This window comes from Cynocephalus volans, chromosome 13 (genome assembly GCF_027409185.1).
Source record: "Cynocephalus volans isolate mCynVol1 chromosome 13, mCynVol1.pri, whole genome shotgun sequence".
Taxonomy (NCBI): Eukaryota; Metazoa; Chordata; class Mammalia; order Dermoptera; family Cynocephalidae; genus Cynocephalus; species Cynocephalus volans.
In genome coordinates, this window is record NC_084472.1 from 42,277,791 (window position 1) to 42,550,617 (window position 272,827).

The 272,827-nt window shown below is 49.2% G+C and overlaps 26 protein-coding genes and 28 non-coding genes across 54 annotated transcripts in view; all 54 read right to left on the minus strand.

The window, feature by feature from the left end:
* Nucleotides 1–19,532: 19,532 nt before the first annotated feature.
* On the minus strand, nucleotides 19,533–19,639 carry LOC134362359 (U6 spliceosomal RNA). The gene has a single exon (XR_010021617.1). It is a non-coding gene; the product is annotated as a U6 spliceosomal RNA (small nuclear RNA).
* A 1,871-nt stretch (nucleotides 19,640–21,510) lies between these two features.
* On the minus strand, nucleotides 21,511–23,799 carry LOC134361624 (elongin-A-like). Its single transcript, XM_063076640.1, has one exon. The coding sequence runs from the start codon at nucleotides 23,797–23,799 to the stop codon at nucleotides 21,511–21,513; it is 2,289 nt and encodes a 762-aa protein (XP_062932710.1).
* A 1,245-nt stretch (nucleotides 23,800–25,044) lies between these two features.
* LOC134362262 (U6 spliceosomal RNA) lies at nucleotides 25,045–25,149 on the minus strand. Its single transcript, XR_010021541.1, has one exon. It is a non-coding gene; the product is annotated as a U6 spliceosomal RNA (small nuclear RNA).
* A 5,659-nt stretch (nucleotides 25,150–30,808) lies between these two features.
* LOC134361625 (elongin-A-like) lies at nucleotides 30,809–33,100 on the minus strand. Its single transcript, XM_063076641.1, has one exon. The coding sequence runs from the start codon at nucleotides 33,098–33,100 to the stop codon at nucleotides 30,809–30,811; it is 2,292 nt and encodes a 763-aa protein (XP_062932711.1).
* A 1,245-nt stretch (nucleotides 33,101–34,345) lies between these two features.
* Nucleotides 34,346–34,450, minus strand: LOC134362263 (U6 spliceosomal RNA). Its single transcript, XR_010021542.1, has one exon. It is a non-coding gene; the product is annotated as a U6 spliceosomal RNA (small nuclear RNA).
* Nucleotides 34,451–40,109: 5,659 nt separating this feature from the next.
* Nucleotides 40,110–42,401, minus strand: LOC134361626 (elongin-A-like). The gene has a single exon (XM_063076642.1). The coding sequence runs from the start codon at nucleotides 42,399–42,401 to the stop codon at nucleotides 40,110–40,112; it is 2,292 nt and encodes a 763-aa protein (XP_062932712.1).
* A 1,251-nt stretch (nucleotides 42,402–43,652) lies between these two features.
* LOC134362265 (U6 spliceosomal RNA) lies at nucleotides 43,653–43,757 on the minus strand. The gene has a single exon (XR_010021543.1). It is a non-coding gene; the product is annotated as a U6 spliceosomal RNA (small nuclear RNA).
* A 5,660-nt stretch (nucleotides 43,758–49,417) lies between these two features.
* Nucleotides 49,418–51,709, minus strand: LOC134361627 (elongin-A-like). The gene has a single exon (XM_063076643.1). It carries the CDS (start codon nucleotides 51,707–51,709, stop codon nucleotides 49,418–49,420), a length of 2,292 nt encoding a protein of 763 aa, XP_062932713.1.
* A 1,233-nt stretch (nucleotides 51,710–52,942) lies between these two features.
* Nucleotides 52,943–53,047, minus strand: LOC134362266 (U6 spliceosomal RNA). The gene has a single exon (XR_010021544.1). It is a non-coding gene; the product is annotated as a U6 spliceosomal RNA (small nuclear RNA).
* A 5,659-nt stretch (nucleotides 53,048–58,706) lies between these two features.
* LOC134361628 (elongin-A-like) lies at nucleotides 58,707–60,998 on the minus strand. The gene has a single exon (XM_063076644.1). The coding sequence runs from the start codon at nucleotides 60,996–60,998 to the stop codon at nucleotides 58,707–58,709; it is 2,292 nt and encodes a 763-aa protein (XP_062932714.1).
* Nucleotides 60,999–62,233: 1,235 nt separating this feature from the next.
* Nucleotides 62,234–62,338, minus strand: LOC134362267 (U6 spliceosomal RNA). Its single transcript, XR_010021545.1, has one exon. It is a non-coding gene; the product is annotated as a U6 spliceosomal RNA (small nuclear RNA).
* Nucleotides 62,339–67,997: 5,659 nt separating this feature from the next.
* LOC134361629 (elongin-A-like) lies at nucleotides 67,998–76,710 on the minus strand. The gene is made up of 3 exons (XM_063076645.1): nucleotides 76,675–76,710; nucleotides 76,478–76,592; nucleotides 67,998–70,474 (listed from the first exon to the last, which is right to left on the minus strand). The coding sequence occupies exons 1-3, from the start codon at nucleotides 76,708–76,710 to the stop codon at nucleotides 67,998–68,000; spliced, it is 2,628 nt and encodes an 875-aa protein (XP_062932715.1).
* LOC134362268 (U6 spliceosomal RNA) lies at nucleotides 71,527–71,631 on the minus strand. The gene has a single exon (XR_010021546.1). It is a non-coding gene; the product is annotated as a U6 spliceosomal RNA (small nuclear RNA).
* Nucleotides 76,711–77,290: 580 nt separating the features above from the next.
* Nucleotides 77,291–86,003, minus strand: LOC134361630 (elongin-A-like). The gene is made up of 3 exons (XM_063076646.1): nucleotides 85,968–86,003; nucleotides 85,771–85,885; nucleotides 77,291–79,767 (listed from the first exon to the last, which is right to left on the minus strand). The coding sequence occupies exons 1-3, from the start codon at nucleotides 86,001–86,003 to the stop codon at nucleotides 77,291–77,293; spliced, it is 2,628 nt and encodes an 875-aa protein (XP_062932716.1).
* On the minus strand, nucleotides 80,820–80,924 carry LOC134362269 (U6 spliceosomal RNA). Its single transcript, XR_010021547.1, has one exon. It is a non-coding gene; the product is annotated as a U6 spliceosomal RNA (small nuclear RNA).
* A 581-nt stretch (nucleotides 86,004–86,584) lies between the features above and the next one.
* Nucleotides 86,585–95,299, minus strand: LOC134361632 (elongin-A-like). Its single transcript, XM_063076647.1, has 3 exons — nucleotides 95,264–95,299; nucleotides 95,067–95,181; nucleotides 86,585–89,061 (listed from the first exon to the last, which is right to left on the minus strand). Exons 1-3 carry the CDS (start codon nucleotides 95,297–95,299, stop codon nucleotides 86,585–86,587), a joined length of 2,628 nt encoding a protein of 875 aa, XP_062932717.1.
* LOC134362270 (U6 spliceosomal RNA) lies at nucleotides 90,116–90,220 on the minus strand. Its single transcript, XR_010021548.1, has one exon. It is a non-coding gene; the product is annotated as a U6 spliceosomal RNA (small nuclear RNA).
* Nucleotides 95,300–95,879: 580 nt separating the features above from the next.
* Nucleotides 95,880–104,592, minus strand: LOC134361633 (elongin-A-like). The gene is made up of 3 exons (XM_063076648.1): nucleotides 104,557–104,592; nucleotides 104,360–104,474; nucleotides 95,880–98,356 (listed from the first exon to the last, which is right to left on the minus strand). The coding sequence occupies exons 1-3, from the start codon at nucleotides 104,590–104,592 to the stop codon at nucleotides 95,880–95,882; spliced, it is 2,628 nt and encodes an 875-aa protein (XP_062932718.1).
* Nucleotides 99,409–99,513, minus strand: LOC134362271 (U6 spliceosomal RNA). The gene has a single exon (XR_010021549.1). It is a non-coding gene; the product is annotated as a U6 spliceosomal RNA (small nuclear RNA).
* Nucleotides 104,593–105,172: 580 nt separating the features above from the next.
* On the minus strand, nucleotides 105,173–113,883 carry LOC134361634 (elongin-A-like). Its single transcript, XM_063076649.1, has 3 exons — nucleotides 113,848–113,883; nucleotides 113,651–113,765; nucleotides 105,173–107,649 (listed from the first exon to the last, which is right to left on the minus strand). The coding sequence occupies exons 1-3, from the start codon at nucleotides 113,881–113,883 to the stop codon at nucleotides 105,173–105,175; spliced, it is 2,628 nt and encodes an 875-aa protein (XP_062932719.1).
* Nucleotides 108,700–108,804, minus strand: LOC134362272 (U6 spliceosomal RNA). The gene has a single exon (XR_010021550.1). It is a non-coding gene; the product is annotated as a U6 spliceosomal RNA (small nuclear RNA).
* Nucleotides 113,884–114,463: 580 nt separating the features above from the next.
* LOC134361635 (elongin-A-like) lies at nucleotides 114,464–123,172 on the minus strand. Its single transcript, XM_063076651.1, has 3 exons — nucleotides 123,137–123,172; nucleotides 122,940–123,054; nucleotides 114,464–116,940 (listed from the first exon to the last, which is right to left on the minus strand). Exons 1-3 carry the CDS (start codon nucleotides 123,170–123,172, stop codon nucleotides 114,464–114,466), a joined length of 2,628 nt encoding a protein of 875 aa, XP_062932721.1.
* LOC134362273 (U6 spliceosomal RNA) lies at nucleotides 117,989–118,093 on the minus strand. Its single transcript, XR_010021551.1, has one exon. It is a non-coding gene; the product is annotated as a U6 spliceosomal RNA (small nuclear RNA).
* Nucleotides 123,173–123,752: 580 nt separating the features above from the next.
* On the minus strand, nucleotides 123,753–132,455 carry LOC134361636 (elongin-A-like). Its single transcript, XM_063076652.1, has 3 exons — nucleotides 132,420–132,455; nucleotides 132,223–132,337; nucleotides 123,753–126,229 (listed from the first exon to the last, which is right to left on the minus strand). Exons 1-3 carry the CDS (start codon nucleotides 132,453–132,455, stop codon nucleotides 123,753–123,755), a joined length of 2,628 nt encoding a protein of 875 aa, XP_062932722.1.
* LOC134362274 (U6 spliceosomal RNA) lies at nucleotides 127,272–127,376 on the minus strand. Its single transcript, XR_010021552.1, has one exon. It is a non-coding gene; the product is annotated as a U6 spliceosomal RNA (small nuclear RNA).
* A 580-nt stretch (nucleotides 132,456–133,035) lies between the features above and the next one.
* LOC134361637 (elongin-A-like) lies at nucleotides 133,036–141,738 on the minus strand. The gene is made up of 3 exons (XM_063076653.1): nucleotides 141,703–141,738; nucleotides 141,506–141,620; nucleotides 133,036–135,512 (listed from the first exon to the last, which is right to left on the minus strand). Exons 1-3 carry the CDS (start codon nucleotides 141,736–141,738, stop codon nucleotides 133,036–133,038), a joined length of 2,628 nt encoding a protein of 875 aa, XP_062932723.1.
* On the minus strand, nucleotides 136,555–136,659 carry LOC134362276 (U6 spliceosomal RNA). Its single transcript, XR_010021553.1, has one exon. It is a non-coding gene; the product is annotated as a U6 spliceosomal RNA (small nuclear RNA).
* A 580-nt stretch (nucleotides 141,739–142,318) lies between the features above and the next one.
* On the minus strand, nucleotides 142,319–151,031 carry LOC134361638 (elongin-A-like). Its single transcript, XM_063076654.1, has 3 exons — nucleotides 150,996–151,031; nucleotides 150,799–150,913; nucleotides 142,319–144,795 (listed from the first exon to the last, which is right to left on the minus strand). Exons 1-3 carry the CDS (start codon nucleotides 151,029–151,031, stop codon nucleotides 142,319–142,321), a joined length of 2,628 nt encoding a protein of 875 aa, XP_062932724.1.
* LOC134362277 (U6 spliceosomal RNA) lies at nucleotides 145,848–145,952 on the minus strand. The gene has a single exon (XR_010021554.1). It is a non-coding gene; the product is annotated as a U6 spliceosomal RNA (small nuclear RNA).
* Nucleotides 151,032–151,611: 580 nt separating the features above from the next.
* LOC134361639 (elongin-A-like) lies at nucleotides 151,612–160,324 on the minus strand. The gene is made up of 5 exons (XM_063076655.1): nucleotides 160,289–160,324; nucleotides 160,092–160,206; nucleotides 155,909–156,000; nucleotides 154,235–154,257; nucleotides 151,612–154,066 (listed from the first exon to the last, which is right to left on the minus strand). The coding sequence occupies exons 1-5, from the start codon at nucleotides 160,322–160,324 to the stop codon at nucleotides 151,612–151,614; spliced, it is 2,721 nt and encodes a 906-aa protein (XP_062932725.1).
* On the minus strand, nucleotides 155,141–155,245 carry LOC134362278 (U6 spliceosomal RNA). Its single transcript, XR_010021555.1, has one exon. It is a non-coding gene; the product is annotated as a U6 spliceosomal RNA (small nuclear RNA).
* Nucleotides 160,325–160,904: 580 nt separating the features above from the next.
* LOC134361640 (elongin-A-like) lies at nucleotides 160,905–169,615 on the minus strand. Its single transcript, XM_063076656.1, has 3 exons — nucleotides 169,580–169,615; nucleotides 169,383–169,497; nucleotides 160,905–163,381 (listed from the first exon to the last, which is right to left on the minus strand). The coding sequence occupies exons 1-3, from the start codon at nucleotides 169,613–169,615 to the stop codon at nucleotides 160,905–160,907; spliced, it is 2,628 nt and encodes an 875-aa protein (XP_062932726.1).
* Nucleotides 164,432–164,536, minus strand: LOC134362279 (U6 spliceosomal RNA). Its single transcript, XR_010021556.1, has one exon. It is a non-coding gene; the product is annotated as a U6 spliceosomal RNA (small nuclear RNA).
* Nucleotides 169,616–170,195: 580 nt separating the features above from the next.
* On the minus strand, nucleotides 170,196–178,908 carry LOC134361641 (elongin-A-like). The gene is made up of 3 exons (XM_063076657.1): nucleotides 178,873–178,908; nucleotides 178,676–178,790; nucleotides 170,196–172,672 (listed from the first exon to the last, which is right to left on the minus strand). The coding sequence occupies exons 1-3, from the start codon at nucleotides 178,906–178,908 to the stop codon at nucleotides 170,196–170,198; spliced, it is 2,628 nt and encodes an 875-aa protein (XP_062932727.1).
* Nucleotides 173,725–173,829, minus strand: LOC134362280 (U6 spliceosomal RNA). The gene has a single exon (XR_010021557.1). It is a non-coding gene; the product is annotated as a U6 spliceosomal RNA (small nuclear RNA).
* Nucleotides 178,909–183,031: 4,123 nt separating the features above from the next.
* Nucleotides 183,032–183,136, minus strand: LOC134362281 (U6 spliceosomal RNA). Its single transcript, XR_010021558.1, has one exon. It is a non-coding gene; the product is annotated as a U6 spliceosomal RNA (small nuclear RNA).
* Nucleotides 183,137–192,321: 9,185 nt separating this feature from the next.
* LOC134362282 (U6 spliceosomal RNA) lies at nucleotides 192,322–192,426 on the minus strand. The gene has a single exon (XR_010021559.1). It is a non-coding gene; the product is annotated as a U6 spliceosomal RNA (small nuclear RNA).
* Nucleotides 192,427–198,085: 5,659 nt separating this feature from the next.
* On the minus strand, nucleotides 198,086–206,820 carry LOC134361643 (elongin-A-like). The gene is made up of 3 exons (XM_063076658.1): nucleotides 206,785–206,820; nucleotides 206,588–206,702; nucleotides 198,086–200,562 (listed from the first exon to the last, which is right to left on the minus strand). Exons 1-3 carry the CDS (start codon nucleotides 206,818–206,820, stop codon nucleotides 198,086–198,088), a joined length of 2,628 nt encoding a protein of 875 aa, XP_062932728.1.
* Nucleotides 201,637–201,741, minus strand: LOC134362283 (U6 spliceosomal RNA). Its single transcript, XR_010021560.1, has one exon. It is a non-coding gene; the product is annotated as a U6 spliceosomal RNA (small nuclear RNA).
* Nucleotides 206,821–207,400: 580 nt separating the features above from the next.
* On the minus strand, nucleotides 207,401–216,112 carry LOC134361644 (elongin-A-like). Its single transcript, XM_063076659.1, has 3 exons — nucleotides 216,077–216,112; nucleotides 215,880–215,994; nucleotides 207,401–209,877 (listed from the first exon to the last, which is right to left on the minus strand). The coding sequence occupies exons 1-3, from the start codon at nucleotides 216,110–216,112 to the stop codon at nucleotides 207,401–207,403; spliced, it is 2,628 nt and encodes an 875-aa protein (XP_062932729.1).
* Nucleotides 210,930–211,034, minus strand: LOC134362284 (U6 spliceosomal RNA). The gene has a single exon (XR_010021561.1). It is a non-coding gene; the product is annotated as a U6 spliceosomal RNA (small nuclear RNA).
* Nucleotides 216,113–216,692: 580 nt separating the features above from the next.
* Nucleotides 216,693–225,403, minus strand: LOC134361645 (elongin-A-like). The gene is made up of 5 exons (XM_063076660.1): nucleotides 225,368–225,403; nucleotides 225,171–225,285; nucleotides 220,988–221,079; nucleotides 219,316–219,338; nucleotides 216,693–219,147 (listed from the first exon to the last, which is right to left on the minus strand). The coding sequence occupies exons 1-5, from the start codon at nucleotides 225,401–225,403 to the stop codon at nucleotides 216,693–216,695; spliced, it is 2,721 nt and encodes a 906-aa protein (XP_062932730.1).
* On the minus strand, nucleotides 220,220–220,324 carry LOC134362285 (U6 spliceosomal RNA). Its single transcript, XR_010021562.1, has one exon. It is a non-coding gene; the product is annotated as a U6 spliceosomal RNA (small nuclear RNA).
* A 580-nt stretch (nucleotides 225,404–225,983) lies between the features above and the next one.
* Nucleotides 225,984–234,704, minus strand: LOC134361646 (elongin-A-like). The gene is made up of 3 exons (XM_063076662.1): nucleotides 234,669–234,704; nucleotides 234,472–234,586; nucleotides 225,984–228,460 (listed from the first exon to the last, which is right to left on the minus strand). Exons 1-3 carry the CDS (start codon nucleotides 234,702–234,704, stop codon nucleotides 225,984–225,986), a joined length of 2,628 nt encoding a protein of 875 aa, XP_062932732.1.
* LOC134362286 (U6 spliceosomal RNA) lies at nucleotides 229,521–229,625 on the minus strand. The gene has a single exon (XR_010021563.1). It is a non-coding gene; the product is annotated as a U6 spliceosomal RNA (small nuclear RNA).
* A 580-nt stretch (nucleotides 234,705–235,284) lies between the features above and the next one.
* LOC134361647 (elongin-A-like) lies at nucleotides 235,285–244,000 on the minus strand. Its single transcript, XM_063076663.1, is given in 4 exon segments — nucleotides 235,285–235,758; nucleotides 235,760–237,762; nucleotides 243,768–243,882; nucleotides 243,965–244,000. Coding segments are annotated over 4 exon segments (2,628 nt in total).
* LOC134362287 (U6 spliceosomal RNA) lies at nucleotides 238,817–238,921 on the minus strand. Its single transcript, XR_010021564.1, has one exon. It is a non-coding gene; the product is annotated as a U6 spliceosomal RNA (small nuclear RNA).
* Nucleotides 244,001–244,580: 580 nt separating the features above from the next.
* On the minus strand, nucleotides 244,581–253,307 carry LOC134361648 (elongin-A-like). Its single transcript, XM_063076664.1, has 3 exons — nucleotides 253,272–253,307; nucleotides 253,075–253,189; nucleotides 244,581–247,057 (listed from the first exon to the last, which is right to left on the minus strand). Exons 1-3 carry the CDS (start codon nucleotides 253,305–253,307, stop codon nucleotides 244,581–244,583), a joined length of 2,628 nt encoding a protein of 875 aa, XP_062932734.1.
* On the minus strand, nucleotides 248,124–248,228 carry LOC134362288 (U6 spliceosomal RNA). Its single transcript, XR_010021565.1, has one exon. It is a non-coding gene; the product is annotated as a U6 spliceosomal RNA (small nuclear RNA).
* Nucleotides 253,308–253,887: 580 nt separating the features above from the next.
* Nucleotides 253,888–262,606, minus strand: LOC134361649 (elongin-A-like). Its single transcript, XM_063076665.1, has 3 exons — nucleotides 262,571–262,606; nucleotides 262,374–262,488; nucleotides 253,888–256,364 (listed from the first exon to the last, which is right to left on the minus strand). Exons 1-3 carry the CDS (start codon nucleotides 262,604–262,606, stop codon nucleotides 253,888–253,890), a joined length of 2,628 nt encoding a protein of 875 aa, XP_062932735.1.
* Nucleotides 257,423–257,527, minus strand: LOC134362289 (U6 spliceosomal RNA). The gene has a single exon (XR_010021566.1). It is a non-coding gene; the product is annotated as a U6 spliceosomal RNA (small nuclear RNA).
* Nucleotides 262,607–263,186: 580 nt separating the features above from the next.
* Nucleotides 263,187–271,903, minus strand: LOC134361650 (elongin-A-like). Its single transcript, XM_063076666.1, has 3 exons — nucleotides 271,868–271,903; nucleotides 271,671–271,785; nucleotides 263,187–265,663 (listed from the first exon to the last, which is right to left on the minus strand). Exons 1-3 carry the CDS (start codon nucleotides 271,901–271,903, stop codon nucleotides 263,187–263,189), a joined length of 2,628 nt encoding a protein of 875 aa, XP_062932736.1.
* Nucleotides 266,720–266,824, minus strand: LOC134362290 (U6 spliceosomal RNA). The gene has a single exon (XR_010021567.1). It is a non-coding gene; the product is annotated as a U6 spliceosomal RNA (small nuclear RNA).
* Nucleotides 271,904–272,483: 580 nt separating the features above from the next.
* LOC134361651 (elongin-A-like) overlaps nucleotides 272,484–272,827 on the minus strand; it is an 8,715-nt gene continuing 8,371 nt past the window's right edge. The window contains exon 5 of the mRNA XM_063076667.1: nucleotides 272,484–272,827. This exon is cut by the window's right edge and continues 2,111 nt beyond it. Coding sequence (XP_062932737.1) covers nucleotides 272,484–272,827 — 344 coding nt within the window.

Genomic DNA, 272,827 nt, shown 5'->3' on the forward strand with positions numbered 1-272,827 from the left:
CAGCCAGCAGCCAAAATAATAATAATAATAATAATAATAATGACAGCAAGGGGACAAAAACCAGATTTCACTCTGTTTGTGGATAAGATCCAATAAAAGCTCTTTAGTTTTACATTTCAACAATTGTTGGCATAGAGAGAGCTATACCAGCTCAGAATGTCCATATGATTAAAACATTCAGTCTTCCCATTGACAGAGTTGACAGTTTTTAAAGAATGATAGGCTACTGTTTTTGGCAACATAAAAAATGGAGTTTTAACGATATATATTCAGAGATGGCTTATAGTTGACTGTCACAAGGTTTGCAGTTAGGCAGGCACATTTCTTGTCTCTCTTGAAAACTCCCTCTCATTCTTGCTTGCCCAGAGAACTCTGCTGAAGGTAGTTGGACATGAATGAGGTTGTGAATACAGAATTCTAAGGTGGTTATCTGGGGAGGGATAGGGGAGAGATAGAGATAGGGATTGGTGAATTAGTGTATGATTTGAAGAAAGCTTATGATTAAGAAAACACTCAGAAATCATTTTATAAAACATTCTTGCTGTAACAGAGAGAGTGAGTAGAATAGCTTGTTTTCTCCAACTAAAGTTGGACTACGTTTTTCAGTACTTTAAAAAATAATGTGCCCTGAGAAACAAATGGTAAACTCAAGCTGTTTCACAGACCTCAAATGACACGGTTTCTAAGCGTCAGTGATATTTACACCACACAGTTTTGTCATGTTGGTAAATACTTAAACAATTGTTTAAACAATTATTTAAACAAGTATAAGAAATTTTAATGAATGTTTTATAAAAGAGAATACGCAATTTTCTTCAAAAGTAGGTGAGTTCTTATTTTCTCTGTGGGTATTAATAGTTTAGGAAGCAGTAAACTGATATATTAAAACAAGTCTTGTTTCTCCACCCCCCTCACCTGTGGTTCTAATCTAGGGGTGATTTTGTCCCCCAGAGAACATTCGGCATTTGGCAATACCTGGAGACATTGTTCATTGTCACAATTCAAGGGGTGCTACTGGCATCTAGTGGTTAGAGGACAGAGATGCTGCTAAACATCCTATAAGGCACAGGACAGCCCCCCATTACAATAATTATGTGGCCCAAAATGGCAATAATGATGAGGCTGAGAAATCCTGCTCCAGCCTAACAACTCTAGCTAGCAGCAAATTTCAGTGAGAAAAATGGAGTTGCCTTCTTAAGGAAAAAATATGCTTCTGCCTTTGTTTTTTCCTTCTAAAGTAACGCCTTTAATTGAAACAAATTTTAAGACAGGGTGAGATGAGATTAGAGGGACTTACCTATTAAGATGAGGGTTTGAATGCTCTGGGACACCACAGAAGGATTCTACAGATAGTAATGTGATAAGATTTCTACTCGAGAAAACTAACTGGGAGGAACTTGGGAGTCAGGTGAGCTACTCTGAGAGTGCCTCCTCTCGGTCCACCGTCTCTACCCCATTATTTGTCATCTCTACTATTTCTATAGCCTCCTTTCTGACCTCCCAGATTCTGGCATTCACCCTTTCAAAATGCCCTTCATTCCTGAAGAACATTTTTGCTCTATGTAGAATTCTAACTTGACAGTTTTTTTTTTTCTTTCAGCATTTTAAAGATGTATTTCTATAATCATCTGACTTACATTGTTCCTGATGTGGAGTCTGTGATATTTTATATCTTTGCTTCCTTGTATGTACTGTGCATTTTTTCTCTGAATACTTTTAAGATTTGTTTTTTATCACTGGTTTTCAGTAGTTTGATTGTAATGTGCTTTGGTATAATTAACTTTGTTTTTATCCTGCTTGAGATTTGTCAAAATTCCTATATCTATGAGTGCTTAGTTTTCATCCAATTCGGAAAATTTTGACCATTAGTTTTTTTATAATTTTCATGATTTCTTAAAACAGTTTTCTGCTTCCCTCCATTTAGGATTCAATTCCACATACATTATACTGCTTAATATTATCCTACAGGTCAATGAGACTCTGTTTAGTTTTGTTTTTCAGACTTTTGTTCTCTTGTATTTCAGCTTAGGTAGTTTCTACTTTTATATCTCCAAGTTCACTGATCCTTTTTCTGCAATGTGTAATCTGCTATTACACTCACCCAGTAAATTTTTAATTTCAGAAGTTTCTTTGGTTCTATTGTAACATCTTCTACTTCTCCTCATTATGTTCATAGTTTTCCTTTAGTTTATTGACAATAATAGCCATTTTAAAGTCCTTGTGTGCTATTCTAACTTATCTGTAATTTTTGTATTTGTTTCTAATGATTTACTTTTCTCCTGTTCATTGGTAACATTATTCTGCTTTCATACTTTTTTGTAAATCTAGCAATTTTGACTGAATTTTATGAACAGTGTGTTGTTGGGTACCCAGATTTTGTTTTCATCCTTTAAAGAGCACTAAGTTTTGTTTTGTCAGGCAGGTAAGTTGCTTGCAGATTAACTCCATCCATATGGGGCTTGTTTTAATCCTTCATCAGGGTCTGACCTTTCTCTTATGAATACCTTAAATATTCAATGAGGTCTTTCTACTCTAATTCAAATTTGAATTTCTCCCAGGCCTATGTAAGTAATGGTGATTTTTCTACTTGCAGCTCTCTTGAAGTTTTTCTTTCCACACATGTGTGGCCTCATGGACTCTCATCATATGCACACCCAATTTAGAATTCAGCCAAAGACCCAAGGAGACTCCTATGAAGATTTCTAGAGCTCTTTTTTGTGTGTAACTCATTCTTTTTCAGTAATTTGGCTTGAAAATTCAACCTGATTCAATATCCCCAAATTTTTATGTCTGTCTCCTTAATTTAGGGAAACTACCATTGTTTGTTTATGTTCTCTCTTGCTGTACTAAGTCCAGAAAGTATGAATTACCTTAATGTTTTTCTTCTTGGTTTTATCTCAGTTCTTTGATGCTATTGTCCCATTTGTGAGAACAGTTGCTTTATTTATTTTGCCTAGTTTGTAGTTGTCTAGTTGTCTAGTTTTCTAGTTGCTTAGAGTGGGAGGTCTAACCCAGTACCAGTTATTCCATATGGCCAGAGAAGGAACCTTTGTGAAAACATTCTCATAGCAGCAAACTTTTTTCTTAAAAACCAAATATTACAGAATAAGAAAGAAAAAGGAGAATCAGATTTCATTCAACAGATATTTCCCGATTCTATTAGCTGTACTAACCGTGATGAAATAGTATTTTTTTTAAGTGCTCTCAAGGAAGTTTTAGTCTGGTACCATGTTTTCAAACTTCAGTTTGTGAACACTTACAGGGTCATGAAATCACACCCAGAAATTTCAAGAAGAAGAAGAACAGAGAAAGATAAAGTACATCACACATAGTAAATAGTAATCATAAATATTTCAATAAACGCAAGTCAAACTTGTTATATACATGTATACATACACACGATTACCCATGTAAAATGTATTTCTTACTGTCTTACTAAGTTTGAAAGCCATTGATTTAGTGAAAGAGAATTTTATTTACTTTCTGATCTTCTGAATGACAATTGTTTATTCAACAAACATTTCTCGAGTGTGCTAGGTGCCAGAACTGTGCTAAATATAAATGAATTAATAAAAAAAAAATCACTAACCTCAAGTAATTTACATTCTATTGCAATGTTTCTTATACTGTGGATTGTCACCAATTATGGAGTTATAAAATCGCAACCAGCATTCAATCAACCACAAAAAAAAAAAAAGAAAGAAAAGAAAAGAAAGGAAAAAGGAGAAGGAGAAAGAAAAGATCTAGAAAACATCATATTTTACTGCTCATACCAAATGCATTTCATTAAACTTGTTTCAGTTATACACATAGGTACGTGTGTTCTGCATCCTAATGTAAGATATATTTCTTAATGTGGATCTTGGTTAGAAAAGTTTGAAGGCTAGTGGTCATATGGAAGGTATTCTTTGGAAAAAACTATCTTAAATTTTGAAATAAGGCAGCAGGGAGTACAGTATGTCCTGTCAATGTCATACTACAGCATTGTGTAAGAGGCCCAACCAAGGATAATTTAATTATGAAGAGGAGCACTATCCAATAGGACTTTCTGCAATAATGGAAATGCTTTGTATCTGCGCTGTTCGATAGAGTAACCACTAGATACCTGTGGTAATTGAATACTTGAATGTGGCTAGTGTGACTGAAGAACTGAATTTTTAGACTTTATTTAATTTTAATTAGTTAAAATTTAAATGTAAATGGCCAAAACTTGAGAAATATAACTTCGTTTGACGATGTTTACTATTAATTAAGGACTCTGACTTAGTAAAATAATATGCTAACTAACATATTTGTGTCCCTTAGAAAGAAAATTTGAGAGGTTATGGTTTTATTGCTCTGTACGACTTTAACCCATTTTGTATCTAATCTAGCAATCTTATACTACCATTATTTTCTCAAAATGCCTGTTAGTACCTAGTTCCTTAAAATGCTCTTTAAACTACCTTTACCATCTTACTGGCTCTCTCATTAATGAGTTAGATAAAATCCTTGACAGATGTCCATTCATATCAAAGAATCATGTTTTTAACTTTCGGAAAATCATATGTCAACAGAACAATGTGATAATTGCAGTTTGGAATCGGGAACTAATTTTCTCTCCACCTAAACTCTGCCTGGGGTAATGGTGATGGTTATTTGGAAAAAAACTCCGTTGAATTATCCTACAACATGCTTTTTGAGCTGAATCTTTGTAGGCAAAATAGGCTTTTATTAGACAAATGTAGTAGGAGTAGTCCTCCAAACAAAAGAAGCTATTCATGAATGGTTCACAAACACTGTAAGCAATTCACTTATGTTGGAGTGGGGGTGCCTATGTCCAGGTGCGAATAAGAGATGAGAATGGAAAGGAAGGGTGGCAGCAAGGGATAGTGAAAAGATCACTGGCCTCAGTCAGGAGACTAGGTTTGTATTCTAACTCCATCTTGTTGGATAACCTAAAGCTGGCTAATTTGGCTCTTTGGGCCTGTTTCCACAACTGTATATTGGGGATATTAATAACTTTTAGCTATTATTACTAATAAGAGAGTGGTCAACAATTTCACACAGTGCCAAGTTTGTATAAGATAAAGAGTGTAAAATCATCTATAATTGAATTCCCCAGTTGGGAAGTTATTGGCGACTGGCAAGAACTGCTTCAAAGGATGTGTTGAGAAAAGAATGGGAGGTGAGATGGTGAGGGAGATGAAGAGCTAGTCCTTTCAGAAAGCTTGCAGCGAATGGGAGAGAGGTGATTCAATTCAACAATTTTAAGAACCTCTTTTTGATTAATTGAGGAGACTTGAATATTTTTGCATTCTGATGGGAGAGAATGCATAAAGAAGGCCGAAATAATGATGAGGGGATGGTTTGGAACAGGATTCACAGCAAAAGAGACAGAAGGGAAAGACATTGAAGACATAGACTAATTAATACATGAAAAAAATGGAGTAGAGAAAAACGTTTTCGTTCATGTGTGTCCATTTCTAATGAGTGTAGGTCTAATGTGAAGAGAATTGGAGGGGAAGGGAAAATTTGATGCACAGTTTGCATCCCAGAAAGCCCGACAGCCAAAGTGTCCACAGCAGATTCTTCCAGTATAAATGGATCATGTATGGACAACTTCAAAGAAAAGCAGTAAGGAACTTCCAAACCTTTGCCATAATTGGGGAGAGGGAGAGAAGACGAGATGTCAAAATATCAGGAACACAATCACTGGGTCACAAAGGCCTGAATAACTGCCGAAATCAAGGACTATGGCATGTAAGCTTGGTTCAACTTGTATTTCAGAGACAGAGAACCAAACAGTTGCAAAGCCTGCCACATGCTCTACCAATCATCCCCTTTCGGTCTCTTGATTGGCCAATGACAAGCAAGTGCTCTGGAGTAGACATTGATTGACATGATAAAGAATCCAGAGGTAGGCTGACCTTTCTAGGCACTAGCCAATCCGGAAAGGGGCGGGCTGATTAAGCGTCAGATTTCCTCGAGCCGCGTTCCTTACAAATACTGGTCAGCCAAGTCACTGGCCCCCTTTCTCCCTTCTCTTGGGCCCTAACTGTGTGATGGAGCTTTCTTACCAGACCCTCAAATTCACGCATCAGGCGCGGGAAGCGGTAAGACAAACGTATTCAAATAAGAACTGTACCAGGAATTCCTCTTCCCTTGTTGCTGCAGCCGGTTAGCGTGTCTCCGGTTGCTATGGCGACAGAGTTCGCTGCCTGGATGGCTCAGGGGCAGTGAGAGGCCCCTCTGGTCAAATCCCTGGGCTGGGCTTGAGGCCATGATGCGGGAAGGACAAATCTGGGACAGAGGCGGGTTTGAGGGTGATGACGGTCTGATTAAAGGGACTGCAGGGTTGGTTTGTGACTGAGAAAATAAGGTATCAAGGAAGAGGTATTATTAGACAGGCTGGATCTTGATGGGTGAGTGGGTTTGGGGAGTGGTCAAAATTAAATAGTTGAAAGGCAGAGAAGCACTGACCTGGGAGTTAGAATATCGGGTTCTGGTCCTGATTAGCCACTAGGAGGGGAGAGACCCTAGGCATTTAATTCCTCTCCCGGGCTTCAGTTTCTCTGGTTGGAAGTAAGGGAATTGGACTGTAATCCTTTTCACACGAATATTACATGGACTTTACAATAGATTCAGTGGTTTCCTGTGGTCTGTATCATCTGCTACTGGCCAGCAATTCTTTCCACAACAATAAGCATGAATCGAGGACACATTATGCCAGGCACTGGTGAGATAAAAACCATGTTTCAGGGGGAACGAAAAAGGATAGATAAAAATTAAAGTTAAAATAAATACTGATATCTGGGGCCCACCCCCAGAGAAACAGATTTGCTGGTTTGGGACGGTCCTGTGCATTGATATTTTTAAAATGCTCAACAGGTAATTACAATGTGTAGCCAAGATTATGAACCACTACTCTAGTATCTTTCACCTTTTAAAAAACTAATAATGCAAGATAACGATAGCCCTCTGTTTGGCCTCATATCCTCCTCTACCTACCACCCTCTCTATTGCTCTACAACTTCTAGAAAGGATTGGCTACACTTGGTGTTACTACCTCCTCACCTCTGCATTGTACTTAAGCCCATTCCAATCTGAGCATGAACTACTTGCATCAGGATCTTTTGGGGTAGCCTTTTAATAAGGCAGATTCCTGGGCCTCACCAAGACTTACTGAATCAGGAACTCTCTAGGATGGGTTCTTGAAACTTGCATTGTAAAAACAGACTCCTGGTTTAAAAACCACAGTCCTAAATCATCTCAGACATTTTCATGACATCCACATGCCAAAAACTCCCCTAAACTAACTCTAGACTGGACTTCTTTGCCGAGAGCCCCAGACCCATGTCCTAGAAGATGGAATATGGAGAAGACAGTGAATTAACAGATTACTTGACATATCCAGTGGGGTATCTCAAGTATCTGCATCTTAACTTGCTCAATACCTGATTTTTAAACTTCCTCTCTAAAATCTGTAACTTTCCAGTATCACCTCCATCTGGGAATGTGAAACCATCATCCACCTGATTGCTCAAATCAGAATTCTTCCTCTTGGTCCCTCTCCCCTGTCTTCTACATGAAGAAGACATCAGCAAATCTTAGTGATTCTACTTCTCCAAAGTGTCTTTAATAGTCTATATCTCTACAGCCACCATTCACATAATCCGTGCCATATAATTTAGTATTTAATTCGATTAATTTATATTATTATCTGTTGCCTGCATGTAACATAGCCTCTCAAAACAGATTTTCTGTAACTTGGAGGCAGAGACCGAAGTCTTATTTTCTGTTTCAGTCCCTAGATAGCACTGAGAGAAATACAAGTATTTAGGTATACTCACTTGATGGCTTGATCTCTTGGGGTCTAAGTGTAAAGAATTGTGCTGATTAAGAGTCTGAAAAAGTGAGTTAGTTGGAGGTAGGGGAAGTGATCTGGTAAATTGAATATAAAGAAGATTGCATGTCCATCAGGAATTTTGATCATTTACACCAGCTATTGTATTAGGATTTCCAGAATATTCCTTCTTATTTGGTTGATTTTTATTGTTGTTTCAAATTATTTATTTATACATATATTTTTTATTTGATTGTTATTTTTAACACAGTCATATCAGCACATTGTTTACAATTTTTAATAGTTCAACAAAAGTTAAAAAAAAATCTCCTGCTTCACCTCACCTTGTCCTCAATTACTTCTCCTCTGAAACAACCATTTTGCCTGTCTTAGCAGCTTCTTCAAAATAACACATTTATACTCCTGAAGCTAGATTTTTCATTCTCAGATATAGTCTACTTACTTTTATGGAAAATGAGCATCTGGTTCTCTTTTATCTCCCCCTTTCCCTTCTGCCTTATCCTTCTCCCACCATCAGCACATATTTCACTTCCCCCAGTCTCCCAAAATAGAAATACTATCACAGTTTTTGTTAAATTGACTTTTATATATTAATCTGATTACGCATATGTTATTTACAGCCAAGCCATACAGTGTACCACAGTTACATTTTATTTTTTAGCTTTTGGGACAGGACTCAATCATATCTTAGCAAATACTTTATTATTTGCTTCAGTTTTCTACATAGTCATGTGCTGCATAATGACATTTCAGTCAACAACAGACTGCATGTACAATGGTGGCTATACTACAGGCTTAGGTGTGTAGTAGTCTATACCATCTAGGTTTGTGTAAGTTACACTCTATGATGTTCACACAATGACAAAATTGCTTTAGCATGGATTTCTCAGAACATATCCCCACTGTTAAGTGATACATGACTATATTTGACACCACTTCCTTCCCAAACTTTCTGACAAAACTGTAAAACTACTCTCATATGGTGAAGCTCATCAGGCAATTTCTAAGTTCCACTTTTTTTCTTGGTGACATCCTTTCTGGACCTCCCGCATTCTCTTGCTCTGTGGATTAGTTGTCTCTGGGCCTGCTATACAGCTTTCTCCCAGAAAAGTCACTTCCCCTCTTTCTTGTGTTAGAAATTCTGTTTCCTGGATCCCATATCTCCTCTTTCTTGTCCTATATCCTTCTTATAGTGAAACACATTGACCAATAACTACCTGAGAAAAGGTACATGGGAGGTAAAGTTTTTTATTTTTATTTTTATTTTTATTTTTATTTTTTATTTATTATTTTTTTAAAAATTTTATTTTGTCGATATACATTGTGGCTGATTATTGCTCCCCATCACCAAAACCTCCCTGCCTTCTCCCTCCCCCCCTCCCCCCCAACAATGTCCTTTCTGTTTGCTTGTTGTATCAACTTCAAATAATTGTGGTTGTTATATCTTCTTCCTCCCCCCCGGTTTGTGTGTGTGTCTGTGTGTGTCTGTGTGTGTGTGTGTGTGTGTGTGTGTGAATTTATATATTAATTTTTAGCTCCCTCCAATAAGTGAGAACATGTGGTATTTCTCTTTCTGTGCCTGACTTGTTTCACTTAATATAATTCTCTCAAGGTCCATCCATGTTGTTGCAAATGGCAGTATTTCATTCGTTTTTATAGCTGAGTAGTATTCCATTGTGTAGATGTACCACATTTTCCGTATCCACTCATCTGATGATGGGCATTTGGGCGGGTTCCAACTCTTGGCTATTGTAAAGAGGGCTGCAATGAACATGGGAAACAGGTATACCTTCGACTTGATGATTTCCATTCCTCTGGGTATATTCCCAACAGTGGGATAGCTGGGTCGTATGGTAGATCTATCTGCAATTGTTTGAGGAACCGCCATACCATTTTCCATAGAGGCTGCACCATTTTGCAGTCCCACCAACAATGTATGAGAGTTCCTTTTTCTCCGCAGCCTCGCCAGCATTTATCGTTCAGAGTCTTTTGGATTTTAGCCATCCTAACTGGGGTTAGATGGTATCTCAATGTGGTTTTGAATTGCATTTCCCGGATGCTGAGTGATGTTGAGCATTTTTTCATATGTCTGTTGGCCATTTGTATGTCTTCCTTAGAGAAATGCCTACTTAGCTCTTTTGCCCATTTTTTAATTGGGTTGCTTGTTTTCTTCTTGTACAGTTGTTTGAGTTCCTTATATATTCTGGATATTAATCCTTTGTCAGATATATATTTTGCAAATATTTTCTCCCACTCTGTTGGTTGTCTTTTAACTCTTTTAATTGTTTCTTTTGCTGTGCAGAAGCTTTTTAGTTTGATATAATCCCATTTGTTTATTTTTCCTTTGGTTGCCCGTGCTTTTGGGGTCGTATTCATGAAGTCTGTGCCCAGTCCTATTTCCTGAAGTGTTTCTCCTATGTTTTCTTTAAGAAGTTTTATTGTTTCAGGGTGTATATTTAAATCCTTAATCCATTTTGAGTTGATTTTAGTATATGGCGAGAGGTATGGATCTAGTTTCATTCTCCTGCATATGGATATCCAGTTGTCCCAGCACCATTTGCTGAAGAGGCAGTCCCTTCGCCACTGAATAGGCTTGGTGCCTTTGTCAAAGATCAGCTGACAGTAAGTGTGTGGGTTGATTTCTGGATTCTCTATTCTATTCCATTGGTCAGTGTGTCTGTTTTTATGCCAGTACCATACTGTTTTGGTTATTATAGCCTTGTAGTATAGCTTAAAGTCAGGTAGTGTTATGCCTCCAGCTTTATTTTTTTTGCTCAGCATTGCTTTGGCTATGCGTGGTCTTTTATTGTTCCATATAAATGTCTGGATAGTTTTTTCCATTTCTGAGAAAAATGTCTTTGGAATTTTGATGGGGATTGCATTGAATTTGTATATCACTTTGGGTAGTATGGACATTTTCACTATGTTGATTCTTCCAATCCAAGAGCATGGGATATCTTTCCATCTTCTTGTATCCTCTCTAATTTCTCTCAGCAGTGGTTTGTAGTTCTCATTATAGAGATTTTTCACCTCCTTGGTTAACTCAATTCCTAAGTATTTTATTTTTTTGGTGGCTATTGTAAATGGGCAGGCTTTCTTGATTTCTCTTTCTGCATGTTCACTATTGGAGAAAAGAAATGCTACTGATTTTTGTGTGTTCATTTTGTATCCTGCTACTGTGCTGAAATCATTTATCAATTCCAAGAGTTTTTTGGAGAGGTTTTAGGCTGTTCGATATATAGGATCATGTCATCTGCAAACAGGGAAAGTTTGACTTCATCTTTTCCAATCTGAATGCCCTTTATTTCCTTCTCTTCTCTGATTGCTCTGGCTAGTACTTCCAACACTATGTTGAATAGGAGTGGTGAGAGTGGGCATCCTTGTCTAGTTCCTGTTCTTAAAGGAAAAGCTTTCAGCTTTTCCCCATTCAGGATGATATTGGCAGTGGGTTTGGCATATATGGCTTTAATTATGTTGAGATAGTTTCCCTCTATACCTAACTTATAGAGGGTCTTTGTCATGAATGAGTGCTGAACTTTATCAAATGCTTTTTCAGCATCTATAGAGATGATCATATGGTCCTTGTGTTTGAGTTTATTAATATGGTGTATCACATTTATTGATTTGCGTATGTTGAACCAACCTTGCATCCCTGGGATGAATCCCACTTGATCGTGATGAATAATTTTACGTATGTGTTGCTGTATTCTGTTTGCTAGTAATGTAGTGAGGATTTTTGCATCTATATTCATCAAGGATATTGGCCTGTAGTATTCTTTTTTGGTTATATCTTTACCTGGTTTTGGTATCAGGATGATGTTTGCTTCATAGAATGAGTTTGGGAGATTTGCGTCCGTTTCAATCTTTTGGAATAGTTTGTAAAGAATCGGTGTCAATTCCTGTTTGAATGTTTGGTAAAATTCTGCTGTGAATCCATCTGGTCCTGGGCTTTTCTTTGTTGGGAGCCTTCTGATAACAGCTTCAATCTCCTTTATTGTTATTGGTCTGTTCAAATTTTCTACGTCTTCACGGTTCAGTTTTGGGAGCTTGTGTGTGTCCAGAAATTTATCCATTTCCTCCAGATTTTCAAATTTGTTGGCATATAGTTGTTTATAGTAGTCTCGAATGATTCCTTGTATTTCAGATGAATCAGTTGTAATATCGCCTTTTTCATTTCTAATTTTTGTTCTTTGAGTCTTCTCTCTTCTTTTTTTGTTAGCCATGCTAATGGTTTGTCAATTTTATTTATCTTTTCAAAAAACCAACTTTTTGATTCGTTGATCTTTTGAATTGTTTTTTGGTTTTCAATTTCATTCAGTTCTGCTCTGATCTTAATGATTTCTTTCCGTCTGCTAACTTTAGGTTTGGATTGTTCTTGTTTTTCTAGTTCTTTAAGGTGAAGTGTTAGTTTGTTCACTTGCCATCTTTCTATTCTTCTGAAGTGAGCATTTAATGCAATAAATTTTCCCCTCAATGCTGCTTTTGCAGTATCCCACAGGTTTTGGTATGATGTATCATTGTTTTCATTAGTTTCAATAAATTTTTTGATTTCCTGCTTGATTTCTTCTTGGACCCATATGTCCTTAAGTAGAATGCTGTTTAATTTCCATGTGTTTGTATAGTTTCCAGAGGTTCGTTTGTTATTAATTTCTAGTTTTAATCCATTGTGGTCTGAGAAGATACATGGGATAATTCCAATTTTTTTGAATTTATTGAGACATGATTTGTGACCTAATATGTGATCTATCCTGGAGAATGATCCATGTGCTGATGAGAAAAATGAATATTCTGAGGTTGTTGGGTGGAATGTTCTGTAGATATCTGCCAATTCCAATTGGTCTAGAGTCTTGTTTAGATCTTGTGTTTCTCTACTGATTCTTTGCCTAGATGATCTGTCTAATATTGACAGTGGGGTGTTCAGGTCCCCTGCTATTATGGTATTAGTGTCTATTTCCTTCTTTAGGTCTAATAGAGTTTGTTTTATAAATCTGGCTGCTCCAACATTGGGTGCATACATATTTATGATTGTTATGTCTTCTTGATGGATCAGTCCTTTTATCATTAAGTAGTGTCCCTCATTGTCTCTTTTTATGGTTTTTAGTTTAAAGTCTATTTTGTCAGATATAAGAATAGCTACTCCAGCTCGTTTTTCTTTTCTGTTTGCATGGTAAATCTTTTTCCATCCTTTCACTCTTAGTCTGTGTGAATCTTTATGGGTGAGGTGGGTCTCTTGTAGGCAGCATATAGTTGGGTCCTCCATTTTGATCCAGTCAGGCAGTCTGTGTCTTTTAATTGGGAAATTTAAGCCTTTTACATTAAGAGTTGTTATTGAAAGGTGTTGATTTATTCCTAGCATTTTATTTGTTGTTTGGTTGTCTTAAGTGTCTTTTGTTCCTTGCTTTCTGATTTACTGTTTGTTTTCTGTGTTTGTTGGTTCCTTAGGTTGTAGATAGTGTTTTTGTTAGCTTGTTTTCTCTTCATGAATGCCATTTTTATTATACTAGCGGGTTTAGATTTTTCTTGGGTTTTTATGGCAGTGGTAGTTATTTTTCAGGAACCAAACCCAGTACTCCCTTGAGGATTTCTTGTAAGGGTGGTCTTGTGGTAGTGAACTCCCGCAGTTTTTGTTTGTCTGAGAAATATACTATTTGCCCCTCATTTCGGAAGGATAGCCTTGCAGGGTAGAGTATTCTTGGCTGGCAATCTTTGTCTTTTAGTATTTTGAAAATATCATCCCATTCCTTTCTAGCTTTTAGGGTTTGTGATGAAAAGTCTGATGTTAACCTGATTGGGGCTCCCTTATAGGTGATTTGACGCTTCTCTCTTGCAGCTTTTAAGATCCTCTCTTTATCTCTGAGTTTTGCCAATTTGACTATGACATGTCTTGGAGAAGGTCTTTTTGGGTTGAATACATTTGGAGATCTTTGAGCTTCCTGGATCTGAAGATCTGTGATTTTTCCTATACCTGGGAAGTTTTCTGCCACTATTTTGTTGAATATGTTTTCAATGGAATCTCCATTTTCCTCCCCTTCTGGAATACCCATGACTCGGATATTTGATTGCTTATGGTTGTCTGATATCTCTCTCAGATTTTCTTCAATGTCCTTGATTCTTTTTTCTTTCTTTTTGTCTGCTTGTGTTATTTCAAAAAGCCCATCTTCAAGTTCAGAGGTTCTCTCTTCAACTTCGACAAGCCTGCTGGTTAAACTCTCTGTTGTGTTTTTTATTTCGTTGAATAACTTCTTCAGTTCAGCAAGTTCTGCTACATCTTTTTTCAGGACATTGATTTCCTTGTACATTTCCTCTTTCAGATCCTGTATACTTTTCCTCATTTCATCATGATGTCTAGCTAGTTTTCTTGTATCTCATTCAGTTTCCTTAGAATTATCACTCGAAATTCCTTGTCAGTCATTTCAAGGGCTTCTTGTTCTATAGGATCTAGAGTTTGAGATTTATTAACTTTTGGTGGTGTACTTTCTTGATTTTTTGTATTTCTGGTATCTTTTTTTTGGTGTTTATTCATTGTGGCCGGGGGTTTCACAGTTCACCGGTTGGAGACTAATGACTAACTAGGATGTTGCTGTGGTTGCCAATTTCGTATGGCTCCCTCCGTGGCTGCTCAGTTGGCCTCTAGTGCCTTGTGTGTGTGGTTGCCTCGGGTCTTGGGCTTCTCCGGGGAGCCACCTTTCTGGTCAGCTTGGACTCTACTGGGCTGCTGGATCACGTACCACAGGGTGTGTGATCTCTGTTGAGCTTTCACTTCCTGTGCAGGACTTCTCCCTGTTCCGTGTGCTCTGGCCCAGGCTGTTAGATCGTGCAGTGGCGACCCCACCGGGTGTGTGGTTTCTGTCGAGTCTCCCCCTCCCTGGCCGCACGTCTCCCCACTCTGTGCGCACTGTGCTGGGCTGGGGCGTGTCTTCTGCACCCCTCGTCTATCAGCTGGGCCTTCAAGACCCTGCTCGGCACCGCCTCGCCCGGGAAGTCTACCAGGTTTCTGCTGGGCACAGACGACTGGTCTCTCTGGGTGCCTTTGTAGCCCTATGTAGATCTTTCTCGGGTCTTGTTCACCTTTGTATCCCCCCAGTATAAACCGAGTCTAGCGCCCACCTGCAGCCTGGTCTCTGGCAGGTTCAAGTGGACCTGGGAACTCTCCTACCACACTATTCCCAACCAGAAATTCGTTAGGCTTTTTTCCAAACTGGTGGCTGCAGAGATGGTATCTGCCTCCCAGTAACAGGGAGTTTACCTGGGGCCGGAGTCCAGGGTATGGTGGAGTGACAGTCGGCCCGCCCGTACTTCCTTGCCCTCCCGACACTGGCCCGGGACGCCCCCCGCCCCCAGCCCCGCCAGAGAACCACCAAGGGAGTTGGAGCGAAGGCCGGTCCGCAGGCTCCGGATAGCCTGGCGCCGGGCCAGCAAATGGGAGGGCTCAGTGATGGCCGAGCAGGGTGGAGCTGCCCGCACCTGGGAAAATGGAGGCAGCACCTGGCGGTGAGTGGCCTGGTGGTGCAGGTGGGAGCCGCGTGGGCATCCACCCCCCGAACAGAGCTGTGCCAGGGGTCACTCACAGTGCTGTGCCAGGTCGGGTGCTCGGTCTCTGTCTCTGGTTTGTGCCTTCCCCGTTCTCGGCCGCTGCCGCCTCGGGCTGTTCAGTCGCGGCGCCGCTCAGGTGCTCCCAGGAGTCTTCTTTAATGCCGGCCTGAAACCTCGAATCCTGAATAGGGCAGCTGGCCACCTTCAGCGCGGCCCCGGCCTCCGGGATCCTGGCTGCATCCACAGCAGCCCTGGCGCCGTGTTCCCTGTTTTGAGACTCACTTTTGCAGCTAAGAAACAGTTCTTTTCCTGCTCCACACTTCAAAGCTGTTGCCTGTAAATGAGGCAGGCTCTCCTGCCGGGGGCAAAGTGGCGGTCACCCCCCACGACCGGTCAGCAGCAGCAGTCCTCCCTTAAGAGATGGCCAGAGGAAGGTCCACAAGTTTCCCGGCTGCCTGAGGCCCAGTGGCCACCTTTTCCACCTCAGCTACTCCGCGCCAGCCACCGCAGCCGCCGCCATCTTGAAAAGCCTCGGGAGGTAAAGTTTTTGAAACAAGGTATATGTGAAAGTCTCTGTTCTCCTCTCATCTTGATTGATGGTTTGGCTGAAATTAATGCTCCAGGTTGGAATTGACTTCATCTCAATGGAGAAGGCACTGCTCCATTAACTCTTAGCTTCCAATGTGATTGTGAGAAGTGATGATATTTTTTCCCTTTTTCTCTGAAAGCTTTTTGACTCTTCTTTTTAACATACCTGGGTTCTAAATTTTCATGAAGATGTGGCTTGTTGAGGAATTTTTTTTTTATTTTTTTATTTTTTTATTTTTATTATGCTAGTATGAAGTTATGGACAATTTAGATTGGAGAATTCATACCCTCAGTTCAAGAAAAAGAATTTTGCATTATTTCTTCAGATAATTTTCTCCCTTTTTTTTTTTCATGGTTTTTCTTTCTAGAAGTCCTATCTGTTTAACTTCCAAATTGAGCTTCTAAATGTTTTGTTTTCGATTTCACATCTTAGCCTTCTTAACTTACCTGTCAAGAGAATTCTTTGACTTTTTATCCTATTCTATTTATTGAATTTTTAATTTCTGCTATGATATATTTATTTTCAAGTACTTTCTTATTGGTTATCTGAATGTTTCTTTTTCACAATATCCCGTTCTTTCAGAATGCCATGACTCCTTTTGTCTCCCTGAGGTTTTATTATTTTTCTTTCTTCCTTTCTTTTTCTTTTCTCTTGTCTTCTTTTCTTTCTTTTTCTTTCCTCTTCTCCTCCTCCTCCACCCCCCACCCCATGCCTTTTAGTCTTCTTTTGCTCCTAGCATTTTGTCTGAGTCCTTTCAAATTTCTTTTTGCTTATCCCCCTGTGGCTTTATCTTTCATGTGAAAAGTTTTCCTCAAAAGTTGGTAATCCTTGGCCTTTTAGTTGTTTTTCAGAATGAGGCACCTAAAAGCTAATTAGGTAATCAGGTAGCTAAGAGCCTTTTCATTGTGGGATCCCAAATGTTAGTATCTGTAGCTCTTTTCTCTGAGATCTTCAGTTTCTTTAAGGAGAAATCCTCTACACCCTCCTAAAGGAAATGAGGGCAAAACACATTTAGTTGCCAGCATTGTGGGAGTTGTACAGGGAAAGTCAGTTGTAGGGGTGGAGGTGGGGAATGGCAGGTGGAGCTTTGCTTTCCTGTTTAGTGTATAGACTTCCACTTAATTTCTCCTTCCTTCAGGTAGGCCTTGTATCCTAAAATTCAATGCTTCTCTGGTTGAGTTTCTTCTGAGAGTAAACATCTAGAATTCTTTTTTTTTTTTTTTTTTTAAAGATGACCAGTAAGGGGATCTTAACCCTTGACTTGGTGTCGTCAACACCACACTCTCCGAAGTGAGCTAACCGGCCATCCCTATATAGGGATCTGAACCTGTGGCCTTGGTGTTATCAGCACCACACTCTCCCAAGTGAGCCACTGCCGGCCCTTAAACTTGTAGTCTTCTGCCAGGGGAGGGGAGGGATTTTTACCTGATTGGGTTGGGGAAGAGAATCAGTTATACTTCTACATTCAGCCTGCTCCTCATTCCTCACTCTGCCCTTAGAGGTGTCTGGCAACTCCAGAGGTACCTGGTGCCCCAGTTTCTGTAACTTTCTAGGGTTCCCTCCTATACACCTGTTTGCTTCATGTTGGCTTCTTCCTCTGTCGATATGGTTTTCTTTGGTTTTGGTTTTCTTAGCTTTTGGCTTTCTATGCTTTCCTAAGTCAGCTGGCATTTATCCATTTGCTTCATCTGTTGATTTTATTGACATATCTGTCTGTTGTCACCTCCTCCTCTGGATTATTTGTCCTTGATGGATCATAGATTTTTATTCCTTTGCCATTACTTTAATGTGGTTAGGGAGGGAGCAGAGATAAATGGTCTCTAGAATGTTTTTTATCTGGATATTTATTGAATGCCTACTTAGTACAAAGAATCATACTAGTTGCTGTTGCAAGGAGGTGGTTTCAGATTTAAGAAATCAATTAATATATGATTCATATGCAAAAAATAACTTTAATTTTGGTTGCTTTCAAGTTAGGCATTTCTCATACATATGTTAATATATTCAGATTTTATTTTAATATGGTTATTTGTTTGGATAGGGTAGGAGCTGGTGGCTAAGCAGGAGAATGGGTGTCAGTCACTTTTGAATTCATATCCTGGTTTTCACTTGGTTAACACTGAGGTAAATATGCATTTATTCATTAACTTATACAATAAACATGACTTAGTTCCTACTACTTACGAGATTAAAACATGGTACTGGTGTTTTGAAATAGCCATAAATGGGAGCACTGACAAGGATAAATTTCTTAGGAAATTTATCTTCTCTTGGTTTTCATGACACTACAGTCTTCTAGTTTTCTACTTTACTTCCTGGTCTCCTTGATGAGCTTCTCTTTCTCTGCCCTGTAAATCTTGTTCTTTAGGATCTGGATTTGTCTTTCTTGTACAGCCTCCTTACCAACTGGATAAAGTGTCCCTCCTTGATGCAGTGAGTACACATCACCATACAACCCTTATCTCAGGAAATTATAGTTGAATATTTACTTGTTGATTCCTTAGTAGACCATAAGCTACTCAAGGGCAAGAACTCTGGCAAGTTTCGTTTCTGACTAGCAAATCGATCACACTTTTGTAGAGCTTCTTAGTCTTTAACATGCACATTAAGCAACTGGGACTTTTTGAAAATTCAGGCTCTGATCCAGTAGTCTTGGGGTGAGGTGTTGTGATAGTTAATTTTATGTGTCAATTTGGCTGGGCCGTGGAGTGCTAAGACATTTAGTCAACATTATTTTCATTGTCTGTGAGGGTATTTGTGGATGAGTTTAACATTTGAATTAGTAGACTGAGTAAAGAAGATTGGTCTCCCTAATGTGAGTGGGCCAAATCCAATCAAAGGCCTGAATAGAACAAAAATGGTTGAGTCTATTACAAGTAAGATAGAATTCCTCCTGTTTGACTGCCTTCAAACTGGGACATTGTTGTTTTTCCCCACATTTAAAGTCAAATGGAAATATTGGCTTTCCTGGAGTCTTGAGCCTGCCAGCTTTTGGACTGGAACTACACAATCCACTCTCCTGGTTCTCGGGCCTTCAAACTGAAACCGGAACTACACTATCAACTCTCCTGGGTCTCCAGCTTGCTGACTGCAGATCTTGGGACTTGCCAGCCTCTATAATCTCTTGAGCCAGTTTCTCTTAGTAAATCTCCTTACACCACAAACATACACACACACAGGCATACTTCAGAAAGTTCATAAATTCATATTATCTTTTAATTTTATTTTTCCATGAACTTTTTGAAGTATCCTCATATATACACATACCTGTGTGCAGGAATATATATACACACATTATATATATATATATACACACACACACAGTATCTCTTTATATATATGCATATATACACATATATACATACACACACAAACACACACATATGCATACATACATGTACATAGTTGGTTTTGTCTCTTTGTAGAACCCTAGTACAGATTTGTATCACAAGCTCCTGTGTAATACTGATGCTGCTGGTGATCTTTGGGTAGCAAAGATCTAAAACAAAGAATTTTCTTCTACTCCATTTTAAATTTAGTGTTTACTTTTATTTCTATTTTTTTAAAAATATAAAACACTTCATGAATTTGCCTGTCACCTTTGTGCAGGGGCCATGCTAATATTCTCTATATTGTTTCAATTTTAGTATATGTGTTGCTGAAGAGAACACTAAATTTAGTGTTTAAATAAAATAAGGCTATATCCAATTGATATACCTCTCCCACTTTGTTTATTCAACCTTTGTGTAAGGATCCTCTAAAATGCTCTAAAGGCAAGGAAGCTCAAAGGAATAATTGCTCAAATGTTTTTAATTTGACTACAAAATTAAACAAACAGATAATAATTTGTATCAATGTGCAGGAATGGTTTTTGGAAACCCATAATTAATTCACTGATACATAGAATTACAATTCAATTTTTGTAATTGATCTTATTTGAGCCACATTGCTAAACTCATTTATTAATTCTAATTCATGTTGATTCTTTGAATTTTCTGCATATGCAATCCCATTATCCATGAATAAAGACAGGGTTAATTCTTTCTTTTTAATTTCTACATGATGTATTTATTTTTCTTGTCTAATCTTACTGGTTAGGACCTCAGTATTAGTCAGTTTTTGGTCACTTGTAACAGAATGCCTGAAACTGGATAATGTATAAAGACATGAAATTTATTTCTTACACTTTTGGAAACTGAAAAGTCGATAGTTCAAGGGCACATCTGGTGAGTGCCTTCTTGCTGGGAGTACTAAGGCAGTGCAGGATATCGGGTAAACAAGGAGGACAAAAGTGTGCTAATGTGCTTCTTATTATAGCACTCCTAGTGCCACTGCCTTGATTACCCATTCATCCATTAACCCGTGAACCCATGATTGGATTATACCCTTGATAAAGGCATAGCCATCATGATTAAATCACCTCTTAAATGCCATGCCTATCAACACTGCCCCACTATGAATCCAACTTTGGAGAGAACAAACATTAAATTACAGCTACCTCCAGCACAAAATCGAATTTTTAAAAATAGTTTAAGATGAAGAATGTTGTCTTTCCATAGAGGCGATTTAGGTTTGTTTCTGCTTGTGCCTGGAGCAAGCCCCTCAATCCAGGAATATCTGAATCCAGTTTGAATGACTGAGATATTTCTGCGCCACATATAGAATGGGAAACTGAGCCTGGGCAGCTTAACTTCCGTATTCATTCCTAGGACAGAGCGCTTGATAGGGTCCGGTATCCTATCAAGCCTAGAAATCCAACTTTTCTGCCTGTAGCACCTTGAGGTTGTCAACAGCACTCGGTATTCTAGCATTTTGGATGTAGACAGATATCTGAAGGAACAATGGTTTCCAATAAATGGTCACAAATGTGCATCTAAGAATATAGTAACCCTCCCTTATTTGTGGTTTGGTTTAAACGACTTCACTTACCTACGCTCAACTGTGGTGTGAAAGTATTAAACGAAAAATTACAGAACTGAAAAATTCATGAGTTATAGACTGCAAGCCATTCTCGGTACTGAGACAAAACCTCGCTTTCTATTGCTCTATACTACAGTCATACCCCCCCCCCCCCGCGCTATTTTTTTTTTTTTTTTTTTTTGTCTTTTTCGTGACCTGTACTCAGCCAGTGAGTGCACCGGCCATTCCTATATAAGATCCTAACCCGGGCCGAGCCCGTGGCGCACTTGGTAGAGTGCTGCGCTGGGAGCGCGGCAACGCTCGCGCCGCGGGTTCGGATCCTATATAGGACTGACCGGTGCACTCACTGGTTGAGTGCCGGTCACGAAAAAACGACAAAAAAAAAAAAAAATAACAACAACAAAAAAATAAGATCCTAACCCGCGGCGGGAGCGTCGCTGCGCTCCCAGCGCCGCACTCTCCCAAGTGTGCCACAGGCTCGGCCCCAATCAGCCATTTTTCAAGTGTGTCCACCTGTACATCCTCCGTCCCGAACTGGAAAAGACCTTGTATTCCTTACCAACCACTCCCCCACCGCCAACCCACCCGCCGAGTACCCTATCCAAGGCGAGTCCTCAGCTCATCAGCGGAAGTATGTGTTCCTGTAATCTCGGATCGTCTTGGCCATGAGCGGGGCTACTTTCTTGGCGGCGGCTTTCCTGGTGCTGGGGCCGCAGGAGGGGGGCCTCGCAGGGAGCGGGTGAAAGCGGCTGTGGCCACCGGTGCTGCTGGAGGGGGGCCGGCTGCTCTCCTGTGGGCGTGGGGCCGGCTGCACCTCGGCTTTATCGGGGATGGCCGCTCCTCCCGAGGCAGGCTTTTCCTGCCTCCTGGGAACCTCACAAGGCTTGTCGAGCACAGAGTGGAAGAAGATCATCTGTGTCTGTCGGCCTCTGGGCCTCTCGGCGCGTGCAGAGCGGATCTTCATCGTCACCAGCCGGAGCCGCCGCTCTCGGGCCTCCCGGAGCCGCAGGTACATCTCCCGCCACGACTCGTGCTCCTCCGGCCGGGCTTCCTTAAAGTCTCGTTGACAGCGCCTTTTCCATAAGTGGCCCGTTTCTTTCGCTAGTGTGGGATTGTATTTCTCGATGATGCGACCTGGCTGATCGGGCGTGCACCCCTTCCACGCGGGCTCCGGAGCAGGACACGGGTCTCCCCCCGCTTCCCGGACAGCAGGGACGCTGGTCCCGAGGGCCCACACCCGCCGCTCACACGCAGTCACGGTTCTAGGCAGGCCGGCGCTCCTGGGGCCCGAGTACACCGGCATCTTCGAGTTCCTTCGGCGTCCCGTAGGAAATCCACCCTCTTCTTCTTGCTGGGGGGAAGGGAGTGCGTGTATCTCTGGCGGGAAGGAGGACATCAGTTCAAGGACAGACAGTGCCCTGTCACTGGCCCGCATCCCGGGTAACGGGAGGTCTGGCAGCACCGGCGGGGCGTCGGTGGGGACCCTTTTCAGCTTGGCTACGTGCGCTCCGGGCGGTGGCGGCTCCTCTGTCTCATTTTCCTGCACCTTGGCTAGTCTGGGAAGCAGGCTCCCATTTTCACGAGTGCGTTTAGAGTCCGTCTCGTGAAGGTCTTTGACTCTCAGAGTAGTGGCCAGAGTTTTCACCGTCCTTTCCTTTCCCTTCCAAGGCCGGCCATAGGTGGAGTATGCCTCAAAGGGCACAGCAGGCTGCTCAGAGTCAGCCTCCATATCTGCCAACTCCTCCTCTTCAGGGAGGGAGCTCTCCCAGGTGGAAGGTCTGCGTATCCCTTCTCGAGTGCTGAGCTTGTTGGAAAGCTTGCCTGGCACCGTGGGCAGCAGGCCTCCTGCGCCCTCTCCTGTGTCTAAGCCTTCTGGGCTTGGCTTCTTTGTTTCGTCTGCTTTGGGTTCGTCAGAGTCTTTGTCCCTCTTCTCCTCTAGGTGGTTGTCCCGAGCAGCGTCCAAGGCGGGTAGAGAGGGAACGCAACCGAGCTCCGATGCCTTCTCTCTCCTGGCCCGCCTAGAGGGCGGTTTGTCCTTGGTACTGTCCCCCGAGATGGCCCTTGGACCTTCCTCTGGGGAGAAGGCCTTGTGGGATTTCTGGCTGAATCCAGCAGGGAACATCTCGTCGTCCCCAGCCCCCGCCGGGCCTTTCTGCCTGTGGGAAGATACCTGCGCCGGGCTTGGGCTCACGACGGCCCCTTGCCCCCGGGGTTTGCCCAGGTGTCCCTCTTGACGGAGTCCCGGACTGCCCTGAGGGGCATCAGCGTGGCCTTTTCCAGGCTTCTGGCGGAGAACAGCGGGCTCGGGGCCCTCCTCCTCCGGGGGCACGCAATGGTCCACGCACATCTGGTGAGGACCGGCAAGGGACAGACGGATCCGGATGTGGCCATCGCCGGAAGACGCCCAGTCTGAGGAGGAAGCCAGTGCAACTGTGTAGCGCTTGGTGCTCCCGCCTCTCCTGTCGCCACCGGGAGACCCCTTGGGAGGTGTTTGGAGCTGCGAGAGTCTCCTGTGCTTTCTGTGTCCGCGCTCCGTGCCGTCGGATGGGCTCTCGGAGGCTCCGTGGCTTTCTGGGCAGGCGCCCTGCACCTTCGGCTCCTTCGGAAACTCCTCCCTGGGGCGCTTTCGGGAACGGCTCTCCTCCAAGGCCAGTTGTTCAGGCCGGGTGTCCCGCGCCACGACCAGCAACTTCTTCCACTGGGCGGCTAAGTCCCTGGCCAAGCTGCCCACGTGCTGGTGTGTGCGCAAGCGCTTGACCGTCTTGCGGACTCCAGTCTCCGCCAGGGAGTGTGCTGTCACTGGCAAGGCGGAGAGTTTCTTCAGGTATTTCGCCAGCTTCTTGGGATCGGAGTGGGCAGCCAGGCGCGCCTGCAGCTTGACCACGGCGTGCAGCGCCCCGTCGGCTGCCATGGCCGTCCCGGGCGCAGCCTCGTCGGCGCAGCTGGGCGGGCGTCGCTGCTTGGGCCGCAGCTCTGTCCTCAGTACAGCGAGCAGCTCGGTCTGGGCACGCGGGTCCTCGCCGACCGCCGCCGGGCTGACCTGCTGCTTTTGCTTGGGGGTGCGGAGCCGCCGCCTGGAAGAACCGCCGCGAAGCGCTGTCCGAGATAGAAAGAAGCCTTAGCGCGGGACTCCCGTCCTTATAAAGCCGGCACGCCCCGCTCCCGGGCTGTGAGCCGCGCCCTGATGACCAGCAGTGATTGGTCCTGGGCTTCCTCGCCTCTTGACTGATTGATTGCGTTACCAGGACTCAATCAGGAGTGACCTCTGTGGGTGGAGTTCCGGACACCGGCAGCAAGGTGTGCGAAAACACGTACTCCCCGATGCAGTGGGTGGAAACGCTAATTGCTACCCCCTGTTTGTAGAGCATATTGACAAGATCGAGCGAAAAGAAAAATTCCCATAGGCGTTGACCGAGCAATTCCACTCTTAGCATTTTATAGCGCACAGAGTCAATTCCGCAATGCTGTAGAAACACTCCACGTGCACACACACGCACACACACACACACACACACACACACACACACACACACACACACACACAGGTGTACACAGAGACCTAGAACCCAGCAGTTTCATTGTCCACTTATCCGTAGGCCAGACAGTGCATTTCATACCCTCCCTAACCTAAGCTAGGCGGGAGCATTTCTCAGAAATCTTTCCTTCATCCTCTTTCCAGAATCCCTGGAGAGAGTCATGTAAACATTCAGCCATCAGAATAGCCAGTGAACACACTGACCAGAATGAATAGGAAGGTAAAGACTTGGGACAGAGGGACCTCCAGATCCTAAACTGATCTTTACCTTGTTGACGACTTTCTTAAAATAACAAACAAACAAACAAAAAACGTAAACAGCCTATCAGAGATGCTTGTACAGAGGGATTTGATTCCAGGCTTGCAAAATGGTAGCTGTCCAAACTCCAAACAAAAGTGTTTCCTCCTTTTTCCTTTCTAGAATCACGGAGTTTGTCAGTGTCTTCAGCTCCACCGTAGGTGATGAGGACCGAGTCGTTTAGAATTCTGTTTGGATATGGCACTGACTCAAAAATGGCTTTTGTCCTCAGCAGAGTGTGAAGCAGCTTGCACTTGGGATCGCCTGGCCTTGAAACAATAATGTCACTTTGGAAATTCAGTTTTTATCAAGAGTAGAAAAAGAGATAGAGATAGGAAAACACAGATTTACCTGTGATGCTTGTGCAGGGGTCATGCTGACCTTCTCTGTCTCGTTCCAATCTTAGTACATGTGGGGCTGAAGTGAGCAGAAAATTCAATGTTCCACTAGAGTGAGGCTATGTCCGATCAGGATTCCTCCGCTACTTGGTTTTTACCCAACTGAGCGTAAGGATCCTCTACAGTACTCGAAAGCCACGGAAGCTCTGAGAAGGAACTGCTTCAGTGTTTTTCGTTTGACCACACGACTAAAGACAAATAAATCACAACTGGTATGAACACACAGGAACGGTTTTTGGAAAGTCACGACTGATTCGCATATTCGTGTGTACAGGCCAAATAATCCTGAAACAGAGTCACTTTTATTAATCGTCATGTGTCTTTCGGTGTGCTTTTCGAAAGTTAGGTGAGTCTTTTACATTAAAAAGTATCTAGTGTAAGTGTGAGCTAATTAATAAGGTGGTTGACTACTTTTTTAAAGGAGTGTTGTTCTATGCCTTAGCTCTTCTTAATTGCGTTGGGACGCTGAAAAAAAGCCAGAGAAATTGAAGATTTCATTACGTCGATGTTTTGCTCCGAAGAACTGAAGTTTACTAAACTTTCAACGCTCAGACATTTACGCATCTATCGAAATACCAATAGCTGTAAACAGTGTGTACTTTTAAGTACTAATCGACCAAACTCTAAGTCATTATGAAGCTAAGCTGAGTGTTAAGTAAGTCTTGCGTTTTAAGTGCTCCGCTCTGTTCTTACGCGAGGAAGATTAACCACTTCGCTACTGACCACTGCTGCGGCCTTGTGGGCATCTTCTAAAAATCTGTGGCTGCTGTTGAACCATATTCTTCCTGTACGTGGACCAGGAAAGGGAAACTGATCAGACAACCTGGAACCCTTTGCTAATGCCACACTGCTGTTCTTGGAGACGACTTCATCTTCCCCCCACCCACTCCTCCTCTTCTAGGTTTTCATGGCACTGTAAAGGGCTTTGTAAATGGTTTCTTGGTTTTTACTTCGTTTTATATTTATTACCGATTTGTAGATTTACAACCGGCCTTTGTCACTGATCTTACTTTAGCAACATTGGCAACTTCATTTACTGATCCTCACAGTTTATGTTTGAAGCCTTCGAACTTTTCTCAACATGTAATTCCATTATCCGTGCACAAAGACAGGGATAATTCTTTCTTCCCTTCCTTCTCTCTTTTTAAAAATTCTTACACCACGTATTTGTTTTTCTTGTCTAATCTTACTACTTAGGACCTCCGTGTTAGTCAGTTCTCTGTCGTTTACAAGAGAATACCCGAAACTGGGTCTATCTAGAGAAACAGAGTTTAGTTTGTCCAGTTTTGGAGGCTGGGAAGTCCGAGGTTCAATGGGCTTGTCTGGTGAGGGCCTTCTTCTTGATGGGGATGTGCCGAGTGACCCGAGGCAATGCAGTTTATCACAGGGTGCGGGTGACCAAAGCGAGCTAATATGCTTCTTTCTCTCCTGATAAAGCTGGTGCTGCCACTCGGGTGATAACCCATCCATCCACCAACTCATCCATCCGTGATGGTATTAATTCACTCAAGAGGGCATAGCCCTCATGATTCAATCACCTCTTAAAGACCCCACCTTCAACGCTGCTACATTGGGGATCAAGCTTCCACGTGACCTTTGGAGGGGACAAGCATTCAAATCACAGCAACGTTAATAAGATGTTGCGTAGAAGTGGGGATAAGAGGCATTATTGTCTTTTTCCCAATCTTGAAGGGAAAGCTTTTGGCATTTCATTAGTCAGTCTTATGTTTCCTGCAGGTTTTTCGTAGAGATCGTTTTGTCAGGTCAAGGCAGTTGTCTTCTATTCCTACGTTGTCCGGGGTTTTTGTTTCCTGTCCTTGTCTTTCCTTTTACTTTTTAAAAAATATCAACGATAGGTTGTACATTTTATGAATCACTTCTCTGCACTTTTGGAAATGATGACCTAATTTCTTTATTTTGCAATGTGGCACACTGACTGTATCACGTGATTCACTAACCCTAAACCAACCTTGCCTCAGTCCTAAGACACACTGAACTTGAATATTACGTATCACTGATTCAATTTGCTCCTAGTTTGCTTTGGATTTGTGAGTATATTAATGAATGGGATTGGGCTGTTCTAATGCTTTCAGTGTCCTTGTCAGGTCAGAGCTCTTACACATCTTTTATTGAATACTTCTATAACTATTTGTCTTCTGGATACTATCGTAAATGGTATTAACTAAAATAGTTTTTCGAAAGTGTTGCGATAGTTTCAGTACATTGAGTCCCCCATGGATCTGTCTCAATTGTTTGTTATTCCTCATACTTCTCTGTGTTGTTCTTAAGTTGGCATGTGTGCCAGGCAGTGTAATTGAGACTTTATTTTTAGAAATAATCTGAGATGAAGGATGATGGTATCCTCTCACAGAGGTGATTTAGGTTTGTTTCTGCCTTGCGCCTGGAGCGAGGCCCGGCAGTCCAGGAATATCTGAATCCCGTTTCAGGGACTGAGGGTTTTCTGGGCCGCATAGGCAATGGGTAGCAGAGGTTGGGCAACTTAACTTGTTGTCTGTATTTATTCCTAGGACAGGGCCCAGACCAGGGTCCTCAATCTTGCTGGGCCTAGAATTCCAACTTTTGTGCCCTCAGCACCTTGAGGTTGTCGACAGTGCTTGGTGTCCTAGCATCGTAGAAGTAGGCAAATGTCCGTAGGAACAATGGCTTCCAATGGCATGGCCACCTATGCGCATCTATGAATACTGTAGTCCTCCCTTATTTGTGGTTTTCCTCTCCTTAATATCAGTTGCCTGCAGTCCAATGTGGTGTGAAAATATCAGATGAACAATTACAGAAATAAACCGTTCAGAGGTTTTAAATTGCGAGCCGTTCTCTGGAGTGTGACAAAACCTCACATGGCCCCGCTCCATACCGTAAGCATTCCTTTTTCCAGTGTGTCCACCTGTACACCCTCCCTGCCCGCTCGTGACTGGGAGGCCATCCTGGTGATCAAATCAACTGTCACCCTATCGCGGTGTTTGCGTCCGAGTCGCCGTATTTTACTTAATAATGGCCACAACGCACAAGAGCGGTCATGCTGGGAATTCGGATATGTCAAATAGAAGCCATAAAGTGCTTCCTTTAGGCGAAAAGGTGAAAGTTCTCTACTTAGTAAGGAAAGGGAAAAAAATTATATGCTGAGGTTACTGAGATGTACTGTCAGAACAAATGTTGTGTCTGTGAGATTGTGAAGAAGTTCAAAGAAATTCATGCTGGTTTCGCTGTCGCACCTCAAACTGCAAAGATTTTGGCCACAGTCTAGGCAACAATGTTTAGTGAAGATGAAAAAGACATTAAATTTGTGGGTGGAAGACATGGACAGGAGCATGTTGCAATAGATGGTACTGTCCGAGGTTTCGGACATCCGATGGGGGGCCTGATATTTACATCCAACGGATGAGGGGAACTCCTGGGATTTTAAAATACTGAAGAATGGGACTACATAAAAATAAAAAGGAATGAAAGAGAAAGTCAAAAGATTGAGCTGGGAGAGATATTTACAACTCGTAGAACATTCAACTCATACAATTTCCTTTATATCCAATGAGCTCCCACACACCAATGTGAAAAAAGACCAACGACTTAGGAGAGAAATGGGGAACACATAGGAAAACGTGGCTCCCCGACCCCCCAAAACAAGCGACTCTTGAATACAGGAGAAGATGCTCACCACCATGAAGATGAAAATAAAAGACAATGTGGTGAAATTTGGGACCTATTAATATAGTTCGAAACATTAACAACCTGCTGTGTTGGAACAGATTATCCTAGATTGCTTGTAGATGTAGAAATTAATACAAACGCTATACAAGTAAGCCTGTAAAATTTAAAATGTATGTATATATTTAAAAGTGTATCCTTAGACACATCCATATCACTTGTAGAGTGAGAGGCTGAATGTATAAACGGGTAAAGGGCAAAAACCACAGAGAAGCTCGGGAAGCCAAACCACAACCCCTGGAGCCACCAGCCCAGAAAAGCAAACTACAGCCTCTACGGCAATCAGTCCAGGAAGCCCAATCACAACCACTGCAGCAGTTGGCACACACCAGTCAGGATCGGGTCAGCAATGCCAGCTTGGGAATTTTGGCCCCAGTGTCCAAGTCAAGACCAACTAGAGAAAGCCAAATATGCTCTCAAAACCAATCGCGTCAGATGCTCTGCTTCCAGTTAGCCTGCTTACAGCTTCCCCAAGTCAACAACCTCCAATCCGAAAATACCCGGAACCCTCCTTCCTTTTTGATAGAGAACTTTGCTACTCCCCCGCCTACCTTTGAGTTTGCCAAATGCGACCGATGGTTTCTGACTCCCTTGCTTTCTATGTATATGTACAGCGAGCGTTTTCTAAACAGTCTGTTTGTTTTTGCTTGCGTCTTTTTCATTTATTTCCACAAATCCCTTCTACTAAACTTGCATGTATGAAAAATATATTCATATTCTTTGATAGAGCGATTTCACTTGTAGGATTTTATCCCACAAACACACCTGCCTCTATGCGTGTGCGCGCGCATGTGTGCATCTGTGTCCGTGAACAGGTGTCCCTGACGTCCAGGATAGACGTTTCAAGACGCCGGTGGATACATAAAGCCACAGATAGTAGCAAACCCAGTTGCCGTCAAAGGGAGCACGTTTCTTTTCGTTTCTTCCACCCGCAAATCGAATGCCATTTCCATCCTAACCAAGCAGCCATCGTGCAGCGAGGCCGAAAGGATCGCAGTTGGATGTGCGACGGCACGAAGTTTCCTTTCCTTCTTCACAGCTTCGCAGAAGGAAGACTTGCTTTCATGGGAGATCTTTGCAACCCTCACATATGATTTTCCCCTTTCCTTATGAAGTCCAGGACTTTTCACCTTTTCGGGTAAAGGAAGCCCTTTACGGCTTCTCTTTGGCATATGCGAATTGCCCGCATCACTCCTCTTGCACTCGGTGGCCATTACGAAGGAAAAGAAGTGTGACTTAAACGCAAGCTCTGCAATGTGGCGACAGTCGGTCTGAAAACGGAGATGGTTACTAAGTGAGCAGTGGCCCGGGAGCATCTAGGGCGTGGACGTGTAGCACAAAGGGATGACTCACGTCCCGGCCAGGCAGGCTGCGCATGCGAGATTTCATCGCACTGCTCTGAAGAGCCTGCAACTTCAAATTTCTGCCTTGTTCGTTTCTGAAATTTTCCATTTGATATTTTGGGACCTTGGTGGACAGAGGAAAACTGAAACTGGGAACGCGAAACTGCACGCAAGGGGGGAGGGGAGGGGGGGACTACTTTGAGGACTCTAGGATTGAGTCCAAGAAAGCCTTATCTGCTCCAGGATGGACAAAGGAGAGAGAGACGGCCAATCTCTTGTATATCATTTTATTTACAAATATGAACACGATCTGGGGACGATATGGATTGGTTAAAACTCTGTCCTTCTTTCCAAAGAGGCTAGTTAACATCCTCAGTGCAATTGGTGTTAAAACCTGCTGCGAGACTGAGGATTCAGAGCTTGGGGATTCTGAAGCGTCCACCAAGCAGGGCGGCAGCGTCCCAGGTGCAGCGCGTGAAAACTGCAGGATTCAGATCCAGGAGGTCCCACCAACGAAAGACGCCAGTGTCCTTTGCAAGTCCCATTCCCCGACTCGAATCGCCTTTGAATTCCTTCCCAACCACCCCACCGCCCCCCGAGTTCTCTGTCCAATGCGAGTCCTCGGCTCATCGGCGGGAGTATGTGTTCCTGTAATCTCGGATCGTCTTGGCCATGAGCGGGGCTACTTTCTTGGCGGCGGCTTTCCTGGTGCTGGGGCCGCAGGAGGGGGGCCTCGCAGGGAGCGGGTGAAAGCGGCTGTGGCCACCGGTGCTGCTGGAGGGGGGCCGGCTGCTCTCCTGTGGGCGTGGGGCCGGCTGCACCTCGGCTTTATCGGGGATGGCCGCTCCTCCCGAGGCAGGCTTTTCCTGCCTCCTGGGAACCTCACAAGGCTTGTCGAGCACAGAGTGGAAGAAGATCATCTGTGTCTGTCGGCCTCTGGGCCTCTCGGCGCGTGCAGAGCGGATCTTCATCGTCACCAGCCGGAGCCGCCGCTCTCGGGCCTCCCGGAGCCGCAGGTACATCTCCCGCCACGACTCGTGCTCCTCCGGCCGGGCTTCCTTAAAGTCTCGTTGACAGCGCCTTTTCCATAAGTGGCCCGTTTCTTTCGCTAGTGTGGGATTGTATTTCTCGATGATGCGACCTGGCTGATCGGGCGTGCACCCCTTCCACGCGGGCTCCGGAGCAGGACACGGGTCTCCCCCCGCTTCCCGGACAGCAGGGACGCTGGTCCCGAGGGCCCACACCCGCCGCTCACACGCAGTCACGGTTCTAGGCAGGCCGGCGCTCCTGGGGCCCGAGTACACCGGCATCTTCGAGTTCCTTCGGCGTCCCGTAGGAAATCCACCCTCTTCTTCTTGCTGGGGGGAAGGGAGTGCGTGTATCTCTGGCGGGAAGGAGGACATCAGTTCAAGGACAGACAGTGCCCTGTCACTGGCCCGCATCCCGGGTAACGGGAGGTCTGGCAGCACCGGCGGGGCGTCGGTGGGGACCCTTTTCAGCTTGGCTACGTGCGCTCCGGGCGGTGGCGGCTCCTCTGTCTCATTTTCCTGCACCTTGGCTAGTCTGGGAAGCAGGCTCCCATTTTCACGAGTGCGTTTAGAGTCCGTCTCGTGAAGGTCTTTGACTCTCAGAGTAGTGGCCAGAGTTTTCACCGTCCTTTCCTTTCCCTTCCAAGGCCGGCCATAGGTGGAGTATGCCTCAAAGGGCACAGCAGGCTGCTCAGAGTCAGCCTCCATATCTGCCAACTCCTCCTCTTCAGGGAGGGAGCTCTCCCAGGTGGAAGGTCTGCGTATCCCTTCTCGAGTGCTGAGCTTGTTGGAAAGCTTGCCTGGCACCGTGGGCAGCAGGCCTCCTGCGCCCTCTCCTGTGTCTAAGCCTTCTGGGCTTGGCTTCTTTGTTTCGTCTGCTTTGGGTTCGTCAGAGTCTTTGTCCCTCTTCTCCTCTAGGTGGTTGTCCCGAGCAGCGTCCAAGGCGGGTAGAGAGGGAACGCAACCGAGCTCCGATGCCTTCTCTCTCCTGGCCCGCCTAGAGGGCGGTTTGTCCTTGGTACTGTCCCCCGAGATGGCCCTTGGACCTTCCTCTGGGGAGAAGGCCTTGTGGGATTTCTGGCTGAATCCAGCAGGGAACATCTCGTCGTCCCCAGCCCCCGCCGGGCCTTTCTGCCTGTGGGAAGATACCTGCGCCGGGCTTGGGCTCACGACGGCCCCTTGCCCCCGGGGTTTGCCCAGGTGTCCCTCTTGACGGAGTCCCGGACTGCCCTGAGGGGCATCAGCGTGGCCTTTTCCAGGCTTCTGGCGGAGAACAGCGGGCTCGGGGCCCTCCTCCTCCGGGGGCACGCAATGGTCCACGCACATCTGGTGAGGACCGGCAAGGGACAGACGGATCCGGATGTGGCCATCGCCGGAAGACGCCCAGTCTGAGGAGGAAGCCAGTGCAACTGTGTAGCGCTTGGTGCTCCCGCCTCTCCTGTCGCCACCGGGAGACCCCTTGGGAGGTGTTTGGAGCTGCGAGAGTCTCCTGTGCTTTCTGTGTCCGCGCTCCGTGCCGTCGGATGGGCTCTCGGAGGCTCCGTGGCTTTCTGGGCAGGCGCCCTGCACCTTCGGCTCCTTCGGAAACTCCTCCCTGGGGCGCTTTCGGGAACGGCTCTCCTCCAAGGCCAGTTGTTCAGGCCGGGTGTCCCGCGCCACGACCAGCAACTTCTTCCACTGGGCGGCTAAGTCCCTGGCCAAGCTGCCCACGTGCTGGTGTGTGCGCAAGCGCTTGACCGTCTTGCGGACTCCAGTCTCCGCCAGGGAGTGTGCTGTCACTGGCAAGGCGGAGAGTTTCTTCAGGTATTTCGCCAGCTTCTTGGGATCGGAGTGGGCAGCCAGGCGCGCCTGCAGCTTGACCACGGCGTGCAGCGCCCCGTCGGCTGCCATGGCCGTCCCGGGCGCAGCCTCGTCGGCGCAGCTGGGCGGGCGTCGCTGCTTGGGCCGCAGCTCTGTCCTCAGTACAGCGAGCAGCTCGGTCTGGGCACGCGGGTCCTCGCCGACCGCCGCCGGGCTGACCTGCTGCTTTTGCTTGGGGGTGCGGAGCCGCCGCCTGGAAGAACCGCCGCGAAGCGCTGTCCGAGGTAGAAGGAAGCCTTAGCGCGGGACTCCCGTCCTTATAAAGCCGGCACGCCCCGCTCCCGGGCTGTGAGCCGCGCCCTGATGACCAGCAGTGATTGGTCCTGGGCTTCCTCGCCTCTTGACTGATTGATTGCGTTACCAGGACTCAATCAGGAGTGACCTCTGTGGGTGGAGTTCCGGACACCGGCAGCAAGGTGTGCGAAAACACGTATTCCCCGATGCAGTGGGTGGAAACGCTAATTGCTACCACCTGTTTGTAGAGCATATTGACAAGATCGAGCGAAAAGAAAAATTCCCATAGGCGTTGACCGAGCAATTCCACTCTTAGCATTTTATAGCGTAAAGAGTCAATTCCGCAATGCTGTAGAAACACTCCACGTGCACACACACGCACACACACACACACACACACACACACACACACACACACACACACACACAGGTGTACACAGAGACCTAGAACCCAGCAGTTTCATTGTCCACTTATCCGTAGGCCGGACAGTGCATTTCATACCCTCCCTAACCTAAGCTAGGCGGGAGCATTTCTCAGAAATCTTTCCTTCATCCTCTTTCCAGAATCCCTGGAGAGAGTCATGTAAACATTCAGCCATCAGAATAGCCAGTGAACACACTGATCAGAATGAATAGGAAGGTAAAGACTTGGGACAGAGGGACCTCCAGATCCTAAACTGATCTTTACCTTGTTGACGACTTTCTTAAAATAACAAACAAACAAACAAAAAACGTAAACAGCCTATCAGAGAGGCTTATACAGAGGGATTTGATTCCATGCTTGCAAAATGGTAGCTGTCCAAACTCCAAACAAAAGTGTTTCCTCCTTTTTCCTTTCTAGAATCACGGAGTTTGTCAGTGTCTTCAGCTCCACCGTAGGTGATGAGGACCGAGTCGTTTAGAATTCTGTTTGGATATGGCGCTGACTCAAAAATGGCTTTTGTCCTCAGCAGAGTGTGAAGCAGCTTGCACTTGGGATCGCCTGGCCTTGAAACAATAATGTCACTTTGGAAATTCAGTTTTTATCAAGAGTAGAAAAAGAGATAGAGATAGGAAAACACAGATTTACCTGTGATGCTTGTGCAGGGGTCATGCTGACCTTCTCTGTCTCGTTCCAATCTTAGTACATGTGGGGCTGAAGTGAGCAGAAAATTCAATGTTCCACTAGAATGAGGCTATGTCCGATCAGTATTCCTCCGCTACTTGGTTTTTACCCAACTGAGCGTAAGGATCCTCTACAGTACTCGAAAGCCACGGAAGCTCTGAGAAGGAACTGCTTCAGTGTTTTTCGTTTGACCACACGACTAAAGACAAATAAATCACAACTGGTATGAACACACAGGAACGGTTTTTGGAAAGTCACGACTGATTCGCATATTCGTGTGTACAGGCCAAATAATCCTGAAACAGAGTCACTTTTATTAATCGTCATGTGTCTTTCGGTGTGCTTTTCGAAAGTTAGGTGAGTCTTTTACATTAAAAAGTATCTAGTGTAAGTGTGAGCTAATTAATAAGGTGGTTGACTACTTTTTTAAAGGAGTGTTGTTCTATGCCTTAGCTCTTCTTAATTGCGTTGGGACGCTGAAAAAAAGCCAGAGAAATTGAAGATTTCATTACGTCGATGTTTTGCTCCGAAGAACTGAAGTTTACTAAACTTTCAACGCTCAGACATTTACGCATCTATCGAAATACCAATAGCTGTAAACAGTGTGTACTTTTAAGTACTAATCGACCAAACTCTAAGTCATTATGAAGCTAAGCTGAGTGTTAAGTAAGTCTTGCGTTTTAAGTGCTCCGCTCTGTTCTTACGCGAGGAAGATTAACCACTTCGCTACTGACCACTGCTGCGGCCTTGTGGGCATCTTCTAAAAATCTGTGGCTGCTGTTGAACCATATTCTTCCTGTACGTGGACCAGGAAAGGGAAACTGATCAGACAACCTGGAACCCTTTGCTAATGCCACACTGCTGTTCTTGGAGACGACTTCATCTTCCCCCCACCCACTCCTCCTCTTCTAGGTTTTCATGGCACTGTAAAGGGCTTTGTAAATGGTTTCTTGGTTTTTACTTCGTTTTATATTTATTACCGATTTGTAGATTTACAACCGGCCTTTGTCACTGATCTTACTTTAGCAACATTGGCAACTTCATTTACTGATCCTCACAGTTTATGTTTGAAGCCTTCGAACTTTTCTCAACATGTAATTCCATTATCCGTGCACAAAGACAGGGATAATTCTTTCTTCCCTTCCTTCTCTCTTTTTAAAAATTCTTACACCACGTATTTGTTTTTCTTGTCTAATCTTACTACTTAGGACCTCCGTGTTAGTCAGTTCTCTGTCGTTTACAAGAGAATACCCGAAACTGGGTCTATCTAGAGAAACAGAGTTTAGTTTGTCCAGTTTTGGAGGCTGGGAAGTCCGAGGTTCAATGGGCTTGTCTGGTGAGGGCCTTCTTCTTGATGGGGATGTGCCGAGTGACCCGAGGCAATGCAGTTTATCACAGGGTGCGGGTGACCAAAGCGAGCTAATATGCTTCTTTCTCTCCTGATAAAGCTGGTGCTGCCACTCGGGTGATAACCCATCCATCCACCAACTCATCCATCCGTGATGGTATTAATTCACTCAAGAGGGCATAGCCCTCATGATTCAATCACCTCTTAAAGACCCCACCTTCAACGCTGCTACATTGGGGATCAAGCTTCCACGTGACCTTTGGAGGGGACAAGCATTCAAATCACAGCAACGTTAATAAGATGTTGCGTAGAAGTGGGGATAAGAGGCATTATTGTCTTTTTCCCAATCTTGAAGGGAAAGCTTTTGGCATTTCATTAGTCAGTCTTATGTTTCCTGCAGGTTTTTCGTAGAGATCGTTTTGTCAGGTCAAGGCAGTTGTCTTCTATTCCTACGTTGTCCGGGGTTTTTGTTTCCTGTCCTTGTCTTTCCTTTTACTTTTTAAAAAATATCAACGATAGGTTGTACATTTTATGAATCACTTCTCTGCACTTTTGGAAATGATGACCTAATTTCTTTATTTTGCAATGTGGCACACTGACTGTATCACGTGATTCACTAACCCTAAACCAACCTTGCCTCAGTCCTAAGACACACTGAACTTGAATATTACGTATCACTGATTCAATTTGCTCCTAGTTTGCTTTGGATTTGTGAGTATATTAATGAATGGGATTGGGCTGTTCTAATGCTTTCAGTGTCCTTGTCAGGTCAGAGCTCTTACACATCTTTTATTGAATACTTCTATAACTATTTGTCTTCTGGATACTATCGTAAATGGTATTAACTAAAATAGTTTTTCGAAAGTGTTGCGATAGTTTCAGTACATTGAGTCCCCCATGGATCTGTCTCAATTGTTTGTTATTCCTCATACTTCTCTGTGTTGTTCTTAAGTTGGCATGTGTGCCAGGCAGTGTAATTGAGACTTTATTTTTAGAAATAATCTGAGATGAAGGATGATGGTATCCTCTCACAGAGGTGATTTAGGTTTGTTTCTGCCTTGCGCCTGGAGCGAGGCCCGGCAGTCCAGGAATATCTGAATCCCGTTTCAGGGACTGAGGGTTTTCTGGGCCGCATAGGCAATGGGTAGCAGAGGTTGGGCAACTTAACTTGTTGTCTGTATTTATTCCTAGGACAGGGCCCAGACCAGGGTCCTCAATCTTGCTGGGCCTAGAATTCCAACTTTTGTGCCCTCAGCACCTTGAGGTTGTCGACAGTGCTTGGTGTCCTAGCATCGTAGAAGTAGGCAAATGTCCGTAGGAACAATGGCTTCCAATGGCATGGCCACCTATGCGCATCTATGAATACTGTAGTCCTCCCTTATTTGTGGTTTTCCTCTCCTTAATATCAGTTGCCTGCAGTCCAATGTGGTGTGAAAATATCAGATGAACAATTACAGAAATAAACCGTTCAGAGGTTTTAAATTGCGAGCCGTTCTCTGGAGTGTGACAAAACCTCACATGGCCCCGCTCCATACCGTAAGCATTCCTTTTTCCAGTGTGTCCACCTGTACACCCTCCCTGCCCGCTCGTGACTGGGAGGCCATCCTGGTGATCAAATCAACTGTCACCCTATCGCGGTGTTTGCGTCCGAGTCGCCGTATTTTACTTAATAATGGCCACAACGCACAAGAGCGGTCATGCTGGGAATTCGGATATGTCAAATAGAAGCCATAAAGTGCTTCCTTTAGGCGAAAAGGTGAAAGTTCTCTACTTAGTAAGGAAAGGGAAAAAAATTATATGCTGAGGTTACTGAGATGTACTGTCAGAACAAATGTTGTGTCTGTGAGATTGTGAAGAAGTTCAAAGAAATTCATGCTGGTTTCGCTGTCGCACCTCAAACTGCAAAGATTTTGGCCACAGTCTAGGCAACAATGTTTAGTGAAGATGAAAAAGACATTAAATTTGTGGGTGGAAGACATGGACAGGAGCATGTTGCAATAGATGGTACTGTCCGAGGTTTCGGACATCCGATGGGGGGCCTGATATTTACATCCAACGGATGAGGGGAACTCCTGGGATTTTAAAATACTGAAGAATGGGACTACATAAAAATAAAAAGGAATGAAAGAGAAAGTCAAAAGATTGAGCTGGGAGAGATATTTACAACTCGTAGAACATTCAACTCATACAATTTCCTTTATATCCAATGAGCTCCCACACACCAATGTGAAAAAAGACCAACGACTTAGGAGAGAAATGGGGAACACATAGGAAAACGTGGCTCCCCGACCCCCCAAAACAAGCGACTCTTGAATACAGGAGAAGATGCTCACCACCATGAAGATGAAAATAAAAGACAATGTGGTGAAATTTGGGACCTATTAATATAGTTCGAAACATTAACAACCTGCTGTGTTGGAACAGATTATCCTAGATTGCTTGTAGATGTAGAAATTAATACAAACGCTATACAAGTAAGCCTGTAAAATTTAAAATGTATGTATATATTTAAAAGTGTATCCTTAGACACATCCATATCACTTGTAGAGTGAGAGGCTGAATGTATAAACGGGTAAAGGGCAAAAACCACAGAGAAGCTCGGGAAGCCAAACCACAACCCCTGGAGCCACCAGCCCAGAAAAGCAAACTACAGCCTCTACGGCAATCAGTCCAGGAAGCCCAATCACAACCACTGCAGCAGTTGGCACACACCAGTCAGGATCGGGTCAGCAATGCCAGCTTGGGAATTTTGGCCCCAGTGTCCAAGTCAAGACCAACTAGAGAAAGCCAAATATGCTCTCAAAACCAATCGCGTCAGATGCTCTGCTTCCAGTTAGCCTGCTTACAGCTTCCCCAAGTCAACAACCTCCAATCCGAAAATACCCGGAACCCTCCTTCCTTTTTGATAGAGAACTTTGCTACTCCCCCGCCTACCTTTGAGTTTGCCAAATGCGACCGATGGTTTCTGACTCCCTTGCTTTCTATGTATATGTACAGCGAGCGTTTTCTAAACAGTCTGTTTGTTTTTGCTTGCGTCTTTTTCATTTATTTCCACAAATCCCTTCTACTAAACTTGCATGTATGAAAAATATATTCATATTCTTTGATAGAGCGATTTCACTTGTAGGATTTTATCCCACAAACACACCTGCCTCTATGCGTGTGCGCGCGCATGTGTGCATCTGTGTCCGTGAACAGGTGTCCCTGACGTCCAGGATAGACGTTTCAAGACGCCGGTGGATACATAAAGCCACAGATAGTAGCAAACCCAGTTGCCGTCAAAGGGAGCACGTTTCTTTTCGTTTCTTCCACCCGCAAATCGAATGCCATTTCCATCCTAACCAAGCAGCCATCGTGCAGCGAGGCCGAAAGGATCGCAGTTGGATGTGCGACGGCACGAAGTTTCCTTTCCTTCTTCACAGCTTCGCAGAAGGAAGACTTGCTTTCATGGGAGATCTTTGCAACCCTCACATATGATTTTCCCCTTTCCTTATGAAGTCCAGGACTTTTCACCTTTTCGGGTAAAGGAAGCCCTTTACGGCTTCTCTTTGGCATATGCGAATTGCCCGCATCACTCCTCTTGCACTCGGTGGCCATTACGAAGGAAAAGAAGTGTGACTTAAACGCAAGCTCTGCAATGTGGCGACAGTCGGTCTGAAAACGGAGATGGTTACTAAGTGAGCAGTGGCCCGGGAGCATCTAGGGCGTGGACGTGTAGCACAAAGGGATGACTCACGTCCCGGCCAGGCAGGCTGCGCATGCGAGATTTCATCGCACTGCTCTGAAGAGCCTGCAACTTCAAATTTCTGCCTTGTTCGTTTCTGAAATTTTCCATTTGATATTTTGGGACCTTGGTGGACAGAGGAAAACTGAAACTGGGAACGCGAAACTGCACGCAAGGGGGGAGGGGAGGGGGGGACTACTTTGAGGACTCTAGGATTGAGTCCAAGAAAGCCTTATCTGCTCCAGGATGGACAAAGGAGAGAGAGACGGCCAATCTCTTGTATATCATTTTATTTACAAATATGAACACGATCTGGGGACGATATGGATTGGTTAAAACTCTGTCCTTCTTTCCAAAGAGGCTAGTTAACATCCTCAGTGCAATTGGTGTTAAAACCTGCTGCGAGACTGAGGATTCAGAGCTTGGGGATTCTGAAGCGTCCACCAAGCAGGGCGGCAGCGTCCCAGGTGCAACGCGTGAAAACTGCAGGATTCAGATCCAGGAGGTCCCACCAACGAAAGACGCCAGTGTCCTTTGCAAGTCCCATTCCCCGACTCGAATCGCCTTTGAATTCCTTCCCAACCACCCCACCGCCCCCCGAGTTCTCTGTCCAATGCGAGTCCTCGGCTCATCGGCGGGAGTATGTGTTCCTGTAATCTCGGATCGTCTTGGCCATGAGCGGGGCTACTTTCTTGGCGGCGGCTTTCCTGGTGCTGGGGCCGCAGGAGGGGGGCCTCGCAGGGAGCGGGTGAAAGCGGCTGTGGCCACCGGTGCTGCTGGAGGGGGGCCGGCTGCTCTCCTGTGGGCGTGGGGCCGGCTGCACCTCGGCTTTATCGGGGATGGCCGCTCCTCCCGAGGCAGGCTTTTCCTGCCTCCTGGGAACCTCACAAGGCTTGTCGAGCACAGAGTGGAAGAAGATCATCTGTGTCTGTCGGCCTCTGGGCCTCTCGGCGCGTGCAGAGCGGATCTTCATCGTCACCAGCCGGAGCCGCCGCTCTCGGGCCTCCCGGAGCCGCAGGTACATCTCCCGCCACGACTCGTGCTCCTCCGGCCGGGCTTCCTTAAAGTCTCGTTGACAGCGCCTTTTCCATAAGTGGCCCGTTTCTTTCGCTAGTGTGGGATTGTATTTCTCGATGATGCGACCTGGCTGATCGGGCGTGCACCCCTTCCACGCGGGCTCCGGAGCAGGACACGGGTCTCCCCCCGCTTCCCGGACAGCAGGGACGCTGGTCCCGAGGGCCCACACCCGCCGCTCACACGCAGTCACGGTTCTAGGCAGGCCGGCGCTCCTGGGGCCCGAGTACACCGGCATCTTCGAGTTCCTTCGGCGTCCCGTAGGAAATCCACCCTCTTCTTCTTGCTGGGGGGAAGGGAGTGCGTGTATCTCTGGCGGGAAGGAGGACATCAGTTCAAGGACAGACAGTGCCCTGTCACTGGCCCGCATCCCGGGTAACGGGAGGTCTGGCAGCACCGGCGGGGCGTCGGTGGGGACCCTTTTCAGCTTGGCTACGTGCGCTCCGGGCGGTGGCGGCTCCTCTGTCTCATTTTCCTGCACCTTGGCTAGTCTGGGAAGCAGGCTCCCATTTTCACGAGTGCGTTTAGAGTCCGTCTCGTGAAGGTCTTTGACTCTCAGAGTAGTGGCCAGAGTTTTCACCGTCCTTTCCTTTCCCTTCCAAGGCCGGCCATAGGTGGAGTATGCCTCAAAGGGCACAGCAGGCTGCTCAGAGTCAGCCTCCATATCTGCCAACTCCTCCTCTTCAGGGAGGGAGCTCTCCCAGGTGGAAGGTCTGCGTATCCCTTCTCGAGTGCTGAGCTTGTTGGAAAGCTTGCCTGGCACCGTGGGCAGCAGGCCTCCTGCGCCCTCTCCTGTGTCTAAGCCTTCTGGGCTTGGCTTCTTTGTTTCGTCTGCTTTGGGTTCGTCAGAGTCTTTGTCCCTCTTCTCCTCTAGGTGGTTGTCCCGAGCAGCGTCCAAGGCGGGTAGAGAGGGAACGCAACCGAGCTCCGATGCCTTCTCTCTCCTGGCCCGCCTAGAGGGCGGTTTGTCCTTGGTACTGTCCCCCGAGATGGCCCTTGGACCTTCCTCTGGGGAGAAGGCCTTGTGGGATTTCTGGCTGAATCCAGCAGGGAACATCTCGTCGTCCCCAGCCCCCGCCGGGCCTTTCTGCCTGTGGGAAGATACCTGCGCCGGGCTTGGGCTCACGACGGCCCCTTGCCCCCGGGGTTTGCCCAGGTGTCCCTCTTGACGGAGTCCCGGACTGCCCTGAGGGGCATCAGCGTGGCCTTTTCCAGGCTTCTGGCGGAGAACAGCGGGCTCGGGGCCCTCCTCCTCCGGGGGCACGCAATGGTCCACGCACATCTGGTGAGGACCGGCAAGGGACAGACGGATCCGGATGTGGCCATCGCCGGAAGACGCCCAGTCTGAGGAGGAAGCCAGTGCAACTGTGTAGCGCTTGGTGCTCCCGCCTCTCCTGTCGCCACCGGGAGACCCCTTGGGAGGTGTTTGGAGCTGCGAGAGTCTCCTGTGCTTTCTGTGTCCGCGCTCCGTGCCGTCGGATGGGCTCTCGGAGGCTCCGTGGCTTTCTGGGCAGGCGCCCTGCACCTTCGGCTCCTTCGGAAACTCCTCCCTGGGGCGCTTTCGGGAACGGCTCTCCTCCAAGGCCAGTTGTTCAGGCCGGGTGTCCCGCGCCACGACCAGCAACTTCTTCCACTGGGCGGCTAAGTCCCTGGCCAAGCTGCCCACGTGCTGGTGTGTGCGCAAGCGCTTGACCGTCTTGCGGACTCCAGTCTCCGCCAGGGAGTGTGCTGTCACTGGCAAGGCGGAGAGTTTCTTCAGGTATTTCGCCAGCTTCTTGGGATCGGAGTGGGCAGCCAGGCGCGCCTGCAGCTTGACCACGGCGTGCAGCGCCCCGTCGGCTGCCATGGCCGTCCCGGGCGCAGCCTCGTCGGCGCAGCTGGGCGGGCGTCGCTGCTTGGGCCGCAGCTCTGTCCTCAGTACAGCGAGCAGCTCGGCCTGGGCACGCGGGTCCTCGCCGACCGCCGCCGGGCTGACCTGCTGCTTTTGCTTGGGGGTGCGGAGCCGCCGCCTGGAAGAACCGCCGCGAAGCGCTGTCCGAGGTAGAAGGAAGCCTCAGCGCGGGACTCCCGTCCTTATAAAGCCGGCACGCCCCGCTCCCGGGCTGTGAGCCGCGCCCTGATGACCAGCAGTGATTGGTCCTGGGCTTCCTCGCCTCTTGACTGATTGATTGCGTTACCAGGACTCAATCAGGAGTGACCTCTGTGGGTGGAGTTCCGGACACCGGCAGCAAGGTGTGCGAAAACACGTACTCCCCGATGCAGTGGGTGGAAACGCTAATTGCTACCACCTGTTTGTAGAGCATATTGACAAGATCGAGCGAAAAGAAAAATTCACATAGGCGTTGACCGAGCAATTCCACTCTTAGCATTTTATAGCGTACAGAGTCAATTCCGCAATGCTGTAGAAACACTCCACGTGCACACACACGCACACACACACACACACACACACACACACACACACACACACACACACACACACACAGGTGTACACAGAGACCTAGAACCCAGCAGTTTCATTGTCCACTTATCCGTAGGCCGGACAGTGCATTTCATACCCTCCCTAACCTAAGCTAGGCGGGAGCATTTCTCAGAAATCTTTCCTTCATCCTCTTTCCAGAATCCCTGGAGAGAGTCATGTAAACATTCAGCCATCAGAATAGCCAGTGAACACACTGATCAGAATGAATAGGAAGGTAAAGACTTGGGACAGAGGGACCTCCAGATCCTAAACTGATCTTTACCTTGTTGACGACTTTCTTAAAATAACAAACAAACAAACAAAAAACGTAAACAGCCTATCAGAGAGGCTTATACAGAGGGATTTGATTCCATGCTTGCAAAATGGTAGCTGTCCAAACTCCAAACAAAAGTGTTTCCTCCTTTTTCCTTTCTAGAATCACGGAGTTTGTCAGTGTCTTCAGCTCCACCGTAGGTGATGAGGACCGAGTCGTTTAGAATTCTGTTTGGATATGGCGCTGACTCAAAAATGGCTTTTGTCCTCAGCAGAGTGTGAAGCAGCTTGCACTTGGGATCGCCTGGCCTTGAAACAATAATGTCACTTTGGAAATTCAGTTTTTATCAAGAGTAGAAAAAGAGATAGAGATAGGAAAACACAGATTTACCTGTGATGCTTGTGCAGGGGTCATGCTGACCTTCTCTGTCTCGTTCCAATCTTAGTACATGTGGGGCTGAAGTGAGCAGAAAATTCAATGTTCCACTAGAATGAGGCTATGTCCGATCAGTATTCCTCCGCTACTTGGTTTTTACCCAACTGAGCGTAAGGATCCTCTACAGTACTCGAAAGCCACGGAAGCTCTGAGAAGGAACTGCTTCAGTGTTTTTCGTTTGACCACACGACTAAAGACAAATAAATCACAACTGGTATGAACACACAGGAACGGTTTTTGGAAAGTCACGACTGATTCGCATATTCGTGTGTACAGGCCAAATAATCCTGAAACAGAGTCACTTTTATTAATCGTCATGTGTCTTTCGGTGTGCTTTTCGAAAGTTAGGTGAGTCTTTTACATTAAAAAGTATCTAGTGTAAGTGTGAGCTAATTAATAAGGTGGTTGACTACTTTTTTAAAGGAGTGTTGTTCTATGCCTTAGCTCTTCTTAATTGCGTTGGGACGCTGAAAAAAAGCCAGAGAAATTGAAGATTTCATTACGTCGATGTTTTGCTCCGAAGAACTGAAGTTTACTAAACTTTCAACGCTCAGACATTTACGCATCTATCAAAATACCAATAGCTGTAAACAGTGTGTACTTTTAAGTACTAATCGACCAAACTCTAAGTCATTATGAAGCTAAGCTGAGTGTTAAGTAAGTCTTGCGTTTTAAGTGCTCCGCTCTGTTCTTACGCGAGGAAGATTAACCACTTCGCTACTGACCACTGCTGCGGCCTTGTGGGCATCTTCTAAAAATCTGTGGCTGCTGTTGAACCATATTCTTCCTGTACGTGGACCAGGAAAGGGAAACTGATCAGACAACCTGGAACCCTTTGCTAATGCCACACTGCTGTTCTTGGAGACGACTTCATCTTCCCCCCACCCACTCCTCCTCTTCTAGGTTTTCATGGCACTGTAAAGGGCTTTGTAAATGGTTTCTTGGTTTTTACTTCGTTTTATATTTATTACCGATTTGTAGATTTACAACCGGCCTTTGTCACTGATCTTACTTTAGCAACATTGGCAACTTCATTTACTGATCCTCACAGTTTATGTTTGAAGCCTTCGAACTTTTCTCAACATGTAATTCCATTATCCGTGCACAAAGACAGGGATAATTCTTTCTTCCCTTCCTTCTCTCTTTTTAAAAATTCTTACACCACGTATTTGTTTTTCTTGTCTCATCTTACTACTTAGGACCTCCGTGTTAGTCAGTTCTCTGTCGTTTACAAGAGAATACCCGAAACTGGGTCTATCTAGAGAAACAGAGTTTAGTTTGTCCAGTTTTGGAGGCTGGGAAGTCCGAGGTTCAATGGGCTTGTCTGGTGAGGGCCTTCTTCTTGATGGGGATGTGCCGAGTGACCCGAGGCAATGCAGTTTATCACAGGGTGCGGGTGACCAAAGCGAGCTAATATGCTTCTTTCTCTCCTGATAAAGCTGGTGCTGCCACTCGGGTGATAACCCATCCATCCACCAACTCATCCATCCGTGATGGTATTAATTCACTCAAGAGGGCATAGCCCTCATGATTCAATCACCTCTTAAAGACCCCACCTTCAACGCTGCTACATTGGGGATCAAGCTTCCACGTGACCTTTGGAGGGGACAAGCATTCAAATCACAGCAACGTTAATAAGATGTTGCGTAGAAGTGGGGATAAGAGGCATTATTGTCTTTTTCCCAATCTTGAAGGGAAAGCTTTTGGCATTTCATTAGTCAGTCTTATGTTTCCTGCAGGTTTTTCGTAGAGATCGTTTTGTCAGGTCAAGGCAGTTGTCTTCTATTCCTACGTTGTCCGGGGTTTTTGTTTCCTGTCCTTGTCTTTCCTTTTACTTTTTAAAAAATATCAACGATAGGTTGTACATTTTATGAATCACTTCTCTGCACTTTTGGAAATGATGACCTAATTTCTTTATTTTGCAATGTGGCACACTGACTGTATCACGTGATTCACTAACCCTAAACCAACCTTGCCTCAGTCCTAAGACACACTGAACTTGAATATTACGTATCACTGATTCAATTTGCTCCTAGTTTGCTTTGGATTTGTGAGTATATTAATGAATGGGATTGGGCTGTTCTAATGCTTTCAGTGTCCTTGTCAGGTCAGAGCTCTTACACATCTTTTATTGAATACTTCTATAACTATTTGTCTTCTGGATACTATCGTAAATGGTATTAACTAAAATAGTTTTTCGAAAGTGTTGCGATAGTTTCAGTACGTTGAGTCCCCCATGGATCTGTCTCAATTGTTTGTTATTCCTCATACTTCTCTGTGTTGTTCTTAAGTTGGCATGTGTGCCAGGCAGTGTAATTGAGACTTTATTTTTAGAAATAATCTGAGATGAAGGATGATGGTATCCTCTCACAGAGGTGATTTAGGTTTGTTTCTGCCTTGCGCCTGGAGCGAGGCCCGGCAGTCCAGGAATATCTGAATCCCGTTTCAGGGACTGAGGGTTTTCTGGGCCGCATAGGCAATGGGTAGCAGAGGTTGGGCAACTTAACTTGTTGTCTGTATTTATTCCTAGGACAGGGCCCAGACCAGGGTCCTCAATCTTGCTGGGCCTAGAATTCCAACTTTTGTGCCCTCAGCACCTTGAGGTTGTCGACAGTGCTTGGTGTCCTAGCATCGTAGAAGTAGGCAAATGTCCGTAGGAACAATGGCTTCCAATGGCATGGCCACCTATGCGCATCTATGAATACTGTAGTCCTCCCTTATTTGTGGTTTTCCTCTCCTTAATATCAGTTGCCTGCAGTCCAATGTGGTGTGAAAATATCAGATGAACAATTACAGAAATAAACCGTTCAGAGGTTTTAAATTGCGAGCCGTTCTCTGGAGTGTGACAAAACCTCACATGGCCCCGCTCCATACCGTAAGCATTCCTTTTTCCAGTGTGTCCACCTGTACACCCTCCCTGCCCGCTCGTGACTGGGAGGCCATCCTGGTGATCAAATCAACTGTCACCCTATCGCGGTGTTTGCGTCCGAGTCGCCGTATTTTACTTAATAATGGCCACAACGCACAAGAGCGGTCATGCTGGGAATTCGGATATGTCAAATAGAAGCCATAAAGTGCTTCCTTTAGGCGAAAAGGTGAAAGTTCTCTACTTAGTAAGGAAAGGGAAAAAAATTATATGCTGAGGTTACTGAGATGTACTGTCAGAACAAATGTTGTGTCTGTGAGATTGTGAAGAAGTTCAAAGAAATTCATGCTGGTTTCGCTGTCGCACCTCAAACTGCAAAGATTTTGGCCACAGTCTAGGCAACAATGTTTAGTGAAGATGAAAAAGACATTAAATTTGTGGGTGGAAGACATGGACAGGAGCATGTTGCAATAGATGGTACTGTCCGAGGTTTCGGACATCCGATGGGGGGCCTGATATTTACATCCAACGGATGAGGGGAACTCCTGGGATTTTAAAATACTGAAGAATGGGACTACATAAAAATAAAAAGGAATGAAAGAGAAAGTCAAAAGATTGAGCTGGGAGAGATATTTACAACTCGTAGAACATTCAACTCATACAATTTCCTTTATATCCAATGAGCTCCCACACACCAATGTGAAAAAAGACCAACGACTTAGGAGAGAAATGGGGAACACATAGGAAAACGTGGCTCCCCGACCCCCCAAAACAAGCAACTCTTGAATACAGGAGAAGATGCTCACCACCATGAAGATGAAAATAAAAGACAATGTGGTGAAATTTGGGACCTATTAATATAGTTCGAAACATTAACAACCTGCTGTGTTGGAACAGATTATCCTAGATTGCTTGTAGATGTAGAAATTAATACAAACGCTATACAAGTAAGCCTGTAAAATTTAAAATGTATGTATATATTTAAAAGTGTATCCTTAGACACATCCATATCACTTGTAGAGTGAGAGGCTGAATGTATAAACGGGTAAAGGGCAAAAACCACAGAGAAGCTCGGGAAGCCAAACCACAACCCCTGGAGCCACCAGCCCAGAAAAGCAAACTACAGCCTCTACGGCAATCAGTCCAGGAAGCCCAATCACAACCACTGCAGCAGTTGGCACACACCAGTCAGGATCGGGTCAGCAATGCCAGCTTGGGAATTTTGGCCCCAGTGTCCAAGTCAAGACCAACTAGAGAAAGCCAAATATGCTCTCAAAACCAATCGCGTCAGATGCTCTGCTTCCAGTTAGCCTGCTTACAGCTTCCCCAAGTCAACAACCTCCAATCCGAAAATACCCGGAACCCTCCTTCCTTTTTGATAGAGAACTTTGCTACTCCCCCGCCTACCTTTGAGTTTGCCAAATGCGACCGATGGTTTCTGACTCCCTTGCTTTCTATGTATATGTACAGCGAGCGTTTTCTAAACAGTCTGTTTGTTTTTGCTTGCGTCTTTTTCATTTATTTCCACAAATCCCTTCTACTAAACTTGCATGTATGAAAAATATATTCATATTCTTTGATAGAGCGATTTCACTTGTAGGATTTTATCCCACAAACACACCTGCCTCTATGCGTGTGCGCGCGCATGTGTGCATCTGTGTCCGTGAACAGGTGTCCCTGACGTCCAGGATAGACGTTTCAAGACGCCGGTGGATACATAAAGCCACAGATAGTAGCAAACCCAGTTGCCGTCAAAGGGAGCACGTTTCTTTTCGTTTCTTCCACCCGCAAATCGAATGCCATTTCCATCCTAACCAAGCAGCCATCGTGCAGCGAGGCCGAAAGGATCGCAGTTGGATGTGCGACGGCACGAAGTTTCCTTTCCTTCTTCACAGCTTCGCAGAAGGAAGACTTGCTTTCATGGGAGATCTTTGCAACCCTCACATATGATTTTCCCCTTTCCTTATGAAGTCCAGGACTTTTCACCTTTTCGGGTAAAGGAAGCCCTTTACGGCTTCTCTTTGGCATATGCGAATTGCCCGCATCACTCCTCTTGCACTCGGTGGCCATTACGAAGGAAAAGAAGTGTGACTTAAACGCAAGCTCTGCAATGTGGCGACAGTCGGTCTGAAAACGGAGATGGTTACTAAGTGAGCAGTGGCCCGGGAGCATCTAGGGCGTGGACGTGTAGCACAAAGGGATGACTCACGTCCCGGCCAGGCAGGCTGCGCATGCGAGATTTCATCGCACTGCTCTGAAGAGCCTGCAACTTCAAATTTCTGCCTTGTTCGTTTCTGAAATTTTCCATTTGATATTTTGGGACCTTGGTGGACAGAGGAAAACTGAAACTGGGAACGCGAAACTGCACGCAAGGGGGGAGGGGAGGGGGGGGACTACTTTGAGGACTCTAGGATTGAGTCCAAGAAAGCCTTATCTGCTCCAGGATGGACAAAGGAGAGAGAGACGGCCAATCTCTTGTATATCATTTTATTTACAAATATGAACACGATCTGGGGACGATATGGATTGGTTAAAACTCTGTCCTTCTTTCCAAAGAGGCTAGTTAACATCCTCAGTGCAATTGGTGTTAAAACCTGCTGCGAGACTGAGGATTCAGAGCTTGGGGATTCTGAAGCGTCCACCAAGCAGGGCGGCAGCGTCCCAGGTGCAGCGCGTGAAAACTGCAGGATTCAGATCCAGGAGGTCCCACCAACGAAAGACGCCAGTGTCCTTTGCAAGTCCCATTCCCCGACTCGAATCGCCTTTGAATTCCTTCCCAACCACCCCACCGCCCCCCGAGTTCTCTGTCCAATGCGAGTCCTCGGCTCATCGGCGGGAGTATGTGTTCCTGTAATCTCGGATCGTCTTGGCCATGAGCGGGGCTACTTTCTTGGCGGCGGCTTTCCTGGTGCTGGGGCCGCAGGAGGGGGGCCTCGCAGGGAGCGGGTGAAAGCGGCTGTGGCCACCGGTGCTGCTGGAGGGGGGCCGGCTGCTCTCCTGTGGGCGTGGGGCCGGCTGCACCTCGGCTTTATCGGGGATGGCCGCTCCTCCCGAGGCAGGCTTTTCCTGCCTCCTGGGAACCTCACAAGGCTTGTCGAGCACAGAGTGGAAGAAGATCATCTGTGTCTGTCGGCCTCTGGGCCTCTCGGCGCGTGCAGAGCGGATCTTCATCGTCACCAGCCGGAGCCGCCGCTCTCGGGCCTCCCGGAGCCGCAGGTACATCTCCCGCCACGACTCGTGCTCCTCCGGCCGGGCTTCCTTAAAGTCTCGTTGACAGCGCCTTTTCCATAAGTGGCCCGTTTCTTTCGCTAGTGTGGGATTGTATTTCTCGATGATGCGACCTGGCTGATCGGGCGTGCACCCCTTCCACGCGGGCTCCGGAGCAGGACACGGGTCTCCCCCCGCTTCCCGGACAGCAGGGACGCTGGTCCCGAGGGCCCACACCCGCCGCTCACACGCAGTCACGGTTCTAGGCAGGCCGGCGCTCCTGGGGCCCGAGTACACCGGCATCTTCGAGTTCCTTCTGCGTCCCGTAGGAAATCCACCCTCTTCTTCTTGCTGGGGGGAAGGGAGTGCGTGTATCTCTGGCGGGAAGGAGGACATCAGTTCAAGGACAGACAGTGCCCTGTCACTGGCCCGCATCCCGGGTAACGGGAGGTCTGGCAGCACCGGCGGGGCGTCGGTGGGGACCCTTTTCAGCTTGGCTACGTGCGCTCCGGGCGGTGGCGGCTCCTCTGTCTCATTTTCCTGCACCTTGGCTAGTCTGGGAAGCAGGCTCCCATTTTCACGAGTGCGTTTAGAGTCCGTCTCGTGAAGGTCTTTGACTCTCAGAGTAGTGGCCAGAGTTTTCACCGTCCTTTCCTTTCCCTTCCAAGGCCGGCCATAGGTGGAGTATGCCTCAAAGGGCACAGCAGGCTGCTCAGAGTCAGCCTCCATATCTGCCAACTCCTCCTCTTCAGGGAGGGAGCTCTCCCAGGTGGAAGGTCTGCGTATCCCTTCTCGAGTGCTGAGCTTGTTGGAAAGCTTGCCTGGCACCGTGGGCAGCAGGCCTCCTGCGCCCTCTCCTGTGTCTAAGCTTTCTGGGCTTGGCTTCTTTGTTTCGTCTGCTTTGGGTTCGTCAGAGTCTTTGTCCCTCTTCTCCTCTAGGTGGTTGTCCCGAGCAGCGTCCAAGGCGGGTAGAGAGGGAACGCAACCGAGCTCCGATGCCTTCTCTCTCCTGGCCCGCCTAGAGGGCGGTTTGTCCTTGGTACTGTCCCCCGAGATGGCCCTTGGACCTTCCTCTGGGGAGAAGGCCTTGTGGGATTTCTGGCTGAATCCAGCAGGGAACATCTCGTCGTCCCCAGCCCCCGCCGGGCCTTTCTGCCTGTGGGAAGATACCTGCGCCGGGCTTGGGCTCACGACGGCCCCTTGCCCCCGGGGTTTGCCCAGGTGTCCCTCTTGACGGAGTCCCGGACTGCCCTGAGGGGCATCAGCGTGGCCTTTTCCAGGCTTCTGGCGGAGAACAGCGGGCTCGGGGCCCTCCTCCTCCGGGGGCACGCAATGGTCCACGCACATCTGGTGAGGACCGGCAAGGGACAGACGGATGCGGATGTGGCCATCGCCGGAAGACGCCCAGTCTGAGGAGGAAGCCAGTGCAACTGTGTAGCGCTTGGTGCTCCCGCCTCTCCTGTCGCCACCGGGAGACCCCTTGGGAGGTGTTTGGAGCTGCGAGAGTCTCCTGTGCTTTCTGTGTCCGCGCTCCGTGCCATCGGATGGGCTCTCGGAGGCTCCGTGGCTTTCTGGGCAGGCGCCCTGCACCTTCGGCTCCTTCGGAAACTCCTCCCTGGGGCGCTTTCGGGAACGGCTCTCCTCCAAGGCCAGTTGTTCAGGCCGGGTGTCCCGCGCCACGACCAGCAACTTCTTCCACTGGGCGGCTAAGTCCCTGGCCAAGCTGCCCACGTGCTGGTGTGTGCGCAAGCGCTTGACCGTCTTGCGGACTCCAGTCTCCGCCAGGGAGTGTGCTGTCACTGGCAAGGCGGAGAGTTTCTTCAGGTATTTCGCCAGCTTCTTGGGATCGGAGTGGGCAGCCAGGCGCGCCTGCAGCTTGACCACGGCGTGCAGCGCCCCGTCGGCTGCCATGGCCGTCCCGGGCGCAGCCTCGTCGGCGCAGCTGGGCGGGCGTCGCTGCTTGGGCCGCAGCTCTGTCCTCAGTACAGCGAGCAGCTCGGTCTGGGCACGCGGGTCCTCGCCGACCGCCGCCGGGCTGACCTGCTGCTTTTGCTTGGGGGTGCGGAGCCGCCGCCTGGAAGAACCGCCGCGAAGCGCTGTCCGAGGTAGAAGGAAGCCTCAGCGCGGGACTCCCGTCCTTATAAAGCCGGCACGCCCCGCTCCCGGGCTGTGAGCCGCGCCCTGATGACCAGCAGTGATTGGTCCTGGGCTTCCTCGCCTCTTGACTGATTGATTGCGTTACCAGGACTCAATCAGGAGTGACCTCTGTGGGTGGAGTTCCGGACACCGGCAGCAAGGTGTGCGAAAACACGTACTCCCCGATGCAGTGGGTGGAAACGCTAATTGCTACCACCTGTTTGTAGAGCATATTGACAAGATCGAGCGAAAAGAAAAATTCACATAGGCGTTGACCGAGCAATTCCACTCTTAGCATTTTATAGCGTACAGAGTCAATTCCGCAATGCTGTAGAAACACTCCACGTGCACACACACGCACACACACACACACACACACACACACACACACACACAGGTGTACACAGAGACCTAGAACCCAGCAGTTTCATTGTCCACTTATCCGTAGGCCGGACAGTGCATTTCATACCCTCCCTAACCTAAGCTAGGCGGGAGCATTTCTCAGAAATCTTTCCTTCATCCTCTTTCCAGAATCCCTGGAGAGAGTCATGTAAACATTCAGCCATCAGAATAGCCAGTGAACACACTGACCAGAATGAATAGGAAGGTAAAGACTTGGGACAGAGGGACCTCCAGATCCTAAACTGATCTTTACCTTGTTGACGACTTTCTTAAAATAACAAACAAACAAACAAAAAACGTAAACAGCCTATCAGAGAGGCTTATACAGAGGGATTTGATTCCATGCTTGCAAAATGGTAGCTGTCCAAACTCCAAACAAAAGTGTTTCCTCCTTTTTCCTTTCTAGAATCACGGAGTTTGTCAGTGTCTTCAGCTCCACCGTAGGTGATGAGGACCGAGTCGTTTAGAATTCTGTTTGGATATGGCGCTGACTCAAAAATGGCTTTTGTCCTCAGCAGAGTGTGAAGCAGCTTGCACTTGGGATCGCCTGGCCTTGAAACAATAATGTCACTTTGGAAATTCAGTTTTTATCAAGAGTAGAAAAAGAGATAGAGATAGGAAAACACAGATTTACCTGTGATGCTTGTGCAGGGGTCATGCTGACCTTCTCTGTCTCGTTCCAATCTTAGTACATGTGGGGCTGAAGTGAGCAGAAAATTCAATGTTCCACTAGAATGAGGCTATGTCCGATCAGTATTCCTCCGCTACTTGGTTTTTACCCAACTGAGCGTAAGGATCCTCTACAGTACTCGAAAGCCACGGAAGCTCTGAGAAGGAACTGCTTCAGTGTTTTTCGTTTGACCACACGACTAAAGACAAATAAATCACAACTGGTATGAACACACAGGAACGGTTTTTGGAAAGTCACGACTGATTCGCATATTCGTGTGTACAGGCCAAATAATCCTGAAACAGAGTCACTTTTATTAATCGTCATGTGTCTTTCGGTGTGCTTTTCGAAAGTTAGGTGAGTCTTTTACATTAAAAAGTATCTAGTGTAAGTGTGAGCTAATTAATAAGGTGGTTGACTACTTTTTTAAAGGAGTGTTGTTCTATGCCTTAGCTCTTCTTAATTGCGTTGGGACGCTGAAAAAAAGCCAGAGAAATTGAAGATTTCATTACGTCGATGTTTTGCTCCGAAGAACTGAAGTTTACTAAACTTTCAACGCTCAGACATTTACGCATCTATCGAAATACCAATAGCTGTAAACAGTGTGTACTTTTAAGTACTAATCGACCAAACTCTAAGTCATTATGAAGCTAAGCTGAGTGTTAAGTAAGTCTTGCGTTTTAAGTGCTCCGCTCTGTTCTTACGCGAGGAAGATTAACCACTTCGCTACTGACCACTGCTGCGGCCTTGTGGGCATCTTCTAAAAATCTGTGGCTGCTGTTGAACCATATTCTTCCTGTACGTGGACCAGGAAAGGGAAACTGATCAGACAACCTGGAACCCTTTGCTAATGCCACACTGCTGTTCTTGGAGACGACTTCATCTTCCCCCCACCCACTCCTCCTCTTCTAGGTTTTCATGGCACTGTAAAGGGCTTTGTAAATGGTTTCTTGGTTTTTACTTCGTTTTATATTTATTACCGATTTGTAGATTTACAACCGGCCTTTGTCACTGATCTTACTTTAGCAACATTGGCAACTTCATTTACTGATCCTCACAGTTTATGTTTGAAGCCTTCGAACTTTTCTCAACATGTAATTCCATTATCCGTGCACAAAGACAGGGATAATTCTTTCTTCCCTTCCTTCTCTCTTTTTAAAAATTCTTACACCACGTATTTGTTTTTCTTGTCTCATCTTACTACTTAGGACCTCCGTGTTAGTCAGTTCTCTGTCGTTTACAAGAGAATACCCGAAACTGGGTCTATCTAGAGAAACAGAGTTTAGTTTGTCCAGTTTTGGAGGCTGGGAAGTCCGAGGTTCAATGGGCTTGTCTGGTGAGGGCCTTCTTCTTGATGGGGATGTGCCGAGTGACCCGAGGCAATGCAGTTTATCACAGGGTGCGGGTGACCAAAGCGAGCTAATATGCTTCTTTCTCTCCTGATAAAGCTGGTGCTGCCACTCGGGTGATAACCCATCCATCCACCAACTCATCCATCCGTGATGGTATTAATTCACTCAAGAGGGCATAGCCCTCATGATTCAATCACCTCTTAAAGACCCCACCTTCAACGCTGCTACATTGGGGATCAAGCTTCCACGTGACCTTTGGAGGGGACAAGCATTCAAATCACAGCAACGTTAATAAGATGTTGCGTAGAAGTGGGGATAAGAGGCATTATTGTCTTTTTCCCAATCTTGAAGGGAAAGCTTTTGGCATTTCATTAGTCAGTCTTATGTTTCCTGCAGGTTTTTCGTAGAGATCGTTTTGTCAGGTCAAGGCAGTTGTCTTCTATTCCTACGTTGTCCGGGGTTTTTGTTTCCTGTCCTTGTCTTTCCTTTTACTTTTTAAAAAATATCAACGATAGGTTGTACATTTTATGAATCACTTCTCTGCACTTTTGGAAATGATGACCTAATTTCTTTATTTTGCAATGTGGCACACTGACTGTATCACGTGATTCACTAACCCTAAACCAACCTTGCCTCAGTCCTAAGACACACTGAACTTGAATATTACGTATCACTGATTCAATTTGCTCCTAGTTTGCTTTGGATTTGTGAGTATATTAATGAATGGGATTGGGCTGTTCTAATGCTTTCAGTGTCCTTGTCAGGTCAGAGCTCTTACACATCTTTTATTGAATACTTCTATAACTATTTGTCTTCTGGATACTATCGTAAATGGTATTAACTAAAATAGTTTTTCGAAAGTGTTGCGATAGTTTCAGTACGTTGAGTCCCCCATGGATCTGTCTCAATTGTTTGTTATTCCTCATACTTCTCTGTGTTGTTCTTAAGTTGGCATGTGTGCCAGGCAGTGTAATTGAGACTTTATTTTTAGAAATAATCTGAGATGAAGGATGATGGTATCCTCTCACAGAGGTGATTTAGGTTTGTTTCTGCCTTGCGCCTGGAGCGAGGCCCGGCAGTCCAGGAATATCTGAATCCCGTTTCAGGGACTGAGGGTTTTCTGGGCCTCATAGGCAATGGGTAGCAGAGGTTGGGCAACTTAACTTGTTGTCTGTATTTATTCCTAGGACAGGGCCCAGACCAGGGTCCTCAATCTTGCTGGGCCTAGAATTCCAACTTTTGTGCCCTCAGCACCTTGAGGTTGTCGACAGTGCTTGGTGTCCTAGCATCGTAGAAGTAGGCAAATGTCCGTAGGAACAATGGCTTCCAATGGCATGGCCACCTATGCGCATCTATGAATACTGTAGTCCTCCCTTATTTGTGGTTTTCCTCTCCTTAATATCAGTTGTCTGCAGTCCAATGTGGTGTGAAAATATCAGATGAACAATTACAGAAATAAACCGTTCAGAGGTTTTAAATTGCGAGCCGTTCTCTGGAGTGTGACAAAACCTCACATGGCCCCGCTCCATACCGTAAGCATTCCTTTTTCCAGTGTGTCCACCTGTACACCCTCCCTGCCCGCTCGTGACTGGGAGGCCATCCTGGTGATCAAATCAACTGTCACCCTATCGCGGTGTTTGCGTCCGAGTCGCCGTATTTTACTTAATAATGGCCACAACGCACAAGAGCGGTCATGCTGGGAATTCGGATATGTCAAATAGAAGCCATAAAGTGCTTCCTTTAGGCGAAAAGGTGAAAGTTCTCTACTTAGTAAGGAAAGGGAAAAAAATTATATGCTGAGGTTACTGAGATGTACTGTCAGAACAAATGTTGTGTCTGTGAGATTGTGAAGAAGTTCAAAGAAATTCATGCTGGTTTCGCTGTCGCACCTCAAACTGCAAAGATTTTGGCCACAGTCTAGGCAACAATGTTTAGTGAAGATGAAAAAGACATTAAATTTGTGGGTGGAAGACATGGACAGGAGCATGTTGCAATAGATGGTACTGTCCGAGGTTTCGGACATCCGATGGGGGGCCTGATATTTACATCCAACGGATGAGGGGAACTCCTGGGATTTTAAAATACTGAAGAATGGGACTACATAAAAATAAAAAGGAATGAAAGAGAAAGTCAAAAGATTGAGCTGGGAGAGATATTTACAACTCGTAGAACATTCAACTCATACAATTTCCTTTATATCCAATGAGCTCCCACACACCAATGTGAAAAAAGACCAACGACTTAGGAGAGAAATGGGGAACACATAGGAAAACGTGGCTCCCCGACCCCCCAAAACAAGCGACTCTTGAATACAGGAGAAGATGCTCACCACCATGAAGATGAAAATAAAAGACAATGTGGTGAAATTTGGGACCTATTAATATAGTTCGAAACATTAACAACCTGCTGTGTTGGAACAGATTATCCTAGATTGCTTGTAGATGTAGAAATTAATACAAACGCTATACAAGTAAGCCTGTAAAATTTAAAATGTATGTATATATTTAAAAGTGTATCCTTAGACACATCCATATCACTTGTAGAGTGAGAGGCTGAATGTATAAACGGGTAAAGGGCAAAAACCACAGAGAAGCTCGGGAAGCCAAACCACAACCCCTGGAGCCACCAGCCCAGAAAAGCAAACTACAGCCTCTACGGCAATCAGTCCAGGAAGCCCAATCACAACCACTGCAGCAGTTGGCACACACCAGTCAGGATCGGGTCAGCAATGCCAGCTTGGGAATTTTGGCCCCAGTGTCCAAGTCAAGACCAACTAGAGAAAGCCAAATATGCTCTCAAAACCAATCGCGTCAGATGCTCTGCTTCCAGTTAGCCTGCTTACAGCTTCCCCAAGTCAACAACCTCCAATCCGAAAATACCCGGAACCCTCCTTCCTTTTTGATAGAGAACTTTGCTACTCCCCCGCCTACCTTTGAGTTTGCCAAATGCGACCGATGGTTTCTGACTCCCTTGCTTTCTATGTATATGTACAGCGAGCGTTTTCTAAACAGTCTGTTTGTTTTTGCTTGCGTCTTTTTCATTTATTTCCACAAATCCCTTCTACTAAACTTGCATGTATGAAAAATATATTCATATTCTTTGATAGAGCGATTTCACTTGTAGGATTTTATCCCACAAACACACCTGCCTCTATGCGTGTGCGCGCGCATGTGTGCATCTGTGTCCGTGAACAGGTGTCCCTGACGTCCAGGATAGACGTTTCAAGACGCCGGTGGATACATAAAGCCACAGATAGTAGCAAACCCAGTTGCCGTCAAAGGGAGCACGTTTCTTTTCGTTTCTTCCACCCGCAAATCGAATGCCATTTCCATCCTAACCAAGCAGCCATCGTGCAGCGAGGCCGAAAGGATCGCAGTTGGATGTGCGACGGCACGAAGTTTCCTTTCCTTCTTCACAGCTTCGCAGAAGGAAGACTTGCTTTCATGGGAGATCTTTGCAACCCTCACATATGATTTTCCCCTTTCCTTATGAAGTCCAGGACTTTTCACCTTTTCGGGTAAAGGAAGCCCTTTACGGCTTCTCTTTGGCATATGCGAATTGCCCGCATCACTCCTCTTGCACTCGGTGGCCATTACGAAGGAAAAGAAGTGTGACTTAAACGCAAGCTCTGCAATGTGGCGACAGTCGGTCTGAAAACGGAGATGGTTACTAAGTGAGCAGTGGCCCGGGAGCATCTAGGGCGTGGACGTGTAGCACAAAGGGATGACTCACGTCCCGGCCAGGCAGGCTGCGCATGCGAGATTTCATCGCACTGCTCTGAAGAGCCTGCAACTTCAAATTTCTGCCTTGTTCGTTTCTGAAATTTTCCATTTGATATTTTGGGACCTTGGTGGACAGAGGAAAACTGAAACTGGGAACGCGAAACTGCACGCAAGGGGGGAGGGGAGGGGGGGACTACTTTGAGGACTCTAGGATTGAGTCCAAGAAAGCCTTATCTGCTCCAGGATGGACAAAGGAGAGAGAGACGGCCAATCTCTTGTATATCATTTTATTTACAAATATGAACACGATCTGGGGACGATATGGATTGGTTAAAACTCTGTCCTTCTTTCCAAAGAGGCTAGTTAACATCCTCAGTGCAATTGGTGTTAAAACCTGCTGCGAGACTGAGGATTCAGAGCTTGGGGATTCTGAAGCGTCCACCAAGCAGGGCGGCAGCGTCCCAGGTGCAGCGCGTGAAAACTGCAGGATTCAGATCCAGGAGGTCCCACCAACGAAAGACGCCAGTGTCCTTTGCAAGTCCCATTCCCCGACTCGAATCGCCTTTGAATTCCTTCCCAACCACCCCACCGCCCCCCGAGTTCTCTGTCCAATGCGAGTCCTCGGCTCATCGGCGGGAGTATGTGTTCCTGTAATCTCGGATCGTCTTGGCCATGAGCGGGGCTACTTTCTTGGCGGCGGCTTTCCTGGTGCTGGGGCCGCAGGAGGGGGGCCTCGCAGGGAGCGGGTGAAAGCGGCTGTGGCCACCGGTGCTGCTGGAGGGGGGCCGGCTGCTCTCCTGTGGGCGTGGGGCCGGCTGCACCTCGGCTTTATCGGGGATGGCCGCTCCTCCCGAGGCAGGCTTTTCCTGCCTCCTGGGAACCTCACAAGGCTTGTCGAGCACAGAGTGGAAGAAGATCATCTGTGTCTGTCGGCCTCTGGGCCTCTCGGCGCGTGCAGAGCGGATCTTCATCGTCACCAGCCGGAGCCGCCGCTCTCGGGCCTCCCGGAGCCGCAGGTACATCTCCCGCCACGACTCGTGCTCCTCCGGCCGGGCTTCCTTAAAGTCTCGTTGACAGCGCCTTTTCCATAAGTGGCCCGTTTCTTTCGCTAGTGTGGGATTGTATTTCTCGATGATGCGACCTGGCTGATCGGGCGTGCACCCCTTCCACGCGGGCTCCGGAGCAGGACACGGGTCTCCCCCCGCTTCCCGGACAGCAGGGACGCTGGTCCCGAGGGCCCACACCCGCCGCTCACACGCAGTCACGGTTCTAGGCAGGCCGGCGCTCCTGGGGCCCGAGTACACCGGCATCTTCGAGTTCCTTCTGCGTCCCGTAGGAAATCCACCCTCTTCTTCTTGCTGGGGGGAAGGGAGTGCGTGTATCTCTGGCGGGAAGGAGGACATCAGTTCAAGGACAGACAGTGCCCTGTCACTGGCCCGCATCCCGGGTAACGGGAGGTCTGGCAGCACCGGCGGGGCGTCGGTGGGGACCCTTTTCAGCTTGGCTACGTGCGCTCCGGGCGGTGGCGGCTCCTCTGTCTCATTTTCCTGCACCTTGGCTAGTCTGGGAAGCAGGCTCCCATTTTCACGAGTGCGTTTAGAGTCCGTCTCGTGAAGGTCTTTGACTCTCAGAGTAGTGGCCAGAGTTTTCACCGTCCTTTCCTTTCCCTTCCAAGGCCGGCCATAGGTGGAGTATGCCTCAAAGGGCACAGCAGGCTGCTCAGAGTCAGCCTCCATATCTGCCAACTCCTCCTCTTCAGGGAGGGAGCTCTCCCAGGTGGAAGGTCTGCGTATCCCTTCTCGAGTGCTGAGCTTGTTGGAAAGCTTGCCTGGCACCGTGGGCAGCAGGCCTCCTGCGCCCTCTCCTGTGTCTAAGCTTTCTGGGCTTGGCTTCTTTGTTTCGTCTGCTTTGGGTTCGTCAGAGTCTTTGTCCCTCTTCTCCTCTAGGTGGTTGTCCCGAGCAGCGTCCAAGGCGGGTAGAGAGGGAACGCAACCGAGCTCCGATGCCTTCTCTCTCCTGGCCCGCCTAGAGGGCGGTTTGTCCTTGGTACTGTCCCCCGAGATGGCCCTTGGACCTTCCTCTGGGGAGAAGGCCTTGTGGGATTTCTGGCTGAATCCAGCAGGGAACATCTCGTCGTCCCCAGCCCCCGCCGGGCCTTTCTGCCTGTGGGAAGATACCTGCGCCGGGCTTGGGCTCACGACGGCCCCTTGCCCCCGGGGTTTGCCCAGGTGTCCCTCTTGACGGAGTCCCGGACTGCCCTGAGGGGCATCAGCGTGGCCTTTTCCAGGCTTCTGGCGGAGAACAGCGGGCTCGGGGCCCTCCTCCTCCGGGGGCACGCAATGGTCCACGCACATCTGGTGAGGACCGGCAAGGGACAGACGGATGCGGATGTGGCCATCGCCGGAAGACGCCCAGTCTGAGGAGGAAGCCAGTGCAACTGTGTAGCGCTTGGTGCTCCCGCCTCTCCTGTCGCCACCGGGAGACCCCTTGGGAGGTGTTTGGAGCTGCGAGAGTCTCCTGTGCTTTCTGTGTCCGCGCTCCGTGCCGTCGGATGGGCTCTCGGAGGCTCCGTGGCTTTCTGGGCAGGCGCCCTGCACCTTCGGCTCCTTCGGAAACTCCTCCCTGGGGCGCTTTCGGGAACGGCTCTCCTCCAAGGCCAGTTGTTCAGGCCGGGTGTCCCGCGCCACGACCAGCAACTTCTTCCACTGGGCGGCTAAGTCCCTGGCCAAGCTGCCCACGTGCTGGTGTGTGCGCAAGCGCTTGACCGTCTTGCGGACTCCAGTCTCCGCCAGGGAGTGTGCTGTCACTGGCAAGGCGGAGAGTTTCTTCAGGTATTTCGCCAGCTTCTTGGGATCGGAGTGGGCAGCCAGGCGCGCCTGCAGCTTGACCACGGCGTGCAGCGCCCCGTCGGCTGCCATGGCCGTCCCGGGCGCAGCCTCGTCGGCGCAGCTGGGCGGGCGTCGCTGCTTGGGCCGCAGCTCTGTCCTCAGTACAGCGAGCAGCTCGGTCTGGGCACGCGGGTCCTCGCCGACCGCCGCCGGGCTGACCTGCTGCTTTTGCTTGGGGGTGCGGAGCCGCCGCCTGGAAGAACCGCCGCGAAGCGCTGTCCGAGGTAGAAGGAAGCCTCAGCGCGGGACTCCCGTCCTTATAAAGCCGGCACGCCCCGCTCCCGGGCTGTGAGCCGCGCCCTGATGACCAGCAGTGATTGGTCCTGGGCTTCCTCGCCTCTTGACTGATTGATTGCGTTACCAGGACTCAATCAGGAGTGACCTCTGTGGGTGGAGTTCCGGACACCGGCAGCAAGGTGTGCGAAAACACGTACTCCCCGATGCAGTGGGTGGAAACGCTAATTGCTACCACCTGTTTGTAGAGCATATTGACAAGATCGAGCGAAAAGAAAAATTCACATAGGCGTTGACCGAGCAATTCCACTCTTAGCATTTTATAGCGTACAGAGTCAATTCCGCAATGCTGTAGAAACACTCCACGTGCACACACACGCACACACACACACACACACACACACACACACACACACACAGGTGTACACAGAGACCTAGAACCCAGCAGTTTCATTGTCCACTTATCCGTAGGCCGGACAGTGCATTTCATACCCTCCCTAACCTAAGCTAGGCGGGAGCATTTCTCAGAAATCTTTCCTTCATCCTCTTTCCAGAATCCCTGGAGAGAGTCATGTAAACATTCAGCCATCAGAATAGCCAGTGAACACACTGACCAGAATGAATAGGAAGGTAAAGACTTGGGACAGAGGGACCTCCAGATCCTAAACTGATCTTTACCTTGTTGACGACTTTCTTAAAATAACAAACAAACAAACAAAAAACGTAAACAGCCTATCAGAGAGGCTTATACAGAGGGATTTGATTCCATGCTTGCAAAATGGTAGCTGTCCAAACTCCAAACAAAAGTGTTTCCTCCTTTTTCCTTTCTAGAATCACGGAGTTTGTCAGTGTCTTCAGCTCCACCGTAGGTGATGAGGACCGAGTCGTTTAGAATTCTGTTTGGATATGGCGCTGACTCAAAAATGGCTTTTGTCCTCAGCAGAGTGTGAAGCAGCTTGCACTTGGGATCGCCTGGCCTTGAAACAATAATGTCACTTTGGAAATTCAGTTTTTATCAAGAGTAGAAAAAGAGATAGAGATAGGAAAACACAGATTTACCTGTGATGCTTGTGCAGGGGTCATGCTGACCTTCTCTGTCTCGTTCCAATCTTAGTACATGTGGGGCTGAAGTGAGCAGAAAATTCAATGTTCCACTAGAATGAGGCTATGTCCGATCAGTATTCCTCCGCTACTTGGTTTTTACCCAACTGAGCGTAAGGATCCTCTACAGTACTCGAAAGCCACGGAAGCTCTGAGAAGGAACTGCTTCAGTGTTTTTCGTTTGACCACACGACTAAAGACAAATAAATCACAACTGGTATGAACACACAGGAACGGTTTTTGGAAAGTCACGACTGATTCGCATATTCGTGTGTACAGGCCAAATAATCCTGAAACAGAGTCACTTTTATTAATCGTCATGTGTCTTTCGGTGTGCTTTTCGAAAGTTAGGTGAGTCTTTTACATTAAAAAGTATCTAGTGTAAGTGTGAGCTAATTAATAAGGTGGTTGACTACTTTTTTAAAGGAGTGTTGTTCTATGCCTTAGCTCTTCTTAATTGCGTTGGGACGCTGAAAAAAAGCCAGAGAAATTGAAGATTTCATTACGTCGATGTTTTGCTCCGAAGAACTGAAGTTTACTAAACTTTCAACGCTCAGACATTTACGCATCTATCGAAATACCAATAGCTGTAAACAGTGTGTACTTTTAAGTACTAATCGACCAAACTCTAAGTCATTATGAAGCTAAGCTGAGTGTCAAGTAAGTCTTGCGTTTTAAGTGCTCCGCTCTGTTCTTACGCGAGGAAGATTAACCACTTCGCTACTGACCACTGCTGCGGCCTTGTGGGCATCTTCTAAAAATCTGTGGCTGCTGTTGAACCATATTCTTCCTGTACGTGGACCAGGAAAGGGAAACTGATCAGACAACCTGGAACCCTTTGCTAATGCCACACTGCTGTTCTTGGAGACGACTTCATCTTCCCCCCACCCACTCCTCCTCTTCTAGGTTTTCATGGCACTGTAAAGGGCTTTGTAAATGGTTTCTTGGTTTTTACTTCGTTTTATATTTATTACCGATTTGTAGATTTACAACCGGCCTTTGTCACTGATCTTACTTTAGCAACATTGGCAACTTCATTTACTGATCCTCACAGTTTATGTTTGAAGCCTTCGAACTTTTCTCAACATGTAATTCCATTATCCGTGCACAAAGACAGGGATAATTCTTTCTTCCCTTCCTTCTCTCTTTTTAAAAATTCTTACACCACGTATTTGTTTTTCTTGTCTCATCTTACTACTTAGGACCTCCGTGTTAGTCAGTTCTCTGTCGTTTACAAGAGAATACCCGAAACTGGGTCTATCTAGAGAAACAGAGTTTAGTTTGTCCAGTTTTGGAGGCTGGGAAGTCCGAGGTTCAATGGGCTTGTCTGGTGAGGGCCTTCTTCTTGATGGGGATGTGCCGAGTGACCCGAGGCAATGCAGTTTATCACAGGGTGCGGGTGACCAAAGCGAGCTAATATGCTTCTTTCTCTCCTGATAAAGCTGGTGCTGCCACTCGGGTGATAACCCATCCATCCACCAACTCATCCATCCGTGATGGTATTAATTCACTCAAGAGGGCATAGCCCTCATGATTCAATCACCTCTTAAAGACCCCACCTTCAACGCTGCTACATTGGGGATCAAGCTTCCACGTGACCTTTGGAGGGGACAAGCATTCAAATCACAGCAACGTTAATAAGATGTTGCGTAGAAGTGGGGATAAGAGGCATTATTGTCTTTTTCCCAATCTTGAAGGGAAAGCTTTTGGCATTTCATTAGTCAGTCTTATGTTTCCTGCAGGTTTTTCGTAGAGATCGTTTTGTCAGGTCAAGGCAGTTGTCTTCTATTCCTACGTTGTCCGGGGTTTTTGTTTCCTGTCCTTGTCTTTCCTTTTACTTTTTAAAAAATATCAACGATAGGTTGTACATTTTATGAATCACTTCTCTGCACTTTTGGAAATGATGACCTAATTTCTTTATTTTGCAATGTGGCACACTGACTGTATCACGTGATTCACTAACCCTAAACCAACCTTGCCTCAGTCCTAAGACACACTGAACTTGAATATTACGTATCACTGATTCAATTTGCTCCTAGTTTGCTTTGGATTTGTGAGTATATTAATGAATGGGATTGGGCTGTTCTAATGCTTTCAGTGTCCTTGTCAGGTCAGAGCTCTTACACATCTTTTATTGAATACTTCTATAACTATTTGTCTTCTGGATACTATCGTAAATGGTATTAACTAAAATAGTTTTTCGAAAGTGTTGCGATAGTTTCAGTACGTTGAGTCCCCCATGGATCTGTCTCAATTGTTTGTTATTCCTCATACTTCTCTGTGTTGTTCTTAAGTTGGCATGTGTGCCAGGCAGTGTAATTGAGACTTTATTTTTAGAAATAATCTGAGATGAAGGATGATGGTATCCTCTCACAGAGGTGATTTAGGTTTGTTTCTGCCTTGCGCCTGGAGCGAGGCCCGGCAGTCCAGGAATATCTGAATCCCGTTTCAGGGACTGAGGGTTTTCTGGGCCTCATAGGCAATGGGTAGCAGAGGTTGGGCAACTTAACTTGTTGTCTGTATTTATTCCTAGGACAGGGCCCAGACCAGGGTCCTCAATCTTGCTGGGCCTAGAATTCCAACTTTTGTGCCCTCAGCACCTTGAGGTTGTCGACAGTGCTTGGTGTCCTAGCATCGTAGAAGTAGGCAAATGTCCGTAGGAACAATGGCTTCCAATGGCATGGCCACCTATGCGCATCTATGAATACTGTAGTCCTCCCTTATTTGTGGTTTTCCTCTCCTTAATATCAGTTGCCTGCAGTCCAATGTGGTGTGAAAATATCAGATGAACAATTACAGAAATAAACCGTTCAGAGGTTTTAAATTGCGAGCCGTTCTCTGGAGTGTGACAAAACCTCACATGGCCCCGCTCCATACCGTAAGCATTCCTTTTTCCAGTGTGTCCACCTGTACACCCTCCCTGCCCGCTCGTGACTGGGAGGCCATCCTGGTGATCAAATCAACTGTCACCCTATCGCGGTGTTTGCGTCCGAGTCGCCGTATTTTACTTAATAATGGCCACAACGCACAAGAGCGGTCATGCTGGGAATTCGGATATGTCAAATAGAAGCCATAAAGTGCTTCCTTTAGGCGAAAAGGTGAAAGTTCTCTACTTAGTAAGGAAAGGGAAAAAAATTATATGCTGAGGTTACTGAGATGTACTGTCAGAACAAATGTTGTGTCTGTGAGATTGTGAAGAAGTTCAAAGAAATTCATGCTGGTTTCGCTGTCGCACCTCAAACTGCAAAGATTTTGGCCACAGTCTAGGCAACAATGTTTAGTGAAGATGAAAAAGACATTAAATTTGTGGGTGGAAGACATGGACAGGAGCATGTTGCAATAGATGGTACTGTCCGAGGTTTCGGACATCCGATGGGGGGCCTGATATTTACATCCAACGGATGAGGGGAACTCCTGGGATTTTAAAATACTGAAGAATGGGACTACATAAAAATAAAAAGGAATGAAAGAGAAAGTCAAAAGATTGAGCTGGGAGAGATATTTACAACTCGTAGAACATTCAACTCATACAATTTCCTTTATATCCAATGAGCTCCCACACACCAATGTGAAAAAAGACCAACGACTTAGGAGAGAAATGGGGAACACATAGGAAAACGTGGCTCCCCGACCCCCCAAAACAAGCGACTCTTGAATACAGGAGAAGATGCTCACCACCATGAAGATGAAAATAAAAGACAATGTGGTGAAATTTGGGACCTATTAATATAGTTCGAAACATTAACAACCTGCTGTGTTGGAACAGATTATCCTAGATTGCTTGTAGATGTAGAAATTAATACAAACGCTATACAAGTAAGCCTGTAAAATTTAAAATGTATGTATATATTTAAAAGTGTATCCTTAGACACATCCATATCACTTGTAGAGTGAGAGGCTGAATGTATAAACGGGTAAAGGGCAAAAACCACAGAGAAGCTCGGGAAGCCAAACCACAACCCCTGGAGCCACCAGCCCAGAAAAGCAAACTACAGCCTCTACGGCAATCAGTCCAGGAAGCCCAATCACAACCACTGCAGCAGTTGGCACACACCAGTCAGGATCGGGTCAGCAATGCCAGCTTGGGAATTTTGGCCCCAGTGTCCAAGTCAAGACCAACTAGAGAAAGCCAAATATGCTCTCAAAACCAATCGCGTCAGATGCTCTGCTTCCAGTTAGCCTGCTTACAGCTTCCCCAAGTCAACAACCTCCAATCCGAAAATACCCGGAACCCTCCTTCCTTTTTGATAGAGAACTTTGCTACTCCCCCGCCTACCTTTGAGTTTGCCAAATGCGACCGATGGTTTCTGACTCCCTTGCTTTCTATGTATATGTACAGCGAGCGTTTTCTAAACAGTCTGTTTGTTTTTGCTTGCGTCTTTTTCATTTATTTCCACAAATCCCTTCTACTAAACTTGCATGTATGAAAAATATATTCATATTCTTTGATAGAGCGATTTCACTTGTAGGATTTTATCCCACAAACACACCTGCCTCTATGCGTGTGCGCGCGCATGTGTGCATCTGTGTCCGTGAACAGGTGTCCCTGACGTCCAGGATAGACGTTTCAAGACGCCGGTGGATACATAAAGCCACAGATAGTAGCAAACCCAGTTGCCGTCAAAGGGAGCACGTTTCTTTTCGTTTCTTCCACCCGCAAATCGAATGCCATTTCCATCCTAACCAAGCAGCCATCGTGCAGCGAGGCCGAAAGGATCGCAGTTGGATGTGCGACGGCACGAAGTTTCCTTTCCTTCTTCACAGCTTCGCAGAAGGAAGACTTGCTTTCATGGGAGATCTTTGCAACCCTCACATATGATTTTCCCCTTTCCTTATGAAGTCCAGGACTTTTCACCTTTTCGGGTAAAGGAAGCCCTTTACGGCTTCTCTTTGGCATATGCGAATTGCCCGCATCACTCCTCTTGCACTCGGTGGCCATTACGAAGGAAAAGAAGTGTGACTTAAACGCAAGCTCTGCAATGTGGCGACAGTCGGTCTGAAAACGGAGATGGTTACTAAGTGAGCAGTGGCCCGGGAGCATCTAGGGCGTGGACGTGTAGCACAAAGGGATGACTCACGTCCCGGCCAGGCAGGCTGCGCATGCGAGATTTCATCGCACTGCTCTGAAGAGCCTGCAACTTCAAATTTCTGCCTTGTTCGTTTCTGAAATTTTCCATTTGATATTTTGGGACCTTGGTGGACAGAGGAAAACTGAAACTGGGAACGCGAAACTGCACGCAAGGGGGGAGGGGAGGGGGGGACTACTTTGAGGACTCTAGGATTGAGTCCAAGAAAGCCTTATCTGCTCCAGGATGGACAAAGGAGAGAGAGACGGCCAATCTCTTGTATATCATTTTATTTACAAATATGAACACGATCTGGGGACGATATGGATTGGTTAAAACTCTGTCCTTCTTTCCAAAGAGGCTAGTTAACATCCTCAGTGCAATTGGTGTTAAAACCTGCTGCGAGACTGAGGATTCAGAGCTTGGGGATTCTGAAGCGTCCACCAAGCAGGGCGGCAGCGTCCCAGGTGCAGCGCGTGAAAACTGCAGGATTCAGATCCAGGAGGTCCCACCAACGAAAGACGCCAGTGTCCTTTGCAAGTCCCATTCCCCGACTCGAATCGCCTTTGAATTCCTTCCCAACCACCCCACCGCCCCCCGAGTTCTCTGTCCAATGCGAGTCCTCGGCTCATCGGCGGGAGTATGTGTTCCTGTAATCTCGGATCGTCTTGGCCATGAGCGGGGCTACTTTCTTGGCGGCGGCTTTCCTGGTGCTGGGGCCGCAGGAGGGGGGCCTCGCAGGGAGCGGGTGAAAGCGGCTGTGGCCACCGGTGCTGCTGGAGGGGGGCCGGCTGCTCTCCTGTGGGCGTGGGGCCGGCTGCACCTCGGCTTTATCGGGGATGGCCGCTCCTCCCGAGGCAGGCTTTTCCTGCCTCCTGGGAACCTCACAAGGCTTGTCGAGCACAGAGTGGAAGAAGATCATCTGTGTCTGTCGGCCTCTGGGCCTCTCGGCGCGTGCAGAGCGGATCTTCATCGTCACCAGCCGGAGCCGCCGCTCTCGGGCCTCCCGGAGCCGCAGGTACATCTCCCGCCACGACTCGTGCTCCTCCGGCCGGGCTTCCTTAAAGTCTCGTTGACAGCGCCTTTTCCATAAGTGGCCCGTTTCTTTCGCTAGTGTGGGATTGTATTTCTCGATGATGCGACCTGGCTGATCGGGCGTGCACCCCTTCCACGCGGGCTCCGGAGCAGGACACGGGTCTCCCCCCGCTTCCCGGACAGCAGGGACGCTGGTCCCGAGGGCCCACACCCGCCGCTCACACGCAGTCACGGTTCTAGGCAGGCCGGCGCTCCTGGGGCCCGAGTACACCGGCATCTTCGAGTTCCTTCTGCGTCCCGTAGGAAATCCACCCTCTTCTTCTTGCTGGGGGGAAGGGAGTGCGTGTATCTCTGGCGGGAAGGAGGACATCAGTTCAAGGACAGACAGTGCCCTGTCACTGGCCCGCATCCCGGGTAACGGGAGGTCTGGCAGCACCGGCGGGGCGTCGGTGGGGACCCTTTTCAGCTTGGCTACGTGCGCTCCGGGCGGTGGCGGCTCCTCTGTCTCATTTTCCTGCACCTTGGCTAGTCTGGGAAGCAGGCTCCCATTTTCACGAGTGCGTTTAGAGTCCGTCTCGTGAAGGTCTTTGACTCTCAGAGTAGTGGCCAGAGTTTTCACCGTCCTTTCCTTTCCCTTCCAAGGCCGGCCATAGGTGGAGTATGCCTCAAAGGGCACAGCAGGCTGCTCAGAGTCAGCCTCCATATCTGCCAACTCCTCCTCTTCAGGGAGGGAGCTCTCCCAGGTGGAAGGTCTGCGTATCCCTTCTCGAGTGCTGAGCTTGTTGGAAAGCTTGCCTGGCACCGTGGGCAGCAGGCCTCCTGCGCCCTCTCCTGTGTCTAAGCTTTCTGGGCTTGGCTTCTTTGTTTCGTCTGCTTTGGGTTCGTCAGAGTCTTTGTCCCTCTTCTCCTCTAGGTGGTTGTCCCGAGCAGCGTCCAAGGCGGGTAGAGAGGGAACGCAACCGAGCTCCGATGCCTTCTCTCTCCTGGCCCGCCTAGAGGGCGGTTTGTCCTTGGTACTGTCCCCCGAGATGGCCCTTGGACCTTCCTCTGGGGAGAAGGCCTTGTGGGATTTCTGGCTGAATCCAGCAGGGAACATCTCGTCGTCCCCAGCCCCCGCCGGGCCTTTCTGCCTGTGGGAAGATACCTGCGCCGGGCTTGGGCTCACGACGGCCCCTTGCCCCCGGGGTTTGCCCAGGTGTCCCTCTTGACGGAGTCCCGGACTGCCCTGAGGGGCATCAGCGTGGCCTTTTCCAGGCTTCTGGCGGAGAACAGCGGGCTCGGGGCCCTCCTCCTCCGGGGGCACGCAATGGTCCACGCACATCTGGTGAGGACCGGCAAGGGACAGACGGATGCGGATGTGGCCATCGCCGGAAGACGCCCAGTCTGAGGAGGAAGCCAGTGCAACTGTGTAGCGCTTGGTGCTCCCGCCTCTCCTGTCGCCACCGGGAGACCCCTTGGGAGGTGTTTGGAGCTGCGAGAGTCTCCTGTGCTTTCTGTGTCCGCGCTCCGTGCCGTCGGATGGGCTCTCGGAGGCTCCGTGGCTTTCTGGGCAGGCGCCCTGCACCTTCGGCTCCTTCGGAAACTCCTCCCTGGGGCGCTTTCGGGAACGGCTCTCCTCCAAGGCCAGTTGTTCAGGCCGGGTGTCCCGCGCCACGACCAGCAACTTCTTCCACTGGGCGGCTAAGTCCCTGGCCAAGCTGCCCACGTGCTGGTGTGTGCGCAAGCGCTTGACCGTCTTGCGGACTCCAGTCTCCGCCAGGGAGTGTGCTGTCACTGGCAAGGCGGAGAGTTTCTTCAGGTATTTCGCCAGCTTCTTGGGATCGGAGTGGGCAGCCAGGCGCGCCTGCAGCTTGACCACGGCGTGCAGCGCCCCGTCGGCTGCCATGGCCGTCCCGGGCGCAGCCTCGTCGGCGCAGCTGGGCGGGCGTCGCTGCTTGGGCCGCAGCTCTGTCCTCAGTACAGCGAGCAGCTCGGCCTGGGCACGCGGGTCCTCGCCGACCGCCGCCGGGCTGACCTGCTGCTTTTGCTTGGGGGTGCGGAGCCGCCGCCTGGAAGAACCGCCGCGAAGCGCTGTCCGAGGTAGAAGGAAGCCTCAGCGCGGGACTCCCGTCCTTATAAAGCCGGCACGCCCCGCTCCCGGGCTGTGAGCCGCGCCCTGATGACCAGCAGTGATTGGTCCTGGGCTTCCTCGCCTCTTGACTGATTGATTGCGTTACCAGGACTCAATCAGGAGTGACCTCTGTGGGTGGAGTTCCGGACACCGGCAGCAAGGTGTGCGAAAACACGTACTCCCCGATGCAGTGGGTGGAAACGCTAATTGCTACCACCTGTTTGTAGAGCATATTGACAAGATCGAGCGAAAAGAAAAATTCACATAGGCGTTGACCGAGCAATTCCACTCTTAGCATTTTATAGCGTACAGAGTCAATTCCGCAATGCTGTAGAAACACTCCACGTGCACACACACGCACACACACACACACACACACACACACACACACACACACACAGGTGTACACAGAGACCTAGAACCCAGCAGTTTCATTGTCCACTTATCCGTAGGCCGGACAGTGCATTTCATACCCTCCCTAACCTAAGCTAGGCGGGAGCATTTCTCAGAAATCTTTCCTTCATCCTCTTTCCAGAATCCCTGGAGAGAGTCATGTAAACATTCAGCCATCAGAATAGCCAGTGAACACACTGACCAGAATGAATAGGAAGGTAAAGACTTGGGACAGAGGGACCTCCAGATCCTAAACTGATCTTTACCTTGTTGACGACTTTCTTAAAATAACAAACAAACAAACAAAAAACGTAAACAGCCTATCAGAGAGGCTTATACAGAGGGATTTGATTCCATGCTTGCAAAATGGTAGCTGTCCAAACTCCAAACAAAAGTGTTTCCTCCTTTTTCCTTTCTAGAATCACGGAGTTTGTCAGTGTCTTCAGCTCCACCGTAGGTGATGAGGACCGAGTCGTTTAGAATTCTGTTTGGATATGGCGCTGACTCAAAAATGGCTTTTGTCCTCAGCAGAGTGTGAAGCAGCTTGCACTTGGGATCGCCTGGCCTTGAAACAATAATGTCACTTTGGAAATTCAGTTTTTATCAAGAGTAGAAAAAGAGATAGAGATAGGAAAACACAGATTTACCTGTGATGCTTGTGCAGGGGTCATGCTGACCTTCTCTGTCTCGTTCCAATCTTAGTACATGTGGGGCTGAAGTGAGCAGAAAATTCAATGTTCCACTAGAATGAGGCTATGTCCGATCAGTATTCCTCCGCTACTTGGTTTTTACCCAACTGAGCGTAAGGATCCTCTACAGTACTCGAAAGCCACGGAAGCTCTGAGAAGGAACTGCTTCAGTGTTTTTCGTTTGACCACACGACTAAAGACAAATAAATCACAACTGGTATGAACACACAGGAACGGTTTTTGGAAAGTCACGACTGATTCGCATATTCGTGTGTACAGGCCAAATAATCCTGAAACAGAGTCACTTTTATTAATCGTCATGTGTCTTTCGGTGTGCTTTTCGAAAGTTAGGTGAGTCTTTTACATTAAAAAGTATCTAGTGTAAGTGTGAGCTAATTAATAAGGTGGTTGACTACTTTTTTAAAGGAGTGTTGTTCTATGCCTTAGCTCTTCTTAATTGCGTTGGGACGCTGAAAAAAAGCCAGAGAAATTGAAGATTTCATTACGTCGATGTTTTGCTCCGAAGAACTGAAGTTTACTAAACTTTCAACGCTCAGACATTTACGCATCTATCGAAATACCAATAGCTGTAAACAGTGTGTACTTTTAAGTACTAATCGACCAAACTCTAAGTCATTATGAAGCTAAGCTGAGTGTCAAGTAAGTCTTGCGTTTTAAGTGCTCCGCTCTGTTCTTACGCGAGGAAGATTAACCACTTCGCTACTGACCACTGCTGCGGCCTTGTGGGCATCTTCTAAAAATCTGTGGCTGCTGTTGAACCATATTCTTCCTGTACGTGGACCAGGAAAGGGAAACTGATCAGACAACCTGGAACCCTTTGCTAATGCCACACTGCTGTTCTTGGAGACGACTTCATCTTCCCCCCACCCACTCCTCCTCTTCTAGGTTTTCATGGCACTGTAAAGGGCTTTGTAAATGGTTTCTTGGTTTTTACTTCGTTTTATATTTATTACCGATTTGTAGATTTACAACCGGCCTTTGTCACTGATCTTACTTTAGCAACATTGGCAACTTCATTTACTGATCCTCACAGTTTATGTTTGAAGCCTTCGAACTTTTCTCAACATGTAATTCCATTATCCGTGCACAAAGACAGGGATAATTCTTTCTTCCCTTCCTTCTCTCTTTTTAAAAATTCTTACACCACGTATTTGTTTTTCTTGTCTAATCTTACTACTTAGGACCTCCGTGTTAGTCAGTTCTCTGTCGTTTACAAGAGAATACCCGAAACTGGGTCTATCTAGAGAAACAGAGTTTAGTTTGTCCAGTTTTGGAGGCTGGGAAGTCCGAGGTTCAATGGGCTTGTCTGGTGAGGGCCTTCTTCTTGATGGGGATGTGCCGAGTGACCCGAGGCAATGCAGTTTATCACAGGGTGCGGGTGACCAAAGCGAGCTAATATGCTTCTTTCTCTCCTGATAAAGCTGGTGCTGCCACTCGGGTGATAACCCATCCATCCACCAACTCATCCATCCGTGATGGTATTAATTCACTCAAGAGGGCATAGCCCTCATGATTCAATCACCTCTTAAAGACCCCACCTTCAACGCTGCTACATTGGGGATCAAGCTTCCACGTGACCTTTGGAGGGGACAAGCATTCAAATCACAGCAACGTTAATAAGATGTTGCGTAGAAGTGGGGATAAGAGGCATTATTGTCTTTTTCCCAATCTTGAAGGGAAAGCTTTTGGCATTTCATTAGTCAGTCTTATGTTTCCTGCAGGTTTTTCGTAGAGATCGTTTTGTCAGGTCAAGGCAGTTGTCTTCTATTCCTACGTTGTCCGGGGTTTTTGTTTCCTGTCCTTGTCTTTCCTTTTACTTTTTAAAAAATATCAACGATAGGTTGTACATTTTATGAATCACTTCTCTGCACTTTTGGAAATGATGACCTAATTTCTTTATTTTGCAATGTGGCACACTGACTGTATCACGTGATTCACTAACCCTAAACCAACCTTGCCTCAGTCCTAAGACACACTGAACTTGAATATTACGTATCACTGATTCAATTTGCTCCTAGTTTGCTTTGGATTTGTGAGTATATTAATGAATGGGATTGGGCTGTTCTAATGCTTTCAGTGTCCTTGTCAGGTCAGAGCTCTTACACATCTTTTATTGAATACTTCTATAACTATTTGTCTTCTGGATACTATCGTAAATGGTATTAACTAAAATAGTTTTTCGAAAGTGTTGCGATAGTTTCAGTACATTGAGTCCCCCATGGATCTGTCTCAATTGTTTGTTATTCCTCATACTTCTCTGTGTTGTTCTTAAGTTGGCATGTGTGCCAGGCAGTGTAATTGAGACTTTATTTTTAGAAATAATCTGAGATGAAGGATGATGGTATCCTCTCACAGAGGTGATTTAGGTTTGTTTCTGCCTTGCGCCTGGAGCGAGGCCCGGCAGTCCAGGAATATCTGAATCCCGTTTCAGGGACTGAGGGTTTTCTGGGCCGCATAGGCAATGGGTAGCAGAGGTTGGGCAACTTAACTTGTTGTCTGTATTTATTCCTAGGACAGGGCCCAGACCAGGGTCCTCAATCTTGCTGGGCCTAGAATTCCAACTTTTGTGCCCTCAGCACCTTGAGGTTGTCGACAGTGCTTGGTGTCCTAGCATCGTAGAAGTAGGCAAATGTCCGTAGGAACAATGGCTTCCAATGGCATGGCCACCTATGCGCATCTATGAATACTGTAGTCCTCCCTTATTTGTGGTTTTCCTCTCCTTAATATCAGTTGCCTGCAGTCCAATGTGGTGTGAAAATATCAGATGAACAATTACAGAAATAAACCGTTCAGAGGTTTTAAATTGCGAGCCGTTCTCTGGAGTGTGACAAAACCTCACATGGCCCCGCTCCATACCGTAAGCATTCCTTTTTCCAGTGTGTCCACCTGTACACCCTCCCTGCCCGCTCGTGACTGGGAGGCCATCCTGGTGATCAAATCAACTGTCACCCTATCGCGGTGTTTGCGTCCGAGTCGCCGTATTTTACTTAATAATGGCCACAACGCACAAGAGCGGTCATGCTGGGAATTCGGATATGTCAAATAGAAGCCATAAAGTGCTTCCTTTAGGCGAAAAGGTGAAAGTTCTCTACTTAGTAAGGAAAGGGAAAAAAATTATATGCTGAGGTTACTGAGATGTACTGTCAGAACAAATGTTGTGTCTGTGAGATTGTGAAGAAGTTCAAAGAAATTCATGCTGGTTTCGCTGTCGCACCTCAAACTGCAAAGATTTTGGCCACAGTCTAGGCAACAATGTTTAGTGAAGATGAAAAAGACATTAAATTTGTGGGTGGAAGACATGGACAGGAGCATGTTGCAATAGATGGTACTGTCCGAGGTTTCGGACATCCGATGGGGGGCCTGATATTTACATCCAACGGATGAGGGGAACTCCTGGGATTTTAAAATACTGAAGAATGGGACTACATAAAAATAAAAAGGAATGAAAGAGAAAGTCAAAAGATTGAGCTGGGAGAGATATTTACAACTCGTAGAACATTCAACTCATACAATTTCCTTTATATCCAATGAGCTCCCACACACCAATGTGAAAAAAGACCAACGACTTAGGAGAGAAATGGGGAACACATAGGAAAACGTGGCTCCCCGACCCCCCAAAACAAGCGACTCTTGAATACAGGAGAAGATGCTCACCACCATGAAGATGAAAATAAAAGACAATGTGGTGAAATTTGGGACCTATTAATATAGTTCGAAACATTAACAACCTGCTGTGTTGGAACAGATTATCCTAGATTGCTTGTAGATGTAGAAATTAATACAAACGCTATACAAGTAAGCCTGTAAAATTTAAAATGTATGTATATATTTAAAAGTGTATCCTTAGACACATCCATATCACTTGTAGAGTGAGAGGCTGAATGTATAAACGGGTAAAGGGCAAAAACCACAGAGAAGCTCGGGAAGCCAAACCACAACCCCTGGAGCCACCAGCCCAGAAAAGCAAACTACAGCCTCTACGGCAATCAGTCCAGGAAGCCCAATCACAACCACTGCAGCAGTTGGCACACACCAGTCAGGATCGGGTCAGCAATGCCAGCTTGGGAATTTTGGCCCCAGTGTCCAAGTCAAGACCAACTAGAGAAAGCCAAATATGCTCTCAAAACCAATCGCGTCAGATGCTCTGCTTCCAGTTAGCCTGCTTACAGCTTCCCCAAGTCAACAACCTCCAATCCGAAAATACCCGGAACCCTCCTTCCTTTTTGATAGAGAACTTTGCTACTCCCCCGCCTACCTTTGAGTTTGCCAAATGCGACCGATGGTTTCTGACTCCCTTGCTTTCTATGTATATGTACAGCGAGCGTTTTCTAAACAGTCTGTTTGTTTTTGCTTGCGTCTTTTTCATTTATTTCCACAAATCCCTTCTACTAAACTTGCATGTATGAAAAATATATTCATATTCTTTGATAGAGCGATTTCACTTGTAGGATTTTATCCCACAAACACACCTGCCTCTATGCGTGTGCGCGCGCATGTGTGCATCTGTGTCCGTGAACAGGTGTCCCTGACGTCCAGGATAGACGTTTCAAGACGCCGGTGGATACATAAAGCCACAGATAGTAGCAAACCCAGTTGCCGTCAAAGGGAGCACGTTTCTTTTCGTTTCTTCCACCCGCAAATCGAATGCCATTTCCATCCTAACCAAGCAGCCATCGTGCAGCGAGGCCGAAAGGATCGCAGTTGGATGTGCGACGGCACGAAGTTTCCTTTCCTTCTTCACAGCTTCGCAGAAGGAAGACTTGCTTTCATGGGAGATCTTTGCAACCCTCACATATGATTTTCCCCTTTCCTTATGAAGTCCAGGACTTTTCACCTTTTCGGGTAAAGGAAGCCCTTTACGGCTTCTCTTTGGCATATGCGAATTGCCCGCATCACTCCTCTTGCACTCGGTGGCCATTACGAAGGAAAAGAAGTGTGACTTAAACGCAAGCTCTGCAATGTGGCGACAGTCGGTCTGAAAACGGAGATGGTTACTAAGTGAGCAGTGGCCCGGGAGCATCTAGGGCGTGGACGTGTAGCACAAAGGGATGACTCACGTCCCGGCCAGGCAGGCTGCGCATGCGAGATTTCATCGCACTGCTCTGAAGAGCCTGCAACTTCAAATTTCTGCCTTGTTCGTTTCTGAAATTTTCCATTTGATATTTTGGGACCTTGGTGGACAGAGGAAAACTGAAACTGGGAACGCGAAACTGCACGCAAGGGGGGAGGGGAGGGGGGGACTACTTTGAGGACTCTAGGATTGAGTCCAAGAAAGCCTTATCTGCTCCAGGATGGACAAAGGAGAGAGAGACGGCCAATCTCTTGTATATCATTTTATTTACAAATATGAACACGATCTGGGGACGATATGGATTGGTTAAAACTCTGTCCTTCTTTCCAAAGAGGCTAGTTAACATCCTCAGTGCAATTGGTGTTAAAACCTGCTGCGAGACTGAGGATTCAGAGCTTGGGGATTCTGAAGCGTCCACCAAGCAGGGCGGCAGCGTCCCAGGTGCAACGCGTGAAAACTGCAGGATTCAGATCCAGGAGGTCCCACCAACGAAAGACGCCAGTGTCCTTTGCAAGTCCCATTCCCCGACTCGAATCGCCTTTGAATTCCTTCCCAACCACCCCACCGCCCCCCGAGTTCTCTGTCCAATGCGAGTCCTCGGCTCATCGGCGGGAGTATGTGTTCCTGTAATCTCGGATCGTCTTGGCCATGAGCGGGGCTACTTTCTTGGCGGCGGCTTTCCTGGTGCTGGGGCCGCAGGAGGGGGGCCTCGCAGGGAGCGGGTGAAAGCGGCTGTGGCCACCGGTGCTGCTGGAGGGGGGCCGGCTGCTCTCCTGTGGGCGTGGGGCCGGCTGCACCTCGGCTTTATCGGGGATGGCCGCTCCTCCCGAGGCAGGCTTTTCCTGCCTCCTGGGAACCTCACAAGGCTTGTCGAGCACAGAGTGGAAGAAGATCATCTGTGTCTGTCGGCCTCTGGGCCTCTCGGCGCGTGCAGAGCGGATCTTCATCGTCACCAGCCGGAGCCGCCGCTCTCGGGCCTCCCGGAGCCGCAGGTACATCTCCCGCCACGACTCGTGCTCCTCCGGCCGGGCTTCCTTAAAGTCTCGTTGACAGCGCCTTTTCCATAAGTGGCCCGTTTCTTTCGCTAGTGTGGGATTGTATTTCTCGATGATGCGACCTGGCTGATCGGGCGTGCACCCCTTCCACGCGGGCTCCGGAGCAGGACACGGGTCTCCCCCCGCTTCCCGGACAGCAGGGACGCTGGTCCCGAGGGCCCACACCCGCCGCTCACACGCAGTCACGGTTCTAGGCAGGCCGGCGCTCCTGGGGCCCGAGTACACCGGCATCTTCGAGTTCCTTCTGCGTCCCGTAGGAAATCCACCCTCTTCTTCTTGCTGGGGGGAAGGGAGTGCGTGTATCTCTGGCGGGAAGGAGGACATCAGTTCAAGGACAGACAGTGCCCTGTCACTGGCCCGCATCCCGGGTAACGGGAGGTCTGGCAGCACCGGCGGGGCGTCGGTGGGGACCCTTTTCAGCTTGGCTACGTGCGCTCCGGGCGGTGGCGGCTCCTCTGTCTCATTTTCCTGCACCTTGGCTAGTCTGGGAAGCAGGCTCCCATTTTCACGAGTGCGTTTAGAGTCCGTCTCGTGAAGGTCTTTGACTCTCAGAGTAGTGGCCAGAGTTTTCACCGTCCTTTCCTTTCCCTTCCAAGGCCGGCCATAGGTGGAGTATGCCTCAAAGGGCACAGCAGGCTGCTCAGAGTCAGCCTCCATATCTGCCAACTCCTCCTCTTCAGGGAGGGAGCTCTCCCAGGTGGAAGGTCTGCGTATCCCTTCTCGAGTGCTGAGCTTGTTGGAAAGCTTGCCTGGCACCGTGGGCAGCAGGCCTCCTGCGCCCTCTCCTGTGTCTAAGCTTTCTGGGCTTGGCTTCTTTGTTTCGTCTGCTTTGGGTTCGTCAGAGTCTTTGTCCCTCTTCTCCTCTAGGTGGTTGTCCCGAGCAGCGTCCAAGGCGGGTAGAGAGGGAACGCAACCGAGCTCCGATGCCTTCTCTCTCCTGGCCCGCCTAGAGGGCGGTTTGTCCTTGGTACTGTCCCCCGAGATGGCCCTTGGACCTTCCTCTGGGGAGAAGGCCTTGTGGGATTTCTGGCTGAATCCAGCAGGGAACATCTCGTCGTCCCCAGCCCCCGCCGGGCCTTTCTGCCTGTGGGAAGATACCTGCGCCGGGCTTGGGCTCACGACGGCCCCTTGCCCCCGGGGTTTGCCCAGGTGTCCCTCTTGACGGAGTCCCGGACTGCCCTGAGGGGCATCAGCGTGGCCTTTTCCAGGCTTCTGGCGGAGAACAGCGGGCTCGGGGCCCTCCTCCTCCGGGGGCACGCAATGGTCCACGCACATCTGGTGAGGACCGGCAAGGGACAGACGGATGCGGATGTGGCCATCGCCGGAAGACGCCCAGTCTGAGGAGGAAGCCAGTGCAACTGTGTAGCGCTTGGTGCTCCCGCCTCTCCTGTCGCCACCGGGAGACCCCTTGGGAGGTGTTTGGAGCTGCGAGAGTCTCCTGTGCTTTCTGTGTCCGCGCTCCGTGCCGTCGGATGGGCTCTCGGAGGCTCCGTGGCTTTCTGGGCAGGCGCCCTGCACCTTCGGCTCCTTCGGAAACTCCTCCCTGGGGCGCTTTCGGGAACGGCTCTCCTCCAAGGCCAGTTGTTCAGGCCGGGTGTCCCGCGCCACGACCAGCAACTTCTTCCACTGGGCGGCTAAGTCCCTGGCCAAGCTGCCCACGTGCTGGTGTGTGCGCAAGCGCTTGACCGTCTTGCGGACTCCAGTCTCCGCCAGGGAGTGTGCTGTCACTGGCAAGGCGGAGAGTTTCTTCAGGTATTTCGCCAGCTTCTTGGGATCGGAGTGGGCAGCCAGGCGCGCCTGCAGCTTGACCACGGCGTGCAGCGCCCCGTCGGCTGCCATGGCCGTCCCGGGCGCAGCCTCGTCGGCGCAGCTGGGCGGGCGTCGCTGCTTGGGCCGCAGCTCTGTCCTCAGTACAGCGAGCAGCTCGGTCTGGGCACGCGGGTCCTCGCCGACCGCCGCCGGGCTGACCTGCTGCTTTTGCTTGGGGGTGCGGAGCCGCCGCCTGGAAGAACCGCCGCGAAGCGCTGTCCGAGGTAGAAGGAAGCCTCAGCGCGGGACTCCCGTCCTTATAAAGCCGGCACGCCCCGCTCCCGGGCTGTGAGCCGCGCCCTGATGACCAGCAGTGATTGGTCCTGGGCTTCCTCGCCTCTTGACTGATTGATTGCGTTACCAGGACTCAATCAGGAGTGACCTCTGTGGGTGGAGTTCCGGACACCGGCAGCAAGGTGTGCGAAAACACGTACTCCCCGATGCAGTGGGTGGAAACGCTAATTGCTACCACCTGTTTGTAGAGCATATTGACAAGATCGAGCGAAAAGAAAAATTCACATAGGCGTTGACCGAGCAATTCCACTCTTAGCATTTTATAGCGTACAGAGTCAATTCCGCAATGCTGTAGAAACACTCCACGTGCACACACACGCACACACACACACACACACACACACACACACACACACACACAGGTGTACACAGAGACCTAGAACCCAGCAGTTTCATTGTCCACTTATCCGTAGGCCGGACAGTGCATTTCATACCCTCCCTAACCTAAGCTAGGCGGGAGCATTTCTCAGAAATCTTTCCTTCATCCTCTTTCCAGAATCCCTGGAGAGAGTCATGTAAACATTCAGCCATCAGAATAGCCAGTGAACACACTGACCAGAATGAATAGGAAGGTAAAGACTTGGGACAGAGGGACCTCCAGATCCTAAACTGATCTTTACCTTGTTGACGACTTTCTTAAAATAACAAACAAACAAACAAAAAACGTAAACAGCCTATCAGAGAGGCTTATACAGAGGGATTTGATTCCATGCTTGCAAAATGGTAGCTGTCCAAACTCCAAACAAAAGTGTTTCCTCCTTTTTCCTTTCTAGAATCACGGAGTTTGTCAGTGTCTTCAGCTCCACCGTAGGTGATGAGGACCGAGTCGTTTAGAATTCTGTTTGGATATGGCGCTGACTCAAAAATGGCTTTTGTCCTCAGCAGAGTGTGAAGCAGCTTGCACTTGGGATCGCCTGGCCTTGAAACAATAATGTCACTTTGGAAATTCAGTTTTTATCAAGAGTAGAAAAAGAGATAGAGATAGGAAAACACAGATTTACCTGTGATGCTTGTGCAGGGGTCATGCTGACCTTCTCTGTCTCGTTCCAATCTTAGTACATGTGGGGCTGAAGTGAGCAGAAAATTCAATGTTCCACTAGAATGAGGCTATGTCCGATCAGTATTCCTCCGCTACTTGGTTTTTACCCAACTGAGCGTAAGGATCCTCTACAGTACTCGAAAGCCACGGAAGCTCTGAGAAGGAACTGCTTCAGTGTTTTTCGTTTGACCACACGACTAAAGACAAATAAATCACAACTGGTATGAACACACAGGAACGGTTTTTGGAAAGTCACGACTGATTCGCATATTCGTGTGTACAGGCCAAATAATCCTGAAACAGAGTCACTTTTATTAATCGTCATGTGTCTTTCGGTGTGCTTTTCGAAAGTTAGGTGAGTCTTTTACATTAAAAAGTATCTAGTGTAAGTGTGAGCTAATTAATAAGGTGGTTGACTACTTTTTTAAAGGAGTGTTGTTCTATGCCTTAGCTCTTCTTAATTGCGTTGGGACGCTGAAAAAAAGCCAGAGAAATTGAAGATTTCATTACGTCGATGTTTTGCTCCGAAGAACTGAAGTTTACTAAACTTTCAACGCTCAGACATTTACGCATCTATCGAAATACCAATAGCTGTAAACAGTGTGTACTTTTAAGTACTAATCGACCAAACTCTAAGTCATTATGAAGCTAAGCTGAGTGTCAAGTAAGTCTTGCGTTTTAAGTGCTCCGCTCTGTTCTTACGCGAGGAAGATTAACCACTTCGCTACTGACCACTGCTGCGGCCTTGTGGGCATCTTCTAAAAATCTGTGGCTGCTGTTGAACCATATTCTTCCTGTACGTGGACCAGGAAAGGGAAACTGATCAGACAACCTGGAACCCTTTGCTAATGCCACACTGCTGTTCTTGGAGACGACTTCATCTTCCCCCCACCCACTCCTCCTCTTCTAGGTTTTCATGGCACTGTAAAGGGCTTTGTAAATGGTTTCTTGGTTTTTACTTCGTTTTATATTTATTACCGATTTGTAGATTTACAACCGGCCTTTGTCACTGATCTTACTTTAGCAACATTGGCAACTTCATTTACTGATCCTCACAGTTTATGTTTGAAGCCTTCGAACTTTTCTCAACATGTAATTCCATTATCCGTGCACAAAGACAGGGATAATTCTTTCTTCCCTTCCTTCTCTCTTTTTAAAAATTCTTACACCACGTATTTGTTTTTCTTGTCTAATCTTACTACTTAGGACCTCCGTGTTAGTCAGTTCTCTGTCGTTTACAAGAGAATACCCGAAACTGGGTCTATCTAGAGAAACAGAGTTTAGTTTGTCCAGTTTTGGAGGCTGGGAAGTCCGAGGTTCAATGGGCTTGTCTGGTGAGGGCCTTCTTCTTGATGGGGATGTGCCGAGTGACCCGAGGCAATGCAGTTTATCACAGGGTGCGGGTGACCAAAGCGAGCTAATATGCTTCTTTCTCTCCTGATAAAGCTGGTGCTGCCACTCGGGTGATAACCCATCCATCCACCAACTCATCCATCCGTGATGGTATTAATTCACTCAAGAGGGCATAGCCCTCATGATTCAATCACCTCTTAAAGACCCCACCTTCAACGCTGCTACATTGGGGATCAAGCTTCCACGTGACCTTTGGAGGGGACAAGCATTCAAATCACAGCAACGTTAATAAGATGTTGCGTAGAAGTGGGGATAAGAGGCATTATTGTCTTTTTCCCAATCTTGAAGGGAAAGCTTTTGGCATTTCATTAGTCAGTCTTATGTTTCCTGCAGGTTTTTCGTAGAGATCGTTTTGTCAGGTCAAGGCAGTTGTCTTCTATTCCTACGTTGTCCGGGGTTTTTGTTTCCTGTCCTTGTCTTTCCTTTTACTTTTTAAAAAATATCAACGATAGGTTGTACATTTTATGAATCACTTCTCTGCACTTTTGGAAATGATGACCTAATTTCTTTATTTTGCAATGTGGCACACTGACTGTATCACGTGATTCACTAACCCTAAACCAACCTTGCCTCAGTCCTAAGACACACTGAACTTGAATATTACGTATCACTGATTCAATTTGCTCCTAGTTTGCTTTGGATTTGTGAGTATATTAATGAATGGGATTGGGCTGTTCTAATGCTTTCAGTGTCCTTGTCAGGTCAGAGCTCTTACACATCTTTTATTGAATACTTCTATAACTATTTGTCTTCTGGATACTATCGTAAATGGTATTAACTAAAATAGTTTTTCGAAAGTGTTGCGATAGTTTCAGTACGTTGAGTCCCCCATGGATCTGTCTCAATTGTTTGTTATTCCTCATACTTCTCTGTGTTGTTCTTAAGTTGGCATGTGTGCCAGGCAGTGTAATTGAGACTTTATTTTTAGAAATAATCTGAGATGAAGGATGATGGTATCCTCTCACAGAGGTGATTTAGGTTTGTTTCTGCCTTGCGCCTGGAGCGAGGCCCGGCAGTCCAGGAATATCTGAATCCCGTTTCAGGGACTGAGGGTTTTCTGGGCCTCATAGGCAATGGGTAGCAGAGGTTGGGCAACTTAACTTGTTGTCTGTATTTATTCCTAGGACAGGGCCCAGACCAGGGTCCTCAATCTTGCTGGGCCTAGAATTCCAACTTTTGTGCCCTCAGCACCTTGAGGTTGTCGACAGTGCTTGGTGTCCTAGCATCGTAGAAGTAGGCAAATGTCCGTAGGAACAATGGCTTCCAATGGCATGGCCACCTATGCGCATCTATGAATACTGTAGTCCTCCCTTATTTGTGGTTTTCCTCTCCTTAATATCAGTTGTCTGCAGTCCAATGTGGTGTGAAAATATCAGATGAACAATTACAGAAATAAACCGTTCAGAGGTTTTAAATTGCGAGCCGTTCTCTGGAGTGTGACAAAACCTCACATGGCCCCGCTCCATACCGTAAGCATTCCTTTTTCCAGTGTGTCCACCTGTACACCCTCCCTGCCCGCTCGTGACTGGGAGGCCATCCTGGTGATCAAATCAACTGTCACCCTATCGCGGTGTTTGCGTCCGAGTCGCCGTATTTTACTTAATAATGGCCACAACGCACAAGAGCGGTCATGCTGGGAATTCGGATATGTCAAATAGAAGCCATAAAGTGCTTCCTTTAGGCGAAAAGGTGAAAGTTCTCTACTTAGTAAGGAAAGGGAAAAAAATTATATGCTGAGGTTACTGAGATGTACTGTCAGAACAAATGTTGTGTCTGTGAGATTGTGAAGAAGTTCAAAGAAATTCATGCTGGTTTCGCTGTCGCACCTCAAACTGCAAAGATTTTGGCCACAGTCTAGGCAACAATGTTTAGTGAAGATGAAAAAGACATTAAATTTGTGGGTGGAAGACATGGACAGGAGCATGTTGCAATAGATGGTACTGTCCGAGGTTTCGGACATCCGATGGGGGGCCTGATATTTACATCCAACGGATGAGGGGAACTCCTGGGATTTTAAAATACTGAAGAATGGGACTACATAAAAATAAAAAGGAATGAAAGAGAAAGTCAAAAGATTGAGCTGGGAGAGATATTTACAACTCGTAGAACATTCAACTCATACAATTTCCTTTATATCCAATGAGCTCCCACACACCAATGTGAAAAAAGACCAACGACTTAGGAGAGAAATGGGGAACACATAGGAAAACGTGGCTCCCCGACCCCCCAAAACAAGCGACTCTTGAATACAGGAGAAGATGCTCACCACCATGAAGATGAAAATAAAAGACAATGTGGTGAAATTTGGGACCTATTAATATAGTTCGAAACATTAACAACCTGCTGTGTTGGAACAGATTATCCTAGATTGCTTGTAGATGTAGAAATTAATACAAACGCTATACAAGTAAGCCTGTAAAATTTAAAATGTATGTATATATTTAAAAGTGTATCCTTAGACACATCCATATCACTTGTAGAGTGAGAGGCTGAATGTATAAACGGGTAAAGGGCAAAAACCACAGAGAAGCTCGGGAAGCCAAACCACAACCCCTGGAGCCACCAGCCCAGAAAAGCAAACTACAGCCTCTACGGCAATCAGTCCAGGAAGCCCAATCACAACCACTGCAGCAGTTGGCACACACCAGTCAGGATCGGGTCAGCAATGCCAGCTTGGGAATTTTGGCCCCAGTGTCCAAGTCAAGACCAACTAGAGAAAGCCAAATATGCTCTCAAAACCAATCGCGTCAGATGCTCTGCTTCCAGTTAGCCTGCTTACAGCTTCCCCAAGTCAACAACCTCCAATCCGAAAATACCCGGAACCCTCCTTCCTTTTTGATAGAGAACTTTGCTACTCCCCCGCCTACCTTTGAGTTTGCCAAATGCGACCGATGGTTTCTGACTCCCTTGCTTTCTATGTATATGTACAGCGAGCGTTTTCTAAACAGTCTGTTTGTTTTTGCTTGCGTCTTTTTCATTTATTTCCACAAATCCCTTCTACTAAACTTGCATGTATGAAAAATATATTCATATTCTTTGATAGAGCGATTTCACTTGTAGGATTTTATCCCACAAACACACCTGCCTCTATGCGTGTGCGCGCGCATGTGTGCATCTGTGTCCGTGAACAGGTGTCCCTGACGTCCAGGATAGACGTTTCAAGACGCCGGTGGATACATAAAGCCACAGATAGTAGCAAACCCAGTTGCCGTCAAAGGGAGCACGTTTCTTTTCGTTTCTTCCACCCGCAAATCGAATGCCATTTCCATCCTAACCAAGCAGCCATCGTGCAGCGAGGCCGAAAGGATCGCAGTTGGATGTGCGACGGCACGAAGTTTCCTTTCCTTCTTCACAGCTTCGCAGAAGGAAGACTTGCTTTCATGGGAGATCTTTGCAACCCTCACATATGATTTTCCCCTTTCCTTATGAAGTCCAGGACTTTTCACCTTTTCGGGTAAAGGAAGCCCTTTACGGCTTCTCTTTGGCATATGCGAATTGCCCGCATCACTCCTCTTGCACTCGGTGGCCATTACGAAGGAAAAGAAGTGTGACTTAAACGCAAGCTCTGCAATGTGGCGACAGTCGGTCTGAAAACGGAGATGGTTACTAAGTGAGCAGTGGCCCGGGAGCATCTAGGGCGTGGACGTGTAGCACAAAGGGATGACTCACGTCCCGGCCAGGCAGGCTGCGCATGCGAGATTTCATCGCACTGCTCTGAAGAGCCTGCAACTTCAAATTTCTGCCTTGTTCGTTTCTGAAATTTTCCATTTGATATTTTGGGACCTTGGTGGACAGAGGAAAACTGAAACTGGGAACGCGAAACTGCACGCAAGGGGGGAGGGGAGGGGGGGGACTACTTTGAGGACTCTAGGATTGAGTCCAAGAAAGCCTTATCTGCTCCAGGATGGACAAAGGAGAGAGAGACGGCCAATCTCTTGTATATCATTTTATTTACAAATATGAACACGATCTGGGGACGATATGGATTGGTTAAAACTCTGTCCTTCTTTCCAAAGAGGCTAGTTAACATCCTCAGTGCAATTGGTGTTAAAACCTGCTGCGAGACTGAGGATTCAGAGCTTGGGGATTCTGAAGCGTCCACCAAGCAGGGCGGCAGCGTCCCAGGTGCAGCGCGTGAAAACTGCAGGATTCAGATCCAGGAGGTCCCACCAACGAAAGACGCCAGTGTCCTTTGCAAGTCCCATTCCCCGACTCGAATCGCCTTTGAATTCCTTCCCAACCACCCCACCGCCCCCCGAGTTCTCTGTCCAATGCGAGTCCTCGGCTCATCGGCGGGAGTATGTGTTCCTGTAATCTCGGATCGTCTTGGCCATGAGCGGGGCTACTTTCTTGGCGGCGGCTTTCCTGGTGCTGGGGCCGCAGGAGGGGGGCCTCGCAGGGAGCGGGTGAAAGCGGCTGTGGCCACCGGTGCTGCTGGAGGGGGGCCGGCTGCTCTCCTGTGGGCGTGGGGCCGGCTGCACCTCGGCTTTATCGGGGATGGCCGCTCCTCCCGAGGCAGGCTTTTCCTGCCTCCTGGGAACCTCACAAGGCTTGTCGAGCACAGAGTGGAAGAAGATCATCTGTGTCTGTCGGCCTCTGGGCCTCTCGGCGCGTGCAGAGCGGATCTTCATCGTCACCAGCCGGAGCCGCCGCTCTCGGGCCTCCCGGAGCCGCAGGTACATCTCCCGCCACGACTCGTGCTCCTCCGGCCGGGCTTCCTTAAAGTCTCGTTGACAGCGCCTTTTCCATAAGTGGCCCGTTTCTTTCGCTAGTGTGGGATTGTATTTCTCGATGATGCGACCTGGCTGATCGGGCGTGCACCCCTTCCACGCGGGCTCCGGAGCAGGACACGGGTCTCCCCCCGCTTCCCGGACAGCAGGGACGCTGGTCCCGAGGGCCCACACCCGCCGCTCACACGCAGTCACGGTTCTAGGCAGGCCGGCGCTCCTGGGGCCCGAGTACACCGGCATCTTCGAGTTCCTTCTGCGTCCCGTAGGAAATCCACCCTCTTCTTCTTGCTGGGGGGAAGGGAGTGCGTGTATCTCTGGCGGGAAGGAGGACATCAGTTCAAGGACAGACAGTGCCCTGTCACTGGCCCGCATCCCGGGTAACGGGAGGTCTGGCAGCACCGGCGGGGCGTCGGTGGGGACCCTTTTCAGCTTGGCTACGTGCGCTCCGGGCGGTGGCGGCTCCTCTGTCTCATTTTCCTGCACCTTGGCTAGTCTGGGAAGCAGGCTCCCATTTTCACGAGTGCGTTTAGAGTCCGTCTCGTGAAGGTCTTTGACTCTCAGAGTAGTGGCCAGAGTTTTCACCGTCCTTTCCTTTCCCTTCCAAGGCCGGCCATAGGTGGAGTATGCCTCAAAGGGCACAGCAGGCTGCTCAGAGTCAGCCTCCATATCTGCCAACTCCTCCTCTTCAGGGAGGGAGCTCTCCCAGGTGGAAGGTCTGCGTATCCCTTCTCGAGTGCTGAGCTTGTTGGAAAGCTTGCCTGGCACCGTGGGCAGCAGGCCTCCTGCGCCCTCTCCTGTGTCTAAGCTTTCTGGGCTTGGCTTCTTTGTTTCGTCTGCTTTGGGTTCGTCAGAGTCTTTGTCCCTCTTCTCCTCTAGGTGGTTGTCCCGAGCAGCGTCCAAGGCGGGTAGAGAGGGAACGCAACCGAGCTCCGATGCCTTCTCTCTCCTGGCCCGCCTAGAGGGCGGTTTGTCCTTGGTACTGTCCCCCGAGATGGCCCTTGGACCTTCCTCTGGGGAGAAGGCCTTGTGGGATTTCTGGCTGAATCCAGCAGGGAACATCTCGTCGTCCCCAGCCCCCGCCGGGCCTTTCTGCCTGTGGGAAGATACCTGCGCCGGGCTTGGGCTCACGACGGCCCCTTGCCCCCGGGGTTTGCCCAGGTGTCCCTCTTGACGGAGTCCCGGACTGCCCTGAGGGGCATCAGCGTGGCCTTTTCCAGGCTTCTGGCGGAGAACAGCGGGCTCGGGGCCCTCCTCCTCCGGGGGCACGCAATGGTCCACGCACATCTGGTGAGGACCGGCAAGGGACAGACGGATGCGGATGTGGCCATCGCCGGAAGACGCCCAGTCTGAGGAGGAAGCCAGTGCAACTGTGTAGCGCTTGGTGCTCCCGCCTCTCCTGTCGCCACCGGGAGACCCCTTGGGAGGTGTTTGGAGCTGCGAGAGTCTCCTGTGCTTTCTGTGTCCGCGCTCCGTGCCGTCGGATGGGCTCTCGGAGGCTCCGTGGCTTTCTGGGCAGGCGCCCTGCACCTTCGGCTCCTTCGGAAACTCCTCCCTGGGGCGCTTTCGGGAACGGCTCTCCTCCAAGGCCAGTTGTTCAGGCCGGGTGTCCCGCGCCACGACCAGCAACTTCTTCCACTGGGCGGCTAAGTCCCTGGCCAAGCTGCCCACGTGCTGGTGTGTGCGCAAGCGCTTGACCGTCTTGCGGACTCCAGTCTCCGCCAGGGAGTGTGCTGTCACTGGCAAGGCGGAGAGTTTCTTCAGGTATTTCGCCAGCTTCTTGGGATCGGAGTGGGCAGCCAGGCGCGCCTGCAGCTTGACCACGGCGTGCAGCGCCCCGTCGGCTGCCATGGCCGTCCCGGGCGCAGCCTCGTCGGCGCAGCTGGGCGGGCGTCGCTGCTTGGGCCGCAGCTCTGTCCTCAGTACAGCGAGCAGCTCGGTCTGGGCACGCGGGTCCTCGCCGACCGCCGCCGGGCTGACCTGCTGCTTTTGCTTGGGGGTGCGGAGCCGCCGCCTGGAAGAACCGCCGCGAAGCGCTGTCCGAGGTAGAAGGAAGCCTCAGCGCGGGACTCCCGTCCTTATAAAGCCGGCACGCCCCGCTCCCGGGCTGTGAGCCGCGCCCTGATGACCAGCAGTGATTGGTCCTGGGCTTCCTCGCCTCTTGACTGATTGATTGCGTTACCAGGACTCAATCAGGAGTGACCTCTGTGGGTGGAGTTCCGGACACCGGCAGCAAGGTGTGCGAAAACACGTACTCCCCGATGCAGTGGGTGGAAACGCTAATTGCTACCACCTGTTTGTAGAGCATATTGACAAGATCGAGCGAAAAGAAAAATTCACATAGGCGTTGACCGAGCAATTCCACTCTTAGCATTTTATAGCGTACAGAGTCAATTCCGCAATGCTGTAGAAACACTCCACGTGCACACACACGCACACACACACACACACACACACACACACACACACACACACACAGGTGTACACAGAGACCTAGAACCCAGCAGTTTCATTGTCCACTTATCCGTAGGCCGGACAGTGCATTTCATACCCTCCCTAACCTAAGCTAGGCGGGAGCATTTCTCAGAAATCTTTCCTTCATCCTCTTTCCAGAATCCCTGGAGAGAGTCATGTAAACATTCAGCCATCAGAATAGCCAGTGAACACACTGACCAGAATGAATAGGAAGGTAAAGACTTGGGACAGAGGGACCTCCAGATCCTAAACTGATCTTTACCTTGTTGACGACTTTCTTAAAATAACAAACAAACAAACAAAAAACGTAAACAGCCTATCAGAGAGGCTTATACAGAGGGATTTGATTCCATGCTTGCAAAATGGTAGCTGTCCAAACTCCAAACAAAAGTGTTTCCTCCTTTTTCCTTTCTAGAATCACGGAGTTTGTCAGTGTCTTCAGCTCCACCGTAGGTGATGAGGACCGAGTCGTTTAGAATTCTGTTTGGATATGGCGCTGACTCAAAAATGGCTTTTGTCCTCAGCAGAGTGTGAAGCAGCTTGCACTTGGGATCGCCTGGCCTTGAAACAATAATGTCACTTTGGAAATTCAGTTTTTATCAAGAGTAGAAAAAGAGATAGAGATAGGAAAACACAGATTTACCTGTGATGCTTGTGCAGGGGTCATGCTGACCTTCTCTGTCTCGTTCCAATCTTAGTACATGTGGGGCTGAAGTGAGCAGAAAATTCAATGTTCCACTAGAATGAGGCTATGTCCGATCAGTATTCCTCCGCTACTTGGTTTTTACCCAACTGAGCGTAAGGATCCTCTACAGTACTCGAAAGCCACGGAAGCTCTGAGAAGGAACTGCTTCAGTGTTTTTCGTTTGACCACACGACTAAAGACAAATAAATCACAACTGGTATGAACACACAGGAACGGTTTTTGGAAAGTCACGACTGATTCGCATATTCGTGTGTACAGGCCAAATAATCCTGAAACAGAGTCACTTTTATTAATCGTCATGTGTCTTTCGGTGTGCTTTTCGAAAGTTAGGTGAGTCTTTTACATTAAAAAGTATCTAGTGTAAGTGTGAGCTAATTAATAAGGTGGTTGACTACTTTTTTAAAGGAGTGTTGTTCTATGCCTTAGCTCTTCTTAATTGCGTTGGGACGCTGAAAAAAAGCCAGAGAAATTGAAGATTTCATTACGTCGATGTTTTGCTCCGAAGAACTGAAGTTTACTAAACTTTCAACGCTCAGACATTTACGCATCTATCGAAATACCAATAGCTGTAAACAGTGTGTACTTTTAAGTACTAATCGACCAAACTCTAAGTCATTATGAAGCTAAGCTGAGTGTCAAGTAAGTCTTGCGTTTTAAGTGCTCCGCTCTGTTCTTACGCGAGGAAGATTAACCACTTCGCTACTGACCACTGCTGCGGCCTTGTGGGCATCTTCTAAAAATCTGTGGCTGCTGTTGAACCATATTCTTCCTGTACGTGGACCAGGAAAGGGAAACTGATCAGACAACCTGGAACCCTTTGCTAATGCCACACTGCTGTTCTTGGAGACGACTTCATCTTCCCCCCACCCACTCCTCCTCTTCTAGGTTTTCATGGCACTGTAAAGGGCTTTGTAAATGGTTTCTTGGTTTTTACTTCGTTTTATATTTATTACCGATTTGTAGATTTACAACCGGCCTTTGTCACTGATCTTACTTTAGCAACATTGGCAACTTCATTTACTGATCCTCACAGTTTATGTTTGAAGCCTTCGAACTTTTCTCAACATGTAATTCCATTATCCGTGCACAAAGACAGGGATAATTCTTTCTTCCCTTCCTTCTCTCTTTTTAAAAATTCTTACACCACGTATTTGTTTTTCTTGTCTCATCTTACTACTTAGGACCTCCGTGTTAGTCAGTTCTCTGTCGTTTACAAGAGAATACCCGAAACTGGGTCTATCTAGAGAAACAGAGTTTAGTTTGTCCAGTTTTGGAGGCTGGGAAGTCCGAGGTTCAATGGGCTTGTCTGGTGAGGGCCTTCTTCTTGATGGGGATGTGCCGAGTGACCCGAGGCAATGCAGTTTATCACAGGGTGCGGGTGACCAAAGCGAGCTAATATGCTTCTTTCTCTCCTGATAAAGCTGGTGCTGCCACTCGGGTGATAACCCATCCATCCACCAACTCATCCATCCGTGATGGTATTAATTCACTCAAGAGGGCATAGCCCTCATGATTCAATCACCTCTTAAAGACCCCACCTTCAACGCTGCTACATTGGGGATCAAGCTTCCACGTGACCTTTGGAGGGGACAAGCATTCAAATCACAGCAACGTTAATAAGATGTTGCGTAGAAGTGGGGATAAGAGGCATTATTGTCTTTTTCCCAATCTTGAAGGGAAAGCTTTTGGCATTTCATTAGTCAGTCTTATGTTTCCTGCAGGTTTTTCGTAGAGATCGTTTTGTCAGGTCAAGGCAGTTGTCTTCTATTCCTACGTTGTCCGGGGTTTTTGTTTCCTGTCCTTGTCTTTCCTTTTACTTTTTAAAAAATATCAACGATAGGTTGTACATTTTATGAATCACTTCTCTGCACTTTTGGAAATGATGACCTAATTTCTTTATTTTGCAATGTGGCACACTGACTGTATCACGTGATTCACTAACCCTAAACCAACCTTGCCTCAGTCCTAAGACACACTGAACTTGAATATTACGTATCACTGATTCAATTTGCTCCTAGTTTGCTTTGGATTTGTGAGTATATTAATGAATGGGATTGGGCTGTTCTAATGCTTTCAGTGTCCTTGTCAGGTCAGAGCTCTTACACATCTTTTATTGAATACTTCTATAACTATTTGTCTTCTGGATACTATCGTAAATGGTATTAACTAAAATAGTTTTTCGAAAGTGTTGCGATAGTTTCAGTACGTTGAGTCCCCCATGGATCTGTCTCAATTGTTTGTTATTCCTCATACTTCTCTGTGTTGTTCTTAAGTTGGCATGTGTGCCAGGCAGTGTAATTGAGACTTTATTTTTAGAAATAATCTGAGATGAAGGATGATGGTATCCTCTCACAGAGGTGATTTAGGTTTGTTTCTGCCTTGCGCCTGGAGCGAGGCCCGGCAGTCCAGGAATATCTGAATCCCGTTTCAGGGACTGAGGGTTTTCTGGGCCTCATAGGCAATGGGTAGCAGAGGTTGGGCAACTTAACTTGTTGTCTGTATTTATTCCTAGGACAGGGCCCAGACCAGGGTCCTCAATCTTGCTGGGCCTAGAATTCCAACTTTTGTGCCCTCAGCACCTTGAGGTTGTCGACAGTGCTTGGTGTCCTAGCATCGTAGAAGTAGGCAAATGTCCGTAGGAACAATGGCTTCCAATGGCATGGCCACCTATGCGCATCTATGAATACTGTAGTCCTCCCTTATTTGTGGTTTTCCTCTCCTTAATATCAGTTGCCTGCAGTCCAATGTGGTGTGAAAATATCAGATGAACAATTACAGAAATAAACCGTTCAGAGGTTTTAAATTGCGAGCCGTTCTCTGGAGTGTGACAAAACCTCACATGGCCCCGCTCCATACCGTAAGCATTCCTTTTTCCAGTGTGTCCACCTGTACACCCTCCCTGCCCGCTCGTGACTGGGAGGCCATCCTGGTGATCAAATCAACTGTCACCCTATCGCGGTGTTTGCGTCCGAGTCGCCGTATTTTACTTAATAATGGCCACAACGCACAAGAGCGGTCATGCTGGGAATTCGGATATGTCAAATAGAAGCCATAAAGTGCTTCCTTTAGGCGAAAAGGTGAAAGTTCTCTACTTAGTAAGGAAAGGGAAAAAAATTATATGCTGAGGTTACTGAGATGTACTGTCAGAACAAATGTTGTGTCTGTGAGATTGTGAAGAAGTTCAAAGAAATTCATGCTGGTTTCGCTGTCGCACCTCAAACTGCAAAGATTTTGGCCACAGTCTAGGCAACAATGTTTAGTGAAGATGAAAAAGACATTAAATTTGTGGGTGGAAGACATGGACAGGAGCATGTTGCAATAGATGGTACTGTCCGAGGTTTCGGACATCCGATGGGGGGCCTGATATTTACATCCAACGGATGAGGGGAACTCCTGGGATTTTAAAATACTGAAGAATGGGACTACATAAAAATAAAAAGGAATGAAAGAGAAAGTCAAAAGATTGAGCTGGGAGAGATATTTACAACTCGTAGAACATTCAACTCATACAATTTCCTTTATATCCAATGAGCTCCCACACACCAATGTGAAAAAAGACCAACGACTTAGGAGAGAAATGGGGAACACATAGGAAAACGTGGCTCCCCGACCCCCCAAAACAAGCGACTCTTGAATACAGGAGAAGATGCTCACCACCATGAAGATGAAAATAAAAGACAATGTGGTGAAATTTGGGACCTATTAATATAGTTCGAAACATTAACAACCTGCTGTGTTGGAACAGATTATCCTAGATTGCTTGTAGATGTAGAAATTAATACAAACGCTATACAAGTAAGCCTGTAAAATTTAAAATGTATGTATATATTTAAAAGTGTATCCTTAGACACATCCATATCACTTGTAGAGTGAGAGGCTGAATGTATAAACGGGTAAAGGGCAAAAACCACAGAGAAGCTCGGGAAGCCAAACCACAACCCCTGGAGCCACCAGCCCAGAAAAGCAAACTACAGCCTCTACGGCAATCAGTCCAGGAAGCCCAATCACAACCACTGCAGCAGTTGGCACACACCAGTCAGGATCGGGTCAGCAATGCCAGCTTGGGAATTTTGGCCCCAGTGTCCAAGTCAAGACCAACTAGAGAAAGCCAAATATGCTCTCAAAACCAATCGCGTCAGATGCTCTGCTTCCAGTTAGCCTGCTTACAGCTTCCCCAAGTCAACAACCTCCAATCCGAAAATACCCGGAACCCTCCTTCCTTTTTGATAGAGAACTTTGCTACTCCCCCGCCTACCTTTGAGTTTGCCAAATGCGACCGATGGTTTCTGACTCCCTTGCTTTCTATGTATATGTACAGCGAGCGTTTTCTAAACAGTCTGTTTGTTTTTGCTTGCGTCTTTTTCATTTATTTCCACAAATCCCTTCTACTAAACTTGCATGTATGAAAAATATATTCATATTCTTTGATAGAGCGATTTCACTTGTAGGATTTTATCCCACAAACACACCTGCCTCTATGCGTGTGCGCGCGCATGTGTGCATCTGTGTCCGTGAACAGGTGTCCCTGACGTCCAGGATAGACGTTTCAAGACGCCGGTGGATACATAAAGCCACAGATAGTAGCAAACCCAGTTGCCGTCAAAGGGAGCACGTTTCTTTTCGTTTCTTCCACCCGCAAATCGAATGCCATTTCCATCCTAACCAAGCAGCCATCGTGCAGCGAGGCCGAAAGGATCGCAGTTGGATGTGCGACGGCACGAAGTTTCCTTTCCTTCTTCACAGCTTCGCAGAAGGAAGACTTGCTTTCATGGGAGATCTTTGCAACCCTCACATATGATTTTCCCCTTTCCTTATGAAGTCCAGGACTTTTCACCTTTTCGGGTAAAGGAAGCCCTTTACGGCTTCTCTTTGGCATATGCGAATTGCCCGCATCACTCCTCTTGCACTCGGTGGCCATTACGAAGGAAAAGAAGTGTGACTTAAACGCAAGCTCTGCAATGTGGCGACAGTCGGTCTGAAAACGGAGATGGTTACTAAGTGAGCAGTGGCCCGGGAGCATCTAGGGCGTGGACGTGTAGCACAAAGGGATGACTCACGTCCCGGCCAGGCAGGCTGCGCATGCGAGATTTCATCGCACTGCTCTGAAGAGCCTGCAACTTCAAATTTCTGCCTTGTTCGTTTCTGAAATTTTCCATTTGATATTTTGGGACCTTGGTGGACAGAGGAAAACTGAAACTGGGAACGCGAAACTGCACGCAAGGGGGGAGGGGAGGGGGGGACTACTTTGAGGACTCTAGGATTGAGTCCAAGAAAGCCTTATCTGCTCCAGGATGGACAAAGGAGAGAGAGACGGCCAATCTCTTGTATATCATTTTATTTACAAATATGAACACGATCTGGGGACGATATGGATTGGTTAAAACTCTGTCCTTCTTTCCAAAGAGGCTAGTTAACATCCTCAGTGCAATTGGTGTTAAAACCTGCTGCGAGACTGAGGATTCAGAGCTTGGGGATTCTGAAGCGTCCACCAAGCAGGGCGGCAGCGTCCCAGGTGCAGCGCGTGAAAACTGCAGGATTCAGATCCAGGAGGTCCCACCAACGAAAGACGCCAGTGTCCTTTGCAAGTCCCATTCCCCGACTCGAATCGCCTTTGAATTCCTTCCCAACCACCCCACCGCCCCCCGAGTTCTCTGTCCAATGCGAGTCCTCGGCTCATCGGCGGGAGTATGTGTTCCTGTAATCTCGGATCGTCTTGGCCATGAGCGGGGCTACTTTCTTGGCGGCGGCTTTCCTGGTGCTGGGGCCGCAGGAGGGGGGCCTCGCAGGGAGCGGGTGAAAGCGGCTGTGGCCACCGGTGCTGCTGGAGGGGGGCCGGCTGCTCTCCTGTGGGCGTGGGGCCGGCTGCACCTCGGCTTTATCGGGGATGGCCGCTCCTCCCGAGGCAGGCTTTTCCTGCCTCCTGGGAACCTCACAAGGCTTGTCGAGCACAGAGTGGAAGAAGATCATCTGTGTCTGTCGGCCTCTGGGCCTCTCGGCGCGTGCAGAGCGGATCTTCATCGTCACCAGCCGGAGCCGCCGCTCTCGGGCCTCCCGGAGCCGCAGGTACATCTCCCGCCACGACTCGTGCTCCTCCGGCCGGGCTTCCTTAAAGTCTCGTTGACAGCGCCTTTTCCATAAGTGGCCCGTTTCTTTCGCTAGTGTGGGATTGTATTTCTCGATGATGCGACCTGGCTGATCGGGCGTGCACCCCTTCCACGCGGGCTCCGGAGCAGGACACGGGTCTCCCCCCGCTTCCCGGACAGCAGGGACGCTGGTCCCGAGGGCCCACACCCGCCGCTCACACGCAGTCACGGTTCTAGGCAGGCCGGCGCTCCTGGGGCCCGAGTACACCGGCATCTTCGAGTTCCTTCTGCGTCCCGTAGGAAATCCACCCTCTTCTTCTTGCTGGGGGGAAGGGAGTGCGTGTATCTCTGGCGGGAAGGAGGACATCAGTTCAAGGACAGACAGTGCCCTGTCACTGGCCCGCATCCCGGGTAACGGGAGGTCTGGCAGCACCGGCGGGGCGTCGGTGGGGACCCTTTTCAGCTTGGCTACGTGCGCTCCGGGCGGTGGCGGCTCCTCTGTCTCATTTTCCTGCACCTTGGCTAGTCTGGGAAGCAGGCTCCCATTTTCACGAGTGCGTTTAGAGTCCGTCTCGTGAAGGTCTTTGACTCTCAGAGTAGTGGCCAGAGTTTTCACCGTCCTTTCCTTTCCCTTCCAAGGCCGGCCATAGGTGGAGTATGCCTCAAAGGGCACAGCAGGCTGCTCAGAGTCAGCCTCCATATCTGCCAACTCCTCCTCTTCAGGGAGGGAGCTCTCCCAGGTGGAAGGTCTGCGTATCCCTTCTCGAGTGCTGAGCTTGTTGGAAAGCTTGCCTGGCACCGTGGGCAGCAGGCCTCCTGCGCCCTCTCCTGTGTCTAAGCTTTCTGGGCTTGGCTTCTTTGTTTCGTCTGCTTTGGGTTCGTCAGAGTCTTTGTCCCTCTTCTCCTCTAGGTGGTTGTCCCGAGCAGCGTCCAAGGCGGGTAGAGAGGGAACGCAACCGAGCTCCGATGCCTTCTCTCTCCTGGCCCGCCTAGAGGGCGGTTTGTCCTTGGTACTGTCCCCCGAGATGGCCCTTGGACCTTCCTCTGGGGAGAAGGCCTTGTGGGATTTCTGGCTGAATCCAGCAGGGAACATCTCGTCGTCCCCAGCCCCCGCCGGGCCTTTCTGCCTGTGGGAAGATACCTGCGCCGGGCTTGGGCTCACGACGGCCCCTTGCCCCCGGGGTTTGCCCAGGTGTCCCTCTTGACGGAGTCCCGGACTGCCCTGAGGGGCATCAGCGTGGCCTTTTCCAGGCTTCTGGCGGAGAACAGCGGGCTCGGGGCCCTCCTCCTCCGGGGGCACGCAATGGTCCACGCACATCTGGTGAGGACCGGCAAGGGACAGACGGATGCGGATGTGGCCATCGCCGGAAGACGCCCAGTCTGAGGAGGAAGCCAGTGCAACTGTGTAGCGCTTGGTGCTCCCGCCTCTCCTGTCGCCACCGGGAGACCCCTTGGGAGGTGTTTGGAGCTGCGAGAGTCTCCTGTGCTTTCTGTGTCCGCGCTCCGTGCCGTCGGATGGGCTCTCGGAGGCTCCGTGGCTTTCTGGGCAGGCGCCCTGCACCTTCGGCTCCTTCGGAAACTCCTCCCTGGGGCGCTTTCGGGAACGGCTCTCCTCCAAGGCCAGTTGTTCAGGCCGGGTGTCCCGCGCCACGACCAGCAACTTCTTCCACTGGGCGGCTAAGTCCCTGGCCAAGCTGCCCACGTGCTGGTGTGTGCGCAAGCGCTTGACCGTCTTGCGGACTCCAGTCTCCGCCAGGGAGTGTGCTGTCACTGGCAAGGCGGAGAGTTTCTTCAGGTATTTCGCCAGCTTCTTGGGATCGGAGTGGGCAGCCAGGCGCGCCTGCAGCTTGACCACGGCGTGCAGCGCCCCGTCGGCTGCCATGGCCGTCCCGGGCGCAGCCTCGTCGGCGCAGCTGGGCGGGCGTCGCTGCTTGGGCCGCAGCTCTGTCCTCAGTACAGCGAGCAGCTCGGCCTGGGCACGCGGGTCCTCGCCGACCGCCGCCGGGCTGACCTGCTGCTTTTGCTTGGGGGTGCGGAGCCGCCGCCTGGAAGAACCGCCGCGAAGCGCTGTCCGAGGTAGAAGGAAGCCTCAGCGCGGGACTCCCGTCCTTATAAAGCCGGCACGCCCCGCTCCCGGGCTGTGAGCCGCGCCCTGATGACCAGCAGTGATTGGTCCTGGGCTTCCTCGCCTCTTGACTGATTGATTGCGTTACCAGGACTCAATCAGGAGTGACCTCTGTGGGTGGAGTTCCGGACACCGGCAGCAAGGTGTGCGAAAACACGTACTCCCCGATGCAGTGGGTGGAAACGCTAATTGCTACCACCTGTTTGTAGAGCATATTGACAAGATCGAGCGAAAAGAAAAATTCACATAGGCGTTGACCGAGCAATTCCACTCTTAGCATTTTATAGCGTACAGAGTCAATTCCGCAATGCTGTAGAAACACTCCACGTGCACACACACGCACACACACACACACACACACACACACACACACACACACACAGGTGTACACAGAGACCTAGAACCCAGCAGTTTCATTGTCCACTTATCCGTAGGCCGGACAGTGCATTTCATACCCTCCCTAACCTAAGCTAGGCGGGAGCATTTCTCAGAAATCTTTCCTTCATCCTCTTTCCAGAATCCCTGGAGAGAGTCATGTAAACATTCAGCCATCAGAATAGCCAGTGAACACACTGACCAGAATGAATAGGAAGGTAAAGACTTGGGACAGAGGGACCTCCAGATCCTAAACTGATCTTTACCTTGTTGACGACTTTCTTAAAATAACAAACAAACAAACAAAAAACGTAAACAGCCTATCAGAGAGGCTTATACAGAGGGATTTGATTCCATGCTTGCAAAATGGTAGCTGTCCAAACTCCAAACAAAAGTGTTTCCTCCTTTTTCCTTTCTAGAATCACGGAGTTTGTCAGTGTCTTCAGCTCCACCGTAGGTGATGAGGACCGAGTCGTTTAGAATTCTGTTTGGATATGGCGCTGACTCAAAAATGGCTTTTGTCCTCAGCAGAGTGTGAAGCAGCTTGCACTTGGGATCGCCTGGCCTTGAAACAATAATGTCACTTTGGAAATTCAGTTTTTATCAAGAGTAGAAAAAGAGATAGAGATAGGAAAACACAGATTTACCTGTGATGCTTGTGCAGGGGTCATGCTGACCTTCTCTGTCTCGTTCCAATCTTAGTACATGTGGGGCTGAAGTGAGCAGAAAATTCAATGTTCCACTAGAATGAGGCTATGTCCGATCAGTATTCCTCCGCTACTTGGTTTTTACCCAACTGAGCGTAAGGATCCTCTACAGTACTCGAAAGCCACGGAAGCTCTGAGAAGGAACTGCTTCAGTGTTTTTCGTTTGACCACACGACTAAAGACAAATAAATCACAACTGGTATGAACACACAGGAACGGTTTTTGGAAAGTCACGACTGATTCGCATATTCGTGTGTACAGGCCAAATAATCCTGAAACAGAGTCACTTTTATTAATCGTCATGTGTCTTTCGGTGTGCTTTTCGAAAGTTAGGTGAGTCTTTTACATTAAAAAGTATCTAGTGTAAGTGTGAGCTAATTAATAAGGTGGTTGACTACTTTTTTAAAGGAGTGTTGTTCTATGCCTTAGCTCTTCTTAATTGCGTTGGGACGCTGAAAAAAAGCCAGAGAAATTGAAGATTTCATTACGTCGATGTTTTGCTCCGAAGAACTGAAGTTTACTAAACTTTCAACGCTCAGACATTTACGCATCTATCGAAATACCAATAGCTGTAAACAGTGTGTACTTTTAAGTACTAATCGACCAAACTCTAAGTCATTATGAAGCTAAGCTGAGTGTCAAGTAAGTCTTGCGTTTTAAGTGCTCCGCTCTGTTCTTACGCGAGGAAGATTAACCACTTCGCTACTGACCACTGCTGCGGCCTTGTGGGCATCTTCTAAAAATCTGTGGCTGCTGTTGAACCATATTCTTCCTGTACGTGGACCAGGAAAGGGAAACTGATCAGACAACCTGGAACCCTTTGCTAATGCCACACTGCTGTTCTTGGAGACGACTTCATCTTCCCCCCACCCACTCCTCCTCTTCTAGGTTTTCATGGCACTGTAAAGGGCTTTGTAAATGGTTTCTTGGTTTTTACTTCGTTTTATATTTATTACCGATTTGTAGATTTACAACCGGCCTTTGTCACTGATCTTACTTTAGCAACATTGGCAACTTCATTTACTGATCCTCACAGTTTATGTTTGAAGCCTTCGAACTTTTCTCAACATGTAATTCCATTATCCGTGCACAAAGACAGGGATAATTCTTTCTTCCCTTCCTTCTCTCTTTTTAAAAATTCTTACACCACGTATTTGTTTTTCTTGTCTAATCTTACTACTTAGGACCTCCGTGTTAGTCAGTTCTCTGTCGTTTACAAGAGAATACCCGAAACTGGGTCTATCTAGAGAAACAGAGTTTAGTTTGTCCAGTTTTGGAGGCTGGGAAGTCCGAGGTTCAATGGGCTTGTCTGGTGAGGGCCTTCTTCTTGATGGGGATGTGCCGAGTGACCCGAGGCAATGCAGTTTATCACAGGGTGCGGGTGACCAAAGCGAGCTAATATGCTTCTTTCTCTCCTGATAAAGCTGGTGCTGCCACTCGGGTGATAACCCATCCATCCACCAACTCATCCATCCGTGATGGTATTAATTCACTCAAGAGGGCATAGCCCTCATGATTCAATCACCTCTTAAAGACCCCACCTTCAACGCTGCTACATTGGGGATCAAGCTTCCACGTGACCTTTGGAGGGGACAAGCATTCAAATCACAGCAACGTTAATAAGATGTTGCGTAGAAGTGGGGATAAGAGGCATTATTGTCTTTTTCCCAATCTTGAAGGGAAAGCTTTTGGCATTTCATTAGTCAGTCTTATGTTTCCTGCAGGTTTTTCGTAGAGATCGTTTTGTCAGGTCAAGGCAGTTGTCTTCTATTCCTACGTTGTCCGGGGTTTTTGTTTCCTGTCCTTGTCTTTCCTTTTACTTTTTAAAAAATATCAACGATAGGTTGTACATTTTATGAATCACTTCTCTGCACTTTTGGAAATGATGACCTAATTTCTTTATTTTGCAATGTGGCACACTGACTGTATCACGTGATTCACTAACCCTAAACCAACCTTGCCTCAGTCCTAAGACACACTGAACTTGAATATTACGTATCACTGATTCAATTTGCTCCTAGTTTGCTTTGGATTTGTGAGTATATTAATGAATGGGATTGGGCTGTTCTAATGCTTTCAGTGTCCTTGTCAGGTCAGAGCTCTTACACATCTTTTATTGAATACTTCTATAACTATTTGTCTTCTGGATACTATCGTAAATGGTATTAACTAAAATAGTTTTTCGAAAGTGTTGCGATAGTTTCAGTACGTTGAGTCCCCCATGGATCTGTCTCAATTGTTTGTTATTCCTCATACTTCTCTGTGTTGTTCTTAAGTTGGCATGTGTGCCAGGCAGTGTAATTGAGACTTTATTTTTAGAAATAATCTGAGATGAAGGATGATGGTATCCTCTCACAGAGGTGATTTAGGTTTGTTTCTGCCTTGCGCCTGGAGCGAGGCCCGGCAGTCCAGGAATATCTGAATCCCGTTTCAGGGACTGAGGGTTTTCTGGGCCGCATAGGCAATGGGTAGCAGAGGTTGGGCAACTTAACTTGTTGTCTGTATTTATTCCTAGGACAGGGCCCAGACCAGGGTCCTCAATCTTGCTGGGCCTAGAATTCCAACTTTTGTGCCCTCAGCACCTTGAGGTTGTCGACAGTGCTTGGTGTCCTAGCATCGTAGAAGTAGGCAAATGTCCGTAGGAACAATGGCTTCCAATGGCATGGCCACCTATGCGCATCTATGAATACTGTAGTCCTCCCTTATTTGTGGTTTTCCTCTCCTTAATATCAGTTGCCTGCAGTCCAATGTGGTGTGAAAATATCAGATGAACAATTACAGAAATAAACCGTTCAGAGGTTTTAAATTGCGAGCCGTTCTCTGGAGTGTGACAAAACCTCACATGGCCCCGCTCCATACCGTAAGCATTCCTTTTTCCAGTGTGTCCACCTGTACACCCTCCCTGCCCGCTCGTGACTGGGAGGCCATCCTGGTGATCAAATCAACTGTCACCCTATCGCGGTGTTTGCGTCCGAGTCGCCGTATTTTACTTAATAATGGCCACAACGCACAAGAGCGGTCATGCTGGGAATTCGGATATGTCAAATAGAAGCCATAAAGTGCTTCCTTTAGGCGAAAAGGTGAAAGTTCTCTACTTAGTAAGGAAAGGGAAAAAAATTATATGCTGAGGTTACTGAGATGTACTGTCAGAACAAATGTTGTGTCTGTGAGATTGTGAAGAAGTTCAAAGAAATTCATGCTGGTTTCGCTGTCGCACCTCAAACTGCAAAGATTTTGGCCACAGTCTAGGCAACAATGTTTAGTGAAGATGAAAAAGACATTAAATTTGTGGGTGGAAGACATGGACAGGAGCATGTTGCAATAGATGGTACTGTCCGAGGTTTCGGACATCCGATGGGGGGCCTGATATTTACATCCAACGGATGAGGGGAACTCCTGGGATTTTAAAATACTGAAGAATGGGACTACATAAAAATAAAAAGGAATGAAAGAGAAAGTCAAAAGATTGAGCTGGGAGAGATATTTACAACTCGTAGAACATTCAACTCATACAATTTCCTTTATATCCAATGAGCTCCCACACACCAATGTGAAAAAAGACCAACGACTTAGGAGAGAAATGGGGAACACATAGGAAAACGTGGCTCCCCGACCCCCCAAAACAAGCGACTCTTGAATACAGGAGAAGATGCTCACCACCATGAAGATGAAAATAAAAGACAATGTGGTGAAATTTGGGACCTATTAATATAGTTCGAAACATTAACAACCTGCTGTGTTGGAACAGATTATCCTAGATTGCTTGTAGATGTAGAAATTAATACAAACGCTATACAAGTAAGCCTGTAAAATTTAAAATGTATGTATATATTTAAAAGTGTATCCTTAGACACATCCATATCACTTGTAGAGTGAGAGGCTGAATGTATAAACGGGTAAAGGGCAAAAACCACAGAGAAGCTCGGGAAGCCAAACCACAACCCCTGGAGCCACCAGCCCAGAAAAGCAAACTACAGCCTCTACGGCAATCAGTCCAGGAAGCCCAATCACAACCACTGCAGCAGTTGGCACACACCAGTCAGGATCGGGTCAGCAATGCCAGCTTGGGAATTTTGGCCCCAGTGTCCAAGTCAAGACCAACTAGAGAAAGCCAAATATGCTCTCAAAACCAATCGCGTCAGATGCTCTGCTTCCAGTTAGCCTGCTTACAGCTTCCCCAAGTCAACAACCTCCAATCCGAAAATACCCGGAACCCTCCTTCCTTTTTGATAGAGAACTTTGCTACTCCCCCGCCTACCTTTGAGTTTGCCAAATGCGACCGATGGTTTCTGACTCCCTTGCTTTCTATGTATATGTACAGCGAGCGTTTTCTAAACAGTCTGTTTGTTTTTGCTTGCGTCTTTTTCATTTATTTCCACAAATCCCTTCTACTAAACTTGCATGTATGAAAAATATATTCATATTCTTTGATAGAGCGATTTCACTTGTAGGATTTTATCCCACAAACACACCTGCCTCTATGCGTGTGCGCGCGCATGTGTGCATCTGTGTCCGTGAACAGGTGTCCCTGACGTCCAGGATAGACGTTTCAAGACGCCGGTGGATACATAAAGCCACAGATAGTAGCAAACCCAGTTGCCGTCAAAGGGAGCACGTTTCTTTTCGTTTCTTCCACCCGCAAATCGAATGCCATTTCCATCCTAACCAAGCAGCCATCGTGCAGCGAGGCCGAAAGGATCGCAGTTGGATGTGCGACGGCACGAAGTTTCCTTTCCTTCTTCACAGCTTCGCAGAAGGAAGACTTGCTTTCATGGGAGATCTTTGCAACCCTCACATATGATTTTCCCCTTTCCTTATGAAGTCCAGGACTTTTCACCTTTTCGGGTAAAGGAAGCCCTTTACGGCTTCTCTTTGGCATATGCGAATTGCCCGCATCACTCCTCTTGCACTCGGTGGCCATTACGAAGGAAAAGAAGTGTGACTTAAACGCAAGCTCTGCAATGTGGCGACAGTCGGTCTGAAAACGGAGATGGTTACTAAGTGAGCAGTGGCCCGGGAGCATCTAGGGCGTGGACGTGTAGCACAAAGGGATGACTCACGTCCCGGCCAGGCAGGCTGCGCATGCGAGATTTCATCGCACTGCTCTGAAGAGCCTGCAACTTCAAATTTCTGCCTTGTTCGTTTCTGAAATTTTCCATTTGATATTTTGGGACCTTGGTGGACAGAGGAAAACTGAAACTGGGAACGCGAAACTGCACGCAAGGGGGGAGGGGAGGGGGGGACTAATTTGAGGACTCTAGGATTGAGTCCAAGAAAGCCTTATCTGCTCCAGGATGGACAAAGGAGAGAGAGACGGCCAATCTCTTGTATATCATTTTATTTACAAATATGAACACGATCTGGGGACGATATGGATTGGTTAAAACTCTGTCCTTCTTTCCAAAGAGGCTAGTTAACATCCTCAGTGCAATTGGTGTTAAAACCTGCTGCGAGACTGAGGATTCAGAGCTTGGGGATTCTGAAGCGTCCACCAAGCAGGGCGGCAGCGTCCCAGGTGCAACGCGTGAAAACTGCAGGATTCAGATCCAGGAGGTCCCACCAACGAAAGACGCCAGTGTCCTTTGCAAGTCCCATTCCCCGACTCGAATCGCCTTTGAATTCCTTCCCAACCACCCCACCGCCCCCCGAGTTCTCTGTCCAATGCGAGTCCTCGGCTCATCGGCGGGAGTATGTGTTCCTGTAATCTCGGATCGTCTTGGCCATGAGCGGGGCTACTTTCTTGGCGGCGGCTTTCCTGGTGCTGGGGCCGCAGGAGGGGGGCCTCGCAGGGAGCGGGTGAAAGCGGCTGTGGCCACCGGTGCTGCTGGAGGGGGGCCGGCTGCTCTCCTGTGGGCGTGGGGCCGGCTGCACCTCGGCTTTATCGGGGATGGCCGCTCCTCCCGAGGCAGGCTTTTCCTGCCTCCTGGGAACCTCACAAGGCTTGTCGAGCACAGAGTGGAAGAAGATCATCTGTGTCTGTCGGCCTCTGGGCCTCTCGGCGCGTGCAGAGCGGATCTTCATCGTCACCAGCCGGAGCCGCCGCTCTCGGGCCTCCCGGAGCCGCAGGTACATCTCCCGCCACGACTCGTGCTCCTCCGGCCGGGCTTCCTTAAAGTCTCGTTGACAGCGCCTTTTCCATAAGTGGCCCGTTTCTTTCGCTAGTGTGGGATTGTATTTCTCGATGATGCGACCTGGCTGATCGGGCGTGCACCCCTTCCACGCGGGCTCCGGAGCAGGACACGGGTCTCCCCCCGCTTCCCGGACAGCAGGGACGCTGGTCCCGAGGGCCCACACCCGCCGCTCACACGCAGTCACGGTTCTAGGCAGGCCGGCGCTCCTGGGGCCCGAGTACACCGGCATCTTCGAGTTCCTTCTGCGTCCCGTAGGAAATCCACCCTCTTCTTCTTGCTGGGGGGAAGGGAGTGCGTGTATCTCTGGCGGGAAGGAGGACATCAGTTCAAGGACAGACAGTGCCCTGTCACTGGCCCGCATCCCGGGTAACGGGAGGTCTGGCAGCACCGGCGGGGCGTCGGTGGGGACCCTTTTCAGCTTGGCTACGTGCGCTCCGGGCGGTGGCGGCTCCTCTGTCTCATTTTCCTGCACCTTGGCTAGTCTGGGAAGCAGGCTCCCATTTTCACGAGTGCGTTTAGAGTCCGTCTCGTGAAGGTCTTTGACTCTCAGAGTAGTGGCCAGAGTTTTCACCGTCCTTTCCTTTCCCTTCCAAGGCCGGCCATAGGTGGAGTATGCCTCAAAGGGCACAGCAGGCTGCTCAGAGTCAGCCTCCATATCTGCCAACTCCTCCTCTTCAGGGAGGGAGCTCTCCCAGGTGGAAGGTCTGCGTATCCCTTCTCGAGTGCTGAGCTTGTTGGAAAGCTTGCCTGGCACCGTGGGCAGCAGGCCTCCTGCGCCCTCTCCTGTGTCTAAGCTTTCTGGGCTTGGCTTCTTTGTTTCGTCTGCTTTGGGTTCGTCAGAGTCTTTGTCCCTCTTCTCCTCTAGGTGGTTGTCCCGAGCAGCGTCCAAGGCGGGTAGAGAGGGAACGCAACCGAGCTCCGATGCCTTCTCTCTCCTGGCCCGCCTAGAGGGCGGTTTGTCCTTGGTACTGTCCCCCGAGATGGCCCTTGGACCTTCCTCTGGGGAGAAGGCCTTGTGGGATTTCTGGCTGAATCCAGCAGGGAACATCTCGTCGTCCCCAGCCCCCGCCGGGCCTTTCTGCCTGTGGGAAGATACCTGCGCCGGGCTTGGGCTCACGACGGCCCCTTGCCCCCGGGGTTTGCCCAGGTGTCCCTCTTGACGGAGTCCCGGACTGCCCTGAGGGGCATCAGCGTGGCCTTTTCCAGGCTTCTGGCGGAGAACAGCGGGCTCGGGGCCCTCCTCCTCCGGGGGCACGCAATGGTCCACGCACATCTGGTGAGGACCGGCAAGGGACAGACGGATGCGGATGTGGCCATCGCCGGAAGACGCCCAGTCTGAGGAGGAAGCCAGTGCAACTGTGTAGCGCTTGGTGCTCCCGCCTCTCCTGTCGCCACCGGGAGACCCCTTGGGAGGTGTTTGGAGCTGCGAGAGTCTCCTGTGCTTTCTGTGTCCGCGCTCCGTGCCGTCGGATGGGCTCTCGGAGGCTCCGTGGCTTTCTGGGCAGGCGCCCTGCACCTTCGGCTCCTTCGGAAACTCCTCCCTGGGGCGCTTTCGGGAACGGCTCTCCTCCAAGGCCAGTTGTTCAGGCCGGGTGTCCCGCGCCACGACCAGCAACTTCTTCCACTGGGCGGCTAAGTCCCTGGCCAAGCTGCCCACGTGCTGGTGTGTGCGCAAGCGCTTGACCGTCTTGCGGACTCCAGTCTCCGCCAGGGAGTGTGCTGTCACTGGCAAGGCGGAGAGTTTCTTCAGGTATTTCGCCAGCTTCTTGGGATCGGAGTGGGCAGCCAGGCGCGCCTGCAGCTTGACCACGGCGTGCAGCGCCCCGTCGGCTGCCATGGCCGTCCCGGGCGCAGCCTCGTCGGCGCAGCTGGGCGGGCGTCGCTGCTTGGGCCGCAGCTCTGTCCTCAGTACAGCGAGCAGCTCGGTCTGGGCACGCGGGTCCTCGCCGACCGCCGCCGGGCTGACCTGCTGCTTTTGCTTGGGGGTGCGGAGCCGCCGCCTGGAAGAACCGCCGCGAAGCGCTGTCCGAGGTAGAAGGAAGCCTCAGCGCGGGACTCCCGTCCTTATAAAGCCGGCACGCCCCGCTCCCGGGCTGTGAGCCGCGCCCTGATGACCAGCAGTGATTGGTCCTGGGCTTCCTCGCCTCTTGACTGATTGATTGTGTTACCAGGACTCAATCAGGAGTGACCTCTGTGGGTGGAGTTCCGGACACCGGCAGCAAGGTGTGCGAAAACACGTACTCCCCGATGCAGTGGGTGGAAACGCTAATTGCTACCACCTGTTTGTAGAGCATATTGACAAGATCGAGCGAAAAGAAAAATTCACATAGGCGTTGACCGAGCAATTCCACTCTTAGCATTTTATAGCGTACAGAGTCAATTCCGCAATGCTGTAGAAACACTCCACGTGCACACACACGCACACACACACACACACACACACACACACACACACACACAGGTGTACACAGAGACCTAGAACCCAGCAGTTTCATTGTCCACTTATCCGTAGGCCGGACAGTGCATTTCATACCCTCCCTAACCTAAGCTAGGCGGGAGCATTTCTCAGAAATCTTTCCTTCATCCTCTTTCCAGAATCCCTGGAGAGAGTCATGTAAACATTCAGCCATCAGAATAGCCAGTGAACACACTGACCAGAATGAATAGGAAGGTAAAGACTTGGGACAGAGGGACCTCCAGATCCTAAACTGATCTTTACCTTGTTGACGACTTTCTTAAAATAACAAACAAACAAACAAAAAACGTAAACAGCCTATCAGAGAGGCTTATACAGAGGGATTTGATTCCATGCTTGCAAAATGGTAGCTGTCCAAACTCCAAACAAAAGTGTTTCCTCCTTTTTCCTTTCTAGAATCACGGAGTTTGTCAGTGTCTTCAGCTCCACCGTAGGTGATGAGGACCGAGTCGTTTAGAATTCTGTTTGGATATGGCGCTGACTCAAAAATGGCTTTTGTCCTCAGCAGAGTGTGAAGCAGCTTGCACTTGGGATCGCCTGGCCTTGAAACAATAATGTCACTTTGGAAATTCAGTTTTTATCAAGAGTAGAAAAAGAGATAGAGATAGGAAAACACAGATTTACCTGTGATGCTTGTGCAGGGGTCATGCTGACCTTCTCTGTCTCGTTCCAATCTTAGTACATGTGGGGCTGAAGTGAGCAGAAAATTCAATGTTCCACTAGAATGAGGCTATGTCCGATCAGTATTCCTCCGCTACTTGGTTTTTACCCAACTGAGCGTAAGGATCCTCTACAGTACTCGAAAGCCACGGAAGCTCTGAGAAGGAACTGCTTCAGTGTTTTTCGTTTGACCACACGACTAAAGACAAATAAATCACAACTGGTATGAACACACAGGAACGGTTTTTGGAAAGTCACGACTGATTCGCATATTCGTGTGTACAGGCCAAATAATCCTGAAACAGAGTCACTTTTATTAATCGTCATGTGTCTTTCGGTGTGCTTTTCGAAAGTTAGGTGAGTCTTTTACATTAAAAAGTATCTAGTGTAAGTGTGAGCTAATTAATAAGGTGGTTGACTACTTTTTTAAAGGAGTGTTGTTCTATGCCTTAGCTCTTCTTAATTGCGTTGGGACGCTGAAAAAAAGCCAGAGAAATTGAAGATTTCATTACGTCGATGTTTTGCTCCGAAGAACTGAAGTTTACTAAACTTTCAACGCTCAGACATTTACGCATCTATCGAAATACCAATAGCTGTAAACAGTGTGTACTTTTAAGTACTAATCGACCAAACTCTAAGTCATTATGAAGCTAAGCTGAGTGTCAAGTAAGTCTTGCGTTTTAAGTGCTCCGCTCTGTTCTTACGCGAGGAAGATTAACCACTTCGCTACTGACCACTGCTGCGGCCTTGTGGGCATCTTCTAAAAATCTGTGGCTGCTGTTGAACCATATTCTTCCTGTACGTGGACCAGGAAAGGGAAACTGATCAGACAACCTGGAACCCTTTGCTAATGCCACACTGCTGTTCTTGGAGACGACTTCATCTTCCCCCCACCCACTCCTCCTCTTCTAGGTTTTCATGGCACTGTAAAGGGCTTTGTAAATGGTTTCTTGGTTTTTACTTCGTTTTATATTTATTACCGATTTGTAGATTTACAACCGGCCTTTGTCACTGATCTTACTTTAGCAACATTGGCAACTTCATTTACTGATCCTCACAGTTTATGTTTGAAGCCTTCGAACTTTTCTCAACATGTAATTCCATTATCCGTGCACAAAGACAGGGATAATTCTTTCTTCCCTTCCTTCTCTCTTTTTAAAAATTCTTACACCACGTATTTGTTTTTCTTGTCTCATCTTACTACTTAGGACCTCCGTGTTAGTCAGTTCTCTGTCGTTTACAAGAGAATACCCGAAACTGGGTCTATCTAGAGAAACAGAGTTTAGTTTGTCCAGTTTTGGAGGCTGGGAAGTCCGAGGTTCAATGGGCTTGTCTGGTGAGGGCCTTCTTCTTGATGGGGATGTGCCGAGTGACCCGAGGCAATGCAGTTTATCACAGGGTGCGGGTGACCAAAGCGAGCTAATATGCTTCTTTCTCTCCTGATAAAGCTGGTGCTGCCACTCGGGTGATAACCCATCCATCCACCAACTCATCCATCCGTGATGGTATTAATTCACTCAAGAGGGCATAGCCCTCATGATTCAATCACCTCTTAAAGACCCCACCTTCAACGCTGCTACATTGGGGATCAAGCTTCCACGTGACCTTTGGAGGGGACAAGCATTCAAATCACAGCAACGTTAATAAGATGTTGCGTAGAAGTGGGGATAAGAGGCATTATTGTCTTTTTCCCAATCTTGAAGGGAAAGCTTTTGGCATTTCATTAGTCAGTCTTATGTTTCCTGCAGGTTTTTCGTAGAGATCGTTTTGTCAGGTCAAGGCAGTTGTCTTCTATTCCTACGTTGTCCGGGGTTTTTGTTTCCTGTCCTTGTCTTTCCTTTTACTTTTTAAAAAATATCAACGATAGGTTGTACATTTTATGAATCACTTCTCTGCACTTTTGGAAATGATGACCTAATTTCTTTATTTTGCAATGTGGCACACTGACTGTATCACGTGATTCACTAACCCTAAACCAACCTTGCCTCAGTCCTAAGACACACTGAACTTGAATATTACGTATCACTGATTCAATTTGCTCCTAGTTTGCTTTGGATTTGTGAGTATATTAATGAATGGGATTGGGCTGTTCTAATGCTTTCAGTGTCCTTGTCAGGTCAGAGCTCTTACACATCTTTTATTGAATACTTCTATAACTATTTGTCTTCTGGATACTATCGTAAATGGTATTAACTAAAATAGTTTTTCGAAAGTGTTGCGATAGTTTCAGTACGTTGAGTCCCCCATGGATCTGTCTCAATTGTTTGTTATTCCTCATACTTCTCTGTGTTGTTCTTAAGTTAGCATGTGTGCCAGGCAGTGTAATTGAGACTTTATTTTTAGAAATAATCTGAGATGAAGGATGATGGTATCCTCTCACAGAGGTGATTTAGGTTTGTTTCTGCCTTGCGCCTGGAGCGAGGCCCGGCAGTCCAGGAATATCTGAATCCCGTTTCAGGGACTGAGGGTTTTCTGGGCCGCATAGGCAATGGGTAGCAGAGGTTGGGCAACTTAACTTGTTGTCTGTATTTATTCCTAGGACAGGGCCCAGACCAGGGTCCTCAATCTTGCTGGGCCTAGAATTCCAACTTTTGTGCCCTCAGCACCTTGAGGTTGTCGACAGTGCTTGGTGTCCTAGCATCGTAGAAGTAGGCAAATGTCCGTAGGAACAATGGCTTCCAATGGCATGGCCACCTATGCGCATCTATGAATACTGTAGTCCTCCCTTATTTGTGGTTTTCCTCTCCTTAATATCAGTTGCCTGCAGTCCAATGTGGTGTGAAAATATCAGATGAACAATTACAGAAATAAACCGTTCAGAGGTTTTAAATTGCGAGCCGTTCTCTGGAGTGTGACAAAACCTCACATGGCCCCGCTCCATACCGTAAGCATTCCTTTTTCCAGTGTGTCCACCTGTACACCCTCCCTGCCCGCTCGTGACTGGGAGGCCATCCTGGTGATCAAATCAACTGTCACCCTATCGCGGTGTTTGCGTCCGAGTCGCCGTATTTTACTTAATAATGGCCACAACGCACAAGAGCGGTCATGCTGGGAATTCGGATATGTCAAATAGAAGCCATAAAGTGCTTCCTTTAGGCGAAAAGGTGAAAGTTCTCTACTTAGTAAGGAAAGGGAAAAAAATTATATGCTGAGGTTACTGAGATGTACTGTCAGAACAAATGTTGTGTCTGTGAGATTGTGAAGAAGTTCAAAGAAATTCATGCTGGTTTCGCTGTCGCACCTCAAACTGCAAAGATTTTGGCCACAGTCTAGGCAACAATGTTTAGTGAAGATGAAAAAGACATTAAATTTGTGGGTGGAAGACATGGACAGGAGCATGTTGCAATAGATGGTACTGTCCGAGGTTTCGGACATCCGATGGGGGGCCTGATATTTACATCCAACGGATGAGGGGAACTCCTGGGATTTTAAAATACTGAAGAATGGGACTACATAAAAATAAAAAGGAATGAAAGAGAAAGTCAAAAGATTGAGCTGGGAGAGATATTTACAACTCGTAGAACATTCAACTCATACAATTTCCTTTATATCCAATGAGCTCCCACACACCAATGTGAAAAAAGACCAACGACTTAGGAGAGAAATGGGGAACACATAGGAAAACGTGGCTCCCCGACCCCCCAAAACAAGCGACTCTTGAATACAGGAGAAGATGCTCACCACCATGAAGATGAAAATAAAAGACAATGTGGTGAAATTTGGGACCTATTAATATAGTTCGAAACATTAACAACCTGCTGTGTTGGAACAGATTATCCTAGATTGCTTGTAGATGTAGAAATTAATACAAACGCTATACAAGTAAGCCTGTAAAATTTAAAATGTATGTATATATTTAAAAGTGTATCCTTAGACACATCCATATCACTTGTAGAGTGAGAGGCTGAATGTATAAACGGGTAAAGGGCAAAAACCACAGAGAAGCTCGGGAAGCCAAACCACAACCCCTGGAGCCACCAGCCCAGAAAAGCAAACTACAGCCTCTACGGCAATCAGTCCAGGAAGCCCAATCACAACCACTGCAGCAGTTGGCACACACCAGTCAGGATCGGGTCAGCAATGCCAGCTTGGGAATTTTGGCCCCAGTGTCCAAGTCAAGACCAACTAGAGAAAGCCAAATATGCTCTCAAAACCAATCGCGTCAGATGCTCTGCTTCCAGTTAGCCTGCTTACAGCTTCCCCAAGTCAACAACCTCCAATCCGAAAATACCCGGAACCCTCCTTCCTTTTTGATAGAGAACTTTGCTACTCCCCCGCCTACCTTTGAGTTTGCCAAATGCGACCGATGGTTTCTGACTCCCTTGCTTTCTATGTATATGTACAGCGAGCGTTTTCTAAACAGTCTGTTTGTTTTTGCTTGCGTCTTTTTCATTTATTTCCACAAATCCCTTCTACTAAACTTGCATGTATGAAAAATATATTCATATTCTTTGATAGAGCGATTTCACTTGTAGGATTTTATCCCACAAACACACCTGCCTCTATGCGTGTGCGCGCGCATGTGTGCATCTGTGTCCGTGAACAGGTGTCCCTGACGTCCAGGATAGACGTTTCAAGACGCCGGTGGATACATAAAGCCACAGATAGTAGCAAACCCAGTTGCCGTCAAAGGGAGCACGTTTCTTTTCGTTTCTTCCACCCGCAAATCGAATGCCATTTCCATCCTAACCAAGCAGCCATCGTGCAGCGAGGCCGAAAGGATCGCAGTTGGATGTGCGACGGCACGAAGTTTCCTTTCCTTCTTCACAGCTTCGCAGAAGGAAGACTTGCTTTCATGGGAGATCTTTGCAACCCTCACATATGATTTTCCCCTTTCCTTATGAAGTCCAGGACTTTTCACCTTTTCGGGTAAAGGAAGCCCTTTACGGCTTCTCTTTGGCATATGCGAATTGCCCGCATCACTCCTCTTGCACTCGGTGGCCATTACGAAGGAAAAGAAGTGTGACTTAAACGCAAGCTCTGCAATGTGGCGACAGTCGGTCTGAAAACGGAGATGGTTACTAAGTGAGCAGTGGCCCGGGAGCATCTAGGGCGTGGACGTGTAGCACAAAGGGATGACTCACGTCCCGGCCAGGCAGGCTGCGCATGCGAGATTTCATCGCACTGCTCTGAAGAGCCTGCAACTTCAAATTTCTGCCTTGTTCGTTTCTGAAATTTTCCATTTGATATTTTGGGACCTTGGTGGACAGAGGAAAACTGAAACTGGGAACGCGAAACTGCACGCAAGGGGGGAGGGGAGGGGGGGACTACTTTGAGGACTCTAGGATTGAGTCCAAGAAAGCCTTATCTGCTCCAGGATGGACAAAGGAGAGAGAGACGGCCAATCTCTTGTATATCATTTTATTTACAAATATGAACACGATCTGGGGACGATATGGATTGGTTAAAACTCTGTCCTTCTTTCCAAAGAGGCTAGTTAACATCCTCAGTGCAATTGGTGTTAAAACCTGCTGCGAGACTGAGGATTCAGAGCTTGGGGATTCTGAAGCGTCCACCAAGCAGGGCGGCAGCGTCCCAGGTGCAGCGCGTGAAAACTGCAGGATTCAGATCCAGGAGGTCCCACCAACGAAAGACGCCAGTGTCCTTTGCAAGTCCCATTCCCCGACTCGAATCGCCTTTGAATTCCTTCCCAACCACCCCACCGCCCCCCGAGTTCTCTGTCCAATGCGAGTCCTCGGCTCATCGGCGGGAGTATGTGTTCCTGTAATCTCGGATCGTCTTGGCCATGAGCGGGGCTACTTTCTTGGCGGCGGCTTTCCTGGTGCTGGGGCCGCAGGAGGGGGGCCTCGCAGGGAGCGGGTGAAAGCGGCTGTGGCCACCGGTGCTGCTGGAGGGGGGCCGGCTGCTCTCCTGTGGGCGTGGGGCCGGCTGCACCTCGGCTTTATCGGGGATGGCCGCTCCTCCCGAGGCAGGCTTTTCCTGCCTCCTGGGAACCTCACAAGGCTTGTCGAGCACAGAGTGGAAGAAGATCATCTGTGTCTGTCGGCCTCTGGGCCTCTCGGCGCGTGCAGAGCGGATCTTCATCGTCACCAGCCGGAGCCGCCGCTCTCGGGCCTCCCGGAGCCGCAGGTACATCTCCCGCCACGACTCGTGCTCCTCCGGCCGGGCTTCCTTAAAGTCTCGTTGACAGCGCCTTTTCCATAAGTGGCCCGTTTCTTTCGCTAGTGTGGGATTGTATTTCTCGATGATGCGACCTGGCTGATCGGGCGTGCACCCCTTCCACGCGGGCTCCGGAGCAGGACACGGGTCTCCCCCCGCTTCCCGGACAGCAGGGACGCTGGTCCCGAGGGCCCACACCCGCCGCTCACACGCAGTCACGGTTCTAGGCAGGCCGGCGCTCCTGGGGCCCGAGTACACCGGCATCTTCGAGTTCCTTCTGCGTCCCGTAGGAAATCCACCCTCTTCTTCTTGCTGGGGGGAAGGGAGTGCGTGTATCTCTGGCGGGAAGGAGGACATCAGTTCAAGGACAGACAGTGCCCTGTCACTGGCCCGCATCCCGGGTAACGGGAGGTCTGGCAGCACCGGCGGGGCGTCGGTGGGGACCCTTTTCAGCTTGGCTACGTGCGCTCCGGGCGGTGGCGGCTCCTCTGTCTCATTTTCCTGCACCTTGGCTAGTCTGGGAAGCAGGCTCCCATTTTCACGAGTGCGTTTAGAGTCCGTCTCGTGAAGGTCTTTGACTCTCAGAGTAGTGGCCAGAGTTTTCACCGTCCTTTCCTTTCCCTTCCAAGGCCGGCCATAGGTGGAGTATGCCTCAAAGGGCACAGCAGGCTGCTCAGAGTCAGCCTCCATATCTGCCAACTCCTCCTCTTCAGGGAGGGAGCTCTCCCAGGTGGAAGGTCTGCGTATCCCTTCTCGAGTGCTGAGCTTGTTGGAAAGCTTGCCTGGCACCGTGGGCAGCAGGCCTCCTGCGCCCTCTCCTGTGTCTAAGCTTTCTGGGCTTGGCTTCTTTGTTTCGTCTGCTTTGGGTTCGTCAGAGTCTTTGTCCCTCTTCTCCTCTAGGTGGTTGTCCCGAGCAGCGTCCAAGGCGGGTAGAGAGGGAACGCAACCGAGCTCCGATGCCTTCTCTCTCCTGGCCCGCCTAGAGGTCGGTTTGTCCTTGGTACTGTCCCCCGAGATGGCCCTTGGACCTTCCTCTGGGGAGAAGGCCTTGTGGGATTTCTGGCTGAATCCAGCAGGGAACATCTCGTCGTCCCCAGCCCCCGCCGGGCCTTTCTGCCTGTGGGAAGATACCTGCGCCGGGCTTGGGCTCACGACGGCCCCTTGCCCCCGGGGTTTGCCCAGGTGTCCCTCTTGACGGAGTCCCGGACTGCCCTGAGGGGCATCAGCGTGGCCTTTTCCAGGCTTCTGGCGGAGAACAGCGGGCTCGGGGCCCTCCTCCTCCGGGGGCACGCAATGGTCCACGCACATCTGGTGAGGACCGGCAAGGGACAGACGGATGCGGATGTGGCCATCGCCGGAAGACGCCCAGTCTGAGGAGGAAGCCAGTGCAACTGTGTAGCGCTTGGTGCTCCCGCCTCTCCTGTCGCCACCGGGAGACCCCTTGGGAGGTGTTTGGAGCTGCGAGAGTCTCCTGTGCTTTCTGTGTCCGCGCTCCGTGCCGTCGGATGGGCTCTCGGAGGCTCCGTGGCTTTCTGGGCAGGCGCCCTGCACCTTCGGCTCCTTCGGAAACTCCTCCCTGGGGCGCTTTCGGGAACGGCTCTCCTCCAAGGCCAGTTGTTCAGGCCGGGTGTCCCGCGCCACGACCAGCAACTTCTTCCACTGGGCGGCTAAGTCCCTGGCCAAGCTGCCCACGTGCTGGTGTGTGCGCAAGCGCTTGACCGTCTTGCGGACTCCAGTCTCCGCCAGGGAGTGTGCTGTCACTGGCAAGGCGGAGAGTTTCTTCAGGTATTTCGCCAGCTTCTTGGGATCGGAGTGGGCAGCCAGGCGCGCCTGCAGCTTGACCACGGCGTGCAGCGCCCCGTCGGCTGCCATGGCCGTCCCGGGCGCAGCCTCGTCGGCGCAGCTGGGCGGGCGTCGCTGCTTGGGCCGCAGCTCTGTCCTCAGTACAGCGAGCAGCTCGGCCTGGGCACGCGGGTCCTCGCCGACCGCCGCCGGGCTGACCTGCTGCTTTTGCTTGGGGGTGCGGAGCCGCCGCCTGGAAGAACCGCCGCGAAGCGCTGTCCGAGGTAGAAGGAAGCCTCAGCGCGGGACTCCCGTCCTTATAAAGCCGGCACGCCCCGCTCCCGGGCTGTGAGCCGCGCCCTGATGACCAGCAGTGATTGGTCCTGGGCTTCCTCGCCTCTTGACTGATTGATTGCGTTACCAGGACTCAATCAGGAGTGACCTCTGTGGGTGGAGTTCCGGACACCGGCAGCAAGGTGTGCGAAAACACGTACTCCCCGATGCAGTGGGTGGAAACGCTAATTGCTACCACCTGTTTGTAGAGCATATTGACAAGATCGAGCGAAAAGAAAAATTCACATAGGCGTTGACCGAGCAATTCCACTCTTAGCATTTTATAGCGTACAGAGTCAATTCCGCAATGCTGTAGAAACACTCCACGTGCACACACACGCACACACACACACACACACACACACACACACACACACAGGTGTACACAGAGACCTAGAACCCAGCAGTTTCATTGTCCACTTATCCGTAGGCCGGACAGTGCATTTCATACCCTCCCTAACCTAAGCTAGGCGGGAGCATTTCTCAGAAATCTTTCCTTCATCCTCTTTCCAGAATCCCTGGAGAGAGTCATGTAAACATTCAGCCATCAGAATAGCCAGTGAACACACTGACCAGAATGAATAGGAAGGTAAAGACTTGGGACAGAGGGACCTCCAGATCCTAAACTGATCTTTACCTTGTTGACGACTTTCTTAAAATAACAAACAAACAAACAAAAAACGTAAACAGCCTATCAGAGAGGCTTATACAGAGGGATTTGATTCCATGCTTGCAAAATGGTAGCTGTCCAAACTCCAAACAAAAGTGTTTCCTCCTTTTTCCTTTCTAGAATCACGGAGTTTGTCAGTGTCTTCAGCTCCACCGTAGGTGATGAGGACCGAGTCGTTTAGAATTCTGTTTGGATATGGCGCTGACTCAAAAATGGCTTTTGTCCTCAGCAGAGTGTGAAGCAGCTTGCACTTGGGATCGCCTGGCCTTGAAACAATAATGTCACTTTGGAAATTCAGTTTTTATCAAGAGTAGAAAAAGAGATAGAGATAGGAAAACACAGATTTACCTGTGATGCTTGTGCAGGGGTCATGCTGACCTTCTCTGTCTCGTTCCAATCTTAGTACATGTGGGGCTGAAGTGAGCAGAAAATTCAATGTTCCACTAGAATGAGGCTATGTCCGATCAGTATTCCTCCGCTACTTGGTTTTTACCCAACTGAGCGTAAGGATCCTCTACAGTACTCGAAAGCCACGGAAGCTCTGAGAAGGAACTGCTTCAGTGTTTTTCGTTTGACCACACGACTAAAGACAAATAAATCACAACTGGTATGAACACACAGGAACGGTTTTTGGAAAGTCACGACTGATTCGCATATTCGTGTGTACAGGCCAAATAATCCTGAAACAGAGTCACTTTTATTAATCGTCATGTGTCTTTCGGTGTGCTTTTCGAAAGTTAGGTGAGTCTTTTACATTAAAAAGTATCTAGTGTAAGTGTGAGCTAATTAATAAGGTGGTTGACTACTTTTTTAAAGGAGTGTTGTTCTATGCCTTAGCTCTTCTTAATTGCGTTGGGACGCTGAAAAAAAGCCAGAGAAATTGAAGATTTCATTACGTCGATGTTTTGCTCCGAAGAACTGAAGTTTACTAAACTTTCAACGCTCAGACATTTACGCATCTATCGAAATACCAATAGCTGTAAACAGTGTGTACTTTTAAGTACTAATCGACCAAACTCTAAGTCATTATGAAGCTAAGCTGAGTGTCAAGTAAGTCTTGCGTTTTAAGTGCTCCGCTCTGTTCTTACGCGAGGAAGATTAACCACTTCGCTACTGACCACTGCTGCGGCCTTGTGGGCATCTTCTAAAAATCTGTGGCTGCTGTTGAACCATATTCTTCCTGTACGTGGACCAGGAAAGGGAAACTGATCAGACAACCTGGAACCCTTTGCTAATGCCACACTGCTGTTCTTGGAGACGACTTCATCTTCCCCCCACCCACTCCTCCTCTTCTAGGTTTTCATGGCACTGTAAAGGGCTTTGTAAATGGTTTCTTGGTTTTTACTTCGTTTTATATTTATTACCGATTTGTAGATTTACAACCGGCCTTTGTCACTGATCTTACTTTAGCAACATTGGCAACTTCATTTACTGATCCTCACAGTTTATGTTTGAAGCCTTCGAACTTTTCTCAACATGTAATTCCATTATCCGTGCACAAAGACAGGGATAATTCTTTCTTCCCTTCCTTCTCTCTTTTTAAAAATTCTTACACCACGTATTTGTTTTTCTTGTCTAATCTTACTACTTAGGACCTCCGTGTTAGTCAGTTCTCTGTCGTTTACAAGAGAATACCCGAAACTGGGTCTATCTAGAGAAACAGAGTTTAGTTTGTCCAGTTTTGGAGGCTGGGAAGTCCGAGGTTCAATGGGCTTGTCTGGTGAGGGCCTTCTTCTTGATGGGGATGTGCCGAGTGACCCGAGGCAATGCAGTTTATCACAGGGTGCGGGTGACCAAAGCGAGCTAATATGCTTCTTTCTCTCCTGATAAAGCTGGTGCTGCCACTCGGGTGATAACCCATCCATCCACCAACTCATCCATCCGTGATGGTATTAATTCACTCAAGAGGGCATAGCCCTCATGATTCAATCACCTCTTAAAGACCCCACCTTCAACGCTGCTACATTGGGGATCAAGCTTCCACGTGACCTTTGGAGGGGACAAGCATTCAAATCACAGCAACGTTAATAAGATGTTGCGTAGAAGTGGGGATAAGAGGCATTATTGTCTTTTTCCCAATCTTGAAGGGAAAGCTTTTGGCATTTCATTAGTCAGTCTTATGTTTCCTGCAGGTTTTTCGTAGAGATCGTTTTGTCAGGTCAAGGCAGTTGTCTTCTATTCCTACGTTGTCCGGGGTTTTTGTTTCCTGTCCTTGTCTTTCCTTTTACTTTTTAAAAAATATCAACGATAGGTTGTACATTTTATGAATCACTTCTCTGCACTTTTGGAAATGATGACCTAATTTCTTTATTTTGCAATGTGGCACACTGACTGTATCACGTGATTCACTAACCCTAAACCAACCTTGCCTCAGTCCTAAGACACACTGAACTTGAATATTACGTATCACTGATTCAATTTGCTCCTAGTTTGCTTTGGATTTGTGAGTATATTAATGAATGGGATTGGGCTGTTCTAATGCTTTCAGTGTCCTTGTCAGGTCAGAGCTCTTACACATCTTTTATTGAATACTTCTATAACTATTTGTCTTCTGGATACTATCGTAAATGGTATTAACTAAAATAGTTTTTCGAAAGTGTTGCGATAGTTTCAGTACATTGAGTCCCCCATGGATCTGTCTCAATTGTTTGTTATTCCTCATACTTCTCTGTGTTGTTCTTAAGTTGGCATGTGTGCCAGGCAGTGTAATTGAGACTTTATTTTTAGAAATAATCTGAGATGAAGGATGATGGTATCCTCTCACAGAGGTGATTTAGGTTTGTTTCTGCCTTGCGCCTGGAGCGAGGCCCGGCAGTCCAGGAATATCTGAATCCCGTTTCAGGGACTGAGGGTTTTCTGGGCCGCATAGGCAATGGGTAGCAGAGGTTGGGCAACTTAACTTGTTGTCTGTATTTATTCCTAGGACAGGGCCCAGACCAGGGTCCTCAATCTTGCTGGGCCTAGAATTCCAACTTTTGTGCCCTCAGCACCTTGAGGTTGTCGACAGTGCTTGGTGTCCTAGCATCGTAGAAGTAGGCAAATGTCCGTAGGAACAATGGCTTCCAATGGCATGGCCACCTATGCGCATCTATGAATACTGTAGTCCTCCCTTATTTGTGGTTTTCCTCTCCTTAATATCAGTTGCCTGCAGTCCAATGTGGTGTGAAAATATCAGATGAACAATTACAGAAATAAACCGTTCAGAGGTTTTAAATTGCGAGCCGTTCTCTGGAGTGTGACAAAACCTCACATGGCCCCGCTCCATACCGTAAGCATTCCTTTTTCCAGTGTGTCCACCTGTACACCCTCCCTGCCCACTCGTGACTGGGAGGCCATCCTGGTGATCAAATCAACTGTCACCCTATCGCGGTGTTTGCGTCCGAGTCGCCGTATTTTACTTAATAATGGCCACAACGCACAAGAGCGGTCATGCTGGGAATTCGGATATGTCAAATAGAAGCCATAAAGTGCTTCCTTTAGGCGAAAAGGTGAAAGTTCTCTACTTAGTAAGGAAAGGGAAAAAAATTATATGCTGAGGTTACTGAGATGTACTGTCAGAACAAATGTTGTGTCTGTGAGATTGTGAAGAAGTTCAAAGAAATTCATGCTGGTTTCGCTGTCGCACCTCAAACTGCAAAGATTTTGGCCACAGTCTAGGCAACAATGTTTAGTGAAGATGAAAAAGACATTAAATTTGTGGGTGGAAGACATGGACAGGAGCATGTTGCAATAGATGGTACTGTCCGAGGTTTCGGACATCCGATGGGGGGCCTGATATTTACATCCAACGGATGAGGGGAACTCCTGGGATTTTAAAATACTGAAGAATGGGACTACATAAAAATAAAAAGGAATGAAAGAGAAAGTCAAAAGATTGAGCTGGGAGAGATATTTACAACTCGTAGAACATTCAACTCATACAATTTCCTTTATATCCAATGAGCTCCCACACACCAATGTGAAAAAAGACCAACGACTTAGGAGAGAAATGGGGAACACATAGGAAAACGTGGCTCCCCGACCCCCCAAAACAAGCGACTCTTGAATACAGGAGAAGATGCTCACCACCATGAAGATGAAAATAAAAGACAATGTGGTGAAATTTGGGACCTATTAATATAGTTCGAAACATTAACAACCTGCTGTGTTGGAACAGATTATCCTAGATTGCTTGTAGATGTAGAAATTAATACAAACGCTATACAAGTAAGCCTGTAAAATTTAAAATGTATGTATATATTTAAAAGTGTATCCTTAGACACATCCATATCACTTGTAGAGTGAGAGGCTGAATGTATAAACGGGTAAAGGGCAAAAACCACAGAGAAGCTCGGGAAGCCAAACCACAACCCCTGGAGCCACCAGCCCAGAAAAGCAAACTACAGCCTCTACGGCAATCAGTCCAGGAAGCCCAATCACAACCACTGCAGCAGTTGGCACACACCAGTCAGGATCGGGTCAGCAATGCCAGCTTGGGAATTTTGGCCCCAGTGTCCAAGTCAAGACCAACTAGAGAAAGCCAAATATGCTCTCAAAACCAATCGCGTCAGATGCTCTGCTTCCAGTTAGCCTGCTTACAGCTTCCCCAAGTCAACAACCTCCAATCCGAAAATACCCGGAACCCTCCTTCCTTTTTGATAGAGAACTTTGCTACTCCCCCGCCTACCTTTGAGTTTGCCAAATGCGACCGATGGTTTCTGACTCCCTTGCTTTCTATGTATATGTACAGCGAGCGTTTTCTAAACAGTCTGTTTGTTTTTGCTTGCGTCTTTTTCATTTATTTCCACAAATCCCTTCTACTAAACTTGCATGTATGAAAAATATATTCATATTCTTTGATAGAGCGATTTCACTTGTAGGATTTTATCCCACAAACACACCTGCCTCTATGCGTGTGCGCGCGCATGTGTGCATCTGTGTCCGTGAACAGGTGTCCCTGACGTCCAGGATAGACGTTTCAAGACGCCGGTGGATACATAAAGCCACAGATAGTAGCAAACCCAGTTGCCGTCAAAGGGAGCACGTTTCTTTTCGTTTCTTCCACCCGCAAATCGAATGCCATTTCCATCCTAACCAAGCAGCCATCGTGCAGCGAGGCCGAAAGGATCGCAGTTGGATGTGCGACGGCACGAAGTTTCCTTTCCTTCTTCACAGCTTCGCAGAAGGAAGACTTGCTTTCATGGGAGATCTTTGCAACCCTCACATATGATTTTCCCCTTTCCTTATGAAGTCCAGGACTTTTCACCTTTTCGGGTAAAGGAAGCCCTTTACGGCTTCTCTTTGGCATATGCGAATTGCCCGCATCACTCCTCTTGCACTCGGTGGCCATTACGAAGGAAAAGAAGTGTGACTTAAACGCAAGCTCTGCAATGTGGCGACAGTCGGTCTGAAAACGGAGATGGTTACTAAGTGAGCAGTGGCCCGGGAGCATCTAGGGCGTGGACGTGTAGCACAAAGGGATGACTCACGTCCCGGCCAGGCAGGCTGCGCATGCGAGATTTCATCGCACTGCTCTGAAGAGCCTGCAACTTCAAATTTCTGCCTTGTTCGTTTCTGAAATTTTCCATTTGATATTTTGGGACCTTGGTGGACAGAGGAAAACTGAAACTGGGAACGCGAAACTGCACGCAAGGGGGGAGGGGAGGGGGGGACTACTTTGAGGACTCTAGGATTGAGTCCAAGAAAGCCTTATCTGCTCCAGGATGGACAAAGGAGAGAGAGACGGCCAATCTCTTGTATATCATTTTATTTACAAATATGAACACGATCTGGGGACGATATGGATTGGTTAAAACTCTGTCCTTCTTTCCAAAGAGGCTAGTTAACATCCTCAGTGCAATTGGTGTTAAAACCTGCTGCGAGACTGAGGATTCAGAGCTTGGGGATTCTGAAGCGTCCACCAAGCAGGGCGGCAGCGTCCCAGGTGCAACGCGTGAAAACTGCAGGATTCAGATCCAGGAGGTCCCACCAACGAAAGACGCCAGTGTCCTTTGCAAGTCCCATTCCCCGACTCGAATCGCCTTTGAATTCCTTCCCAACCACCCCACCGCCCCCCGAGTTCTCTGTCCAATGCGAGTCCTCGGCTCATCGGCGGGAGTATGTGTTCCTGTAATCTCGGATCGTCTTGGCCATGAGCGGGGCTACTTTCTTGGCGGCGGCTTTCCTGGTGCTGGGGCCGCAGGAGGGGGGCCTCGCAGGGAGCGGGTGAAAGCGGCTGTGGCCACCGGTGCTGCTGGAGGGGGGCCGGCTGCTCTCCTGTGGGCGTGGGGCCGGCTGCACCTCGGCTTTATCGGGGATGGCCGCTCCTCCCGAGGCAGGCTTTTCCTGCCTCCTGGGAACCTCACAAGGCTTGTCGAGCACAGAGTGGAAGAAGATCATCTGTGTCTGTCGGCCTCTGGGCCTCTCGGCGCGTGCAGAGCGGATCTTCATCGTCACCAGCCGGAGCCGCCGCTCTCGGGCCTCCCGGAGCCGCAGGTACATCTCCCGCCACGACTCGTGCTCCTCCGGCCGGGCTTCCTTAAAGTCTCGTTGACAGCGCCTTTTCCATAAGTGGCCCGTTTCTTTCGCTAGTGTGGGATTGTATTTCTCGATGATGCGACCTGGCTGATCGGGCGTGCACCCCTTCCACGCGGGCTCCGGAGCAGGACACGGGTCTCCCCCCGCTTCCCGGACAGCAGGGACGCTGGTCCCGAGGGCCCACACCCGCCGCTCACACGCAGTCACGGTTCTAGGCAGGCCGGCGCTCCTGGGGCCCGAGTACACCGGCATCTTCGAGTTCCTTCTGCGTCCCGTAGGAAATCCACCCTCTTCTTCTTGCTGGGGGGAAGGGAGTGCGTGTATCTCTGGCGGGAAGGAGGACATCAGTTCAAGGACAGACAGTGCCCTGTCACTGGCCCGCATCCCGGGTAACGGGAGGTCTGGCAGCACCGGCGGGGCGTCGGTGGGGACCCTTTTCAGCTTGGCTACGTGCGCTCCGGGCGGTGGCGGCTCCTCTGTCTCATTTTCCTGCACCTTGGCTAGTCTGGGAAGCAGGCTCCCATTTTCACGAGTGCGTTTAGAGTCCGTCTCGTGAAGGTCTTTGACTCTCAGAGTAGTGGCCAGAGTTTTCACCGTCCTTTCCTTTCCCTTCCAAGGCCGGCCATAGGTGGAGTATGCCTCAAAGGGCACAGCAGGCTGCTCAGAGTCAGCCTCCATATCTGCCAACTCCTCCTCTTCAGGGAGGGAGCTCTCCCAGGTGGAAGGTCTGCGTATCCCTTCTCGAGTGCTGAGCTTGTTGGAAAGCTTGCCTGGCACCGTGGGCAGCAGGCCTCCTGCGCCCTCTCCTGTGTCTAAGCTTTCTGGGCTTGGCTTCTTTGTTTCGTCTGCTTTGGGTTCGTCAGAGTCTTTGTCCCTCTTCTCCTCTAGGTGGTTGTCCCGAGCAGCGTCCAAGGCGGGTAGAGAGGGAACGCAACCGAGCTCCGATGCCTTCTCTCTCCTGGCCCGCCTAGAGGGCGGTTTGTCCTTGGTACTGTCCCCCGAGATGGCCCTTGGACCTTCCTCTGGGGAGAAGGCCTTGTGGGATTTCTGGCTGAATCCAGCAGGGAACATCTCGTCGTCCCCAGCCCCCGCCGGGCCTTTCTGCCTGTGGGAAGATACCTGCGCCGGGCTTGGGCTCACGACGGCCCCTTGCCCCCGGGGTTTGCCCAGGTGTCCCTCTTGACGGAGTCCCGGACTGCCCTGAGGGGCATCAGCGTGGCCTTTTCCAGGCTTCTGGCGGAGAACAGCGGGCTCGGGGCCCTCCTCCTCCGGGGGCACGCAATGGTCCACGCACATCTGGTGAGGACCGGCAAGGGACAGACGGATGCGGATGTGGCCATCGCCGGAAGACGCCCAGTCTGAGGAGGAAGCCAGTGCAACTGTGTAGCGCTTGGTGCTCCCGCCTCTCCTGTCGCCACCGGGAGACCCCTTGGGAGGTGTTTGGAGCTGCGAGAGTCTCCTGTGCTTTCTGTGTCCGCGCTCCGTGCCATCGGATGGGCTCTCGGAGGCTCCGTGGCTTTCTGGGCAGGCGCCCTGCACCTTCGGCTCCTTCGGAAACTCCTCCCTGGGGCGCTTTCGGGAACGGCTCTCCTCCAAGGCCAGTTGTTCAGGCCGGGTGTCCCGCGCCACGACCAGCAACTTCTTCCACTGGGCGGCTAAGTCCCTGGCCAAGCTGCCCACGTGCTGGTGTGTGCGCAAGCGCTTGACCGTCTTGCGGACTCCAGTCTCCGCCAGGGAGTGTGCTGTCACTGGCAAGGCGGAGAGTTTCTTCAGGTATTTCGCCAGCTTCTTGGGATCGGAGTGGGCAGCCAGGTGCGCCTGCAGCTTGACCACGGCGTGCAGCGCCCCGTCGGCTGCCATGGCCGTCCCGGGCGCAGCCTCGTCGGCGCAGCTGGGCGGGCGTCGCTGCTTGGGCCGCAGCTCTGTCCTCAGTACAGCGAGCAGCTCGGCCTGGGCACGCGGGTCCTCGCCGACCGCCGCCGGGCTGACCTGCTGCTTTTGCTTGGGGGTGCGGAGCCGCCGCCTGGAAGAACCGCCGCGAAGCGCTGTCCGAGGTAGAAGGAAGCCTCAGCGCGGGACTCCCGTCCTTATAAAGCCGGCACGCCCCGCTCCCGGGCTGTGAGCCGCGCCCTGATGACCAGCAGTGATTGGTCCTGGGCTTCCTCGCCTCTTGACTGATTGATTGCGTTACCAGGACTCAATCAGGAGTGACCTCTGTGGGTGGAGTTCCGGACACCGGCAGCAAGGTGTGCGAAAACACGTACTCCCCGATGCAGTGGGTGGAAACGCTAATTGCTACCACCTGTTTGTAGAGCATATTGACAAGATCGAGCGAAAAGAAAAATTCACATAGGCGTTGACCGAGCAATTCCACTCTTAGCATTTTATAGCGTACAGAGTCAATTCCGCAATGCTGTAGAAACACTCCACGTGCACACACACACACACACACACACACACACACACACACACACAGGTGTACACAGAGACCTAGAACCCAGCAGTTTCATTGTCCACTTATCCATAGGCCGGACAGTGCATTTCATACCCTCCCTAACCTAAGCTAGGCGGGAGCATTTCTCAGAAATCTTTCCTTCATCCTCTTTCCAGAATCCCTGGAGAGAGTCATGTAAACATTCAGCCATCAGAATAGCCAGTGAACACACTGACCAGAGTGAATAGGAAGGTAAAGACTTGGGACAGAGGGACCTCCAGATCCTAAACTGATCTTTACCTTGTTGACGACTTTCTTAAAATAACAAACAAACAAACAAAAAACGTAAACAGCCTATCAGAGATGCTTGTACAGAGGGATTTGATTCCATGCTTGCAAAATGGTAGCTGTCCAAACTCCAAACAAAAGTGTTTCCTCCTTTTTCCTTTCTAGAATCACGGAGTTTGTCAGTGTCTTCAGCTCCACCGTAGGTGATGAGGACCGAGTCGTTTAGAATTCTGTTTGGATATGGCGCTGACTCAAAAATGGCTTTTGTCCTCAGCAGAGTGTGAAGCAGCTTGCACTTGGGATCGCCTGGCCTTGAAACAATAATGTCACTTTGGAAATTCAGTTTTTATTAAGAGTAGAAAAAGAGATAGAGATAGGAAAACACAGATTTACCTGTGATGCTTGTGCAGGGGTCATGCTGACCTTCTCTGTCTCGTTCCAATCTTAGTACATGTGGGGCTGAAGTGAGCAGAAAATTCAATGTTCCACTAGAATGAGGCTATGTCCGATCAGTATTCCTCCGCTACTTGGTTTTTACCCAACTGAGCGTAAGGATCCTCTACAGTACTCGAAAGCCACGGAAGCTCTGAGAAGGAACTGCTTCAGTGTTTTTCGTTTGACCACACGACTAAAGACAAATAAATCACAACTGGTATGAACACACAGGAACGGTTTTTGGAAAGTCACGACTGATTCGCATATTCGTGTGTACAGGCCAAATAATCCTGAAACAGAGTCACTTTTATTAATCGTCATGTGTCTTTCGGTGTGCTTTTCGAAAGTTAGGTGAGTCTTTTACATTAAAAAGTATCTAGTGTAAGTGTGAGCTAATTAATAAGGTGGTTGACTACTTTTTTAAAGGAGTGTTGTTCTATGCCTTAGCTCTTCTTAATTGCGTTGGGACGCTGAAAAAAAGCCAGAGAAATTGAAGATTTCATTACGTCGATGTTTTGCTCCGAAGAACTGAAGTTTACTAAACTTTCAACGCTCAGACATTTACGCATCTATCGAAATACCAATAGCTGTAAACAGTGTGTACTTTTAAGTACTAATCGACCAAACTCTAAGTCATTATGAAGCTAAGCTGAGTGTCAAGTAAGTCTTGCGTTTTAAGTGCTCCGCTCTGTTCTTACGCGAGGAAGATTAACCACTTCGCTACTGACCACTGCTGCGGCCTTGTGGGCATCTTCTAAAAATCTGTGGCTGCTGTTGAACCATATTCTTCCTGTACGTGGACCAGGAAAGGGAAACTGATCAGACAACCTGGAACCCTTTGCTAATGCCACACTGCTGTTCTTGGAGACGACTTCATCTTCCCCCCACCCACTCCTCCTCTTCTAGGTTTTCATGGCACTGTAAAGGGCTTTGTAAATGGTTTCTTGGTTTTTACTTCGTTTTATATTTATTACCGATTTGTAGATTTACAACCGGCCTTTGTCACTGATCTTACTTTAGCAACATTGGCAACTTCATTTACTGATCCTCACAGTTTATGTTTGAAGCCTTCGAACTTTTCTCAACATGTAATTCCATTATCCGTGCACAAAGACAGGGATAATTCTTTCTTCCCTTCCTTCTCTCTTTTTAAAAATTCTTACACCACGTATTTGTTTTTCTTGTCTAATCTTACTACTTAGGACCTCCGTGTTAGTCAGTTCTCTGTCGTTTACAAGAGAATACCCGAAACTGGGTCTATCTAGAGAAACAGAGTTTAGTTTGTCCAGTTTTGGAGGCTGGGAAGTCCGAGGTTCAATGGGCTTGTCTGGTGAGGGCCTTCTTCTTGATGGGGATGTGCCGAGTGACCCGAGGCAATGCAGTTTATCACAGGGTGCGGGTGACCAAAGCGAGCTAATATGCTTCTTTCTCTCCTGATAAAGCTGGTGCTGCCACTCGGGTGATAACCCATCCATCCACCAACTCATCCATCCGTGATGGTATTAATTCACTCAAGAGGGCATAGCCCTCATGATTCAATCACCTCTTAAAGACCCCACCTTCAACGCTGCTACATTGGGGATCAAGCTTCCACGTGACCTTTGGAGGGGACAAGCATTCAAATCACAGCAACGTTAATAAGATGTTGCGTAGAAGTGGGGATAAGAGGCATTATTGTCTTTTTCCCAATCTTGAAGGGAAAGCTTTTGGCATTTCATTAGTCAGTCTTATGTTTCCTGCAGGTTTTTCGTAGAGATCGTTTTGTCAGGTCAAGGCAGTTGTCTTCTATTCCTACGTTGTCCGGGGTTTTTGTTTCCTGTCCTTGTCTTTCCTTTTACTTTTTAAAAAATATCAACGATAGGTTGTACATTTTATGAATCACTTCTCTGCACTTTTGGAAATGATGACCTAATTTCTTTATTTTGCAATGTGGCACACTGACTGTATCACGTGATTCACTAACCCTAAACCAACCTTGCCTCAGTCCTAAGACACACTGAACTTGAATATTACGTATCACTGATTCAATTTGCTCCTAGTTTGCTTTGGATTTGTGAGTATATTAATGAATGGGATTGGGCTGTTCTAATGCTTTCAGTGTCCTTGTCAGGTCAGAGCTCTTACACATCTTTTATTGAATACTTCTATAACTATTTGTCTTCTGGATACTATCGTAAATGGTATTAACTAAAATAGTTTTTCGAAAGTGTTGCGATAGTTTCAGTACGTTGAGTCCCCCATGGATCTGTCTCAATTGTTTGTTATTCCTCATACTTCTCTGTGTTGTTCTTAAGTTGGCATGTGTGCCAGGCAGTGTAATTGAGACTTTATTTTTAGAAATAATCTGAGATGAAGGATGATGGTATCCTCTCACAGAGGTGATTTAGGTTTGTTTCTGCCTTGCGCCTGGAGCGAGGCCCGGCAGTCCAGGAATATCTGAATCCCGTTTCAGGGACTGAGGGTTTTCTGGGCCGCATAGGCAATGGGTAGCAGAGGTTGGGCAACTTAACTTGTTGTCTGTATTTATTCCTAGGACAGGGCCCAGACCAGGGTCCTCAATCTTGCTGGGCCTAGAATTCCAACTTTTGTGCCCTCAGCACCTTGAGGTTGTCGACAGTGCTTGGTGTCCTAGCATCGTAGAAGTAGGCAAATGTCCGTAGGAACAATGGCTTCCAATGGCATGGCCACCTATGCGCATCTATGAATACTGTAGTCCTCCCTTATTTGTGGTTTTCCTCTCCTTAATATCAGTTGCCTGCAGTCCAATGTGGTGTGAAAATATCAGATGAACAATTACAGAAATAAACCGTTCAGAGGTTTTAAATTGCGAGCCGTTCTCTGGAGTGTGACAAAACCTCACATGGCCCCGCTCCATACCGTAAGCATTCCTTTTTCCAGTGTGTCCACCTGTACACCCTCCCTGCCCGCTCGTGACTGGGAGGCCATCCTGGTGATCAAATCAACTGTCACCCTATCGCGGTGTTTGCGTCCGAGTCGCCGTATTTTACTTAATAATGGCCACAACGCACAAGAGCGGTCATGCTGGGAATTCGGATATGTCAAATAGAAGCCATAAAGTGCTTCCTTTAGGCGAAAAGGTGAAAGTTCTCTACTTAGTAAGGAAAGGGAAAAAAATTATATGCTGAGGTTACTGAGATGTACTGTCAGAACAAATGTTGTGTCTGTGAGATTGTGAAGAAGTTCAAAGAAATTCATGCTGGTTTCGCTGTCGCACCTCAAACTGCAAAGATTTTGGCCACAGTCTAGGCAACAATGTTTAGTGAAGATGAAAAAGACATTAAATTTGTGGGTGGAAGACATGGACAGGAGCATGTTGCAATAGATGGTACTGTCCGAGGTTTCGGACATCCGATGGGGGGCCTGATATTTACATCCAACGGATGAGGGGAACTCCTGGGATTTTAAAATACTGAAGAATGGGACTACATAAAAATAAAAAGGAATGAAAGAGAAAGTCAAAAGATTGAGCTGGGAGAGATATTTACAACTCGTAGAACATTCAACTCATACAATTTCCTTTATATCCAATGAGCTCCCACACACCAATGTGAAAAAAGACCAACGACTTAGGAGAGAAATGGGGAACCCATAGGAAAACGTGGCTCCCCGACCCCCCAAAACAAGCGACTCTTGAATACAGGAGAAGATGCTCACCACCATGAAGATGAAAATAAAAGACAATGTGGTGAAATTTGGGACCTATTAATATAGTTCGAAACATTAACAACCTGCTGTGTTGGAACAGATTATCCTAGATTGCTTGTAGATGTAGAAATTAATACAAACGCTATACAAGTAAGCCTGTAAAATTTAAAATGTATGTATATATTTAAAAGTGTATCCTTAGACACATCCATATCACTTGTAGAGTGAGAGGCTGAATGTATAAACGGGTAAAGGGCAAAAACCACAGAGAAGCTCGGGAAGCCAAACCACAACCCCTGGAGCCACCAGCCCAGAAAAGCAAACTACAGCCTCTACGGCAATCAGTCCAGGAAGCCCAATCACAACCACTGCAGCAGTTGGCACACACCAGTCAGGATCGGGTCAGCAATGCCAGCTTGGGAATTTTGGCCCCAGTGTCCAAGTCAAGACCAACTAGAGAAAGCCAAATATGCTCTCAAAACCAATCGCGTCAGATGCTCTGCTTCCAGTTAGCCTGCTTACAGCTTCCCCAAGTCAACAACCTCCAATCCGAAAATACCCGGAACCCTCCTTCCTTTTTGATAGAGAACTTTGCTACTCCCCCGCCTACCTTTGAGTTTGCCAAATGCGACCGATGGTTTCTGACTCCCTTGCTTTCTATGTATATGTACAGCGAGCGTTTTCTAAACAGTCTGTTTGTTTTTGCTTGCGTCTTTTTCATTTATTTCCACAAATCCCTTCTACTAAACTTGCATGTATGAAAAATATATTCATATTCTTTGATAGAGCGATTTCACTTGTAGGATTTTATCCCACAAACACACCTGCCTCTATGCGTGTGCGCGCGCATGTGTGCATCTGTGTCCGTGAACAGGTGTCCCTGACGTCCAGGATAGACGTTTCAAGACGCCGGTGGATACATAAAGCCACAGATAGTAGCAAACCCAGTTGCCGTCAAAGGGAGCACGTTTCTTTTCGTTTCTTCCACCCGCAAATCGAATGCCATTTCCATCCTAACCAAGCAGCCATCGTGCAGCGAGGCCGAAAGGATCGCAGTTGGATGTGCGACGGCACGAAGTTTCCTTTCCTTCTTCACAGCTTCGCAGAAGGAAGACTTGCTTTCATGGGAGATCTTTGCAACCCTCACATATGATTTTCCCCTTTCCTTATGAAGTCCAGGACTTTTCACCTTTTCGGGTAAAGGAAGCCCTTTACGGCTTCTCTTTGGCATATGCGAATTGCCCGCATCACTCCTCTTGCACTCGGTGGCCATTACGAAGGAAAAGAAGTGTGACTTAAACGCAAGCTCTGCAATGTGGCGACAGTCGGTCTGAAAACGGAGATGGTTACTAAGTGAGCAGTGGCCCGGGAGCATCTAGGGCGTGGACGTGTAGCACAAAGGGATGACTCACGTCCCGGCCAGGCAGGCTGCGCATGCGAGATTTCATCGCACTGCTCTGAAGAGCCTGCAACTTCAAATTTCTGCCTTGTTCGTTTCTGAAATTTTCCATTTGATATTTTGGGACCTTGGTGGACAGAGGAAAACTGAAACTGGGAACGCGAAACTGCACGCAAGGGGGGAGGGGAGGGGGGGACTACTTTGAGGACTCTAGGATTGAGTCCAAGAAAGCCTTATCTGCTCCAGGATGGACAAAGGAGAGAGAGACGGCCAATCTCTTGTATATCATTTTATTTACAAATATGAACACGATCTGGGGACGATATGGATTGGTTAAAACTCTGTCCTTCTTTCCAAAGAGGCTAGTTAACATCCTCAGTGCAATTGGTGTTAAAACCTGCTGCGAGACTGAGGATTCAGAGCTTGGGGATTCTGAAGCGTCCACCAAGCAGGGCGGCAGCGTCCCAGGTGCAGCGCGTGAAAACTGCAGGATTCAGATCCAGGAGGTCCCACCAACGAAAGACGCCAGTGTCCTTTGCAAGTCCCATTCCCCGACTCGAATCGCCTTTGAATTCCTTCCCAACCACCCCACCGCCCCCCGAGTTCTCTGTCCAATGCGAGTCCTCGGCTCATCGGCGGGAGTATGTGTTCCTGTAATCTCGGATCGTCTTGGCCATGAGCGGGGCTACTTTCTTGGCGGCGGCTTTCCTGGTGCTGGGGCCGCAGGAGGGGGGCCTCGCAGGGAGCGGGTGAAAGCGGCTGTGGCCACCGGTGCTGCTGGAGGGGGGCCGGCTGCTCTCCTGTGGGCGTGGGGCCGGCTGCACCTCGGCTTTATCGGGGATGGCCGCTCCTCCCGAGGCAGGCTTTTCCTGCCTCCTGGGAACCTCACAAGGCTTGTCGAGCACAGAGTGGAAGAAGATCATCTGTGTCTGTCGGCCTCTGGGCCTCTCGGCGCGTGCAGAGCGGATCTTCATCGTCACCAGCCGGAGCCGCCGCTCTCGGGCCTCCCGGAGCCGCAGGTACATCTCCCGCCACGACTCGTGCTCCTCCGGCCGGGCTTCCTTAAAGTCTCGTTGACAGCGCCTTTTCCATAAGTGGCCCGTTTCTTTCGCTAGTGTGGGATTGTATTTCTCGATGGTGCGACCTGGCTGATCGGGCGTGCACCCCTTCCACGCGGGCTCCGGAGCAGGACACGGGTCTCCCCCCGCTTCCCGGACAGCAGGGACGCTGGTCCCGAGGGCCCACACCCGCCGCTCACACGCAGTCACGGTTCTAGGCAGGCCGGCGCTCCTGGGGCCCGAGTACACCGGCATCTTCGAGTTCCTTCTGCGTCCCGTAGGAAATCCACCCTCTTCTTCTTGCTGGGGGGAAGGGAGTGCGTGTATCTCTGGCGGGAAGGAGGACATCAGTTCAAGGACAGACAGTGCCCTGTCACTGGCCCGCATCCCGGGTAACGGGAGGTCTGGCAGCACCGGCGGGGCGTCGGTGGGGACCCTTTTCAGCTTGGCTACGTGCGCTCCGGGCGGTGGCGGCTCCTCTGTCTCATTTTCCTGCACCTTGGCTAGTCTGGGAAGCAGGCTCCCATTTTCACGAGTGCGTTTAGAGTCCGTCTCGTGAAGGTCTTTGACTCTCAGAGTAGTGGCCAGAGTTTTCACCGTCCTTTCCTTTCCCTTCCAAGGCCGGCCATAGGTGGAGTATGCCTCAAAGGGCACAGCAGGCTGCTCAGAGTCAGCCTCCATATCTGCCAACTCCTCCTCTTCAGGGAGGGAGCTCTCCCAGGTGGAAGGTCTGCGTATCCCTTCTCGAGTGCTGAGCTTGTTGGAAAGCTTGCCTGGCACCGTGGGCAGCAGGCCTCCTGCGCCCTCTCCTGTGTCTAAGCTTTCTGGGCTTGGCTTCTTTGTTTCGTCTGCTTTGGGTTCGTCAGAGTCTTTGTCCCTCTTCTCCTCTAGGTGGTTGTCCCGAGCAGCGTCCAAGGCGGGTAGAGAGGGAACGCAACCGAGCTCCGATGCCTTCTCTCTCCTGGCCCGCCTAGAGGGCGGTTTGTCCTTGGTACTGTCCCCCGAGATGGCCCTTGGACCTTCCTCTGGGGAGAAGGCCTTGTGGGATTTCTGGCTGAATCCAGCAGGGAACATCTCGTCGTCCCCAGCCCCCGCCGGGCCTTTCTGCCTGTGGGAAGATACCTGCGCCGGGCTTGGGCTCACGACGGCCCCTTGCCCCCGGGGTTTGCCCAGGTGTCCCTCTTGACGGAGTCCCGGACTGCCCTGAGGGGCATCAGCGTGGCCTTTTCCAGGCTTCTGGCGGAGAACAGCGGGCTCGGGGCCCTCCTCCTCCGGGGGCACGCAATGGTCCACGCACATCTGGTGAGGACCGGCAAGGGACAGACGGATGCGGATGTGGCCATCGCCGGAAGACGCCCAGTCTGAGGAGGAAGCCAGTGCAACTGTGTAGCGCTTGGTGCTCCCGCCTCTCCTGTCGCCACCGGGAGACCCCTTGGGAGGTGTTTGGAGCTGCGAGAGTCTCCTGTGCTTTCTGTGTCCGCGCTCCGTGCCATCGGATGGGCTCTCGGAGGCTCCGTGGCTTTCTGGGCAGGCGCCCTGCACCTTCGGCTCCTTCGGAAACTCCTCCCTGGGGCGCTTTCGGGAACGGCTCTCCTCCAAGGCCAGTTGTTCAGGCCGGGTGTCCCGCGCCACGACCAGCAACTTCTTCCACTGGGCGGCTAAGTCCCTGGCCAAGCTGCCCACGTGCTGGTGTGTGCGCAAGCGCTTGACCGTCTTGCGGACTCCAGTCTCCGCCAGGGAGTGTGCTGTCACTGGCAAGGCGGAGAGTTTCTTCAGGTATTTCGCCAGCTTCTTGGGATCGGAGTGGGCAGCCAGGTGCGCCTGCAGCTTGACCACGGCGTGCAGCGCCCCGTCGGCTGCCATGGCCGTCCCGGGCGCAGCCTCGTCGGCGCAGCTGGGCGGGCGTCGCTGCTTGGGCCGCAGCTCTGTCCTCAGTACAGCGAGCAGCTCGGCCTGGGCACGCGGGTCCTCGCCGACCGCCGCCGGGCTGACCTGCTGCTTTTGCTTGGGGGTGCGGAGCCGCCGCCTGGAAGAACCGCCGCGAAGCGCTGTCCGAGGTAGAAGGAAGCCTCAGCGCGGGACTCCCGTCCTTATAAAGCCGGCACGCCCCGCTCCCGGGCTGTGAGCCGCGCCCTGATGACCAGCAGTGATTGGTCCTGGGCTTCCTCGCCTCTTGACTGATTGATTGCGTTACCAGGACTCAATCAGGAGTGACCTCTGTGGGTGGAGTTCCGGACACCGGCAGCAAGGTGTGCGAAAACACGTACTCCCCGATGCAGTGGGTGGAAACGCTAATTGCTACCACCTGTTTGTAGAGCATATTGACAAGATCGAGCGAAAAGAAAAATTCACATAGGCGTTGACCGAGCAATTCCACTCTTAGCATTTTATAGCGTACAGAGTCAATTCCGCAATGCTGTAGAAACACTCCACGTGCACACACACACACACACACACACACACACACACACACACACAGGTGTACACAGAGACCTAGAACCCAGCAGTTTCATTGTCCACTTATCCGTAGGCCGGACAGTGCATTTCATACCCTCCCTAACCTAAGCTAGGCGGGAGCATTTCTCAGAAATCTTTCCTTCATCCTCTTTCCAGAATCCCTGGAGAGAGTCATGTAAACATTCAGCCATCAGAATAGCCAGTGAACACACTGACCAGAATGAATAGGAAGGTAAAGACTTGGGACAGAGGGACCTCCAGATCCTAAACTGATCTTTACCTTGTTGACGACTTTCTTAAAATAACAAACAAACAAACAAAAAACGTAAACAGCCTATCAGAGAGGCTTATACAGAGGGATTTGATTCCATGCTTGCAAAATGGTAGCTGTCCAAACTCCAAACAAAAGTGTTTCCTCCTTTTTCCTTTCTAGAATCACGGAGTTTGTCAGTGTCTTCAGCTCCACCGTAGGTGATGAGGACCGAGTCGTTTAGAATTCTGTTTGGATATGGCGCTGACTCAAAAATGGCTTTTGTCCTCAGCAGAGTGTGAAGCAGCTTGCACTTGGGATCGCCTGGCCTTGAAACAATAATGTCACTTTGGAAATTCAGTTTTTATCAAGAGTAGAAAAAGAGATAGAGATAGGAAAACACAGATTTACCTGTGATGCTTGTGCAGGGGTCATGCTGACCTTCTCTGTCTCGTTCCAATCTTAGTACATGTGGGGCTGAAGTGAGCAGAAAATTCAATGTTCCACTAGAATGAGGCTATGTCCGATCAGTATTCCTCCGCTACTTGGTTTTTACCCAACTGAGCGTAAGGATCCTCTACAGTACTCGAAAGCCACGGAAGCTCTGAGAAGGAACTGCTTCAGTGTTTTTCGTTTGACCACACGACTAAAGACAAATAAATCACAACTGGTATGAACACACAGGAACGGTTTTTGGAAAGTCACGACTGATTCGCATATTCGTGTGTACAGGCCAAATAATCCTGAAACAGAGTCACTTTTATTAATCGTCATGTGTCTTTCGGTGTGCTTTTCGAAAGTTAGGTGAGTCTTTTACATTAAAAAGTATCTAGTGTAAGTGTGAGCTAATTAATAAGGTGGTTGACTACTTTTTTAAAGGAGTGTTGTTCTATGCCTTAGCTCTTCTTAATTGCGTTGGGACGCTGAAAAAAAGCCAGAGAAATTGAAGATTTCATTACGTCGATGTTTTGCTCCGAAGAACTGAAGTTTACTAAACTTTCAACGCTCAGACATTTACGCATCTATCGAAATACCAATAGCTGTAAACAGTGTGTACTTTTAAGTACTAATCGACCAAACTCTAAGTCATTATGAAGCTAAGCTGAGTGTCAAGTAAGTCTTGCGTTTTAAGTGCTCCGCTCTGTTCTTACGCGAGGAAGATTAACCACTTCGCTACTGACCACTGCTGCGGCCTTGTGGGCATCTTCTAAAAATCTGTGGCTGCTGTTGAACCATATTCTTCCTGTACGTGGACCAGGAAAGGGAAACTGATCAGACAACCTGGAACCCTTTGCTAATGCCACACTGCTGTTCTTGGAGACGACTTCATCTTCCCCCCACCCACTCCTCCTCTTCTAGGTTTTCATGGCACTGTAAAGGGCTTTGTAAATGGTTTCTTGGTTTTTACTTCGTTTTATATTTATTACCGATTTGTAGATTTACAACCGGCCTTTGTCACTGATCTTACTTTAGCAACATTGGCAACTTCATTTACTGATCCTCACAGTTTATGTTTGAAGCCTTCGAACTTTTCTCAACATGTAATTCCATTATCCGTGCACAAAGACAGGGATAATTCTTTCTTCCCTTCCTTCTCTCTTTTTAAAAATTCTTACACCACGTATTTGTTTTTCTTGTCTCATCTTACTACTTAGGACCTCCGTGTTAGTCAGTTCTCTGTCGTTTACAAGAGAATACCCGAAACTGGGTCTATCTAGAGAAACAGAGTTTAGTTTGTCCAGTTTTGGAGGCTGGGAAGTCCGAGGTTCAATGGGCTTGTCTGGTGAGGGCCTTCTTCTTGATGGGGATGTGCCGAGTGACCCGAGGCAATGCAGTTTATCACAGGGTGCGGGTGACCAAAGCGAGCTAATATGCTTCTTTCTCTCCTGATAAAGCTGGTGCTGCCACTCGGGTGATAACCCATCCATCCACCAACTCATCCATCCGTGATGGTATTAATTCACTCAAGAGGGCATAGCCCTCATGATTCAATCACCTCTTAAAGACCCCACCTTCAACGCTGCTACATTGGGGATCAAGCTTCCACGTGACCTTTGGAGGGGACAAGCATTCAAATCACAGCAACGTTAATAAGATGTTGCGTAGAAGTGGGGATAAGAGGCATTATTGTCTTTTTCCCAATCTTGAAGGGAAAGCTTTTGGCATTTCATTAGTCAGTCTTATGTTTCCTGCAGGTTTTTCGTAGAGATCGTTTTGTCAGGTCAAGGCAGTTGTCTTCTATTCCTACGTTGTCCGGGGTTTTTGTTTCCTGTCCTTGTCTTTCCTTTTACTTTTTAAAAAATATCAACGATAGGTTGTACATTTTATGAATCACTTCTCTGCACTTTTGGAAATGATGACCTAATTTCTTTATTTTGCAATGTGGCACACTGACTGTATCACGTGATTCACTAACCCTAAACCAACCTTGCCTCAGTCCTAAGACACACTGAACTTGAATATTACGTATCACTGATTCAATTTGCTCCTAGTTTGCTTTGGATTTGTGAGTATATTAATGAATGGGATTGGGCTGTTCTAATGCTTTCAGTGTCCTTGTCAGGTCAGAGCTCTTACACATCTTTTATTGAATACTTCTATAACTATTTGTCTTCTGGATACTATCGTAAATGGTATTAACTAAAATAGTTTTTCGAAAGTGTTGCGATAGTTTCAGTACGTTGAGTCCCCCATGGATCTGTCTCAATTGTTTGTTATTCCTCATACTTCTCTGTGTTGTTCTTAAGTTGGCATGTGTGCCAGGCAGTGTAATTGAGACTTTATTTTTAGAAATAATCTGAGATGAAGGATGATGGTATCCTCTCACAGAGGTGATTTAGGTTTGTTTCTGCCTTGCGCCTGGAGCGAGGCCCGGCAGTCCAGGAATATCTGAATCCCGTTTCAGGGACTGAGGGTTTTCTGGGCCTCATAGGCAATGGGTAGCAGAGGTTGGGCAACTTAACTTGTTGTCTGTATTTATTCCTAGGACAGGGCCCAGACCAGGGTCCTCAATCTTGCTGGGCCTAGAATTCCAACTTTTGTGCCCTCAGCACCTTGAGGTTGTCGACAGTGCTTGGTGTCCTAGCATCGTAGAAGTAGGCAAATGTCCGTAGGAACAATGGCTTCCAATGGCATGGCCACCTATGCGCATCTATGAATACTGTAGTCCTCCCTTATTTGTGGTTTTCCTCTCCTTAATATCAGTTGCCTGCAGTCCAATGTGGTGTGAAAATATCAGATGAACAATTACAGAAATAAACCGTTCAGAGGTTTTAAATTGCGAGCCGTTCTCTGGAGTGTGACAAAACCTCACATGGCCCCGCTCCATACCGTAAGCATTCCTTTTTCCAGTGTGTCCACCTGTACACCCTCCCTGCCCGCTCGTGACTGGGAGGCCATCCTGGTGATCAAATCAACTGTCACCCTATCGCGGTGTTTGCGTCCGAGTCGCCGTATTTTACTTAATAATGGCCACAACGCACAAGAGCGGTCATGCTGGGAATTCGGATATGTCAAATAGAAGCCATAAAGTGCTTCCTTTAGGCGAAAAGGTGAAAGTTCTCTACTTAGTAAGGAAAGGGAAAAAAATTATATGCTGAGGTTACTGAGATGTACTGTCAGAACAAATGTTGTGTCTGTGAGATTGTGAAGAAGTTCAAAGAAATTCATGCTGGTTTCGCTGTCGCACCTCAAACTGCAAAGATTTTGGCCACAGTCTAGGCAACAATGTTTAGTGAAGATGAAAAAGACATTAAATTTGTGGGTGGAAGACATGGACAGGAGCATGTTGCAATAGATGGTACTGTCCGAGGTTTCGGACATCCGATGGGGGGCCTGATATTTACATCCAACGGATGAGGGGAACTCCTGGGATTTTAAAATACTGAAGAATGGGACTACATAAAAATAAAAAGGAATGAAAGAGAAAGTCAAAAGATTGAGCTGGGAGAGATATTTACAACTCGTAGAACATTCAACTCATACAATTTCCTTTATATCCAATGAGCTCCCACACACCAATGTGAAAAAAGACCAACGACTTAGGAGAGAAATGGGGAACACATAGGAAAACGTGGCTCCCCGACCCCCCAAAACAAGCGACTCTTGAATACAGGAGAAGATGCTCACCACCATGAAGATGAAAATAAAAGACAATGTGGTGAAATTTGGGACCTATTAATATAGTTCGAAACATTAACAACCTGCTGTGTTGGAACAGATTATCCTAGATTGCTTGTAGATGTAGAAATTAATACAAACGCTATACAAGTAAGCCTGTAAAATTTAAAATGTATGTATATATTTAAAAGTGTATCCTTAGACACATCCATATCACTTGTAGAGTGAGAGGCTGAATGTATAAACGGGTAAAGGGCAAAAACCACAGAGAAGCTCGGGAAGCCAAACCACAACCCCTGGAGCCACCAGCCCAGAAAAGCAAACTACAGCCTCTACGGCAATCAGTCCAGGAAGCCCAATCACAACCACTGCAGCAGTTGGCACACACCAGTCAGGATCGGGTCAGCAATGCCAGCTTGGGAATTTTGGCCCCAGTGTCCAAGTCAAGACCAACTAGAGAAAGCCAAATATGCTCTCAAAACCAATCGCGTCAGATGCTCTGCTTCCAGTTAGCCTGCTTACAGCTTCCCCAAGTCAACAACCTCCAATCCGAAAATACCCGGAACCCTCCTTCCTTTTTGATAGAGAACTTTGCTACTCCCCCGCCTACCTTTGAGTTTGCCAAATGCGACCGATGGTTTCTGACTCCCTTGCTTTCTATGTATATGTACAGCGAGCGTTTTCTAAACAGTCTGTTTGTTTTTGCTTGCGTCTTTTTCATTTATTTCCACAAATCCCTTCTACTAAACTTGCATGTATGAAAAATATATTCATATTCTTTGATAGAGCGATTTCACTTGTAGGATTTTATCCCACAAACACACCTGCCTCTATGCGTGTGCGCGCGCATGTGTGCATCTGTGTCCGTGAACAGGTGTCCCTGACGTCCAGGATAGACGTTTCAAGACGCCGGTGGATACATAAAGCCACAGATAGTAGCAAACCCAGTTGCCGTCAAAGGGAGCACGTTTCTTTTCGTTTCTTCCACCCGCAAATCGAATGCCATTTCCATCCTAACCAAGCAGCCATCGTGCAGCGAGGCCGAAAGGATCGCAGTTGGATGTGCGACGGCACGAAGTTTCCTTTCCTTCTTCACAGCTTCGCAGAAGGAAGACTTGCTTTCATGGGAGATCTTTGCAACCCTCACATATGATTTTCCCCTTTCCTTATGAAGTCCAGGACTTTTCACCTTTTCGGGTAAAGGAAGCCCTTTACGGCTTCTCTTTGGCATATGCGAATTGCCCGCATCACTCCTCTTGCACTCGGTGGCCATTACGAAGGAAAAGAAGTGTGACTTAAACGCAAGCTCTGCAATGTGGCGACAGTCGGTCTGAAAACGGAGATGGTTACTAAGTGAGCAGTGGCCCGGGAGCATCTAGGGCGTGGACGTGTAGCACAAAGGGATGACTCACGTCCCGGCCAGGCAGGCTGCGCATGCGAGATTTCATCGCACTGCTCTGAAGAGCCTGCAACTTCAAATTTCTGCCTTGTTCGTTTCTGAAATTTTCCATTTGATATTTTGGGACCTTGGTGGACAGAGGAAAACTGAAACTGGGAACGCGAAACTGCACGCAAGGGGGGAGGGGAGGGGGGGACTACTTTGAGGACTCTAGGATTGAGTCCAAGAAAGCCTTATCTGCTCCAGGATGGACAAAGGAGAGAGAGACGGCCAATCTCTTGTATATCATTTTATTTACAAATATGAACACGATCTGGGGACGATATGGATTGGTTAAAACTCTGTCCTTCTTTCCAAAGAGGCTAGTTAACATCCTCAGTGCAATTGGTGTTAAAACCTGCTGCGAGACTGAGGATTCAGAGCTTGGGGATTCTGAAGCGTCCACCAAGCAGGGCGGCAGCGTCCCAGGTGCAGCGCGTGAAAACTGCAGGATTCAGATCCAGGAGGTCCCACCAACGAAAGACGCCAGTGTCCTTTGCAAGTCCCATTCCCCGACTCGAATCGCCTTTGAATTCCTTCCCAACCACCCCACCGCCCCCCGAGTTCTCTGTCCAATGCGAGTCCTCGGCTCATCGGCGGGAGTATGTGTTCCTGTAATCTCGGATCGTCTTGGCCATGAGCGGGGCTACTTTCTTGGCGGCGGCTTTCCTGGTGCTGGGGCCGCAGGAGGGGGGCCTCGCAGGGAGCGGGTGAAAGCGGCTGTGGCCACCGGTGCTGCTGGAGGGGGGCCGGCTGCTCTCCTGTGGGCGTGGGGCCGGCTGCACCTCGGCTTTATCGGGGATGGCCGCTCCTCCCGAGGCAGGCTTTTCCTGCCTCCTGGGAACCTCACAAGGCTTGTCGAGCACAGAGTGGAAGAAGATCATCTGTGTCTGTCGGCCTCTGGGCCTCTCGGCGCGTGCAGAGCGGATCTTCATCGTCACCAGCCGGAGCCGCCGCTCTCGGGCCTCCCGGAGCCGCAGGTACATCTCCCGCCACGACTCGTGCTCCTCCGGCCGGGCTTCCTTAAAGTCTCGTTGACAGCGCCTTTTCCATAAGTGGCCCGTTTCTTTCGCTAGTGTGGGATTGTATTTCTCGATGATGCGACCTGGCTGATCGGGCGTGCACCCCTTCCACGCGGGCTCCGGAGCAGGACACGGGTCTCCCCCCGCTTCCCGGACAGCAGGGACGCTGGTCCCGAGGGCCCACACCCGCCGCTCACACGCAGTCACGGTTCTAGGCAGGCCGGCGCTCCTGGGGCCCGAGTACACCGGCATCTTCGAGTTCCTTCTGCGTCCCGTAGGAAATCCACCCTCTTCTTCTTGCTGGGGGGAAGGGAGTGCGTGTATCTCTGGCGGGAAGGAGGACATCAGTTCAAGGACAGACAGTGCCCTGTCACTGGCCCGCATCCCGGGTAACGGGAGGTCTGGCAGCACCGGCGGGGCGTCGGTGGGGACCCTTTTCAGCTTGGCTACGTGCGCTCCGGGCGGTGGCGGCTCCTCTGTCTCATTTTCCTGCACCTTGGCTAGTCTGGGAAGCAGGCTCCCATTTTCACGAGTGCGTTTAGAGTCCGTCTCGTGAAGGTCTTTGACTCTCAGAGTAGTGGCCAGAGTTTTCACCGTCCTTTCCTTTCCCTTCCAAGGCCGGCCATAGGTGGAGTATGCCTCAAAGGGCACAGCAGGCTGCTCAGAGTCAGCCTCCATATCTGCCAACTCCTCCTCTTCAGGGAGGGAGCTCTCCCAGGTGGAAGGTCTGCGTATCCCTTCTCGAGTGCTGAGCTTGTTGGAAAGCTTGCCTGGCACCGTGGGCAGCAGGCCTCCTGCGCCCTCTCCTGTGTCTAAGCTTTCTGGGCTTGGCTTCTTTGTTTCGTCTGCTTTGGGTTCGTCAGAGTCTTTGTCCCTCTTCTCCTCTAGGTGGTTGTCCCGAGCAGCGTCCAAGGCGGGTAGAGAGGGAACGCAACCGAGCTCCGATGCCTTCTCTCTCCTGGCCCGCCTAGAGGGCGGTTTGTCCTTGGTACTGTCCCCCGAGATGGCCCTTGGACCTTCCTCTGGGGAGAAGGCCTTGTGGGATTTCTGGCTGAATCCAGCAGGGAACATCTCGTCGTCCCCAGCCCCCGCCGGGCCTTTCTGCCTGTGGGAAGATACCTGCGCCGGGCTTGGGCTCACGACGGCCCCTTGCCCCCGGGGTTTGCCCAGGTGTCCCTCTTGACGGAGTCCCGGACTGCCCTGAGGGGCATCAGCGTGGCCTTTTCCAGGCTTCTGGCGGAGAACAGCGGGCTCGGGGCCCTCCTCCTCCGGGGGCACGCAATGGTCCACGCACATCTGGTGAGGACCGGCAAGGGACAGACGGATGCGGATGTGGCCATCGCCGGAAGACGCCCAGTCTGAGGAGGAAGCCAGTGCAACTGTGTAGCGCTTGGTGCTCCCGCCTCTCCTGTCGCCACCGGGAGACCCCTTGGGAGGTGTTTGGAGCTGCGAGAGTCTCCTGTGCTTTCTGTGTCCGCGCTCCGTGCCGTCGGATGGGCTCTCGGAGGCTCCGTGGCTTTCTGGGCAGGCGCCCTGCACCTTCGGCTCCTTCGGAAACTCCTCCCTGGGGCGCTTTCGGGAACGGCTCTCCTCCAAGGCCAGTTGTTCAGGCCGGGTGTCCCGCGCCACGACCAGCAACTTCTTCCACTGGGCGGCTAAGTCCCTGGCCAAGCTGCCCACGTGCTGGTGTGTGCGCAAGCGCTTGACCGTCTTGCGGACTCCAGTCTCCGCCAGGGAGTGTGCTGTCACTGGCAAGGCGGAGAGTTTCTTCAGGTATTTCGCCAGCTTCTTGGGATCGGAGTGGGCAGCCAGGCGCGCCTGCAGCTTGACCACGGCGTGCAGCGCCCCGTCGGCTGCCATGGCCGTCCCGGGCGCAGCCTCGTCGGCGCAGCTGGGCGGGCGTCGCTGCTTGGGCCGCAGCTCTGTCCTCAGTACAGCGAGCAGCTCGGCCTGGGCACGCGGGTCCTCGCCGACCGCCGCCGGGCTGACCTGCTGCTTTTGCTTGGGGGTGCGGAGCCGCCGCCTGGAAGAACCGCCGCGAAGCGCTGTCCGAGGTAGAAGGAAGCCTCAGCGCGGGACTCCCGTCCTTATAAAGCCGGCACGCCCCGCTCCCGGGCTGTGAGCCGCGCCCTGATGACCAGCAGTGATTGGTCCTGGGCTTCCTCGCCTCTTGACTGATTGATTGCGTTACCAGGACTCAATCAGGAGTGACCTCTGTGGGTGGAGTTCCGGACACCGGCAGCAAGGTGTGCGAAAACACGTACTCCCCGATGCAGTGGGTGGAAACGCTAATTGCTACCACCTGTTTGTAGAGCATATTGACAAGATCGAGCGAAAAGAAAAATTCACATAGGCGTTGACCGAGCAATTCCACTCTTAGCATTTTATAGCGTACAGAGTCAATTCCGCAATGCTGTAGAAACACTCCACGTGCACACACACGCACACACACACACACACACACACACACACACACACACACACAGGTGTACACAGAGACCTAGAACCCAGCAGTTTCATTGTCCACTTATCCGTAGGCCGGACAGTGCATTTCATACCCTCCCTAACCTAAGCTAGGCGGGAGCATTTCTCAGAAATCTTTCCTTCATCCTCTTTCCAGAATCCCTGGAGAGAGTCATGTAAACATTCAGCCATCAGAATAGCCAGTGAACACACTGACCAGAATGAATAGGAAGGTAAAGACTTGGGACAGAGGGACCTCCAGATCCTAAACTGATCTTTACCTTGTTGACGACTTTCTTAAAATAACAAACAAACAAACAAAAAACGTAAACAGCCTATCAGAGAGGCTTATACAGAGGGATTTGATTCCATGCTTGCAAAATGGTAGCTGTCCAAACTCCAAACAAAAGTGTTTCCTCCTTTTTCCTTTCTAGAATCACGGAGTTTGTCAGTGTCTTCAGCTCCACCGTAGGTGATGAGGACCGAGTCGTTTAGAATTCTGTTTGGATATGGCGCTGACTCAAAAATGGCTTTTGTCCTCAGCAGAGTGTGAAGCAGCTTGCACTTGGGATCGCCTGGCCTTGAAACAATAATGTCACTTTGGAAATTCAGTTTTTATCAAGAGTAGAAAAAGAGATAGAGATAGGAAAACACAGATTTACCTGTGATGCTTGTGCAGGGGTCATGCTGACCTTCTCTGTCTCGTTCCAATCTTAGTACATGTGGGGCTGAAGTGAGCAGAAAATTCAATGTTCCACTAGAATGAGGCTATGTCCGATCAGTATTCCTCCGCTACTTGGTTTTTACCCAACTGAGCGTAAGGATCCTCTACAGTACTCGAAAGCCACGGAAGCTCTGAGAAGGAACTGCTTCAGTGTTTTTCGTTTGACCACACGACTAAAGACAAATAAATCACAACTGGTATGAACACACAGGAACGGTTTTTGGAAAGTCACGACTGATTCGCATATTCGTGTGTACAGGCCAAATAATCCTGAAACAGAGTCACTTTTATTAATCGTCATGTGTCTTTCGGTGTGCTTTTCGAAAGTTAGGTGAGTCTTTTACATTAAAAAGTATCTAGTGTAAGTGTGAGCTAATTAATAAGGTGGTTGACTACTTTTTTAAAGGAGTGTTGTTCTATGCCTTAGCTCTTCTTAATTGCGTTGGGACGCTGAAAAAAAGCCAGAGAAATTGAAGATTTCATTACGTCGATGTTTTGCTCCGAAGAACTGAAGTTTACTAAACTTTCAACGCTCAGACATTTACGCATCTATCGAAATACCAATAGCTGTAAACAGTGTGTACTTTTAAGTACTAATCGACCAAACTCTAAGTCATTATGAAGCTAAGCTGAGTGTCAAGTAAGTCTTGCGTTTTAAGTGCTCCGCTCTGTTCTTACGCGAGGAAGATTAACCACTTCGCTACTGACCACTGCTGCGGCCTTGTGGGCATCTTCTAAAAATCTGTGGCTGCTGTTGAACCATATTCTTCCTGTACGTGGACCAGGAAAGGGAAACTGATCAGACAACCTGGAACCCTTTGCTAATGCCACACTGCTGTTCTTGGAGACGACTTCATCTTCCCCCCACCCACTCCTCCTCTTCTAGGTTTTCATGGCACTGTAAAGGGCTTTGTAAATGGTTTCTTGGTTTTTACTTCGTTTTATATTTATTACCGATTTGTAGATTTACAACCGGCCTTTGTCACTGATCTTACTTTAGCAACATTGGCAACTTCATTTACTGATCCTCACAGTTTATGTTTGAAGCCTTCGAACTTTTCTCAACATGTAATTCCATTATCCGTGCACAAAGACAGGGATAATTCTTTCTTCCCTTCCTTCTCTCTTTTTAAAAATTCTTACACCACGTATTTGTTTTTCTTGTCTAATCTTACTACTTAGGACCTCCGTGTTAGTCAGTTCTCTGTCGTTTACAAGAGAATACCCGAAACTGGGTCTATCTAGAGAAACAGAGTTTAGTTTGTCCAGTTTTGGAGGCTGGGAAGTCCGAGGTTCAATGGGCTTGTCTGGTGAGGGCCTTCTTCTTGATGGGGATGTGCCGAGTGACCCGAGGCAATGCAGTTTATCACAGGGTGCGGGTGACCAAAGCGAGCTAATATGCTTCTTTCTCTCCTGATAAAGCTGGTGCTGCCACTCGGGTGATAACCCATCCATCCACCAACTCATCCATCCGTGATGGTATTAATTCACTCAAGAGGGCATAGCCCTCATGATTCAATCACCTCTTAAAGACCCCACCTTCAACGCTGCTACATTGGGGATCAAGCTTCCACGTGACCTTTGGAGGGGACAAGCATTCAAATCACAGCAACGTTAATAAGATGTTGCGTAGAAGTGGGGATAAGAGGCATTATTGTCTTTTTCCCAATCTTGAAGGGAAAGCTTTTGGCATTTCATTAGTCAGTCTTATGTTTCCTGCAGGTTTTTCGTAGAGATCGTTTTGTCAGGTCAAGGCAGTTGTCTTCTATTCCTACGTTGTCCGGGGTTTTTGTTTCCTGTCCTTGTCTTTCCTTTTACTTTTTAAAAAATATCAACGATAGGTTGTACATTTTATGAATCACTTCTCTGCACTTTTGGAAATGATGACCTAATTTCTTTATTTTGCAATGTGGCACACTGACTGTATCACGTGATTCACTAACCCTAAACCAACCTTGCCTCAGTCCTAAGACACACTGAACTTGAATATTACGTATCACTGATTCAATTTGCTCCTAGTTTGCTTTGGATTTGTGAGTATATTAATGAATGGGATTGGGCTGTTCTAATGCTTTCAGTGTCCTTGTCAGGTCAGAGCTCTTACACATCTTTTATTGAATACTTCTATAACTATTTGTCTTCTGGATACTATCGTAAATGGTATTAACTAAAATAGTTTTTCGAAAGTGTTGCGATAGTTTCAGTACATTGAGTCCCCCATGGATCTGTCTCAATTGTTTGTTATTCCTCATACTTCTCTGTGTTGTTCTTAAGTTGGCATGTGTGCCAGGCAGTGTAATTGAGACTTTATTTTTAGAAATAATCTGAGATGAAGGATGATGGTATCCTCTCACAGAGGTGATTTAGGTTTGTTTCTGCCTTGCGCCTGGAGCGAGGCCCGGCAGTCCAGGAATATCTGAATCCCGTTTCAGGGACTGAGGGTTTTCTGGGCCGCATAGGCAATGGGTAGCAGAGGTTGGGCAACTTAACTTGTTGTCTGTATTTATTCCTAGGACAGGGCCCAGACCAGGGTCCTCAATCTTGCTGGGCCTAGAATTCCAACTTTTGTGCCCTCAGCACCTTGAGGTTGTCGACAGTGCTTGGTGTCCTAGCATCGTAGAAGTAGGCAAATGTCCGTAGGAACAATGGCTTCCAATGGCATGGCCACCTATGCGCATCTATGAATACTGTAGTCCTCCCTTATTTGTGGTTTTCCTCTCCTTAATATCAGTTGCCTGCAGTCCAATGTGGTGTGAAAATATCAGATGAACAATTACAGAAATAAACCGTTCAGAGGTTTTAAATTGCGAGCCGTTCTCTGGAGTGTGACAAAACCTCACATGGCCCCGCTCCATACCGTAAGCATTCCTTTTTCCAGTGTGTCCACCTGTACACCCTCCCTGCCCGCTCGTGACTGGGAGGCCATCCTGGTGATCAAATCAACTGTCACCCTATCGCGGTGTTTGCGTCCGAGTCGCCGTATTTTACTTAATAATGGCCACAACGCACAAGAGCGGTCATGCTGGGAATTCGGATATGTCAAATAGAAGCCATAAAGTGCTTCCTTTAGGCGAAAAGGTGAAAGTTCTCTACTTAGTAAGGAAAGGGAAAAAAATTATATGCTGAGGTTACTGAGATGTACTGTCAGAACAAATGTTGTGTCTGTGAGATTGTGAAGAAGTTCAAAGAAATTCATGCTGGTTTCGCTGTCGCACCTCAAACTGCAAAGATTTTGGCCACAGTCTAGGCAACAATGTTTAGTGAAGATGAAAAAGACATTAAATTTGTGGGTGGAAGACATGGACAGGAGCATGTTGCAATAGATGGTACTGTCCGAGGTTTCGGACATCCGATGGGGGGCCTGATATTTACATCCAACGGATGAGGGGAACTCCTGGGATTTTAAAATACTGAAGAATGGGACTACATAAAAATAAAAAGGAATGAAAGAGAAAGTCAAAAGATTGAGCTGGGAGAGATATTTACAACTCGTAGAACATTCAACTCATACAATTTCCTTTATATCCAATGAGCTCCCACACACCAATGTGAAAAAAGACCAACGACTTAGGAGAGAAATGGGGAACACATAGGAAAACGTGGCTCCCCGACCCCCCAAAACAAGCGACTCTTGAATACAGGAGAAGATGCTCACCACCATGAAGATGAAAATAAAAGACAATGTGGTGAAATTTGGGACCTATTAATATAGTTCGAAACATTAACAACCTGCTGTGTTGGAACAGATTATCCTAGATTGCTTGTAGATGTAGAAATTAATACAAACGCTATACAAGTAAGCCTGTAAAATTTAAAATGTATGTATATATTTAAAAGTGTATCCTTAGACACATCCATATCACTTGTAGAGTGAGAGGCTGAATGTATAAACGGGTAAAGGGCAAAAACCACAGAGAAGCTCGGGAAGCCAAACCACAACCCCTGGAGCCACCAGCCCAGAAAAGCAAACTACAGCCTCTACGGCAATCAGTCCAGGAAGCCCAATCACAACCACTGCAGCAGTTGGCACACACCAGTCAGGATCGGGTCAGCAATGCCAGCTTGGGAATTTTGGCCCCAGTGTCCAAGTCAAGACCAACTAGAGAAAGCCAAATATGCTCTCAAAACCAATCGCGTCAGATGCTCTGCTTCCAGTTAGCCTGCTTACAGCTTCCCCAAGTCAACAACCTCCAATCCGAAAATACCCGGAACCCTCCTTCCTTTTTGATAGAGAACTTTGCTACTCCCCCGCCTACCTTTGAGTTTGCCAAATGCGACCGATGGTTTCTGACTCCCTTGCTTTCTATGTATATGTACAGCGAGCGTTTTCTAAACAGTCTGTTTGTTTTTGCTTGCGTCTTTTTCATTTATTTCCACAAATCCCTTCTACTAAACTTGCATGTATGAAAAATATATTCATATTCTTTGATAGAGCGATTTCACTTGTAGGATTTTATCCCACAAACACACCTGCCTCTATGCGTGTGCGCGCGCATGTGTGCATCTGTGTCCGTGAACAGGTGTCCCTGACGTCCAGGATAGACGTTTCAAGACGCCGGTGGATACATAAAGCCACAGATAGTAGCAAACCCAGTTGCCGTCAAAGGGAGCACGTTTCTTTTCGTTTCTTCCACCCGCAAATCGAATGCCATTTCCATCCTAACCAAGCAGCCATCGTGCAGCGAGGCCGAAAGGATCGCAGTTGGATGTGCGACGGCACGAAGTTTCCTTTCCTTCTTCACAGCTTCGCAGAAGGAAGACTTGCTTTCATGGGAGATCTTTGCAACCCTCACATATGATTTTCCCCTTTCCTTATGAAGTCCAGGACTTTTCACCTTTTCGGGTAAAGGAAGCCCTTTACGGCTTCTCTTTGGCATATGCGAATTGCCCGCATCACTCCTCTTGCACTCGGTGGCCATTACGAAGGAAAAGAAGTGTGACTTAAACGCAAGCTCTGCAATGTGGCGACAGTCGGTCTGAAAACGGAGATGGTTACTAAGTGAGCAGTGGCCCGGGAGCATCTAGGGCGTGGACGTGTAGCACAAAGGGATGACTCACGTCCCGGCCAGGCAGGCTGCGCATGCGAGATTTCATCGCACTGCTCTGAAGAGCCTGCAACTTCAAATTTCTGCCTTGTTCGTTTCTGAAATTTTCCATTTGATATTTTGGGACCTTGGTGGACAGAGGAAAACTGAAACTGGGAACGCGAAACTGCACGCAAGGGGGGAGGGGAGGGGGGGACTACTTTGAGGACTCTAGGATTGAGTCCAAGAAAGCCTTATCTGCTCCAGGATGGACAAAGGAGAGAGAGACGGCCAATCTCTTGTATATCATTTTATTTACAAATATGAACACGATCTGGGGACGATATGGATTGGTTAAAACTCTGTCCTTCTTTCCAAAGAGGCTAGTTAACATCCTCAGTGCAATTGGTGTTAAAACCTGCTGCGAGACTGAGGATTCAGAGCTTGGGGATTCTGAAGCGTCCACCAAGCAGGGCGGCAGCGTCCCAGGTGCAGCGCGTGAAAACTGCAGGATTCAGATCCAGGAGGTCCCACCAACGAAAGACGCCAGTGTCCTTTGCAAGTCCCATTCCCCGACTCGAATCGCCTTTGAATTCCTTCCCAACCACCCCACCGCCCCCCGAGTTCTCTGTCCAATGCGAGTCCTCGGCTCATCGGCGGGAGTATGTGTTCCTGTAATCTCGGATCGTCTTGGCCATGAGCGGGGCTACTTTCTTGGCGGCGGCTTTCCTGGTGCTGGGGCCGCAGGAGGGGGGCCTCGCAGGGAGCGGGTGAAAGCGGCTGTGGCCACCGGTGCTGCTGGAGGGGGGCCGGCTGCTCTCCTGTGGGCGTGGGGCCGGCTGCACCTCGGCTTTATCGGGGATGGCCGCTCCTCCCGAGGCAGGCTTTTCCTGCCTCCTGGGAACCTCACAAGGCTTGTCGAGCACAGAGTGGAAGAAGATCATCTGTGTCTGTCGGCCTCTGGGCCTCTCGGCGCGTGCAGAGCGGATCTTCATCGTCACCAGCCGGAGCCGCCGCTCTCGGGCCTCCCGGAGCCGCAGGTACATCTCCCGCCACGACTCGTGCTCCTCCGGCCGGGCTTCCTTAAAGTCTCGTTGACAGCGCCTTTTCCATAAGTGGCCCGTTTCTTTCGCTAGTGTGGGATTGTATTTCTCGATGATGCGACCTGGCTGATCGGGCGTGCACCCCTTCCACGCGGGCTCCGGAGCAGGACACGGGTCTCCCCCCGCTTCCCGGACAGCAGGGACGCTGGTCCCGAGGGCCCACACCCGCCGCTCACACGCAGTCACGGTTCTAGGCAGGCCGGCGCTCCTGGGGCCCGAGTACACCGGCATCTTCGAGTTCCTTCTGCGTCCCGTAGGAAATCCACCCTCTTCTTCTTGCTGGGGGGAAGGGAGTGCGTGTATCTCTGGCGGGAAGGAGGACATCAGTTCAAGGACAGACAGTGCCCTGTCACTGGCCCGCATCCCGGGTAACGGGAGGTCTGGCAGCACCGGCGGGGCGTCGGTGGGGACCCTTTTCAGCTTGGCTACGTGCGCTCCGGGCGGTGGCGGCTCCTCTGTCTCATTTTCCTGCACCTTGGCTAGTCTGGGAAGCAGGCTCCCATTTTCACGAGTGCGTTTAGAGTCCGTCTCGTGAAGGTCTTTGACTCTCAGAGTAGTGGCCAGAGTTTTCACCGTCCTTTCCTTTCCCTTCCAAGGCCGGCCATAGGTGGAGTATGCCTCAAAGGGCACAGCAGGCTGCTCAGAGTCAGCCTCCATATCTGCCAACTCCTCCTCTTCAGGGAGGGAGCTCTCCCAGGTGGAAGGTCTGCGTATCCCTTCTCGAGTGCTGAGCTTGTTGGAAAGCTTGCCTGGCACCGTGGGCAGCAGGCCTCCTGCGCCCTCTCCTGTGTCTAAGCTTTCTGGGCTTGGCTTCTTTGTTTCGTCTGCTTTGGGTTCGTCAGAGTCTTTGTCCCTCTTCTCCTCTAGGTGGTTGTCCCGAGCAGCGTCCAAGGCGGGTAGAGAGGGAACGCAACCGAGCTCCGATGCCTTCTCTCTCCTGGCCCGCCTAGAGGGCGGTTTGTCCTTGGTACTGTCCCCCGAGATGGCCCTTGGACCTTCCTCTGGGGAGAAGGCCTTGTGGGATTTCTGGCTGAATCCAGCAGGGAACATCTCGTCGTCCCCAGCCCCCGCCGGGCCTTTCTGCCTGTGGGAAGATACCTGCGCCGGGCTTGGGCTCACGACGGCCCCTTGCCCCCGGGGTTTGCCCAGGTGTCCCTCTTGACGGAGTCCCGGACTGCCCTGAGGGGCATCAGCGTGGCCTTTTCCAGGCTTCTGGCGGAGAACAGCGGGCTCGGGGCCCTCCTCCTCCGGGGGCACGCAATGGTCCACGCACATCTGGTGAGGACCGGCAAGGGACAGACGGATGCGGATGTGGCCATCGCCGGAAGACGCCCAGTCTGAGGAGGAAGCCAGTGCAACTGTGTAGCGCTTGGTGCTCCCGCCTCTCCTGTCGCCACCGGGAGACCCCTTGGGAGGTGTTTGGAGCTGCGAGAGTCTCCTGTGCTTTCTGTGTCCGCGCTCCGTGCCGTCGGATGGGCTCTCGGAGGCTCCGTGGCTTTCTGGGCAGGCGCCCTGCACCTTCGGCTCCTTCGGAAACTCCTCCCTGGGGCGCTTTCGGGAACGGCTCTCCTCCAAGGCCAGTTGTTCAGGCCGGGTGTCCCGCGCCACGACCAGCAACTTCTTCCACTGGGCGGCTAAGTCCCTGGCCAAGCTGCCCACGTGCTGGTGTGTGCGCAAGCGCTTGACCGTCTTGCGGACTCCAGTCTCCGCCAGGGAGTGTGCTGTCACTGGCAAGGCGGAGAGTTTCTTCAGGTATTTCGCCAGCTTCTTGGGATCGGAGTGGGCAGCCAGGCGCGCCTGCAGCTTGACCACGGCGTGCAGCGCCCCGTCGGCTGCCATGGCCGTCCCGGGCGCAGCCTCGTCGGCGCAGCTGGGCGGGCGTCGCTGCTTGGGCCGCAGCTCTGTCCTCAGTACAGCGAGCAGCTCGGCCTGGGCACGCGGGTCCTCGCCGACCGCCGCCGGGCTGACCTGCTGCTTTTGCTTGGGGGTGCGGAGCCGCCGCCTGGAAGAACCGCCGCGAAGCGCTGTCCGAGGTAGAAGGAAGCCTCAGCGCGGGACTCCCGTCCTTATAAAGCCGGCACGCCCCGCTCCCGGGCTGTGAGCCGCGCCCTGATGACCAGCAGTGATTGGTCCTGGGCTTCCTCGCCTCTTGACTGATTGATTGCCTTACCAGGACTCAATCAGGAGTGACCTCTGTGGGTGGAGTTCCGGACACCGGCAGCAAGGTGTGCGAAAACACGTACTCCCCGATGCAGTGGGTGGAAACGCTAATTGCTACCACCTGTTTGTAGAGCATATTGACAAGATCGAGCGAAAAGAAAAATTCACATAGGCGTTGACCGAGCAATTCCACTCTTAGCATTTTATAGCGTACAGAGTCAATTCCGCAATGCTGTAGAAACACTCCACGTGCACACACACGCACACACACACACACACACACACACACACACACACACACACAGGTGTACACAGAGACCTAGAACCCAGCAGTTTCATTGTCCACTTATCCGTAGGCCGGACAGTGCATTTCATACCCTCCCTAACCTAAGCTAGGCGGGAGCATTTCTCAGAAATCTTTCCTTCATCCTCTTTCCAGAATCCCTGGAGAGAGTCATGTAAACATTCAGCCATCAGAATAGCCAGTGAACACACTGACCAGAATGAATAGGAAGGTAAAGACTTGGGACAGAGGGACCTCCAGATCCTAAACTGATCTTTACCTTGTTGACGACTTTCTTAAAATAACAAACAAACAAACAAAAAACGTAAACAGCCTATCAGAGAGGCTTATACAGAGGGATTTGATTCCATGCTTGCAAAATGGTAGCTGTCCAAACTCCAAACAAAAGTGTTTCCTCCTTTTTCCTTTCTAGAATCACGGAGTTTGTCAGTGTCTTCAGCTCCACCGTAGGTGATGAGGACCGAGTCGTTTAGAATTCTGTTTGGATATGGCGCTGACTCAAAAATGGCTTTTGTCCTCAGCAGAGTGTGAAGCAGCTTGCACTTGGGATCGCCTGGCCTTGAAACAATAATGTCACTTTGGAAATTCAGTTTTTATCAAGAGTAGAAAAAGAGATAGAGATAGGAAAACACAGATTTACCTGTGATGCTTGTGCAGGGGTCATGCTGACCTTCTCTGTCTCGTTCCAATCTTAGTACATGTGGGGCTGAAGTGAGCAGAAAATTCAATGTTCCACTAGAATGAGGCTATGTCCGATCAGTATTCCTCCGCTACTTGGTTTTTACCCAACTGAGCGTAAGGATCCTCTACAGTACTCGAAAGCCACGGAAGCTCTGAGAAGGAACTGCTTCAGTGTTTTTCGTTTGACCACACGACTAAAGACAAATAAATCACAACTGGTATGAACACACAGGAACGGTTTTTGGAAAGTCACGACTGATTCGCATATTCGTGTGTACAGGCCAAATAATCCTGAAACAGAGTCACTTTTATTAATCGTCATGTGTCTTTCGGTGTGCTTTTCGAAAGTTAGGTGAGTCTTTTACATTAAAAAGTATCTAGTGTAAGTGTGAGCTAATTAATAAGGTGGTTGACTACTTTTTTAAAGGAGTGTTGTTCTATGCCTTAGCTCTTCTTAATTGCGTTGGGACGCTGAAAAAAAGCCAGAGAAATTGAAGATTTCATTACGTCGATGTTTTGCTCCGAAGAACTGAAGTTTACTAAACTTTCAACGCTCAGACATTTACGCATCTATCGAAATACCAATAGCTGTAAACAGTGTGTACTTTTAAGTACTAATCGACCAAACTCTAAGTCATTATGAAGCTAAGCTGAGTGTCAAGTAAGTCTTGCGTTTTAAGTGCTCCGCTCTGTTCTTACGCGAGGAAGATTAACCACTTCGCTACTGACCACTGCTGCGGCCTTGTGGGCATCTTCTAAAAATCTGTGGCTGCTGTTGAACCATATTCTTCCTGTACGTGGACCAGGAAAGGGAAACTGATCAGACAACCTGGAACCCTTTGCTAATGCCACACTGCTGTTCTTGGAGACGACTTCATCTTCCCCCCACCCACTCCTCCTCTTCTAGGTTTTCATGGCACTGTAAAGGGCTTTGTAAATGGTTTCTTGGTTTTTACTTCGTTTTATATTTATTACCGATTTGTAGATTTACAACCGGCCTTTGTCACTGATCTTACTTTAGCAACATTGGCAACTTCATTTACTGATCCTCACAGTTTATGTTTGAAGCCTTCGAACTTTTCTCAACATGTAATTCCATTATCCGTGCACAAAGACAGGGATAATTCTTTCTTCCCTTCCTTCTCTCTTTTTAAAAATTCTTACACCACGTATTTGTTTTTCTTGTCTAATCTTACTACTTAGGACCTCCGTGTTAGTCAGTTCTCTGTCGTTTACAAGAGAATACCCGAAACTGGGTCTATCTAGAGAAACAGAGTTTAGTTTGTCCAGTTTTGGAGGCTGGGAAGTCCGAGGTTCAATGGGCTTGTCTGGTGAGGGCCTTCTTCTTGATGGGGATGTGCCGAGTGACCCGAGGCAATGCAGTTTATCACAGGGTGCGGGTGACCAAAGCGAGCTAATATGCTTCTTTCTCTCCTGATAAAGCTGGTGCTGCCACTCGGGTGATAACCCATCCATCCACCAACTCATCCATCCGTGATGGTATTAATTCACTCAAGAGGGCATAGCCCTCATGATTCAATCACCTCTTAAAGACCCCACCTTCAACGCTGCTACATTGGGGATCAAGCTTCCACGTGACCTTTGGAGGGGACAAGCATTCAAATCACAGCAACGTTAATAAGATGTTGCGTAGAAGTGGGGATAAGAGGCATTATTGTCTTTTTCCCAATCTTGAAGGGAAAGCTTTTGGCATTTCATTAGTCAGTCTTATGTTTCCTGCAGGTTTTTCGTAGAGATCGTTTTGTCAGGTCAAGGCAGTTGTCTTCTATTCCTACGTTGTCCGGGGTTTTTGTTTCCTGTCCTTGTCTTTCCTTTTACTTTTTAAAAAATATCAACGATAGGTTGTACATTTTATGAATCACTTCTCTGCACTTTTGGAAATGATGACCTAATTTCTTTATTTTGCAATGTGGCACACTGACTGTATCACGTGATTCACTAACCCTAAACCAACCTTGCCTCAGTCCTAAGACACACTGAACTTGAATATTACGTATCACTGATTCAATTTGCTCCTAGTTTGCTTTGGATTTGTGAGTATATTAATGAATGGGATTGGGCTGTTCTAATGCTTTCAGTGTCCTTGTCAGGTCAGAGCTCTTACACATCTTTTATTGAATACTTCTATAACTATTTGTCTTCTGGATACTATCGTAAATGGTATTAACTAAAATAGTTTTTCGAAAGTGTTGCGATAGTTTCAGTACATTGAGTCCCCCATGGATCTGTCTCAATTGTTTGTTATTCCTCATACTTCTCTGTGTTGTTCTTAAGTTGGCATGTGTGCCAGGCAGTGTAATTGAGACTTTATTTTTAGAAATAATCTGAGATGAAGGATGATGGTATCCTCTCACAGAGGTGATTTAGGTTTGTTTCTGCCTTGCGCCTGGAGCGAGGCCCGGCAGTCCAGGAATATCTGAATCCCGTTTCAGGGACTGAGGGTTTTCTGGGCCGCATAGGCAATGGGTAGCAGAGGTTGGGCAACTTAACTTGTTGTCTGTATTTATTCCTAGGACAGGGCCCAGACCAGGGTCCTCAATCTTGCTGGGCCTAGAATTCCAACTTTTGTGCCCTCAGCACCTTGAGGTTGTCGACAGTGCTTGGTGTCCTAGCATCGTAGAAGTAGGCAAATGTCCGTAGGAACAATGGCTTCCAATGGCATGGCCACCTATGCGCATCTATGAATACTGTAGTCCTCCCTTATTTGTGGTTTTCCTCTCCTTAATATCAGTTGCCTGCAGTCCAATGTGGTGTGAAAATATCAGATGAACAATTACAGAAATAAACCGTTCAGAGGTTTTAAATTGCGAGCCGTTCTCTGGAGTGTGACAAAACCTCACATGGCCCCGCTCCATACCGTAAGCATTCCTTTTTCCAGTGTGTCCACCTGTACACCCTCCCTGCCCGCTCGTGACTGGGAGGCCATCCTGGTGATCAAATCAACTGTCACCCTATCGCGGTGTTTGCGTCCGAGTCGCCGTATTTTACTTAATAATGGCCACAACGCACAAGAGCGGTCATGCTGGGAATTCGGATATGTCAAATAGAAGCCATAAAGTGCTTCCTTTAGGCGAAAAGGTGAAAGTTCTCTACTTAGTAAGGAAAGGGAAAAAAATTATATGCTGAGGTTACTGAGATGTACTGTCAGAACAAATGTTGTGTCTGTGAGATTGTGAAGAAGTTCAAAGAAATTCATGCTGGTTTCGCTGTCGCACCTCAAACTGCAAAGATTTTGGCCACAGTCTAGGCAACAATGTTTAGTGAAGATGAAAAAGACATTAAATTTGTGGGTGGAAGACATGGACAGGAGCATGTTGCAATAGATGGTACTGTCCGAGGTTTCGGACATCCGATGGGGGGCCTGATATTTACATCCAACGGATGAGGGGAACTCCTGGGATTTTAAAATACTGAAGAATGGGACTACATAAAAATAAAAAGGAATGAAAGAGAAAGTCAAAAGATTGAGCTGGGAGAGATATTTACAACTCGTAGAACATTCAACTCATACAATTTCCTTTATATCCAATGAGCTCCCACACACCAATGTGAAAAAAGACCAACGACTTAGGAGAGAAATGGGGAACCCATAGGAAAACGTGGCTCCCCGACCCCCCAAAACAAGCGACTCTTGAATACAGGAGAAGATGCTCACCACCATGAAGATGAAAATAAAAGACAATGTGGTGAAATTTGGGACCTATTAATATAGTTCGAAACATTAACAACCTGCTGTGTTGGAACAGATTATCCTAGATTGCTTGTAGATGTAGAAATTAATACAAACGCTATACAAGTAAGCCTGTAAAATTTAAAATGTATGTATATATTTAAAAGTGTATCCTTAGACACATCCATATCACTTGTAGAGTGAGAGGCTGAATGTATAAACGGGTAAAGGGCAAAAACCACAGAGAAGCTCGGGAAGCCAAACCACAACCCCTGGAGCCACCAGCCCAGAAAAGCAAACTACAGCCTCTACGGCAATCAGTCCAGGAAGCCCAATCACAACCACTGCAGCAGTTGGCACACACCAGTCAGGATCGGGTCAGCAATGCCAGCTTGGGAATTTTGGCCCCAGTGTCCAAGTCAAGACCAACTAGAGAAAGCCAAATATGCTCTCAAAACCAATCGCGTCAGATGCTCTGCTTCCAGTTAGCCTGCTTACAGCTTCCCCAAGTCAACAACCTCCAATCCGAAAATACCCGGAACCCTCCTTCCTTTTTGATAGAGAACTTTGCTACTCCCCCGCCTACCTTTGAGTTTGCCAAATGCGACCGATGGTTTCTGACTCCCTTGCTTTCTATGTATATGTACAGCGAGCGTTTTCTAAACAGTCTGTTTGTTTTTGCTTGCGTCTTTTTCATTTATTTCCACAAATCCCTTCTACTAAACTTGCATGTATGAAAAATATATTCATATTCTTTGATAGAGCGATTTCACTTGTAGGATTTTATCCCACAAACACACCTGCCTCTATGCGTGTGCGCGCGCATGTGTGCATCTGTGTCCGTGAACAGGTGTCCCTGACGTCCAGGATAGACGTTTCAAGACGCCGGTGGATACATAAAGCCACAGATAGTAGCAAACCCAGTTGCCGTCAAAGGGAGCACGTTTCTTTTCGTTTCTTCCACCCGCAAATCGAATGCCATTTCCATCCTAACCAAGCAGCCATCGTGCAGCGAGGCCGAAAGGATCGCAGTTGGATGTGCGACGGCACGAAGTTTCCTTTCCTTCTTCACAGCTTCGCAGAAGGAAGACTTGCTTTCATGGGAGATCTTTGCAACCCTCACATATGATTTTCCCCTTTCCTTATGAAGTCCAGGACTTTTCACCTTTTCGGGTAAAGGAAGCCCTTTACGGCTTCTCTTTGGCATATGCGAATTGCCCGCATCACTCCTCTTGCACTCGGTGGCCATTACGAAGGAAAAGAAGTGTGACTTAAACGCAAGCTCTGCAATGTGGCGACAGTCGGTCTGAAAACGGAGATGGTTACTAAGTGAGCAGTGGCCCGGGAGCATCTAGGGCGTGGACGTGTAGCACAAAGGGATGACTCACGTCCCGGCCAGGCAGGCTGCGCATGCGAGATTTCATCGCACTGCTCTGAAGAGCCTGCAACTTCAAATTTCTGCCTTGTTCGTTTCTGAAATTTTCCATTTGATATTTTGGGACCTTGGTGGACAGAGGAAAACTGAAACTGGGAACGCGAAACTGCACGCAAGGGGGGAGGGGAGGGGGGGACTACTTTGAGGACTCTAGGATTGAGTCCAAGAAAGCCTTATCTGCTCCAGGATGGACAAAGGAGAGAGAGACGGCCAATCTCTTGTATATCATTTTATTTACAAATATGAACACGATCTGGGGACGATATGGATTGGTTAAAACTCTGTCCTTCTTTCCAAAGAGGCTAGTTAACATCCTCAGTGCAATTGGTGTTAAAACCTGCTGCGAGACTGAGGATTCAGAGCTTGGGGATTCTGAAGCGTCCACCAAGCAGGGCGGCAGCGTCCCAGGTGCAACGCGTGAAAACTGCAGGATTCAGATCCAGGAGGTCCCACCAACGAAAGACGCCAGTGTCCTTTGCAAGTCCCATTCCCCGACTCGAATCGCCTTTGAATTCCTTCCCAACCACCCCACCGCCCCCCGAGTTCTCTGTCCAATGCGAGTCCTCGGCTCATCGGCGGGAGTATGTGTTCCTGTAATCTCGGATCGTCTTGGCCATGAGCGGGGCTACTTTCTTGGCGGCGGCTTTCCTGGTGCTGGGGCCGCAGGAGGGGGGCCTCGCAGGGAGCGGGTGAAAGCGGCTGTGGCCACCGGTGCTGCTGGAGGGGGGCCGGCTGCTCTCCTGTGGGCGTGGGGCCGGCTGCACCTCGGCTTTATCGGGGATGGCCGCTCCTCCCGAGGCAGGCTTTTCCTGCCTCCTGGGAACCTCACAAGGCTTGTCGAGCACAGAGTGGAAGAAGATCATCTGTGTCTGTCGGCCTCTGGGCCTCTCGGCGCGTGCAGAGCGGATCTTCATCGTCACCAGCCGGAGCCGCCGCTCTCGGGCCTCCCGGAGCCGCAGGTACATCTCCCGCCACGACTCGTGCTCCTCCGGCCGGGCTTCCTTAAAGTCTCGTTGACAGCGCCTTTTCCATAAGTGGCCCGTTTCTTTCGCTAGTGTGGGATTGTATTTCTCGATGGTGCGACCTGGCTGATCGGGCGTGCACCCCTTCCACGCGGGCTCCGGAGCAGGACACGGGTCTCCCCCCGCTTCCCGGACAGCAGGGACGCTGGTCCCGAGGGCCCACACCCGCCGCTCACACGCAGTCACGGTTCTAGGCAGGCCGGCGCTCCTGGGGCCCGAGTACACCGGCATCTTCGAGTTCCTTCTGCGTCCCGTAGGAAATCCACCCTCTTCTTCTTGCTGGGGGGAAGGGAGTGCGTGTATCTCTGGCGGGAAGGAGGACATCAGTTCAAGGACAGACAGTGCCCTGTCACTGGCCCGCATCCCGGGTAACGGGAGGTCTGGCAGCACCGGCGGGGCGTCGGTGGGGACCCTTTTCAGCTTGGCTACGTGCGCTCCGGGCGGTGGCGGCTCCTCTGTCTCATTTTCCTGCACCTTGGCTAGTCTGGGAAGCAGGCTCCCATTTTCACGAGTGCGTTTAGAGTCCGTCTCGTGAAGGTCTTTGACTCTCAGAGTAGTGGCCAGAGTTTTCACCGTCCTTTCCTTTCCCTTCCAAGGCCGGCCATAGGTGGAGTATGCCTCAAAGGGCACAGCAGGCTGCTCAGAGTCAGCCTCCATATCTGCCAACTCCTCCTCTTCAGGGAGGGAGCTCTCCCAGGTGGAAGGTCTGCGTATCCCTTCTCGAGTGCTGAGCTTGTTGGAAAGCTTGCCTGGCACCGTGGGCAGCAGGCCTCCTGCGCCCTCTCCTGTGTCTAAGCTTTCTGGGCTTGGCTTCTTTGTTTCGTCTGCTTTGGGTTCGTCAGAGTCTTTGTCCCTCTTCTCCTCTAGGTGGTTGTCCCGAGCAGCGTCCAAGGCGGGTAGAGAGGGAACGCAACCGAGCTCCGATGCCTTCTCTCTCCTGGCCCGCCTAGAGGGCGGTTTGTCCTTGGTACTGTCCCCCGAGATGGCCCTTGGACCTTCCTCTGGGGAGAAGGCCTTGTGGGATTTCTGGCTGAATCCAGCAGGGAACATCTCGTCGTCCCCAGCCCCCGCCGGGCCTTTCTGCCTGTGGGAAGATACCTGCGCCGGGCTTGGGCTCACGACGGCCCCTTGCCCCCGGGGTTTGCCCAGGTGTCCCTCTTGACGGAGTCCCGGACTGCCCTGAGGGGCATCAGCGTGGCCTTTTCCAGGCTTCTGGCGGAGAACAGCGGGCTCGGGGCCCTCCTCCTCCGGGGGCACGCAATGGTCCACGCACATCTGGTGAGGACCGGCAAGGGACAGACGGATCCGGATGTGGCCATCGCCGGAAGACGCCCAGTCTGAGGAGGAAGCCAGTGCAACTGTGTAGCGCTTGGTGCTCCCGCCTCTCCTGTCGCCACCGGGAGACCCCTTGGGAGGTGTTTGGAGCTGCGAGAGTCTCCTGTGCTTTCTGTGTCCGCGCTCCGTGCCGTCGGATGGGCTCTCGGAGGCTCCGTGGCTTTCTGGGCAGGCGCCCTGCACCTTCGGCTCCTTCGGAAACTCCTCCCTGGGGCGCTTTCGGGAACGGCTCTCCTCCAAGGCCAGTTGTTCAGGCCGGGTGTCCCGCGCCACGACCAGCAACTTCTTCCACTGGGCGGCTAAGTCCCTGGCCAAGCTGCCCACGTGCTGGTGTGTGCGCAAGCGCTTGACCGTCTTGCGGACTCCAGTCTCCGCCAGGGAGTGTGCTGTCACTGGCAAGGCGGAGAGTTTCTTCAGGTATTTCGCCAGCTTCTTGGGATCGGAGTGGGCAGCCAGGCGCGCCTGCAGCTTGACCACGGCGTGCAGCGCCCCGTCGGCTGCCATGGCCGTCCCGGGCGCAGCCTCGTCGGCGCAGCTGGGCGGGCGTCGCTGCTTGGGCCGCAGCTCTGTCCTCAGTACAGCGAGCAGCTCGGTCTGGGCACGCGGGTCCTCGCCGACCGCCGCCGGGCTGACCTGCTGCTTTTGCTTGGGGGTGCGGAGCCGCCGCCTGGAAGAACCGCCGCGAAGCGCTGTCCGAGGTAGAAGGAAGCCTCAGCGCGGGACTCCCGTCCTTATAAAGCCGGCACGCCCCGCTCCCGGGCTGTGAGCCGCGCCCTGATGACCAGCAGTGATTGGTCCTGGGCTTCCTCGCCTCTTGACTGATTGATTGCGTTACCAGGACTCAATCAGGAGTGACCTCTGTGGGTGGAGTTCCGGACACCGGCAGCAAGGTGTGCGAAAACACGTACTCCCCGATGCAGTGGGTGGAAACGCTAATTGCTACCACCTGTTTGTAGAGCATATTGACAAGATCGAGCGAAAAGAAAAATTCACATAGGCGTTGACCGAGCAATTCCACTCTTAGCATTTTATAGCGTACAGAGTCAATTCCGCAATGCTGTAGAAACACTCCACGTGCACACACACGCACACACACACACACACACACACACACACACACACACACAGGTGTACACAGAGACCTAGAACCCAGCAGTTTCATTGTCCACTTATCCGTAGGCCGGACAGTGCATTTCATACCCTCCCTAACCTAAGCTAGGCGGGAGCATTTCTCAGAAATCTTTCCTTCATCCTCTTTCCAGAATCCCTGGAGAGAGTCATGTAAACATTCAGCCATCAGAATAGCCAGTGAACACACTGACCAGAATGAATAGGAAGGTAAAGACTTGGGACAGAGGGACCTCCAGATCCTAAACTGATCTTTACCTTGTTGACGACTTTCTTAAAATAACAAGCAAACAAACAAGAAACGTAAACAGCCTATCAGAGATGCTTGTACAGAGGGATTTGATTCCATGCTTGCAAAATGGTAGCTGTCCAAACTCCAAACAAAAGTGTTTCCTCCTTTTTCCTTTCTAGAATCACGGAGTTTGTCAGTGTCTTCAGCTCCACCGTAGGTGATGAGGACCGAGTCGTTTAGAATTCTGTTTGGATATGGCGCTGACTCAAAAATGGCTTTTGTCCTCAGCAGAGTGTGAAGCAGCTTGCACTTGGGATCGCCTGGCCTTGAAACAATAATGTCACTTTGGAAATTCAGTTTTTATCAAGAGTAGAAAAAGAGATAGAGATAGGAAAACACAGATTTACCTGTGATGCTTGTGCAGGGGTCATGCTGACCTTCTCTGTCTCGTTCCAATCTTAGTACATGTGGGGCTGAAGTGAGCAGAAAATTCAATGTTCCACTAGAATGAGGCTATGTCCGATCAGTATTCCTCCGCTACTTGGTTTTTACCCAACTGAGCGTAAGGATCCTCTACAGTACTCGAAAGCCACGGAAGCTCTGAGAAGGAACTGCTTCAGTGTTTTTCGTTTGACCACACGACTAAAGACAAATAAATCACAACTGGTATGAACACACAGGAACGGTTTTTGGAAAGTCACGACTGATTCGCATATTCGTGTGTACAGGCCAAATAATCCTGAAACAGAGTCACTTTTATTAATCGTCATGTGTCTTTCGGTGTGCTTTTCGAAAGTTAGGTGAGTCTTTTACATTAAAAAGTATCTAGTGTAAGTGTGAGCTAATTAATAAGGTGGTTGACTACTTTTTTAAAGGAGTGTTGTTCTATGCCTCAGCTCTTCTTAATTGCGTTGGGACGCTGAAAAAAAGCCAGAGAAATTGAAGATTTCATTACGTCAATGTTTTGCTCCGAAGAACTGAAGTTTACTAAGCTTTCAACGCTCAGACATTTACGCATCTATCGAAATACCAATAGCTGTAAACAGTGTGTACTTTTAAGTACTAATCGACCAAACTCTAAGTCATTATGAAGCTAAGCTGAGTGTCAAGTAAGTCTTGCGTTTTAAGTGCTCCGCTCTGTTCTTACGCGAGGAAGATTAACCACTTCGCTACTGACCACTGCTGCGGCCTTGTGGGCATCTTCTAAAAATCTGTGGCTGCTGTTGAACCATATTCTTCCTGTACGTGGACCAGGAAAGGGAAACTGATCAGACAACCTGGAACCCTTTGCTAATGCCACACTGCTGTTCTTGGAGACGACTTCATCTTCCCCCCACCCACTCCTCCTCTTCTAGGTTTTCATGGCACTGTAAAGGGCTTTGTAAATGGTTTCTTGGTTTTTACTTCGTTTTATATTTATTACCGATTTGTAGATTTACAACCGGCCTTTGTCACTGATCTTACTTTAGCAACATTGGCAACTTCATTTACTGATCCTCACAGTTTATGTTTGAAGCCTTCGAACTTTTCTCAACATGTAATTCCATTATCCGTGCACAAAGACAGGGATAATTCTTTCTTCCCTTCCTTCTCTCTTTTTAAAAATTCTTACACCACGTATTTGTTTTTCTTGTCTCATCTTACTACTTAGGACCTCCGTGTTAGTCAGTTCTCTGTCGTTTACAAGAGAATACCCGAAACTGGGTCTATCTAGAGAAACAGAGTTTAGTTTGTCCAGTTTTGGAGGCTGGGAAGTCCGAGGTTCAATGGGCTTGTCTGGTGAGGGCCTTCTTCTTGATGGGGATGTGCCGAGTGACCCGAGGCAATGCAGTTTATCACAGGGTGCGGGTGACCAAAGCGAGCTAATATGCTTCTTTCTCTCCTGATAAAGCTGGTGCTGCCACTCGGGTGATAACCCATCCATCCACCAACTCATCCATCCGTGATGGTATTAATTCACTCAAGAGGGCATAGCCCTCATGATTCAATCACCTCTTAAAGACCCCACCTTCAACGCTGCTACATTGGGGATCAAGCTTCCACGTGACCTTTGGAGGGGACAAGCATTCAAATCACAGCAACGTTAATAAGATGTTGCGTAGAAGTGGGGATAAGAGGCATTATTGTCTTTTTCCCAATCTTGAAGGGAAAGCTTTTGGCATTTCATTAGTCAGTCTTATGTTTCCTGCAGGTTTTTCGTAGAGATCGTTTTGTCAGGTCAAGGCAGTTGTCTTCTATTCCTACGTTGTCCGGGGTTTTTGTTTCCTGTCCTTGTCTTTCCTTTTACTTTTTAAAAAATATCAACGATAGGTTGTACATTTTATGAATCACTTCTCTGCACTTTTGGAAATGATGACCTAATTTCTTTATTTTGCAATGTGGCACACTGACTGTATCACGTGATTCACTAACCCTAAACCAACCTTGCCTCAGTCCTAAGACACACTGAACTTGAATATTACGTATCACTGATTCAATTTGCTCCTAGTTTGCTTTGGATTTGTGAGTATATTAATGAATGGGATTGGGCTGTTCTAATGCTTTCAGTGTCCTTGTCAGGTCAGAGCTCTTACACATCTTTTATTGAATACTTCTATAACTATTTGTCTTCTGGATACTATCGTAAATGGTATTAACTAAAATAGTTTTTCGAAAGTGTTGCGATAGTTTCAGTACGTTGAGTCCCCCATGGATCTGTCTCAATTGTTTGTTATTCCTCATACTTCTCTGTGTTGTTCTTAAGTTGGCATGTGTGCCAGGCAGTGTAATTGAGACTTTATTTTTAGAAATAATCTGAGATGAAGGATGATGGTATCCTCTCACAGAGGTGATTTAGGTTTGTTTCTGCCTTGCGCCTGGAGCGAGGCCCGGCAGTCCAGGAATATCTGAATCCCGTTTCAGGGACTGAGGGTTTTCTGGGCCGCATAGGCAATGGGTAGCAGAGGTTGGGCAACTTAACTTGTTGTCTGTATTTATTCCTAGGACAGGGCCCAGACCAGGGTCCTCAATCTTGCTGGGCCTAGAATTCCAACTTTTGTGCCCTCAGCACCTTGAGGTTGTCGACAGTGCTTGGTGTCCTAGCATCGTAGAAGTAGGCAAATGTCCGTAGGAACAATGGCTTCCAATGGCATGGCCACCTATGCGCATCTATGAATACTGTAGTCCTCCCTTATTTGTGGTTTTCCTCTCCTTAATATCAGTTGCCTGCAGTCCAATGTGGTGTGAAAATATCAGATGAACAATTACAGAAATAAACCGTTCAGAGGTTTTAAATTGCGAGCCGTTCTCTGGAGTGTGACAAAACCTCACATGGCCCCGCTCCATACCGTAAGCATTCCTTTTTCCAGTGTGTCCACCTGTACACCCTCCCTGCCCGCTCGTGACTGGGAGGCCATCCTGGTGATCAAATCAACTGTCACCCTATCGCGGTGTTTGCGTCCGAGTCGCCGTATTTTACTTAATAATGGCCACAACGCACAAGAGCGGTCATGCTGGGAATTCGGATATGTCAAATAGAAGCCATAAAGTGCTTCCTTTAGGCGAAAAGGTGAAAGTTCTCTACTTAGTAAGGAAAGGGAAAAAAATTATATGCTGAGGTTACTGAGATGTACTGTCAGAACAAATGTTGTGTCTGTGAGATTGTGAAGAAGTTCAAAGAAATTCATGCTGGTTTCGCTGTCGCACCTCAAACTGCAAAGATTTTGGCCACAGTCTAGGCAACAATGTTTAGTGAAGATGAAAAAGACATTAAATTTGTGGGTGGAAGACATGGACAGGAGCATGTTGCAATAGATGGTACTGTCCGAGGTTTCGGACATCCGATGGGGGGCCTGATATTTACATCCAACGGATGAGGGGAACTCCTGGGATTTTAAAATACTGAAGAATGGGACTACATAAAAATAAAAAGGAATGAAAGAGAAAGTCAAAAGATTGAGCTGGGAGAGATATTTACAACTCGTAGAACATTCAACTCATACAATTTCCTTTATATCCAATGAGCTCCCACACACCAATGTGAAAAAAGACCAACGACTTAGGAGAGAAATGGGGAACCCATAGGAAAACGTGGCTCCCCGACCCCCCAAAACAAGCGACTCTTGAATACAGGAGAAGATGCTCACCACCATGAAGATGAAAATAAAAGACAATGTGGTGAAATTTGGGACCTATTAATATAGTTCGAAACATTAACAACCTGCTGTGTTGGAACAGATTATCCTAGATTGCTTGTAGATGTAGAAATTAATACAAACGCTATACAAGTAAGCCTGTAAAATTTAAAATGTATGTATATATTTAAAAGTGTATCCTTAGACACATCCATATCACTTGTAGAGTGAGAGGCTGAATGTATAAACGGGTAAAGGGCAAAAACCACAGAGAAGCTCGGGAAGCCAAACCACAACCCCTGGAGCCACCAGCCCAGAAAAGCAAACTACAGCCTCTACGGCAATCAGTCCAGGAAGCCCAATCACAACCACTGCAGCAGTTGGCACACACCAGTCAGGATCGGGTCAGCAATGCCAGCTTGGGAATTTTGGCCCCAGTGTCCAAGTCAAGACCAACTAGAGAAAGCCAAATATGCTCTCAAAACCAATCGCGTCAGATGCTCTGCTTCCAGTTAGCCTGCTTACAGCTTCCCCAAGTCAACAACCTCCAATCCGAAAATACCCGGAACCCTCCTTCCTTTTTGATAGAGAACTTTGCTACTCCCCCGCCTACCTTTGAGTTTGCCAAATGCGACCGATGGTTTCTGACTCCCTTGCTTTCTATGTATATGTACAGCGAGCGTTTTCTAAACAGTCTGTTTGTTTTTGCTTGCGTCTTTTTCATTTATTTCCACAAATCCCTTCTACTAAACTTGCATGTATGAAAAATATATTCATATTCTTTGATAGAGCGATTTCACTTGTAGGATTTTATCCCACAAACACACCTGCCTCTATGCGTGTGCGCGCGCATGTGTGCATCTGTGTCCGTGAACAGGTGTCCCTGACGTCCAGGATAGACGTTTCAAGACGCCGGTGGATACATAAAGCCACAGATAGTAGCAAACCCAGTTGCCGTCAAAGGGAGCACGTTTCTTTTCGTTTCTTCCACCCGCAAATCGAATGCCATTTCCATCCTAACCAAGCAGCCATCGTGCAGCGAGGCCGAAAGGATCGCAGTTGGATGTGCGACGGCACGAAGTTTCCTTTCCTTCTTCACAGCTTCGCAGAAGGAAGACTTGCTTTCATGGGAGATCTTTGCAACCCTCACATATGATTTTCCCCTTTCCTTATGAAGTCCAGGACTTTTCACCTTTTCGGGTAAAGGAAGCCCTTTACGGCTTCTCTTTGGCATATGCGAATTGCCCGCATCACTCCTCTTGCACTCGGTGGCCATTACGAAGGAAAAGAAGTGTGACTTAAACGCAAGCTCTGCAATGTGGCGACAGTCGGTCTGAAAACGGAGATGGTTACTAAGTGAGCAGTGGCCCGGGAGCATCTAGGGCGTGGACGTGTAGCACAAAGGGATGACTCACGTCCCGGCCAGGCAGGCTGCGCATGCGAGATTTCATCGCACTGCTCTGAAGAGCCTGCAACTTCAAATTTCTGCCTTGTTCGTTTCTGAAATTTTCCATTTGATATTTTGGGACCTTGGTGGACAGAGGAAAACTGAAACTGGGAACGCGAAACTGCACGCAAGGGGGGAGGGGAGGGGGGGACTACTTTGAGGACTCTAGGATTGAGTCCAAGAAAGCCTTATCTGCTCCAGGATGGACAAAGGAGAGAGAGACGGCCAATCTCTTGTATATCATTTTATTTACAAATATGAACACGATCTGGGGACGATATGGATTGGTTAAAACTCTGTCCTTCTTTCCAAAGAGGCTAGTTAACATCCTCAGTGCAATTGGTGTTAAAACCTGCTGCGAGACTGAGGATTCAGAGCTTGGGGATTCTGAAGCGTCCACCAAGCAGGGCGGCAGCGTCCCAGGTGCAGCGCGTGAAAACTGCAGGATTCAGATCCAGGAGGTCCCACCAACGAAAGACGCCAGTGTCCTTTGCAAGTCCCATTCCCCGACTCGAATCGCCTTTGAATTCCTTCCCAACCACCCCACCGCCCCCCGAGTTCTCTGTCCAATGCGAGTCCTCGGCTCATCGGCGGGAGTATGTGTTCCTGTAATCTCGGATCGTCTTGGCCATGAGCGGGGCTACTTTCTTGGCGGCGGCTTTCCTGGTGCTGGGGCCGCAGGAGGGGGGCCTCGCAGGGAGCGGGTGAAAGCGGCTGTGGCCACCGGTGCTGCTGGAGGGGGGCCGGCTGCTCTCCTGTGGGCGTGGGGCCGGCTGCACCTCGGCTTTATCGGGGATGGCCGCTCCTCCCGAGGCAGGCTTTTCCTGCCTCCTGGGAACCTCACAAGGCTTGTCGAGCACAGAGTGGAAGAAGATCATCTGTGTCTGTCGGCCTCTGGGCCTCTCGGCGCGTGCAGAGCGGATCTTCATCGTCACCAGCCGGAGCCGCCGCTCTCGGGCCTCCCGGAGCCGCAGGTACATCTCCCGCCACGACTCGTGCTCCTCCGGCCGGGCTTCCTTAAAGTCTCGTTGACAGCGCCTTTTCCATAAGTGGCCCGTTTCTTTCGCTAGTGTGGGATTGTATTTCTCGATGGTGCGACCTGGCTGATCGGGCGTGCACCCCTTCCACGCGGGCTCCGGAGCAGGACACGGGTCTCCCCCCGCTTCCCGGACAGCAGGGACGCTGGTCCCGAGGGCCCACACCCGCCGCTCACACGCAGTCACGGTTCTAGGCAGGCCGGCGCTCCTGGGGCCCGAGTACACCGGCATCTTCGAGTTCCTTCTGCGTCCCGTAGGAAATCCACCCTCTTCTTCTTGCTGGGGGGAAGGGAGTGCGTGTATCTCTGGCGGGAAGGAGGACATCAGTTCAAGGACAGACAGTGCCCTGTCACTGGCCCGCATCCCGGGTAACGGGAGGTCTGGCAGCACCGGCGGGGCGTCGGTGGGGACCCTTTTCAGCTTGGCTACGTGCGCTCCGGGCGGTGGCGGCTCCTCTGTCTCATTTTCCTGCACCTTGGCTAGTCTGGGAAGCAGGCTCCCATTTTCACGAGTGCGTTTAGAGTCCGTCTCGTGAAGGTCTTTGACTCTCAGAGTAGTGGCCAGAGTTTTCACCGTCCTTTCCTTTCCCTTCCAAGGCCGGCCATAGGTGGAGTATGCCTCAAAGGGCACAGCAGGCTGCTCAGAGTCAGCCTCCATATCTGCCAACTCCTCCTCTTCAGGGAGGGAGCTCTCCCAGGTGGAAGGTCTGCGTATCCCTTCTCGAGTGCTGAGCTTGTTGGAAAGCTTGCCTGGCACCGTGGGCAGCAGGCCTCCTGCGCCCTCTCCTGTGTCTAAGCTTTCTGGGCTTGGCTTCTTTGTTTCGTCTGCTTTGGGTTCGTCAGAGTCTTTGTCCCTCTTCTCCTCTAGGTGGTTGTCCCGAGCAGCGTCCAAGGCGGGTAGAGAGGGAACGCAACCGAGCTCCGATGCCTTCTCTCTCCTGGCCCGCCTAGAGGGCGGTTTGTCCTTGGTACTGTCCCCCGAGATGGCCCTTGGACCTTCCTCTGGGGAGAAGGCCTTGTGGGATTTCTGGCTGAATCCAGCAGGGAACATCTCGTCGTCCCCAGCCCCCGCCGGGCCTTTCTGCCTGTGGGAAGATACCTGCGCCGGGCTTGGGCTCACGACGGCCCCTTGCCCCCGGGGTTTGCCCAGGTGTCCCTCTTGACGGAGTCCCGGACTGCCCTGAGGGGCATCAGCGTGGCCTTTTCCAGGCTTCTGGCGGAGAACAGCGGGCTCGGGGCCCTCCTCCTCCGGGGGCACGCAATGGTCCACGCACATCTGGTGAGGACCGGCAAGGGACAGACGGATCCGGATGTGGCCATCGCCGGAAGACGCCCAGTCTGAGGAGGAAGCCAGTGCAACTGTGTAGCGCTTGGTGCTCCCGCCTCTCCTGTCGCCACCGGGAGACCCCTTGGGAGGTGTTTGGAGCTGCGAGAGTCTCCTGTGCTTTCTGTGTCCGCGCTCCGTGCCGTCGGATGGGCTCTCGGAGGCTCCGTGGCTTTCTGGGCAGGCGCCCTGCACCTTCGGCTCCTTCGGAAACTCCTCCCTGGGGCGCTTTCGGGAACGGCTCTCCTCCAAGGCCAGTTGTTCAGGCCGGGTGTCCCGCGCCACGACCAGCAACTTCTTCCACTGGGCGGCTAAGTCCCTGGCCAAGCTGCCCACGTGCTGGTGTGTGCGCAAGCGCTTGACCGTCTTGCGGACTCCAGTCTCCGCCAGGGAGTGTGCTGTCACTGGCAAGGCGGAGAGTTTCTTCAGGTATTTCGCCAGCTTCTTGGGATCGGAGTGGGCAGCCAGGCGCGCCTGCAGCTTGACCACGGCGTGCAGCGCCCCGTCGGCTGCCATGGCCGTCCCGGGCGCAGCCTCGTCGGCGCAGCTGGGCGGGCGTCGCTGCTTGGGCCGCAGCTCTGTCCTCAGTACAGCGAGCAGCTCGGCCTGGGCACGCGGGTCCTCGCCGACCGCCGCCGGGCTGACCTGCTGCTTTTGCTTGGGGGTGCGGAGCCGCCGCCTGGAAGAACCGCCGCGAAGCGCTGTCCGAGGTAGAAGGAAGCCTCAGCGCGGGACTCCCGTCCTTATAAAGCCGGCACGCCCCGCTCCCGGGCTGTGAGCCGCGCCCTGATGACCAGCAGTGATTGGTCCTGGGCTTCCTCGCCTCTTGACTGATTGATTGCGTTACCAGGACTCAATCAGGAGTGACCTCTGTGGGTGGAGTTCCGGACACCGGCAGCAAGGTGTGCGAAAACACGTACTCCCCGATGCAGTGGGTGGAAACGCTAATTGCTACCACCTGTTTGTAGAGCATATTGACAAGATCGAGCGAAAAGAAAAATTCACATAGGCGTTGACCGAGCAATTCCACTCTTAGCATTTTATAGCGTACAGAGTCAATTCCGCAATGCTGTAGAAACACTCCACGTGCACACACACGCACACACACACACACACACACACACACACACACACACACACAGGTGTACACAGAGACCTAGAACCCAGCAGTTTCATTGTCCACTTATCCGTAGGCCGGACAGTGCATTTCATACCCTCCCTAACCTAAGCTAGGCGGGAGCATTTCTCAGAAATCTTTCCTTCATCCTCTTTCCAGAATCCCTGGAGAGAGTCATGTAAACATTCAGCCATCAGAATAGCCAGTGAACACACTGACCAGAATGAATAGGAAGGTAAAGACTTGGGACAGAGGGACCTCCAGATCCTAAACTGATCTTTACCTTGTTGACGACTTTCTTAAAATAACAAGCAAACAAACAAGAAACGTAAACAGCCTATCAGAGATGCTTGTACAGAGGGATTTGATTCCATGCTTGCAAAATGGTAGCTGTCCAAACTCCAAACAAAAGTGTTTCCTCCTTTTTCCTTTCTAGAATCACGGAGTTTGTCAGTGTCTTCAGCTCCACCGTAGGTGATGAGGACCGAGTCGTTTAGAATTCTGTTTGGATATGGCGCTGACTCAAAAATGGCTTTTGTCCTCAGCAGAGTGTGAAGCAGCTTGCACTTGGGATCGCCTGGCCTTGAAACAATAATGTCACTTTGGAAATTCAGTTTTTATCAAGAGTAGAAAAAGAGATAGAGATAGGAAAACACAGATTTACCTGTGATGCTTGTGCAGGGGTCATGCTGACCTTCTCTGTCTCGTTCCAATCTTAGTACATGTGGGGCTGAAGTGAGCAGAAAATTCAATGTTCCACTAGAATGAGGCTATGTCCGATCAGTATTCCTCCGCTACTTGGTTTTTACCCAACTGAGCGTAAGGATCCTCTACAGTACTCGAAAGCCACGGAAGCTCTGAGAAGGAACTGCTTCAGTGTTTTTCGTTTGACCACACGACTAAAGACAAATAAATCACAACTGGTATGAACACACAGGAACGGTTTTTGGAAAGTCACGACTGATTCGCATATTCGTGTGTACAGGCCAAATAATCCTGAAACAGAGTCACTTTTATTAATCGTCATGTGTCTTTCGGTGTGCTTTTCGAAAGTTAGGTGAGTCTTTTACATTAAAAAGTATCTAGTGTAAGTGTGAGCTAATTAATAAGGTGGTTGACTACTTTTTTAAAGGAGTGTTGTTCTATGCCTCAGCTCTTCTTAATTGCGTTGGGACGCTGAAAAAAAGCCAGAGAAATTGAAGATTTCATTACGTCAATGTTTTGCTCCGAAGAACTGAAGTTTACTAAGCTTTCAACGCTCAGACATTTACGCATCTATCGAAATACCAATAGCTGTAAACAGTGTGTACTTTTAAGTACTAATCGACCAAACTCTAAGTCATTATGAAGCTAAGCTGAGTGTCAAGTAAGTCTTGCGTTTTAAGTGCTCCGCTCTGTTCTTACGCGAGGAAGATTAACCACTTCGCTACTGACCACTGCTGCGGCCTTGTGGGCATCTTCTAAAAATCTGTGGCTGCTGTTGAACCATATTCTTCCTGTACGTGGACCAGGAAAGGGAAACTGATCAGACAACCTGGAACCCTTTGCTAATGCCACACTGCTGTTCTTGGAGACGACTTCATCTTCCCCCCACCCACTCCTCCTCTTCTAGGTTTTCATGGCACTGTAAAGGGCTTTGTAAATGGTTTCTTGGTTTTTACTTCGTTTTATATTTATTACCGATTTGTAGATTTACAACCGGCCTTTGTCACTGATCTTACTTTAGCAACATTGGCAACTTCATTTACTGATCCTCACAGTTTATGTTTGAAGCCTTCGAACTTTTCTCAACATGTAATTCCATTATCCGTGCACAAAGACAGGGATAATTCTTTCTTCCCTTCCTTCTCTCTTTTTAAAAATTCTTACACCACGTATTTGTTTTTCTTGTCTCATCTTACTACTTAGGACCTCCGTGTTAGTCAGTTCTCTGTCGTTTACAAGAGAATACCCGAAACTGGGTCTATCTAGAGAAACAGAGTTTAGTTTGTCCAGTTTTGGAGGCTGGGAAGTCCGAGGTTCAATGGGCTTGTCTGGTGAGGGCCTTCTTCTTGATGGGGATGTGCCGAGTGACCCGAGGCAATGCAGTTTATCACAGGGTGCGGGTGACCAAAGCGAGCTAATATGCTTCTTTCTCTCCTGATAAAGCTGGTGCTGCCACTCGGGTGATAACCCATCCATCCACCAACTCATCCATCCGTGATGGTATTAATTCACTCAAGAGGGCATAGCCCTCATGATTCAATCACCTCTTAAAGACCCCACCTTCAACGCTGCTACATTGGGGATCAAGCTTCCACGTGACCTTTGGAGGGGACAAGCATTCAAATCACAGCAACGTTAATAAGATGTTGCGTAGAAGTGGGGATAAGAGGCATTATTGTCTTTTTCCCAATCTTGAAGGGAAAGCTTTTGGCATTTCATTAGTCAGTCTTATGTTTCCTGCAGGTTTTTCGTAGAGATCGTTTTGTCAGGTCAAGGCAGTTGTCTTCTATTCCTACGTTGTCCGGGGTTTTTGTTTCCTGTCCTTGTCTTTCCTTTTACTTTTTAAAAAATATCAACGATAGGTTGTACATTTTATGAATCACTTCTCTGCACTTTTGGAAATGATGACCTAATTTCTTTATTTTGCAATGTGGCACACTGACTGTATCACGTGATTCACTAACCCTAAACCAACCTTGCCTCAGTCCTAAGACACACTGAACTTGAATATTACGTATCACTGATTCAATTTGCTCCTAGTTTGCTTTGGATTTGTGAGTATATTAATGAATGGGATTGGGCTGTTCTAATGCTTTCAGTGTCCTTGTCAGGTCAGAGCTCTTACACATCTTTTATTGAATACTTCTATAACTATTTGTCTTCTGGATACTATCGTAAATGGTATTAACTAAAATAGTTTTTCGAAAGTGTTGCGATAGTTTCAGTACGTTGAGTCCCCCATGGATCTGTCTCAATTGTTTGTTATTCCTCATACTTCTCTGTGTTGTTCTTAAGTTGGCATGTGTGCCAGGCAGTGTAATTGAGACTTTATTTTTAGAAATAATCTGAGATGAAGGATGATGGTATCCTCTCACAGAGGTGATTTAGGTTTGTTTCTGCCTTGCGCCTGGAGCGAGGCCCGGCAGTCCAGGAATATCTGAATCCCGTTTCAGGGACTGAGGGTTTTCTGGGCCGCATAGGCAATGGGTAGCAGAGGTTGGGCAACTTAACTTGTTGTCTGTATTTATTCCTAGGACAGGGCCCAGACCAGGGTCCTCAATCTTGCTGGGCCTAGAATTCCAACTTTTGTGCCCTCAGCACCTTGAGGTTGTCGACAGTGCTTGGTGTCCTAGCATCGTAGAAGTAGGCAAATGTCCGTAGGAACAATGGCTTCCAATGGCATGGCCACCTATGCGCATCTATGAATACTGTAGTCCTCCCTTATTTGTGGTTTTCCTCTCCTTAATATCAGTTGCCTGCAGTCCAATGTGGTGTGAAAATATCAGATGAACAATTACAGAAATAAACCGTTCAGAGGTTTTAAATTGCGAGCCGTTCTCTGGAGTGTGACAAAACCTCACATGGCCCCGCTCCATACCGTAAGCATTCCTTTTTCCAGTGTGTCCACCTGTACACCCTCCCTGCCCGCTCGTGACTGGGAGGCCATCCTGGTGATCAAATCAACTGTCACCCTATCGCGGTGTTTGCGTCCGAGTCGCCGTATTTTACTTAATAATGGCCACAACGCACAAGAGCGGTCATGCTGGGAATTCGGATATGTCAAATAGAAGCCATAAAGTGCTTCCTTTAGGCGAAAAGGTGAAAGTTCTCTACTTAGTAAGGAAAGGGAAAAAAATTATATGCTGAGGTTACTGAGATGTACTGTCAGAACAAATGTTGTGTCTGTGAGATTGTGAAGAAGTTCAAAGAAATTCATGCTGGTTTCGCTGTCGCACCTCAAACTGCAAAGATTTTGGCCACAGTCTAGGCAACAATGTTTAGTGAAGATGAAAAAGACATTAAATTTGTGGGTGGAAGACATGGACAGGAGCATGTTGCAATAGATGGTACTGTCCGAGGTTTCGGACATCCGATGGGGGGCCTGATATTTACATCCAACGGATGAGGGGAACTCCTGGGATTTTAAAATACTGAAGAATGGGACTACATAAAAATAAAAAGGAATGAAAGAGAAAGTCAAAAGATTGAGCTGGGAGAGATATTTACAACTCGTAGAACATTCAACTCATACAATTTCCTTTATATCCAATGAGCTCCCACACACCAATGTGAAAAAAGACCAACGACTTAGGAGAGAAATGGGGAACACATAGGAAAACGTGGCTCCCCGACCCCCCAAAACAAGCGACTCTTGAATACAGGAGAAGATGCTCACCACCATGAAGATGAAAATAAAAGACAATGTGGTGAAATTTGGGACCTATTAATATAGTTCGAAACATTAACAACCTGCTGTGTTGGAACAGATTATCCTAGATTGCTTGTAGATGTAGAAATTAATACAAACGCTATACAAGTAAGCCTGTAAAATTTAAAATGTATGTATATATTTAAAAGTGTATCCTTAGACACATCCATATCACTTGTAGAGTGAGAGGCTGAATGTATAAACGGGTAAAGGGCAAAAACCACAGAGAAGCTCGGGAAGCCAAACCACAACCCCTGGAGCCACCAGCCCAGAAAAGCAAACTACAGCCTCTACGGCAATCAGTCCAGGAAGCCCAATCACAACCACTGCAGCAGTTGGCACACACCAGTCAGGATCGGGTCAGCAATGCCAGCTTGGGAATTTTGGCCCCAGTGTCCAAGTCAAGACCAACTAGAGAAAGCCAAATATGCTCTCAAAACCAATCGCGTCAGATGCTCTGCTTCCAGTTAGCCTGCTTACAGCTTCCCCAAGTCAACAACCTCCAATCCGAAAATACCCGGAACCCTCCTTCCTTTTTGATAGAGAACTTTGCTACTCCCCCGCCTACCTTTGAGTTTGCCAAATGCGACCGATGGTTTCTGACTCCCTTGCTTTCTATGTATATGTACAGCGAGCGTTTTCTAAACAGTCTGTTTGTTTTTGCTTGCGTCTTTTTCATTTATTTCCACAAATCCCTTCTACTAAACTTGCATGTATGAAAAATATATTCATATTCTTTGATAGAGCGATTTCACTTGTAGGATTTTATCCCACAAACACACCTGCCTCTATGCGTGTGCGCGCGCATGTGTGCATCTGTGTCCGTGAACAGGTGTCCCTGACGTCCAGGATAGACGTTTCAAGACGCCGGTGGATACATAAAGCCACAGATAGTAGCAAACCCAGTTGCCGTCAAAGGGAGCACGTTTCTTTTCGTTTCTTCCACCCGCAAATCGAATGCCATTTCCATCCTAACCAAGCAGCCATCGTGCAGCGAGGCCGAAAGGATCGCAGTTGGATGTGCGACGGCACGAAGTTTCCTTTCCTTCTTCACAGCTTCGCAGAAGGAAGACTTGCTTTCATGGGAGATCTTTGCAACCCTCACATATGATTTTCCCCTTTCCTTATGAAGTCCAGGACTTTTCACCTTTTCGGGTAAAGGAAGCCCTTTACGGCTTCTCTTTGGCATATGCGAATTGCCCGCATCACTCCTCTTGCACTCGGTGGCCATTACGAAGGAAAAGAAGTGTGACTTAAACGCAAGCTCTGCAATGTGGCGACAGTCGGTCTGAAAACGGAGATGGTTACTAAGTGAGCAGTGGCCCGGGAGCATCTAGGGCGTGGACGTGTAGCACAAAGGGATGACTCACGTCCCGGCCAGGCAGGCTGCGCATGCGAGATTTCATCGCACTGCTCTGAAGAGCCTGCAACTTCAAATTTCTGCCTTGTTCGTTTCTGAAATTTTCCATTTGATATTTTGGGACCTTGGTGGACAGAGGAAAACTGAAACTGGGAACGCGAAACTGCACGCAAGGGGGGAGGGGAGGGGGGGACTACTTTGAGGACTCTAGGATTGAGTCCAAGAAAGCCTTATCTGCTCCAGGATGGACAAAGGAGAGAGAGACGGCCAATCTCTTGTATATCATTTTATTTACAAATATGAACACGATCTGGGGACGATATGGATTGGTTAAAACTCTGTCCTTCTTTCCAAAGAGGCTAGTTAACATCCTCAGTGCAATTGGTGTTAAAACCTGCTGCGAGACTGAGGATTCAGAGCTTGGGGATTCTGAAGCGTCCACCAAGCAGGGCGGCAGCGTCCCAGGTGCAGCGCGTGAAAACTGCAGGATTCAGATCCAGGAGGTCCCACCAACGAAAGACGCCAGTGTCCTTTGCAAGTCCCATTCCCCGACTCGAATCGCCTTTGAATTCCTTCCCAACCACCCCACCGCCCCCCGAGTTCTCTGTCCAATGCGAGTCCTCGGCTCATCGGCGGGAGTATGTGTTCCTGTAATCTCGGATCGTCTTGGCCATGAGCGGGGCTACTTTCTTGGCGGCGGCTTTCCTGGTGCTGGGGCCGCAGGAGGGGGGCCTCGCAGGGAGCGGGTGAAAGCGGCTGTGGCCACCGGTGCTGCTGGAGGGGGGCCGGCTGCTCTCCTGTGGGCGTGGGGCCGGCTGCACCTCGGCTTTATCGGGGATGGCCGCTCCTCCCGAGGCAGGCTTTTCCTGCCTCCTGGGAACCTCACAAGGCTTGTCGAGCACAGAGTGGAAGAAGATCATCTGTGTCTGTCGGCCTCTGGGCCTCTCGGCGCGTGCAGAGCGGATCTTCATCGTCACCAGCCGGAGCCGCCGCTCTCGGGCCTCCCGGAGCCGCAGGTACATCTCCCGCCACGACTCGTGCTCCTCCGGCCGGGCTTCCTTAAAGTCTCGTTGACAGCGCCTTTTCCATAAGTGGCCCGTTTCTTTCGCTAGTGTGGGATTGTATTTCTCGATGGTGCGACCTGGCTGATCGGGCGTGCACCCCTTCCACGCGGGCTCCGGAGCAGGACACGGGTCTCCCCCCGCTTCCCGGACAGCAGGGACGCTGGTCCCGAGGGCCCACACCCGCCGCTCACACGCAGTCACGGTTCTAGGCAGGCCGGCGCTCCTGGGGCCCGAGTACACCGGCATCTTCGAGTTCCTTCTGCGTCCCGTAGGAAATCCACCCTCTTCTTCTTGCTGGGGGGAAGGGAGTGCGTGTATCTCTGGCGGGAAGGAGGACATCAGTTCAAGGACAGACAGTGCCCTGTCACTGGCCCGCATCCCGGGTAACGGGAGGTCTGGCAGCACCGGCGGGGCGTCGGTGGGGACCCTTTTCAGCTTGGCTACGTGCGCTCCGGGCGGTGGCGGCTCCTCTGTCTCATTTTCCTGCACCTTGGCTAGTCTGGGAAGCAGGCTCCCATTTTCACGAGTGCGTTTAGAGTCCGTCTCGTGAAGGTCTTTGACTCTCAGAGTAGTGGCCAGAGTTTTCACCGTCCTTTCCTTTCCCTTCCAAGGCCGGCCATAGGTGGAGTATGCCTCAAAGGGCACAGCAGGCTGCTCAGAGTCAGCCTCCATATCTGCCAACTCCTCCTCTTCAGGGAGGGAGCTCTCCCAGGTGGAAGGTCTGCGTATCCCTTCTCGAGTGCTGAGCTTGTTGGAAAGCTTGCCTGGCACCGTGGGCAGCAGGCCTCCTGCGCCCTCTCCTGTGTCTAAGCTTTCTGGGCTTGGCTTCTTTGTTTCGTCTGCTTTGGGTTCGTCAGAGTCTTTGTCCCTCTTCTCCTCTAGGTGGTTGTCCCGAGCAGCGTCCAAGGCGGGTAGAGAGGGAACGCAACCGAGCTCCGATGCCTTCTCTCTCCTGGCCCGCCTAGAGGGCGGTTTGTCCTTGGTACTGTCCCCCGAGATGGCCCTTGGACCTTCCTCTGGGGAGAAGGCCTTGTGGGATTTCTGGCTGAATCCAGCAGGGAACATCTCGTCGTCCCCAGCCCCCGCCGGGCCTTTCTGCCTGTGGGAAGATACCTGCGCCGGGCTTGGGCTCACGACGGCCCCTTGCCCCCGGGGTTTGCCCAGGTGTCCCTCTTGACGGAGTCCCGGACTGCCCTGAGGGGCATCAGCGTGGCCTTTTCCAGGCTTCTGGCGGAGAACAGCGGGCTCGGGGCCCTCCTCCTCCGGGGGCACGCAATGGTCCACGCACATCTGGTGAGGACCGGCAAGGGACAGACGGATCCGGATGTGGCCATCGCCGGAAGACGCCCAGTCTGAGGAGGAAGCCAGTGCAACTGTGTAGCGCTTGGTGCTCCCGCCTCTCCTGTCGCCACCGGGAGACCCCTTGGGAGGTGTTTGGAGCTGCGAGAGTCTCCTGTGCTTTCTGTGTCCGCGCTCCGTGCCGTCGGATGGGCTCTCGGAGGCTCCGTGGCTTTCTGGGCAGGCGCCCTGCACCTTCGGCTCCTTCGGAAACTCCTCCCTGGGGCGCTTTCGGGAACGGCTCTCCTCCAAGGCCAGTTGTTCAGGCCGGGTGTCCCGCGCCACGACCAGCAACTTCTTCCACTGGGCGGCTAAGTCCCTGGCCAAGCTGCCCACGTGCTGGTGTGTGCGCAAGCGCTTGACCGTCTTGCGGACTCCAGTCTCCGCCAGGGAGTGTGCTGTCACTGGCAAGGCGGAGAGTTTCTTCAGGTATTTCGCCAGCTTCTTGGGATCGGAGTGGGCAGCCAGGCGCGCCTGCAGCTTGACCACGGCGTGCAGCGCCCCGTCGGCTGCCATGGCCGTCCCGGGCGCAGCCTCGTCGGCGCAGCTGGGCGGGCGTCGCTGCTTGGGCCGCAGCTCTGTCCTCAGTACAGCGAGCAGCTCGGTCTGGGCACGCGGGTCCTCGCCGACCGCCGCCGGGCTGACCTGCTGCTTTTGCTTGGGGGTGCGGAGCCGCCGCCTGGAAGAACCGCCGCGAAGCGCTGTCCGAGGTAGAAGGAAGCCTCAGCGCGGGACTCCCGTCCTTATAAAGCCGGCACGCCCCGCTCCCGGGCTGTGAGCCGCGCCCTGATGACCAGCAGTGATTGGTCCTGGGCTTCCTCGCCTCTTGACTGATTGATTGCCTTACCAGGACTCAATCAGGAGTGACCTCTGTGGGTGGAGTTCCGGACACCGGCAGCAAGGTGTGCGAAAACACGTACTCCCCGATGCAGTGGGTGGAAACGCTAATTGCTACCACCTGTTTGTAGAGCATATTGACAAGATCGAGCGAAAAGAAAAATTCACATAGGCGTTGACCGAGCAATTCCACTCTTAGCATTTTATAGCGTACAGAGTCAATTCCGCAATGCTGTAGAAACACTCCACGTGCACACACACGCACACACACACACACACACACACACACACACACACACACACACACACACACACACAGGTGTACACAGAGACCTAGAACCCAGCAGTTTCATTGTCCACTTATCCGTAGGCCGGACAGTGCATTTCATACCCTCCCTAACCTAAGCTAGGCGGGAGCATTTCTCAGAAATCTTTCCTTCATCCTCTTTCCAGAATCCCTGGAGAGAGTCATGTAAACATTCAGCCATCAGAATAGCCAGTGAACACACTGACCAGAATGAATAGGAAGGTAAAGACTTGGGACAGAGGGACCTCCAGATCCTAAACTGATCTTTACCTTGTTGACGACTTTCTTAAAATAACAAGCAAACAAACAAGAAACGTAAACAGCCTATCAGAGATGCTTGTACAGAGGGATTTGATTCCATGCTTGCAAAATGGTAGCTGTCCAAACTCCAAACAAAAGTGTTTCCTCCTTTTTCCTTTCTAGAATCACGGAGTTTGTCAGTGTCTTCAGCTCCACCGTAGGTGATGAGGACCGAGTCGTTTAGAATTCTGTTTGGATATGGCGCTGACTCAAAAATGGCTTTTGTCCTCAGCAGAGTGTGAAGCAGCTTGCACTTGGGATCGCCTGGCCTTGAAACAATAATGTCACTTTGGAAATTCAGTTTTTATCAAGAGTAGAAAAAGAGATAGAGATAGGAAAACACAGATTTACCTGTGATGCTTGTGCAGGGGTCATGCTGACCTTCTCTGTCTCGTTCCAATCTTAGTACATGTGGGGCTGAAGTGAGCAGAAAATTCAATGTTCCACTAGAATGAGGCTATGTCCGATCAGTATTCCTCCGCTACTTGGTTTTTACCCAACTGAGCGTAAGGATCCTCTACAGTACTCGAAAGCCACGGAAGCTCTGAGAAGGAACTGCTTCAGTGTTTTTCGTTTGACCACACGACTAAAGACAAATAAATCACAACTGGTATGAACACACAGGAACGGTTTTTGGAAAGTCACGACTGATTCGCATATTCGTGTGTACAGGCCAAATAATCCTGAAACAGAGTCACTTTTATTAATCGTCATGTGTCTTTCGGTGTGCTTTTCGAAAGTTAGGTGAGTCTTTTACATTAAAAAGTATCTAGTGTAAGTGTGAGCTAATTAATAAGGTGGTTGACTACTTTTTTAAAGGAGTGTTGTTCTATGCCTTAGCTCTTCTTAATTGCGTTGGGACGCTGAAAAAAAGCCAGAGAAATTGAAGATTTCATTACGTCGATGTTTTGCTCCGAAGAACTGAAGTTTACTAAACTTTCAACGCTCAGACATTTACGCATCTATCGAAATACCAATAGCTGTAAACAGTGTGTACTTTTAAGTACTAATCGACCAAACTCTAAGTCATTATGAAGCTAAGCTGAGTGTTAAGTAAGTCTTGCGTTTTAAGTGCTCCGCTCTGTTCTTACGCGAGGAAGATTAACCACTTCGCTACTGACCACTGCTGCGGCCTTGTGGGCATCTTCTAAAAATCTGTGGCTGCTGTTGAACCATATTCTTCCTGTACGTGGACCAGGAAAGGGAAACTGATCAGACAACTTGGAACCCTTTGCTAATGCCACACTGCTGTTCTTGGAGACGACTTCATCTTCCCCCCACCCACTCCTCCTCTTCTAGGTTTTCATGGCACTGTAAAGGGCTTTGTAAATGGTTTCTTGGTTTTTACTTCGTTTTATATTTATTACCGATTTGTAGATTTACAACCGGCCTTTGTCACTGATCTTACTTTAGCAACATTGGCAACTTCATTTACTGATCCTCACAGTTTATGTTTGAAGCCTTCGAACTTTTCTCAACATGTAATTCCATTATCCGTGCACAAAGACAGGGATAATTCTTTCTTCCCTTCTTTCTCTCTTTTTAAAAATTCTTACACCACGTATTTGTTTTTCTTGTCTAATCTTACTACTTAGGACCTCCGTGTTAGTCAGTTCTCTGTCGTTTACAAGAGAATACCCGAAACTGGGTCTATCTAGAGAAACAGAGTTTAGTTTGTCCAGTTTTGGAGGCTGGGAAGTCCGAGGTTCAATGGGCTTGTCTGGTGAGGGCCTTCTTCTTGATGGGGATGTGCCGAGTGACCCGAGGCAATGCAGTTTATCACAGGGTGCGGGTGACCAAAGCGAGCTAATATGCTTCTTTCTCTCCTGATAAAGCTGGTGCTGCCACTCGGGTGATAACCCATCCATCCACCAACTCATCCATCCGTGATGGTATTAATTCACTCAAGAGGGCATAGCCCTCATGATTCAATCACCTCTTAAAGACCCCACCTTCAACGCTGCTACATTGGGGATCAAGCTTCCACGTGACCTTTGGAGGGGACAAGCATTCAAATCACAGCAACGTTAATAAGATGTTGCGTAGAAGTGGGGATAAGAGGCATTATTGTCTTTTTCCCAATCTTGAAGGGAAAGCTTTTGGCATTTCATTAGTCAGTCTTATGTTTCCTGCAGGTTTTTCGTAGAGATCGTTTTGTCAGGTCAAGGCAGTTGTCTTCTATTCCTACGTTGTCCGGGGTTTTTGTTTCCTGTCCTTGTCTTTCCTTTTACTTTTTAAAAAATATCAACGATAGGTTGTACATTTTATGAATCACTTCTCTGCACTTTTGGAAATGATGACCTAATTTCTTTATTTTGCAATGTGGCACACTGACTGTATCACGTGATTCACTAACCCTAAACCAACCTTGCCTCAGTCCTAAGACACACTGAACTTGAATATTACGTATCACTGATTCAATTTGCTCCTAGTTTGCTTTGGATTTGTGAGTATATTAATGAATGGGATTGGGCTGTTCTAATGCTTTCAGTGTCCTTGTCAGGTCAGAGCTCTTACACATCTTTTATTGAATACTTCTATAACTATTTGTCTTCTGGATACTATCGTAAATGGTATTAACTAAAATAGTTTTTCGAAAGTGTTGCGATAGTTTCAGTACGTTGAGTCCCCCATGGATCTGTCTCAATTGTTTGTTATTCCTCATACTTCTCTGTGTTGTTCTTAAGTTGGCATGTGTGCCAGGCAGTGTAATTGAGACTTTATTTTTAGAAATAATCTGAGATGAAGGATGATGGTATCCTCTCACAGAGGTGATTTAGGTTTGTTTCTGCCTTGCGCCTGGAGTGAGGCCCGGCAGTCCAGGAATATCTGAATCCCGTTTCAGGGACTGAGGGTTTTCTGGGCCGCATAGGCAATGGGTAGCAGAGGTTGGGCAACTTAACTTGTTGTCTGTATTTATTCCTAGGACAGGGCCCAGACCAGGGTCCTCAATCTTGCTGGGCCTAGAATTCCAACTTTTGTGCCCTCAGCACCTTGAGGTTGTCGACAGTGCTTGGTGTCCTAGCATCGTAGAAGTAGGCAAATGTCCGTAGGAACAATGGCTTCCAATGGCATGGCCACCTATGCGCATCTATGAATACTGTAGTCCTCCCTTATTTGTGGTTTTCCTCTCCTTAATATCAGTTGCCTGCAGTCCAATGTGGTGTGAAAATATCAGATGAACAATTACAGAAATAAACCGTTCAGAGGTTTTAAATTGCGAGCCGTTCTCTGGAGTGTGACAAAACCTCACATGGCCCCGCTCCATACCGTAAGCATTCCTTTTTCCAGTGTGTCCACCTGTACACCCTCCCTGCCCGCTCGTGACTGGGAGGCCATCCTGGTGATCAAATCAACTGTCACCCTATCGCGGTGTTTGCGTCCGAGTCGCCGTATTTTACTTAATAATGGCCACAACGCACAAGAGCGGTCATGCTGGGAATTCGGATATGTCAAATAGAAGCCATAAAGTGCTTCCTTTAGGCGAAAAGGTGAAAGTTCTCTACTTAGTAAGGAAAGGGAAAAAAATTATATGCTGAGGTTACTGAGATGTACTGTCAGAACAAATGTTGTGTCTGTGAGATTGTGAAGAAGTTCAAAGAAATTCATGCTGGTTTCGCTGTCGCACCTCAAACTGCAAAGATTTTGGCCACAGTCTAGGCAACAATGTTTAGTGAAGATGAAAAAGACATTAAATTTGTGGGTGGAAGACATGGACAGGAGCATGTTGCAATAGATGGTACTGTCCGAGGTTTCGGACATCCGATGGGGGGCCTGATATTTACATCCAACGGATGAGGGGAACTCCTGGGATTTTAAAATACTGAAGAATGGGACTACATAAAAATAAAAAGGAATGAAAGAGAAAGTCAAAAGATTGAGCTGGGAGAGATATTTACAACTCGTAGAACATTCAACTCATACAATTTCCTTTATATCCAATGAGCTCCCACACACCAATGTGAAAAAAGACCAACGACTTAGGAGAGAAATGGGGAACACATAGGAAAACGTGGCTCCCCGACCCCCCAAAACAAGCGACTCTTGAATACAGGAGAAGATGCTCACCACCATGAAGATGAAAATAAAAGACAATGTGGTGAAATTTGGGACCTATTAATATAGTTCGAAACATTAACAACCTGCTGTGTTGGAACAGATTATCCTAGATTGCTTGTAGATGTAGAAATTAATACAAACGCTATACAAGTAAGCCTGTAAAATTTAAAATGTATGTATATATTTAAAAGTGTATCCTTAGACACATCCATATCACTTGTAGAGTGAGAGGCTGAATGTATAAACGGGTAAAGGGCAAAAACCACAGAGAAGCTCGGGAAGCCAAACCACAACCCCTGGAGCCACCAGCCCAGAAAAGCAAACTACAGCCTCTACGGCAATCAGTCCAGGAAGCCCAATCACAACCACTGCAGCAGTTGGCACACACCAGTCAGGATCGGGTCAGCAATGCCAGCTTGGGAATTTTGGCCCCAGTGTCCAAGTCAAGACCAACTAGAGAAAGCCAAATATGCTCTCAAAACCAATCGCGTCAGATGCTCTGCTTCCAGTTAGCCTGCTTACAGCTTCCCCAAGTCAACAACCTCCAATCCGAAAATACCCGGAACCCTCCTTCCTTTTTGATAGAGAACTTTGCTACTCCCCCGCCTACCTTTGAGTTTGCCAAATGCGACCGATGGTTTCTGACTCCCTTGCTTTCTATGTATATGTACAGCGAGCGTTTTCTAAACAGTCTGTTTGTTTTTGCTTGCGTCTTTTTCATTTATTTCCACAAATCCCTTCTACTAAACTTGCATGTATGAAAAATATATTCATATTCTTTGATAGAGCGATTTCACTTGTAGGATTTTATCCCACAAACACACCTGCCTCTATGCGTGTGCGCGCGCATGTGTGCATCTGTGTCCGTGAACAGGTGTCCCTGACGTCCAGGATAGACGTTTCAAGACGCCGGTGGATACATAAAGCCACAGATAGTAGCAAACCCAGTTGCCGTCAAAGGGAGCACGTTTCTTTTCGTTTCTTCCACCCGCAAATCGAATGCCATTTCCATCCTAACCAAGCAGCCATCGTGCAGCGAGGCCGAAAGGATCGCAGTTGGATGTGCGACGGCACGAAGTTTCCTTTCCTTCTTCACAGCTTCGCAGAAGGAAGACTTGCTTTCATGGGAGATCTTTGCAACCCTCACATATGATTTTCCCCTTTCCTTATGAAGTCCAGGACTTTTCACCTTTTCGGGTAAAGGAAGCCCTTTACGGCTTCTCTTTGGCATATGCGAATTGCCCGCATCACTCCTCTTGCACTCGGTGGCCATTACGAAGGAAAAGAAGTGTGACTTAAACGCAAGCTCTGCAATGTGGCGACAGTCGGTCTGAAAACGGAGATGGTTACTAAGTGAGCAGTGGCCCGGGAGCATCTAGGGCGTGGACGTGTAGCACAAAGGGATGACTCACGTCCCGGCCAGGCAGGCTGCGCATGCGAGATTTCATCGCACTGCTCTGAAGAGCCTGCAACTTCAAATTTCTGCCTTGTTCGTTTCTGAAATTTTCCATTTGATATTTTGGGACCTTGGTGGACAGAGGAAAACTGAAACTGGGAACGCGAAACTGCACGCAAGGGGGGAGGGGAGGGGGGACTACTTTGAGGACTCTAGGATTGAGTCCAAGAAAGCCTTATCTGCTCCAGGATGGACAAAGGAGAGAGAGACGGCCAATCTCTTGTATATCATTTTATTTACAAATAGGAACACGATCTGGGGACGATATGGATTGGTTAAAACTCTGTCCTTCTTTCCAAAGAGGCTAGTTAACATCCTCAGTGCAATTGGTGTTAAAACCTGCTGCGAGACTGAGGATTCAGAGCTTGGGGATTCTGAAGCGTCCACCAAGCAGGGCGGCAGCGTCCCAGGTGCAACGCGTGAAAACTGCAGGATTCAGATCCAGGAGGTCCCACCAACGAAAGACGCCAGTGTCCTTTGCAAGTCCCATTCCCCGACTCGAATCGCCTTTGAATTCCTTCCCAACCACCCCACCGCCCCCCGAGTTCTCTGTCCAATGCGAGTCCTCGGCTCATCGGCGGGAGTATGTGTTCCTGTAATCTCGGATCGTCTTGGCCATGAGCGGGGCTACTTTCTTGGCGGCGGCTTTCCTGGTGCTGGGGCCGCAGGAGGGGGGCCTCGCAGGGAGCGGGTGAAAGCGGCTGTGGCCACCGGTGCTGCTGGAGGGGGGCCGGCTGCTCTCCTGTGGGCGTGGGGCCGGCTGCACCTCGGCTTTATCGGGGATGGCCGCTCCTCCCGAGGCAGGCTTTTCCTGCCTCCTGGGAACCTCACAAGGCTTGTCGAGCACAGAGTGGAAGAAGATCATCTGTGTCTGTCGGCCTCTGGGCCTCTCGGCGCGTGCAGAGCGGATCTTCATCGTCACCAGCCGGAGCCGCCGCTCTCGGGCCTCCCGGAGCCGCAGGTACATCTCCCGCCACGACTCGTGCTCCTCCGGCCGGGCTTCCTTAAAGTCTCGTTGACAGCGCCTTTTCCATAAGTGGCCCGTTTCTTTCGCTAGTGTGGGATTGTATTTCTCGATGGTGCGACCTGGCTGATCGGGCGTGCACCCCTTCCACGCGGGCTCCGGAGCAGGACACGGGTCTCCCCCCGCTTCCCGGACAGCAGGGACGCTGGTCCCGAGGGCCCACACCCGCCGCTCACACGCAGTCACGGTTCTAGGCAGGCCGGCGCTCCTGGGGCCCGAGTACACCGGCATCTTCGAGTTCCTTCTGCGTCCCGTAGGAAATCCACCCTCTTCTTCTTGCTGGGGGGAAGGGAGTGCGTGTATCTCTGGCGGGAAGGAGGACATCAGTTCAAGGACAGACAGTGCCCTGTCACTGGCCCGCATCCCGGGTAACGGGAGGTCTGGCAGCACCGGCGGGGCGTCGGTGGGGACCCTTTTCAGCTTGGCTACGTGCGCTCCGGGCGGTGGCGGCTCCTCTGTCTCATTTTCCTGCACCTTGGCTAGTCTGGGAAGCAGGCTCCCATTTTCACGAGTGCGTTTAGAGTCCGTCTCGTGAAGGTCTTTGACTCTCAGAGTAGTGGCCAGAGTTTTCACCGTCCTTTCCTTTCCCTTCCAAGGCCGGCCATAGGTGGAGTATGCCTCAAAGGGCACAGCAGGCTGCTCAGAGTCAGCCTCCATATCTGCCAACTCCTCCTCTTCAGGGAGGGAGCTCTCCCAGGTGGAAGGTCTGCGTATCCCTTCTCGAGTGCTGAGCTTGTTGGAAAGCTTGCCTGGCACCGTGGGCAGCAGGCCTCCTGCGCCCTCTCCTGTGTCTAAGCTTTCTGGGCTTGGCTTCTTTGTTTCGTCTGCTTTGGGTTCGTCAGAGTCTTTGTCCCTCTTCTCCTCTAGGTGGTTGTCCCGAGCAGCGTCCAAGGCGGGTAGAGAGGGAACGCAACCGAGCTCCGATGCCTTCTCTCTCCTGGCCCGCCTAGAGGGCGGTTTGTCCTTGGTACTGTCCCCCGAGATGGCCCTTGGACCTTCCTCTGGGGAGAAAGCCTTGTGGGATTTCTGGCTGAATCCAGCAGGGAACATCTCGTCGTCCCCAGCCCCCGCCGGGCCTTTCTGCCTGTGGGAAGATACCTGCGCCGGGCTTGGGCTCACGACGGCCCCTTGCCCCCGGGGTTTGCCCAGGTGTCCCTCTTGACGGAGTCCCGGACTGCCCTGAGGGGCATCAGCGTGGCCTTTTCCAGGCTTCTGGCGGAGAACAGCGGGCTCGGGGCCCTCCTCCTCCGGGGGCACGCAATGGTCCACGCACATCTGGTGAGGACCGGCAAGGGACAGACGGATCCGGATGTGGCCATCGCCGGAAGACGCCCAGTCTGAGGAGGAAGCCAGTGCAACTGTGTAGCGCTTGGTGCTCCCGCCTCTCCTGTCGCCACCGGGAGACCCCTTGGGAGGTGTTTGGAGCTGCGAGAGTCTCCTGTGCTTTCTGTGTCCGCGCTCCGTGCCGTCGGATGGGCTCTCGGAGGCTCCGTGGCTTTCTGGGCAGGCGCCCTGCACCTTCGGCTCCTTCGGAAACTCCTCCCTGGGGCGCTTTCGGGAACGGCTCTCCTCCAAGGCCAGTTGTTCAGGCCGGGTGTCCCGCGCCACGACCAGCAACTTCTTCCACTGGGCGGCTAAGTCCCTGGCCAAGCTGCCCACGTGCTGGTGTGTGCGCAAGCGCTTGACCGTCTTGCGGACTCCAGTCTCCGCCAGGGAGTGTGCTGTCACTGGCAAGGCGGAGAGTTTCTTCAGATATTTTGCCAGCTTCTTGGGATCGGAGTGGGCAGCCAGGCGCGCCTGCAGCTTGACCACGGCGTGCAGCGCCCCGTCGGCTGCCATGGCCGTCCCGGGCGCAGCCTCGTCGGCGCAGCTGGGCGGGCGTCGCTGCTTGGGCCGCAGCTCTGTCCTCAGTACAGCGAGCAGCTCGGTCTGGGCACGCGGGTCCTCGCCGACCGCCGCCGGGCTGACCTGCTGCTTTTGCTTGGGGGTGCGGAGCCGCCGCCTGGAAGAACCGCCGCGAAGCGCTGTCCGAGGTAGAAGGAAGCCTCAGCGCGGGACTCCCGTCCTTATAAAGCCGGCACGCCCCGCTCCCGGGCTGTGAGCCGCGCCCTGATGACCAGCAGTGATTGGTCCTGGGCTTCCTCGCCTCTTGACTGATTGATTGCGTTACCAGGACTCAATCAGGAGTGACCTCTGTGGGTGGAGTTCCGGACACCGGCAGCAAGGTGTGCAAAAACACGTACTCCCCGATGCAGTGGGTGGAAACGCTAATTGCTACCACCTGTTTGTAGAGCATATTGACAAGATCGAGCAAAAAGAAACATTCACATAGGCGTTGACCGAGCAATTCCACTCTTAGCATTTTATAGCGTACAGAGTCAATTCCGCAATGCTGTAGAAACACTCCACGTGCACACACACGCACACACACACACACACACACACACACACACACACACACAGGTGTACACAGAGACCTAGAACCCAGCAGTTTCATTGTCCACTTATCCGTAGGCCGGACAGTGCATTTCATACCCTCCCTAACCTAAGCTAGGCGGGAGCATTTCTCAGAAATCTTTCCTTCATCCTCTTTCCAGAATCCCTGGAGAGAGTCATGTAAACATTCAGCCATCAGAATAGCCAGTGAACACACTGACCAGAATGAATAGGAAGGTAAAGACTTGGGACAGAGGGACCTCCAGATCCTAAACTGATCTTTACCTTGTTGACGACTTTCTTAAAATAACAAACAAACAAACAAAAAACGTAAACAGCCTATCAGAGATGCTTGTACAGAGGGATTTGATTCCATGCTTGCAAAATGGTAGCTGTCCAAACTCCAAACAAAAGTGTTTCCTCCTTTTTCCTTTCTAGAATCACGGAGTTTGTCAGTGTCTTCAGCTCCACCGTAGGTGATGAGGACCGAGTCGTTTAGAATTCTGTTTGGATATGGCGCTGACTCAAAAATGGCTTTTGTCCTCAGCAGAGTGTGAAGCAGCTTGCAGTTGGGATCGCCTGGCCTTGAAACAATAATGTCACTTTGGAAATTCAGTTTTTATCAAGAGTAGAAAAAGAGATAGAGATAGGAAAACACAGATTTACCTGTGATGCTTGTGCAGGGGTCATGCTGACCTTCTCTGTCTCGTTCCAATCTTAGTACATGTGGGGCTGAAGTGAGCAGAAAATTCAATGTTCCACTAGAATGAGGCTATGTCCGATCAGTATTCCTCCGCTACTTGGTTTTTACCCAACTGAGCGTAAGGATCCTCTACAGTACTCGAAAGCCACGGAAGCTCTGAGAAGGAACTGCTTCAGTGTTTTTCGTTTGACCACACGACTAAAGACAAATAAATCACAACTGGTATGAACACACAGGAACGGTTTTTGGAAAGTCACGACTGATTCGCATATTCGTGTGTACAGGCCAAATAATCCTGAAACAGAGTCACTTTTATTAATCGTCATGTGTCTTTCGGTGTGCTTTTCGAAAGTTAGGTGAGTCTTTTACATTAAAAAGTATCTAGTGTAAGTGTGAGCTAATTAATAAGGTGGTTGACTACTTTTTTAAAGGAGTGTTGTTCTATGCCTTAGCTCTTCTTAATTGCGTTGGGACGCTGAAAAAAAGCCAGAGAAATTGAAGATTTCATTACGTCGATGTTTTGCTCCGAAGAACTGAAGTTTACTAAACTTTCAACGCTCAGACATTTACGCATCTATCGAAATACCAATAGCTGTAAACAGTGTGTACTTTTAAGTACTAATCGACCAAACTCTAAGTCATTATGAAGCTAAGCTGAGTGTCAAGTAAGTCTTGCGTTTTAAGTGCTCCGCTCTGTTCTTACGCGAGGAAGATTAACCACTTCGCTACTGACCACTGCTGCGGCCTTGTGGGCATCTTCTAAAAATCTGTGGCTGCTGTTGAACCATATTCTTCCTGTACGTGGACCAGGAAAGGGAAACTGATCAGACAACCTGGAACCCTTTGCTAATGCCACACTGCTGTTCTTGGAGACGACTTCATCTTCCCCCCACCCACTCCTCCTCTTCTAGGTTTTCATGGCACTGTAAAGGGCTTTGTAAATGGTTTCTTGGTTTTTACTTCGTTTTATATTTATTACCGATTTGTAGATTTACAACCGGCCTTTGTCACTGATCTTACTTTAGCAACATTGGCAACTTCATTTACTGATCCTCACAGTTTATGTTTGAAGCCTTCGAACTTTTCTCAACATGTAATTCCATTATCCGTGCACAAAGACAGGGATAATTCTTTCTTCCCTTCCTTCTCTCTTTTTAAAAATTCTTACACCACGTATTTGTTTTTCTTGTCTCATCTTACTACTTAGGACCTCCGTGTTAGTCAGTTCTCTGTCGTTTACAAGAGAATACCCGAAACTGGGTCTATCTAGAGAAACAGAGTTTAGTTTGTCCAGTTTTGGAGGCTGGGAAGTCCGAGGTTCAATGGGCTTGTCTGGTGAGGGCCTTCTTCTTGATGGGGATGTGCCGAGTGACCCGAGGCAATGCAGTTTATCACAGGGTGCGGGTGACCAAAGCGAGCTAATATGCTTCTTTCTCTCCTGATAAAGCTGGTGCTGCCACTCGGGTGATAACCCATCCATCCACCAACTCATCCATCCGTGATGGTATTAATTCACTCAAGAGGGCATAGCCCTCATGATTCAATCACCTCTTAAAGACCCCACCTTCAACGCTGCTACATTGGGGATCAAGCTTCCACGTGACCTTTGGAGGGGACAAGCATTCAAATCACAGCAACGTTAATAAGATGTTGCGTAGAAGTGGGGATAAGAGGCATTATTGTCTTTTTCCCAATCTTGAAGGGAAAGCTTTTGGCATTTCATTAGTCAGTCTTATGTTTCCTGCAGGTTTTTCATAGAGATCGTTTTGTCAGGTCAAGGCAGTTGTCTTCTATTCCTACGTTGTCCGGGGTTTTTGTTTCCTGTCCTTGTCTTTCCTTTTACTTTTTAAAAAATATCAACGATAGGTTGTACATTTTATGAATCACTTCTCTGCACTTTTGGAAATGATGACCTAATTTCTTTATTTTGCAATGTGGCACACTGACTGTATCACGTGATTCACTAACCCTAAACCAACCTTGCCTCAGTCCTAAGACACACTGAACTTGAATATTACGTATCACTGATTCAATTTGCTCCTAGTTTGCTTTGGATTTGTGAGTATATTAATGAATGGGATTGGGCTGTTCTAATGCTTTCAGTGTCCTTGTCAGGTCAGAGCTCTTACACATCTTTTATTGAATACTTCTATAACTATTTGTCTTCTGGATACTATCGTAAATGGTATTAACTAAAATAGTTTTTCGAAAGTGTTGCGATAGTTTCAGTACGTTGAGTCCCCCATGGATCTGTCTCAATTGTTTGTTATTCCTCATACTTCTCTGTGTTGTTCTTAAGTTGGCATGTGTGCCAGGCAGTGTAATTGAGACTTTATATTTAGAAATAATCTGAGATGAAGGATGATGGTATCCTCTCACAGAGGTGATTTAGGTTTGTTTCTGCCTTGCGCCTGGAGTGAGGCCCGGCAGTCCAGGAATATCTGAATCCCGTTTCAGGGACTGAGGGTTTTCTGGGCCGCATAGGCAATGGGTAGCAGAGGTTGGGCAACTTAACTTGTTGTCTGTATTTATTCCTAGGACAGGGCCCAGACCAGGGTCCTCAATCTTGCTGGGCCTAGAATTCCAACTTTTGTGCCCTCAGCACCTTGAGGTTGTCGACAGTGCTTGGTGTCCTAGCATCGTAGAAGTAGGCAAATGTCCGTAGGAACAATGGCTTCCAATGGCATGGCCACCTATGCGCATCTATGAATACTGTAGTCCTCCCTTATTTGTGGTTTTCCTCTCCTTAATATCAGTTGCCTGCAGTCCAATGTGGTGTGAAAATATCAGATGAACAATTACAGAAATAAACCGTTCAGAGGTTTTAAATTGCGAGCCGTTCTCTGGAGTGTGACAAAACCTCACATGGCCCCGCTCCATACCGTAAGCATTCCTTTTTCCAGTGTGTCCACCTGTACACCCTCCCTGCCCGCTCGTGACTGGGAGGCCATCCTGGTGATCAAATCAACTGTCACCCTATCGCGGTGTTTGCGTCCGAGTCGCCGTATTTTACTTAATAATGGCCACAACGCACAAGAGCGGTCATGCTGGGAATTCGGATATGTCAAATAGAAGCCATAAAGTGCTTCCTTTAGGCGAAAAGGTGAAAGTTCTCTACTTAGTAAGGAAAGGGAAAAAAATTATATGCTGAGGTTACTGAGATGTACTGTCAGAACAAATGTTGTGTCTGTGAGATTGTGAAGAAGTTCAAAGAAATTCATGCTAGTTTCGCTGTCGCACCTCAAACTGCAAAGATTTTGGCCACAGTCTAGGCAACAATGTTTAGTGAAGATGAAAAAGACATTAAATTTGTGGGTGGAAGACATGGACAGGAGCATGTTGCAATAGATGGTACTGTCCGAGGTTTCGGACATCCGATGGGGGGCCTGATATTTACATCCAACGGATGAGGGGAACTCCTGGGATTTTAAAATACTGAAGAATGGGACTACATAAAAATAAAAAGGAATGAAAGAGAAAGTCAAAAGATTGAGCTGGGAGAGATATTTACAACTCGTAGAACATTCAACTCATACAATTTCCTTTATATCCAATGAGCTCCCACACACCAATGTGAAAAAAGACCAACGACTTAGGAGAGAAATGGGGAACACATAGGAAAACGTGGCTCCCCGACCCCCCAAAACAAGCGACTCTTGAATACAGGAGAAGATGCTCACCACCATGAAGATGAAAATAAAAGACAATGTGGTGAAATTTGGGACCTATTAATATAGTTCGAAACATTAACAACCTGCTGTGTTGGAACAGATTATCCTAGATTGCTTGTAGATGTAGAAATTAATACAAACGCTATACAAGTAAGCCTGTAAAATTTAAAATGTATGTATATATTTAAAAGTGTATCCTTAGACACATCCATATCACTTGTAGAGTGAGAGGCTGAATGTATAAACGGGTAAAGGGCAAAAACCACAGAGAAGCTCGGGAAGCCAAACCACAACCCCTGGAGCCACCAGCCCAGAAAAGCAAACTACAGCCTCTACGGCAATCAGTCCAGGAAGCCCAATCACAACCACTGCAGCAGTTGGCACACACCAGTCAGGATCGGGTCAGCAATGCCAGCTTGGGAATTTTGGCCCCAGTGTCCAAGTCAAGACCAACTAGAGAAAGCCAAATATGCTCTCAAAACCAATCGCGTCAGATGCTCTGCTTCCAGTTAGCCTGCTTACAGCTTCCCCAAGTCAACAACCTCCAATCCGAAAATACCCGGAACCCTCCTTCCTTTTTGATAGAGAACTTTGCTACTCCCCCGCCTACCTTTGAGTTTGCCAAATGCGACCGATGGTTTCTGACTCCCTTGCTTTCTATGTATATGTACAGCGAGCGTTTTCTAAACAGTCTGTTTGTTTTTGCTTGCGTCTTTTTCATTTATTTCCACAAATCCCTTCTACTAAACTTGCATGTATGAAAAATATATTCATATTCTTTGATAGAGCGATTTCACTTGTAGGATTTTATCCCACAAACACACCTGCCTCTATGCGTGTGCGCGCGCATGTGTGCATCTGTGTCCGTGAACAGGTGTCCCTGACGTCCAGGATAGACGTTTCAAGACGCCGGTGGATACATAAAGCCACAGATAGTAGCAAACCCAGTTGCCGTCAAAGGGAGCACGTTTCTTTTCGTTTCTTCCACCCGCAAATCGAATGCCATTTCCATCCTAACCAAGCAGCCATCGTGCAGCGAGGCCGAAAGGATCGCAGTTGGATGTGCGACGGCACGAAGTTTCCTTTCCTTCTTCACAGCTTCGCAGAAGGAAGACTTGCTTTCATGGGAGATCTTTGCAACCCTCACATATGATTTTCCCCTTTCCTTATGAAGTCCAGGACTTTTCACCTTTTCGGGTAAAGGAAGCCCTTTACGGCTTCTCTTTGGCATATGCGAATTGCCCGCATCACTCCTCTTGCACTCGGTGGCCATTACGAAGGAAAAGAAGTGTGACTTAAACGCAAGCTCTGCAATGTGGCGACAGTCGGTCTGAAAACGGAGATGGTTACTAAGTGAGCAGTGGCCCGGGAGCATCTAGGGCGTGGACGTGTAGCACAAAGGGATGACTCACGTCCCGGCCAGGCAGGCTGCGCATGCGAGATTTCATCGCACTGCTCTGAAGAGCCTGCAACTTCAAATTTCTGCCTTGTTCGTTTCTGAAATTTTCCATTTGATATTTTGGGACCTTGGTGGACAGAGGAAAACTGAAACTGGGAACGCGAAACTGCACGCAAGGGGGGAGGGGAGGGGGGGACTACTTTGAGGACTCTAGGATTGAGTCCAAGAAAGCCTTATCTGCTCCAGGATGGACAAAGGAGAGAGAGACGGCCAATCTCTTGTATATCATTTTATTTACAAATATGAACACGATCTGGGGACGATATGGATTGGTTAAAACTCTGTCCTTCTTTCCAAAGAGGCTAGTTAACATCCTCAGTGCAATTGGTGTTAAAACCTGCTGCGAGACTGAGGATTCAGAGCTTGGGGATTCTGAAGCGTCCACCAAGCAGGGCGGCAGCGTCCCAGGTGCAACGCGTGAAAACTGCAGGATTCAGATCCAGGAGGTCCCACCAACGAAAGACGCCAGTGTCCTTTGCAAGTCCCATTCCCCGACTCGAATCGCCTTTGAATTCCTTCCCAACCACCCCACCGCCCCCCGAGTTCTCTGTCCAATGCGAGTCCTCGGCTCATCGGCGGGAGTATGTGTTCCTGTAATCTCGGATCGTCTTGGCCATGAGCGGGGCTACTTTCTTGGCGGCGGCTTTCCTGGTGCTGGGGCCGCAGGAGGGGGGCCTCGCAGGGAGCGGGTGAAAGCGGCTGTGGCCACCGGTGCTGCTGGAGGGGGGCCGGCTGCTCTCCTGTGGGCGTGGGGCCGGCTGCACCTCGGCTTTATCGGGGATGGCCGCTCCTCCCGAGGCAGGCTTTTCCTGCCTCCTGGGAACCTCACAAGGCTTGTCGAGCACAGAGTGGAAGAAGATCATCTGTGTCTGTCGGCCTCTGGGCCTCTCGGCGCGTGCAGAGCGGATCTTCATCGTCACCAGCCGGAGCCGCCGCTCTCGGGCCTCCCGGAGCCGCAGGTACATCTCCCGCCACGACTCGTGCTCCTCCGGCCGGGCTTCCTTAAAGTCTCGTTGACAGCGCCTTTTCCATAAGTGGCCCGTTTCTTTCGCTAGTGTGGGATTGTATTTCTCGATGGTGCGACCTGGCTGATCGGGCGTGCACCCCTTCCACGCGGGCTCCGGAGCAGGACACGGGTCTCCCCCCGCTTCCCGGACAGCAGGGACGCTGGTCCCGAGGGCCCACACCCGCCGCTCACACGCAGTCACGGTTCTAGGCAGGCCGGCGCTCCTGGGGCCCGAGTACACCGGCATCTTCGAGTTCCTTCTGCGTCCCGTAGGAAATCCACCCTCTTCTTCTTGCTGGGGGGAAGGGAGTGCGTGTATCTCTGGCGGGAAGGAGGACATCAGTTCAAGGACAGACAGTGCCCTGTCACTGGCCCGCATCCCGGGTAACGGGAGGTCTGGCAGCACCGGCGGGGCGTCGGTGGGGACCCTTTTCAGCTTGGCTACGTGCGCTCCGGGCGGTGGCGGCTCCTCTGTCTCATTTTCCTGCACCTTGGCTAGTCTGGGAAGCAGGCTCCCATTTTCACGAGTGCGTTTAGAGTCCGTCTCGTGAAGGTCTTTGACTCTCAGAGTAGTGGCCAGAGTTTTCACCGTCCTTTCCTTTCCCTTCCAAGGCCGGCCATAGGTGGAGTATGCCTCAAAGGGCACAGCAGGCTGCTCAGAGTCAGCCTCCATATCTGCCAACTCCTCCTCTTCAGGGAGGGAGCTCTCCCAGGTGGAAGGTCTGCGTATCCCTTCTCGAGTGCTGAGCTTGTTGGAAAGCTTGCCTGGCACCGTGGGCAGCAGGCCTCCTGCGCCCTCTCCTGTGTCTAAGCTTTCTGGGCTTGGCTTCTTTGTTTCGTCTGCTTTGGGTTCGTCAGAGTCTTTGTCCCTCTTCTCCTCTAGGTGGTTGTCCCGAGCAGCGTCCAAGGCGGGTAGAGAGGGAACGCAACCGAGCTCCGATGCCTTCTCTCTCCTGGCCCGCCTAGAGGGCGGTTTGTCCTTGGTACTGTCCCCCGAGATGGCCCTTGGACCTTCCTCTGGGGAGAAGGCCTTGTGGGATTTCTGGCTGAATCCAGCAGGGAACATCTCGTCGTCCCCAGCCCCCGCCGGGCCTTTCTGCCTGTGGGAAGATACCTGCGCCGGGCTTGGGCTCACGACGGCCCCTTGCCCCCGGGGTTTGCCCAGGTGTCCCTCTTGACGGAGTCCCGGACTGCCCTGAGGGGCATCAGCGTGGCCTTTTCCAGGCTTCTGGCGGAGAACAGCGGGCTCGGGGCCCTCCTCCTCCGGGGGCACGCAATGGTCCACGCACATCTGGTGAGGACCGGCAAGGGACAGACGGATCCGGATGTGGCCATCGCCGGAAGACGCCCAGTCTGAGGAGGAAGCCAGTGCAACTGTGTAGCGCTTGGTGCTCCCGCCTCTCCTGTCGCCACCGGGAGACCCCTTGGGAGGTGTTTGGAGCTGCGAGAGTCTCCTGTGCTTTCTGTGTCCGCGCTCCGTGCCGTCGGATGGGCTCTCGGAGGCTCCGTGGCTTTCTGGGCAGGCGCCCTGCACCTTCGGCTCCTTCGGAAACTCCTCCCTGGGGCGCTTTCGGGAACGGCTCTCCTCCAAGGCCAGTTGTTCAGGCCGGGTGTCCCGCGCCACGACCAGCAACTTCTTCCACTGGGCGGCTAAGTCCCTGGCCAAGCTGCCCACGTGCTGGTGTGTGCGCAAGCGCTTGACCGTCTTGCGGACTCCAGTCTCCGCCAGGGAGTGTGCTGTCACTGGCAAGGCGGAGAGTTTCTTCAGGTATTTCGCCAGCTTCTTGGGATCGGAGTGGGCAGCCAGGCGCGCCTGCAGCTTGACCACGGCGTGCAGCGCCCCGTCGGCTGCCATGGCCGTCCCGGGCGCAGCCTCGTCGGCGCAGCTGGGCGGGCGTCGCTGCTTGGGCCGCAGCTCTGTCCTCAGTACAGCGAGCAGCTCGGTCTGGGCACGCGGGTCCTCGCCGACCGCCGCCGGGCTGACCTGCTGCTTTTGCTTGGGGGTGCGGAGCCGCCGCCTGGAAGAACCGCCGCGAAGCGCTGTCCGAGGTAGAAGGAAGCCTCAGCGCGGGACTCCCGTCCTTATAAAGCCGGCACGCCCCGCTCCCGGGCTGTGAGCCGCGCCCTGATGACCAGCAGTGATTGGTCCTGGGCTTCCTCGCCTCTTGACTGATTGATTGCGTTACCAGGACTCAATCAGGAGTGACCTCTGTGGGTGGAGTTCCGGACACCGGCAGCAAGGTGTGCGAAAACACGTACTCCCCGATGCAGTGGGTGGAAACGCTAATTGCTACCACCTGTTTGTAGAGCATATTGACAAGATCGAGCAAAAAGAAACATTCACATAGGCGTTGACCGAGCAATTCCACTCTTAGCATTTTATAGCGTACAGAGTCAATTCCGCAATGCTGTAGAAACACTCCACGTGCACACACACGCACACACACACACACACACACACACACACACACACACACACACACACACACACACACACACACAGGTGTACACAGAGACCTAGAACCCAGCAGTTTCATTGTCCACTTATCCGTAGGCCGGACAGTGCATTTCATACCCTCCCTAACCTAAGCTAGGCGGGAGCATTTCTCAGAAATCTTTCCTTCATCCTCTTTCCAGAATCCCTGGAGAGAGTCATGTAAACATTCAGCCATCAGAATAGCCAGTGAACACACTGACCAGAATGAATAGGAAGGTAAAGACTTGGGACAGAGGGACCTCCAGATCCTAAACTGATCTTTACCTTGTTGACGACTTTCTTAAAATAACAAACAAACAAACAAAAAACGTAAACAGCCTATCAGAGATGCTTGTACAGAGGGATTTGATTCCATGCTTGCAAAATGGTAGCTGTCCAAACTCCAAACAAAAGTGTTTCCTCCTTTTTCCTTTCTAGAATCACGGAGTTTGTCAGTGTCTTCAGCTCCACCGTAGGTGATGAGGACCGAGTCGTTTAGAATTCTGTTTGGATATGGCGCTGACTCAAAAATGGCTTTTGTCCTCAGCAGAGTGTGAAGCAGCTTGCAGTTGGGATCGCCTGGCCTTGAAACAATAATGTCACTTTGGAAATTCAGTTTTTATCAAGAGTAGAAAAAGAGATAGAGATAGGAAAACACAGATTTACCTGTGATGCTTGTGCAGGGGTCATGCTGACCTTCTCTGTCTCGTTCCAATCTTAGTACATGTGGGGCTGAAGTGAGCAGAAAATTCAATGTTCCACTAGAATGAGGCTATGTCCGATCAGTATTCCTCCGCTACTTGGTTTTTACCCAACTGAGCGTAAGGATCCTCTACAGTACTCGAAAGCCACGGAAGCTCTGAGAAGGAACTGCTTCAGTGTTTTTCGTTTGACCACACGACTAAAGACAAATAAATCACAACTGGTATGAACACACAGGAACGGTTTTTGGAAAGTCACGACTGATTCGCATATTCGTGTGTACAGGCCAAATAATCCTGAAACAGAGTCACTTTTATTAATCGTCATGTGTCTTTCGGTGTGCTTTTCGAAAGTTAGGTGAGTCTTTTACATTAAAAAGTATCTAGTGTAAGTGTGAGCTAATTAATAAGGTGGTTGACTACTTTTTTAAAGGAGTGTTGTTCTATGCCTTAGCTCTTCTTAATTGCGTTGGGACGCTGAAAAAAAGCCAGAGAAATTGAAGATTTCATTACGTCGATGTTTTGCTCCGAAGAACTGAAGTTTACTAAACTTTCAACGCTCAGACATTTACGCATCTATCGAAATACCAATAGCTGTAAACAGTGTGTACTTTTAAGTACTAATCGACCAAACTCTAAGTCATTATGAAGCTAAGCTGAGTGTCAAGTAAGTCTTGCGTTTTAAGTGCTCCGCTCTGTTCTTACGCGAGGAAGATTAACCACTTCGCTACTGACCACTGCTGCGGCCTTGTGGGCATCTTCTAAAAATCTGTGGCTGCTGTTGAACCATATTCTTCCTGTACGTGGACCAGGAAAGGGAAACTGATCAGACAACCTGGAACCCTTTGCTAATGCCACACTGCTGTTCTTGGAGACGACTTCATCTTCCCCCCACCCACTCCTCCTCTTCTAGGTTTTCATGGCACTGTAAAGGGCTTTGTAAATGGTTTCTTGGTTTTTACTTCGTTTTATATTTATTACCGATTTGTAGATTTACAACCGGCCTTTGTCACTGATCTTACTTTAGCAACATTGGCAACTTCATTTACTGATCCTCACAGTTTATGTTTGAAGCCTTCGAACTTTTCTCAACATGTAATTCCATTATCCGTGCACAAAGACAGGGATAATTCTTTCTTCCCTTCCTTCTCTCTTTTTAAAAATTCTTACACCACGTATTTGTTTTTCTTGTCTCATCTTACTACTTAGGACCTCCGTGTTAGTCAGTTCTCTGTCGTTTACAAGAGAATACCCGAAACTGGGTCTATCTAGAGAAACAGAGTTTAGTTTGTCCAGTTTTGGAGGCTGGGAAGTCCGAGGTTCAATGGGCTTGTCTGGTGAGGGCCTTCTTCTTGATGGGGATGTGCCGAGTGACCCGAGGCAATGCAGTTTATCACAGGGTGCGGGTGACCAAAGCGAGCTAATATGCTTCTTTCTCTCCTGATAAAGCTGGTGCTGCCACTCGGGTGATAACCCATCCATCCACCAACTCATCCATCCGTGATGGTATTAATTCACTCAAGAGGGCATAGCCCTCATGATTCAATCACCTCTTAAAGACCCCACCTTCAACGCTGCTACATTGGGGATCAAGCTTCCACGTGACCTTTGGAGGGGACAAGCATTCAAATCACAGCAACGTTAATAAGATGTTGCGTAGAAGTGGGGATAAGAGGCATTATTGTCTTTTTCCCAATCTTGAAGGGAAAGCTTTTGGCATTTCATTAGTCAGTCTTATGTTTCCTGCAGGTTTTTCATAGAGATCGTTTTGTCAGGTCAAGGCAGTTGTCTTCTATTCCTACGTTGTCCGGGGTTTTTGTTTCCTGTCCTTGTCTTTCCTTTTACTTTTTAAAAAATATCAACGATAGGTTGTACATTTTATGAATCACTTCTCTGCACTTTTGGAAATGATGACCTAATTTCTTTATTTTGCAATGTGGCACACTGACTGTATCACGTGATTCACTAACCCTAAACCAACCTTGCCTCAGTCCTAAGACACACTGAACTTGAATATTACGTATCACTGATTCAATTTGCTCCTAGTTTGCTTTGGATTTGTGAGTATATTAATGAATGGGATTGGGCTGTTCTAATGCTTTCAGTGTCCTTGTCAGGTCAGAGCTCTTACACATCTTTTATTGAATACTTCTATAACTATTTGTCTTCTGGATACTATCGTAAATGGTATTAACTAAAATAGTTTTTCGAAAGTGTTGCGATAGTTTCAGTACGTTGAGTCCCCCATGGATCTGTCTCAATTGTTTGTTATTCCTCATACTTCTCTGTGTTGTTCTTAAGTTGGCATGTGTGCCAGGCAGTGTAATTGAGACTTTATTTTTAGAAATAATCTGAGATGAAGGATGATGGTATCCTCTCACAGAGGTGATTTAGGTTTGTTTCTGCCTTGCGCCTGGAGTGAGGCCCGGCAGTCCAGGAATATCTGAATCCCGTTTCAGGGACTGAGGGTTTTCTGGGCCGCATAGGCAATGGGTAGCAGAGGTTGGGCAACTTAACTTGTTGTCTGTATTTATTCCTAGGACAGGGCCCAGACCAGGGTCCTCAATCTTGCTGGGCCTAGAATTCCAACTTTTGTGCCCTCAGCACCTTGAGGTTGTCGACAGTGCTTGGTGTCCTAGCATCGTAGAAGTAGGCAAATGTCCGTAGGAACAATGGCTTCCAATGGCATGGCCACCTATGCGCATCTATGAATACTGTAGTCCTCCCTTATTTGTGGTTTTCCTCTCCTTAATATCAGTTGCCTGCAGTCCAATGTGGTGTGAAAATATCAGATGAACAATTACAGAAATAAACCGTTCAGAGGTTTTAAATTGCGAGCCGTTCTCTGGAGTGTGACAAAACCTCACATGGCCCCGCTCCATACCGTAAGCATTCCTTTTTCCAGTGTGTCCACCTGTACACCCTCCCTGCCCGCTCGTGACTGGGAGGCCATCCTGGTGATCAAATCAACTGTCACCCTATCGCGGTGTTTGCGTCCGAGTCGCCGTATTTTACTTAATAATGGCCACAACGCACAAGAGCGGTCATGCTGGGAATTCGGATATGTCAAATAGAAGCCATAAAGTGCTTCCTTTAGGCGAAAAGGTGAAAGTTCTCTACTTAGTAAGGAAAGGGAAAAAAATTATATGCTGAGGTTACTGAGATGTACTGTCAGAACAAATGTTGTGTCTGTGAGATTGTGAAGAAGTTCAAAGAAATTCATGCTAGTTTCGCTGTCGCACCTCAAACTGCAAAGATTTTGGCCACAGTCTAGGCAACAATGTTTAGTGAAGATGAAAAAGACATTAAATTTGTGGGTGGAAGACATGGACAGGAGCATGTTGCAATAGATGGTACTGTCCGAGGTTTCGGACATCCGATGGGGGGCCTGATATTTACATCCAACGGATGAGGGGAACTCCTGGGATTTTAAAATACTGAAGAATGGGACTACATAAAAATAAAAAGGAATGAAAGAGAAAGTCAAAAGATTGAGCTGGGAGAGATATTTACAACTCGTAGAACATTCAACTCATACAATTTCCTTTATATCCAATGAGCTCCCACACACCAATGTGAAAAAAGACCAACGACTTAGGAGAGAAATGGGGAACACATAGGAAAACGTGGCTCCCCGACCCCCCAAAACAAGCGACTCTTGAATACAGGAGAAGATGCTCACCACCATGAAGATGAAAATAAAAGACAATGTGGTGAAATTTGGGACCTATTAATATAGTTCGAAACATTAACAACCTGCTGTGTTGGAACAGATTATCCTAGATTGCTTGTAGATGTAGAAATTAATACAAACGCTATACAAGTAAGCCTGTAAAATTTAAAATGTATGTATATATTTAAAAGTGTATCCTTAGACACATCCATATCACTTGTAGAGTGAGAGGCTGAATGTATAAACGGGTAAAGGGCAAAAACCACAGAGAAGCTCGGGAAGCCAAACCACAACCCCTGGAGCCACCAGCCCAGAAAAGCAAACTACAGCCTCTACGGCAATCAGTCCAGGAAGCCCAATCACAACCACTGCAGCAGTTGGCACACACCAGTCAGGATCGGGTCAGCAATGCCAGCTTGGGAATTTTGGCCCCAGTGTCCAAGTCAAGACCAACTAGAGAAAGCCAAATATGCTCTCAAAACCAATCGCGTCAGATGCTCTGCTTCCAGTTAGCCTGCTTACAGCTTCCCCAAGTCAACAACCTCCAATCCGAAAATACCCGGAACCCTCCTTCCTTTTTGATAGAGAACTTTGCTACTCCCCCGCCTACCTTTGAGTTTGCCAAATGCGACCGATGGTTTCTGACTCCCTTGCTTTCTATGTATATGTACAGCGAGCGTTTTCTAAACAGTCTGTTTGTTTTTGCTTGCGTCTTTTTCATTTATTTCCACAAATCCCTTCTACTAAACTTGCATGTATGAAAAATATATTCATATTCTTTGATAGAGCGATTTCACTTGTAGGATTTTATCCCACAAACACACCTGCCTCTATGCGTGTGCGCGCGCATGTGTGCATCTGTGTCCGTGAACAGGTGTCCCTGACGTCCAGGATAGACGTTTCAAGACGCCGGTGGATACATAAAGCCACAGATAGTAGCAAACCCAGTTGCCGTCAAAGGGAGCACGTTTCTTTTCGTTTCTTCCACCCGCAAATCGAATGCCATTTCCATCCTAACCAAGCAGCCATCGTGCAGCGAGGCCGAAAGGATCGCAGTTGGATGTGCGACGGCACGAAGTTTCCTTTCCTTCTTCACAGCTTCGCAGAAGGAAGACTTGCTTTCATGGGAGATCTTTGCAACCCTCACATATGATTTTCCCCTTTCCTTATGAAGTCCAGGACTTTTCACCTTTTCGGGTAAAGGAAGCCCTTTACGGCTTCTCTTTGGCATATGCGAATTGCCCGCATCACTCCTCTTGCACTCGGTGGCCATTACGAAGGAAAAGAAGTGTGACTTAAACGCAAGCTCTGCAATGTGGCGACAGTCGGTCTGAAAACGGAGATGGTTACTAAGTGAGCAGTGGCCCGGGAGCATCTAGGGCGTGGACGTGTAGCACAAAGGGATGACTCACGTCCCGGCCAGGCAGGCTGCGCATGCGAGATTTCATCGCACTGCTCTGAAGAGCCTGCAACTTCAAATTTCTGCCTTGTTCGTTTCTGAAATTTTCCATTTGATATTTTGGGACCTTGGTGGACAGAGGAAAACTGAAACTGGGAACGCGAAACTGCACGCAAGGGGGGAGGGGAGGGGGGGACTACTTTGAGGACTCTAGGATTGAGTCCAAGAAAGCCTTATCTGCTCCAGGATGGACAAAGGAGAGAGAGACGGCCAATCTCTTGTATATCATTTTATTTACAAATATGAACACGATCTGGGGACGATATGGATTGGTTAAAACTCTGTCCTTCTTTCCAAAGAGGCTAGTTAACATCCTCAGTGCAATTGGTGTTAAAACCTGCTGCGAGACTGAGGATTCAGAGCTTGGGGATTCTGAAGCGTCCACCAAGCAGGGCGGCAGCGTCCCAGGTGCAACGCGTGAAAACTGCAGGATTCAGATCCAGGAGGTCCCACCAACGAAAGACGCCAGTGTCCTTTGCAAGTCCCATTCCCCGACTCGAATCGCCTTTGAATTCCTTCCCAACCACCCCACCGCCCCCCGAGTTCTCCGTCCAATGCGAGTCCTCGGCTCATCGGCGGGAGTATGTGTTCCTGTAATCTCGGATCGTCTTGGCCATGAGCGGGGCTACTTTCTTGGCGGCGGCTTTCCTGGTGCTGGGGCCGCAGGAGGGGGGCCTCGCAGGGAGCGGGTGAAAGCGGCTGTGGCCACCGGTGCTGCTGGAGGGGGGCCGGCTGCTCGCCTGTGGGCGTGGGGCCGGCTGCACCTCGGCTTTATCGGGGATGGCCGCTCCTCCCGAGGCAGGCTTTTCCTGCCTCCTGGGAACCTCACAAGGCTTGTCGAGCACAGAGTGGAAGAAGATCATCTGTGTCTGTCGGCCTCTGGGCCTCTCGGCGCGTGCAGAGCGGATCTTCATCGTCACCAGCCGGAGCCGCCGCTCTCGGGCCTCCCGGAGCCGCAGGTACATCTCCCGCCACGACTCGTGCTCCTCCGGCCGGGCTTCCTTAAAGTCTCGTTGACAGCGCCTTTTCCATAAGTGGCCCGTTTCTTTCGCTAGTGTGGGATTGTATTTCTCGATGATGCGACCTGGCTGATCGGGCGTGCACCCCTTCCACGCGGGCTCCGGAGCAGGACACGGGTCTCCCCCCGCTTCCCGGACAGCAGGGACGCTGGTCCCGAGGGCCCACACCCGCCGCTCACACGCAGTCACGGTTCTAGGCAGGCCGGCGCTCCTGGGGCCCGAGTACACCGGCATCTTCGAGTTCCTTCTGCGTCCCGTAGGAAATCCACCCTCTTCTTCTTGCTGGGGGGAAGGGAGTGCGTGTATCTCTGGCGGGAAGGAGGACATCAGTTCAAGGACAGACAGTGCCCTGTCACTGGCCCGCATCCCGGGTAACGGGAGGTCTGGCAGCACCGGCGGGGCGTCGGTGGGGACCCTTTTCAGCTTGGCTACGTGCGCTCCGGGCGGTGGCGGCTCCTCTGTCTCATTTTCCTGCACCTTGGCTAGTCTGGGAAGCAGGCTCCCATTTTCACGAGTGCGTTTAGAGTCCGTCTCGTGAAGGTCTTTGACTCTCAGAGTAGTGGCCAGAGTTTTCACCGTCCTTTCCTTTCCCTTCCAAGGCCGGCCATAGGTGGAGTATGCCTCAAAGGGCACAGCAGGCTGCTCAGAGTCAGCCTCCATATCTGCCAACTCCTCCTCTTCAGGGAGGGAGCTCTCCCAGGTGGAAGGTCTGCGTATCCCTTCTCGAGTGCTGAGCTTGTTGGAAAGCTTGCCTGGCACCGTGGGCAGCAGGCCTCCTGCGCCCTCTCCTGTGTCTAAGCTTTCTGGGCTTGGCTTCTTTGTTTCGTCTGCTTTGGGTTCGTCAGAGTCTTTGTCCCTCTTCTCCTCTAGGTGGTTGTCCCGAGCAGCGTCCAAGGCGGGTAGAGAGGGAACGCAACCGAGCTCCGATGCCTTCTCTCTCCTGGCCCGCCTAGAGGGCGGTTTGTCCTTGGTACTGTCCCCCGAGATGGCCCTTGGACCTTCCTCTGGGGAGAAGGCCTTGTGGGATTTCTGGCTGAATCCAGCAGGGAACATCTCGTCGTCCCCAGCCCCCGCCGGGCCTTTCTGCCTGTGGGAAGATACCTGCGCCGGGCTTGGGCTCACGACGGCCCCTTGCCCCCGGGGTTTGCCCAGGTGTCCCTCTTGACGGAGTCCCGGACTGCCCTGAGGGGCATCAGCGTGGCCTTTTCCAGGCTTCTGGCGGAGAACAGCGGGCTCGGGGCCCTCCTCCTCCGGGGGCACGCAATGGTCCACGCACATCTGGTGAGGACCGGCAAGGGACAGACGGATCCGGATGTGGCCATCGCCGGAAGACGCCCAGTCTGAGGAGGAAGCCAGTGCAACTGTGTAGCGCTTGGTGCTCCCGCCTCTCCTGTCGCCACCGGGAGACCCCTTGGGAGGTGTTTGGAGCTGCGAGAGTCTCCTGTGCTTTCTGTGTCCGCGCTCCGTGCCGTCGGATGGGCTCTCGGAGGCTCCGTGGCTTTCTGGGCAGGCGCCCTGCACCTTCGGCTCCTTCGGAAACTCCTCCCTGGGGCGCTTTCGGGAACGGCTCTCCTCCAAGGCCAGTTGTTCAGGCCGGGTGTCCCGCGCCACGACCAGCAACTTCTTCCACTGGGCGGCTAAGTCCCTGGCCAAGCTGCCCACGTGCTGGTGTGTGCGCAAGCGCTTGACCGTCTTGCGGACTCCAGTCTCCGCCAGGGAGTGTGCTGTCACTGGCAAGGCGGAGAGTTTCTTCAGGTATTTCGCCAGCTTCTTGGGATCGGAGTGGGCAGCCAGGCGCGCCTGCAGCTTGACCACGGCGTGCAGCGCCCCGTCGGCTGCCATGGCCGTCCCGGGCGCAGCCTCGTCGGCGCAGCTGGGCGGGCGTCGCTGCTTGGGCCGCAGCTCTGTCCTCAGTACAGCGAGCAGCTCGGTCTGGGCACGCGGGTCCTCGCCGACCGCCGCCGGGCTGACCTGCTGCTTTTGCTTGGGGGTGCGGAGCCGCCGCCTGGAAGAACCGCCGCGAAGCGCTGTCCGAGGTAGAAGGAAGCCTCAGCGCGGGACTCCCGTCCTTATAAAGCCGGCACGCCCCGCTCCCGGGCTGTGAGCCGCGCCCTGATGACCAGCAGTGATTGGTCCTGGGCTTCCTCGCCTCTTGACTGATTGATTGCGTTACCAGGACTCAATCAGGAGTGACCTCTGTGGGTGGAGTTCCGGACACCGGCAGCAAGGTGTGCGAAAACACGTATTCCCCGATGCAGTGGGTGGAAACGCTAATTGCTACCACCTGTTTGTAGAGCATATTGACAAGATCGAGCGAAAAGAAAAATTCCCATAGGCGTTGACCGAGCAATTCCACTCTTAGCATTTTATAGCGTACAGAGTCAATTCCGCAATGCTGTAGAAACACTCCACGTGCACACACACGCACACACACACACACACACACACACACACACACACACACACAGGTGTACACAGAGACCTAGAACCCAGCAGTTTCATTGTCCACTTATCCGTAGGCCAGACAGTGCATTTCATACCCTCCCTAACCTAAGCTAGGCGGGAGCATTTCTCAGAAATCTTTCCTTCATCCTCTTTCCAGAATCCCTGGAGAGAGTCATGTAAACATTCAGCCATCAGAATAGCCAGTGAACACACTGACCAGAATGAATAGGAAGGTAAAGACTTGGGACAGAGGGACCTCCAGATCCTAAACTGATCTTTACCTTGTTGACGACTTTCTTAAAATAACAAGCAAACAAACAAAAAACGTAAACAGCCTATCAGAGATGCTTGTACAGAGGGATTTGATTCCATGCTTGCAAAATGGTAGCTGTCCAAACTCCAAACAAAAGTGTTTCCTCCTTTTTCCTTTCTAGAATCACGGAGTTTGTCAGTGTCTTCAGCTCCACCGTAGGTGATGAGGACCGAGTCGTTTAGAATTCTGTTTGGATATGGCGCTGACTCAAAAATGGCTTTTGTCCTCAGCAGAGTGTGAAGCAGCTTGCACTTGGGATCGCCTGGCCTTGTAACAATAATGTCACTTTGGAAATTCAGTTTTTATCAAGAGTAGAAAAAGAGATAGAGATAGGAAAACACAGATTTACCTGTGATGCTTGTGCAGGGGTCATGCTGACCTTCTCTGTCTCGTTCCAATCTTAGTACATGTGGGGCTGAAGTGAGCAGAAAATTCAATGTTCCACTAGAATGAGGCTATGTCCGATCAGTATTCCTCCGCTACTTGGTTTTTACCCAACTGAGCGTAAGGATCCTCTACAGTACTCGAAAGCCACGGAAGCTCTGAGAAGGAACTGCTTCAGTGTTTTTCGTTTGACCACACGACTAAAGACAAATAAATCACAACTGGTATGAACACACAGGAACGGTTTTTGGAAAGTCACGACTGATTCGCATATTCGTGTGTACAGGCCAAATAATCCTGAAACAGAGTCACTTTTATTAATCGTCATGTGTCTTTCGGTGTGCTTTTCGAAAGTTAGGTGAGTCTTTTACATTAAAAAGTATCTAGTGTAAGTGTGAGCTAATTAATAAGGTGGTTGACTACTTTTTTAAAGGAGTGTTGTTCTATGCCTTAGCTCTTCTTAATTGCGTTGGGACGCTGAAAAAAAGCCAGAGAAATTGAAGATTTCATTACGTCGATGTTTTGCTCCGAAGAACTGAAGTTTACTAAACTTTCAACGCTCAGACATTTACGCATCTATCGAAATACCAATAGCTGTAAACAGTGTGTACTTTTAAGTACTAATCGACCAAACTCTAAGTCATTATGAAGCTAAGCTGAGTGTTAAGTAAGTCTTGCGTTTTAAGTGCTCCGCTCTGTTCTTACGCGAGGAAGATTAACCACTTCGCTACTGACCACTGCTGCGGCCTTGTGGGCATCTTCTAAAAATCTGTGGCTGCTGTTGAACCATATTCTTCCTGTACGTGGACCAGGAAAGGGAAACTGATCAGACAACCTGGAACCCTTTGCTAATGCCACACTGCTGTTCTTGGAGACGACTTCATCTTCCCCCCACCCACTCCTCCTCTTCTAGGTTTTCATGGCACTGTAAAGGGCTTTGTAAATGGTTTCTTGGTTTTTACTTCGTTTTATATTTATTACCGATTTGTAGATTTACAACCGGCCTTTGTCACTGATCTTACTTTAGCAACATTGGCAACTTCATTTACTGATCCTCACAGTTTATGTTTGAAGCCTTCGAACTTTTCTCAACATGTAATTCCATTATCCGTGCACAAAGACAGGGATAATTCTTTCTTCCCTTCCTTCTCTCTTTTTAAAAATTCTTACACCACGTATTTGTTTTTCTTGTCTCATCTTACTACTTAGGACCTCCGTGTTAGTCAGTTCTCTGTCGTTTACAAGAGAATACCCGAAACTGGGTCTATCTAGAGAAACAGAGTTTAGTTTGTCCAGTTTTGGAGGCTGGGAAGTCCGAGGTTCAATGGGCTTGTCTGGTGAGGGCCTTCTTCTTGATGGGGATGTGCCGAGTGACCCGAGGCAATGCAGTTTATCACAGGGTGCGGGTGACCAAAGCGAGCTAATATGCTTCTTTCTCTCCTGATAAAGCTGGTGCTGCCACTCGGGTGATAACCCATCCATCCACCAACTCATCCATCCGTGATGGTATTAATTCACTCAAGAGGGCATAGCCCTCATGATTCAATCACCTCTTAAAGACCCCACCTTCAACGCTGCTACATTGGGGATCAAGCTTCCACGTGACCTTTGGAGGGGACAAGCATTCAAATCACAGCAACGTTAATAAGATGTTGCGTAGAAGTGGGGATAAGAGGCATTATTGTCTTTTTCCCAATCTTGAAGGGAAAGCTTTTGGCATTTCATTAGTCAGTCTTATGTTTCCTGCAGGTTTTTCGTAGAGATCGTTTTGTCAGGTCAAGGCAGTTGTCTTCTATTCCTACGTTGTCCGGGGTTTTTGTTTCCTGTCCTTGTCTTTCCTTTTACTTTTTAAAAAATATCAACGATAGGTTGTACATTTTATGAATCACTTCTCTGCACTTTTGGAAATGATGACCTAATTTCTTTATTTTGCAATGTGGCACACTGACTGTATCACGTGATTCACTAACCCTAAACCAACCTTGCCTCAGTCCTAAGACACACTGAACTTGAATATTACGTATCACTGATTCAATTTGCTCCTAGTTTGCTTTGGATTTGTGAGTATATTAATGAATGGGATTGGGCTGTTCTAATGCTTTCAGTGTCCTTGTCAGGTCAGAGCTCTTACACATCTTTTATTGAATACTTCTATAACTATTTGTCTTCTGGATACTATCGTAAATGGTATTAACTAAAATAGTTTTTCGAAAGTGTTGCGATAGTTTCAGTACGTTGAGTCCCCCATGGATCTGTCTCAATTGTTTGTTATTCCTCATACTTCTCTGTGTTGTTCTTAAGTTGGCATGTGTGCCAGGCAGTGTAATTGAGACTTTATTTTTAGAAATAATCTGAGATGAAGGATGATGGTATCCTCTCACAGAGGTGATTTAGGTTTGTTTCTGCCTTGCGCCTGGAGCGAGGCCCGGCAGTCCAGGAATATCTGAATCCCGTTTCAGGGACTGAGGGTTTTCTGGGCCGCATAGGCAATGGGTAGCAGAGGTTGGGCAACTTAACTTGTTGTCTGTATTTATTCCTAGGACAGGGCCCAGACCAGGGTCCTCAATCTTGCTGGGCCTAGAATTCCAACTTTTGTGCCCTCAGCACCTTGAGGTTGTCGACAGTGCTTGGTGTCCTAGCATCGTAGAAGTAGGCAAATGTCCGTAGGAACAATGGCTTCCAATGGCATGGCCACCTATGCGCATCTATGAATACTGTAGTCCTCCCTTATTTGTGGTTTTCCTCTCCTTAATATCAGTTGCCTGCAGTCCAATGTGGTGTGAAAATATCAGATGAACAATTACAGAAATAAACCGTTCAGAGGTTTTAAATTGCGAGCCGTTCTCTGGAGTGTGACAAAACCTCACATGGCCCCGCTCCATACCGTAAGCATTCCTTTTTCCAGTGTGTCCACCTGTACACCCTCCCTGCCCGCTCGTGACTGGGAGGCCATCCTGGTGATCAAATCAACTGTCACCCTATCGCGGTGTTTGCGTCCGAGTCGCCGTATTTTACTTAATAATGGCCACAACGCACAAGAGCGGTCATGCTGGGAATTCGGATATGTCAAATAGAAGCCATAAAGTGCTTCCTTTAGGCGAAAAGGTGAAAGTTCTCTACTTAGTAAGGAAAGGGAAAAAATTATATGCTGAGGTTACTGAGATGTACTGTCAGAACAAATGTTGTGTCTGTGAGATTGTGAAGAAGTTCAAAGAAATTCATGCTGGTTTCGCTGTCGCACCTCAAACTGCAAAGATTTTGGCCACAGTCTAGGCAACAATGTTTAGTGAAGATGAAAAAGACATTAAATTTGTGGGTGGAAGACATGGACAGGAGCATGTTGCAATAGATGGTACTGTCCGAGGTTTTGGACATCCGATGGGGAGCCTGATATTTACATCCAACGGATGAGGGGAACTCCTGGGATTTTAAAATACTGAAGAATGGGACTACATAAAAATAAAAAGGAATGAAAGAGAAAGTCAAAAGATTGAGCTGGGAGAGATATTTACAACTCGTAGAATATTCAACTCATACAATTTCCTTTATATCCAATGAGCTCCCACACACCAATGTGAAAAAAGACCAACGACTTAGGAGAGAAATGGGGAACACATAGGAAAACGTGGCTCCCCGACCCCCCAAAACAAGCGACTCTTGAATACAGGAGAAGATGCTCACCACCATGAAGATGAAAATAAAAGACAATGTGGTGAAATTTGGGACCTATTAATATAGTTCGAAACATTAACAACCTGCTGTGTTGGAACAGATTATCCTAGATTGCTTGTAGATGTAGAAATTAATACAAACGCTATACAAGTAAGCCTGTAAAATTTAAAATGTATGTATATATTTAAAAGTGTATCCTTAGACACATCCATATCACTTGTAGAGTGAGAGGCTGAATGTATAAACGGGTAAAGGGCAAAAACCACAGAGAACCTCGGGAAGCCAAACCACAACCCCTGGAGCCACCAGCCCAGAAAAGCAAACTACAGCCTCTACGGCAATCAGTCCAGGAAGCCCAATCACAACCACTGCAGCAGTTGGCACACACCAGTCAGGATCGGGTCAGCAATGCCAGCTTGGGAATTTTGGCCCCAGTGTCCAAGTCAAGACCAACTAGAGAAAGCCAAATATGCTCTCAAAACCAATCGCGTCAGATGCTCTGCTTCCAGTTAGCCTGCTTACAGCTTCCCCAAGTCAACAACCTCCAATCCGAAAATACCCGGAACCCTCCTTCCTTTTTGATAGAGAACTTTGCTACTCCCCCGCCTACCTTTGAGTTTGCCAAATGCGACCGATGGTTTCTGACTCCCTTGCTTTCTATGTATATGTACAGCGAGCGTTTTCTAAACAGTCTGTTTGTTTTTGCTTGCGTCTTTTTCATTTATTTCCACAAATCCCTTCTACTAAACTTGCATGTATGAAAAATATATTCATATTCTTTGATAGAGCGATTTCACTTGTAGGATTTTATCCCACAAACACACCTGCCTCTATGCGTGTGCGCGCGCATGTGTGCATCTGTGTCCGTGAACAGGTGTCCCTGACGTCCAGGATAGACGTTTCAAGACGCCGGTGGATACATAAAGCCACAGATAGTAGCAAACCCAGTTGCCGTCAAAGGGAGCACGTTTCTTTTCGTTTCTTCCACCCGCAAATCGAATGCCATTTCCATCCTAACCAAGCAGCCATCGTGCAGCGAGGCCGAAAGGATCGCAGTTGGATGTGCGACGGCACGAAGTTTCCTTTCCTTCTTCACAGCTTCGCAGAAGGAAGACTTGCTTTCATGGGAGATCTTTGCAACCCTCACATATGATTTTCCCCTTTCCTTATGAAGTCCAGGACTTTTCACCTTTTCGGGTAAAGGAAGCCCTTTACGGCTTCTCTTTGGCATATGCGAATTGCCCGCATCACTCCTCTTGCACTCGGTGGCCATTACGAAGGAAAAGAAGTGTGACTTAAACGCAAGCTCTGCAATGTGGCGACAGTCGGTCTGAAAACGGAGATGGTTACTAAGTGAGCAGTGGCCCGGGAGCATCTAGGGCGTGGACGTGTAGCACAAAGGGATGACTCACGTCCCGGCCAGGCAGGCTGCGCATGCGAGATTTCATCGCACTGCTCTGAAGAGCCTGCAACTTCAAATTTCTGCCTTGTTCGTTTCTGAAATTTTCCATTTGATATTTTGGGACCTTGGTGGACAGAGGAAAACTGAAACTGGGAACGCGAAACTGCACGCAAGGGGGGAGGGGAGGGGGGGACTACTTTGAGGACTCTAGGATTGAGTCCAAGAAAGCCTTATCTGCTCCAGGATGGACAAAGGAGAGAGAGACGGCCAATCTCTTGTATATCATTTTATTTACAAATATGAACACGATCTGGGGACGATATGGATTGGTTAAAACTCTGTCCTTCTTTCCAAAGAGGCTAGTTAACATCCTCAGTGCAATTGGTGTTAAAACCTGCTGCGAGACTGAGGATTCAGAGCTTGGGGATTCTGAAGCGTCCACCAAGCAGGGCGGCAGCGTCCCAGGTGCAGCGCGTGAAAACTGCAGGATTCAGATCCAGGAGGTCCCACCAACGAAAGACGCCAGTGTCCTTTGCAAGTCCCATTCCCCGACTCGAATCGCCTTTGAATTCCTTCCCAACCACCCCACCGCCCCCCGAGTTCTCTGTCCAATGCGAGTCCTCGGCTCATCGGCGGGAGTATGTGTTCCTGTAATCTCGGATCGTCTTGGCCATGAGCGGGGCTACTTTCTTGGCGGCGGCTTTCCTGGTGCTGGGGCCGCAGGAGGGGGGCCTCGCAGGGAGCGGGTGAAAGCGGCTGTGGCCACCGGTGCTGCTGGAGGGGGGCCGGCTGCTCTCCTGTGGGCGTGGGGCCGGCTGCACCTCGGCTTTATCGGGGATGGCCGCTCCTCCCGAGGCAGGCTTTTCCTGCCTCCTGGGAACCTCACAAGGCTTGTCGAGCACAGAGTGGAAGAAGATCATCTGTGTCTGTCGGCCTCTGGGCCTCTCGGCGCGTGCAGAGCGGATCTTCATCGTCACCAGCCGGAGCCGCCGCTCTCGGGCCTCCCGGAGCCGCAGGTACATCTCCCGCCACGACTCGTGCTCCTCCGGCCGGGCTTCCTTAAAGTCTCGTTGACAGCGCCTTTTCCATAAGTGGCCCGTTTCTTTCGCTAGTGTGGGATTGTATTTCTCGATGATGCGACCTGGCTGATCGGGCGTGCACCCCTTCCACGCGGGCTCCGGAGCAGGACACGGGTCTCCCCCCGCTTCCCGGACAGCAGGGACGCTGGTCCCGAGGGCCCACACCCGCCGCTCACACGCAGTCACGGTTCTAGGCAGGCCGGCGCTCCTGGGGCCCGAGTACACCGGCATCTTCGAGTTCCTTCTGCGTCCCGTAGGAAATCCACCCTCTTCTTCTTGCTGGGGGGAAGGGAGTGCGTGTATCTCTGGCGGGAAGGAGGACATCAGTTCAAGGACAGACAGTGCCCTGTCACTGGCCCGCATCCCGGGTAACGGGAGGTCTGGCAGCACCGGCGGGGCGTCGGTGGGGACCCTTTTCAGCTTGGCTACGTGCGCTCCGGGCGGTGGCGGCTCCTCTGTCTCATTTTCCTGCACCTTGGCTAGTCTGGGAAGCAGGCTCCCATTTTCACGAGTGCGTTTAGAGTCCGTCTCGTGAAGGTCTTTGACTCTCAGAGTAGTGGCCAGAGTTTTCACCGTCCTTTCCTTTCCCTTCCAAGGCCGGCCATAGGTGGAGTATGCCTCAAAGGGCACAGCAGGCTGCTCAGAGTCAGCCTCCATATCTGCCAACTCCTCCTCTTCAGGGAGGGAGCTCTCCCAGGTGGAAGGTCTGCGTATCCCTTCTCGAGTGCTGAGCTTGTTGGAAAGCTTGCCTGGCACCGTGGGCAGCAGGCCTCCTGCGCCCTCTCCTGTGTCTAAGCTTTCTGGGCTTGGCTTCTTTGTTTCGTCTGCTTTGGGTTCGTCAGAGTCTTTGTCCCTCTTCTCCTCTAGGTGGTTGTCCCGAGCAGCGTCCAAGGCGGGTAGAGAGGGAACGCAACCGAGCTCCGATGCCTTCTCTCTCCTGGCCCGCCTAGAGGGCGGTTTGTCCTTGGTACTGTCCCCCGAGATGGCCCTTGGACCTTCCTCTGGGGAGAAGGCCTTGTGGGATTTCTGGCTGAATCCAGCAGGGAACATCTCGTCGTCCCCAGCCCCCGCCGGGCCTTTCTGCCTGTGGGAAGATACCTGCGCCGGGCTTGGGCTCACGACGGCCCCTTGCCCCCGGGGTTTGCCCAGGTGTCCCTCTTGACGGAGTCCCGGACTGCCCTGAGGGGCATCAGCGTGGCCTTTTCCAGGCTTCTGGCGGAGAACAGCGGGCTCGGGGCCCTCCTCCTCCGGGGGCACGCAATGGTCCACGCACATCTGGTGAGGACCGGCAAGGGACAGACGGATCCGGATGTGGCCATCGCCGGAAGACGCCCAGTCTGAGGAGGAAGCCAGTGCAACTGTGTAGCGCTTGGTGCTCCCGCCTCTCCTGTCGCCACCGGGAGACCCCTTGGGAGGTGTTTGGAGCTGCGAGAGTCTCCTGTGCTTTCTGTGTCCGCGCTCCGTGCCGTCGGATGGGCTCTCGGAGGCTCCGTGGCTTTCTGGGCAGGCGCCCTGCACCTTCGGCTCCTTCGGAAACTCCTCCCTGGGGCGCTTTCGGGAACGGCTCTCCTCCAAGGCCAGTTGTTCAGGCCGGGTGTCCCGCGCCACGACCAGCAACTTCTTCCACTGGGCGGCTAAGTCCCTGGCCAAGCTGCCCACGTGCTGGTGTGTGCGCAAGCGCTTGACCGTCTTGCGGACTCCAGTCTCCGCCAGGGAGTGTGCTGTCACTGGCAAGGCGGAGAGTTTCTTCAGGTATTTCGCCAGCTTCTTGGGATCGGAGTGGGCAGCCAGGCGCGCCTGCAGCTTGACCACGGCGTGCAGCGCCCCGTCGGCTGCCATGGCCGTCCCGGGCGCAGCCTCGTCGGCGCAGCTGGGCGGGCGTCGCTGCTTGGGCCGCAGCTCTGTCCTCAGTACAGCGAGCAGCTCGGCCTGGGCACGCGGGTCCTCGCCGACCGCCGCCGGGCTGACCTGCTGCTTTTGCTTGGGGGTGCGGAGCCGCCGCCTGGAAGAACCGCCGCGAAGCGCTGTCCGAGGTAGAAGGAAGCCTCAGCGCGGGACTCCCGTCCTTATAAAGCCGGCACGCCCCGCTCCCGGGCTGTGAGCCGCGCCCTGATGACCAGCAGTGATTGGTCCTGGGCTTCCTCGCCTCTTGACTGATTGATTGCCTTACCAGGACTCAATCAGGAGTGACCTCTGTGGGTGGAGTTCCGGACACCGGCAGCAAGGTGTGCGAAAACACGTACTCCCCGATGCAGTGGGTGGAAACGCTAATTGCTACCACCTGTTTGTAGAGCATATTGACAAGATCGAGCGAAAAGAAAAATTCCCATAGGCGTTGACCGAGCAATTCCACTCTTAGCATTTTATAGCGTACAGAGTCAATTCCGCAATGCTGTAGAAACACTCCACGTGCACACACACGCACACACACACACACACACACACACACACACACACACACAGGTGTACACAGAGACCTAGAACCCAGCAGTTTCATTGTCCACTTATCCGTAGGCCGGACAGTGCATTTCATACCCTCCCTAACCTAAGCTAGGCGGGAGCATTTCTCAGAAATCTTTCCTTCATCCTCTTTCCAGAATCCCTGGAGAGAGTCATGTAAACATTCAGCCATCAGAATAGCCAGTGAACACACTGACCAGAATGAATAGGAAGGTAAAGACTTGGGACAGAGGGACCTCCAGATCCTAAACTGATCTTTACCTTGTTGACGACTTTCTTAAAATAACAAGCAAACAAACAAAAAACGTAAACAGCCTATCAGAGATGCTTGTACAGAGGGATTTGATTCCATGCTTGCAAAATGGTAGCTGTCCAAACTCCAAACAAAAGTGTTTCCTCCTTTTTCCTTTCTAGAATCACGGAGTTTGTCAGTGTCTTCAGCTCCACCGTAGGTGATGAGGACCGAGTCGTTTAGAATTCTGTTTGGATATGGCGCTGACTCAAAAATGGCTTTTGTCCTCAGCAGAGTGTGAAGCAGCTTGCACTTGGGATCGCCTGGCCTTGAAACAATAATGTCACTTTGGAAATTCAGTTTTTATCAAGAGTAGAAAAAGAGATAGAGATAGGAAAACACAGATTTACCTGTGATGCTTGTGCAGGGGTCATGCTGACCTTCTCTGTCTCGTTCCAATCTTAGTACATGTGGGGCTGAAGTGAGCAGAAAATTCAATGTTCCACTAGAATGAGGCTATGTCCGATCAGTATTCCTCCGCTACTTGGTTTTTACCCAACTGAGCGTAAGGATCCTCTACAGTACTCGAAAGCCACGGAAGCTCTGAGAAGGAACTGCTTCAGTGTTTTTCGTTTGACCACACGACTAAAGACAAATAAATCACAACTGGTATGAACACACAGGAACGGTTTTTGGAAAGTCACGACTGATTCGCATATTCGTGTGTACAGGCCAAATAATCCTGAAACAGAGTCACTTTTATTAATCGTCATGTGTCTTTCGGTGTGCTTTTCGAAAGTTAGGTGAGTCTTTTACATTAAAAAGTATCTAGTGTAAGTGTGAGCTAATTAATAAGGTGGTTGACTACTTTTTTAAAGGAGTGTTGTTCTATGCCTTAGCTCTTCTTAATTGCGTTGGGACGCTGAAAAAAAGCCAGAGAAATTGAAGATTTCATTACGTCGATGTTTTGCTCCGAAGAACTGAAGTTTACTAAACTTTCAACGCTCAGACATTTACGCATCTATCGAAATACCAATAGCTGTAAACAGTGTGTACTTTTAAGTACTAATCGACCAAACTCTAAGTCATTATGAAGCTAAGCTGAGTGTCAAGTAAGTCTTGCGTTTTAAGTGCTCCGCTCTGTTCTTACGCGAGGAAGATTAACCACTTCGCTACTGACCACTGCTGCGGCCTTGTGGGCATCTTCTAAAAATCTGTGGCTGCTGTTGAACCATATTCTTCCTGTACGTGGACCAGGAAAGGGAAACTGATCAGACAACCTGGAACCCTTTGCTAATGCCACACTGCTGTTCTTGGAGACGACTTCATCTTCCCCCCACCCACTCCTCCTCTTCTAGGTTTTCATGGCACTGTAAAGGGCTTTGTAAATGGTTTCTTGGTTTTTACTTCGTTTTATATTTATTACCGATTTGTAGATTTACAACCGGCCTTTGTCACTGATCTTACTTTAGCAACATTGGCAACTTCATTTACTGATCCTCACAGTTTATGTTTGAAGCCTTCGAACTTTTCTCAACATGTAATTCCATTATCCGTGCACAAAGACAGGGATAATTCTTTCTTCCCTTCCTTCTCTCTTTTTAAAAATTCTTACACCACGTATTTGTTTTTCTTGTCTCATCTTACTACTTAGGACCTCCGTGTTAGTCAGTTCTCTGTCGTTTACAAGAGAATACCCGAAACTGGGTCTATCTAGAGAAACAGAGTTTAGTTTGTCCAGTTTTGGAGGCTGGGAAGTCCGAGGTTCAATGGGCTTGTCTGGTGAGGGCCTTCTTCTTGATGGGGATGTGCCGAGTGACCCGAGGCAATGCAGTTTATCACAGGGTGCGGGTGACCAAAGCGAGCTAATATGCTTCTTTCTCTCCTGATAAAGCTGGTGCTGCCACTCGGGTGATAACCCATCCATCCACCAACTCATCCATCCGTGATGGTATTAATTCACTCAAGAGGGCATAGCCCTCATGATTCAATCACCTCTTAAAGACCCCACCTTCAACGCTGCTACATTGGGGATCAAGCTTCCACGTGACCTTTGGAGGGGACAAGCATTCAAATCACAGCAACGTTAATAAGATGTTGCGTAGAAGTGGGGATAAGAGGCATTATTGTCTTTTTCCCAATCTTGAAGGGAAAGCTTTTGGCATTTCATTAGTCAGTCTTATGTTTCCTGCAGGTTTTTCGTAGAGATCGTTTTGTCAGGTCAAGGCAGTTGTCTTCTATTCCTACGTTGTCCGGGGTTTTTGTTTCCTGTCCTTGTCTTTCCTTTTACTTTTTAAAAAATATCAACGATAGGTTGTACATTTTATGAATCACTTCTCTGCACTTTTGGAAATGATGACCTAATTTCTTTATTTTGCAATGTGGCACACTGACTGTATCACGTGATTCACTAACCCTAAACCAACCTTGCCTCAGTCCTAAGACACACTGAACTTGAATATTACGTATCACTGATTCAATTTGCTCCTAGTTTGCTTTGGATTTGTGAGTATATTAATGAATGGGATTGGGCTGTTCTAATGCTTTCAGTGTCCTTGTCAGGTCAGAGCTCTTACACATCTTTTATTGAATACTTCTATAACTATTTGTCTTCTGGATACTATCGTAAATGGTATTAACTAAAATAGTTTTTCGAAAGTGTTGCGATAGTTTCAGTACGTTGAGTCCCCCATGGATCTGTCTCAATTGTTTGTTATTCCTCATACTTCTCTGTGTTGTTCTTAAGTTGGCATGTGTGCCAGGCAGTGTAATTGAGACTTTATTTTTAGAAATAATCTGAGATGAAGGATGATGGTATCCTCTCACAGAGGTGATTTAGGTTTGTTTCTGCCTTGCGCCTGGAGCGAGGCCCGGCAGTCCAGGAATATCTGAATCCCGTTTCAGGGACTGAGGGTTTTCTGGGCCGCATAGGCAATGGGTAGCAGAGGTTGGGCAACTTAACTTGTTGTCTGTATTTATTCCTAGGACAGGGCCCAGACCAGGGTCCTCAATCTTGCTGGGCCTAGAATTCCAACTTTTGTGCCCTCAGCACCTTGAGGTTGTCGACAGTGCTTGGTGTCCTAGCATCGTAGAAGTAGGCAAATGTCCGTAGGAACAATGGCTTCCAATGGCATGGCCACCTATGCGCATCTATGAATACTGTAGTCCTCCCTTATTTGTGGTTTTCCTCTCCTTAATATCAGTTGCCTGCAGTCCAATGTGGTGTGAAAATATCAGATGAACAATTACAGAAATAAACCGTTCAGAGGTTTTAAATTGCGAGCCGTTCTCTGGAGTGTGACAAAACCTCACATGGCCCCGCTCCATACCGTAAGCATTCCTTTTTCCAGTGTGTCCACCTGTACACCCTCCCTGCCCGCTCGTGACTGGGAGGCCATCCTGGTGATCAAATCAACTGTCACCCTATCGCGGTGTTTGCGTCCGAGTCGCCGTATTTTACTTAATAATGGCCACAACGCACAAGAGCGGTCATGCTGGGAATTCGGATATGTCAAATAGAAGCCATAAAGTGCTTCCTTTAGGCGAAAAGGTGAAAGTTCTCTACTTAGTAAGGAAAGGGAAAAAAATTATATGCTGAGGTTACTGAGATGTACTGTCAGAACAAATGTTGTGTCTGTGAGATTGTGAAGAAGTTCAAAGAAATTCATGCTGGTTTCGCTGTCGCACCTCAAACTGCAAAGATTTTGGCCACAGTCTAGGCAACAATGTTTAGTGAAGATGAAAAAGACATTAAATTTGTGGGTGGAAGACATGGACAGGAGCATGTTGCAATAGATGGTACTGTCCGAGGTTTCGGACATCCGATGGGGGGCCTGATATTTACATCCAACGGATGAGGGGAACTCCTGGGATTTTAAAATACTGAAGAATGGGACTACATAAAAATAAAAAGGAATGAAAGAGAAAGTCAAAAGATTGAGCTGGGAGAGATATTTACAACTCGTAGAACATTCAACTCATACAATTTCCTTTATATCCAATGAGCTCCCACACACCAATGTGAAAAAAGACCAACGACTTAGGAGAGAAATGGGGAACACATAGGAAAACGTGGCTCCCCGACCCCCCAAAACAAGCGACTCTTGAATACAGGAGAAGATGCTCACCACCATGAAGATGAAAATAAAAGACAATGTGGTGAAATTTGGGACCTATTAATATAGTTCGAAACATTAACAACCTGCTGTGTTGGAACAGATTATCCTAGATTGCTTGTAGATGTAGAAATTAATACAAACGCTATACAAGTAAGCCTGTAAAATTTAAAATGTATGTATATATTTAAAAGTGTATCCTTAGACACATCCATATCACTTGTAGAGTGAGAGGCTGAATGTATAAACGGGTAAAGGGCAAAAACCACAGAGAAGCTCGGGAAGCCAAACCACAACCCCTGGAGCCACCAGCCCAGAAAAGCAAACTACAGCCTCTACGGCAATCAGTCCAGGAAGCCCAATCACAACCACTGCAGCAGTTGGCACACACCAGTCAGGATCGGGTCAGCAATGCCAGCTTGGGAATTTTGGCCCCAGTGTCCAAGTCAAGACCAACTAGAGAAAGCCAAATATGCTCTCAAAACCAATCGCGTCAGATGCTCTGCTTCCAGTTAGCCTGCTTACAGCTTCCCCAAGTCAACAACCTCCAATCCGAAAATACCCGGAACCCTCCTTCCTTTTTGATAGAGAACTTTGCTACTCCCCCGCCTACCTTTGAGTTTGCCAAATGCGACCGATGGTTTCTGACTCCCTTGCTTTCTATGTATATGTACAGCGAGCGTTTTCTAAACAGTCTGTTTGTTTTTGCTTGCGTCTTTTTCATTTATTTCCACAAATCCCTTCTACTAAACTTGCATGTATGAAAAATATATTCATATTCTTTGATAGAGCGATTTCACTTGTAGGATTTTATCCCACAAACACACCTGCCTCTATGCGTGTGCGCGCGCATGTGTGCATCTGTGTCCGTGAACAGGTGTCCCTGACGTCCAGGATAGACGTTTCAAGACGCCGGTGGATACATAAAGCCACAGATAGTAGCAAACCCAGTTGCCGTCAAAGGGAGCACGTTTCTTTTCGTTTCTTCCACCCGCAAATCGAATGCCATTTCCATCCTAACCAAGCAGCCATCGTGCAGCGAGGCCGAAAGGATCGCAGTTGGATGTGCGACGGCACGAAGTTTCCTTTCCTTCTTCACAGCTTCGCATAAGGAAGACTTGCTTTCATGGGAGATCTTTGCAACCCTCACATATGATTTTCCCCTTTCCTTATGAAGTCCAGGACTTTTCACCTTTTCGGGTAAAGGAAGCCCTTTACGGCTTCTCTTTGGCATATGCGAATTGCCCGCATCACTCCTCTTGCACTCGGTGGCCATTACGAAGGAAAAGAAGTGTGACTTAAACGCAAGCTCTGCAATGTGGCGACAGTCGGTCTGAAAACGGAGATGGTTACTAAGTGAGCAGTGGCCCGGGAGCATCTAGGGCGTGGACGTGTAGCACAAAGGGATGACTCACGTCCCGGCCAGGCAGGCTGCGCATGCGAGATTTCATCGCACTGCTCTGAAGAGCCTGCAACTTCAAATTTCTGCCTTGTTCGTTTCTGAAATTTTCCATTTGATATTTTGGGACCTTGGTGGACAGAGGAAAACTGAAACTGGGAACGCGAAACTGCACGCAAGGGGGGAGGGGAGGGGGGGACTACTTTGAGGACTCTAGGATTGAGTCCAAGAAAGCCTTATCTGCTCCAGGATGGACAAAGGAGAGAGAGACGGCCAATCTCTTGTATATCATTTTATTTACAAATATGAACACGATCTGGGGACGATATGGATTGGTTAAAACTCTGTCCTTCTTTCCAAAGAGGCTAGTTAACATCCTCAGTGCAATTGGTGTTAAAACCTGCTGCGAGACTGAGGATTCAGAGCTTGGGGATTCTGAAGCGTCCACCAAGCAGGGCGGCAGCGTCCCAGGTGCAACGCGTGAAAACTGCAGGATTCAGATCCAGGAGGTCCCACCAACGAAAGACGCCAGTGTCCTTTGCAAGTCCCATTCCCCGACTCGAATCGCCTTTGAATTCCTTCCCAACCACCCCACCGCCCCCCGAGTTCTCTGTCCAATGCGAGTCCTCGGCTCATCGGCGGGAGTATGTGTTCCTGTAATCTCGGATCGTCTTGGCCATGAGCGGGGCTACTTTCTTGGCGGCGGCTTTCCTGGTGCTGGGGCCGCAGGAGGGGGGCCTCGCAGGGAGCGGGTGAAAGCGGCTGTGGCCACCGGTGCTGCTGGAGGGGGGCCGGCTGCTCTCCTGTGGGCGTGGGGCCGGCTGCACCTCGGCTTTATCGGGGATGGCCGCTCCTCCCGAGGCAGGCTTTTCCTGCCTCCTGGGAACCTCACAAGGCTTGTCGAGCACAGAGTGGAAGAAGATCATCTGTGTCTGTCGGCCTCTGGGCCTCTCGGCGCGTGCAGAGCGGATCTTCATCGTCACCAGCCGGAGCCGCCGCTCTCGGGCCTCCCGGAGCCGCAGGTACATCTCCCGCCACGACTCGTGCTCCTCCGGCCGGGCTTCCTTAAAGTCTCGTTGACAGCGCCTTTTCCATAAGTGGCCCGTTTCTTTCGCTAGTGTGGGATTGTATTTCTCGATGGTGCGACCTGGCTGATCGGGCGTGCACCCCTTCCACGCGGGCTCCGGAGCAGGACACGGGTCTCCCCCCGCTTCCCGGACAGCAGGGACGCTGGTCCCGAGGGCCCACACCCGCCGCTCACACGCAGTCACGGTTCTAGGCAGGCCGGCGCTCCTGGGGCCCGAGTACACCGGCATCTTCGAGTTCCTTCTGCGTCCCGTAGGAAATCCACCCTCTTCTTCTTGCTGGGGGGAAGGGAGTGCGTGTATCTCTGGCGGGAAGGAGGACATCAGTTCAAGGACAGACAGTGCCCTGTCACTGGCCCGCATCCCGGGTAACGGGAGGTCTGGCAGCACCGGCGGGGCGTCGGTGGGGACCCTTTTCAGCTTGGCTACGTGCGCTCCGGGCGGTGGCGGCTCCTCTGTCTCATTTTCCTGCACCTTGGCTAGTCTGGGAAGCAGGCTCCCATTTTCACGAGTGCGTTTAGAGTCCGTCTCGTGAAGGTCTTTGACTCTCAGAGTAGTGGCCAGAGTTTTCACCGTCCTTTCCTTTCCCTTCCAAGGCCGGCCATAGGTGGAGTATGCCTCAAAGGGCACAGCAGGCTGCTCAGAGTCAGCCTCCATATCTGCCAACTCCTCCTCTTCAGGGAGGGAGCTCTCCCAGGTGGAAGGTCTGCGTATCCCTTCTCGAGTGCTGAGCTTGTTGGAAAGCTTGCCTGGCACCGTGGGCAGCAGGCCTCCTGCGCCCTCTCCTGTGTCTAAGCTTTCTGGGCTTGGCTTCTTTGTTTCATCTGCTTTGGGTTCGTCAGAGTCTTTGTCCCTCTTCTCCTCTAGGTGGTTGTCCCGAGCAGCGTCCAAGGCGGGTAGAGAGGGAACGCAACCGAGCTCCGATGCCTTCTCTCTCCTGGCCCGCCTAGAGGGCGGTTTGTCCTTGGTACTGTCCCCCGAGATGGCCCTTGGACCTTCCTCTGGGGAGAAGGCCTTGTGGGATTTCTGGCTGAATCCAGCAGGGAACATCTCGTCGTCCCCAGCCCCCGCCGGGCCTTTCTGCCTGTGGGAAGATACCTGCGCCGGGCTTGGGCTCACGACGGCCCCTTGCCCCCGGGGTTTGCCCAGGTGTCCCTCTTGACGGAGTCCCGGACTGCCCTGAGGGGCATCAGCGTGGCCTTTTCCAGGCTTCTGGCGGAGAACAGCGGGCTCGGGGCCCTCCTCCTCCGGGGGCACGCAATGGTCCACGCACATCTGGTGAGGACCGGCAAGGGACAGACGGATCCGGATGTGGCCATCGCCGGAAGACGCCCAGTCTGAGGAGGAAGCCAGTGCAACTGTGTAGCGCTTGGTGCTCCCGCCTCTCCTGTCGCCACCGGGAGACCCCTTGGGAGGTGTTTGGAGCTGCGAGAGTCTCCTGTGCTTTCTGTGTCCGCGCTCCGTGCCGTCGGATGGGCTCTCGGAGGCTCCGTGGCTTTCTGGGCAGGCGCCCTGCACCTTCGGCTCCTTCGGAAACTCCTCCCTGGGGCGCTTTCGGGAACGGCTCTCCTCCAAGGCCAGTTGTTCAGGCCGGGTGTCCCGCGCCACGACCAGCAACTTCTTCCACTGGGCGGCTAAGTCCCTGGCCAAGCTGCCCACGTGCTGGTGTGTGCGCAAGCGCTTGACCGTCTTGCGGACTCCAGTCTCCGCCAGGGAGTGTGCTGTCACTGGCAAGGCGGAGAGTTTCTTCAGGTATTTCGCCAGCTTCTTGGGATCGGAGTGGGCAGCCAGGCGCGCCTGCAGCTTGACCACGGCGTGCAGCGCCCCGTCGGCTGCCATGGCCGTCCCGGGCGCAGCCTCGTCGGCGCAGCTGGGCGGGCGTCGCTGCTTGGGCCGCAGCTCTGTCCTCAGTACAGCGAGCAGCTCGGTCTGGGCACGCGGGTCCTCGCCGACCGCCGCCGGGCTGACCTGCTGCTTTTGCTTGGGGGTGCGGAGCCGCCGCCTGGAAGAACCGCCGCGAAGCGCTGTCCGAGGTAGAAGGAAGCCTCAGCGCGGGACTCCCGTCCTTATAAAGCCGGCACGCCCCGCTCCCGGGCTGTGAGCCGCGCCCTGATGACCAGCAGTGATTGGTCCTGGGCTTCCTCGCCTCTTGACTGATTGATTGCGTTACCAGGACTCAATCAGGAGTGACCTCTGTGGGTGGAGTTCCGGACACCGGCAGCAAGGTGTGCGAAAACACGTATTCCCCGATGCAGTGGGTGGAAACGCTAATTGCTACCACCTGTTTGTAGAGCATATTGACAAGATCGAGCGAAAAGAAAAATTCCCATAGGCGTTGACCGAGCAATTCCACTCTTAGCATTTTATAGCGTACAGAGTCAATTCCGCAATGCTGTAGAAACACTCCACGTGCACACACACGCACACACACACACACACACACACACACACACACACACACACACACACACAGGTGTACACAGAGACCTAGAACCCAGCAGTTTCATTGTCCACTTATCCGTAGGCCGGACAGTGCATTTCATACCCTCCCTAACCTAAGCTAGGCGGGAGCATTTCTCAGAAATCTTTCCTTCATCCTCTTTCCAGAATCCCTGGAGAGAGTCATGTAAACATTCAGCCATCAGAATAGCCAGTGAACACACTGACCAGAATGAATAGGAAGGTAAAGACTTGGGACAGAGGGACCTCCAGATCCTAAACTGATCTTTACCTTGTTGACGACTTTCTTAAAATAACAAGCAAACAAACAAAAAACGTAAACAGCCTATCAGAGATGCTTGTACAGAGGGATTTGATTCCATGCTTGCAAAATGGTAGCTGTCCAAACTCCAAACAAAAGTGTTTCCTCCTTTTTCCTTTCTAGAATCACGGAGTTTGTCAGTGTCTTCAGCTCCACCGTAGGTGATGAGGACCGAGTCGTTTAGAATTCTGTTTGGATATGGCGCTGACTCAAAAATGGCTTTTGTCCTCAGCAGAGTGTGAAGCAGCTTGCACTTGGGATCGCCTGGCCTTGAAACAATAATGTCACTTTGGAAATTCAGTTTTTATCAAGAGTAGAAAAAGAGATAGAGATAGGAAAACACAGATTTACCTGTGATGCTTGTGCAGGGGTCATGCTGACCTTCTCTGTCTCGTTCCAATCTTAGTACATGTGGGGCTGAAGTGAGCAGAAAATTCAATGTTCCACTAGAATGAGGCTATGTCCGATCAGTATTCCTCCGCTACTTGGTTTTTACCCAACTGAGCGTAAGGATCCTCTACAGTACTCGAAAGCCACGGAAGCTCTGAGAAGGAACTGCTTCAGTGTTTTTCGTTTGACCACACGACTAAAGACAAATAAATCACAACTGGTATGAACACACAGGAACGGTTTTTGGAAAGTCACGACTGATTCGCATATTCGTGTGTACAGGCCAAATAATCCTGAAACAGAGTCACTTTTATTAATCGTCATGTGTCTTTCGGTGTGCTTTTCGAAAGTTAGGTGAGTCTTTTACATTAAAAAGTATCTAGTGTAAGTGTGAGCTAATTAATAAGGTGGTTGACTACTTTTTTAAAGGAGTGTTGTTCTATGCCTTAGCTCTTCTTAATTGCGTTGGGACGCTGAAAAAAAGCCAGAGAAATTGAAGATTTCATTACGTCGATGTTTTGCTCCGAAGAACTGAAGTTTACTAAACTTTCAACGCTCAGACATTTACGCATCTATCGAAATACCAATAGCTGTAAACAGTGTGTACTTTTAAGTACTAATCGACCAAACTCTAAGTCATTATGAAGCTAAGCTGAGTGTTAAGTAAGTCTTGCGTTTTAAGTGCTCCGCTCTGTTCTTACGCGAGGAAGATTAACCACTTCGCTACTGACCACTGCTGCGGCCTTGTGGGCATCTTCTAAAAATCTGTGGCTGCTGTTGAACCATATTCTTCCTGTACGTGGACCAGGAAAGGGAAACTGATCAGACAACCTGGAACCCTTTGCTAATGCCACACTGCTGTTCTTGGAGACGACTTCATCTTCCCCCCACCCACTCCTCCTCTTCTAGGTTTTCATGGCACTGTAAAGGGCTTTGTAAATGGTTTCTTGGTTTTTACTTCGTTTTATATTTATTACCGATTTGTAGATTTACAACCGGCCTTTGTCACTGATCTTACTTTAGCAACATTGGCAACTTCATTTACTGATCCTCACAGTTTATGTTTGAAGCCTTCGAACTTTTCTCAACATGTAATTCCATTATCCGTGCACAAAGACAGGGATAATTCTTTCTTCCCTTCCTTCTCTCTTTTTAAAAATTCTTACACCACGTATTTGTTTTTCTTGTCTCATCTTACTACTTAGGACCTCCGTGTTAGTCAGTTCTCTGTCGTTTACAAGAGAATACCCGAAACTGGGTCTATCTAGAGAAACAGAGTTTAGTTTGTCCAGTTTTGGAGGCTGGGAAGTCCGAGGTTCAATGGGCTTGTCTGGTGAGGGCCTTCTTCTTGATGGGGATGTGCCGAGTGACCCGAGGCAATGCAGTTTATCACAGGGTGCGGGTGACCAAAGCGAGCTAATATGCTTCTTTCTCTCCTGATAAAGCTGGTGCTGCCACTCGGGTGATAACCCATCCATCCACCAACTCATCCATCCGTGATGGTATTAATTCACTCAAGAGGGCATAGCCCTCATGATTCAATCACCTCTTAAAGACCCCACCTTCAACGCTGCTACATTGGGGATCAAGCTTCCACGTGACCTTTGGAGGGGACAAGCATTCAAATCACAGCAACGTTAATAAGATGTTGCGTAGAAGTGGGGATAAGAGGCATTATTGTCTTTTTCCCAATCTTGAAGGGAAAGCTTTTGGCATTTCATTAGTCAGTCTTATGTTTCCTGCAGGTTTTTCGTAGAGATCGTTTTGTCAGGTCAAGGCAGTTGTCTTCTATTCCTACGTTGTCCGGGGTTTTTGTTTCCTGTCCTTGTCTTTCCTTTTACTTTTTAAAAAATATCAACGATAGGTTGTACATTTTATGAATCACTTCTCTGCACTTTTGGAAATGATGACCTAATTTCTTTATTTTGCAATGTGGCACACTGACTGTATCACGTGATTCACTAACCCTAAACCAACCTTGCCTCAGTCCTAAGACACACTGAACTTGAATATTACGTATCACTGATTCAATTTGCTCCTAGTTTGCTTTGGATTTGTGAGTATATTAATGAATGGGATTGGGCTGTTCTAATGCTTTCAGTGTCCTTGTCAGGTCAGAGCTCTTACACATCTTTTATTGAATACTTCTATAACTATTTGTCTTCTGGATACTATCGTAAATGGTATTAACTAAAATAGTTTTTCGAAAGTGTTGCGATAGTTTCAGTACGTTGAGTCCCCCATGGATCTGTCTCAATTGTTTGTTATTCCTCATACTTCTCTGTGTTGTTCTTAAGTTGGCATGTGTGCCAGGCAGTGTAATTGAGACTTTATTTTTAGAAATAATCTGAGATGAAGGATGATGGTATCCTCTCACAGAGGTGATTTAGGTTTGTTTCTGCCTTGCGCCTGGAGCGAGGCCCGGCAGTCCAGGAATATCTGAATCCCGTTTCAGGGACTGAGGGTTTTCTGGGCCGCATAGGCAATGGGTAGCAGAGGTTGGGCAACTTAACTTGTTGTCTGTATTTATTCCTAGGACAGGGCCCAGACCAGGGTCCTCAATCTTGCTGGGCCTAGAATTCCAACTTTTGTGCCCTCAGCACCTTGAGGTTGTCGACAGTGCTTGGTGTCCTAGCATCGTAGAAGTAGGCAAATGTCCGTAGGAACAATGGCTTCCAATGGCATGGCCACCTATGCGCATCTATGAATACTGTAGTCCTCCCTTATTTGTGGTTTTCCTCTCCTTAATATCAGTTGCCTGCAGTCCAATGTGGTGTGAAAATATCAGATGAACAATTACAGAAATAAACCGTTCAGAGGTTTTAAATTGCGAGCCGTTCTCTGGAGTGTGACAAAACCTCACATGGCCCCGCTCCATACCGTAAGCATTCCTTTTTCCAGTGTGTCCACCTGTACACCCTCCCTGCCCGCTCGTGACTGGGAGGCCATCCTGGTGATCAAATCAACTGTCACCCTATCGCGGTGTTTGCGTCCGAGTCGCCGTATTTTACTTAATAATGGCCACAACGCACAAGAGCGGTCATGCTGGGAATTCGGATATGTCAAATAGAAGCCATAAAGTGCTTCCTTTAGGCGAAAAGGTGAAAGTTCTCTACTTAGTAAGGAAAGGGAAAAAAATTATATGCTGAGGTTACTGAGATGTACTGTCAGAACAAATGTTGTGTCTGTGAGATTGTGAAGAAGTTCAAAGAAATTCATGCTGGTTTCGCTGTCGCACCTCAAACTGCAAAGATTTTGGCCACAGTCTAGGCAACAATGTTTAGTGAAGATGAAAAAGACATTAAATTTGTGGGTGGAAGACATGGACAGGAGCATGTTGCAATAGATGGTACTGTCCGAGGTTTCGGACATCCGATGGGGGGCCTGATATTTACATCCAACGGATGAGGGGAACTCCTGGGATTTTAAAATACTGAAGAATGGGACTACATAAAAATAAAAAGGAATGAAAGAGAAAGTCAAAAGATTGAGCTGGGAGAGATATTTACAACTCGTAGAACATTCAACTCATACAATTTCCTTTATATCCAATGAGCTCCCACACACCAATGTGAAAAAAGACCAACGACTTAGGAGAGAAATGGGGAACACATAGGAAAACGTGGCTCCCCGACCCCCCAAAACAAGCGACTCTTGAATACAGGAGAAGATGCTCACCACCATGAAGATGAAAATAAAAGACAATGTGGTGAAATTTGGGACCTATTAATATAGTTCGAAACATTAACAACCTGCTGTGTTGGAACAGATTATCCTAGATTGCTTGTAGATGTAGAAATTAATACAAACGCTATACAAGTAAGCCTGTAAAATTTAAAATGTATGTATATATTTAAAAGTGTATCCTTAGACACATCCATATCACTTGTAGAGTGAGAGGCTGAATGTATAAACGGGTAAAGGGCAAAAACCACAGAGAAGCTCGGGAAGCCAAACCACAACCCCTGGAGCCACCAGCCCAGAAAAGCAAACTACAGCCTCTACGGCAATCAGTCCAGGAAGCCCAATCACAACCACTGCAGCAGTTGGCACACACCAGTCAGGATCGGGTCAGCAATGCCAGCTTGGGAATTTTGGCCCCAGTGTCCAAGTCAAGACCAACTAGAGAAAGCCAAATATGCTCTCAAAACCAATCGCGTCAGATGCTCTGCTTCCAGTTAGCCTGCTTACAGCTTCCCCAAGTCAACAACCTCCAATCCGAAAATACCCGGAACCCTCCTTCCTTTTTGATAGAGAACTTTGCTACTCCCCCGCCTACCTTTGAGTTTGCCAAATGCGACCGATGGTTTCTGACTCCCTTGCTTTCTATGTATATGTACAGCGAGCGTTTTCTAAACAGTCTGTTTGTTTTTGCTTGCGTCTTTTTCATTTATTTCCACAAATCCCTTCTACTAAACTTGCATGTATGAAAAATATATTCATATTCTTTGATAGAGCGATTTCACTTGTAGGATTTTATCCCACAAACACACCTGCCTCTATGCGTGTGCGCGCGCATGTGTGCATCTGTGTCCGTGAACAGGTGTCCCTGACGTCCAGGATAGACGTTTCAAGACGCCGGTGGATACATAAAGCCACAGATAGTAGCAAACCCAGTTGCCGTCAAAGGGAGCACGTTTCTTTTCGTTTCTTCCACCCGCAAATCGAATGCCATTTCCATCCTAACCAAGCAGCCATCGTGCAGCGAGGCCGAAAGGATCGCAGTTGGATGTGCGACGGCACGAAGTTTCCTTTCCTTCTTCACAGCTTCGCAGAAGGAAGACTTGCTTTCATGGGAGATCTTTGCAACCCTCACATATGATTTTCCCCTTTCCTTATGAAGTCCAGGACTTTTCACCTTTTCGGGTAAAGGAAGCCCTTTACGGCTTCTCTTTGGCATATGCGAATTGCCCGCATCACTCCTCTTGCACTCGGTGGCCATTACGAAGGAAAAGAAGTGTGACTTAAACGCAAGCTCTGCAATGTGGCGACAGTCGGTCTGAAAACGGAGATGGTTACTAAGTGAGCAGTGGCCCGGGAGCATCTAGGGCGTGGACGTGTAGCACAAAGGGATGACTCACGTCCCGGCCAGGCAGGCTGCGCATGCGAGATTTCATCGCACTGCTCTGAAGAGCCTGCAACTTCAAATTTCTGCCTTGTTCGTTTCTGAAATTTTCCATTTGATATTTTGGGACCTTGGTGGACAGAGGAAAACTGAAACTGGGAACGCGAAACTGCACGCAAGGGGGGAGGGGAGGGGGGGACTACTTTGAGGACTCTAGGATTGAGTCCAAGAAAGCCTTATCTGCTCCAGGATGGACAAAGGAGAGAGAGACGGCCAATCTCTTGTATATCATTTTATTTACAAATATGAACACGATCTGGGGACGATATGGATTGGTTAAAACTCTGTCCTTCTTTCCAAAGAGGCTAGTTAACATCCTCAGTGCAATTGGTGTTAAAACCTGCTGCGAGACTGAGGATTCAGAGCTTGGGGATTCTGAAGCGTCCACCAAGCAGGGCGGCAGCGTCCCAGGTGCAACGCGTGAAAACTGCAGGATTCAGATCCAGGAGGTCCCACCAACGAAAGACGCCAGTGTCCTTTGCAAGTCCCATTCCCCGACTCGAATCGCCTTTGAATTCCTTCCCAACCACCCCACCGCCCCCCGAGTTCTCTGTCCAATGCGAGTCCTCGGCTCATCGGCGGGAGTATGTGTTCCTGTAATCTCGGATCGTCTTGGCCATGAGCGGGGCTACTTTCTTGGCGGCGGCTTTCCTGGTGCTGGGGCCGCAGGAGGGGGGCCTCGCAGGGAGCGGGTGAAAGCGGCTGTGGCCACCGGTGCTGCTGGAGGGGGGCCGGCTGCTCTCCTGTGGGCGTGGGGCCGGCTGCACCTCGGCTTTATCGGGGATGGCCGCTCCTCCCGAGGCAGGCTTTTCCTGCCTCCTGGGAACCTCACAAGGCTTGTCGAGCACAGAGTGGAAGAAGATCATCTGTGTCTGTCGGCCTCTGGGCCTCTCGGCGCGTGCAGAGCGGATCTTCATCGTCACCAGCCGGAGCCGCCGCTCTCGGGCCTCCCGGAGCCGCAGGTACATCTCCCGCCACGACTCGTGCTCCTCCGGCCGGGCTTCCTTAAAGTCTCGTTGACAGCGCCTTTTCCATAAGTGGCCCGTTTTCTTTCGCTAGTGTGGGATTGTATTTCTCGATGGTGCGACCTGGCTGATCGGGCGTGCACCCCTTCCACGCGGGCTCCGGAGCAGGACACGGGTCTCCCCCCGCTTCCCGGACAGCAGGGACGCTGGTCCCGAGGGCCCACACCCGCCGCTCACACGCAGTCACGGTTCTAGGCAGGCCGGCGCTCCTGGGGCCCGAGTACACCGGCATCTTCGAGTTCCTTCTGCGTCCCGTAGGAAATCCACCCTCTTCTTCTTGCTGGGGGGAAGGGAGTGCGTGTATCTCTGGCGGGAAGGAGGACATCAGTTCAAGGACAGACAGTGCCCTGTCACTGGCCCGCATCCCGGGTAACGGGAGGTCTGGCAGCACCGGCGGGGCGTCGGTGGGGACCCTTTTCAGCTTGGCTACGTGCGCTCCGGGCGGTGGCGGCTCCTCTGTCTCATTTTCCTGCACCTTGGCTAGTCTGGGAAGCAGGCTCCCATTTTCACGAGTGCGTTTAGAGTCCGTCTCGTGAAGGTCTTTGACTCTCAGAGTAGTGGCCAGAGTTTTCACCGTCCTTTCCTTTCCCTTCCAAGGCCGGCCATAGGTGGAGTATGCCTCAAAGGGCACAGCAGGCTGCTCAGAGTCAGCCTCCATATCTGCCAACTCCTCCTCTTCAGGGAGGGAGCTCTCCCAGGTGGAAGGTCTGCGTATCCCTTCTCGAGTGCTGAGCTTGTTGGAAAGCTTGCCTGGCACCGTGGGCAGCAGGCCTCCTGCGCCCTCTCCTGTGTCTAAGCTTTCTGGGCTTGGCTTCTTTGTTTCATCTGCTTTGGGTTCGTCAGAGTCTTTGTCCCTCTTCTCCTCTAGGTGGTTGTCCCGAGCAGCGTCCAAGGCGGGTAGAGAGGGAACGCAACCGAGCTCCGATGCCTTCTCTCTCCTGGCCCGCCTAGAGGGCGGTTTGTCCTTGGTACTGTCCCCCGAGATGGCCCTTGGACCTTCCTCTGGGGAGAAGGCCTTGTGGGATTTCTGGCTGAATCCAGCAGGGAACATCTCGTCGTCCCCAGCCCCCGCCGGGCCTTTCTGCCTGTGGGAAGATACCTGCGCCGGGCTTGGGCTCACGACGGCCCCTTGCCCCCGGGGTTTGCCCAGGTGTCCCTCTTGACGGAGTCCCGGACTGCCCTGAGGGGCATCAGCGTGGCCTTTTCCAGGCTTCTGGCGGAGAACAGCGGGCTCGGGGCCCTCCTCCTCCGGGGGCACGCAATGGTCCACGCACATCTGGTGAGGACCGGCAAGGGACAGACGGATCCGGATGTGGCCATCGCCGGAAGACGCCCAGTCTGAGGAGGAAGCCAGTGCAACTGTGTAGCGCTTGGTGCTCCCGCCTCTCCTGTCGCCACCGGGAGACCCCTTGGGAGGTGTTTGGAGCTGCGAGAGTCTCCTGTGCTTTCTGTGTCCGCGCTCCGTGCCGTCGGATGGGCTCTCGGAGGCTCCGTGGCTTTCTGGGCAGGCGCCCTGCACCTTCGGCTCCTTCGGAAACTCCTCCCTGGGGCGCTTTCGGGAACGGCTCTCCTCCAAGGCCAGTTGTTCAGGCCGGGTGTCCCGCGCCACGACCAGCAACTTCTTCCACTGGGCGGCTAAGTCCCTGGCCAAGCTGCCCACGTGCTGGTGTGTGCGCAAGCGCTTGACCGTCTTGCGGACTCCAGTCTCCGCCAGGGAGTGTGCTGTCACTGGCAAGGCGGAGAGTTTCTTCAGGTATTTCGCCAGCTTCTTGGGATCGGAGTGGGCAGCCAGGCGCGCCTGCAGCTTGACCACGGCGTGCAGCACCCCGTCGGCTGCCATGGCCGTCCCGGGCGCAGCCTCGTCGGCGCAGCTGGGCGGGCGTCGCTGCTTGGGCCGCAGCTCTGTCCTCAGTACAGCGAGCAGCTCGGCCTGGGCACGCGGGTCCTCGCCGACCGCCGCCGGGCTGACCTGCTGCTTTTGCTTGGGGGTGCGGAGCCGCCGCCTGGAAGAACCGCCGCGAAGCGCTGTCCGAGGTAGAAGGAAGCCTCAGCGCGGGACTCCCGTCCTTATAAAGCCGGCACGCCCCGCTCCCGGGCTGTGAGCCGCGCCCTGATGACCAGCAGTGATTGGTCCTGGGCTTCCTCGCCTCTTGACTGATTGATTGCGTTACCAGGACTCAATCAGGAGTGACCTCTGTGGGTGGAGTTCCGGACACCGGCAGCAAGGTGTGCAAAAACACGTACTCCCCGATGCAGTGGGTGGAAACGCTAATTGCTACCACCTGTTTGTAGAGCATATTGACAAGATCGAGCAAAAAGAAACATTCACATAGGCGTTGACCGAGCAATTCCACTCTTAGCATTTTATAGCGTACAGAGTCAATTCCGCAATGCTGTAGAAACACTCCACGTGCACACACACGCACACACACACACACACACACACACACACACACACACACACACAGGTGTACACAGAGACCTAGAACCCAGCAGTTTCATTGTCCACTTATCCGTAGGCCGGACAGTGCATTTCATACCCTCCCTAACCTAAGCTAGGCGGGAGCATTTCTCAGAAATCTTTCCTTCATCCTCTTTCCAGAATCCCTGGAGAGAGTCATGTAAACATTCAGCCATCAGAATAGCCAGTGAACACACTGACCAGAATGAATAGGAAGGTAAAGACTTGGGACAGAGGGACCTCCAGATCCTAAACTGATCTTTACCTTGTTGACGACTTTCTTAAAATAACAAACAAACAAACAAAAAACGTAAACAGCCTATCAGAGATGCTTGTACAGAGGGATTTGATTCCATGCTTGCAAAATGGTAGCTGTCCAAACTCCAAACAAAAGTGTTTCCTCCTTTTTCCTTTCTAGAATCACGGAGTTTGTCAGTGTCTTCAGCTCCACCGTAGGTGATGAGGACCGAGTCGTTTAGAATTCTGTTTGGATATGGCGCTGACTCAAAAATGGCTTTTGTCCTCAGCAGAGTGTGAAGCAGCTTGCACTTGGGATCGCCTGGCCTTGAAACAATAATGTCACTTTGGAAATTCAGTTTTTATCAAGAGTAGAAAAAGAGATAGAGATAGGAAAACACAGATTTACCTGTGATGCTTGTGCAGGGGTCATGCTGACCTTCTCTGTCTCGTTCCAATCTTAGTACATGTGGGGCTGAAGTGAGCAGAAAATTCAATGTTCCACTAGAATGAGGCTATGTCCGATCAGTATTCCTCCGCTACTTGGTTTTTACCCAACTGAGCGTAAGGATCCTCTACAGTACTCGAAAGCCACGGAAGCTCTGAGAAGGAACTGCTTCAGTGTTTTTCGTTTGACCACACGACTAAAGACAAATAAATCACAACTGGTATGAACACACAGGAACGGTTTTTGGAAAGTCACGACTGATTCGCATATTCGTGTGTACAGGCCAAATAATCCTGAAACAGAGTCACTTTTATTAATCGTCATGTGTCTTTCGGTGTGCTTTTCGAAAGTTAGGTGAGTCTTTTACATTAAAAAGTATCTAGTGTAAGTGTGAGCTAATTAATAAGGTGGTTGACTACTTTTTTAAAGGAGTGTTGTTCTATGCCTTAGCTCTTCTTAATTGCGTTGGGACGCTGAAAAAAAGCCAGAGAAATTGAAGATTTCATTACGTCGATGTTTTGCTCCGAAGAACTGAAGTTTACTAAACTTTCAACGCTCAGACATTTACGCATCTATCGAAATACCAATAGCTGTAAACAGTGTGTACTTTTAAGTACTAATCGACCAAACTCTAAGTCATTATGAAGCTAAGCTGAGTGTCAAGTAAGTCTTGCGTTTTAAGTGCTCCGCTCTGTTCTTACGCGAGGAAGATTAACCACTTCGCTACTGACCACTGCTGCGGCCTTGTGGGCATCTTCTAAAAATCTGTGGCTGCTGTTGAACCATATTCTTCCTGTACGTGGACCAGGAAAGGGAAACTGATCAGACAACCTGGAACCCTTTGCTAATGCCACACTGCTGTTCTTGGAGACGACTTCATCTTCCCCCCACCCACTCCTCCTCTTCTAGGTTTTCATGGCACTGTAAAGGGCTTTGTAAATGGTTTCTTGGTTTTTACTTCGTTTTATATTTATTACCGATTTGTAGATTTACAACCGGCCTTTGTCACTGATCTTACTTTAGCAACATTGGCAACTTCATTTACTGATCCTCACAGTTTATGTTTGAAGCCTTCGAACTTTTCTCAACATGTAATTCCATTATCCGTGCACAAAGACAGGGATAATTCTTTCTTCCCTTCCTTCTCTCTTTTTAAAAATTCTTACACCACGTATTTGTTTTTCTTGTCTCATCTTACTACTTAGGACCTCCGTGTTAGTCAGTTCTCTGTCGTTTACAAGAGAATACCCGAAACTGGGTCTATCTAGAGAAACAGAGTTTAGTTTGTCCAGTTTTGGAGGCTGGGAAGTCCGAGGTTCAATGGGCTTGTCTGGTGAGGGCCTTCTTCTTGATGGGGATGTGCCGAGTGACCCGAGGCAATGCAGTTTATCACAGGGTGCGGGTGACCAAAGCGAGCTAATATGCTTCTTTCTCTCCTGATAAAGCTGGTGCTGCCACTCGGGTGATAACCCATCCATCCACCAACTCATCCATCCGTGATGGTATTAATTCACTCAAGAGGGCATAGCCCTCATGATTCAATCACCTCTTAAAGACCCCACCTTCAACGCTGCTACATTGGGGATCAAGCTTCCACGTGACCTTTGGAGGGGACAAGCATTCAAATCACAGCAACGTTAATAAGATGTTGCGTAGAAGTGGGGATAAGAGGCATTATTGTCTTTTTCCCAATCTTGAAGGGAAAGCTTTTGGCATTTCATTAGTCAGTCTTATGTTTCCTGCAGGTTTTTCATAGAGATCGTTTTGTCAGGTCAAGGCAGTTGTCTTCTATTCCTACGTTGTCCGGGGTTTTTGTTTCCTGTCCTTGTCTTTCCTTTTACTTTTTAAAAAATATCAACGATAGGTTGTACATTTTATGAATCACTTCTCTGCACTTTTGGAAATGATGACCTAATTTCTTTATTTTGCAATGTGGCACACTGACTGTATCACGTGATTCACTAACCCTAAACCAACCTTGCCTCAGTCCTAAGACACACTGAACTTGAATATTACGTATCACTGATTCAATTTGCTCCTAGTTTGCTTTGGATTTGTGAGTATATTAATGAATGGGATTGGGCTGTTCTAATGCTTTCAGTGTCCTTGTCAGGTCAGAGCTCTTACACATCTTTTATTGAATACTTCTATAACTATTTGTCTTCTGGATACTATCGTAAATGGTATTAACTAAAATAGTTTTTCGAAAGTGTTGCGATAGTTTCAGTACGTTGAGTCCCCCATGGATCTGTCTCAATTGTTTGTTATTCCTCATACTTCTCTGTGTTGTTCTTAAGTTGGCATGTGTGCCAGGCAGTGTAATTGAGACTTTATTTTTAGAAATAATCTGAGATGAAGGATGATGGTATCCTCTCACAGAGGTGATTTAGGTTTGTTTCTGCCTTGCGCCTGGAGTGAGGCCCGGCAGTCCAGGAATATCTGAATCCCGTTTCAGGGACTGAGGGTTTTCTGGGCCGCATAGGCAATGGGTAGCAGAGGTTGGGCAACTTAACTTGTTGTCTGTATTTATTCCTAGGACAGGGCCCAGACCAGGGTCCTCAATCTTGCTGGGCCTAGAATTCCAACTTTTGTGCCCTCAGCACCTTGAGGTTGTCGACAGTGCTTGGTGTCCTAGCATCGTAGAAGTAGGCAAATGTCCGTAGGAACAATGGCTTCCAATGGCATGGCCACCTATGCGCATCTATGAATACTGTAGTCCTCCCTTATTTGTGGTTTTCCTCTCCTTAATATCAGTTGCCTGCAGTCCAATGTGGTGTGAAAATATCAGATGAACAATTACAGAAATAAACCGTTCAGAGGTTTTAAATTGCGAGCCGTTCTCTGGAGTGTGACAAAACCTCACATGGCCCCGCTCCATACCGTAAGCATTCCTTTTTCCAGTGTGTCCACCTGTACACCCTCCCTGCCCGCTCGTGACTGGGAGGCCATCCTGGTGATCAAATCAACTGTCACCCTATCGCGGTGTTTGCGTCCGAGTCGCCGTATTTTACTTAATAATGGCCACAACGCACAAGAGCGGTCATGCTGGGAATTCGGATATGTCAAATAGAAGCCATAAAGTGCTTCCTTTAGGCGAAAAGGTGAAAGTTCTCTACTTAGTAAGGAAAGGGAAAAAAATTATATGCTGAGGTTACTGAGATGTACTGTCAGAACAAATGTTGTGTCTGTGAGATTGTGAAGAAGTTCAAAGAAATTCATGCTAGTTTCGCTGTCGCACCTCAAACTGCAAAGATTTTGGCCACAGTCTAGGCAACAATGTTTAGTGAAGATGAAAAAGACATTAAATTTGTGGGTGGAAGACATGGACAGGAGCATGTTGCAATAGATGGTACTGTCCGAGGTTTCGGACATCCGATGGGGGGCCTGATATTTACATCCAACGGATGAGGGGAACTCCTGGGATTTTAAAATACTGAAGAATGGGACTACATAAAAATAAAAAGGAATGAAAGAGAAAGTCAAAAGATTGAGCTGGGAGAGATATTTACAACTCGTAGAACATTCAACTCATACAATTTCCTTTATATCCAATGAGCTCCCACACACCAATGTGAAAAAAGACCAACGACTTAGGAGAGAAATGGGGAACACATAGGAAAACGTGGCTCCCCGACCCCCCAAAACAAGCGACTCTTGAATACAGGAGAAGATGCTCACCACCATGAAGATGAAAATAAAAGACAATGTGGTGAAATTTGGGACCTATTAATATAGTTCGAAACATTAACAACCTGCTGTGTTGGAACAGATTATCCTAGATTGCTTGTAGATGTAGAAATTAATACAAACGCTATACAAGTAAGCCTGTAAAATTTAAAATGTATGTATATATTTAAAAGTGTATCCTTAGACACATCCATATCACTTGTAGAGTGAGAGGCTGAATGTATAAACGGGTAAAGGGCAAAAACCACAGAGAAGCTCGGGAAGCCAAACCACAACCCCTGGAGCCACCAGCCCAGAAAAGCAAACTACAGCCTCTACGGCAATCAGTCCAGGAAGCCCAATCACAACCACTGCAGCAGTTGGCACACACCAGTCAGGATCGGGTCAGCAATGCCAGCTTGGGAATTTTGGCCCCAGTGTCCAAGTCAAGACCAACTAGAGAAAGCCAAATATGCTCTCAAAACCAATCGCGTCAGATGCTCTGCTTCCAGTTAGCCTGCTTACAGCTTCCCCAAGTCAACAACCTCCAATCCGAAAATACCCGGAACCCTCCTTCCTTTTTGATAGAGAACTTTGCTACTCCCCCGCCTACCTTTGAGTTTGCCAAATGCGACCGATGGTTTCTGACTCCCTTGCTTTCTATGTATATGTACAGCGAGCGTTTTCTAAACAGTCTGTTTGTTTTTGCTTGCGTCTTTTTCATTTATTTCCACAAATCCCTTCTACTAAACTTGCATGTATGAAAAATATATTCATATTCTTTGATAGAGCGATTTCACTTGTAGGATTTTATCCCACAAACACACCTGCCTCTATGCGTGTGCGCGCGCATGTGTGCATCTGTGTCCGTGAACAGGTGTCCCTGACGTCCAGGATAGACGTTTCAAGACGCCGGTGGATACATAAAGCCACAGATAGTAGCAAACCCAGTTGCCGTCAAAGGGAGCACGTTTCTTTTCGTTTCTTCCACCCGCAAATCGAATGCCATTTCCATCCTAACCAAGCAGCCATCGTGCAGCGAGGCCGAAAGGATCGCAGTTGGATGTGCGACGGCACGAAGTTTCCTTTCCTTCTTCACAGCTTCGCAGAAGGAAGACTTGCTTTCATGGGAGATCTTTGCAACCCTCACATATGATTTTCCCCTTTCCTTATGAAGTCCAGGACTTTTCACCTTTTCGGGTAAAGGAAGCCCTTTACGGCTTCTCTTTGGCATATGCGAATTGCCCGCATCACTCCTCTTGCACTCGGTGGCCATTACGAAGGAAAAGAAGTGTGACTTAAACGCAAGCTCTGCAATGTGGCGACAGTCGGTCTGAAAACGGAGATGGTTACTAAGTGAGCAGTGGCCCGGGAGCATCTAGGGCGTGGACGTGTAGCACAAAGGGATGACTCACGTCCCGGCCAGGCAGGCTGCGCATGCGAGATTTCATCGCACTGCTCTGAAGAGCCTGCAACTTCAAATTTCTGCCTTGTTCGTTTCTGAAATTTTCCATTTGATATTTTGGGACCTTGGTGGACAGAGGAAAACTGAAACTGGGAACGCGAAACTGCACGCAAGGGGGGAGGGGAGGGGGGGACTACTTTGAGGACTCTAGGATTGAGTCCAAGAAAGCCTTATCTGCTCCAGGATGGACAAAGGAGAGAGAGACGGCCAATCTCTTGTATATCATTTTATTTACAAATATGAACACGATCTGGGGACGATATGGATTGGTTAAAACTCTGTCCTTCTTTCCAAAGAGGCTAGTTAACATCCTCAGTGCAATTGGTGTTAAAACCTGCTGCGAGACTGAGGATTCAGAGCTTGGGGATTCTGAAGCGTCCACCAAGCAGGGCGGCAGCGTCCCAGGTGCAACGCGTGAAAACTGCAGGATTCAGATCCAGGAGGTCCCACCAACGAAAGACGCCAGTGTCCTTTGCAAGTCCCATTCCCCGACTCGAATCGCCTTTGAATTCCTTCCCAACCACCCCACCGCCCCCCGAGTTCTCTGTCCAATGCGAGTCCTCGGCTCATCGGCGGGAGTATGTGTTCCTGTAATCTCGGATCGTCTTGGCCATGAGCGGGGCTACTTTCTTGGCGGCGGCTTTCCTGGTGCTGGGGCCGCAGGAGGGGGGCCTCGCAGGGAGCGGGTGAAAGCGGCTGTGGCCACCGGTGCTGCTGGAGGGGGGCCGGCTGCTCTCCTGTGGGCGTGGGGCCGGCTGCACCTCGGCTTTATCGGGGATGGCCGCTCCTCCCGAGGCAGGCTTTTCCTGCCTCCTGGGAACCTCACAAGGCTTGTCGAGCACAGAGTGGAAGAAGATCATCTGTGTCTGTCGGCCTCTGGGCCTCTCGGCGCGTGCAGAGCGGATCTTCATCGTCACCAGCCGGAGCCGCCGCTCTCGGGCCTCCCGGAGCCGCAGGTACATCTCCCGCCACGACTCGTGCTCCTCCGGCCGGGCTTCCTTAAAGTCTCGTTGACAGCGCCTTTTCCATAAGTGGCCCGTTTCTTTCGCTAGTGTGGGATTGTATTTCTCGATGATGCGACCTGGCTGATCGGGCGTGCACCCCTTCCACGCGGGCTCCGGAGCAGGACACGGGTCTCCCCCCGCTTCCCGGACAGCAGGGACGCTGGTCCCGAGGGCCCACACCCGCCGCTCACACGCAGTCACGGTTCTAGGCAGGCCGGCGCTCCTGGGGCCCGAGTACACCGGCATCTTCGAGTTCCTTCTGCGTCCCGTAGGAAATCCACCCTCTTCTTCTTGCTGGGGGGAAGGGAGTGCGTGTATCTCTGGCGGGAAGGAGGACATCAGTTCAAGGACAGACAGTGCCCTGTCACTGGCCCGCATCCCGGGTAACGGGAGGTCTGGCAGCACCGGCGGGGCGTCGGTGGGGACCCTTTTCAGCTTGGCTACGTGCGCTCCGGGCGGTGGCGGCTCCTCTGTCTCATTTTCCTGCACCTTGGCTAGTCTGGGAAGCAGGCTCCCATTTTCACGAGTGCGTTTAGAGTCCGTCTCGTGAAGGTCTTTGACTCTCAGAGTAGTGGCCAGAGTTTTCACCGTCCTTTCCTTTCCCTTCCAAGGCCGGCCATAGGTGGAGTATGCCTCAAAGGGCACAGCAGGCTGCTCAGAGTCAGCCTCCATATCTGCCAACTCCTCCTCTTCAGGGAGGGAGCTCTCCCAGGTGGAAGGTCTGCGTATCCCTTCTCGAGTGCTGAGCTTGTTGGAAAGCTTGCCTGGCACCGTGGGCAGCAGGCCTCCTGCGCCCTCTCCTGTGTCTAAGCTTTCTGGGCTTGGCTTCTTTGTTTCGTCTGCTTTGGGTTCGTCAGAGTCTTTGTCCCTCTTCTCCTCTAGGTGGTTGTCCCGAGCAGCGTCCAAGGCGGGTAGAGAGGGAACGCAACCGAGCTCCGATGCCTTCTCTCTCCTGGCCCGCCTAGAGGGCGGTTTGTCCTTGGTACTGTCCCCCGAGATGGCCCTTGGACCTTCCTCTGGGGAGAAGGCCTTGTGGGATTTCTGGCTGAATCCAGCAGGGAACATCTCGTCGTCCCCAGCCCCCGCCGGGCCTTTCTGCCTGTGGGAAGATACCTGCGCCGGGCTTGGGCTCACGACGGCCCCTTGCCCCCGGGGTTTGCCCAGGTGTCCCTCTTGACGGAGTCCCGGACTGCCCTGAGGGGCATCAGCGTGGCCTTTTCCAGGCTTCTGGCGGAGAACAGCGGGCTCGGGGCCCTCCTCCTCCGGGGGCACGCAATGGTCCACGCACATCTGGTGAGGACCGGCAAGGGACAGACGGATCCGGATGTGGCCATCGCCGGAAGACGCCCAGTCTGAGGAGGAAGCCAGTGCAACTGTGTAGCGCTTGGTGCTCCCGCCTCTCCTGTCGCCACCGGGAGACCCCTTGGGAGGTGTTTGGAGCTGCGAGAGTCTCCTGTGCTTTCTGTGTCCGCGCTCCGTGCCGTCGGATGGGCTCTCGGAGGCTCCGTGGCTTTCTGGGCAGGCGCCCTGCACCTTCGGCTCCTTCGGAAACTCCTCCCTGGGGCGCTTTCGGGAACGGCTCTCCTCCAAGGCCAGTTGTTCAGGCCGGGTGTCCCGCGCCACGACCAGCAACTTCTTCCACTGGGCGGCTAAGTCCCTGGCCAAGCTGCCCACGTGCTGGTGTGTGCGCAAGCGCTTGACCGTCTTGCGGACTCCAGTCTCCGCCAGGGAGTGTGCTGTCACTGGCAAGGCGGAGAGTTTCTTCAGGTATTTCGCCAGCTTCTTGGGATCGGAGTGGGCAGCCAGGCGCGCCTGCAGCTTGACCACGGCGTGCAGCGCCCCGTCGGCTGCCATGGCCGTCCCGGGCGCAGCCTCGTCGGCGCAGCTGGGCGGGCGTCGCTGCTTGGGCCGCAGCTCTGTCCTCAGTACAGCGAGCAGCTCGGTCTGGGCACGCGGGTCCTCGCCGACCGCCGCCGGGCTGACCTGCTGCTTTTGCTTGGGGGTGCGGAGCCGCCGCCTGGAAGAACCGCCGCGAAGCGCTGTCCGAGGTAGAAGGAAGCCTCAGCGCGGGACTCCCGTCCTTATAAAGCCGGCACGCCCCGCTCCCGGGCTGTGAGCCGCGCCCTGATGACCAGCAGTGATTGGTCCTGGGCTTCCTCGCCTCTTGACTGATTGATTGCGTTACCAGGACTCAATCAGGAGTGACCTCTGTGGGTGGAGTTCCGGACACCGGCAGCAAGGTGTGCGAAAACACGTATTCCCCGATGCAGTGGGTGGAAACGCTAATTGCTACCACCTGTTTGTAGAGCATATTGACAAGATCGAGCGAAAAGAAAAATTCCCATAGGCGTTGACCGAGCAATTCCACTCTTAGCATTTTATAGCGTACAGAGTCAATTCCGCAATGCTGTAGAAACACTCCACGTGCACACACACGCACACACACACACACACACACACACACACACACACACACACACACACACACACACAGGTGTACACAGAGACCTAGAACCCAGCAGTTTCATTGTCCACTTATCCGTAGGCCAGACAGTGCATTTCATACCCTCCCTAACCTAAGCTAGGCGGGAGCATTTCTCAGAAATCTTTCCTTCATCCTCTTTCCAGAATCCCTGGAGAGAGTCATGTAAACATTCAGCCATCAGAATAGCCAGTGAACACACTGACCAGAATGAATAGGAAGGTAAAGACTTGGGACAGAGGGACCTCCAGATCCTAAACTGATCTTTACCTTGTTGACGACTTTCTTAAAATAACAAGCAAACAAACAAAAAACGTAAACAGCCTATCAGAGATGCTTGTACAGAGGGATTTGATTCCATGCTTGCAAAATGGTAGCTGTCCAAACTCCAAACAAAAGTGTTTCCTCCTTTTTCCTTTCTAGAATCACGGAGTTTGTCAGTGTCTTCAGCTCCACCGTAGGTGATGAGGACCGAGTCGTTTAGAATTCTGTTTGGATATGGCGCTGACTCAAAAATGGCTTTTGTCCTCAGCAGAGTGTGAAGCAGCTTGCACTTGGGATCGCCTGGCCTTGTAACAATAATGTCACTTTGGAAATTCAGTTTTTATCAAGAGTAGAAAAAGAGATAGAGATAGGAAAACACAGATTTACCTGTGATGCTTGTGCAGGGGTCATGCTGACCTTCTCTGTCTCGTTCCAATCTTAGTACATGTGGGGCTGAAGTGAGCAGAAAATTCAATGTTCCACTAGAATGAGGCTATGTCCGATCAGTATTCCTCCGCTACTTGGTTTTTACCCAACTGAGCGTAAGGATCCTCTACAGTACTCGAAAGCCACGGAAGCTCTGAGAAGGAACTGCTTCAGTGTTTTTCGTTTGACCACACGACTAAAGACAAATAAATCACAACTGGTATGAACACACAGGAACGGTTTTTGGAAAGTCACGACTGATTCGCATATTCGTGTGTACAGGCCAAATAATCCTGAAACAGAGTCACTTTTATTAATCGTCATGTGTCTTTCGGTGTGCTTTTCGAAAGTTAGGTGAGTCTTTTACATTAAAAAGTATCTAGTGTAAGTGTGAGCTAATTAATAAGGTGGTTGACTACTTTTTTAAAGGAGTGTTGTTCTATGCCTTAGCTCTTCTTAATTGCGTTGGGACGCTGAAAAAAAGCCAGAGAAATTGAAGATTTCATTACGTCGATGTTTTGCTCCGAAGAACTGAAGTTTACTAAACTTTCAACGCTCAGACATTTACGCATCTATCGAAATACCAATAGCTGTAAACAGTGTGTACTTTTAAGTACTAATCGACCAAACTCTAAGTCATTATGAAGCTAAGCTGAGTGTTAAGTAAGTCTTGCGTTTTAAGTGCTCCGCTCTGTTCTTACGCGAGGAAGATTAACCACTTCGCTACTGACCACTGCTGCGGCCTTGTGGGCATCTTCTAAAAATCTGTGGCTGCTGTTGAACCATATTCTTCCTGTACGTGGACCAGGAAAGGGAAACTGATCAGACAACCTGGAACCCTTTGCTAATGCCACACTGCTGTTCTTGGAGACGACTTCATCTTCCCCCCACCCACTCCTCCTCTTCTAGGTTTTCATGGCACTGTAAAGGGCTTTGTAAATGGTTTCTTGGTTTTTACTTCGTTTTATATTTATTACCGATTTGTAGATTTACAACCGGCCTTTGTCACTGATCTTACTTTAGCAACATTGGCAACTTCATTTACTGATCCTCACAGTTTATGTTTGAAGCCTTCGAACTTTTCTCAACATGTAATTCCATTATCCGTGCACAAAGACAGGGATAATTCTTTCTTCCCTTCCTTCTCTCTTTTTAAAAATTCTTACACCACGTATTTGTTTTTCTTGTCTCATCTTACTACTTAGGACCTCCGTGTTAGTCAGTTCTCTGTCGTTTACAAGAGAATACCCGAAACTGGGTCTATCTAGAGAAACAGAGTTTAGTTTGTCCAGTTTTGGAGGCTGGGAAGTCCGAGGTTCAATGGGCTTGTCTGGTGAGGGCCTTCTTCTTGATGGGGATGTGCCGAGTGACCCGAGGCAATGCAGTTTATCACAGGGTGCGGGTGACCAAAGCGAGCTAATATGCTTCTTTCTCTCCTGATAAAGCTGGTGCTGCCACTCGGGTGATAACCCATCCATCCACCAACTCATCCATCCGTGATGGTATTAATTCACTCAAGAGGGCATAGCCCTCATGATTCAATCACCTCTTAAAGACCCCACCTTCAACGCTGCTACATTGGGGATCAAGCTTCCACGTGACCTTTGGAGGGGACAAGCATTCAAATCACAGCAACGTTAATAAGATGTTGCGTAGAAGTGGGGATAAGAGGCATTATTGTCTTTTTCCCAATCTTGAAGGGAAAGCTTTTGGCATTTCATTAGTCAGTCTTATGTTTCCTGCAGGTTTTTCGTAGAGATCGTTTTGTCAGGTCAAGGCAGTTGTCTTCTATTCCTACGTTGTCCGGGGTTTTTGTTTCCTGTCCTTGTCTTTCCTTTTACTTTTTAAAAAATATCAACGATAGGTTGTACATTTTATGAATCACTTCTCTGCACTTTTGGAAATGATGACCTAATTTCTTTATTTTGCAATGTGGCACACTGACTGTATCACGTGATTCACTAACCCTAAACCAACCTTGCCTCAGTCCTAAGACACACTGAACTTGAATATTACGTATCACTGATTCAATTTGCTCCTAGTTTGCTTTGGATTTGTGAGTATATTAATGAATGGGATTGGGCTGTTCTAATGCTTTCAGTGTCCTTGTCAGGTCAGAGCTCTTACACATCTTTTATTGAATACTTCTATAACTATTTGTCTTCTGGATACTATCGTAAATGGTATTAACTAAAATAGTTTTTCGAAAGTGTTGCGATAGTTTCAGTACGTTGAGTCCCCCATGGATCTGTCTCAATTGTTTGTTATTCCTCATACTTCTCTGTGTTGTTCTTAAGTTGGCATGTGTGCCAGGCAGTGTAATTGAGACTTTATTTTTAGAAATAATCTGAGATGAAGGATGATGGTATCCTCTCACAGAGGTGATTTAGGTTTGTTTCTGCCTTGCGCCTGGAGCGAGGCCCGGCAGTCCAGGAATATCTGAATCCCGTTTCAGGGACTGAGGGTTTTCTGGGCCGCATAGGCAATGGGTAGCAGAGGTTGGGCAACTTAACTTGTTGTCTGTATTTATTCCTAGGACAGGGCCCAGACCAGGGTCCTCAATCTTGCTGGGCCTAGAATTCCAACTTTTGTGCCCTCAGCACCTTGAGGTTGTCGACAGTGCTTGGTGTCCTAGCATCGTAGAAGTAGGCAAATGTCCGTAGGAACAATGGCTTCCAATGGCATGGCCACCTATGCGCATCTATGAATACTGTAGTCCTCCCTTATTTGTGGTTTTCCTCTCCTTAATATCAGTTGCCTGCAGTCCAATGTGGTGTGAAAATATCAGATGAACAATTACAGAAATAAACCGTTCAGAGGTTTTAAATTGCGAGCCGTTCTCTGGAGTGTGACAAAACCTCACATGGCCCCGCTCCATACCGTAAGCATTCCTTTTTCCAGTGTGTCCACCTGTACACCCTCCCTGCCCGCTCGTGACTGGGAGGCCATCCTGGTGATCAAATCAACTGTCACCCTATCGCGGTGTTTGCGTCCGAGTCGCCGTATTTTACTTAATAATGGCCACAACGCACAAGAGCGGTCATGCTGGGAATTCGGATATGTCAAATAGAAGCCATAAAGTGCTTCCTTTAGGCGAAAAGGTGAAAGTTCTCTACTTAGTAAGGAAAGGGAAAAAAATTATATGCTGAGGTTACTGAGATGTACTGTCAGAACAAATGTTGTGTCTGTGAGATTGTGAAGAAGTTCAAAGAAATTCATGCTGGTTTCGCTGTCGCACCTCAAACTGCAAAGATTTTGGCCACAGTCTAGGCAACAATGTTTAGTGAAGATGAAAAAGACATTAAATTTGTGGGTGGAAGACATGGACAGGAGCATGTTGCAATAGATGGTACTGTCCGAGGTTTCGGACATCCGATGGGGGGCCTGATATTTACATCCAACGGATGAGGGGAACTCCTGGGATTTTAAAATACTGAAGAATGGGACTACATAAAAATAAAAAGGAATGAAAGAGAAAGTCAAAAGATTGAGCTGGGAGAGATATTTACAACTCGTAGAACATTCAACTCATACAATTTCCTTTATATCCAATGAGCTCCCACACACCAATGTGAAAAAAGACCAACGACTTAGGAGAGAAATGGGGAACACATAGGAAAACGTGGCTCCCCGACCCCCCAAAACAAGCGACTCTTGAATACAGGAGAAGATGCTCACCACCATGAAGATGAAAATAAAAGACAATGTGGTGAAATTTGGGACCTATTAATATAGTTCGAAACATTAACAACCTGCTGTGTTGGAACAGATTATCCTAGATTGCTTGTAGATGTAGAAATTAATACAAACGCTATACAAGTAAGCCTGTAAAATTTAAAATGTATGTATATATTTAAAAGTGTATCCTTAGACACATCCATATCACTTGTAGAGTGAGAGGCTGAATGTATAAACGGGTAAAGGGCAAAAACCACAGAGAAGCTCGGGAAGCCAAACCACAACCCCTGGAGCCACCAGCCCAGAAAAGCAAACTACAGCCTCTACGGCAATCAGTCCAGGAAGCCCAATCACAACCACTGCAGCAGTTGGCACACACCAGTCAGGATCGGGTCAGCAATGCCAGCTTGGGAATTTTGGCCCCAGTGTCCAAGTCAAGACCAACTAGAGAAAGCCAAATATGCTCTCAAAACCAATCGCGTCAGATGCTCTGCTTCCAGTTAGCCTGCTTACAGCTTCCCCAAGTCAACAACCTCCAATCCGAAAATACCCGGAACCCTCCTTCCTTTTTGATAGAGAACTTTGCTACTCCCCCGCCTACCTTTGAGTTTGCCAAATGCGACCGATGGTTTCTGACTCCCTTGCTTTCTATGTATATGTACAGCGAGCGTTTTCTAAACAGTCTGTTTGTTTTTGCTTGCGTCTTTTTCATTTATTTCCACAAATCCCTTCTACTAAACTTGCATGTATGAAAAATATATTCATATTCTTTGATAGAGCGATTTCACTTGTAGGATTTTATCCCACAAACACACCTGCCTCTATGCGTGTGCGCGCGCATGTGTGCATCTGTGTCCGTGAACAGGTGTCCCTGACGTCCAGGATAGACGTTTCAAGACGCCGGTGGATACATAAAGCCACAGATAGTAGCAAACCCAGTTGCCGTCAAAGGGAGCACGTTTCTTTTCGTTTCTTCCACCCGCAAATCGAATGCCATTTCCATCCTAACCAAGCAGCCATCGTGCAGCGAGGCCGAAAGGATCGCAGTTGGATGTGCAACGGCACGAAGTTTCCTTTCCTTCTTCACAGCTTCGCAGAAGGAAGACTTGCTTTCATGGGAGATCTTTGCAACCCTCACATATGATTTTCCCCTTTCCTTATGAAGTCCAGGACTTTTCACCTTTTCGGGTAAAGGAAGCCCTTTACGGCTTCTCTTTGGCATATGCGAATTGCCCGCATCACTCCTCTTGCACTCGGTGGCCATTACGAAGGAAAAGAAGTGTGACTTAAACGCAAGCTCTGCAATGTGGCGACAGTCGGTCTGAAAACGGAGATGGTTACTAAGTGAGCAGTGGCCCGGGAGCATCTAGGGCGTGGACGTGTAGCACAAAGGGATGACTCACGTCCCGGCCAGGCAGGCTGCGCATGCGAGATTTCATCGCACTGCTCTGAAGAGCCTGCAACTTCAAATTTCTGCCTTGTTCGTTTCTGAAATTTTCCATTTGATATTTTGGGACCTTGGTGGACAGAGGAAAACTGAAACTGGGAACGCGAAACTGCACGCAAGGGGGGAGGGGAGGGGGGGACTACTTTGAGGACTCTAGGATTGAGTCCAAGAAAGCCTTATCTGCTCCAGGATGGACAAAGGAGAGAGAGACGGCCAATCTCTTGTATATCATTTTATTTACAAATATGAACACGATCTGGGGACGATATGGATTGGTTAAAACTCTGTCCTTCTTTCCAAAGAGGCTAGTTAACATCCTCAGTGCAATTGGTGTTAAAACCTGCTGCGAGACTGAGGATTCAGAGCTTGGGGATTCTGAAGCGTCCACCAAGCAGGGCGGCAGCGTCCCAGGTGCAACGCGTGAAAACTGCAGGATTCAGATCCAGGAGGTCCCACCAACGAAAGACGCCAGTGTCCTTTGCAAGTCCCATTCCCCGACTCGAATCGCCTTTGAATTCCTTCCCAACCACCCCACCGCCCCCCGAGTTCTCTGTCCAATGCGAGTCCTCGGCTCATCGGCGGGAGTATGTGTTCCTGTAATCTCGGATCGTCTTGGCCATGAGCGGGGCTACTTTCTTGGCGGCGGCTTTCCTGGTGCTGGGGCCGCAGGAGGGGGGCCTCGCAGGGAGCGGGTGAAAGCGGCTGTGGCCACCGGTGCTGCTGGAGGGGGGCCGGCTGCTCTCCTGTGGGCGTGGGGCCGGCTGCACCTCGGCTTTATCGGGGATGGCCGCTCCTCCCGAGGCAGGCTTTTCCTGCCTCCTGGGAACCTCACAAGGCTTGTCGAGCACAGAGTGGAAGAAGATCATCTGTGTCTGTCGGCCTCTGGGCCTCTCGGCGCGTGCAGAGCGGATCTTCATCGTCACCAGCCGGAGCCGCCGCTCTCGGGCCTCCCGGAGCCGCAGGTACATCTCCCGCCACGACTCGTGCTCCTCCGGCCGGGCTTCCTTAAAGTCTCGTTGACAGCGCCTTTTCCATAAGTGGCCCGTTTCTTTCGCTAGTGTGGGATTGTATTTCTCGATGGTGCGACCTGGCTGATCGGGCGTGCACCCCTTCCACGCGGGCTCCGGAGCAGGACACGGGTCTCCCCCCGCTTCCCGGACAGCAGGGACGCTGGTCCCGAGGGCCCACACCCGCCGCTCACACGCAGTCACGGTTCTAGGCAGGCCGGCGCTCCTGGGGCCCGAGTACACCGGCATCTTCGAGTTCCTTCTGCGTCCCGTAGGAAATCCACCCTCTTCTTCTTGCTGGGGGGAAGGGAGTGCGTGTATCTCTGGCGGGAAGGAGGACATCAGTTCAAGGACAGACAGTGCCCTGTCACTGGCCCGCATCCCGGGTAACGGGAGGTCTGGCAGCACCGGCGGGGCGTCGGTGGGGACCCTTTTCAGCTTGGCTACGTGCGCTCCGGGCGGTGGCGGCTCCTCTGTCTCATTTTCCTGCACCTTGGCTAGTCTGGGAAGCAGGCTCCCATTTTCACGAGTGCGTTTAGAGTCCGTCTCGTGAAGGTCTTTGACTCTCAGAGTAGTGGCCAGAGTTTTCACCGTCCTTTCCTTTCCCTTCCAAGGCCGGCCATAGGTGGAGTATGCCTCAAAGGGCACAGCAGGCTGCTCAGAGTCAGCCTCCATATCTGCCAACTCCTCCTCTTCAGGGAGGGAGCTCTCCCAGGTGGAAGGTCTGCGTATCCCTTCTCGAGTGCTGAGCTTGTTGGAAAGCTTGCCTGGCACCGTGGGCAGCAGGCCTCCTGCGCCCTCTCCTGTGTCTAAGCTTTCTGGGCTTGGCTTCTTTGTTTCATCTGCTTTGGGTTCGTCAGAGTCTTTGTCCCTCTTCTCCTCTAGGTGGTTGTCCCGAGCAGCGTCCAAGGCGGGTAGAGAGGGAACGCAACCGAGCTCCGATGCCTTCTCTCTCCTGGCCCGCCTAGAGGGCGGTTTGTCCTTGGTACTGTCCCCCGAGATGGCCCTTGGACCTTCCTCTGGGGAGAAGGCCTTGTGGGATTTCTGGCTGAATCCAGCAGGGAACATCTCGTCGTCCCCAGCCCCCGCCGGGCCTTTCTGCCTGTGGGAAGATACCTGCGCCGGGCTTGGGCTCACGACGGCCCCTTGCCCCCGGGGTTTGCCCAGGTGTCCCTCTTGACGGAGTCCCGGACTGCCCTGAGGGGCATCAGCGTGGCCTTTTCCAGGCTTCTGGCGGAGAACAGCGGGCTCGGGGCCCTCCTCCTCCGGGGGCACGCAATGGTCCACGCACATCTGGTGAGGACCGGCAAGGGACAGACGGATCCGGATGTGGCCATCGCCGGAAGGCGCCCAGTCTGAGGAGGAAGCCAGTGCAACTGTGTAGCGCTTGGTGCTCCCGCCTCTCCTGTCGCCACCGGGAGACCCCTTGGGAGGTGTTTGGAGCTGCGAGAGTCTCCTGTGCTTTCTGTGTCCGCGCTCCGTGCCGTCGGATGGGCTCTCGGAGGCTCCGTGGCTTTCTGGGCAGGCGCCCTGCACCTTCGGCTCCTTCGGAAACTCCTCCCTGGGGCGCTTTCGGGAACGGCTCTCCTCCAAGGCCAGTTGTTCAGGCCGGGTGTCCCGCGCCACGACCAGCAACTTCTTCCACTGGGCGGCTAAGTCCCTGGCCAAGCTGCCCACGTGCTGGTGTGTGCGCAAGCGCTTGACCGTCTTGCGGACTCCAGTCTCCGCCAGGGAGTGTGCTGTCACTGGCAAGGCGGAGAGTTTCTTCAGGTATTTCGCCAGCTTCTTGGGATCGGAGTGGGCAGCCAGGCGCGCCTGCAGCTTGACCACGGCGTGCAGCACCCCGTCGGCTGCCATGGCCGTCCCGGGCGCAGCCTCGTCGGCGCAGCTGGGCGGGCGTCGCTGCTTGGGCCGCAGCTCTGTCCTCAGTACAGCGAGCAGCTCGGCCTGGGCACGCGGGTCCTCGCCGACCGCCGCCGGGCTGACCTGCTGCTTTTGCTTGGGGGTGCGGAGCCGCCGCCTGGAAGAACCGCCGCGAAGCGCTGTCCGAGGTAGAAGGAAGCCTCAGCGCGGGACTCCCGTCCTTATAAAGCCGGCACGCCCCGCTCCCGGGCTGTGAGCCGCGCCCTGATGACCAGCAGTGATTGGTCCTGGGCTTCCTCGCCTCTTGACTGATTGATTGCGTTACCAGGACTCAATCAGGAGTGACCTCTGTGGGTGGAGTTCCGGACACCGGCAGCAAGGTGTGCAAAAACACGTACTCCCCGATGCAGTGGGTGGAAACGCTAATTGCTACCACCTGTTTGTAGAGCATATTGACAAGATCGAGCAAAAAGAAACATTCACATAGGCGTTGACCGAGCAATTCCACTCTTAGCATTTTATAGCGTACAGAGTCAATTCCGCAATGCTGTAGAAACACTCCACGTGCACACACACGCACACACACACACACACACACACACACACACACACACACACACACACAGGTGTACACAGAGACCTAGAACCCAGCAGTTTCATTGTCCACTTATCCGTAGGCCGGACAGTGCATTTCATACCCTCCCTAACCTAAGCTAGGCGGGAGCATTTCTCAGAAATCTTTCCTTCATCCTCTTTCCAGAATCCCTGGAGAGAGTCATGTAAACATTCAGCCATCAGAATAGCCAGTGAACACACTGACCAGAATGAATAGGAAGGTAAAGACTTGGGACAGAGGGACCTCCAGATCCTAAACTGATCTTTACCTTGTTGACGACTTTCTTAAAATAACAAACAAACAAACAAAAAACGTAAACAGCCTATCAGAGATGCTTGTACAGAGGGATTTGATTCCATGCTTGCAAAATGGTAGCTGTCCAAACTCCAAACAAAAGTGTTTCCTCCTTTTTCCTTTCTAGAATCACGGAGTTTGTCAGTGTCTTCAGCTCCACCGTAGGTGATGAGGACCGAGTCGTTTAGAATTCTGTTTGGATATGGCGCTGACTCAAAAATGGCTTTTGTCCTCAGCAGAGTGTGAAGCAGCTTGCACTTGGGATCGCCTGGCCTTGAAACAATAATGTCACTTTGGAAATTCAGTTTTTATCAAGAGTAGAAAAAGAGATAGAGATAGGAAAACACAGATTTACCTGTGATGCTTGTGCAGGGGTCATGCTGACCTTCTCTGTCTCGTTCCAATCTTAGTACATGTGGGGCTGAAGTGAGCAGAAAATTCAATGTTCCACTAGAATGAGGCTATGTCCGATCAGTATTCCTCCGCTACTTGGTTTTTACCCAACTGAGCGTAAGGATCCTCTACAGTACTCGAAAGCCACGGAAGCTCTGAGAAGGAACTGCTTCAGTGTTTTTCGTTTGACCACACGACTAAAGACAAATAAATCACAACTGGTATGAACACACAGGAACGGTTTTTGGAAAGTCACGACTGATTCGCATATTCGTGTGTACAGGCCAAATAATCCTGAAACAGAGTCACTTTTATTAATCGTCATGTGTCTTTCGGTGTGCTTTTCGAAAGTTAGGTGAGTCTTTTACATTAAAAAGTATCTAGTGTAAGTGTGAGCTAATTAATAAGGTGGTTGACTACTTTTTTAAAGGAGTGTTGTTCTATGCCTTAGCTCTTCTTAATTGCGTTGGGACGCTGAAAAAAAGCCAGAGAAATTGAAGATTTCATTACGTCGATGTTTTGCTCCGAAGAACTGAAGTTTACTAAACTTTCAACGCTCAGACATTTACGCATCTATCGAAATACCAATAGCTGTAAACAGTGTGTACTTTTAAGTACTAATCGACCAAACTCTAAGTCATTATGAAGCTAAGCTGAGTGTCAAGTAAGTCTTGCGTTTTAAGTGCTCCGCTCTGTTCTTACGCGAGGAAGATTAACCACTTCGCTACTGACCACTGCTGCGGCCTTGTGGGCATCTTCTAAAAATCTGTGGCTGCTGTTGAACCATATTCTTCCTGTACGTGGACCAGGAAAGGGAAACTGATCAGACAACCTGGAACCCTTTGCTAATGCCACACTGCTGTTCTTGGAGACGACTTCATCTTCCCCCCACCCACTCCTCCTCTTCTAGGTTTTCATGGCACTGTAAAGGGCTTTGTAAATGGTTTCTTGGTTTTTACTTCGTTTTATATTTATTACCGATTTGTAGATTTACAACCGGCCTTTGTCACTGATCTTACTTTAGCAACATTGGCAACTTCATTTACTGATCCTCACAGTTTATGTTTGAAGCCTTCGAACTTTTCTCAACATGTAATTCCATTATCCGTGCACAAAGACAGGGATAATTCTTTCTTCCCTTCCTTCTCTCTTTTTAAAAATTCTTACACCACGTATTTGTTTTTCTTGTCTCATCTTACTACTTAGGACCTCCGTGTTAGTCAGTTCTCTGTCGTTTACAAGAGAATACCCGAAACTGGGTCTATCTAGAGAAACAGAGTTTAGTTTGTCCAGTTTTGGAGGCTGGGAAGTCCGAGGTTCAATGGGCTTGTCTGGTGAGGGCCTTCTTCTTGATGGGGATGTGCCGAGTGACCCGAGGCAATGCAGTTTATCACAGGGTGCGGGTGACCAAAGCGAGCTAATATGCTTCTTTCTCTCCTGATAAAGCTGGTGCTGCCACTCGGGTGATAACCCATCCATCCACCAACTCATCCATCCGTGATGGTATTAATTCACTCAAGAGGGCATAGCCCTCATGATTCAATCACCTCTTAAAGACCCCACCTTCAACGCTGCTACATTGGGGATCAAGCTTCCACGTGACCTTTGGAGGGGACAAGCATTCAAATCACAGCAACGTTAATAAGATGTTGCGTAGAAGTGGGGATAAGAGGCATTATTGTCTTTTTCCCAATCTTGAAGGGAAAGCTTTTGGCATTTCATTAGTCAGTCTTATGTTTCCTGCAGGTTTTTCATAGAGATCGTTTTGTCAGGTCAAGGCAGTTGTCTTCTATTCCTACGTTGTCCGGGGTTTTTGTTTCCTGTCCTTGTCTTTCCTTTTACTTTTTAAAAAATATCAACGATAGGTTGTACATTTTATGAATCACTTCTCTGCACTTTTGGAAATGATGACCTAATTTCTTTATTTTGCAATGTGGCACACTGACTGTATCACGTGATTCACTAACCCTAAACCAACCTTGCCTCAGTCCTAAGACACACTGAACTTGAATATTACGTATCACTGATTCAATTTGCTCCTAGTTTGCTTTGGATTTGTGAGTATATTAATGAATGGGATTGGGCTGTTCTAATGCTTTCAGTGTCCTTGTCAGGTCAGAGCTCTTACACATCTTTTATTGAATACTTCTATAACTATTTGTCTTCTGGATACTATCGTAAATGGTATTAACTAAAATAGTTTTTCGAAAGTGTTGCGATAGTTTCAGTACGTTGAGTCCCCCATGGATCTGTCTCAATTGTTTGTTATTCCTCATACTTCTCTGTGTTGTTCTTAAGTTGGCATGTGTGCCAGGCAGTGTAATTGAGACTTTATTTTTAGAAATAATCTGAGATGAAGGATGATGGTATCCTCTCACAGAGGTGATTTAGGTTTGTTTCTGCCTTGCGCCTGGAGCGAGGCCCGGCAGTCCAGGAATATCTGAATCCCGTTTCAGGGACTGAGGGTTTTCTGGGCCGCATAGGCAATGGGTAGCAGAGGTTGGGCAACTTAACTTGTTGTCTGTATTTATTCCTAGGACAGGGCCCAGACCAGGGTCCTCAATCTTGCTGGGCCTAGAATTCCAACTTTTGTGCCCTCAGCACCTTGAGGTTGTCGACAGTGCTTGGTGTCCTAGCATCGTAGAAGTAGGCAAATGTCCGTAGGAACAATGGCTTCCAATGGCATGGCCACCTATGCGCATCTATGAATACTGTAGTCCTCCCTTATTTGTGGTTTTCCTCTCCTTAATATCAGTTGCCTGCAGTCCAATGTGGTGTGAAAATATCAGATGAACAATTACAGAAATAAACCGTTCAGAGGTTTTAAATTGCGAGCCGTTCTCTGGAGTGTGACAAAACCTCACATGGCCCCGCTCCATACCGTAAGCATTCCTTTTTCCAGTGTGTCCACCTGTACACCCTCCCTGCCCGCTCGTGACTGGGAGGCCATCCTGGTGATCAAATCAACTGTCACCCTATCGCGGTGTTTGCGTCCGAGTCGCCGTATTTTACTTAATAATGGCCACAACGCACAAGAGCGGTCATGCTGGGAATTCGGATATGTCAAATAGAAGCCATAAAGTGCTTCCTTTAGGCGAAAAGGTGAAAGTTCTCTACTTAGTAAGGAAAGGGAAAAAAATTATATGCTGAGGTTACTGAGATGTACTGTCAGAACAAATGTTGTGTCTGTGAGATTGTGAAGAAGTTCAAAGAAATTCATGCTAGTTTCGCTGTCGCACCTCAAACTGCAAAGATTTTGGCCACAGTCTAGGCAACAATGTTTAGTGAAGATGAAAAAGACATTAAATTTGTGGGTGGAAGACATGGACAGGAGCATGTTGCAATAGATGGTACTGTCCGAGGTTTCGGACATCCGATGGGGGGCCTGATATTTACATCCAACGGATGAGGGGAACTCCTGGGATTTTAAAATACTGAAGAATGGGACTACATAAAAATAAAAAGGAATGAAAGAGAAAGTCAAAAGATTGAGCTGGGAGAGATATTTACAACTCGTAGAACATTCAACTCATACAATTTCCTTTATATCCAATGAGCTCCCACACACCAATGTGAAAAAAGACCAACGACTTAGGAGAGAAATGGGGAACACATAGGAAAACGTGGCTCCCCGACCCCCCAAAACAAGCGACTCTTGAATACAGGAGAAGATGCTCACCACCATGAAGATGAAAATAAAAGACAATGTGGTGAAATTTGGGACCTATTAATATAGTTCGAAACATTAACAACCTGCTGTGTTGGAACAGATTATCCTAGATTGCTTGTAGATGTAGAAATTAATACAAACGCTATACAAGTAAGCCTGTAAAATTTAAAATGTATGTATATATTTAAAAGTGTATCCTTAGACACATCCATATCACTTGTAGAGTGAGAGGCTGAATGTATAAACGGGTAAAGGGCAAAAACCACAGAGAAGCTCGGGAAGCCAAACCACAACCCCTGGAGCCACCAGCCCAGAAAAGCAAACTACAGCCTCTACGGCAATCAGTCCAGGAAGCCCAATCACAACCACTGCAGCAGTTGGCACACACCAGTCAGGATCGGGTCAGCAATGCCAGCTTGGGAATTTTGGCCCCAGTGTCCAAGTCAAGACCAACTAGAGAAAGCCAAATATGCTCTCAAAACCAATCGCGTCAGATGCTCTGCTTCCAGTTAGCCTGCTTACAGCTTCCCCAAGTCAACAACCTCCAATCCGAAAATACCCGGAACCCTCCTTCCTTTTTGATAGAGAACTTTGCTACTCCCCCGCCTACCTTTGAGTTTGCCAAATGCGACCGATGGTTTCTGACTCCCTTGCTTTCTATGTATATGTACAGCGAGCGTTTTCTAAACAGTCTGTTTGTTTTTGCTTGCGTCTTTTTCATTTATTTCCACAAATCCCTTCTACTAAACTTGCATGTATGAAAAATATATTCATATTCTTTGATAGAGCGATTTCACTTGTAGGATTTTATCCCACAAACACACCTGCCTCTATGCGTGTGCGCGCGCATGTGTGCATCTGTGTCCGTGAACAGGTGTCCCTGACGTCCAGGATAGACGTTTCAAGACGCCGGTGGATACATAAAGCCACAGATAGTAGCAAACCCAGTTGCCGTCAAAGGGAGCACGTTTCTTTTCGTTTCTTCCACCCGCAAATCGAATGCCATTTCCATCCTAACCAAGCAGCCATCGTGCAGCGAGGCCGAAAGGATCGCAGTTGGATGTGCGACGGCACGAAGTTTCCTTTCCTTCTTCACAGCTTCGCAGAAGGAAGACTTGCTTTCATGGGAGATCTTTGCAACCCTCACATATGATTTTCCCCTTTCCTTATGAAGTCCAGGACTTTTCACCTTTTCGGGTAAAGGAAGCCCTTTACGGCTTCTCTTTGGCATATGCGAATTGCCCGCATCACTCCTCTTGCACTCGGTGGCCATTACGAAGGAAAAGAAGTGTGACTTAAACGCAAGCTCTGCAATGTGGCGACAGTCGGTCTGAAAACGGAGATGGTTACTAAGTGAGCAGTGGCCCGGGAGCATCTAGGGCGTGGACGTGTAGCACAAAGGGATGACTCACGTCCCGGCCAGGCAGGCTGCGCATGCGAGATTTCATCGCACTGCTCTGAAGAGCCTGCAACTTCAAATTTCTGCCTTGTTCGTTTCTGAAATTTTCCATTTGATATTTTGGGACCTTGGTGGACAGAGGAAAACTGAAACTGGGAACGCGAAACTGCACGCAAGGGGGGAGGGGAGGGGGGGACTACTTTGAGGACTCTAGGATTGAGTCCAAGAAAGCCTTATCTGCTCCAGGATGGACAAAGGAGAGAGAGACGGCCAATCTCTTGTATATCATTTTATTTACAAATATGAACACGATCTGGGGACGATATGGATTGGTTAAAACTCTGTCCTTCTTTCCAAAGAGGCTAGTTAACATCCTCAGTGCAATTGGTGTTAAAACCTGCTGCGAGACTGAGGATTCAGAGCTTGGGGATTCTGAAGCGTCCACCAAGCAGGGCGGCAGCGTCCCAGGTGCAACGCGTGAAAACTGCAGGATTCAGATCCAGGAGGTCCCACCAACGAAAGACGCCAGTGTCCTTTGCAAGTCCCATTCCCCGACTCGAATCGCCTTTGAATTCCTTCCCAACCACCCCACCGCCCCCCGAGTTCTCTGTCCAATGCGAGTCCTCGGCTCATCGGCGGGAGTATGTGTTCCTGTAATCTCGGATCGTCTTGGCCATGAGCGGGGCTACTTTCTTGGCGGCGGCTTTCCTGGTGCTGGGGCCGCAGGAGGGGGGCCTCGCAGGGAGCGGGTGAAAGCGGCTGTGGCCACCGGTGCTGCTGGAGGGGGGCCGGCTGCTCTCCTGTGGGCGTGGGGCCGGCTGCACCTCGGCTTTATCGGGGATGGCCGCTCCTCCCGAGGCAGGCTTTTCCTGCCTCCTGGGAACCTCACAAGGCTTGTCGAGCACAGAGTGGAAGAAGATCATCTGTGTCTGTCGGCCTCTGGGCCTCTCGGCGCGTGCAGAGCGGATCTTCATCGTCACCAGCCGGAGCCGCCGCTCTCGGGCCTCCCGGAGCCGCAGGTACATCTCCCGCCACGACTCGTGCTCCTCCGGCCGGGCTTCCTTAAAGTCTCGTTGACAGCGCCTTTTCCATAAGTGGCCCGTTTCTTTCGCTAGTGTGGGATTGTATTTCTCGATGATGCGACCTGGCTGATCGGGCGTGCACCCCTTCCACGCGGGCTCCGGAGCAGGACACGGGTCTCCCCCCGCTTCCCGGACAGCAGGGACGCTGGTCCCGAGGGCCCACACCCGCCGCTCACACGCAGTCACGGTTCTAGGCAGGCCGGCGCTCCTGGGGCCCGAGTACACCGGCATCTTCGAGTTCCTTCTGCGTCCCGTAGGAAATCCACCCTCTTCTTCTTGCTGGGGGGAAGGGAGTGCGTGTATCTCTGGCGGGAAGGAGGACATCAGTTCAAGGACAGACAGTGCCCTGTCACTGGCCCGCATCCCGGGTAACGGGAGGTCTGGCAGCACCGGCGGGGCGTCGGTGGGGACCCTTTTCAGCTTGGCTACGTGCGCTCCGGGCGGTGGCGGCTCCTCTGTCTCATTTTCCTGCACCTTGGCTAGTCTGGGAAGCAGGCTCCCATTTTCACGAGTGCGTTTAGAGTCCGTCTCGTGAAGGTCTTTGACTCTCAGAGTAGTGGCCAGAGTTTTCACCGTCCTTTCCTTTCCCTTCCAAGGCCGGCCATAGGTGGAGTATGCCTCAAAGGGCACAGCAGGCTGCTCAGAGTCAGCCTCCATATCTGCCAACTCCTCCTCTTCAGGGAGGGAGCTCTCCCAGGTGGAAGGTCTGCGTATCCCTTCTCGAGTGCTGAGCTTGTTGGAAAGCTTGCCTGGCACCGTGGGCAGCAGGCCTCCTGCGCCCTCTCCTGTGTCTAAGCTTTCTGGGCTTGGCTTCTTTGTTTCGTCTGCTTTGGGTTCGTCAGAGTCTTTGTCCCTCTTCTCCTCTAGGTGGTTGTCCCGAGCAGCGTCCAAGGCGGGTAGAGAGGGAACGCAACCGAGCTCCGATGCCTTCTCTCTCCTGGCCCGCCTAGAGGGCGGTTTGTCCTTGGTACTGTCCCCCGAGATGGCCCTTGGACCTTCCTCTGGGGAGAAGGCCTTGTGGGATTTCTGGCTGAATCCAGCAGGGAACATCTCGTCGTCCCCAGCCCCCGCCGGGCCTTTCTGCCTGTGGGAAGATACCTGCGCCGGGCTTGGGCTCACGACGGCCCCTTGCCCCCGGGGTTTGCCCAGGTGTCCCTCTTGACGGAGTCCCGGACTGCCCTGAGGGGCATCAGCGTGGCCTTTTCCAGGCTTCTGGCGGAGAACAGCGGGCTCGGGGCCCTCCTCCTCCGGGGGCACGCAATGGTCCACGCACATCTGGTGAGGACCGGCAAGGGACAGACGGATCCGGATGTGGCCATCGCCGGAAGACGCCCAGTCTGAGGAGGAAGCCAGTGCAACTGTGTAGCGCTTGGTGCTCCCGCCTCTCCTGTCGCCACCGGGAGACCCCTTGGGAGGTGTTTGGAGCTGCGAGAGTCTCCTGTGCTTTCTGTGTCCGCGCTCCGTGCCGTCGGATGGGCTCTCGGAGGCTCCGTGGCTTTCTGGGCAGGCGCCCTGCACCTTCGGCTCCTTCGGAAACTCCTCCCTGGGGCGCTTTCGGGAACGGCTCTCCTCCAAGGCCAGTTGTTCAGGCCGGGTGTCCCGCGCCACGACCAGCAACTTCTTCCACTGGGCGGCTAAGTCCCTGGCCAAGCTGCCCACGTGCTGGTGTGTGCGCAAGCGCTTGACCGTCTTGCGGACTCCAGTCTCCGCCAGGGAGTGTGCTGTCACTGGCAAGGCGGAGAGTTTCTTCAGGTATTTCGCCAGCTTCTTGGGATCGGAGTGGGCAGCCAGGCGCGCCTGCAGCTTGACCACGGCGTGCAGCGCCCCGTCGGCTGCCATGGCCGTCCCGGGCGCAGCCTCGTCGGCGCAGCTGGGCGGGCGTCGCTGCTTGGGCCGCAGCTCTGTCCTCAGTACAGCGAGCAGCTCGGTCTGGGCACGCGGGTCCTCGCCGACCGCCGCCGGGCTGACCTGCTGCTTTTGCTTGGGGGTGCGGAGCCGCCGCCTGGAAGAACCGCCGCGAAGCGCTGTCCGAGGTAGAAGGAAGCCTCAGCGCGGGACTCCCGTCCTTATAAAGCCGGCACGCCCCGCTCCCGGGCTGTGAGCCGCGCCCTGATGACCAGCAGTGATTGGTCCTGGGCTTCCTCGCCTCTTGACTGATTGATTGCGTTACCAGGACTCAATCAGGAGTGACCTCTGTGGGTGGAGTTCCGGACACCGGCAGCAAGGTGTGCGAAAACACGTATTCCCCGATGCAGTGGGTGGAAACGCTAATTGCTACCACCTGTTTGTAGAGCATATTGACAAGATCGAGCGAAAAGAAAAATTCCCATAGGCGTTGACCGAGCAATTCCACTCTTAGCATTTTATAGCGTACAGAGTCAATTCCGCAATGCTGTAGAAACACTCCACGTGCACACACACGCACACACACACACACACACACACACACACACACACACACACACACAGGTGTACACAGAGACCTAGAACCCAGCAGTTTCATTGTCCACTTATCCGTAGGCCAGACAGTGCATTTCATACCCTCCCTAACCTAAGCTAGGCGGGAGCATTTCTCAGAAATCTTTCCTTCATCCTCTTTCCAGAATCCCTGGAGAGAGTCATGTAAACATTCAGCCATCAGAATAGCCAGTGAACACACTGACCAGAATGAATAGGAAGGTAAAGACTTGGGACAGAGGGACCTCCAGATCCTAAACTGATCTTTACCTTGTTGACGACTTTCTTAAAATAACAAGCAAACAAACAAAAAACGTAAACAGCCTATCAGAGATGCTTGTACAGAGGGATTTGATTCCATGCTTGCAAAATGGTAGCTGTCCAAACTCCAAACAAAAGTGTTTCCTCCTTTTTCCTTTCTAGAATCACGGAGTTTGTCAGTGTCTTCAGCTCCACCGTAGGTGATGAGGACCGAGTCGTTTAGAATTCTGTTTGGATATGGCGCTGACTCAAAAATGGCTTTTGTCCTCAGCAGAGTGTGAAGCAGCTTGCACTTGGGATCGCCTGGCCTTGTAACAATAATGTCACTTTGGAAATTCAGTTTTTATCAAGAGTAGAAAAAGAGATAGAGATAGGAAAACACAGATTTACCTGTGATGCTTGTGCAGGGGTCATGCTGACCTTCTCTGTCTCGTTCCAATCTTAGTACATGTGGGGCTGAAGTGAGCAGAAAATTCAATGTTCCACTAGAATGAGGCTATGTCCGATCAGTATTCCTCCGCTACTTGGTTTTTACCCAACTGAGCGTAAGGATCCTCTACAGTACTCGAAAGCCACGGAAGCTCTGAGAAGGAACTGCTTCAGTGTTTTTCGTTTGACCACACGACTAAAGACAAATAAATCACAACTGGTATGAACACACAGGAACGGTTTTTGGAAAGTCACGACTGATTCGCATATTCGTGTGTACAGGCCAAATAATCCTGAAACAGAGTCACTTTTATTAATCGTCATGTGTCTTTCGGTGTGCTTTTCGAAAGTTAGGTGAGTCTTTTACATTAAAAAGTATCTAGTGTAAGTGTGAGCTAATTAATAAGGTGGTTGACTACTTTTTTAAAGGAGTGTTGTTCTATGCCTTAGCTCTTCTTAATTGCGTTGGGACGCTGAAAAAAAGCCAGAGAAATTGAAGATTTCATTACGTCGATGTTTTGCTCCGAAGAACTGAAGTTTACTAAACTTTCAACGCTCAGACATTTACGCATCTATCGAAATACCAATAGCTGTAAACAGTGTGTACTTTTAAGTACTAATCGACCAAACTCTAAGTCATTATGAAGCTAAGCTGAGTGTTAAGTAAGTCTTGCGTTTTAAGTGCTCCGCTCTGTTCTTACGCGAGGAAGATTAACCACTTCGCTACTGACCACTGCTGCGGCCTTGTGGGCATCTTCTAAAAATCTGTGGCTGCTGTTGAACCATATTCTTCCTGTACGTGGACCAGGAAAGGGAAACTGATCAGACAACCTGGAACCCTTTGCTAATGCCACACTGCTGTTCTTGGAGACGACTTCATCTTCCCCCCACCCACTCCTCCTCTTCTAGGTTTTCATGGCACTGTAAAGGGCTTTGTAAATGGTTTCTTGGTTTTTACTTCGTTTTATATTTATTACCGATTTGTAGATTTACAACCGGCCTTTGTCACTGATCTTACTTTAGCAACATTGGCAACTTCATTTACTGATCCTCACAGTTTATGTTTGAAGCCTTCGAACTTTTCTCAACATGTAATTCCATTATCCGTGCACAAAGACAGGGATAATTCTTTCTTCCCTTCCTTCTCTCTTTTTAAAAATTCTTACACCACGTATTTGTTTTTCTTGTCTAATCTTACTACTTAGGACCTCCGTGTTAGTCAGTTCTCTGTCGTTTACAAGAGAATACCCGAAACTGGGTCTATCTAGAGAAACAGAGTTTAGTTTGTCCAGTTTTGGAGGCTGGGAAGTCCGAGGTTCAATGGGCTTGTCTGGTGAGGGCCTTCTTCTTGATGGGGATGTGCCGAGTGACCCGAGGCAATGCAGTTTATCACAGGGTGCGGGTGACCAAAGCGAGCTAATATGCTTCTTTCTCTCCTGATAAAGCTGGTGCTGCCACTCGGGTGATAACCCATCCATCCACCAACTCATCCATCCGTGATGGTATTAATTCACTCAAGAGGGCATAGCCCTCATGATTCAATCACCTCTTAAAGACCCCACCTTCAACGCTGCTACATTGGGGATCAAGCTTCCACGTGACCTTTGGAGGGGACAAGCATTCAAATCACAGCAACGTTAATAAGATGTTGCGTAGAAGTGGGGATAAGAGGCATTATTGTCTTTTTCCCAATCTTGAAGGGAAAGCTTTTGGCATTTCATTAGTCAGTCTTATGTTTCCTGCAGGTTTTTCGTAGAGATCGTTTTGTCAGGTCAAGGCAGTTGTCTTCTATTCCTACGTTGTCCGGGGTTTTTGTTTCCTGTCCTTGTCTTTCCTTTTACTTTTTAAAAAATATCAACGATAGGTTGTACATTTTATGAATCACTTCTCTGCACTTTTGGAAATGATGACCTAATTTCTTTATTTTGCAATGTGGCACACTGACTGTATCACGTGATTCACTAACCCTAAACCAACCTTGCCTCAGTCCTAAGACACACTGAACTTGAATATTACGTATCACTGATTCAATTTGCTCCTAGTTTGCTTTGGATTTGTGAGTATATTAATGAATGGGATTGGGCTGTTCTAATGCTTTCAGTGTCCTTGTCAGGTCAGAGCTCTTACACATCTTTTATTGAATACTTCTATAACTATTTGTCTTCTGGATACTATCGTAAATGGTATTAACTAAAATAGTTTTTCGAAAGTGTTGCGATAGTTTCAGTACGTTGAGTCCCCCATGGATCTGTCTCAATTGTTTGTTATTCCTCATACTTCTCTGTGTTGTTCTTAAGTTGGCATGTGTGCCAGGCAGTGTAATTGAGACTTTATTTTTAGAAATAATCTGAGATGAAGGATGATGGTATCCTCTCACAGAGGTGATTTAGGTTTGTTTCTGCCTTGCGCCTGGAGCGAGGCCCGGCAGTCCAGGAATATCTGAATCCCGTTTCAGGGACTGAGGGTTTTCTGGGCCGCATAGGCAATGGGTAGCAGAGGTTGGGCAACTTAACTTGTTGTCTGTATTTATTCCTAGGACAGGGCCCAGACCAGGGTCCTCAATCTTGCTGGGCCTAGAATTCCAACTTTTGTGCCCTCAGCACCTTGAGGTTGTCGACAGTGCTTGGTGTCCTAGCATCGTAGAAGTAGGCAAATGTCCGTAGGAACAATGGCTTCCAATGGCATGGCCACCTATGCGCATCTATGAATACTGTAGTCCTCCCTTATTTGTGGTTTTCCTCTCCTTAATATCAGTTGCCTGCAGTCCAATGTGGTGTGAAAATATCAGATGAACAATTACAGAAATAAACCGTTCAGAGGTTTTAAATTGCGAGCCGTTCTCTGGAGTGTGACAAAACCTCACATGGCCCCGCTCCATACCGTAAGCATTCCTTTTTCCAGTGTGTCCACCTGTACACCCTCCCTGCCCGCTCGTGACTGGGAGGCCATCCTGGTGATCAAATCAACTGTCACCCTATCGCGGTGTTTGCGTCCGAGTCGCCGTATTTTACTTAATAATGGCCACAACGCACAAGAGCGGTCATGCTGGGAATTCGGATATGTCAAATAGAAGCCATAAAGTGCTTCCTTTAGGCGAAAAGGTGAAAGTTCTCTACTTAGTAAGGAAAGGGAAAAAAATTATATGCTGAGGTTACTGAGATGTACTGTCAGAACAAATGTTGTGTCTGTGAGATTGTGAAGAAGTTCAAAGAAATTCATGCTAGTTTCGCTGTCGCACCTCAAACTGCAAAGATTTTGGCCACAGTCTAGGCAACAATGTTTAGTGAAGATGAAAAAGACATTAAATTTGTGGGTGGAAGACATGGACAGGAGCATGTTGCAATAGATGGTACTGTCCGAGGTTTCGGACATCCGATGGGGGGCCTGATATTTACATCCAACGGATGAGGGGAACTCCTGGGATTTTAAAATACTGAAGAATGGGACTACATAAAAATAAAAAGGAATGAAAGAGAAAGTCAAAAGATTGAGCTGGGAGAGATATTTACAACTCGTAGAACATTCAACTCATACAATTTCCTTTATATCCAATGAGCTCCCACACACCAATGTGAAAAAAGACCAACGACTTAGGAGAGAAATGGGGAACACATAGGAAAACGTGGCTCCCCGACCCCCCAAAACAAGCGACTCTTGAATACAGGAGAAGATGCTCACCACCATGAAGATGAAAATAAAAGACAATGTGGTGAAATTTGGGACCTATTAATATAGTTCGAAACATTAACAACCTGCTGTGTTGGAACAGATTATCCTAGATTGCTTGTAGATGTAGAAATTAATACAAACGCTATACAAGTAAGCCTGTAAAATTTAAAATGTATGTATATATTTAAAAGTGTATCCTTAGACACATCCATATCACTTGTAGAGTGAGAGGCTGAATGTATAAACGGGTAAAGGGCAAAAACCACAGAGAAGCTCGGGAAGCCAAACCACAACCCCTGGAGCCACCAGCCCAGAAAAGCAAACTACAGCCTCTACGGCAATCAGTCCAGGAAGCCCAATCACAACCACTGCAGCAGTTGGCACACACCAGTCAGGATCGGGTCAGCAATGCCAGCTTGGGAATTTTGGCCCCAGTGTCCAAGTCAAGACCAACTAGAGAAAGCCAAATATGCTCTCAAAACCAATCGCGTCAGATGCTCTGCTTCCAGTTAGCCTGCTTACAGCTTCCCCAAGTCAACAACCTCCAATCCGAAAATACCCGGAACCCTCCTTCCTTTTTGATAGAGAACTTTGCTACTCCCCCGCCTACCTTTGAGTTTGCCAAATGCGACCGATGGTTTCTGACTCCCTTGCTTTCTATGTATATGTACAGCGAGCGTTTTCTAAACAGTCTGTTTGTTTTTGCTTGCGTCTTTTTCATTTATTTCCACAAATCCCTTCTACTAAACTTGCATGTATGAAAAATATATTCATATTCTTTGATAGAGCGATTTCACTTGTAGGATTTTATCCCACAAACACACCTGCCTCTATGCGTGTGCGCGCGCATGTGTGCATCTGTGTCCGTGAACAGGTGTCCCTGACGTCCAGGATAGACGTTTCAAGACGCCGGTGGATACATAAAGCCACAGATAGTAGCAAACCCAGTTGCCGTCAAAGGGAGCACGTTTCTTTTCGTTTCTTCCACCCGCAAATCGAATGCCATTTCCATCCTAACCAAGCAGCCATCGTGCAGCGAGGCCGAAAGGATCGCAGTTGGATGTGCGACGGCACGAAGTTTCCTTTCCTTCTTCACAGCTTCGCAGAAGGAAGACTTGCTTTCATGGGAGATCTTTGCAACCCTCACATATGATTTTCCCCTTTCCTTATGAAGTCCAGGACTTTTCACCTTTTCGGGTAAAGGAAGCCCTTTACGGCTTCTCTTTGGCATATGCGAATTGCCCGCATCACTCCTCTTGCACTCGGTGGCCATTACGAAGGAAAAGAAGTGTGACTTAAACGCAAGCTCTGCAATGTGGCGACAGTCGGTCTGAAAACGGAGATGGTTACTAAGTGAGCAGTGGCCCGGGAGCATCTAGGGCGTGGACGTGTAGCACAAAGGGATGACTCACGTCCCGGCCAGGCAGGCTGCGCATGCGAGATTTCATCGCACTGCTCTGAAGAGCCTGCAACTTCAAATTTCTGCCTTGTTCGTTTCTGAAATTTTCCATTTGATATTTTGGGACCTTGGTGGACAGAGGAAAACTGAAACTGGGAACGCGAAACTGCACGCAAGGGGGGAGGGGAGGGGGGGACTACTTTGAGGACTCTAGGATTGAGTCCAAGAAAGCCTTATCTGCTCCAGGATGGACAAAGGAGAGAGAGACGGCCAATCTCTTGTATATCATTTTATTTACAAATATGAACACGATCTGGGGACGATATGGATTGGTTAAAACTCTGTCCTTCTTTCCAAAGAGGCTAGTTAACATCCTCAGTGCAATTGGTGTTAAAACCTGCTGCGAGACTGAGGATTCAGAGCTTGGGGATTCTGAAGCGTCCACCAAGCAGGGCGGCAGCGTCCCAGGTGCAACGCGTGAAAACTGCAGGATTCAGATCCAGGAGGTCCCACCAACGAAAGACGCCAGTGTCCTTTGCAAGTCCCATTCCCCGACTCGAATCGCCTTTGAATTCCTTCCCAACCACCCCACCGCCCCCCGAGTTCTCTGTCCAATGCGAGTCCTCGGCTCATCGGCGGGAGTATGTGTTCCTGTAATCTCGGATCGTCTTGGCCATGAGCGGGGCTACTTTCTTGGCGGCGGCTTTCCTGGTGCTGGGGCCGCAGGAGGGGGGCCTCGCAGGGAGCGGGTGAAAGCGGCTGTGGCCACCGGTGCTGCTGGAGGGGGGCCGGCTGCTCTCCTGTGGGCGTGGGGCCGGCTGCACCTCGGCTTTATCGGGGATGGCCGCTCCTCCCGAGGCAGGCTTTTCCTGCCTCCTGGGAACCTCACAAGGCTTGTCGAGCACAGAGTGGAAGAAGATCATCTGTGTCTGTCGGCCTCTGGGCCTCTCGGCGCGTGCAGAGCGGATCTTCA

Coding starts and splice junctions, on each gene's coding strand:
- LOC134361635 (XM_063076651.1), bottom strand. CDS start 123,172: ATGAAATCTCGCATGCGCAGCCTGCCTGGCCGGGAC. Junction 123,055..123,136: donor GCAGCCTGCCTGGCCGGGAC/GTGAGTCATCCC, acceptor CTCCGTTTTCAG/ACCGACTGTCGCCACATTGC. Junction 116,941..122,939: donor GCATATGCCAAAGAGAAGCC/GTAAAGGGCTTC, acceptor TACCTCGGACAG/CGCTTCGCGGCGGTTCTTCC.
- LOC134361638 (XM_063076654.1), bottom strand. CDS start 151,031: ATGAAATCTCGCATGCGCAGCCTGCCTGGCCGGGAC. Junction 150,914..150,995: donor GCAGCCTGCCTGGCCGGGAC/GTGAGTCATCCC, acceptor CTCCGTTTTCAG/ACCGACTGTCGCCACATTGC. Junction 144,796..150,798: donor GCATATGCCAAAGAGAAGCC/GTAAAGGGCTTC, acceptor TACCTCGGACAG/CGCTTCGCGGCGGTTCTTCC.
- LOC134361648 (XM_063076664.1), bottom strand. CDS start 253,307: ATGAAATCTCGCATGCGCAGCCTGCCTGGCCGGGAC. Junction 253,190..253,271: donor GCAGCCTGCCTGGCCGGGAC/GTGAGTCATCCC, acceptor CTCCGTTTTCAG/ACCGACTGTCGCCACATTGC. Junction 247,058..253,074: donor GCATATGCCAAAGAGAAGCC/GTAAAGGGCTTC, acceptor TACCTCGGACAG/CGCTTCGCGGCGGTTCTTCC.
- LOC134361628 (XM_063076644.1), bottom strand. CDS start 60,998: ATGGCAGCCGACGGGGCGCTGCACGCCGTGGTCAAGCTGCAGGCGCGC.
- LOC134361627 (XM_063076643.1), bottom strand. CDS start 51,709: ATGGCAGCCGACGGGGCGCTGCACGCCGTGGTCAAGCTGCAGGCGCGC.
- LOC134361633 (XM_063076648.1), bottom strand. CDS start 104,592: ATGAAATCTCGCATGCGCAGCCTGCCTGGCCGGGAC. Junction 104,475..104,556: donor GCAGCCTGCCTGGCCGGGAC/GTGAGTCATCCC, acceptor CTCCGTTTTCAG/ACCGACTGTCGCCACATTGC. Junction 98,357..104,359: donor GCATATGCCAAAGAGAAGCC/GTAAAGGGCTTC, acceptor TACCTCGGACAG/CGCTTCGCGGCGGTTCTTCC.
- LOC134361630 (XM_063076646.1), bottom strand. CDS start 86,003: ATGAAATCTCGCATGCGCAGCCTGCCTGGCCGGGAC. Junction 85,886..85,967: donor GCAGCCTGCCTGGCCGGGAC/GTGAGTCATCCC, acceptor CTCCGTTTTCAG/ACCGACTGTCGCCACATTGC. Junction 79,768..85,770: donor GCATATGCCAAAGAGAAGCC/GTAAAGGGCTTC, acceptor TACCTCGGACAG/CGCTTCGCGGCGGTTCTTCC.
- LOC134361644 (XM_063076659.1), bottom strand. CDS start 216,112: ATGAAATCTCGCATGCGCAGCCTGCCTGGCCGGGAC. Junction 215,995..216,076: donor GCAGCCTGCCTGGCCGGGAC/GTGAGTCATCCC, acceptor CTCCGTTTTCAG/ACCGACTGTCGCCACATTGC. Junction 209,878..215,879: donor GCATATGCCAAAGAGAAGCC/GTAAAGGGCTTC, acceptor TACCTCGGACAG/CGCTTCGCGGCGGTTCTTCC.
- LOC134361634 (XM_063076649.1), bottom strand. CDS start 113,883: ATGAAATCTCGCATGCGCAGCCTGCCTGGCCGGGAC. Junction 113,766..113,847: donor GCAGCCTGCCTGGCCGGGAC/GTGAGTCATCCC, acceptor CTCCGTTTTCAG/ACCGACTGTCGCCACATTGC. Junction 107,650..113,650: donor GCATATGCCAAAGAGAAGCC/GTAAAGGGCTTC, acceptor TACCTCGGACAG/CGCTTCGCGGCGGTTCTTCC.
- LOC134361632 (XM_063076647.1), bottom strand. CDS start 95,299: ATGAAATCTCGCATGCGCAGCCTGCCTGGCCGGGAC. Junction 95,182..95,263: donor GCAGCCTGCCTGGCCGGGAC/GTGAGTCATCCC, acceptor CTCCGTTTTCAG/ACCGACTGTCGCCACATTGC. Junction 89,062..95,066: donor GCATATGCCAAAGAGAAGCC/GTAAAGGGCTTC, acceptor TACCTCGGACAG/CGCTTCGCGGCGGTTCTTCC.
- LOC134361626 (XM_063076642.1), bottom strand. CDS start 42,401: ATGGCAGCCGACGGGGCGCTGCACGCCGTGGTCAAGCTGCAGGCGCGC.
- LOC134361625 (XM_063076641.1), bottom strand. CDS start 33,100: ATGGCAGCCGACGGGGCGCTGCACGCCGTGGTCAAGCTGCAGGCGCGC.
- LOC134361649 (XM_063076665.1), bottom strand. CDS start 262,606: ATGAAATCTCGCATGCGCAGCCTGCCTGGCCGGGAC. Junction 262,489..262,570: donor GCAGCCTGCCTGGCCGGGAC/GTGAGTCATCCC, acceptor CTCCGTTTTCAG/ACCGACTGTCGCCACATTGC. Junction 256,365..262,373: donor GCATATGCCAAAGAGAAGCC/GTAAAGGGCTTC, acceptor TACCTCGGACAG/CGCTTCGCGGCGGTTCTTCC.
- LOC134361646 (XM_063076662.1), bottom strand. CDS start 234,704: ATGAAATCTCGCATGCGCAGCCTGCCTGGCCGGGAC. Junction 234,587..234,668: donor GCAGCCTGCCTGGCCGGGAC/GTGAGTCATCCC, acceptor CTCCGTTTTCAG/ACCGACTGTCGCCACATTGC. Junction 228,461..234,471: donor GCATATGCCAAAGAGAAGCC/GTAAAGGGCTTC, acceptor TACCTCGGACAG/CGCTTCGCGGCGGTTCTTCC.
- LOC134361629 (XM_063076645.1), bottom strand. CDS start 76,710: ATGAAATCTCGCATGCGCAGCCTGCCTGGCCGGGAC. Junction 76,593..76,674: donor GCAGCCTGCCTGGCCGGGAC/GTGAGTCATCCC, acceptor CTCCGTTTTCAG/ACCGACTGTCGCCACATTGC. Junction 70,475..76,477: donor GCATATGCCAAAGAGAAGCC/GTAAAGGGCTTC, acceptor TACCTCGGACAG/CGCTTCGCGGCGGTTCTTCC.
- LOC134361641 (XM_063076657.1), bottom strand. CDS start 178,908: ATGAAATCTCGCATGCGCAGCCTGCCTGGCCGGGAC. Junction 178,791..178,872: donor GCAGCCTGCCTGGCCGGGAC/GTGAGTCATCCC, acceptor CTCCGTTTTCAG/ACCGACTGTCGCCACATTGC. Junction 172,673..178,675: donor GCATATGCCAAAGAGAAGCC/GTAAAGGGCTTC, acceptor TACCTCGGACAG/CGCTTCGCGGCGGTTCTTCC.
- LOC134361643 (XM_063076658.1), bottom strand. CDS start 206,820: ATGAAATCTCGCATGCGCAGCCTGCCTGGCCGGGAC. Junction 206,703..206,784: donor GCAGCCTGCCTGGCCGGGAC/GTGAGTCATCCC, acceptor CTCCGTTTTCAG/ACCGACTGTCGCCACATTGC. Junction 200,563..206,587: donor GCATATGCCAAAGAGAAGCC/GTAAAGGGCTTC, acceptor TACCTCGGACAG/CGCTTCGCGGCGGTTCTTCC.
- LOC134361639 (XM_063076655.1), bottom strand. CDS start 160,324: ATGAAATCTCGCATGCGCAGCCTGCCTGGCCGGGAC. Junction 160,207..160,288: donor GCAGCCTGCCTGGCCGGGAC/GTGAGTCATCCC, acceptor CTCCGTTTTCAG/ACCGACTGTCGCCACATTGC. Junction 156,001..160,091: donor GCATATGCCAAAGAGAAGCC/GTAAAGGGCTTC, acceptor GTCCACGTACAG/GAAGAATATGGTTCAACAGC.
- LOC134361624 (XM_063076640.1), bottom strand. CDS start 23,799: ATGGCAGCCGACGGGGCGCTGCACGCCGTGGTCAAGCTGCAGGCGCGC.
- LOC134361650 (XM_063076666.1), bottom strand. CDS start 271,903: ATGAAATCTCGCATGCGCAGCCTGCCTGGCCGGGAC. Junction 271,786..271,867: donor GCAGCCTGCCTGGCCGGGAC/GTGAGTCATCCC, acceptor CTCCGTTTTCAG/ACCGACTGTCGCCACATTGC. Junction 265,664..271,670: donor GCATATGCCAAAGAGAAGCC/GTAAAGGGCTTC, acceptor TACCTCGGACAG/CGCTTCGCGGCGGTTCTTCC.
- LOC134361637 (XM_063076653.1), bottom strand. CDS start 141,738: ATGAAATCTCGCATGCGCAGCCTGCCTGGCCGGGAC. Junction 141,621..141,702: donor GCAGCCTGCCTGGCCGGGAC/GTGAGTCATCCC, acceptor CTCCGTTTTCAG/ACCGACTGTCGCCACATTGC. Junction 135,513..141,505: donor GCATATGCCAAAGAGAAGCC/GTAAAGGGCTTC, acceptor TACCTCGGACAG/CGCTTCGCGGCGGTTCTTCC.
- LOC134361636 (XM_063076652.1), bottom strand. CDS start 132,455: ATGAAATCTCGCATGCGCAGCCTGCCTGGCCGGGAC. Junction 132,338..132,419: donor GCAGCCTGCCTGGCCGGGAC/GTGAGTCATCCC, acceptor CTCCGTTTTCAG/ACCGACTGTCGCCACATTGC. Junction 126,230..132,222: donor GCATATGCCAAAGAGAAGCC/GTAAAGGGCTTC, acceptor TACCTCGGACAG/CGCTTCGCGGCGGTTCTTCC.
- LOC134361645 (XM_063076660.1), bottom strand. CDS start 225,403: ATGAAATCTCGCATGCGCAGCCTGCCTGGCCGGGAC. Junction 225,286..225,367: donor GCAGCCTGCCTGGCCGGGAC/GTGAGTCATCCC, acceptor CTCCGTTTTCAG/ACCGACTGTCGCCACATTGC. Junction 221,080..225,170: donor GCATATGCCAAAGAGAAGCC/GTAAAGGGCTTC, acceptor GTCCACGTACAG/GAAGAATATGGTTCAACAGC.
- LOC134361640 (XM_063076656.1), bottom strand. CDS start 169,615: ATGAAATCTCGCATGCGCAGCCTGCCTGGCCGGGAC. Junction 169,498..169,579: donor GCAGCCTGCCTGGCCGGGAC/GTGAGTCATCCC, acceptor CTCCGTTTTCAG/ACCGACTGTCGCCACATTGC. Junction 163,382..169,382: donor GCATATGCCAAAGAGAAGCC/GTAAAGGGCTTC, acceptor TACCTCGGACAG/CGCTTCGCGGCGGTTCTTCC.